The 288,358-nt window shown below is 43.8% G+C and overlaps 3 protein-coding genes across 4 annotated transcripts; 2 read left to right on the forward strand and 1 right to left on the reverse strand.

Moving 5' to 3' along the window:
• The first annotated feature begins 11,102 nt into the window (after window positions 1-11,102).
• On the forward strand, window positions 11,103-183,240 carry LOC119652823 (short neuropeptide F). 2 transcript variants are annotated; one of them, XM_038057151.1, is made up of 6 exons: window positions 11,103-11,386; window positions 69,959-70,314; window positions 174,284-174,374; window positions 174,531-174,976; window positions 181,696-181,872; window positions 182,017-183,240. In XM_038057151.1, exons 2-6 carry the CDS (start codon window positions 70,264-70,266, stop codon window positions 182,053-182,055), a joined length of 804 nt encoding a protein of 267 aa, XP_037913079.1. In that variant the 5' UTR covers window positions 11,103-11,386; window positions 69,959-70,263; the 3' UTR covers window positions 182,056-183,240. The 2 variants fall into 2 exon arrangements, with proteins under 2 accessions (XP_037913079.1, XP_037913080.1); XM_038057152.1 differs by lacking the exons at window positions 11,103-11,386; window positions 69,959-70,314 and adding an exon at window positions 124,517-124,604.
• LOC119652194 (malate dehydrogenase, mitochondrial-like) lies at window positions 67,855-69,228 on the reverse strand. Its single transcript, XM_038056137.1, has 2 exons — window positions 69,219-69,228; window positions 67,855-68,444 (listed from the first exon to the last, which is right to left on the reverse strand). The coding sequence occupies exons 1-2, from the start codon at window positions 69,226-69,228 to the stop codon at window positions 67,855-67,857; spliced, it is 600 nt and encodes a 199-aa protein (XP_037912065.1).
• A 28,235-nt stretch (window positions 183,241-211,475) lies between the features above and the next one.
• LOC119652000 (protein disulfide-isomerase A5) lies at window positions 211,476-221,256 on the forward strand. Its single transcript, XM_038055928.1, has 7 exons — window positions 211,476-211,672; window positions 211,756-211,988; window positions 218,970-219,174; window positions 219,354-219,854; window positions 219,935-220,093; window positions 220,155-220,296; window positions 220,369-221,256. The coding sequence occupies exons 1-7, from the start codon at window positions 211,637-211,639 to the stop codon at window positions 220,986-220,988; spliced, it is 1,896 nt and encodes a 631-aa protein (XP_037911856.1). The 5' UTR covers window positions 211,476-211,636; the 3' UTR covers window positions 220,989-221,256.
• Window positions 221,257-288,358: the final 67,102 nt, after the last annotated feature.

Consider the following 288,358-nt stretch of genomic DNA (forward strand, 5'->3'; position numbering starts at 1 on the left):
GAGCTGCCTAAATCGAAGGAAGATTGATATCCTTTCTAGGCGGTATCCCGAATTACTGATACCGAGGGACGACATGACAACGAGGTTTCACTTCGATAAGAAGTTTGAAACACGTTGGAGTAACAAGGCAAACTGGGAGAGCGTGGCTGCGACATACGGCTTAAACCGGCAACTGATTACTTGGTACACTGACGGATCCCTCACAGCAAACGGAGCGGGTGCCGGTGTCATTGGTCCAAGGAAAATGTACTTTGAGCCAATGGGCAGGTACACTAGCATATTCCAGGCGGAAATTTACGCCATAGGCAAATGTGCCTCCTTTAATCTGCAAAGGAACTACAGGGGGCAGAACATAGCTATTCTCACCGATAGCCAAGCAGCGATCAAGGCACTTAGGTCCAACCAGGTGAACTCTAAACTGGTATGGGAATGCCTTGAGAGATTGAATACACTCGGCTCGTCCAACAAGGTCTGGATACTTTGGGTTCCAGGCTATGCTGGGTTGGAAGGCAATGAGGCAGCGGATGAACTAGCCAAGAAGGGAGCAGGGGTGCCTTTACACGGGCCAGAACCCTTCTGTGGAATCGGAAACGGTTTCATGGCTATGAATCTAAGAAACGAAGAGAAACGGTTGAGGGAACTATATTGGGCGGGCCTACCAGGGATGGAGCAGTCCAGGGTGCTTATTGGGGCATACGAACCCATGCGTACAAAGGATTGCTTAAACCTCACCAAAAGGAACCTCCGAATCATAGTGGGAATTCTCACTGGTCATTGTCGGCTGAACTATCACCTAGGGAAGCTAGGGATATCTACGGACACTGCCTGCAGGTTCTGTAAGGAGGAGGACGAAACCTCTATGCACGTCCTGGGACAGTGTCCGGCACTTGTGCAAAGTAGGTCGATACATCTGGGAGAACACTTAATACCAGATGCAAAGCTGAAACTTCTGGAAGTGGGGAACATACTAAAGTTCTTAACGGTTACTGGCCTGCTTGAGATACTATGATCAACAGGTACACTATAACCAGTAAAAGGGGCACAATAGTTCTTCAAGGACGCGGTGCGACTTTCCCTTAACAGAATAACAATAATAGGTAGCGATCAACACCCACTTCAGCACACCGCCATTTCCGCGTTAGCATAACGTGGATCCACTTTATTAGAGTTTCATTAACACCATGCTCTCTGGCGGCATTACAGAGCTTTTGGAAGGGCGCACAGTCAAAAGCTTCTTCAATGTCCATGAACACCCCATCGTGTACTCGTCTTTCAGAGTTGCGTCCTCTATCTTTCAAACCAAACAGTGAAGAGCAGACTTACAAGACTTTCCACGTTGGTAAGCATGTTGTTTTTCATTTAATGGGCGGGCGAGCTTAGTGCCTCCTTGCGAATGTGACGCTCAGACACTCTCTCCAGACATTTCAGCAAAAACGCTGTTAAGCTGATTTTCCTGAAGTTTTTTGAATTTGAATGGTTATCTTTCCCAGGCTTTGGTATGAGGACCACCTTCACCTTCTGTCAAGAGACATATCTTTTAGAAGTTGCTCTAAGTGCTCTATACCCTCCTTTGGCGTCGCTGGGTAGATGCCATCCATACCACGTGCTTTGAAGTGATCAAATGATAGTATAGCAGCTTTCGGTTTTTCATTGGTATCAATTGCTCTCGAAGTGTCCCAATTTCCCTTGCAACATTTTGGTGTTGAAGGGTTTGCAGAAACCACCAATTCACTTCTTCTGGTGGTGTACTTCCAAAAGAGTCTGTATGGATTCAACTTTGGAATTCGGAAAGTACCATCCAGTTTTCTAAGAGAGTCCAAGTTGGCCGACTAATCCCTATTAAGGACTCTGCATAGCCTGAAAGTCTTCCTGTCACTTTGTAGTTCCTCACAGTATGCTATCATATAAAAGAGTCTCGTTTCGGCGTTTTACGAGTCTCTTATATTCACTCTGTGAGTTCCGGAAGTTTAGCCAGTCTTCATTTTTATTGCGTTTGCAAGCAGGATGTAGAAGTCGTCAGGTGAATTTCTCGTCTCTGCAGTTCTCGGTTCTACCATGGAATCGTCTCTGCAGTTCTCGGTTCGACCATGGAATCGTTTTACCACATTGGCATCGGTAAATAGGACAAGCCTTTTCCAAGTAGTCTAAAAGTACGCAATTCAGAGTTTTCAATTTCAATTCTTCTATCGTGAAAGGAGTGCCTATGGACGCCAAGAACTTCATTGAACTTCGTCCAGTTCGTTTTCCTAGGAGTCCCACTTTGTATTACAGGCTGTTCACCTGCAATAGTCAGACTAAGTTCTAAGTAACGGCGATCTGGTAGCATCATCTAGCACTCACCAGTTTCTAAACAATTCTAACAACTTTGAAGTGCAGGTTGTTAGGTCAATCACTTCACTTCTTCTTGGCCCCATAAACACAGAGACGCGCCTTACGTTCGCAGTCATCAGATCAGCTGAAGCTGAAGCTTCTCTCCTCTAGGATTGCATTTGCAACTGCCCCAACAAATATGCTGAGCCTTCGCGTCACAACCTATTTAAATAACTTTTGCGTCGGCGGAGCGCACAAAGAATCATAGGGTAAGCAATCAGAGGCAGCTATGACGTTTCTTTTTCTTATCAATAACCTGGTAATATATGTTGACCGCAATAAGGTCCTGGGAAAAGAATTGTCTCAACATGGTTGCCTCTAACAATTTTGACATCAGAACGCAGGTCCTCGGTCTCGAGGATCTTTCATCGAAGAATATCCAAGTCCCCTTGACCCCTAAAACGTCCCCTTGACCCCCTAAAACGAACCCATGGCTCTTTAACCAGAAATATATAAGGACAGTACTGTAAACTTTGCTTTGCCGCCAGTAGATAAAAAGAAGCTTTGGCATGCAGCAGGTTGATTTGACCAACTCTTATGTTTGTAGCCATAAATGCAGGATAATATGAAAACCGCCGCTAACTGAAAAGTCTGCTGGGTTCAGTGTAGGTTACCAACTTGTCCTCACCTTTCGCCGGGAGTTCCGCTTCCATATGTCCGATTTCTCACCACACTTAGTGGTATAGCAATGTCCATGTCCTCATTCCCAGCAAACTTCACCGTCCTTCGCAGTGCCTTTCGTTGTCGTCGGCTAGAAGCCCTCCTTCACGGCGTCTGGGCTGGAAGGTTCTCTTTTCACCGACCAGCGTTAGATCAGTTGCGTCTTTTCTTCCATTTTTCCAGGTACAGGCGGAGGAGAAGGTTCCGACAGGCAAGCCTGTAGCCCCTTTTCCTTTGCGGCGAAAGTTTCCTTCTGCAAAGCCTCCTCCTCCGTATTTTAGAACAGTTAGGTAGCAGTGTCACTGACGTGCTGCGTAGTCAGCTTGCCAGTTCCTCTCATTAAGGGAGTTATGTACTATCCTTTTTGGCCGACCGCGTCGTAGAGATCGAGTGTACGTTTTCCGCTGAATTGGAGCCTGTCTTCCAAGATTTCCCGTGGGCAAACATGAATTAGGTGATTTCTCAATGTCGTGGGTAGATTCAAAGTCTGTGACCCCTTACCACATCGAGACTTACAATCCTTTGTTTCCATCTTTATGTGCTGTTGGACACCTTTAGTGTTGTTGTAAGTTTTGGTTCAAACTTTGCTCGTAGCATCGGGATTTGTTCCGTAGACTGTTGGAAAACAGTCCGCTCAGCTTTTCCAGTTTCCAGTTTTTTTTCAAGAAAAGGGAGGATCTAACTAAAGTTGGCTCTGAAGGGATGAAATATTAGTTGTGACAAGAGATAATTATAGAATTTCGGTTCCAATGTTTATTTCGGGCAATGGAGCGTAGATATTTAACTGTGACCTTGGGGCTCGACCTGCAGATAGGCAAGCTATCTTCAATTTCCATTTATATTGATATTTAATTATATCTGTAAGATAGAGAGGGCTAAAGTTATCCTTATTTAACAAGGCAGATTTCTCCTAACTGGGGATATTATTTCCAGGTATGCTAGGATGAAAGCGAGTGTTCCAATGCTTATTGAATTTATTCCTTTCTAAAATCCTTAAAATCTTTTACCAAATATACGTCCAGAATTTGCTCATCCTCCACTTCCACAATCATTGCCGACATTTGGAGCAGTTCCACCAGTCAGCGCAACTGAAGTCGAGGAGGCAATAAAGCAAATGAAATCGGGGAAAGCAACAGGACCTGACGACATCGCATCTGAGCTCTGGAAAGCGAGGAGCTGGGACCCAACACTGTGGCTCAGTGAATTCTTTAACCGGGTTATTCAGGAAGGAAGAACACCATCTGACTGGCAGGAAAGTACCACTGTTCCAATATGGAAAAAGAAAGGTAGCCCAGCAGAATGTTCAAATTACCGTCCGATCCGGTTACTTTCCCATACCATGAAGATTTTTGAACGCATTCTTGACAACCGTATTCGCGAAATCGTTGAAATAACCGTGAATCAAGCCGGATTTGTCGAGAACTGCGGAACTACTGACGCAATACACACTGCGCGGTTACTCATGGAGAAACACCGTGAGAAGCATCGCCCTCTTTACATTGCCTTTCTGGATCTAGAGAAAGCGTTTGACCGTGCACCACACGAACTCATCTGGTATGCTTTACGACAACACTTCGTGCCAGAAGAACTCGTGCGCTGGGTTCAATTGCTCTACCACGATCCGAAAAGTAAAGTTCGAAGTATGGCGGGTGTATCAAAACCGCTTCGTGTCTCTGTTGGAGTTCATCAAGGAAGTGCCCTCTCACCACTCCTCTTTGTCCTTGTTATGGACACCGTCACACGGGATATCCAACGTCCAGCGCCCTACACACTGCTTTATGCAGATGATGTTTTCCTAGCATCTGATAGCAAAAATGATCTCGAACAACTTGTTCAAAAATGGAATGATCGCCCCATGCAACACGGTCTCAGATTGAATTTAAACGAAACTGAATTCTTGACGACCGATCCCCATGAAACAGGCACAATCACTGTCAGCGGCAGTGATCTGCCCAAAACCGAGCGATTTAAATACCTCGGGTCAACGCTATCAGCCAATGGAGAACTGCGTTATGAAATTGCTTCACGCATTAACGCAACCTGGATGAAGTGGCGTTCCACAACTGGTGTCCTGTGTGATCGACGTATCAACGAACGTCTCAAATCTAAAATTTACCGCAATGTTGTCCGTCCAGTCGCTCTCTATGGTTCGGAGTGTTGGCCAACCATAAAAGACAATGAACGGCGTCTTGCGGTAATGGAGACGAAGATGCTACGTTGGACTAGTGGCGTCACACGTTTAGATCACATCCGAAATGAGGATATCCGCGATCGTTATGGGGTTGCACCGATCGTGGAAAAGTTGCGAGAGAGGCGTCTTCGATGGTATGGTCACGCAATTCGTGCAAACGAGAATTCACTTGCCAAGATTGGTCTGAACATCGAAGTCGATGGTAAACGACCAAAAGGCAGACCTAAGCAACGGTGGCTTGATACGCTGGATGGGGATTTGAAAGCCTCGAGATTGCACCCAGATCAGGCATTCGATAGAGCCAAATGGTGAAGCCGATCACGACGAGCCGACCCCGCTTGTGAACGGGACAAAGGCTGAAGAAAAAGAAGAAGTAAAGCGCACCTAACGTAATGTGAATGCTTGAGCTATGGTGCTTCCCATATCCTTAAAATAGCATGCCTGTCCTGCAAGGAACTCAAGGTTTACCAATTTGATATCTCTAAAAGCTGTCTGGCGTCCTGGCCTACGCTCCATTTGAGGCTGGGTCTGCTACGCCGTTCTTCTCGTTTGACCAGTGTCATTTGATGCTGTTGACTCTTCAGTTTTTGGTGCTGACGTTGGCACCATGTACTTTGTCTTGGCTTCACTAACGTGCAGTACAAAATCTCTATAGCTACCTGATCGGTTCGGATAAACGTAGACTGTACATCTCGGTTTGTTCTTCCCATAATGTCAATATAGTAGACGGGTAGAATTGAAGAAAATGGTGTCTCCTGAATATATATCAGCATCATGGGTCATTTTTTTCCAAGATCAGGTGAAAAAGGATGCATCGTAGGGCATCCCATTGTCTTAGATCGTTGTTGGTGTTGAATGGTCTCGAGAGTGACTGCTACCTTTATTTGGTCTTGCGTGGTCAGGGTCAGCATAGTCAGCCTTATCAATTTAGTGTGGTCACCGAATCCTCTCACGGTTGTGCTTAGTTTTACAGTGCCTATGCTATCACAGGCGGTTTTGAAGTCGACAAAAAGATGTTACAACCAATAGTCATATTTCAACAGTTTGTTGTAGATTTGCCTGGAAAGAAGCCTCTTTAGTATGGGCTGATCATATTTTGGGCGAATAAGGCTATGCAGGCTGTAGAGAATATCTTATAGATGATACTCAGCAACGTGATACCTCTTTTTTTTTTATGGATGGAGGTGGAAATCTTAGAAAGACGCTGCTGCGCCAGGTTGCAGCAGTGTGTGGGATTCACACCCATTAAAACCACCCCCACTCTTCCGCCCCTCCCCGCGGGACCACCGTGAAGTATTACTTCGCGGGGGAGGCTCTGGTTCGCTATACCAGCTCGTCCATGTCACGTCTCCGTTGCGCCGCCTTCCGAGCTCGATCCAACTCCAGGAGTTTTGTCTGCACCACGGCTACTGCCTCATTTACCGCCATCCAGTTTTCCTCCGACTTCAACATCTCTTCCACCAGGTTGGAGGGCGCGATGTCCGCCCCTAAGATGCTGTTCAACCTCCTTTTCTGCTGCAGAAATCTGGGACAATGGAACATAACGTGCTCCGGGTCCTCGAGTGTAGCACCGCATTCAGGACAGTTGAGAGACTCGTCCAACTCCAAGCGATGCAAGTACTTCCTATAGCCACCGTGTCCCGTAAGGAACTGTGTCAGGTGGTAATTCAATTCTCCGTGCTTTCGGTTGACCCATTTCTCGATGCACGGGATCAATGTATGGGTCCACCTGCCCTTGTCGGAGTTATCCCATCGTTGTTGCCACTTGCCACACAACTCTCTCCTGATGGCTTTTCGGAAATCCGCATTCACCTCGGCTGGATTTGCCTTCCGTTTTTCGTAGAGCCAGTGTGCCTCGCTCGCTAGAAGATCTATAGAGATCATTCCTGCGATAACACACACTGCCTCCGTCGACGCCGTCCTAAATGCGCTGCACACCGTTAGCGCAATTGGCCGGTATGCCGAACATATCTTCCTCCGGTTGACAGCGTGGTTCAACGCTCCCGCCCAGACAGGGGTCGCGTATAGCAGGATCGACCTCACCACTCCCGCGATGAGTAGCCTGCGACTATACTTCGGCCCTCCCACGTTAGGCATCATCCTTGCAAGGGATGAGCTGGCATTTGCTGCCTTCTCTCGCGCATAATCCAAGTGTCCCTTGAAACTCAGCTTGGCATCGATCATCACCCCCAGGTATTTGACAACCGATTTTGAGATGACCTCACGATTACCAACCTGGATGGTAACCGTGTTGTTCTTCCTACAGTTGGTAATGAGGACCGCCTCCGTCTTTTCGTCCGCCAGGTCCAGCTTGGCCATTCGTAACCATAACTTGATGGTATGAATGGCTTCATTTGCATAAAGCTCCACATCCTCGGGATGCTTTGCAATTGCAACTACCGCCAAGTCGTCCGCAAAACCAATCAGCGTTGTCTCCTCCGGCACGCGAAGGCCAAGCACTCCGTCGTACATTATGTTCCACAGCAGCGGCCCCAATACAGAACCTTGAGGCACACCTGCTGTCACAATGTACTCCTTCGGTCCGTCGTCTGTCTCGTACCAGAGAAGTCTGTCCGAAAAGTAACTCTCGATGAGCCGAGCCAAGTAGCTAGGAACACCCAGTTTGGCCAAAGCGCCCTTAATCCAGCCCCAGTTGGCTGAGTTAAAAGCATTTTTGACGTCCAGCGTCACCAGAGCACAGCATTTACCCATGGCCATTGCATTTCGAGCCAATTCCACGACCTTTGCTACTGCATCGACCGTAGAACGGGCTCGCCGAAACCCATATTGCCGCTCTGAAAGACCACCCGTAAGCTCGATGAACGGGAGCAGCCTGTTGTATATCACCCTCTCCAACATCTTCCCCATGGTGTCTAAGAGACAAATAGGGCGATATGAAGAGGGCACGCCGGGTGGTTTTTGGGGCTTCGGTAGCAAGACCAGCTTCTGCCTCTTCCACTGGGCGGGAAACACTCCTTCCGCCATGCACGATTCGATTGTGCTTGCGAACCACCTTGGTCTGGCCTTGACCGCCACCTTCAGAGCCCTGTTCGGAATTCCGTCCAATCCCGGAGCCTTGCTGTCCCCAATACGTCTGCAGATTTCCCAAAGTTCCTCTGCGGTAACATCAGGGATCGAGAAGACGTCCTGCTGAGCTGCCAGTTGGGGTTCTCTTTCCTCCTGCTCCTGCTGCGGGAAAAGAGTTGCAATTATTTGCAACAAGAGCCGTGGGCATGTCACCTGAGGTGATTTTCACCCGCGGATCTTCTTCATTACAACTTGGTAGGCTGTACCCCATGGATTCGTATTAGCCTCCATGCAGAGCTTCTGGTAGCATTCCCGCTTGCTTCTCCGAATGGCTTTCTTAAGGTTGCTTCGCAGATCCCTGTATTCCTCCTCACGCTCCTGGTGCTCCGGCCTTCGCCTTGTCCTGTGGGAAAGTCTCCTCGGTCGGAGACAAGAGGATTTCAAGGCAGCGATCTCCGTGTTCCACCAGTAGTTTGGCCTCTTGTCGTGGTGCAAACGTCGTCATGGCATCGTAGCGTCGCATGCTTCGGTTACACGTTGAGACAGCTGTGTGACCCTTTTAACCGCTGTTCCATCCGGATCATGGGCTCCCTCCAATGCGGCCAGGAATGTCTCCTCGTCGAAAGCTCCGATAGACCAGCCAACCGCCTTAGTCTTTCCACCTCCAGAGCGTCGTTGACTGCTTCCCCGGTTTCCAATGCGGAGGAAGATGGCCTGGTGGTCACTGTGGGTGTAGTGCTCACTCACTTGCCAAGCCATCCCCCTCACCAGTGAAGTGCTAACAAATGTCAGATCAACGATCGAACCCGACCCTCTTCCTCGAAAGGTGGGCACGCATCCAACGTTGGCCAGCACGATGTCCAGCTCCGCAAATGACTCCAACAGAATTTGACCTCTGGTGTTCGTCGATCGGCTTCCCCACTCCAGGGCCCACGCGTTGAAATCGCCCGCAATGATTTTAGGGCTGCGGTCTTTAGCATCCAACACCAGACTGTCTAACATCTCCTCATATTGTGCTAAGGTTGCACTAGGAGGAGCGTAGCAGCTGTAAATATGGACACCGTTGACCTTTGTTCTTATAAAACCGGCTGCCGGGGGGCCATGACTTCCTGAATGGCCTGTCTTCCGCACGCCCAGATTGCGGCGTTGCCAGACGCATCCACCGCCCAAGCCGCACCGCCGTAGTTTCTGTACGGCTCGCAAATAACCGCGACATCGACATTCGACTCTCGAATGGTTTGCGAGAGCAGGTCCTGAGCTGCCACACAGTGATTGAGATTGATTTGTATCAATCTCATTTGCCTCCTATATACCGGACATCTGCTGCTTCCCGCAATATGCCGGCCGTCCACGCCCTCTTTCCCACTACATAACATACACCGTGGATCTCCGGTGCAATCTTTGATAAGGTGGCCCTCTTCCCCACACTTCCTGCAACTCCTTGACCTATCATGCTGGCTAGTGCATGCCGCCGCAAAATGGCCGAAATCGAGGCATCTGAAGCATCTCTTTAGAGAGATTTGCTCCCTGAGCCTGCACACGACCCAACCTACTCTTACCTTGCCCGCGGTAATTAACTTAATAGCTGATTCCGCCGGCAAACTAATAATAGCGGTCTGTATGCCACCATATGCCTTCTTCATCCTTTTTATGGCACTCTGGTCTATATCGCCAAGGTTGAACTGCTGCTTTAGCGCAGCACAGATGTCCTCCCGTGAGGTGACTTCATCTAGGTCCTTGCATTCAACCACTATCTCCTGTTTCCGAGCTCTTACCTCAGCTTCCTCTTCAAGTACACTTTCCACCTTCCCGCGGAAGTTATCGGCCGATTTGTCGGCGGATTTACTTAACTCCAGCATCAGATCCCCTCTCTGTGTTCGCCTGATACGGCTCACATTATCCCCCAAATCCTTCAATTCCGGGTCTGACTTCACCTTTCGAAGGATTTCGGCATAGGACATAGGACAATTATTATTTCCGGGCGGAGCTTCTTAACGTGATACCTCTGTAATTGCTGCACTGACTGATATTCCCTTTCTTATGTATGAGGTAGATAATACCCTACTGTCAGTCGTCACGCATTGATTCATTGTCCCACAACCCACAAGGCTAGGACCTGCATAATGGACTCAAAATCTAGTCTGGTTTTGAGTTCCTTTTCAATATCGAAGTCCAATCCTACTTTCATTGCTTCATATTTCCGTATCCAGGTTTCATAATGTGTTGCTATTCCAAACACTGACAAGCATGTTTCTGAAACTGACATCTGTTTATTGATACGTGATTCTCTGAAAATGCAGCTGTTATTGCACCGCAGATTTCAAAGTAATAAAATTGCAGATACAAACAACTCTTCCGCACCACAACTGGACTATTTCATTCATAAAAATCCTTCCACTAATCCACCCAAACGCCACAAGTGGTTTGTGGCTCCAGAAAACACATGTCATTCCGTAGCCCACTCATTCATGCATGGCTAAACTTCCCCCATTTCCCCATAACATCCTTGAAATCACTTAACACTTTGCCATATTCCTTGCCAAAGAAAAGCTCATTCTCACCCCCCTAAAAACCTTTCAACACGTGCATGCAATATCCTGAACACATCCCTAAAGCTCCAACTAGGACCGCCTCCATCATGCGCTGGAGTTCAAACCGGCTGGGAAAACGTGGAAGGCTACTTTCGCGTGGTATGAAAATTGAGCATGTTTGGAAGTTTCAGCGTTGAAAAAGGATATAGCTGTTGATACTGAGCTTTTCAGCAGGCTTTTATCCTTACGAAAGGACTTTTAACTGTCGCTTTAGCGCGATTTTAGTTATTTTGAAATTTCTATAAATACGAGGCTAGGTTGAAAACGGTTTCACATAAAGTTGCTATCAGTTGAACTGAAAGGATATTGTCAAGGAGGAAAATTGAGAAAAACAAACGGTTTTGAGAATTAGACCTCAAAGGATATATTTTTGAATTTCTTTTGGTTGAAATTCGAATTTGTGTTGAATTGCCGACAGTTGTGTGAGTGAGACTTGAAGTGGTGAACATTAGTACTCGTTGCCAAGAGCAAGGGTTCAAAAAAGGAAAAAAACAGTTGAAAGTTTCAAGGAGTGTGTAGTTCGGAGTTCAATCAGTTTCATTGAAAGGTGAATAAGATATTTTAAGAATTGAAAATAAGTGATTTACGTAAAGGTTTAAGTATTTTCCTTTGGAAAAATTAATGATAAATGAGTTAGTTACTAGTGAAGGCCGCATACTGATCTGGATTTTGGTTTGTAGTGAACAATTTATCTGATGCCTTCCAGGAGTTATCTGTAATGAAATAAGAAAGTTTTTCTGATGCCTTTAATAGTTTATTCAAAATTAGAAGAATTTAAATTTTAAAATTGCGCAAAGTAAGATGTCAAAGTATATTTTTCTGGTCGTCCTTTTTTCGACGATTTCACCCCCCAAAGCTCTCTGATTTAATAGTTACTTACATCCCCTCACATGCGTCGACCTATATTCAGTTAATAAGTCTTATTGGGAGTAGTGAGGACTAAATTTTCCAAACAGCCCACTAATTATATTTGCAATAATTCTCATTATACCCCGAGTCCTTCCTTCCTTCCTGCTTCATTAAAACTATGTTTTCATATTGTGGAAAATTCACCGCCCACACAGAGGCCGAACTAAACGTTATAGCATTAACAGCCCCTGAATTGATAAAGAACTCCATCTTTTAGTAAATATTATATAAATTACCTACCCTAAGCAAGCACTTTCCGAAAGATACAGGACATTGAGTAATTGACGACAATTACTGGTAAAATGAAAAATCATAAACGTAATCAATGAAATACCAATCTGACTCCTTGATAAAGTGTCAGAAGCGAGGGTTACTATCATTATTTTCATTATCTTTCCTATTATCTAACAAAATGCTTTTTATCCATCACAGTACTATTGAAATAAAAGGATATGAGCTTTGAAAAGATCACGGAGTAAATGGATTTTGGACTAATTTTTATTTGGGGTTTAGTGTTTAGGACTATTGGCGGAATAGTAGTTCCATGCACTCAGACAACAATAGCTTTCAGTCTATTTTTTCAGACAGTGTTATCCTTGCGCTGGTCGCAGGATTTGAAAATTGAAGGACGTCACCTAAAAGCAGAAAGCAGGAAGATTCTTCATTGAAGATTTCCCTACTGAGTTACCTTGGTCTTGAGTTTGAGAAAGCCACATGAAAGTCAGGATGGTCTTCTTCTCTTCCAATGGCTGACCCCAACCCTATTTTTTAAAGTCATGGTTGATCCTGGATTTCACTCCTCCTTTTATTTAACATTGTAAATGGATAATTGGTCTTAATAAGTTTAGAGGTATACTTTGAGTCAGTTGGAAGATGTTACCCTCTCTACTTGTGCTGATGTATCCATTCCAATATTACAAGGGTTCATAAAGTTCAGAGCCAACTAAGCTAGCAACATTTGAGGAGCAATCCTCTTTCTGAAATCCTGCATCTTCTTCTTCTTCAGCCTTTGATTCGTTCTCAACCGGGTCCTGATCAGTTGCGTCATTTCGTTCTGGCTCTCAGATCACTATCCAGCGTATCAGGCCACCGCTGCTTCGGCCAGCCTTTCTGTCTTCCCCCATCGACTTCAATGTTCAGACCAATCTTGTCAAGTGAATTCTTTTTAGCGTGACCATACCATCGAAGACGCTTCTCTTGTAATTTTTTCGCAAAATACTGTACCCTAACTCTGTATTCACTAATAGAAGGCCACGATAATACACTGACCTAGAACCGAGATGTTTGACAGACCTTCGCGATCTCGCGAGCTCATGGATGTTTATGATTTCCCAAAATAGGTAGAAATAGTAAAATGCAATGGGTTTAAAAATGGCCTGAGTGCTGGAACTACAGTTCCTCCTTTAAGTTTCCTGGTTTACACATTTTATGCCTTGGATAGCGTAGTATTCTCATAGTTTACTTCTTTCAGTGGCCCTTTACTCCATTAATCACCGATCAGTGCCATAGGGTTGAAAATTCTAATAGGCAACAGTTTCAGGTAATGTTAGATTCGGTATTGCCTTCAGGGCAGATGTTATACCAATGGATTTTCGTCAAGAAGGAAGGACAGAAGGGGGCATTCCTCCCGGTCGGAAGTACCCTCGGGAGCTGAGAATAGAGCAACAGCCCTCATTGTTTTTTGCTTGTTCCTGGTTACTTACTTACTGATTTTATGTGACGCTGAAGTCCTTTTCATGGTTACTGGATGACGCTAGAGGCATGTCTTTGGAATTAAGTAGGATGCGCTGCTCCCCGAGATGGTGCTGAAGTTGTATCTTCCAGGGAAAAAGCATTAATTAAGCGTCTTGAATGTGTTTCATATCCTAACATTGGGATACATATTCGGAATACCACCGTAGACGGTGGTCGATCTGAAAAAAGCCCGGCGGCGGATAAAGACTAATCACTAAATGCAGTTGGTGATGCTCCAACAACTATCTTAAGTGGCCGGAGACGACTCAGAAAGGAGAGCTATCCGAGAAACTTGAAAGGATTGCAAAATTGACCCTGAAGGTCCGCCTGCAAATATTGAAACTCCATCCAAGTGTTCCGTCGACACGTGCGTGAACGCCTTTATCCTAGCGAGGCTCGGGAATGTGGGGGGGGGGGGGGGGTGGCGGCCTTTGAGCACTTCGATCTCTCACCATGTCATTATACAAATATCCTCGTATCCTTTTAACTGAGCCGGAAAACTCCGGGACCTGAGTGTCGCGGTCGAAAGGGAAGATCAACGGGGGATCGCATCTTTGATAGGTGATTATCCTGCCTTAGGTGTTTTGTGAAGTGCGGCCTTACAGATTCCCTTCCTGCCATGGCGTCCTCAAGCCATTCTTTATAAGAAGAGTTTTGCGAGGTTAAAAAGAAGGAATGAAATATTTCAAATGTTGGATAATTGGGGGGGGGGGGGGATGGGGATTTTTTTAAGGGGTGGGGTAGGTGAATGGATTTACGCACTGAGTGTTGGATTCCCGCAACGGTACGTCATAGGACTATCAACTAAACATCTCCCCATCGTCAGGGAGCTAGCTTGGGGTAGCCCCGAGCTCTTCCGCCTTGCAGAGCCTCCAAATCAGGGAATTCCTTTTACCAACGGGAGGGGAGAGGAGGAAGGGAACTGTCAGTTCAAGGAACCCCCTGCCATCCGGCTCCCCCATCGGTCGAGCTCAATCTTCTTTGCAATGAAAAGAGTCCGAACAAAAGGGGCAACACGGCTCCACTTCTCAGTGCTCCTCAGCATTTCCCCGATAATGCTGTCTGGAGGGAGATCATCTTTGTTTAAATAGAGTTGCTGACGAATCCCATCCTACCTTCCACCAGAAAAAACTCCAACTCCACTTCAAAATACACAATCCGGAGATCGTGCCTTTCCAATCTTGTGCAGGTAAGGAAATCGTCAGTCTCACCATGCTTCCGTTTCAGCTGCACACCTAAGTTGCCAATGAGCCACGTAGTCCATCTGCCTCTAGTTTCACTTTGTCAAGAGAGTTGTCATTCATCTAGGGTGCGTTGCTGTTCTTCACGAGCAATCACCTCCCTTGTGTCTTCTCCTTTCCCATGTATATGGTTTGTCGCTCCTTAGCAAGAAGGACAACGGGGATCGCTACCGTGATCACCATCACGGCCGGTTCAAAGACAGTGAGGTACACAGACGACACCTGCAAAGCTTCCTGTCTCTGTATTTACGCGAGACATTTACTCCTTGCTAGGAGCGTCAGCCCATACCTCTGCATCGTATAGCAGAACAGACTGCGTTGAACTCGTCAGGAGACGTCGCCTGTTAGATATAGGATGCCCCATATTTACCGTTAGCTGATTTATGCCGAAACTGCAGCTACAGCCTTTTTGTTGTTCAAGTAGACTGTCATAGGAAGCGTTTCAGAGTTCCAGCCCTAGGATGGATCCCTATGCAACCCCTGACGTGATCTCCATCCTTCTCTGACCCTCCAGCGTTTCATAGAGCAGGGGGCTGTTCTTCAGATACTCCTTCAATATCCGTAAGAAATAGTTCGGCAGGTGGAAAGTATTGTCTAGTGTGCCTAGAATGTCTGTCCATCTTACGGAGTTAAAGACCTTTCAAACGTTAAGCGTTACGAAGAGCACCACTCGACGTGCATAGCAACATTAACTTTAGATTTCCCTCTAAAACCGAACTACCTTGGGGATAAGTCTTCGGCAGCGCGTATGTCTTCAGCGAGTTTACTTCTGTCAAACTTTTCGAGCACTTTCCCAGTAGGGTCAAGCATACAAAGTGGGTGGTATGAAAACGGCAACGCTTTTCCCTTTGCCTATCAGCGCAAGCCTCGCCATCTTCCAAACAGAAGGCCAAAAACGTCTGCTCGGTGTTGGAACACCAGTTTGTATACCTCTGCTGGAATACCATCGGATCCTGGCGCCTTCTTGTTTTTCATAGAGAGGATCGCCTGTTCTTTGCATACAAGCCTCGGCTTATCACGGAAACATCCCAATAAGCCTGACTTTGTGTTAGTTGATAAGATGGGTCACTCAGCGTATTGTATTGTTGCTTCTGGAAAAATGCGGAAAAACAGTGAATTATGGGCCACTAGTTTCGGAGGGAAGTTGTTATCATATTGTCAGCAACAGAAATTGCACATAAGTCTTCTATGGCTTTCCTAGATGTTCTGGGAGTCTCGCATACTATGGTTTAAACCATGCAAACGTGCCTGATCTTCCGGGTAGTCCTGAAGGAATCTTCATAATAACTACTGACCGGCCACTACCACCGAAGCCTTTCTATTTCTTTTAAGACGGTACGATCTCCCAAATTTCACGGCTTGGATCTTAATTGTAATACCTCATTCTACACTTTCTTTCCCTTGACCATTTTTCCTCCTTATTGACTTCCGTGATCTGAAACTCTTGCTAAGGGATCATCATCATTGTCAATGGTGCAACAACCGGTATCCGGTCTAGTCCTGCCTTAGTAAGGAGCTCAACACACCCCGGTTTTGCGCCGAGGTCCACCAATTCGATTTCTCTAAAAGCTACCTGGCGTCCTGTCCTACGCCATCCCTCCATCTCAGACAGGGCCTGCTAAGGGATTCTTTTCTATAAGGTGGTTATTCTGCCTCTTTACTAATTTATTTGCTACTTACTGTCTCTATTTTAATATGACCCCGAGCATTTGTGTAGCCCATGCATTGGAGGCACTGGTTGCCATATGGGCAGCAATCCCAACGATAACAGAGGTTTCACTCAAGTGCTTTGGTGAGACCTTCCAAATAAGTTGGTTCGAACTCTCATTGTTGTTCTGCGTAAGGCCTCGATACATCGCTCCAGGAGGGCACCTTTGCTCAGATCTTCATCGATAGGCTTGATAGCATCCAATCAGCCGTGTATGAGACGTGGTTGTTTAAACCGCTGCATTTTCCTTTGTTTTGCTCCGATTTATCGCAGATTTTCACACAATACTCTTGAAAGGTTATCCATTCAGAAAATTCCAAAGGATGCAAAATGTGTAAAAATGTTAGCCCCCCAACTTCTTTAAAAATGGAATGATCGTCCCAAGCAGCATGGTCTCAGATTGGATCTGAATAAAACAGACAATCTAGATTCTAATGAAACATCACGGTCAGAGGCAGTAAGTAATCTGCCCAGATTTGAGTGATCTAAATATACCGGATCAATGCTGTAAGCTACTGGGGAATTGGGTGAACCGGCTTGCTATAACTGGCGTTCTTTGTGATCGATTGGCGAATGGACGTCTGAAATCCAAAATTTACCACAGTGCAGTCCCTCCTGTTGTATTCTATAGTTCTTAGTGTTGGTCGACTTTAAAAGATAATTAATGGCGCCTCGCGGCAATGGAGACGAAGATGTCGCGTTCAATCAATGATCATATCCGAAGTAGGAATATCCGCGATCGATATGGGGTTGTTCCAAACATGGAATAATTGTGAGAGAAGCGTCGTTGATTTTATGGTCATAAAATTCGCGCCGAAAAAATTAGTTTGCCAAAATGGGTCTGAACATTGAAGTCGATGGGAAACGACGAAAGGCCTGGTCGAAACAGCGATGGCTTGATACGCTGGATGGGAATTTGGAAGCCTTGTGACAGCATCCAAATCAGGCGTTCAGCAGAGTAAAACACGCCGTTCAGGGTTCCATAATTTCGTAGGTAATGGTAGGTGTGACGCCATTAGTACTTGGTTTAACGTTTAAAATAGGGTAAGCGACTTACTCATTTGTGCAATTATTGGATTTACTTCAAAAGTATTCACCAAGTCTTGAATAAAGGAGGAATTTTCATTTCTATCTGGGAGTCCAAAATGAGCTATTGAATCGCACCCCACGTTGGGCGCCATTTCTAATATTAATAGCTTCTCTAGATAAATTAGGTCACTTAGTACTGAAGTGTGTTCACATTTCAGAGATAGTGCTATTATCCAATAGGAATGAAAAAAAAGTTCGGTAACGTATAGCGCTTTGATTCTAGCGGACGATTTGGACGTTCATGTCAGATCTTTAATGCTTTCCTTCAGGGTCAATGAGAGAAAATCCGGGTACGGGTGAAAAGTATGCGGGTCCCTCTATTATCCCTTTAGCGCTAGTTTCGTCTTTATGTGCTTCTGTTCCTCTTTTTTCATCAGATTTGGGAAATCTACTTGCAGGCATACTGCACATCATATTCAGTATTCGGTGTTAACGTTCCACGTTCACGTTCCACAATAGTGAGATACCTCTGGAGGTAATGCTCTTGGAGTCCACCATCAGTATCGTGGGTCATACATGTTTCCTCTAGGTCTCTGTCGAAAAAACCAACGAGAGACGGGAATATCAAGTGTCATTAGGGAACACACAATTTGATTCTATGTAGTTGGCCAAATTTGACATATTCCTCAAATTCACATAGTAATCAATTTTATGATTATGAAAGTCAGATCGATTCACGGAAACCAAATTGCCAATTGCCATCAGCAACTCAGAACTGTCATTATACGTATATGGGTCAGTAAGACAATTCTTGATTGGAGGTTTACCACGTTTGGGTACTAAAAGAAGGCATTTCCACTCCCATAATGCAGGGGAGATGCTCTCAGCAATGCATGACTCCCGGAAACTTAGCATATGTACCCGGGCTTGTCTTTACCACGAGCTGGACGATCTTATTAAGTTTGTCTTCTGGACCCAAAGTTTCGATTCTGCAAATCGTACTGGAAATGTTCAGTAGCTCGTCTCTGATTCATCTTCTAAATTCTGACATGATTTCCTCTGTGCTAAAAGGTAAATCCTCCGTGATTTGCGAACAGATGGCTTTTGAGTGTTGTATGGTTTCGGGAACTATTCATGCATGATAAGGACTGTACAGAGAAAATCGGGACCCGAAGTAAATGTGGATCCCTCTGTATTGCCAAAAAAAACTAATCCTTTTAAAATCTCTCGGACTCGAATCTAGGACCTTTAAGAAATCTCCAGCCACAGAGTATCAACCTTCCCTCCTCTCTACTCGCGAGGCCTGACAACGCTTCACAAAAGATTAACAGGAAAACATATAAGTTCGTTGTGAAATCTGTAAATTATGTTTGCTGCAAAGTAGGTTGGCTTAGTATCCTACTGGCCTCAACGACTGACAACTTTATTTGCGGCTTCGGTTAGGATTTTTCGGAGCCCACGCTGTTATTAGAATCACGTCTACGAGCGAAAGTGTCAGCAGTTTACCTAACTCAACTGTAGTGCTTCTAACTTCTTGTTTCAGTTAGAGCCTAGGAAAAGATTTGTATAGGGTTTACCAAATGAAAGAGGCTAAGCATATCTGCCCTTCTGCTGAAGAAACCAGTGTCATCTTCATAATTTTCTAATCCTAAACATTAGCTTTTTTTCAACGGAGCGTAAAAACTTGCTTAGGCCAATGAGTGCTTCCTTTATACCTTTGTAAAAATGATCCTAAGGATAGTGAGCAGTGCGGAAGGACAGTAGATACCAGGTAGTAGTGAACAATGGATGTTATGATTAGCTCTATTGATTTGATCTTACCCCAACTTCTTGACACGTCTTCATTCAGGTTACACTGAGATACGAGATACTTTGATAACATGCAAGTATACGGAAAAGTAGGGCTCGGGGTGGAAATTGTAGGGGTCTAGGGCGAAAATTGGGTTTGTCCCACTATTATCCCTTTTTCATTGAAATTTCTAGTCCAAGCCTTTGACGAAACTTCAGGCTCCGGGGAATTTCTCTTTCCACCCTCTTTCGTTAGGGCTGCTTTTTTTTTAAGGTCGTAGAATTACAAAATTGTGTTTGTGGAAAGTTTAGTGGGAATCTCACTATTATTAACAAAGCTATAGTTGGCAAAAATGTCCCGTTTCACGTGAATTCATTCAGACACATCATATATAGAATATCTGTATCATATTAAAGTGAATAATTTGACATATCTAGTGGATATCCGCGACGAATTGTCGTACATCCAATTATTCTTATATAAGAAACTCCCTCTACCTTTCAACTGAAGCGTGAAGCTTCCGGCTTCCTTTGTTTCCGATTGACATGATTAACCAGTTGAATATCATTTTCTACTCGGGGTAGGTGGATAACATTTTTATATGAGTATTAGGAGGGTTCAATTCATCTATTGACACCTTTGACATCCGTAGTGTGTCTCAGGAGAATGAGACAAGTTCAAGACATTAGGAGACATGTGATTTTGGGTCATGCGTTTATGTCCTCGTCCTTGTTGATCAAGGGAAGCTAACAAATATGATGCGGAAATCATTAGGGTGGTGAATACATTGATTGGAGGAACAAACATCAGCTGCTAGTATAAAGGACACAAACATAAAGTGGGGGGCGGGGGGTGTGTTTGCCAAAGTACATGAACAGAAGATTGTAAACTAATCGTACCTTTCGTAATAAATATTTCGGATTTAACTAATGCCCACTGTTGTCATGACTTTATAAATGATACCACCAGGTCATGTTTCAGAGAAGACGCAACTCGTCCTTGAAGTTCCGCCCCATTTTGCCCTTCAAAAATATAAAAAAGAAATAGGAAGCCAAAAAGGTCCTTCCAACTTGCAGCAGTACGAGCACAGACTGGAACCTATGAATCATTTACAAAGATAACAATTGCGCCACTTTCACAGCTTGAGACAATCTACATTGTCATCTGCATATAAATTTGCATTTACAGATTATTACTGTTATTCACCCACTAAGATACTGATACACATATGACACCATGTAGAGCATTTGTGTTCTAGACTAAGCTACTATCCGTGTTGTCTAGCCAGCGATGTCGGTAGCAATGCAACTGAGTAGGGTATCCTAGACGCTGGTTTGTGAGGTTTTCGGTGAAAACAATATGAGAATCCTTTTCAGTTGTGCACATTGTAATTTGTTATTCAACAAAGATATTTGGGATTCCTTTGCTCGCATGGGGGTGATATTGTTTATTGTCGGAAGATACAAAATGAAAAGAAAAGTGTAATTTGAGAGGATAAAGAAGAGGGTTCAGTTGACACTGGTAGGGAAAAAGAGGGATTAGAGAGCTTTAGTGAATGGTATCAAATTTAATGGTAGTAATTTAGAGGACATCCAGTCAGGAAGAGGATGTTTGTCTTTAAAAATAGACTTCAGTTACTCTTCAATTTCAATTTTGTGGAAGCTTAATTTAATTTCAAACGGAAGGTATCCCTTGGCTGTCTTCCGATGAACAGATTATTTTCCTCCCTGGAAACGTTTTTTTGAGAAAAAATATGAAGGTAATAGAGTCCTTGGAATGTTACCCCATATCTTGGCCAGGACAGCGCTTTTGAGTAGCATCAGTTAAGTCCCGACTGCGTCCCTTACCTGTAACCGATTTTGGCAAATGGCTCTGTGGTCCCAATTTGATGGTACTATTTGTTCGGGGGTGAGATAGGTGGTAAACGTTGTTGAAAACAGTTTTCCTGGTTCAATAAGTGATGCAAGGTCGGATGGTACCAGTAAGCGCATGTCAACATACCGAACAATTGTTTTTGTCTCTCTGTTGTATCATGTTGAGCTCTTCGTTCGTGGACTGGGATGCTACAGGCGTTACAGTAATCAAAAAGTCCTTAATATGCGATAATGCGTGCGCAAAACTAACATAAAGATGGTGAGTTTTCCTGATTCAACCTTATTACGGAAGCTTTTTATCTTTAGGTACATAGCTAGTAGCTCCTGGTCATATAGTCTGCGTCTACTTTTCGTCAGACCGAACTTCGTTGAGAAGAAGCCCAATGACTCCCAGCTACAGTTGATCCTTTGTTGGAAGACTGCTCCAATCATGTTGTCACTAGCTAGCCAACGGTGCGTCGAGTTATGGATGCAGACACAGCGTTGCCTATTTCGGTGTCCTCTTTGCAAGCTTCAAAACTGTCATGAATTCTCAGGTTAACTTGATTGGTGAGTTTCAACTGATTTCGCCGTGAAGAATTTTGCTGATTGGTACCTGTATTGCTTTTAACGTACTCATGAATCCTTTGAATTGCTTGACTTTAGTTGGACGCGGGTATGAACAGATTGCTTTAACTTTAGCTGGCAAGGGATGTGCTTCCTCCTTTCGGACTAAGCATCTTAGGAAACTAACCCAAAATGCATTGCTTGGGTGAAATTCTGGATATGTCAAACTGGGTACTTGGTGATGTAGGTCTGGAGCTTGGATGTACGATAATCCCCGCATGGTCTCCACTCTATATTGTTTTAGACACCAAATGTGACAGCGTGGTTCAGGGACTATTTGGTGGATGCGTTGTTCTCAACTCAACCTTATTCAGCTTATCCGGAGCTAATTGTCTGGGTTTTGAGGCAACTGCTGTCTTGAGGCTGTGGTTATATAATCCTTAGATCGATGACACGCCATTCTACTAGCTTTGTCAGGCCGAGTTTTTTCGAAAGTCAACGAGGAGTTCAATGAGGAGTTCCTTCAGCATCTTCAGTAATTTTCATGGTAGTCGGTATTGCGCATTTTGCCACCTCTCCTTGGTTGATAAGGGGAATTGTTGAATTTCAGAGACACCGAGTTGAAGATGTGGAAGAAGTCCGCGATCTGATCGAAACATGGGCTTAGCAGCGTCCACTATTATGAATCTACAAGCGAAGACCTGTCGAAAGCCAAAGTTGAGCTCAGGTTTCTTTTTTGTGAGTAGGGTAGGTGAATACGTTTACATATAGAGTGTTGGACTTTCGCAACGATTGGATTACCAACTTAATACCTCCTCGTCATCAGAGAATTTGCCTGGAACTGTTTGGTACATTACTTTGGGCTATTGTGCCGCCCCCTCGGTTTAGGGAGTCTTCAACTTACGGTATTTCCTTCAGCAGCGGGAGGGGAGAGGAGGAAAGTAATTTTTAGTTCAAGGAACCCCTTGTGCCATCCGATTGAGCTTCATATGAGACGGAAGATCACAATTCTCTTTACGGTCAAGATGATTACTTCGTTTTTTTTTCCAACGCAAGACTGAAATCACAAGCAGTCATCTATCCACTTATCGGTCTGATAAATATTCCTCGTCTGCCTGAACAGTATGTCGGACAAAAACTGCGCCGCCATTATCCACTTAATCGATTAAGCGCGAATCATTTGGTATTCCGAGTCTTTGCAGATAATTCTAGGAAGCGTTCCAGAGGTCCGGCCTTATGATGGATTTCTGTGCTACTCGCGACGTAATCGCCATCCTCTTCAGGCCCTCTAGCGTCTCGTTGGGCAGGGTACGATCTCTCAGATAATCTTTCAATATCCGTAAGAGATAGCTTGTCACTTAGAATGAATTTTCCAATTGTTCCCATTTTATGGAATTTAAGGCGTTTTTGACTTAAACCTTACTGTTGAGATTGGCGGCTATGTGCCTCTGTTCGATGAATTGCATCGACGATCTCCATAGCAACATCCACGGTAGGGGCCTCTGCTCTAAAACCGAACTGCGTTGATGATAAGTACCCAGGTGCATGTTTTGCTTTAGGAAGTCTACTCCTGATGGGCTTTTCGAGCACTTTCCCGGGCGTGTCAAGTATACCCAGTGTACTGCATGCAGACGGCAGCTTTGGTCTCCTTACCCTTTGTTGATCAGTCGACCGCGTTATGGCCATCAGTCGGTGTGGCATGTTTGTTTGTTTGGTCAGTACTAAGTATGCAGATTTTCCGCAGAGCCCCGAATTCCAGGTGACAAGTTTACAACCGATTCTCCACAGGACCCCATTTTTTTCATCTACTAGGTCCTGTCAGCAGTAAGCTTTGTTTCTTTTTACCGCGCTGCGGAGTCTCCTCGTACCTGATCTTTGTCCAACAGTGTAGCGCTACTTATTCCAAGACCTTCGATGAATTTCCCGCAGGGAGAGCATCAAGCTGATGAAAGCCGAAAAAGAGCGTCAATCACTTTGAACGCAATGCGGTTACTTGCTAAGAAGTGTTCCAAAGTTCGCCACCCATCCACCGACAGCTTAGTGATTCTGACGTAAAGGTTACCTCAGAAGTGCTCTCTTCGTAATCTGAGCACCGTAATGTTGGCGTAAATCCGGTGTTTAAAACTTCGAGGCCGATTTTCGTCGCCATTTTCAGGAATCGATTCTTTCTAAAGTTTGGTTGAAGTATGCCCAATTCAAGGATCTTAGTATTGAAGTCACCTCCCACAAGCCTGCGTTGAAAGTCCGGCATCGTCTCATTGGGTGTTAAGTAAATACTAAAAATGTTATCTCTAAAAACTGAATCCAGACGAAGTCATCCTAAAATTCCTAAAATCGGGTGCCGTCCCGAACCCAGATGGGAGCGGTACCCGGTAAGTCGAGATACCATGAAGTTGGGTCCATGTTGCGGTACTGTTTGCTGATTAGCACTCGATCAGTTCTAATCTCCGTATCGGGGACAAAATAAAGAAAATTAACTCTGAGGACCGCAAATTTGTACGAATTAACCGGAAATCTAAATAATCGATGTACGAACTATTGGGATTCAAGTAAAGCGGATCTCCTTAAGAACTTTCGCAAATATCTTGCTTCCTATTAGTATAAATAATAGAGTCAATGGTCTAGCCTTTCTCCGCTTTCTCTTCTTTTCCTTTGGTGATGCCTGGAAGCTATTGGGATGAAGTTTGGTTTAGACGCTTGTTCCTCTTTCCGCTTTGTCCCCAATTCCCGACTCATAGTTCTAGCAAGGACAGTCGATTGCTCCCACCCTATTTTTGTCTGAATCCACGTTCTCAGTTTCAGCGATTTTCTCTGGTTTTATTTCCAAAACTGGAACACTGAAGGATACAGAAGTTGCCATTCTGGCACCGGCAGCTGCAGTACCTTACGAGATTTTCTCTTTATTTGGGGTGCTGTCATGAGCCTGTTTCTATGAGCGCATTTTATGTGGGAAAGTGAACGCCAATAGTCAGCGACGGGATTATCCTGGAGGACAAAGCCCCTACCCGAGCTCTCTGTGGCTTGACCTACGCTTAGTAGATCCCGGAACTCATAGAGGATTAAACGCTCCCTCGGAGCGGCGCAGTCTGCTAACACCGGTTCAGTGCATATTACCAGGCCAGGGCACTGAAGGGGTTGAGTTGGGGTTGGAATTCCCGGTGCCGAAACACCTCCTTAATTGATTTCGTATCTTAGATTGAGTGCTAGGCTGTGTCAGTGTCATTCTGATGAGTCTAATCGGTTTCGCTGGGATGACCGTTCTGCATAGTTTCGGCATACCAAATAGTGTATATGGGCTCATCAAGATTGGTCCTGGCCTCCATACCTCTTGCTTCTAGAGGCTCCGCAGGCAATCTATATGCTTCGGGAGTTTTTTTGATATTTCTGGGCATTTTTAGATCATCCTTGACTTCTTTTTCGGGTAGGTGCTTGTACGACCTCTGCTCCTTCGATGTCCGGAGATTCTGTCATAGTATTGAGTAGCTCCTCGAAATATTGGAATCGTAGATTTTTTTTCCGGGGTGGTTTGTGTCGAATGGGTTTTCTGCAGAAGTCTTGATTGTATTTCTTAGCTGAATTCCCTTCCCATCAATATAACGTTTGCTGGACTTGTTCTTCTGGCGCCTTTTCACATTTCCATGCCCTACGATATAAGTACACTCTTAAGATTCCAGATGCACCTCGTTTTTCAATGAGGGTGGGATCAATTCGGTTGAAAATCGTCCTATCTGAAGAGGTCCATTTTCTTTTGTGGATCCTGCGGTGAGTGAAACAAGTAGTTGAGGTTGTCATATTTTTACTGCAAGCAAATAGTAGTAATTTCATTTCCTGGCTCGCCAAGATATCGGCCTTGTTCTTCTCGGTTTGTTCAATGAGTACTCTAAAGGCGCCAGTTCTAAACAGAGATCGCATGTTCTAGTTTCCAAACTGGTAGTCCTTCTTCCGTTGCGTTAGTCGTCGTTGTATCTACGATGCAAACTGAGACTCAATTTTGGATCCATGACAATAGTATGCTGTGAACAGGTTGTCAACTCTTTTCTCATCTGTTGCTTTGCATTGCTTAAAGGTTACCATCGTGGGGCAAAATTGGTAGAAAGTCTGTAGGTCTTAAATCAGCGTGCATATCCCAAGTATTTATTAAGAATTACAATGCCGAGTCTGCAATACCTCTAAGACACAAACCATCCTCCCTTCCCCTTTACAGTCTTACCTTCCAAACATTAACAGATAATATGGAGATAGTTTCCTTCCCCCATGAAACAGACCCAATCACTGTCAGCGGCGGTGACCTGCCCAGAACTGAGCGATTTAAATATTTCGGGTCATTGCTATCAGTCAATGGAGAACTGCGTTATGAAATTGCTTCACGCGAAGTGACGTGTTCTTTGTGATCGACATATCAACAAACATCTCAAATCTAAAATTTACCGCAATGTCGCCTGTCCTGTCGCTCTCTATGGTTCTGAGTGTTGGTCGACTATAAAAGACAATGAACTGCGTTTTGCGGTAATGGAGACGGAGATGTTGTGTTGGACTAGTGGCGTGGCACGCTTTGTTCACATCCGAAATGAGGATATCCGCGATCAATATGGGGTTGCACCGATCGTGGAAAAACTTCCAGAGAGGCCTTTGGAGAGGTCTTCGATGGTGTGGTCACTAATCGTGCTAACAAGATTGTCAAGATTGGTCTGAACATCGAAATCGATAGTAAGCGGCCAAAAAGCCGGCCGAAACAACGGTGGCTTGATTCGCTGGATGGGGATTTAAAAGCCCCATGGTTGCATCCAGATCAGGAATTTGATAGAGTCAAATGGCGAAATCGATCAGGACTAGCCGACCCCACTTGTGAACGGGACAAATGTTGTAACTTTTCCTATCGTAATAATCACAACTTTAGGTGAGACAATGGCAAATGTTGACCGGGACTGACCTCAAAGTTCAGTAATTTTTGAGCTTAGATTTTCCGGGATCATTATAATAAATATTGGTGTCGCCAACCAAATGAGTGTACGGCTTGAATTTCATTTCTCTATTTTTGGGGCCCTTTTATGGGATTGAGACCATTTCCAGTAAAATCATTTGTACGAGAATTTTCTTGCTCTCAATCTTTATTGTTGGACTCATCTTTCAAAGACCTCAATTTAATCAATTTACAAGTGAAGACAATAGGCAAACATTCTATGAAATCAACAGAATGAAAATAGTCCACGGGAGCAATTGTATAACGTTCCCTTGGAAATCTTATCCCTTTTTGAAGAAGGTACAACTTGAAAGGAAAGCTCCATAAATTATTCCAACAAATCAATCTGAAAGTCGTTGAATTTCAAATCCCATTCGATAGTCTCTTAATCTTCAACTCTTTAAGAAACTTTATGTAATTCTGTATTGAAAAATTCTGAAATCCGTTCAGACCGGACCGTGCTCTAGACTCCTAGGAAAAAAGATAAACAGGAGAATATTCATACGGCCATCTGAAACGGTCACGAAATTAAAGTTTACCTAAATACTTACATCTGGAAAGGACTTGAAGGAAAAGTATGAAACGCTGAAGATAACGGGAGAAAGTTTGAGAAGGACTAAAGCTAAAAATCGCAAAGTAAGTCAAATATCAACGTGGCTCGACTTGAGTGCAAAGTATAATGACGAAGGACTCATTTTTTTTGGCTCTTGAACCACACTTTTTCCGCTTCTTCCAGCCATTTGAAATGAAAACAAGCAGGAGACGGGTTCGTTTTCCGTTCCGAATCAAGCGAGTGGCAGAGCTTGATAATAATTATACATGGTTCAGTTAATTGCTGGAAAAATTCAAGCATATAAGCGTTTTTTTGTTTAAGGGCTTTGTTTTGACTTTTCGTCCTTAGAAAAGAAGGAAATGCCGTGGAAAATTATTTGGGGAAAGAGGTTGTTTGGAATTATCTGAAAAAAATTAAGATTTTTTTTTTATCTGAGATGATCTTTTAATTGAATGTCATTCTTTGAAATCATGAAGAAATATTTCAGGAGTTTAACGTGAGTACCTGCTGTGTAGATATAATCCCACGTCCTCTTCGGGCGCAGGTTGATTTTGAGACCACAATCAGAGTCCTGTTATGCACAGCGGTACTGGTTTATATGGAGTGCAGACTCAGCATTCATATCATTAAGGCCTATCTAACACCTCTGCCGCAACTAAGAAGTACGGCACTCGAGTTGTACAACATCGCTCCACGCTTGAGCTCCAAGGAGCTCTGCCCGCGATGTAGGCATAACCACAACCACCATGAACTCCCACAAGAGGGCCAATCGCAAATAACCGGGCCGAGAGCACATTTTCCAGGAATTCTCCTGGAGCATATGCTCTCAGAGGGCCATCTCGGTACCAGATAACCTCGGGTGAGGCTTCGTGGTATGAGTCGCTTTAGATTAGTCCCTTACAGACGCAGGTCTGATCGCCCTCCTCGAGTCCGTGGGGACGGCACTTCCCAAAGGGTTGCAGCGATTGAATGGAACCTTTTTATCGAGCTACGAATTAAAGCGATTTACATTGGGTCAACGCTATCAGCCAATGGAGAACTGCGAAATTGCTTCACGCATTAACGCAACCTGGATGAAGTGGTGTTCCACAACTGGTGTTATTTGTGATCGACGTATCAACGGACGTCTCAAACGTTAAATTTACCGCAATGTCGTCCGTGCTGTCGCCCTTTGGTTTTGAGTGTTGGCCGATTATAAAATAAAATGAACTTCGTCTTGCGGTGATGGAGATGAAGATGTCGCGTTGGACTAGTGGCCTGACACGTTTTGATCACATCCAAAATGAGGATATCCGCGATCGTTATGGGGTTGCACCGATTGTGAAAAAAATGCGAGAGAAGCGTCTTCGATGGCATGGTCACGCAATTCGTGCTAACGAGAATTCACTTGCCAAAATTGATCTCAACATTGAAGTCGATGATAAACGACCAAAAGGCAAGCCGAAACAACGGTGGCTTGATACGTTGGATGAGGATTTAAAAGCCTCGAGATTCCACCGAAATCAGGCATTCGATAGAGTCAAATGGCGAAACCGATCGCGGGGGGTTGACACCACCTGTGAATGGGACAAAGGCTGAAGAAAAAGAAGAAGACATCGAGTATTTTCAAGCGTTAATTGAGAAATAATACCACCGACGACCGCCTACCTGTTCGGACGTGCTTTCTTTTTGCTCCTGTGAAACTAATTACCTTAAACCATTTACTTACCATTTACTTTTCAATTTCCCTGGTACAATTTAGGGGTGGCTCTCTGCTGCAAGTGTCATCACCGCCTAACCAATTTTTCGTTACCAGACTTGTTCATTCTACTTCTTCTGATGAAGTTCTTATTACATTAAAAGTAAAGCTGCTTTATCTCCGCCGCCTCTTTCGTGCGTGATACTGACGAAGGATGGCTTCTCCGACCGCGTAATTGCATCCTTCAAAGTGACGTATCCACATGATTTCGATGCCGTCACCCAACTCCCCTTTTTTTCGCAAGGAGTATTCATTAAGCCTTACCAGCGGAATAAATTACGAACAAATTTCCGTGTCGCCCGGCTGCCTCGCCGACCAGAATAAACAACTTGTCAAGTAGCTTAAGTTTTTATTATATTATCAAAATGTGAGGGGCTTACGTACCAAGCTGTTGTGTTTCTATCTTTGTGTCCTGGCTTTCCAGCAACATCTAATCTGTATCACTGAAACGTGGTTGGACGATATGATTTTAAGCCCGGAGTTCCTCGACAAAGGTCACGTAGCTGGTAGAGGTGCCTTGATCGCGGTTAAATCTCCCCTGCGAGCCGAATCAATCTTTATTTCATCTTCTACTCCCTAGGATTGTATCACCTTACGTGTTTCCCTCCCAATGTCGGTCCTTTTATTATATGTTGCTCGCTGCTTTTTCCCTTGCCTCAGCCCCTCCTTTCTGTAAGATGATTTCTTCGACAATCTTTCAGAAGTCCTTACTGTAACTTTCCCCTCTCTTCCCTTCATTGTCTGTGATGATATTAACCTCCCTTTGATTTCCTGGCCTAACGTTCTCGGCCCGCCGCAACTTCCAATTTGTTCCTCTCATCCGTCTCTCCTCTTATTCACTTTCACGAAGACCTGTGCTGGTCTTCAGTTCAATCGTACCACAAATCATCTAAATCGCACTCTCAATCTAGTCCTCTCCAATATGCAAGGACGGCGCCTTTATCAATTTTCCCTTGCTCTTCCCTATGTTGCCCCTGATGCCCCTCATCCTGCTCTTGAGTTCGAGGTACAACTGCCACGCAAGTGCAAGCTCCCAAGCTCAACTTTCGTAAGGGTAACTTTGAGGGTTTGAACTTAGCTGGACTCCTATTCTCTCACCATTAACCTGCGATCAAGTCTTTCTCTCATTCAGTTCCGTTCTGTCTGACCTCCTTGCTAGTTACGTTCGTTTCTCCCCCAAATCCCTGAACCCCGACCGATTCTGGTTCACCACTGAAATCCAAACAAAATTTCGTCTGTAGCAAACTGCGAGGAAAAAGGTTTTGTTCATCGGAAGGCGTGCAGGCTTTAACCATTTCAGCGCTCTGCGTTTTTCAGTTAAGGTGGTGATAATTAAGTCTAGGAAGGATTATCTGGACAGTGTTGAAATCGAATAGGCGCGTGGTAACTTGAAGCCTTTCTGGTTTCACATCCGTAACGCCCGAAATGCTTCCCAGTCCCCTTTAACTTTCATCAAATTCTCTGGCTCCACGGTTACCTCTCCTCAGCTATCCTGTGATTTACTTTTCTCCTCGCTACATAACTCCTCTCTCCTCTTTCCCTTCTTATTCTCCTCCCCTTCTGAGTACAGCTTCCTCCGAATCTTCTGCTATTCCCCTCCTTACTCCCTTTTTGGTGGAGTACCTTATTGACAATCTTAATGCCAATGTCAGATGCGGTCCCGATGGTCTTCCCAACTTCTTCCTGATTAACACCTCTAACCCTTCCTCTCTGCATTATTTTCCCAGCTTGTGGAAAGAAGCCCTTATTCTTCCCATACACAAAGGCGGTGACCATATTCTTGCTGAGAATTACTATCTTACTTTGCTCCTCTCCTCCTACTCCAAGATTCTCGAGAGGGGCGCCAATGATTGGCTGACTAACCATTTCGGTCACCTTGTAGCTGAGCAGTAGCAAGGCTTCGTAAAACGTCGATCCGCTACTACTAATCTTCTGGAATTCACCAACTTTGTGGCCAAATGCCTCAACTCTCGGCAGGAAGTCCATGCCATTTACACGGACTTTTCAAAGGCCTTCGATTCTACTAACCACGAGATACTTCTAGTCCCCCCCCCCTCTGGTATGCCACAGGGATCCATCCTAAGACCTCTGTTAGTTTTATTCTTTATTTACGACCTCCTATCCGCACTTTTCCTTGCTTGTGATATGCCGATGACCTCAAGCTGTTTTCCTCTTTTTCATCCCCAATGGATTGCGCTTCCTTGCAGGTAAATGTGAATACTTTGGTCCATTATTGCATAGGTAATAAGTTGACAGTCGATGTGATACCCGTTTGAACCCTCCCCCGCTCCTTTCGTCTAGTGGTTCCTCTCTGTCCTATCTGAACTCTATCCTCGACCTGGGCGTATCTTTCGACGATAAACTCCGTTTTGACAGCCATTATTTGGTATCACCAACCGTGGTTCTAAAATGTCAGGTTTCATACTGCGTTCCTGTACTGATTTCACCTTGGTCCCACCCTCCATAATGCTTTTTAACTCCCTCGTGAGAAGTATCCTTGAGTATTGTTCCATGATTTGGTCCCCCTTCCGTGATTGTGCTTGTCTTGCCCTAGAGAAGATACAGCGCAAATTCACCCGCTTGCTCTTCTTCAAGATGAACCTCCCCGGTGTTGACTATCCCGCCCACCTCCACACCATTCGTTTCCCTTACCTCCGTGACAACGTAGAGTCTTCCTAGATCTTTGCACCCTCTTCAAGCTCTCTACCAGCCTTCGGATTTTTTTCTGTTTATTGTCCGTTTATTAATCAAATAAATATTGGAAGCTCCTGTTTACCATTGCCTTTGAAATCTCTTGTGAACTGGCTCACACTTATTTCAAACATTGCTAAATAATGATTTATTAGAATTGGCGTTTATCACGTCTCATTAAAATTTAAGCCACTTCACCACATCCAATATAGTCACTGACTGTTCTCTAATTATCTGCAACCTATAATAAAGGAAAAACCACACAAGGGATTTATGTCAATCAAAAACGGATGGAAACCGCATCTTAAGCTCCAGAGTGTGGTGTTTTTGAAGGGGTAATCCAAGTTAACTAAGACAAAAAACCAAGGCTCCTTCCAATTACCATATAAAGGGATAGTTGGGCGGAAGGGATTGTTTCTTTTCCAACCTCCACATCAATATCATTCATATCTTGGTTCTTGGCGTTTAATGATGTGATTTATTCCTTTTGTTTTAGTTGTGGATTCGTCCGTTATTTGCTTTTTTTGAATTATTAAGGACTTAAAATTTTACACTGAGCTTTCAGTTTGCCGAAACATTCCTACCCTACTCTGGAGATTTGAGCACTGTCTGACAGGAAATGGGAATGAGGTACACGTCCTCGTGGGATTGTAAAATATTAAGGAGTTTCTAAAAGGTTGCCATTCTTTAGCCAATGCATCTTCCCCTTAAATGTATTTAGAGCAATGGAGCTCTTGAGCAAGGTAGGACCTCTTTAGTTGCCCTTTGATTACCAAAAATTTCGGTGGGATGAAGACCCCATTGAAATAGAAGCTAAATACGGAAGAACAGCCTCAAAATATAATGAAAAGGAATAGAACAAATGCATATTAAATTTTGAAGCCAAAAGTAGAGTCATGTAAAATGGGCGTCGTCATTGAGTTAGCTTTCGCTTTATTTGCGACACAAAACCCATCAATCATTCGATTTAAGATATTTGGAGATAAAAAAGATTTTAACGCTTTCGTGGCAATACCTGTCTTACAGGCTTTTCGCTGTGGTTTTACGACTTCTACTGAATGAAAACATGAAATAATTAGAACTGAGAATTCACTACGTATGTGGGAGACGATTAGCTTTCAGAACGTGGGCAAACGCTCCGCATCTTTTAATTAATTGGTACGATGAGTTTGTTAATTTTAAATGATCATCTTATAAGATTAAGACTTTATTATGCACGGATCCTTTGACAACGGTAAAGCCAATCTAGTAACATTTTACAAGGTGTTGAGTTTGACGAAATCGGGAGTCGGATTAGTTAAGACCTTGGAAAAAAGATTGACACCGAATCGACTGTAATTGACAAAACACCTGCTATCTTTGAAAAGATTTTCTTAGAAGGATTACTAGGTCGGAAAATTATTCCTACTTGCCTTACCATTCTATGAAGTGTGCTTATTATTCCATAAGGACTTAAATGAACTTATTGCAAGTTTATTATATAGTAAATATAGAGAAAGAAATAAAAGGATTTTGGCGCCCAATGTGGGTATTTTCCAGTGCGCTGAGTTGTCTGGAGTTTAACACCTCAGCGATAATTCCAACTTTGATTCAAAAAACTTCACAAAATAGAAAATATTAGAGTTTAAAGATTTGGCGCCCAACGTGGGTTCTTAGTAAATTATCACATATCTTCTTTTGCCTTTGTCGCGTTAACAAGCGGTGTCGGCTCGTCGTGATCGATTTCGCCCCTTGCCTTTATCAAATGCCCGATCTGGATGCAATCTCCAGGCTTTTAAATCTCCATCCACCGTTGTTTCGGCCGGCCTTTTGGTCGCTTACCATCGACTTCCATGTTTAGACCAATCTTGGCAAGTGAATTTTCGTTAGAACGAATTGCGTGACCATACCATCGAACACGCCTCTTCCGTAGTTTTCCAGGATCGATACGACTCCATATCAATCGTGGATATCCTCATTTCGGATGTAATCAAAACATGTCACGCCACTAGTCCAACGCATCATCGTCTCCATTACCGCAAAACGCCGTTCATTGTCTTTTATAGTCGGTCAACACTGAGAACATAGAGAACGACAGGATGGACAACATACATATATATTTTGACTTGGTCATTTTGAAGAAGGACTTGTTTGAAGTTGTAATAGTAGCGAATTACCAAGTTGATTATAAATTATTCTCTAGTTTACTACCTCATCCAAGGAAAGTAAAATGGGGCTTTCGCGATTGACTTTGTTGAAGACCATATATCATAGAATTTTCGTAGGTTGAAGAGATGAGGTGCGGGTTATTTTTTTTTTTGAAATTTTTGTTTCCTGGTACATCATATTCCTTTTCAAAGATGTTGACAGTGCCAATATGCTGGTGTATGATGTTCGACTGACGATCTTCAGAGCCTTCATACCTTTCAGATGTGTCCACACTTATGGTGTTATCTCGAACATCCATCTCTGTTATAATATGGAATCCACAGCTTATACAAACTCTTCGGTAAAAATAGTTAATGCAGAGAGATTATCTCAGAGAATTTGGGATCTCGCGAGGGTGACCTTCCTAGGAAGCGATTGACCTGAGCACATTTTTTCTCGCCTACACGGGAGTAGAGGTTTCAAATTTTTAACTTAGGGCGTCTGAATGCTTTAAGTGTGACAGACCCGACCACATCAATAAGTATTGCAAAGCCCAAAGCTCCAGGTATCTCAACTTTGCTGCTGAGAATTGTTGTGAGACCTACGGGGTCAAAAAATGCTTATTGTGTAGAGATAGTTCACGAAGTGCTAGGGGTAGACGATGCCCTAAATGAGTGGAATATGTCAAGAATGTGGAAATTGCTTTAGTCAGGAACATTAGATAGAAGCTGCTCGTGATAAAAATAATTATTATAGTCTACTTCAAGGCTCGAATAGTTACAAATAGTGTCCTCCACTCCTTGCCCAGTAAAAAGAATCCAAGCATCGGAAGTACTACCCAGGAGTTGAATAGAGTCGTTATAGGCTCGGCCAATTTTAGCAGCGTTGTTAGGGAGAAAAGTGCTGGCACTACTAAACTTACCTTTCCAAAAACCTACCCTCAGAATGGTTTCAAACTAACCTCCTGTATGTTGGAGTAACGAAGTGTAAGGGATCAGATTTGATGATTAGAAACTCAAGAGTAAGGATTCTGACATTGCGAAGATACTCGATCAAACGGATTTAGAAAGTGACCCCCTAATCTCTCTTTGTCGCATTGGTGAAAATACTTAAGTATAATGTTCAGAGCATAAGGGTCAATAAATCGAATATGGAATTTTATGCGAATTACAACGAGTTCGACCAAACTTTCCTTGCAAGAAACCTACACAATTAATTACTCACCCCTCTCAAATTTCATTTCTGGCTTTAATTTAATAGCCAAGTTTAGAGAGGAGAGCTACGGCGGCGTAATTTTGATGTTTAGGAACCCCACTTTTTTTCGGCAAATTAATTATGTTTCAGATCATGAGATTGTCATAGCTGAGACTCTTAACCTCAAGACTAATTTCGTTATTATTTCAGTCTCGTCGTTATTCTTCAGGGGGGATCTCTAATAAGGGAGTTAAATATTGTTCTCAGTAGGCTTCTTCCTTTCTGTGAGAGATATAACAATGTCCTCCTCCCTGAGGATTTAAACCCCAGATCCAAAAATTTTGGAAATTACTTCAATAATGACAAAATGATAAGTTTAGAGACAGCTGTCCTCAACTGCTCTTTTAATTTTCTTAATAATGGGCTGCCCACTTATTTCAACCCACCGTCTATGCTCAACCAATTGGGTTCGGTTTTATACTTGCTAATTCCGCAAGCCAATGTTGGCAGTGGAATACGATCATGAATAGCCGCAACACTCCCATTTGCATCTCTACTCATGTGCTTAATGTAGTTCCAAAATGTAAATTTAAATTTGAATATGGCTGTCTCGTATGCGAAGATGAAGCGATGGTGGGAGATTTGGACCGACCTGACTGTGGCAAAGGATGTAAAGTCTTTCTGGAAATTCATGAAGGGTACTATCTTAGTGACAAATCTCCGTGCTAGAACCCAAGGAGAAAGCTTGAATGTCTTAGATTTCTGGCCGAGCAGTTATGCCCCTCCCACAGTTTCCCAGCCTTTCCCTGAAAAGGAGCTAATGACTGTCCTGCTTAGGCACAAAAAGTCTCTACGCCTGGTCCAGACAATATTACTTAGCAGTATGTACGCTGGTTGGCACCAGAAATATTCTCTGCTTTGTTGCAGGGTCTAAACCTCATCTGGTACAATTTAAGTTCGCTTGAGGACTGGTCTATTATTGGGGTGGTCCCCATCCCCAAAACCACACACATAACCTTTGACTAGTAACCGCCCAACCGCCTTCAATAATATCTTTGTCAAACTGCTTAATTCAATGATGAAGGTTCGAATCAATAAATTCATTGAAGAATACAAAATCTTCCATGCAAACTGTTGTATCTTATTGCACATCTCGATCGCCAAAAGTAAAGGTCAACAGATGCCAGCTGTGGCACTTGATGTGAAGAACGCTTATGAGAAAGTTGACTTGGCGACGCTGGGTGGCACAATGGCAAAGTTCCTTTTCCCTGCTGAAATTGTTCTATGGGTCACAAGGATAATGTCCAATAGATACCTTTAGCTAGGTATGAACTGGGCGAAAGTAGACAATGGCATTCCCCAAGGATGCGTGTTAAGTCCAATGCTGTTTAATATTTGTACAGCATCCCTTCACAAAAATGCTCTGATAGCATTAAAATCCTCCAATATTCGGACGATTATTTCATATTGGCCACTAGAAATAATTGGAATTCGACCTCCAAATGTTTGCAAGTGTGGGTGAATGCATTCGTCGCTGAGTTCCATAGATTGGGCCTACCGATTAATCTACTCAAATCTATCTCCTTTAAAAGAAGCAAGGCGGGACGTGCTTTGTAAGGGACCATTTGAACTCTATCATCCCTAAAAACCCTTTAGGCAGGTAGGTTGATTTATTTTTCAACCGGTTAGTCTTGGGGTCTCCCACCCTAAAAGCCTATTAATCTCTATACATCTTTGGTAAGGCTCATTACAGGATATGCCACCACTTCCACTATGAACCCTTCAAAGTACTTTGAAAACAAACTCAACTCAATAACTACTTGTATATTGAGAAGATACCTTGGGTTGTCCAGAACCACTCCTTTACATCAGGTCTTTGCGTTGGCAAAAGAGTTACCACTCTGTTTCAGAAGGCCTTTTCTGGCGGCCAAATTAATTTAAAGAATCTCGAAACCTATCAATCGTGCAAAATTCAGATGCTGACAATGGTCTGTCCTCGATCCCTTTCCAAAGCTTGTTCGATACTGTAATTCCCAATGTTATTCCCACAACCTCTATTAATCTTCAGACTAGCCAATCCTATGCTTTGGGTGGCACTTGTGGCAGAGCCTGTGTGACGATTGCGTGTGGAAGGGCCGCGGAGGTTTCAAATCAAGGGGTTTTGCTGTCTTGCTTCGGACGCTGCTTTCATGAGTTGTAGTTAGTCCTGGCGGGACTCATGACTCAGGTTTGTCGTTAAAAGCCAGTATACTCTTAGCCGCTAAACTTTTTCTTGCTTTTCAGGCTATCAATGTGGCCTTCAGAATGGGTGCGGAGTAACTAGCATTCATTACAGACTCTCTGCGCTGTCGCATCACCTAGTAGGTAAAATGCACGCCTTTCCTTCCGACTCCCTTTTTAACTCCCTGAAAATTCTATGCTGCACGGCGCATGCGGGGTACCTACTAAACGAACGCGCCCATGTTGAGGCTCGTAAGGCTATGGGGTCTGGACCTACCAGAATGGTCGAACCCTCCCCTGGGGACGTTTTTGAAATAATTCCGGAATATTGATTTGAAGAACGGAATGAGGCCTTTTTGACAAAACTACGGATGAAAGGACCCTTTTCTCCAACATTCATCCAACTCTACTTATAATTAAACCGGAAGTCACACGTACATTTACAGCTTCCGAAGAAAAATTGAGACGCATAAATTGCCTTCATCTAGATCGAGCAGGTGGCGCGAGATCTTGGGCTGCACATCAATGAAGGCAAGACAAAATATATGGTGGCAACGTTAGCACCGAAAACCAACCAACTTACAACATCAAACCACGCTGGTCAAACGGGAAGAATAAAGATAGGAGGCTCCAACTTTGAGACCGTTGATAATTTCTCCTATCTAGGGTCGAAAATCACAACCGATAACAGCTACGATGATGAACTCCGCGCACGGTTGTTGGCAGCCAATAAAGCCTATTTTAGCTTCAAAAAACTGTTTCGCTCGAAACGTCTCATCGTAGGGTCAAATCCGGCTCAATAGGTTGCGGCGGGTGGGTCACTTAATCCGTATAGAATAGTCTATAAGGGCAATATCTATGGTAGAAAAGGAAGACGGGGCAGACCCTACTTGAGATGAAATGATTGCGTAGGTAAGGACGCCAGATAGTTTTTAGGAATATCGAATTGGTGGACCTCAACGTAAAACCGGAGTGTCTGGAGTTCCTTATTAAGGCAGGCCTAAATCGGATACCGGTTGTTGCGCCGTTGATGATGATGATTAAGTGGATTGAAGTGCTTCGATGCCATAACTGGATTGGATGGCCTACGCATTGAAAAATTCAGTCGGCCATTTGTGCTACTCCTGAATTTCTGGTATGGCGAGGAGCTTCGATTCTGTAGTTGGTGTGATGATCCCATGCATGTTCGAAGACTCAATTTAATTTTAAGTTTCTTTTGTGGGTAATTGAAAAATTTTGCAGTCAACGACGAACGCAGTGCCTCAGAGACTAGTGCTTTCAAGATCCGTTTGATGGATGGATTTTTTTATGTAGCGATGGGTAGACGAAAGGGTTTATCATTTGGATAGGAAGCAATAGTTTTTGAAGGGCGTGGGGTGACTGTGGTCTCAATTTGCCACCATTATCAGTATCTTCCGCCCTGTCGCTCGCTATGGTTCCGAGTCTTGGCTGACTATAAAAGACAATGAACGGCGCCTTGCCGCAATTGAGACAAAGATGATGCATTGGGCTAGTGGCGTAACATGTTTTGATCACGAAATGGAGATATCCGCGATGGCTATGGGGTTGCTCCGTAAAAAAATTGCGGGAGAGGCGTTCTTGATGGAAATCAAGTGGATGCAGCCTCAGAAATCCCCGATGATTGAAAAAAAATAGGTTAATTATCAAAGGATACTTTAAAATAAGGATTTGTACCCAGGACATGGGACGGAAAGGCTGACATTTGATCAGTTTGGTTATTGTACGCTTAAATGAGATGAAGACAATAATAAAAAAGTTGATGGACCGTTTCATCCAGGGCAGATGCAACTCATCAGACGGTACCTCACCTTTACTGGGTGCAGCGCGACCGAAAGTAGCGACAGGTGGTAATCGCTCCATTACGTGCGTGGCGAAGTGAAATTCTCCGTAAGTTTATACCTAAACCAGTCCAAAGTGAATTTTTTGTTGAGGATGCTGGGAATACTGAGCCCGCATCCACTAGATAACGGAGCGCACCACTTGGGAAGAAACTTACTTCCTCTAATATGGTCCACGGACTTCACTTTTTTTGGATTAAATACCTAGATTTCTTCATTTATTATGTGCGGTTATCTCTTTCGATGAAATCAGCGACGATGATTATGAAGTGGAAAGAAAACCCCGGCTGGGATTGCTGTTAGCTTTGCTTCATTGTATATATTTTCCTGCATACTTTTGGTGTCAGGACCAGCCCCCGTTTTTGTTACTAAAGATTGTAAAATTTTTAAAATTAATTTAAAAAAATTATTCTTCCAGTCCTGTTACATCTTAAATTGAGGTGGTTAATCCTATCATCCCGCTTCCACTCGTACGAAAATTTTAGAAAACGGAGATCATTCCCAGAGAGTGGAAGAAGGGCACCCGCTTTGAGGGTGACAATTTAAGGGGTGTCTGGGTGTTTTCCGCCGTCGCAAAGATAATAGCTAAAATAATCCTGGAACGGATCAAAGAATATCTCGAAAGCTTGATCAACAGAGAGCTGCTTTTCGCTCCGGATTTCCCTGCATTGACCACATCAATACCCTACTGAACATTTTGGAACAGTTAGCGGCATTTACTTCTTCGCTGCACCTGCTCTTCATCGATTTCCAGAGTGCTTTAAATAGCGTGAACAGGGAGTGTATTTGGAGTGCTTTACGCGGGAGGGGCATTCCACTGAAACTAATAGCCATTATCAGGGCGTCATCTAATGGCGCAAAATGTCACATTCCGCACCGAGGTAAAATCTGAGAGGATTTTGATGTCTAAAGCGGAATCCGGCATGGTTGCATCCTGTCATCGATATTACTTATTTTTGTTATCGATGACGTTCTTCAAGTTACCTTGTCCGGTGGACGTAGAGGAGCTCGATGGACTACGACATCTTTCCTCAAATACATCGCCTATGCTGTTGACAACTCTTTGCTCTCTCATCGGGTCAAGGACTTTGGCAAAATGGTTCTGAATTTGGAAAGAGAGGCAAGTAGAGTTGAACTGAAGATAAACAACAACAAAATGAAGATTCTCAGTTTGATCTGCATTAATGGGCAGAACATCGAAGGCGTCGATCAATTTGTATATCTAAGAGTCGTAGTTTCTCCTGACGCTGGCACGATCGACGCCTGTTTGTGTCATATCATCGGAGTACGCTGGCCTGACACTATTTCAAACGAAGAACTTGGTCGGAGCACAGACCTGGCATCATACGCACTGTGATCGGAAGGCCAAATTGGCAGTGGATAGGTCACCGATTAAAGAGGGCCGACTGTTGCATTGTGGGCTACATCATGTAGTGAAATCCACTCTCCCAAGATTGCCGACGAGTGGGTGGCCCCAAGAGACCAAAAGGCCGACCGAAGCAACGATGGTACGCTAGATGATAATTTGAGAGGTTCTCGACTCCGTTTAATTGCAGAGTACACTGACAACCTGCGTGATGTATGCACCTCACCCACCTTTCTAAGAAAATTCACTCTCGCTTTCATAATGGTAACTCCTGAAGAATTCAAGGCGTGAATACCAATTAGGAAATTTTGAGACCTTCAACTAAAACTAGGTTATATTAAGATATCAGTAGCAGTGGTGACTACTAGTTAGATAGCTATATTAGGTAGGAAGAATGGAGTATATTGGACTACAACGTATCGTTAAATCCCCATATCTAGAATTTGGAAGGCAAACAGAATACCATTCAGTTTAACTTTCCATTAAAACATGAAAAATTAGAAGAAAATTATCAAGCGTTTGACTAGCAGGTGGGATGTTATGTACTCTGCTAAAATATTGGAACTTTACGGGTAACCAGAGTTTCTTACTACAGTAGTGATGATCGCTTAATTTATTCGAATCGTATGTGCTCTCAGATTGTGATCATCAAGTTCGAAAGCTTCTTCTTTGATGTTATAAAAAACGGGAGGGCTGAATAGTCGCTATAGCACTAAATTCCAATAGCCAGAACCAGATTTTTTTAATATATACTTATAATCTGGCATTTTAGGCCCTTGAATATCATCGGCTTTCAAAGCTCTTGAAGTCTATGTATTGCATGTCCTGAAAATGCTTTCAAACTCGGAGTCAACAGTAGGTATTGCGTGGTCAAGTTCATAGTGATTGTTAGAAAGTGTGACCAGGTACTGGTGGAAAGAGGGGGGAGGGGGAGGAGTTGCAAACAATATAAATAAATTATAACCAAAGCTCAATCACATGATACAAGATTGCCACTTGACTCGAGGTTAAATCTGCTTCGATAGGGATTAGATTAAAGGGGGGGAGGGCTATTTGGGTTCGAAATGAATGATCCTTTTGGAAATCAAGACGGACCAAAGACAAGGAGAGACAGCATTTGGCCGTTCTTGGCCCAAATTCCCAAGCTTCTTTTTCCGTCAGGATCGATACTCTGTTTTTTGGCGGTAATGGGGACGAAGATATTCGGTTAAACTAGTGGTGCATAGCATGTTACTCCCAAAGTGAGGGCATCCGGGACCGACATCGGGTTACATCCGTCGTGGAAAAATTGAACCTTCGATGATATGGTCATATAATTTGCGCTAACAAGAACTAACCAGCTAAGGTTGGCCTGAACATGAAAGTCATGGGTAAACTACCGAAAGGCCGACTAAAAGATTGATGGCTTGATATGCTAGATCTTGATTTGAGAGCCTCTCAACTCTAACTGGATCAAATCCGATAACCTGGTTTACTTGTGAAGTTGACCGTTTTGATAGCAACTTTGTTGATGTGTCCGGATGGCTCAAGTGGTTAGAGCGCTGGGCTGTCGTAGCGGAAGGTCGCGGTTCAAATCTCGCTGGGGGCAGAGGAATTTGTTATCGTGATTGGATGTCGGACACCAGTCGACTCAGCTGTGAATGAGTACCTGAGTCAAATCAGGGTAATAATCTCGGGCGAGCGCAATGCTGACCACATTGCCTCCCACAGTATACTGTGGTGTACCGTTACGGTCTTGAATGAAGTGCTCTAACACACTTCAAGGCCTTGATCCAATATGGATTGTTGCGCCAACGATTATTATTATTATTTGTTGATGGACCTTAAAGGAATGATCCGAGGGGTCTGTGTGGGCTGTTCCAGGAGTGTTATATCCCCTCTTTGAATCAATTAGGTATATGTCACTGTTGTAGAAGAGAGGTAAAAAATCCTTTTGTTTCATAAAAGACTAATCTGATTGGATTAGCACATCAGAATAAGGTAGGGATCAGTCGATATCCGATTTTTTCCAAAAGAAACTTTTGCAAATTTGTTTCACTTTGTATTCTCTCACCTAAGATCGTCTCCCTCAATTATGGGTTTGCAAGAATTTCGCCAAAAAACAGCTCTTTTTCTGAGGTCAACATCAGCTCTCCCCCCTCCCAAAACAAACCCAAAGGAACCCTCCTTCTATTATGTTCAACTATTTTGCTAACCTTCATATAAACTTCGAAAGCGTGGGGACTTGATCCTATTTGACGGCTTTATACTTCATTTCTAGTCCCAGCTTCCGGAGAAGCAATAGTTATGAATTCTAAGCTTTGAGGAATTCCTCCAACATTTTACATTATTTTCATAAAGTGGTGATTAGTTTTTGCAGTTTTTGAAGACGAAGGCTAATAGAATCAAATTGATGATTCGCTGCGGGTGCAGGTGGTCCTTAGGCAGAAATTTAAGTTTATACTGATGAAAGAATCCTTTTTGCATGACCTAAACTCATATGGACAATGCGATCTAAGTTAAATGCTGAACAAGATTCCTCAGAACTTGATTTTTTTTCTACAAAGGAACCAAGAAGAAGAAGAACCATGCATTCCAAATTTGGCGCCCAACGTGGGCTCAAATGTCAATAGTTTCAAAACCTCTTCTTCTCACTATATCAGCAAAGAATTGATGTTCTACAATTCATAATTCAATTTTAAAGCTAATTCGCAATTTTTTTAGGTGCACGTACTTCCTTATAAATTAGCAAGTATTTATAAGCTTTTTATTTTTAGGTTAGTATTTGTAAAAAAGAAAATGTTGGAAATGCAAAACAGGAGTTTCACGAGGACGTTTTCTTCAAAAAAATTCTTTCAGCCCCCAAAAATCAAAGGAAATACCTACCTATTCACTGTTAGATTATGACTATAAAAGCAGATGGTTGTTTGTGCTCAAAGCTCTCCATTATTCTTTGATTCAACAACCAACAGTATCTAGTCCGGATTCTTGCTATATTTTGGCCTTAAAAAGTCCCTGACTTACCTTATTTTATTGAAATTATTTATGATGCCTTATTGCCCTGGAAATACCCACTGTCTTTTTTTCACTTGTCAATTTCCTCCACCTCATTAAATCGGGGAGTTCTATATAAACAAATTCGTCTCACGAAATATGGCATGCGTCAAGTCTTTGAGGAAAACTGGTAGTACGTAAACAATTCTATTTCCGTAACCTGCAACTTTTCAGACAATTTACGGTGAATTTATTCATTTTCTCTCCATTTAAAATCATGAAAATTATTATTTGAATAAAGTTGCACATTACAATGGAGGAAATATGCCTATTTTCTTTCCTAACAAGGGTATCATCTTGACGCTGAAAACTTCTCTAATCCCAAAATCCTACAAACTTGTCCTTTGAATCTCTTAGAAATTTTCCGGTCTATATCTTCCTTGGTATTCAATATTGTAAACAACCAAATCATATTATATTTGACCAACTTTTCCTTTCTATGCGACTATCAGAAGAAAGGAGGCAAATTCATGGCAGTCATCAAGTTGTTTAGTTTCATTCCGACAAAATCCTTGGGGTCGCCGTAGACTAGTCTATGGAGGAGTGGATAGATGGTATACAGTTTTGTGGGGTAGTTACCCATGAAATTCAAGGAAGGCTCATTTTGATTGATTTAGTTGATGATGTGTATTGTTCCCATTCAAGAGATCCCCTTAGTACCATAGTTTTCATTCATATGTCACTTTAGTTGAAGAGATAATATATCAGTGACATAGGAGATTGGTAGAGATTTATGTAACACGTGCTTGTATTTATCTTTGCCTTCAAATTCGAAGATAATTTTGGGGTTCCTTTAGACCTTAAGTGGGAGATTGATTAGAAGTTAAATAGTTTCGCTAATCCCATCTGGATTTTCACATATTAGTTTCTAGATCATTACCTAATCGACTGCTTTCATTCTAAACGTGGTCCTGCACAGACTTGGAAAACCTTCTCCTTTTCAATTGAACCTAATAACTATTCAGATAAATAGGAGTATCTTTTGGTATCCACAAACGGTTGTCCTTTCCTCGAAAGCGATTGGGAGTATGCAAGGCGCATTCTGTAAATGTCAGAATCAACAGACCATTCTGCCCGTAAAATCTAAAAACCGAAATGTCCTTGTTTGCAATTTTAAGGAACCGCATACCATTTCATCCCCACACATTTACATATTATATCTGACATTCAGAGGTATTCATTCATTCGTTGCTTCCACCATTTCACCACAATTGCTTATTCCTCCGTCTAAATGGACCGAAACAGATACCGTTTTGCCTGAAAATGGTTATAAAAGCCTTCCACTTAAAGGACCATTTACATGGACCTGTTGTTCTCTTTTCCCATCCACTCTTGTCCTTTATTTAAGAATCATACATATTAGGAGAGAAATCGAATGGAGCATATTTGTTTTGAATATTGTGTCCATGTTTTTCGTTTTTATTTTCCAGCCTTGGTGGGAAGGTGGATGCAATAAAATCTAGAATATTAGCTCATGTATCTGGTGTAGCCAATAAAGAAGTATAGACAGAAAATTTTCCCATGAAGACGTCCCTTTTCCTTTACTCGAAAGCAACTGAAACAAAAGAGGGATAATATTCGGAACGAAAAGGAAGTGCCAAGTGGAAAACTGAATACAAAAGGGGTGAATATTTTCAGGACATTTTTATTTTGAATTTGATCGTTTGTTTGGCATGGAGATGACAGAGGCAAGTCAGCATTGAGCTCAAAATATTTGGCTTGTATGTCAATGGCATCCTTATGAGAGTTAACGTCGTTATGAGATATTTAAAGGTTCCAGTTTCCGAATGAAGTTGTATTCATCGAAGGGATACCAATCGATTTTTTGAGTAGATTCGATTGGGTTGAATATATGCTGAACCGAAGTTCTATTATGTATATTCGATTTTCGGGCAACGACGATGTTGTTACGTATTTTGAGCATTAAAATTTATGGATTTTATGGGGGTTAAACTGGGTTTGTCTTCATGAATTGTTCTTATCAGCTTTTTTTAAAGGAACTGCTGATATTTGGTAGACAACATAGGGTTGGTTTCAGTGCAAGTACCAAAACCCTGGAGTAAAAAGTTTAGGATGTTGTTATTTGAAAGGCATAGATCAGCTTGCTTCAATTGAGATAAAAGGAAAATGTATATTTCTATCTATGCTAAATTTCAGTCCTCAAATTTTTATTTCAAATATTTTCTCAAATTTTCTTTTAGAAATATCATTTGATAACATTTTTTAATGTCAAATAAATTTGAGGAAAAATGTACCTGGAGCACACCCACGTTGGGCGCCGAATTTAATATCTTTAATTACAGCTGAAAGGAGGTTGCAACGACTCCGTTTGTAATTAAAACACTTTTAGGGGATGAAGAGACATACATTTATTAAGGAAAATCATCTCTACCTGAATCAAATATATCAATTTCACCTGAAATACTACCCAATTGAAAATGGATTTATTTTTACTCGGATGACAATGATGGGGATGACAATTGAAAGTTGGCTGCTTAATGAGACAAGCCAACAAGGTAATTCCCATGAAAAATAGAAAAAAAAAGTAAATAAAAGCCTCTTTTTCAAAAAGTTAAAAAAATATTCTTCCTGAGAGAAATTCCAAGAAGTGAAGACGAGTCAAGTCTGTTTGCCGGTATCAAAAATCAGGCGGCTGTGCGGCAATACAAAAATAAATATTGAAGGGCAAAATATCTTTTGGTTGCTAGAATTGGTACTCTTTATACAAGATAGACTCTTTATATCGTTATTAGCTCTCTAAGAGGCCCTGGCGATCATCATATTGATCCACTTTAATGGCTCTGGATTCGGGACTGCCGTTGGATTTGAGCGTATCTTCACATAGAATACAATCAATTTATACAATCTATCTATCGAATGTTTATTAAAGGATACTTTGGCAAGGTAACAGCACCAGAAATACAACGGAATAAGAAAACTCGTCTAAATGAAGTTTTATATGCAGTATGCGTCTGTGTCCGGATGGCTCAAGCGGTTAGAGCGCTGGGCTGTCGTAGCGGAAGGCCGCGGTTTAAATCTCGCTGGTGGCAGAGGGAGTTGTTATCGTGTCTGGATGTGGGATGCCAGTCGACTGCAGTAGTGCGTCGTTTTGATGTCACAAACTTCTAAGATTATAACTGCTGCGGTAAGAACAAGGGAACAGAGTCCAGTCGGCTCACATCTTTCACGAAGGAAAGCAGCTCTCCTACTCTGCAGCTAGAAATCTCTCTAAGGTCCTCAAAGAATGGTTTGCTTAGTGTTCACAGTGTGGCTCTGGCTAGAGCTAAGCAATCGCAAAGGGAGTGCCCGAGGGTTTCCTTTTCTTCTTGTTTTGGTAATGCGAATCTTAGGCCACTCCCTCGTGTAGACCGCCGTAATTTTGTATGCATTTACTCGCGTCCGGCACAGGAGCTCTCACGATCATGTCTCGTTATGATCCTTGACTTGGTGCAAGTGATAAGTCTTAGCCATCTGAGATACATGGCTGCTACACTATTTAGTAGCCGCGAACGAATCCTATATTTAAGAGTTGTCAGTGGGACACAGACTGTGCTCATCAAGAGACAACCAAGAGCAAAGCTTCGTTTGAGTAATCCGTCAGCCCGTTAATTCACCTCTATGTTCCTATAACTGAGAACCCCAGGACAGGGGGGTGACAGCGTGTTCCTGCACTGCCTCACCAGCGTGGAGGATGTCGTCATTGAGAATATTTTTAAAGTGTAAATTTGACTCCGTGATTGACAAGCAAAATCTAATCTATTATTTTTAAAAACTTTTCAAAATGTCAAATGAGCCGGCAAGGCCTACTTGACACGACAACGATTATTTCGTGCGAAGTAGACCTGGCTCTTTCCAAACGACCTCGTGACAGGTTGCACTCTCTCTTAGTGCGACAGATTTATTAGTTTACGCTAAGCGTAACTGACAACAATAATCACTGCATGCTATTGCCATGGTTTTTTCATTCGAAAATAATAGTACCTAAGTGCAGGCCTCACTAGGGAGATTAGTGAGGATTTTTTTAGGGAAGGGAGGCGAAATATCCCTGACCGACAGACAAATAGACTACCCACTAAAACACTCCCTATTTGCACCTAGGGCACTAACCCGTAACCTCATTGTAGGAAGACACACTCTGTGGTTCAGAGAGTCCCAGCTACCTTGCCGTCTTTTCTATTCAGCACCCTCGTTTTTCTCTCAAAAATACCTTGAATTAACGTGCTACTCTGCTCCATGTGTGCTCGCTCTATAGCATGGTCTCAATTATGGTATCCGGAGATACTTGGCACTGTCCCGTTAACAGGCGATGGCGCTTCAACCCTCCGCATAAGAAAAAGATGTGACCATGATTTTCCAATTACGCGCAGTTAAGGCTGAAAATATATTATGGTCAGTATTTGTCAACCTCACCGAGTTTTTGATTGACCACGGCCACAGGTTTTTGATCTACTGGATATTGGATAAGGGACATCTGACATTGGCCGGCAAAACGCAAATATTTTAATTGCAGCCCTATTTGCGGTGTGCTGAATCGGTTCAACGGAGCTCATCTTCGTGTCTATCATGATGCCAAGATATTTTGCTGCCGGGGACGGAGAATTTTGTGAACCCTCCCCTAAGTCATGACGACCACATCAATTTTCTCCTTTGCTAGTGATTTCTGTTACCACTTCGATTTTCTCCATAGTTAGTAAGAATCCATGCTCAGTCACCCATCTGCTGGTTAATCGCGTCACCATTCCCAGTGTGCGCTTAGTTTGTTCGTCCAGGCGCCGGGCGATCAAATCCGCAGCATCACCCGCGTATGCGATCAGGCATCTTGAGCCGCAGCCGACTATCCCATGAGGAATCCCAAAGTGCGGACCATGAATAAATCCCTAAGCTGCCCCCAATGTGACCCTCATTCTGTGCTGTCCTTCCTGGGTCACGTAGACCAGAGGGCGGTCCTTTGAATAGTTCTTCAATTTCTTCCCAGAATTGAAGGCTTTCTTAAATCTAGCGTCACAAAGAGGTCCATTCATTGACAATGGCAAATATGTGCCTCAAGTAGTCTCTCCGCTTAGATCACTTTCTCAGTCGCGTGGATTGTGTTTTGGTGAGAAGTCTCCCGCAGCGTGCGTTGCGTTAATCACAGACGGCGTCAGTTTTGATAGGCTGAACAGCAAAAGCTGGATGATTCCTTCTATCCTTACTGCTTCCATGGAACAGATCGTTGAGTGGTCGCAGCTCCATGGGTCCTTGCTAATATTATCGTCTACCACCTGTCAGTAGGGCCCTTTTCGCCTGTTGATTTCGTGGCCGAGTTCCTTTTCACTTCCTTGTGACCTACAGATCTAAGGGTTACCTCATCTTGGCCTTTTGCCGCCGGAATCACAGGCACTTCTTTCGCAGACATGCAATTTTAATTTACCACCAGTAAGGAGGTAACTTCTCCTGGGGATGTCTTTTTTTGAGCGTCGATGCATCGCAAGCTGCCGTGATCAGGCTCGTTGTTGAGCCCACTAATGATTCAGTCGCAGTTCTTCTAGTCGCGTACGGGCCTTGTGATTCGTTTACTATTCTTAAGAGAGCTTCGGTAAATTTCGCTATCGTGTCCTTTGCCACTTCGAAGGAAATTTACGAATGATCACTTGCCCCGAAATAGTGCCCTGTCAGCAGTGCTGACACTAAGGATTCAATAACAAAGAAAAGAAAGAAAACACCAGGGAGTGGATTATCGGAGCGTTAGGACAATAAGGCCAGTGCTGGCACCTACATACCTCCAAATTTTTGTGTGGTTCGGGATTTTGGTTGAGTCATGGCCCATCGGTTAGTAATGATTAGAGAGCACACTTTGTTTTTGTCGTTGATAATAGATGCAGGTCTTTTGACAGTTATTCACTGAATGCAATTCTGTCTTTATATTCTCACTGCTCTTTGGTTTGAGAATAATTATTTCTTCGCATTCCTCTATTAACATAAAGCTAAGGATTTCTAATTGATATGCTCGCATTAGTCATTCATAAACAATTGTGTAATCATACTTTTCGGATGACGTGGTTCACCGGGCTACTCAGGCCTTTATAGTTAGTGACGATCATAAAGTAAATGACTTATAAATTTCTCAATTTCCTCACAACTCACAATTTCTTAATCGATCTCCACTACAGAGTAGACGGGGTGAAATTTACCATCTTTCCATTTCTACATCGTGCGTCGGTATATAGTCTGGTATCCGGGTCCGAACGATGTAGTCGTTAATAGCATTGCGCTGACTTCTAAAGGTTGACCGTTTCAAACTTTGCAAGTTCTATTCGAAGCACTGTATTGTTTTACAAAAAGTTGAAGAGCTGTCTTGCATTTGTGGAACACCAGGGTAGGAATTGTCTGAAGAACCTGGTAAGTCTATAGCTCCCTGTACAGTCCCCGTTTTGACAATATGGCCGAGATAGGCATCGTCTCTACAATTAACTAGCAAGCCATGGGTGCGGACTAATTTTAGAACTTGTTTGAAATTTGTCACGGCTTTTTACAATTTTACCTTTCGTGATTCATGGGATCTGAATTTCCCATGCGTTAATGTTGACGTTGGCTATACTGGGCTGGTCATACTTCAGTATTAGTGTCAGGACAATATGAAATTTTACCCCGAAAACATTTTCATAAGCCCTCATGCTGCCAAATTTTACGCCCTTAAGTAGCAATACTGGTAATCCGATGTTAATATACTCATCAATTCAGGTCACTTTCAGTGCAGTCAAACTAATGCCTTCTGTTGCCATCGTCTTCAGGTCTCTACGCATGTCATCTGTGTAGAAATCGCCTTTTCACAGGTCATTTGTGTAGAAGCGAGCTCTTCTGAGGCACTCCTCAACTATTGGAGACATTTTTGTTTAGGGATTGATCAGTCCTAAGTTCGCATCTACCTGATGTACGATCGGACCAAATGGAGAGCAACTTACTCCCACTTTTTATGATCCATGGACTTCTCTTTTTGCACTTAACACCCAAAGTTCAAAAATCAAAACAGGGACGCATACGGCTACGGTTTCGTACCAGGGCAGAGGCAACTCGTCAGATACTACCCCACCTCTATTTGTTATAGGATGGATTTCTTAAGCTGGCCCCAAAGATACTCTATACGACTGAGATTCGAACTGCAAACAGCCCACTTCAAGGCTTGGATTCGGACCTTATAAGGCTAGCTCCTGGCAACATTGGCGAAGTATGCCCAGGCATTGTCATGCATAAAAAGAAAATTCAGGCCAATAAACTGTGCAAAAGGGTCTGTATGTTTTTCGAGAATGTGTGTTATGTAAGTTTGTGCATTGAGGGATGGTCTCTGGAACATATGGGGTCTGCTATCGCTTCTAAACAAATCCCTCGCGTCATCATCACCGACCCTTCTGCGAACTGCACTGTATACACAACATTGCACTGAACGTAGGTTCTCCTCTTCTGGGCCAGACTCTAGCTTGACCATTTGAAGGATAAGGGGAATTTTTACTCTGGTTTGAGAAGAGAACAGAGGCCCATTCAGCCTCACTCAAGGTAGAATGTTCGCGAGCAAAGCGGAGTCGAGCTTCTCTATATGCTGCAGTCAGGAGAGGGCTGGTACGTTAGACGTACACACCTAAAGCAATACAAGCCGGTGGCTTGTTATTACATATGTCTGAAAGCGGTTCCTAAAGGCCACCATCCACGTTCAGTTTGACCTGTCGGTTGCGCCGGAAAATTGTCGACTGTTCAGGCATAAATGACAGGCTCAACCGAACTGGGATGGCGGCCTTTAGAGTCTCCATTACAATAAATCGATTGGGAGCTTGGTTTGTTACTTTTAGCAGACTGAAAGCTAAGAACGAATATGTTTGTTTGTGAGTTTTGATCTTTGTAAACTTCGAACTCTGTAAACTTAGTTTTCTATGCACTCGAGTGTAGCTTTATTGATAGGGTCATCTAGATCGCCCGTAATAATTAAATTCTATTCCATTAGCCGATCTCTCAATTTTTATGAATTTCTCCTTCAATGTGGCGCTGATCCCCAGTCGTTTTCTCCTTTTTCGGTACATTTACTGTCATCCTCATTGTCATTTCATCTGTAGGATGAATGGTTCAATAGTGTTTCATCGCTAAGAGAGCAGAGAGCAGTGCCTCTTTCAAATCACCAACACTAACATGGGCTCATTGCAAAATTGCTTGGTGTTTGCTACTCCCAGGGCCATAGTTTGGATGCGGAGGTCACCAATGTTATATCCGGTAAGTGGCTCGTGATGACCTTCGCGGATGACTTGGACACTTGTCTAATCTAAATTCTATTCGAATATCGCAGATAAACCTGTTTTATATTCGTAACAGACTTCTAATGCGCGGGAAACCATACCCTTTAGCATCATTCAGTAGCCATAAAAGGAGGTTTAGTGCTGTACAGAACTAAAGTGAACTTAACGAATCCCCCTGGAAAATGCCTTTCCAGATGCGCATTGACAAGGTGGTCGACTACCCTTCCATCACTTCTGGCAGGTAGGTGAGACGCTGTCAAAAGTCTTGGTGTAAACGATATAGCAAAAAAAGAGATATCTTTCACTTGACGGTCATACAACTACCGAGTCCATAATAGTTTGCCCTTCGCAACTCCTTGACCCCGCTCATGCCCAATTTATGCCCGAGTTAGTTGCATGGCAGGCGCCTTCAGTAGTAATCCATTTAGTATGTCCTGAAGGTTCACCCCAATATTCAATTGCTTTCTTTTCAAAAACTGTACCGTCTGGACGCTCAGCTAGGATTCCTTGATTGATATGAAAAAACTCCCCTGGTTTCTCGCGTACGTTGCAGTCTGAACACCTCTCAGGTGACTTTCATCATACCGTCGCTACTCACTGCATGTCACAGCAAGTGACGACGACCAAGAACGGAGGGCTGTCTCCAAAGGCTAAAAAGGGGAATCCTTTAGTAGAATGGTCCGAAGATGCTAGGGCAGGCAGGGAGCCTCGCAGCACGTGCCTCACCATATATCTGACGCATGAGAAGCATCGTTCGGAGATGTGATCCATCATGGATTTCCCTTTTGGAGTGCGGCACTTTGGGATACTGGGGTTGAGATTTTTTTTTAACACTTTCCACTTTAATTCGGGTTTTGTTTTACTCAATAGGTGAGGTGTGTTTGTGAATTTTCAGAATCCTGTGCGGTCCATGGAGCGGTTAAAAAGGCACGTTAATTTTTGTATAATGGCATGCGAGGGATCATATTATCCAAAGGGCTGCCCCCTCCACAATTTGGAAACGAACCTGCGGCCCTGCTGCTGATTTCAGGTCAGGTCATGGGTGTCCTCAAAATCGATTATACGCTCGCCGCCCTCATTGCGGGCTCCAAACTCTTTTCCCACATGGCACCTGTTACCATCTGCTTTTTCATCCACATGACCATTTAGGTCTTCGGCATGATATAGTCGCCAGCAGGCACGTGACAAGTCTTTTCATCGAGAAGTTGTCAGAAGGCGTCTTTCTCGGTATCAGGTCGACCTATCTGTGGTGGGTATGCGATGAAGAAGTGAATAGTGCGATTAGCTGTTACAATGGTGAGCTTCATCAGCTGGCCATCAAATCATTCGACTTATTTCATGGCATCACGGAAATCCTCTGAGATGGCAATGCCATCACCGTATTGAGTATGTGGGCTACGAAAATAGAGAAATTTATAGTCATTTTTACCGCATTCGTATTCTCTATATCACAGCTTTTGGCACCAGACCATCGGGCTTCTTGCAGAGCGCAGATATCAATGCGTCTTTACCGAAGGGCTCTTGTGAGTTCCTCGGTCCTTCTAGTTAGGGTGCCAATATTATTTGTTCCGTTCCCATGTTGTCCAGGCGTCAAAAACCCTTGCCTATTTCTCGATAGGACCGGTCCCCGTCTTGAGGTGCACGACTTAGCATTTTTCCGAGGCTTGCTACTCGATCCCATCATGTTGTTTCCGTCGAAATTGGATTGGTCGGCCTGTCATGGGACCCGTCACCAAGAGAGTTCAGGTAGGATTTAGCATAGTGGAATGGCTCTAACAATACTGAATTTATCTCTCAGCATTTTTTTTTTGTTTTACTGGGGATAGTACAAAATACGTTGCCTTAAACCCTCCTCCTTTACCTGGGCTTGGGACCAGCATGCTACGTTAATAGCATGGCGGAGTTAAAGCTGAATATACTGAAGGTAACATATTAAACATTCCCCATCTATAAATCAAATATTTAAGATTTTGTAATTCAACCCTCAATTTTGAAGGGGGTGTTTGCTTTGAAGTATCACAGCTTTATTACGTACGAGTACATCCAGTTGTACCCTTATCACGTCAATGTATTTGATAGGTACTCATCCAACAATAGAGTAAGCAAGAATTATCTGTGTCAAATAATATGTTCCATTTATATCTATCAACTGCTTTTTACCCTATTGTTAAGAGGAACAACTGAATGGGGATGTTTGGAAAGACTTTTATTTAGAAATGTAAAAGTTACAAGGATTCTTACTCAGGCTTCATTTCAGTGATTGTTTACTATTGTATAAAATCTCAATGGCAATTTATGAAAATTGATAATAATAATATGGTTGGTAAATATCTCTGAGGGTTTATAGTGCACGCGCAGTGATGATTGTATATAATTTTCATGAATTTAACAACCTACGTGCTTCCAGGATTAAAGAGGATTTATCATGCATGGAAAGCATGGAAACTCTTATAAGCCCCCATGTTCACTAGACTAGATTAATTGCTCTATGTTTTTTGTACCAATTAAATTAAAAAATAAAGATTTTCCCGAGAACCCCCATCCCCTGATTGGTAGATAGATTAAGACCACAATTTAAGTCCAAATATTCAAGTCCATCTTTCCCTAAAAGTACCCCAAAATCAATAGTACAAAGGGTTTGTCCAGATATGAACAGGGACATCTTCGTATATACATTTAACACGCATGTACGGGTGCCCCATATGAAATCTGATATTCCTGTGTATTTAATAATTATCGAAATTACATTAATAGCAAAGCACATGAAGAGAGTAGAAATTAGTTTATGAATGGATGAAAATAGTTGCCGAGTTGGTTGCCTATGAAATTTTTTCGGGGTGTCGAATTAAGTGCTTTTAGAAAGTTAGCGTGTTATTGTAGATGGTTGTGGTTTAATGGTATAATAACGGTGTTGGCTTGAATGACTCAATAGAGATTTGTAGTTGATCGAATAAATGACAATTTGACAATGGTTTATTATAATATATCACTGGAGGAATTTGTGTTTTACCAGAAATATCATTGACTTGGTTTATGGGTTTATATATACAGACTGAGAGATAATCTCCTTCTTTTTCTTCAGCCTTTTCCTCCGTTCACAAGCGGGGTCGGCTCATTGTGATCGGTTTCGCCACTTGGCTCTATCAAGTGCCTAATCTGGATGCAATCTCGAGGCTTTTAAATCCCCATCCAGCGTATCAAGTCACCGTTGTTTCAGGCTGCCTTTTGGTCGTTTACCATCGACTTCGATGTTCAGACCAATCTTGGCAAGTGAATTCTCGTTAGCGCGAATTACGTAAACATACCATCGAAGACGCCTCTATTGCAATTTTTCAACAATCGGGGCAACCCCTTAACGATCATGGATATCCTCATTTCGGATGTGATCAAAATGTGTCACGCCACTAGTCCCAGGCAACATCATCGTCTCCATTACCGCAAGGCGCGGTTCATTGCCTTTTATAGTCGGGCAACACTCAGAACTAGAAGGGATGGCATTGCGGTAAATTTAAGATTTGAGATGTGTGTTGTGATCGACGTATCAACGTCGATCACAAAGGACACCAGTTGTGGAACACCACTTCGTCCAGGTTGCGCTAATGCGTGAAGAAATTTTTTAATGCAGTTCTTCATTGGCTGAGAGATAATAGATTCTAATTTCATTCTAAGCCCCTCATTTTTTTAACTAGAATGTTAGATTTTATGATATTATGTGACAAGAACACACTTCCAGAATCAATAAATAACCTTAAACCTTTACCTAAGTGCGACCAACCCCTGAATCCACAAAATTATCATAATAGGCTGAAATCATCTACTACAGAGGACAAACTTCAGACCAACCAACGCTCACTTTTCACCAGATAAATCACTTTATTTATCCCATAAAACTGAAAACCCATCCACTAATAAAATTTATCCTTTCAACAAATCTCCCCGACCCAAGCGTTGGAAGTATCTGTCTCTCTGCCTTTAAATCAATTAACTGCAGATAAATCTATTAGGTAAATTCGCAAACAGATGTGACTGCTCCAAATTTAAAGCTGTATAGTTGTGATAGGTGACCGAAATTATGAGATTAGAAAACGTGATTCCTGTTACTACTCGCTTTTCCCCACTGAAGGAGGGATCAACTGAATAGGGGCGAAATTTTGCGGCACTACGCGACGTTTGGTTGAATATTTTCAATTTTAATTTGGATGGATGATGGATGCGTTCTACTCAATACAGAATTTGGGAATCTTTTTCGAAGGTAAAATATGTTTTGATTAAAAATTAAAATGAAATACAGCATTTGTTGAGAAAATACAGATTTTACATTCTGGCGCCCAATGTGGGGTATATTTCTATGGGTGTTCAATTAGAAGCTTTGTCTATGTACATAATGCGATTTTCAATACGGATTCAACATGGTTCGGACTAATTAAAGATTGTTAACAACACTTGAGCAATTTCTAACCTATTTTATTCATGAAATTATGGAATTTCTAGGAAATAGGACAATCTACAGTAGTTAACAAATGCGCTCATTAAGTGGTGCAGTTTTGCCATCACAGGGATCCCAATTAAATTATGCATTTACGTGTTTTAATCAGGACTCATTCTATTGATTAAAAGAAATACGAATCGCTGGAAGGCATAATTATCAATTATATCGACAATTTTGTTTTCAGTTATTCTGAATTTCTATGCTATGTTCCCTATACATATTAGATTGGGGAAAAAGTAATATTGTATTTTGTCAATAGATGACGACACTTAAACATCTTGTGTTGTACTTATCGCATCGGGTCATACTATACGCCGGTTTGAAGACGACAATCTGGGCTACAGGTGTCTCTTTGACAGTTTGATGATCGTAAATTTCAGTCTCAAGTTATAGAGCGTCAAAGATGGAGTCCACCAAGGAATAAATTTGTCATATTTTACATTTTTACTACCTGAGAGTTAAAATGCTACGAAGGCGGCCAAAACAATTTGTGAAGTTTATGGGTCCAATACTGTAACGATTCATACAGCGTTGGTTCGATTGATTTCGTTCTGGTGTAGTGGATGCCAAAGATACACCCCGCACTGGTAGGCCAATCGTCATAGAAACCGATAAATTCGTTGAAGTCATCCAAGTAGACCGGCATGTGAGCATTCGCTCGTTTGGCCAGGAGCTGGGTAAGGACCATAAAACCGTTAGGAACCATTTGCAGAAGATTGGATTCCAAAAAAAGCTGAATGTTTGGGTGCGACAAGAGTTGACGCAAAAAAAATTTCTTAGACCTAATCAATGCCTGCGATGCACTGCTGAAACCGAACGAATTCGACCCATTTTTGAAGCGGATGGTAACTGGTGATGAAAAGTGGATCACGTACGAAAATCTCAAGCGAAAAAGTTCGTGGTTGAAGTGCGGCGAGCCGACCCAAACCATCGCCAAGCCCGGATTGACGGCTACGAAGGTTTTGCTGTGTGTTTGGTGGGATGAGAAGGGAATCATCCACTACGAGCTGCTCAATTATGGCCAGACCCTCAATTCGGTCCTCTACTGTGAGCAACTTGACCGTTGGAAGCAGACGATTGACCAGAAATGGCCAGGATTGGTCAAAAGGAATGGTGTTCTTCTCACCAGGACAACGCTCGGCCTCACACATCTTTGATGACCCGCCAGAAGCTACGGGAGCTCGGGTGGGATGTCCTATCGCACCTACCGTATAGTTCGGACCTGGCACCAAGTGATTACCATCACTCCCGGTCCATGCAAAACGCTCCTGGTGCGAAAAGTGGCTGTCAGAGTTTTTTGCAAATAAGGAGGGGGGTTTCATAAGGGGGGATAATGAAGTTGCCTTCTAAATGGCAACAAGTTTGCGAACAAAACGGTGCATATTTGACTTAAATCGGATAATGCCAAGTATGTTAAATAAAGCGTTAAAATTCGATCATAAATACGACATTAATTTTTCCCCAACCCAATATTTAAAGGTATAATGTGAAGACATACAATACGCATCTACAGGTTATAGTGATTTTGACTTTGTTACATTGCTGCGCCTTTCACTACAGATTTAAAATCGTAAACTAATATTAAATGTGTTCCTAAGGGAGACGATGTTTTGGCAATCGCGTGCTTCTGCAATATAAATCGCTATGATTAATTCGCAATGTAATATTTCTGTAGATCTCGGTAGACGGGTGGTATTAGTAAAAGAAAGAAAACCCTGAAAAGAATAAATTGATTGACCGAAGGTCAGAAGACCACCCTGAACAGCCGGAGACGATCAGTAGGGGAGAGCCATCCCAAAACCTAAAAAGAAAGATAATTGTCGAAATTGACCGTGAAGGTCCTCTCGCAAATACTGAAGCTCCATCGACACGCTCTTGCTGGTCTTCATGCTAGTCAAGCTCGGGAATGTGGACCCTCACGTGTTATTTTACAAAAACTTCACGTGTCCTTTACCGACGCATAGCTACGCATCGCAACCTTAAAAATCAACAAACTTGGGATTTCACGCGAACCAACCGAAAGTTTAACATGCGAGCTGAACCTAAACTGAAAACAAAAAAAAGTCCGGAAACCGAAAGCTGGGCGCTTCAGGTATGAAAGGTTTCGTGTATTTATTTTATAAAAAAATCGAATAGACATTGGTCCCCTAGCACATAATATATGCATATATCATGTGAGAATATCCACTATCTCGTGATCACAGTCAACAATCAAGTGGCTCATCACGCATCAAGTGTGTGTGGTCCCTGCAATGTATGTTCATTGCGCATCTCATCCATAACTAACAAGTGTTTCGTCTCATGTCGACATGACTTCCGTAGACGAATTAGCGGATCGGCAGGTCCAAATCGGGGAAGCGATCAAGCGCCTTTTTACAAATTACAGCAAGGATTCAGAGTCGCGCAAGACACCTAAATACTTGCGATGAAAATTATTGCTATTGGAGCAGCACTGGGATAGTTTCGATGACAACGACGATACAATACGGTCGCGACACAGTGGCAAGGTGGATCACACCAATTTCACCAAATCCCACCAGCAGATGACGGACGACATTAAAAGCCAATTGTCAAAACATCCTTCTGCATCAACGAGTGTCAGTGCCGCTACCACGCATAAGTTTGACCTCAGGGCTTCTTCTTTTCCTTCAGCATTTGTCCCGCTCACAAGCGGGGTCGGCTCTTCGTGATCGGCTTCGCCATTTGGTTCTATCGAATGCCTGATCTGGGTGCAATCTCGAGGCTTTCAAATCTGCATCTAGCGTATTGAGCCACCGTTGTTTAGGTCTGCCTTTTGGTCGCTTCCTATCGACTCGACTTCGATGTTCAGACCAATCTTGACAAGTGAATTCTCGTTGGCACGAATTGCGTGACCATACCATCGAAGACGTCTCTCTCGCAACTTTTCCACGATCGGTGCAAACCCATAACGATCGCGGATATCCTTATTTCGGATGTGATCTAAACTTGTGACGCCACTAGTCCAACGTAGCATCTTCGTCTCCATTACCGCAAGACGCCGTTCATTGTCTTTTATAGTCGGCCAACACTCAGAACCATAAAGGGCGATAGGACGGACGACATTGCGGTAAATTTTAGATCTGAGACATTCGTTGATATGTCGATCACAAAGAACACCAGTTATGGAACGCCTCTTCCTCCCAGTCCACAGAATTATCCCGAAGCAGTTTTACGATTTAGCCTAGAAACCATCCAGCGGTGCTTGAGGAACACCCAGCAGCAGCATGAACAATTGTGGGACCTAATTGACGACTCAAGTGCATCGGACTGCAACAGCGATGAGTTCTTTGCCATTGAGGGGGAAGCTCAGAACAAAATAAGTGAGATGTATCGCGAACTAAGCAAGCATAGACAGGTCCCAGGTTCCCTACTGGACCATGATACCACAGCTCTCGCCAACATATACGGCCCTACGATGAAGCTGCCCAAGATGTCCCTGCCAAAATTCCCAACTACGCGATTTCTTGGACGATAATAAAGGAACGTTACAATTACTTGAGACTGCAAAACACTGGTTTCATCGACAGGTATTATCATAAGCCACCATAGCTGCCGAGAATGCTGACGCCATCAAGGATCCCTGCGACACCACACAAGAGTGTCTTCTCGGCTTACAAGGGCTAGGTATAGACACAACTACCTGAGACCCGCTAGTGCTCCACATCCTGCTGAAAAAACTCGATAGGAGCATGCACACATTTTACGAACAGTCACTCAGCCAGCCTCGAAGCCAGCAATCACTCAGCCAATTTTTGACCTTTTTGGAGATACGCTTCCAAGCTCTCGAAGCGTTAGGTAACAAAGTTCGATCATCTGACGTGCAGCGTGTAACAGATCCTCCGAAAAGGCGTCCGAGAGCGAACACATCGACAACAATGATAGTAACAGGAGGCGATTGTAATCTCGGCAAGGGTGCGAACAAGATCTTTGCCTGCGCCAAATTCCTGGACTTGACACAAGCTCAACGCCTTGAGCATGTCGAGAAATGCAAACTGTGCATCAATTGTTTGGGAGCCGGACATAGAACTGAGACATATCACGTCAGAACACAACATGCTGCTTCATTTGGGCTAGCATCAGCCAGCCACATATAGTAACATCACCTCATCACAAGGGCCGTGATTTTAGCTACACAAGGGCAAGCGGTATCACTAACAACTCGAGCCATCGTTGCTCCGAAACCTTACATCCTACTCAGCACGGTCGTTATTCAAGTTGATGATCGAGACGAGCAGCATATTCAGTGCAGGGCAATTTTGGATCAGCCACAATTTAGTCAAGTGCCCAAGGTTACATGAGCATATCGATCATCTCTCGATTGAAGGCATCGGTGAGGTCAGGCAGCGCTCCCGCCACAAGGTCAACGTGTTATTACCGTCTTGAGTCAATGGCTTCAGCACCCGCCTCGAGGCTAACGTTTTGCCGCACATCATATAGCCATAGCCCACATAACACATTCATACCGATTCCTGGCCAATTCCATCGAACCTCCCTCCCGCCGGCCCAAGTTTCAATAGGCCCGAAGGGATTTACTGCATTATTTCGTATTGGCAGTTGGACAGATAGAATTAGGAGAACATCTCCAACATTACAAAATACAGTATTTGGCTGGTTTGTACCGGGTCAAACCGACCGACAAGCTACTGAACAGCTGAGCATCCGTGACATGTAGAGGTGTTAGCACAAACAAATTCCTCAGTGAACAGATACAGAAATTCTGGGGACTCGAGGAGAAGGAAAGGTTCACCAATGGCTTCATAGCGAAGTCTTCTTCAATCAATTTAAACAACCACCAGGGACAAAGGTGGGCATTTTATCGTACGATTATCATTTGCCATCGATGCATCGAATCTCGGAAAATCAAAGGACATTGCCTATCAAAGACTAATAGCCTTGGAAAAGAAGTTTGACAAAAAGCCCGAAATCAAGTACCAATACTTGCAGTTCGTGGAGGAGTACATTAGACATCGTTCACATGGATTGAGATGGTCGTGACAAATAAATATATTTTGAAGAAAAGCCTTCTAAAGAAAAAAGAAGAAAAGCCTTCCAAACAGTGCGATTTCCACGAAACTTGGTAGGATCATGGTCTATATTATAGCCTATACTGGTGCACGATTCTAGGATGAACTTAAGGGGGGTTTCCAGTCAATTGCTAAAACATCATAGTAATGTACTATTATCAACAAAGATGAACAGATATCAGAATGGAGGGTATTTCGGAGGCTAGGCATCATATAGTGGCAGCCTCTTGATTGGGATTATTCAGTAAGGTAGTTTCTGAGAATAGATCTGTGAAAGAAATGATCACTTTCTACCTCCTTCGATCCTCACCTTTCGAGTAAATGCCAAAACTAAGACCGGCTTTGAAAAGTACTAGCAGATATCTTAATACCCCACATGACTGTATTTGATTAAAAAGAAATTTACGCCCCCCTTTTGCATGTATGAGGATCGAAATGGCACATATTTTGAGGCCTAGATTTCATCTAAGTGCATCACCCTGACTTTTTTTCGGATTTTTGGGTTGGTAGTTTCCTAAAATGAGTCCTTTCTCACTTTAAGTGTGCATATTTTGACTCCTCGCTCGCACACTTTACAATTCACTATTGCCACTTTCGATATATCCGGTGAAAATTTTTTTAAACCCCAAGCCCTCCCCCCCCCCCCCCCCCACCCCCCCGTTGCATGTATGGGGAGTTCCCCTTTAAACTCCATCCACATTTATGTCACTCGCCGGATGCGTCGGATTTCATAGTTCCCATTTGTCCACAAAATTTTGGCGGGATCCGTTTAACCGTTTCGGAAAAAAGTGTATGTGACAGACAGACGGACAGACAGTGAATAATAAGGTTTTGTTTTACACAAAATCTTAAAGACGGGTGGCCATTGCAAATGTTTGGCCTGCCCGACCTTCTCTGCACATGGATCTTGACAATTTTATGGTTTTAAATGAACATGATTATTTGGAAAAAACTGCGCTTGCACCTACAGCGCGAAAAGGCTTATCTTCTTACTTATTCTAGCTTATTCTTACAAATTCTGCGCTTATCCTCTATACATCCCTACCAGGCAGGGAGTTTTAAAGAGGGAGACAATGGCGGGTTTTAATTCAGTGCTCACAATTTGGCAAGACCCTAAGAATGTGGCTAATGGGGTGGAGTCACCCTCCAAATATAGTTGCCTCGTAACTGGATTGGAATGATTCTCTGTTCTTGCTAAGAATCTCTCTATCAGGCTGACAGTGAAGTCTCGAAGAGGGTATTTTTTTTTGCTCGCCGGTAAACTTCAGCGTTGCGGTTGCACTTCTTGGTTTTCCAATTACATGGCAAGCCGGTACAGTGTCTGAAAATTCTGCGCACGAAGGGCTCACATTTCTTTATCGTTCTGGCCTTATCGATTTTTATGCCCCAGGTCTGGTAGTATATTCAGAGATCTGGTAAATACTTCTCAATAGCAATAGCTGCCATACCGGGTCGGAGGCTCGACGAGAAGATGAGCATGTCGTCGGCAAACTGTAATAGTTCTGCGCCGCTCTCTGGGATTGGAGGGTCAGCTGTGAAAATGTTATAAATTATAGGTCCTGAAATGGATCCCTGCGGTACTCCGGAAGTGACCGATAGGAGATCGGAATAGTAATTTCTCACGCTGTCCGTTGAGCGTTTTGATTCCTCACGTGTCATAAATACAAAATTAACGTATCTCTACCAATGCGTGGGTCCGCACCGGATTTCAAAATAGACTACAAACAAAGCAATTCGCGACGGCTTAATGGTGAAAACCAAAACGCGAGCTAATACTGGAAAAAAACGGCTCGACTGCGCGCATGGAGCCGTAAGTCTCCGGACTCGAGTGCCGCGATCGAAAGGGAAGATCCGATCATAGTTTCTTCTCCCTCAGATATTTATTGAGGCGTGGCCCCCGAGGTTCCCTCCCATCCTTGACATCCTTAGGCCAGTATTTTAGTGGATGTCCCTAATAAGGTTTTGTGGGTTCAAGGAGGAAGAGAGAGGGAGGAAATCCTCAAATAAAAAAAAAATATTCACAATTCATGATATATTGATCGACTTGAAACAAAAAAAAATAAATATAAAAATAAAAGAAAATTAAATATATATTATATATATAATATATATTGTTCAAAAAGCCCACGGACCCTCTTCCCGCCCAACCGGACCGAGGGGCGACCAACCTAAGGATGGGCTGAAGGCAACATCCAAAGGCCCGCATCACAGCGATGATGCGTTTTAACGCAAAGTGTGTGCGACCATGCGAAAATGTATTGCTACATCTCGATTGTCGCAAACACTTCAGCCAATGACGCGGAGGTCCTACACTACAGAGACATGGATCTTATATTGAAGACAGGGCGGATCAAGACTGAAACCCATTAGGTCAGATTGTTACCGGACAGGACTCTTCGGACTATAGCACAGGTTGCAAGGATAACTGCTTTTTGCATCTCCATGTATAGTCCAGCCCTAAGATCGAGCGTTTTCAGCGCTTTATGTAAGTTCTGCGGGACTAATCGCGTCGCTGAAATTACTACTGGGACCACTTCGATCTTTTGTAGTCTCCAAGTCTGTTTCATATCGTCTGCCAAGGGGCCGTAGTTCCGGATTTTTTCGTGCTGTTTTTCAACAGTGTTCCGGTCCAACGGTACGGCTACATCGATTATAAAGCACGCTCGTTCTTCCTTCAGAAGCAGAACTAGATCGGGTCTGTTATGATTAACACTGTGGTCGGTGGCGATAGTGTGGTCCCACAGTAATTTGACCCGATCATTTTCCAAGATTCTCTGTGGAGTATACTTATAGTAAGGATGGTAGGTTGCCACTAAGTTATACTTCAACGCAAGGTTTTGATGGAGAATCTTGCAGACGGAGTTATGACGATTGGTGTACTCGGTACCGCTCAACATCCTGCACGCAGATGTTATGTGCTGGATGGTCTCCTCTTCACAGTTGCATAACCTACAACTGGAGTTGGTGATTGAGGAGTCGTGAAGAATGTACCGTTTATAATTTTTTGTTGGGAGCGAAGCATCCTGAATTGAAGTTAGGAATGCTTCGGTCTCATAGAAAAGTACACCATTTGTCAACCATTTGTTGGAGGCTTCGATGTCAATGCCTGACAACAACAAATTTTTTATATGACCTCCGTGAATGGGTTTCTCTTTCCACATGTCGATCTTCTGTTGGACTGAAGTAACATTCGACATGGGATCCCATTCTCTGCTTCTCAAGTTCAAAGGAGATAATTTATTATCTGCCATGACGGTAGCCTGATGTATTTGGCTAGAGGATTGTTTCTCATAGAAAAACTCACGAAGAGAATGCACTTGATTGTAGTGCAACGTTTTTAAATCAAGTACCCCCCTTCCTCCCTGATGACGTGGGATAGTGATCCTCAATTTTTCGGCAGCTCTATTGTGCATGTTGTTGTTTGCAAGAACTACCCTTACCCGTCTATTGACAGATTCTAAATCAGTATTACTCCACTGTATCACACCGAAAGTGTATAGAAGGACGGGAATGGCAAAGGTGTTGATTGCCATGATTTTATTTTTCCCGTACAGCTCAGTTTTAAGGACAAGATCCAGACGCCGCTCAAATTCCCCCAGCAACTTAGATTTAATTATTGCCACAGCAGGTGTTATTGCTTGCAATATGCCGAGGTATTTGTAGACGTCGTCCGAATCCATGCCCTCAATTCGGATGTTATTTTGGCTGTATCCTTCGTTGTCGGTGTGTTTTCCCCGAACAATTGTTTTTATGCGACATTTCTCCAAACCCAACTGCATGCCGATATCCCTGCTGAACTGGATGGTGATGTCCAGCAAGGAGCGAAGTTGGTTCTCGTCTTTGGCATACAATTTGATGTCGTCAATGTACATTAAATGGCTTAATGTACATTTCGACAATATGCCATGCTTAACTTGGAACCCGTATTTGCTTTCATGCAAAAGATGGGATAGCGGATTCAAAGCCAAACAAAACCACAGTGGGCTTAGAGAGTCGCCTTGGAAAATGCCACGCCTGATTGGTATCTCTCCTGATGTTTGCGAAGATACCGACAGCTTCGTGCTCCAATTCTTCATTACTGTTCTCAGAAGAAGAACAACATTCGGGTTGATTTTATACAAGCGTAACACTTGTAGTAACCACGAATGTGATATGGAGTCAAAGGCTGATTTATAATCGATGTAGGCTGTCGAGATGTTTCGTTTTTGGTGGACAGCCTGCTTTACAGCTACCGTATCGATTATAAGCTGTTCTTTGCAGCCTCGGGAGCCTTTTGCGCATCCTTTTTGCTCCTCAGCTATCAATTTATGAACATCAAGATGTTTTGAGATGTTCGCGCACAGAACTGAAGTGAAGACCTTGTAGATGGTAGGAAGACAAGTAATTGGTCGACATTTTGAAGGGCAAGAGACACCCTGTTCCTTGGGGATGAGGAAAGTTATCCCCTTGGTGAAAAATGGTGGAACTAAATCAGGATCGGCAATCATCTGATTAAATTGATTTGCCAATATCCTGTGAGTGCTCTTGAACCGCTTCAGCCAGAAGTTGTGAATTTTGTCAACTCCTGGCGCCTTCCAGTTACCTGCCTTGTCAAGGACTGCTTTAACGTCGACTTCAGTTACGTCAGGCATGGTCATTTCGGGGAGGGCCTCGCATGAACGCATAAGGTGTGGGAGCCACGCTGCTTCTAAATTGCAACGACTGGATTCGCTCCAAACACTTCTCCAGAAGTCTTCTGCCTGATCCAGATTGAGGTTACTTTCCCTACCTGAGTTGATGAGATTTTTGTAGAATCCTCGTTGGTTCTGGAAGAACAAGGTGTTGTCTGTCCTTCGCTGAAAGCTTTTCTGATACCTACGGATGCGATTGGAGCATACCGCAAGTTTCTGCTTCAGCACCTCGAGGATTTCTTCGATTGGCATATCATTGGACAGATGGTAGTTTCCAATGATGTTCGCAACGCATCTGTGCACTCTTGGTGATGGATTTCCAAGGAGTGCTTGCGTCACACGACCAATCTCCTTTCTCAACTTTTCGACTCTTTTGTTGAGTCGAAACACCCAGAACGGTAAAGTCCTTCTGCGCATACCTCTGTTATTCGCTCTAAGATGTTGGTTATGGAGACGAATAACCGTGGCAGCTGCAACGTAGATCAGGCTGTGAACCTCTGTAGCAGTAATCTCGCTAGCCAAACGATCAGCCAAAATTCTGTCAACGGCAGCAATGATGTTAGTAGTTGCCGAAGTAAACTTCAGTTTTGGGATCCTTGGCCTAGCGTCTGGGAGAATCTCAGCATACTCTGTGAATGCGACCTGGAATGCGGTCAAAGCCTCATTATAAATTGGGTCGACATCCCCAGTTACTAAGCTTCTCCTGACTACTGGATTCATGGAGTGCCTTACAGGTGGAGTACTTGTGTTACTCCTTTGACTAGTCCGGTAATTTGATGACTCCAGCCCGAGCTCAAGTGAAACCTCTTGGAAGATTTGTTGCCTAGTTGGTAAGGCAACTCGGTTGTTATTCACGATCACTCGGTACTGGTTGACGACGTTCTGTTCCGGAACATGACTTAGCTCCGGAAATCGGGTTATGAACGCGTCATGTAGTCGATGTCTGTACCCTGATGGATTCCGTTCCAAATCCGTGACACGGTAATAGGCGCGGACGATAAATTCGTTGGGTTGGCTCGTCCAAACCATACGACGCCTAGGTCTCCCGTCCCTGGTGGTTGACGGCATAACCGCCAAAACATCCAAGGGCGAAGAGCCGCTCTGATGTTGTTGAACGACCCTTAACCGTGTTGGGTACTGTCTTCGTGTCCCTGGGGTCCCATTAAGAGAATTTAAATTGTTTTCCCCAATTTTTATTCCCACGAGTATTGGGGAAGCAGTCAACCCTGCAACAGAGCCCCAATGTTGCAATGCCCCATGGTTACCTCCAAAGGTAGGGAAGGTATTTGGAGGGGAGCCGCTGAAATACAGTGTAACGTCACTGCAATTCATCCGATAGGCGCGTCGATCCCTTCACCCCGGATTACGGATTTGTTAAGGAGGTTTACTCCCCCTGAACGGGAAGAATCGGTAAGGGAGGACGAACACAAAGGGAAACGTTCTGCTTGTCCGCGGCTACTTATTTACAAGATTAACTTGCGATATTCGTAGCTGACCCGGTGGGTCATGTCATTATCCGCAACCCATGACACGCGCCTGGTCGCATGCAGCTCTGCGTTTGCAACTCAGGTGAGGATAAACCTGGTACGGTATATATATTATATATAAATATATATTATATATAAATGAAAAGAAAAATTAAATTAAATGAAAGAAAAAAATGGAAAAAAAGAAAAGAAATTATATCTAATTAAAAAAATTAACACTTACACGTTGTGTTAATTCACTCGGCGTGGTGTGTATTTATGGCTGTCCTGATTCTGTTTGTGGATATTTAGACCATTAAAAAACGAATTTCATAATTACACAATCTACTACTTCATTTTCTTCGAGATACCGAAACTCGACCGACTTTTCCTTTCAAAAGCACTTTGATAGTTCGTGGTTGATTCTAGGGCTGGTTTTCTATGCGTCGCGTTGCGTACAGGTACCAATGAACCACGCTTCTTGCACTACCAAACTCTTAACCAAAATCTCCTAAATCACTCGCTGTTCTGCGGAACGGGGACAGACGAAAATCGCTTCAGCCCTCTTCTCGCTCCAGCCTTAGTCTTCACATCTTCTGTGCCAGCTTCTTGGATTTGTACTGTGATTTTCCCAAGGTCGAGCTGCGAAAACGATACTTTTAGTTTGCATTGTGATGTCACCGGAATAATTGTAACACCAGAATATCCACCGATCACCGGAATATCAACGGTATTCACATCAACTTTACATGAATCAGAAATGAATTTTCGACCACGGACAATATCCAAAGTTGAAACAGCGAAGAGACGACGGGGATAGTACTTTCCTTTGGATTTTAGAACTTCTGCGGCAATTGGTACACACGAGTTCACATGATTTGTAATAATTACAATTAAAGCCTTTGGACAATTGTCCGCAATGGTAAAAGTCAAATTGCGAACGATACCAGCATTGGTGTTGAACAAACCATCTTGAGGCCTTCCAGGCTTTCGTGGCACGCCCGTTGGGATAACAATTCCATCGACGCCTTTGAAACAATCAGCAACTTGCTCTGTTCCAACGTATCCCTTTACATTCCTGGTTGTATCGATGTGGGAAATATCGGCTTCAAGAGTTAAGACAAGGACTGCTCGATACCACCAGATGCTCCAGCGAAAGTCCCTCGATCGTTACCTCCCGTCTTCACAGTTGTCTTCAGTGCCAATCCCAACCTTTGTTGTTAATTTGTCCGAATGCATTCAATAATGTTCAATCTGCGGCGAATATTAGGGTAGTTGCACATTATGCAGCATTATTTGAGCAAATTAATTCAGAAAGAGGCGAATAAGATTCCGCTCTCGTCGCGAAGCCTTGGTAACTACAAGATTCATTAGAACCTCCCATCCCAGCTCTTGGAATTTTTGGCGCGCTCTTAAAGATGTGAGCGGCTTGACTCTCTTTGAGGGAACCGATGCTATTCCTGTTGGCTAATTTTGGCCACACATTTGTTGACATCAGAGGTCAGATTTGAATGATTGGCCGCAAAGAAGTACTCCATAGAGGAAGATTTTTTTTACAATCTCACCAAACACACGGCATAACATTCATGGCCATTGGTACGGGTTTAGTGATCGTTTGGAGCACCCTAACGTAATTTGACTACAATCTTTTTGGCTACTGACTCCGTACGCAACCCTTTCCATTGCCAGTTACTATTCGCTTCAAAAACGGATCGATTTCTTGGTGTTTCAACAAAGAATCGCAACTATTGGCACACATCCGAAGATATGGTTCGCTAAATACCTATATCTAGCAGAAAACGGTCAGAACTTTTTGCTTGACCCGCTACTATAGGTTGTAAATAATCATTGATTGCGTTTGAGTTATTATCTGTATATACCAGAAGCCATATTACTTCATGTTTTACGCAATACACAGCCCACCCCCATTTACAATACAAAATTTTACAACCAAAAAACTAATATCATTAGTGCCTTGTCACCCATCCCACGTTGGGCGCCGAATTTATAAAGACCATTTTCGCCCCCTATATTAATCCTTTTGTTGATATTTTCAACTAAGGGTATTATCCTTCAGTTCCCGCAATAAATAAAAGAGCTTTTATGATATTCTTAATTTTCAACGAAAATGAACTTGGTCTTGTCGGATCCGATTTATGGACGTAGAAGCCAAGATAGTTGGGCGATATAAAAACAGCTCCGAGCTGATAGTTGCTTTAGGTCCACATTTTCTTTCTTTATAAATTAAATCCTGCAGAAATAACTCATTTCCTTTTATCTGGGGGCATATAACTAATGGAGATGCATCTGAGCTTATTATTCTTTACTTAAGGACTTACCGCTGTTATTGCAGAGGGTGAAGTGTTTTCGGCGTTATGTTCGCTAATTTGAAATTAAGAAAAGTTTTAAGATACAGGGCAAGCATCTCCCAACTGTTTTCAGATATCAAAGGGTAGTATGCTAACTTTGGTAATGGACTTTTAGATAATTCAGAAGTTTTAGTTTTATATTCTTTATTCAAAATTATTGTTCCTTAGGGTCAGGCAGGGACTATTCCTTTGTCCGCTATTTCAGTTCAAACAATGCAGCTTTAAATCAACTGAAATTTTATTCTTTTCAGGTCTCCGTCAGGCGCGTATCTTTATTGAAAAAGTACAACGGCTGCACTCATCAAATATTCAAAAGATAACCTTCTACGAATAAGTGCTCCTGTGTGTTCTGAAATTTTTACATCAGATTCAAATATAATTCAGTGAAAAACCTCATTCGTGGGAGCCACTTGTTAGCATCCGAATTGTGCATATATAATTCTATTCTGTACTCAGAATACATATTCAAGTTACTCGTGTGCGCGATTTTTCGTTACATTGTCTGTAAACGGGAACGGCTCATTATCCTTCCGTTAACTGCTTATTAAATAGAATTATGTTCAGCAACAAAGTGAACTGGTGTGGCGGTAGCAGAGGCAGCAGCTGGGTAAGTGAATTAATTTTCATTCATTTTATAGTTTCATTTATTATTCCGCTAAATATGAAAGAAGAAAAACAGAATATGGCATAGTGTATGTGATGTATTATCCATAATGGGAGATGTATGTGGAACAAGGAGCAGATGTGGGAATAAACGACCTTGTCAATTTCGAAGGACAATATTGGAGTGTGAAGTGTTAGTGTTAGTTTCTGTAGATTCTGTTTAAATATTAACGAATATTGAAGTCCTGTGAGAGGGATAGGGGGTTAACATCTTGTTTATTTAACAATGATCTGGTTTGTCTGACAGGTATTCTCTGTAAGAAAAAGTATCTGTTGACTTGCTAATATGAGTAGATAGATGAAGCCTTATAACCTAACACCCAAAGACGTTAATTGTAATTTCAGATGATTTTGTCATGGTCCGCCCGTTTAATTATAGTCCTGCGTCACCCTCCCCCCCTCCCCAGCAAAAAAGATGCACTCGACCCCATTACAGAATACAAAGTCATGGAGTCGTGCCTTCCAAAACTTACGGAGTTAAAACCGAAAACCTCCGTGATCACTTAGAAGCTCGAAAAGGATATAGCCAGCCGCATCAGGCTTTCGATTCAGCCACGTACTCAAGTTACCAATGAATTCTGCAGTCAACCTGTCTCTTGACTTGTTTCGCAAAGAGAGTTGCTCCCTTGAGTCTTCTCCCTTGCACAAGCCCAAGGATTTACGTTCCTTTGCAAAACTCCCCGTCTCTGCACTTGTGTATGGTGCTTGCGATACACCTACTTGCCAAGGATATTACCCCATACCTTACCTCCATAAATTTAATTTGAGACCGAAACCCCATCTACAGCCTTGTCTGGTGCTGCTTTGATTTTCTTGTAGAGGCTCATCTTCGGGGACAGCGTTAATTCCTGGCACTTAATCGTTGGTTCCGACTCGATTATTAGCTCGCCGATTGATGTGGGATGCAGGGTTCGCATTTTCTTTTTAGTCAGGATTACTGCTTGGATTTTTTGCCGCACGATGCTGAAACCTTGAGCAATCACCATCCGTGCATCCGGTAACAAATACTACAACATTAGCTGCATAACTGACCAAGCGCGACTCTTCCGACATATGGAGTCTTCGCAGGCTATTGTAGGAAATGTTCCAGAGATCCGGTTCTAGGATGGATCCCTGTGCTACGCCGGATGCTATGTTCATTCTCCACTGGTCCTCTGTTATTTTGTAGATCAGGTAACAGTCTGTTAAATAACCCCTAAATTTTCGCGAGAGATAGCTCATCATGTGGAATAAATTTTTTAATGTGTCCTGCATATTGGTCTATCATACGAAATTTAAGGCATTTCTGATATCAAGCGTTATGAGGATCACTTCTGCGAGTCTTCTTCTGATGAGCTTTTCGAGTACTTTTCGAGTGCCAAGTATGCAGTTAGCCGGGTTATTTAGATACTAGCTCTGGGTTCTCCTTCCCTTTGTTAATCAACGAAACTTTCACCACCATCCAGCGGGAAGAAAAATAACCCCCTAACACTTCCGATGGTGGAACCAAAGCTTATATACTTCTCTGGGATACTATCGGGTCACGCGCTCTCTTGTCTCTCATAGAGAGGGTTGCCTCTTCTATCCTCTTTTATGGACAAAAGTGAGAAACCCGCGGTACCAACCATGCTATTGTCATCACCTCATTCGGGATGTGCAGGGGATAATGTACATACGTTCCGTCTATTCTTCATTGATTGAATATGGCTTCCTTAGAGCCAGGATTTTTCAGGTTACCAGTTTATAGCCGAGTTTCCACGGATCCCCCATTTTCCCCTTTGAATAAGTCCTGCCAGTAACGAGCTTTGCTTTTGTTTATCGTCCTGCGGGTAGATCGGTAATTTTTCCTTTGCTGCTTGGATATCGGAGCGTTGGCGTGGATTACAAGCGCTGTTTGTGTCGCTATTTCGGAAATCTGTTTTCCTCTAGAGTCTAGGAGAGGCATATTCTATCCAATTCCTCTGGTATTGAAGTCACTCTTAACCAAGACTTGCCCCTCTGTACCCAAGATAGTGACTTTTTGAGCATCAAGCCCCGCATCGTCTAATTCGATGTTAGATGGATGTTGAAAGACATTATTGCAAAAAAATCACGCCTTTGGGAATTTTTACTGGAAGGTTTTCAGGAATGCTGCGTATTTCCTGAGCAGCCTCCTTTCCTCTTTGGCTTTACCAAGGACAGTCGATCACGCTCCTACTTGGCTTATACCCAAAGGCATCTCCCAAGTTTCTGCGATTTTCTCTCTGCCTTGCTCCAGAATAGCAGCCTTGCGGGGTACTGGGGTTGTCTTCCCCGTCCAAGATGCAGCATCACTTTACGAGGCTTTCCTTTTATATGGAGTTCGCTGGGCGCTGTAGCGAGCGACGCATTTTCGTGTTGTATTCAAACGCAGCCAACTCTTCCTTCTTCCCTACAATCTCCTCATGTGTATACCTTTTTCTCCATGGAAGTTGTACAGTGTGCAAGGGACTGGATCGTTGTAGTCAGGAATGGGCTTCAATAGGCAAGACTTTGTATGGCGAAGATAACAGCGAAACGCTTTTGTAATTGTCAGAGCAGAATTTATCTCCCACTTTAGATCACACATGGATCATTAAGTCCCGAGGCTGACAAAAAAAAAGCTTTTCTTTTTTTTCAAAATTGGACTTTATTCCATCATCATCATCATCAACGGCGCAACAACCGGTATCCGGTCTAGGCCTGCCTTAATAAGGAACTCCAGACATCCCGGTTTTGCGCCGAGGTCCACCAATTCGATATCCCTAAAAGCTGTCTGGCGTCCTGGCCCACGCCATCGCTCCATTTTAGGCAGGGTCTGCCTCGTCTTCTTTTTCTACCATAGATATTGCCCTTATAGACTTTCCGGGTGGGATCATCCTCATCCATATGGATTAAGTGACCCGCCCACCGTAACCTATTGAGCCGGATTTTATCCACAACCGGACGGTCATGGTATCGCTCATAGATTTCGTCATTGTGTAGGCTACGGAATCGTCCATCCTCATGTAGGGGGCAAAAATTTCTTCGGAGGATTCTTCTCTCGAACGCGGCCAAGAGTTCGCAATTTTTCTTGCTAAGAACCCAAGTTTCCGAGGAATACATGAGGACTGGCAAGATCATAGTCTTGTACAGTAAGAGCTTTGACCCTATGGTGAGACGTTTCGAGCGGAACAGTCTTTGTAAGCTGAAATAGGCTCTGTTGGCTGACAACAACCGTGCGCGGATTTCATCATCGTAGTTGTTATCGGTTGTGATTTTCGACCCTAGATAGGAGAAATTGTCAACGGTCTCAAAGTTGTATTCTCCTATCCTTATTCTTCTTCGTGTTTGTGTTTGACCAGTGCGGTTTGATGTTGTTGGTTGATTCGTCTTCGGTGCTGACGTTGCCACCATATATTTTGTCTTGCCTTCATTGATGTGCAGCCCAAGATCTCGCGCCACCTGCTCGATCTGGATGAAGGCAGTTTGTACGTCTCGGGTGGTTCTTCCCATGATGTCGATATCGTCAGCATAGGCCAGTAGTTGGGTGGACTTGAAGAGGATCGTACCTCTTGCATTCACCTCAGCATCACGGATCACTTTCTCGAGGGCCAGGTTAAAGAGGACGCATGATAGGACATTCCCTTGTCGTAGACCGTTGTTGATGGCGAATGGTCTTGAGAGAGATCCTGCTGCTTTTATCTGGCCTCGCACATTGTTCAGGGTCAGCCTAGTCAGTCTTATTAATTTCGTCGGGATACCGAATTCTGTCATGGCCGTGTACACTTTTACCCTGGCTATGCTATCATAGGCGGCTTTAAAGTCAATGAACAGATGGTGCAACTGTTGTCCATATTCCAACAGTTTTTCCATCGCCTGCCGCAGAGAGAAAATCTGATCTGTTGCTGATTTGCCTGGAGTGAAGCCTCTTTGGTATGGGCCAATGATGTTCTGGGCGTGTGGGGCTATCCGGCCTAGCAAGATAGTGGAGAATATCTTATAGATGGTACTCAGCAACGTGATACCTCTATAATTGCTGCACTGTGTGATATCTTCCTTTTTATGTATGAGACAGATAATGCCTCGTTGCCAATCGGCAGGCATTGATTCGCTGTCCCGTACCTTGAGCACAAGTTGATGAACCACTTGGTGTGACTGGTCGCCTCCATATTTAACCAATTCGGCTGTAATTTCATCGGCTCCTGGCGACTTATGATTTTTTAGCCGATGAATTGCACGGACTGTTTCTCCTAAACTTGGTGGTGGCAGTATTTGTCCGTCGTCTTCAGTTGGCGGGACCTCCAACTCGCCGATGTTCTGGTTGTTCAGTAGCTCATCAAAGTACTGAACCCATCGCTCTAATATGCCCATTCTGTCGGAAATCAGATTTCCCTCTTTGTCTCGGCAGGATGAGCATCGAGGTGTATAAGGCTTCATCCTGCTGACTTGTTGGTAAAACTTTCGCGCCTGGTGCGGTTGCTCCCTGTACTTTTCTAGTTCACTGACTTGTTGGTTCTCCCAGGCTTCCTTTTTCCGTCTGTGAAGTCGCTTCTTCGCTCGACGGAGTTCGTGATAAGTCTCTGCGCGTGCCCGCGTTCTTTGAGAATGCAACATTACTCGGTATGCGGCATTCTTCCGTTCCGTTGCTAGCTTACATTCATCGTCAAACCAGCCGTTCCGACTCCTTTTACGGCTGGGGCCAAGTATGTTTGTGGCCGTATCCATGATAACGTTCTTCAGGTGGTTGTGAAGATCATTTGTTGATGCTTCATCTCCAGGTCCTCTGTTGACTGCAGTTATTGCGGCATTCATTTCCCTCTTATAGGTGTCGCGGTGGGTTGTGTTGTGGATGGCTTCAGTGTTCACTCTCACCTGATTGTCAGAGGGGATTCTAGGTGGTATTGTTATTGGAGCTCGGATCACCATGCCAACGAGAAAGTGGTCCGAGTCTATATTGGCCCCCCTATATGTTCTGACATTCATCAAGGCTGAGAGGTGGCTGTGTTCGATCAACACATGGTCAATTTGGTTGAAAGTGGTCCCGTCTGGAGAGGCCCACGTTTGTTTGTGGACCGCTTTCCGCGCAAACCAGGTACTTCCAACAACCATTTCGTGTGACCCTGCTAATTGAATAGTCCGACTTTATTCCTTAGCGATACAATAATTCCAGCGTTTTTCTAAACTTTCGATGCCTTTCTTATAAAACACTGTGTCTTTCCCTGAAAATAGGTCCCAGTTGGGGTTATAGCTTCACAATCGGAGCCGAATCTCTTCCCCTGGTGATTCCTTTTTAGATCTGTGAAGATCTGTGAGAGTGTGGAAATAATTCTAATCGTAAATCGTGCAATTTCCCCATTGTTTTCCTCGACTTGTGAATCGGCTCATTATCCTGGTAAAGCAGCGGTTTTTTCTTTTCCATGTGCGGCCTTTTCTCCTTAATTGCGTCAACCAATCGATCCAATAATTCAATATAGTAGTTGCTGTCGATCGTCTGGCTCTTCGGAAAAAAAGTCCAAAGTCAAAATTCCATGGATGTTTCAAAACGCAGAGAAGTTAATTGTTCTGTCTTTGGACACTTTGGCCGCATTTAGCCCTTTCGTTTCCATTCGGCAGATGCTTTTTTTGACTCCGAAGTATAATGATTTGCTCCACTGCAAGCATTTGGTCCATTCCATTCTATTCGGCGGACGCTTTTTTTGACTCCGAAGTATAACGATTTGCTTCCTTGTGAGCAAACTAGCACAATTTTGGATACAGTGGCTTTTGGTGTCTTCAGGACCTTATCTACGTCCTCTATCCTCGTTCTTCAATTGGACATAACGATTTTTAGGACTATTTGGATATTTTTGGGCGCAGCCATCTCAGTTGGGCCACTTGAGCCCTCTGGATCTTTGGTAAATGTTCGACCACGTTTAAAGTTCACACTTCTTCGATAATGGTGGCTTTCGACAGTTACGTCACCGTGTTTTACGTGGGTATTTGGCTCGTGGACTTAATCCCACGTCTTTTTAAGACATAGATTGATATTGTGACGACAATCAGCAAGCTACGACGGTATCAGTTTATAAAGAGTGCATGGCTCAGCATTCATACTGGTGGATGCAAGACCTACCTAAATCTCTACCGAACTAAGGAGTACGGCACCCGTGTTGAAAGGCAACACCACGCTGAGACCCGAAGGTCTCTGTTCGCTTGAACGCAACCACAACCCCCATGAAGCTCCCACTAAGGGGCCAACCGCAAACAACCGAGCTGAATGCACATACAACAGGAGTTGACCTGAAGAATTCGTCTACTGCGTCACGGCCGTCGTCCCGGTGCCACTACTATAGAGATACTTCACGGCCACCCCCACCTCTGAGCACCGGTGGCTTTCGACAGGCACTTTTCTATGTAGCATATTTTCAACCATTTTTCAGCTTGAACGGTATTTTTTCTAATTCAAAAAAGTTTTTGAGTAACACGCGAAATTCGGTTTCTTCCATCATTTAAACAAATGACACAAATCTATCGCCTTTAATATCTCCAGAACTTCTAAACCAAATGCTACGAAATTTCCATCCCCGAAAAGTTGGTTTTCCCGAAAACGTGGTAGTATGGTAATCGCGGCGTGATGTGTGTGTTAGTCTCGGGACTTAATGGCCTGTGATGGGCATACAATGCTTTCGTGTCAGTCGTCAGGTATTCCTTTGTGAGTCTATATCCTAACAACCAATTTTTGTAGATGAGTTGTCAAGTATGCTCCCCCTGTAGTCTTTAACTTCACCGGTATGTCAACAACACCAGGAGCTTTGTTATCCCTCTGATCGTAAAGGACCTCATTCTGTCGCTACGGAGTTGTTCTTTGTGTTGTCCAGTTCGAAGTTTTGCGTCCTATTTTCCAATTTTTCGTCTTATTAGATAGTGATCTGCATCACATTTTGTCCTACGAAAAGTTCTCACGTCCAATATGCTGGAGGTACCCCTTTTTCAATTAGGACGTGATCTACTTAGTTGGAGGTGCAACTGACCGATGATGTCCACTTCCGTTTGTGAATGTCTCGGCGTAGAAAGCGTTCTGGGCTTTTAATCAAATTTTTGCTGCTAGTAAATTCAACCATTGGCATTACATGTTACGCGGAGATAGTGCCCTCCTGCCATCCCCCTGTGTGTCTCTTCGTGCCCAATCTTTGCGTGAAAGTTCCCTGGTAGCAGTGTCCCAAGGGCAATTATCGTATAATAAATAGGCCTGAATCACGAGGCGGTTTTTCGTTTCAATATGATTCATACCTAACTATGTCCTGTTTCTGGATTTGCAGAACGAATAATACCTCGGAACCACTTCAGCGATGCTGCTTCCAGGGTGAATGGGAGGTTGCGCCTGATGAGTTACCTTTACCTTGGATGAAACCACAAATCGACCGTTTTTTAAAATTGGGTGGTAGCCTTAAAGCAGCGGTTTAGGAATCAAACAAGTGGGAGAACATGCTTTCCAACTGGTCTGGCCCAGCATCCAGTAGATGGTGCATTTTTGACATTCGCAAATCTAAGACGAGAACACCTTCCTTTGCCAAGGTCCTTGCTCTCATTTCGGTTCTATTGAAGGCCAGGTCTCCGGTTTCGAACCTCTAAGGTTTTGATGGTACGAGTTGTTGCGCCCAGGCCAGCCCCTAATTCAGGAGGGCCGAAGTCTAGTCTTGTTTGCTCCCATCTTTTCCATTGGGATTTAATATCTGGAGATATTGCCTAGTAATTTCCTATGAAGGTTTACAGCACCACGGAGTCAAGATTAAAGTAGAATAAAGAGAGAGGAAAAATTGGACATCTTATTCATCTTCGTAGATGGTGGAAAATTGGGTTTTAATTTCTCTAGTTTGGCAAGTTCAACATCTGGGGTGTCATTATCAAGGACACCAAATGGGAAAACACTTAAATGGTGCTACATGTTTGTTACTTTTCACTGTACGTAAATAAACCATCGCAGAATTCACATAATGTTATTATTCTCAACTGAAAAACGAACGCGTAAAGAATGGATACAAAATGCAGCCGGAAAAATCTAATGAACAGGAACGGAAAATATGATATCTTTTTGTCGGTACAACTATGGTATCTTCTGTTCTGAAGGAGCAATTTCTCATGAAATTAACTGAGGAACATGTGCAGGGTATGATATTTCGATGTGGACTCTGAAGTATTACTTGTGTTGGATGCAGAAGGGTCCATCTGAGTATCTTTGCACGGAAACTACTTTACTCATGAGTTCTAACTTTCTCTGCAGCTAGAGATGGTACGTCATAGTAAGACTTAGAAGTAGTAAGCGCTAAAGTATATTTGGCAAGTGAAATTCAAAAGTTTTGAAATACTAAGCGGGAAAGCAATCAAGGAAAAGGATGTAATCTGTTGCGTTTTCGTACTATTTGGGGCTTTCTCGATTAGATGAGACATTCCGCAGTAAGAGATTGATTGATTGTTTTGTAGAGTTGAGGACATTCGGAAGGAAGCAGGAATTTAATCTTGTTCCCGAAAAAAAAGGAAAAGAAAATGGAAATGCTGATTTGTCAGCTTTGACGCGGATATGCCCTTTTGAAAAATTGAGAAAGAGGAATCCTTTCACAGTAATATCTCGGAACATACACGTGCTCTTTATTCTCCAATTGCGTTACACAATTCGTTCGCATGCAACAGATACCCATGCAATGCTTTGTTCCCAACAAGGATATAAATATATTGCAGGTAAGAATAACGGTTGACGTAGAGGTGCAGGTATAGTTACCTATCCAGGAAGTATCTAGCATCAGGTGAAATTGTCTGTCTTCACTAGCAAATAATATTTTCCATTGCTCAAAAGGACTTCAGTGCAAAGGAAACAATGCACACCATAAGGGATGCAAGCAATTGAATGAAAGTGAAACGCACGAAACTAAAAGGATTCTTGTTATTTAGAATTAAAAGGACAGGTTTGGTGTTGTATAAAGGAAGAGTTCGGTGCAATTATACATCTCTTGGTGTCACCTCTGGGGATATTATTTTCAGTGTTCTAGCTGAAGTAAACAGCTCTGGGAAAGTTTGAAGGATATGAAGTTTTTATGTGTTTACATCTAGAAGTTCATGTCTAGAAGTAGAAGTTTTGAAAGGGTGGTTTAAAGCCAAAAGAGGAACTAAGTGGATTATAGAGAGATCTCGCCTGTTTTCCTTAAACCCTACATGGATAAAGGGAGGGACATGTCGGTCTGATAAGGGTGAGAAATTTTAGCCCCTTACAGCAAAATTATAGAGAGTTTTGATCCATTGTATTTTATTTTATTCAGAATTCCTCTTTCAAGGAATGAAATCTGCATCTTCTTCTTTTTCTTTATCATTCTACATTTAAAAGCGCGGTCGGGTCATCGTCATCGGTTGCGCCATTTTGTTCAGTCAAATGCCTTATCTGAATGTAGTCGTAAGGCTTACAAATCCCCATCCAGCGTATCAAGCTATCGACTAAGGACGATCAACTTTCATGTTCAGACCAATCTTGGCAGGTGGCTTCTCCTTAGCGCGAACTACGTGACCATACCATCGAAGACATTTCTCTTCCAATTTTTCCAGGATCGATGTAACCTAATATAGATCGTGGATTGATCAGAAGTGATCAAGGCGTGCTACACCACGGGTCCAACGAAACATCTTCGATTCAATTACCGCGAGGCACTGTTCATTATCTTTTATAGTCGGCCAACACTCAGCATAATCCCTATTAACTGCTTGTGTGTTGGCCTGGATGTTTGACACTGCTCGCTAGTGTTAGTATATGTGTATGCATATGAATAAAATAAAGGAGTTTCTTGGGGCTGCATCTACCCTATATACTTGGATGTATCGCATGGTTGCAATCATACTACCAGAATGTTGTTAGAGAGCTTTGCTTCTGGGTTCAGGTTGTTTATCTGCCTTGAAAGACTGCTCCGTCTTTTGTTTGCGTAGTTTCGAATGATGACCCCAACATTGTGTTATTTAGTTGAACTCAATGAGTTGTTTTCTGACTCTGTCTTTTGTTAAGCTTTGAAGATTTCTTTGCTGTGGATAACATTGTCCAAAATCCTCTTTGGATATTAGCTTCAGAAGTTGTAGGGAAGGGAAAATTTTGCTCTACAAGACTGCAGTCCTCATGTAAGGATTTTCGGTTTATGTTTTTGCCAATACAACCCTGAAAACAAAAAGGACTTCGTTTGTGTTTAATTCTAGCGAAATCTGTGTATATTGACTACATCAGAGAATACGTTGAATGGTAGTCTCCTAACGCATGGTATTTGGATCACCTAAAATTCAGCATTGAAGATGAGTCCCCTCATTTTTGTCAAATTCTCACAGACCATGGATTTCTGTCCCGATGTGCCTATGGGCTAGTTGGTCACTACCTCATTTTGTTTGCACACAGTTCCTGCATGTTTTCAGGCACAATGGAAGCAGTTCACCTTACGTCTATGTTTGGCCCGTCCTGACTTTTATGTAGGTTACTAAAGGATCTTTAATTGCTTTAGAATAATCTAATTCTTCCGCAAAAACAAATGACGATTTTCCCGTTTCCGAAAACCTTTAAAGAGTACCCATCTATTGGAGGAGTGCATGCATGCGATGGTTGAGCGCCAGCCTCTCAATCTTGTTAACTTGGGGGTTCTAGGATCCGAGTTCGCCATGGATGTTTTTGTCTGTATTCGTGCTGTTCCGCTTTCAGTAGGCTTATCACTCGCACACACTAATGAAACTGGCACACGGTATCATTGAAATCAAGGAGAGTAGGTACCTTATACTCCACAAAGGAGGAGGAACAGGAACTTTTTGTAGCAACCCTTTTTGCACCCAATTACCTACAACGGATATTTCTGCGAACAAATCTTTGGAATGCCTATTGCTTGCTTCACACCAGGCTCGATATTGGTTCAGTATCAATTTTCAGAGTATTTTACGGATTTTATCTGACAATGGAACTGGTGTTTGATCCTTGAACTAATGGACATCATCACTGAGTCAATCCTGTGTAATATCCAATTTACTTAAAAACGGCTACAGTCACTGTCTATCATCGAAATATCGGACTGAGTTTCATGACAACTTTGCCCTTCCGCCTATTCTGCGGGTTATCGGAATGCGGCATTCAACTTTCACAATTGACACAAATCGAAGCGTATCTGAATTCACGATCTTTATGTCCATTGACAGACGACCTCGATAGTTCAGTTGTGCTTACACCAGCACACTTTATGAACGGTTCGCCGATGCTCACAGTTTCAGATAGAGTAGATCCTAAGAAGATGGCAAGCTTGCGTGCCATATAGGGCCGGCTTCCGCAAATATCTTGCGAGTTTTGAACGACTTCAGCAGCGACTGAAATGGACAAATATCGTTCTAGTAAACGAAGATAATCTACCTTCGACAAAATGGGTCCTATATTGTACACGCACGCAGGTTCGGATGGCTTGGTAAGAGTAGTCACAGTCAGAACTTGACCCAGGGACCTAATACAACGGATCATTACCTATCTTTTTAAGATTTTTTTCAAAGTCTTCTATGAGAATGCAAAGATGTCTCGTAAAAGAGGAGAGAATAGGTATGACCATTCAGCTTGGACTGTTATACTAAATTTTTCCTTTATGGTGTTCGTTTTTCGGGAAAATAAATCACTTTCAGACTCTCCAAAGACAGCGAATTTTAAGTTTTGAGTTTAAAATTTTATTTCAGATAACTGAATAAATAAAGGGTTGTAGTCAGTTCGTTAGTTGACAAAAGTCAATTCAAGAAGACTTTTCTGTTTACTTTCAAGTATTTAACATTTATACAAATTATACCCCACATTGGGCGCCATTTTATTAAACATGGAATTAGACTCCTTGTTCTCATTGTGGATCAAAAATATAATTTTAAGGGGCTACGAAGAGATATGCCTCGCTCATATCATCAGTTTAGGAACAAGCAAATTTGGTGTTTGACGATTAAAATCGAATAATAAATATTCGATACATGGCGTGACAGCCCAATAAAAATCTAAGCCATTAAGAGTCCTAGAGAACTTCGTTTCTAAATCGTAAAGGTACGCTAAGAGGTAATGTTGGCAGTATTCCCGTCGTCTAGGATTATTATCCACGTTGGCTCAGTTACTGATTTGCAGTTGAATCGACTGATGTCCGAGATACATCCTACGAAACAAATTCCTGCGCCATTAGTTGGATTTGATTTGTGATCCTCCGTTCCGGTTGCTTAGTGGTAAAAGCCATCCCCGGCTCAACCTCTCCCACAATGCATCAATGTTCACTACACCTTTTGTCAATGAATAAATGTGCATAAGAACAATTATTGCTCGATTTAATTAACCTATCTCCAGCTTTGAGAATAATCTCATAAAATCAAGTCAAATAATAATAAAGGATTAAATTAAAATTTCACTCCCATTTGCTTCCTTAGAAATTCATTATCATTATTTTTCGAGGAAATTATTATAGCTCGTGAATATCTGTTTAGTGAAAGGACCATGGCTGGGATAGTTCCTATTGTGATGTTCCAAGATTAAAAATCTCTCTCATTTATCTGCTATCTGTAGTGTTCGCTTTGTCGATTGGCTCACCGTTGAAAGCTTTGTATTTATCAAATCACATTAGAATTGGTCTCTAATTAATTTTCATCCCCGAAATTTCTTACTAAAAAGTAGGGGTTGATTTAGCAGCGTAAAAGCATGTATGACGAAAAGAAAGTATGGGGAAAAATTGGTCAAACTAAGTGAACTCGGTTTCAACCCTTCTTTTCCTCCTACGAGCTGCGATCAAGAGTCATTTTGTTCAAAAGTAAATTAGCCTCAGAACATGGTCGACTACGTGAAGGCAGATTGACGAAATGGATGAATTCTGAGCATAAATGACTTCTGGAATAAAAGTCGATCCTTGGAGGCCGGAATTCCCAGATGGTGACAAAGAGCCTGGAAATCATGACCATGATAAACAGGAATTTTTAAGTAGACTGCTTATCCCTGATTGCACCTTCGGAGAGAGAGTCGGAAAAAGCGGAATATTAAACCATATTGCATCCGGTGATGTTCGACTGAAATGAATGACCTCTTTGCCTTTAAATGATCGATACAGAATTCGAGATGGGAGATACTAAAAGTATAATCCAATATAATAACTCAAATTGTTCTCGTTCTCGATGACATATTTCATGGTGCCTCGATTCTAGGATGAGCGGAAGTTCAATGGATGGTGTCATATTTTTCCAAACACTTTAACTACATTGTTGTCACTATGTTAATTTGTCGAAGAAAGTTAAACAAGTGGAAGAGTATTTCTCTCCAATTGGTGCGATTCACCATCAAGAGATGCAGACGCAAGACCCCTTCTGACCCTTAAACCGTGCCACGGTCGAACTTAGATCTTTTTGTCTTTTTTTTACGGATGGAGGCGGAAATCTTACAACGACACTGCCGAGAGTATTTATCTCTAATTGGTGTTGTTCACCATCAAAAGATGCAGAGTCAAGACCCCTCCTAACCCTTAAACCGTGCCACCCCCAGTTTCTTCTTTTTCCTATCACGGCTAGATAATCTGCTAAACCGATTATCGTGGCCTCCTTTGGCACGGGAAAGACAAGAACCTCATTGTACAGCAAGTATCACAGGAGAGGACCCAACACTGCGGTGACGGTGTACGGGTAGGATTCCTCATCCTTATCGTACCAAATTGTCTTTTCCGAGAGGTAACTTTCGAGGGGCTTAGCCAAATAACTAGGGGCACCCGTTTAAGCCTGTGAGCTTTTTATCCACTCCCAACTAGCTAAATTGAACGCATTTGTCCAACGTCACCATGGCGCAGCATTTTTTAGATGACATCGCGTCCCGAGCCAGCTTCAAAACAACGTCTATGGCGTCGATATTTGAGTGGGCTTGTCGAAATCCCAATTGCCGCTCCGATAGTCCATCCTTATATCCTATCCTGTCAGTCATATTTAATGATAGGGAGCAGTCTATTGCAGATGGCGTATCTTTCCTACCGTGTTGATGAGGCAAATCGGACGGTATGATGTGGATATCCTGCGTGTTTATTCGGCAAGTTTTTGACTCTTCCACCGGTGGGGGAAAACTCCTTCTACCATGGATGTTTGAAATACGCTGATAAACCACTCGGGTCTGGCCTTAATAGTGAGTTTAAAAGCTCTATTGGAAACAGCATCCAGACCGGGTGCTTTGTTATCACCAATCCTCGGGCAAATTTGCTCAAGTTTCTCCTCAGTTCACGCAGATATGGTGTAGATGTACAATGCATCTGAGACTAGCATACCTGGCATTCCTTCGAATTCTGCTATCGTCGCGCTTGGTGGAACATAACAACTATATATGTAGATACCAGCTATTTTTGCTCTTACGAATTCAACCTCTGGAAACTCCATCAGTTCTTGAATGGCTTGATTTCCACACGGCCATATTGCCGCCCTGCCAGTTACATCTGTAGTCCAGGCATCGCTTTTATTATTGCGATAAGGTTTGCTGATTATGGCAGCTTCCATTTCCTTCTCATAGATGGTCTGTAAGAGAAGGTATTGCGCTGCCTTGCAGTCGTTGAGGTTGATTTGTATTAACCTCTTATCTTTACTGCATTCAGGGCTCTCGTAAACACTGGGCATCTGCTGCTGCCTGCAACATGCTGACAGTCGACGCCTTTTTTCACTTTGCAAAGCATACATTCAGACTCAGCTTTGCACTTCCTGATCATATGACCTTCTCCCCACATTTTCTGCGACTTATTGACCTGTCAGTCAACGGTGCATTTCTCCGCTGAGTGGCCAAATTCCAGGCATCTAAAGTAGCGCTCGAGGGCACTTGCTCCCTGAGTGGGCAAACGACCCAACCTATTTTTACTTTATCAGCCGCAGCAGTTTGAACGCTGTTTCAGTTGGTAAGCTTATAGTTGCCGTTTGCGTGCGACCGTATGCCTTTCTGGAGCTTTACCTCCTTTGGATCAATTGGAGCCGTTGCCGTTGTTTTCACGAATTTCCCTTTGCTGATGAGAGGCCTTTTTACCTTTTCGTATCCTGCGAGGATTCGGAAGAATCGTTTGCGCTCTTTCTACACCTCTTTTCAAGCTTACTGCCCTTTGGATTTTTAATGGGTGTCACTTGTGTTGCCTGGATGACGCTTGATTTCTTCGAGGCATTTTTGCGTCCTTTGCACTACTGTACAGTACACGAATGGTTCGGACCACTGCACATTGTGTTTGTCCTTTATGAATTCGGACAATTCTATTATTTTTCCTCCGAGTAGGGCAAACATGATTCGTCCGTATTCTAACATTGCTCCTCTGCTTGGTTTTCTCACTTTTCTTCTTCTATATTGGTTTCTAATTCTGGGTGTCCTTCTCATAGCCATTTTTGTCACGAGTGGGTGTTTTTCTCCCACCTACCCGACCTGCGCATAGACATGCTCTTGCACGCACACTTCCAAATGCGTACATGTGCATATTTCTACGCATCCGTCGGGCATTACCTTATCCGAACGAAGGGGTGCGCCTGATGGGAAATCTGGCAACTCTGCAAAGTTCTGCCTGTCTGTCTGTTCGTCACGCATTTTTCTCGGAGGCGGTTGTAGTGATTAACGCCAAATTCGGTGGAAAAGTGGGAACTGTGAACGCTCATGGATACAGTGAGTTATTTAATTCTGTATCGAATTTAAGGGGGGGGGGGTTCCGCTACATGCACAAGGGGGTGTCAATTTTTGTTTAATCATATATAGTCATGTGAGGTATCAAATGAAAGGCCTCGGTTAGCTCTTTCCAAAGCGGGTTTGCTTTGACATTGGTTGGTCAGGTGGGGAATGCGGGGGGCCGAAATTGATCATTTGTTTCATCATCATCATCAACGGCGCAACAACCGGTATCCGGTCTAGGCTTGGCTTAATAAGGAACTCCAGACATGCCGGTTTTGCGCCGAGGTCCACCAATTTGATATCCCTAAAAGCTGTCTGGCGATCATTTGTTTAACGGACCCATTCTCAGAAACCACCCAACCAAAAAATCTGAAAAAAATCAAGTTCATTCTAGCTCCACCACACAATTTTGTAACACTGTAGAGTATAACATAGAGCATAATTCTAGTAAGTTCGGTGGAAACGGTATTATTACTAACAACGGTATAATAGGCCAAATTTGTCGCTTCTTTGCCAACTCAAGACTTTGAATGTCAATATCACCTGAATCTGGAGATTCACACATAATATATGCATATATTACGTGCTACGTGCTAGTGGGACAAATGCACATTCAAATGTCTTTATAAAAGTTCCTCGACTTATTTGTACTTTGTTTGGTGAGGCTAGTCAACAGCTTGTAATGGCGTGAGATTAAGAAATGGTCAAAAAACCATCGGCACCAAGAAGGCATATTTCTTCTGAAAGTTTAAACAGTGACGAAATTGACCGTGGAGGTCTGGCCGCAAATATCGTAGTTCCACTGATTATTTCGACGGCACGGGCCTGCGTTCCTTCGTGCTAGCCTAACTCGAGAATTTGTTGGGAGGAGTCCTTTCGGATACTACAGTAAGAAAATAAAGAAATAACGGCTCCATCGCCTATTGATTGATGCTTCCTTAGCCTAAGATCACTATGAGTGCGGTCTTTGAAGTTCTTATCCCTTCGTGGTATCCACAGACTATTTCGATGTAATAGCCCAAAAGGACCCAGTCTAGCTAGCAAGAAAATGCATATAATGTCATTGCAAACATGATGATCGGATTGAGTCACAAGCCTCGGAGAAATGCTAGGGCGTCCATCTCAGTCGAAGCGGGCCCCGGTCCTGTCGAGAAATTGGCAAGGATTCTTGACGCATGGACGGCGTCAGGACGTAAGCAAGTTAGTCCGAACATTTCAGAGGGTTTCCATGATTTCGGGATCGGGACTGTCGTATTAGAGGACGCATAGTTCTGGTAGGAATGGTTGCTATTTCTTTGAGTGGTGCTGGATGAATATAAGTTTATGTGATAAGGTAAGTTTCATATTGATGTTGGATGGGTCGAACGCAGGAAAGGTTATCTTGGAATGTGGTTAGCAATCATATCATAATTTTTATGAGGAGGTCATAGATAGCTTCGACAAACTTAGAGTTGCAGAGGTCGATATATCTAGAAGAGAGTTTGAGATGAAAGTCTGAATAATCGCTTAGTTAAAAGAACTTGAGTACGGAATGGAAGCCTTTGGAGACTAGGACCGGATTGATGGTTGAAGTGCTGAAAAATTATGTGGACAGGAAAAAAGTGTTGGCTGAAATTTGATGATCCTCACTTTTTTACTGGAATAAGATGATTTGGCAGGAGAACAATTTCGGGCTAGTCCAGCTCCTACAGGCTGTTTGAGAATGTTGTTTGAGATTGGAGAAAAGAGTTGTTCTGCTCAGTTTGGTGTGTACCGGCGTCTTCGGGGAAGGGTATTTCCTTTGATGTTTCCATGAAGTTGGGAGAGATTCTATTTTTTTTGGAATTTTAAATTTTTTTTGTTCATTTTTTGGATTATTGGATGTGGTTCACCTAATCTGAAGTCGAAGTCAAACATGACAAATCATTATTTTAGCACTCAGTTTTGATCTTCATCTTTCTGTATAGATTCAAATGTCATTAGGTAAGTATTAGGAGACTGAGGTTTTAGGGGAGTTATAAACTTTTTGCCGGCAATGAAAGAAATCTAGAGTCCAAAATCACAACCGATGACGATGACATCCGTACAAGGTTGGTGGCAGCCAACAGAGCCTATTTCAGTCTACAAAAACTGTTTCGCTTGAAACGTCTCACCATAGGATCCAATCCTTATGTATTCTCCGGAAACCTGGGTTCTTAGCAAGAAGGCCGCGTTTGAGAGAAGAATCCTCTTAAGAATTTTTGGCCCCCTTACATGAGGATGGACGATTCCGTAGCCTACATAACGACGAAACCTATGAGCAATACCTTGGCCGTCCGGTTGTGGATAAAAATCAGCCCAATTGGCTACGGTGGGCGGGTCACTTAATCCGTATTGATGAGGATGATCCAGCCCTATGGTAGAAAAAGAAGACGGGGCAGACCCTGCCTACGATGGAGCGATGGCGTAGGTCAGGACGCCAGACAGCTTTTAGGGATATCGAATTGGTGGACCTTAGCACAAAACCGGGATGTCTGGAGCTCCTTATTAAGGCAGGCCTAGACCGGATACCGGTTGTTGCGCCATTGATGATGATGTTATTATGTTGGGAAATTGAGTAAAGTGATGGAAAACACATGGGGAATAGGATGGTTTGGCAGGAGAGCATTTTCGGGCCAGTCCAGCTCCTAAAGACTGTTTGAGGATGTTGTGAACTGATTGGGGAAGAGAGTTGTCTTGCTCGGTTTGATGATGTTGGGAGAGATTCTATAATTTCTTTGAATTTCAAAACTTTTTCTTTGTAAATTTTTTGAATTGTTTCGTTTATTTTGGGGGAGGGTGGGGGGGCGGTGGGCTTCCTATCCGGAAGCCGAAGTCAAATATGACAAATCATTAGTTTAGCTCTCGGCTTTAATCTTCATCTTTCTGTGTAGGTTCGGATGTATTTAGAGAACTCTGGTTTTATGAAAGAGTTAGGACTTTTAGGAGATTTATAAACTTTTCTGCGGGAAATGAAGGAAAAAACTTCTTGTTCTTTCTTCATCTTCTTTTTTACCCCTTGTCTCGTTCAGTAGGGGGCTCAGCTCTTCTTGATTGAGGACGCGATTTTTTCGGTCAGTTTGGATAAATTTCTATGTAGCGCATTGAATCATTGTTGTTTTAGTCAGTTTTTAGCTAATTTCCCTTTGGCTTTAGTCGAATCCTATCAAGCTTCCGTCAGGGCGGATGACTTGATCACGTTATCGAAGATGTCTCTCTCACAATTTTTCCACAATCGGTGCAGTTCCAGATTGATTGCGAATGTTCTCACCTCGGATATGATCATAGTCTGTTTCCACGCTGAGCCGGCACACCATCTTCGTTGCCATACTTGCCAGGTGGCGTTCGTTGTCTCTGACAGTCGGCAAGCACTCAGAACCATAGTTGCCACAGATTTGAAACCCTCTGTGATGCGTTTTTTTTATATTGCATTTTGGGTCTTATTTTGAAAGAAGGAATTCTCTGTATGCGGAATTATCTTGGAGGTTTCTCTAGAAGGTTTCGATTTCGGGTCTATCATCGTCATTTGAAACGATCGACGATATCTTGAATGTGAAGCTTCCAATCCATCTCCAATTATAAGATTGATTACCTGTGATGTAAGCTTTCTGTGTTAGCTTCTTTTCCAATATCAGGTTTGGCAATTTTTTTTATTCATGGTTGATGAGCCTAGTCAACAATAAGGCTCTCTCTAAGGATATTTACTTGGAAATCTTCGAATAGCAGCTGATAAAAATTAAGACCTGAACACTTCTTAAACGCAAAACCTATTGAATCACGATTTACCCATATTCCAAATCTCAAAATGAACATCCTTTATTCACTCTTCCCTCCGTAAATCCAAATAATCCAACAATTCCCAACAAATCGTGATAAAATAACAACATCCACGTAAATTTCCATATATGATTCACTCCACTTTATCCACATTCGCATATGATTTGCTCCTTTCTTTATCCTTTTCACAAATTCTCATGAAAGCAGCATGCATGGCATCATATCATGTATTCTTCAAATCATCTAATTTTCCCTCCCGAAAATGTAAACAAACCAAGTAATTTCCTTAAGTAGATACATTCAAGCCCAACGAAGAGAGTTTACTCCCTGGAGTGATGAGACATCTGTTTGTATGGGAATATCTAGGATTATAGGGCACAGGACTATAGTATCAAAATTCAGAGCAATCAGAAAACTAATACAGCAAATGAGACGCGGAGAAGAATGGATGCGGAGGGGGGGAGATGAATGAATGTCTTTGATTAATATAGAATTAAGATGGAGTGGAAAGTTTGTAAAAAGGGGATGGGAGAGGAAAATTTGAGGACACTTTTAGGACAATACTGGGCATTGTGTTAAGTCCTTGAGACGGGACGACTGAAACAACGTTCGCACAGTTGTTTGACTTTAAACATTTTACGGAAAAACCTACCCCTTTCGTTTCAATTAATTAAAAAATCGGATATCTTCATCTAAAAACGGCTCAGATAAAACACACAAACAATTATTATCATAATTACAATCAACTATCTTCCGCCCTTGAATTTTGCTACTTAATTCAACCCGCATACTGTGCATTTTATGCCTTCCGCTAAGTTCCGTACTTTTGCATAATTCCTTGCCACCCCCACAGATGCAAACACAACCCCAGCATCAGTTCATAAACTCAGTAGTTTGTGATCTGATCCATGAATCCAGACGAACTCAAGCTCGTAGGAGGCTAATTGAAGGATAAAAATCCTTGTCTTCCTCAGGCAGCCAGAATAGAAAGGATTCATTCCTCTCACTATGCACGAATTGCGATTATCTTACCAGGAAGCTACCAAGAAAGGATTCTTGCGTTTCTCCAGGATGTAAATGCCAACGAAAATTCAATCTGAGGGAAATGTATACAAATAGTTTGTGGTTGTTGGGGTTTTTTTTGTTGTTCTATCTTTCCTCTCAGGGGGTGGCTTAGTAGTGAGTGTAAACATTGCAATGTTTTCATTAGAGGTTCCATGTCCTGTGATAAATGAATTAAGTTTCTTAGAAGATATTATGAATCATTGAGCGCTCGTCTTGGAGAGGGTGAAACGGGGATAAATGTCTTGCGGAAAGTTTGGGGCTCGCATTTGTACTTGCCCAGTCCCCCAGCTGTTATTAGATAGCTCTTTAATAAGGAAGAAGATTCATGAAACAGAGCCGAGTAATATAGTTAGATATACCAAAACATAAGGCTAGTTGGTCGTCCTTGTCGTCACATTGATCCCTTCTACGCTCGATAAGATATAAGGTTACATAACCAGCATCCAGGAAAAAAACCAGATGAAGGACTGCTTGCAAAATTTATCGTAAGACTGAATATTCATGAAGGTATCAATAGCAGATGCATCAAAGTCTTGAGGGCATTTTTGAGGACATGCATCTCTACTTTTCATGTCCTTAAAAAGATACTCCTATGAAATGGTGGGAAGCTATCATAAAATCCTCATGACTGAATGATAGTATCCCGGATAATTTTGAATGCGAGTGGGATCACATGAATAGAAGATACACGCAAAGAGAATTTATCACACAAAATATGATCATCCATATCACCTCCCTCGTATGCAAAAGGTGTCTCCGCCTGCAGAACAATACCTAGATGTATCTAACAAACGAGCACCTACAATTGATATTGTCTCGCTGTCGGTACACAATCCATTTTCCTCAGGGACGAAAGTGACACTGTTGCACGCTATGCCCGTAAAAATTTGAATCAATTTCTTATAACGAAGAAAGTCTTGCATAGTTCTCGTGATATTACACGAGTTTCTTAGCAGTTGTGCGAGTGTATGCATGCAAATGTGAAAATCTTCACCGAAATTTAAGCTACTTAACAAGGGTGATTTTTGGAGATACTTTTTCTGGTGTTTAAGAAGGATATCGGGTTTGTTGTGTGAAGCTTTAGAAGTTTAAATTGGATATGTTGAGAGAATATGGTGCTGTTTATATTGATGATTTGTCATGTTAAGGAATCGCTATGTAGTGAGAGGCGGGGCAGTGGATTGAGGCTTGAAATTTAGATGACTCTTGTTAGTTTCCGCTTAACTGAAATAAGGCTCATTTGATGGGAAGAATAATATATAATATCTGATTTTATTGCACGTCCATATAGCGACTTCCCTTTGAGGTAGAATCAAGAATTCACTGAAAGTGTTCCACACTAAAGCGATTAAGTGATAGAAATTTGGGGGCTAGAAACCTCCAAATTTCGATTCTTCTTCTAGCTGTGGAAACCCCATCCATATCTCGGATAAAAAGAAATTTACGGGGTACGGTTTTTAGCTATTATACGGGGACCCAAATCGGCTTTCGAAATGCGCGTACATTCCCCGACAATAGTCTGGAGGGCTACCGCTTTCTCAAGCTTCAATAGCTTGATTTGTACGACAATTCTCTGTCGTCCGGCACGTCCCAAGGGGGTGTTATAAGACTTAGTTGACAGCCGAATCGTGGAAGCGGATCGATAAACATAAGGGATTGAAGTTTCGACCGATTGCTGTGAGTGTTTCTGGACATGATTCGCTCGAGGTCTCCGATACCATTATCAATCAGGGAAGTGCAGTTCATTGCGCATTGAGGCAAAGGGAAATCCGCCATTGCGATATTCAGACCAGCTAACGTTGTCACGAGTAATAATGACTTCAGAAGCGCATACTGCGTTACGGAAGTGGATTTGGTCGCAAAACTTCTGATGGTCCCGTGAGGAACATTAGCGGCGGGCTTCTCATCCATGATGATCAGTTTCTTCTTTTTCTTCAGTTTTTATCCCGTTCACAAGCGGGGTCGTCTCGTCCTGATCGGTTTCACCATTTTATTTTATAAAATGTCTGAACTGCATGCAATCGCGAGGCTTTCAAATCCCCATCCAACATATCAACAACCATTGTCTCAGTCGGTCTTTTGGTCGTTTACCATTGACCCCGATGTTCAAACCAATCTTGGCAAGTGAATTCTCGTTAGTACGAATTACGTGATCATACCATTGAATACGCCCTCCTCACAATTTTTCCACGATCGCTGCAGCTCCATATCGATCGCGGATATCCTCATTTCGGATGTGATCAAAGCACGCCACGCCACTAGTCGAACGCAACATCTTCATATCCATTACCGCAAGACGCCGTTCATTGTCTTCTATAGTCGGCCAACACTCAGAACCGTAGAGGGTCACCGGACGGACGACACTGCGGTATATTTTAGATTTGAGACGTTTGTTGACACACGTCGGATCGGTCGTCAAAAACACAGTTTTCTTCAGATTCAATCTGAGACCGTGTTGCATGAGGCGATCATTCCATTTTTTGGACACATTGCTCGAGATCATTTTTGCTATGTGATGCTAGGAAAACATCATCTGCATAAAGCAGTGTGTGTATAACAAGAACCAAGAGGAGTGGTGAGAGGGTGCTTCCTCGATGAACAACAACAGAGACACGAAGCGGTTTTGGTACACCCGCCACACTTCGAATTGTGGTAGAGCAATTGAACCCAGCGCACGAGTTGTTCTGGCACTAAGCGTTGTTGTAGAGCATACCAGATGAGTTCGTGTGGCACACGATCAAATGCCTTTTCCAGATCCAGAAATGCAAGAGGATGATGCTTTTCACGGTGTTTCTCAATGAGTAACCACGCAGTTTGTATTGCGTCAGTAGTTCCATAGCTCTTGATAAATACTGCTTGATTCACGATATTTCCACGATTTTGGGATACGGTTGCCAAGAATGCCCGTGTCGTGGTTCAATTTGTTTCCTCAGATTCCCTTACCATCGCCAAGCTCTCTTGCACGTCCAACTACCCTCCTTCGCGTTCCTTGATGACTTCTACGTTGTTCTGTGTGATGCTATGTCTCTTTTCAGTAATGTGTCGCGCTATCATTCATTTCAGCGTTACACTCTTCTTATTCTTTGACCTGGCCGTTTTCACTTCTCTCTCGCGGCGCTCTCGGTAGCGTATCGAAAGCAGTCTTTGGTTTGTCCTATGAAACACTTCTCATAATCTGGACATGTCACTTTATATATCCTATTGGATCCATGTTTTAATTTGCGGTGCCTTGGGTATTCCAGCTTGCCTTTAAGCTAGTAAATCCTAGTCGATGAAACCATGTCGATGTTCAGCCCTTTCATTGTTTTTATCAGTTTCGACGAAGCCGCAGAGTGTATGACTCCTATTCTTCTTTTCCCTTGCACGTTATTAAGGAGGAATGTCATTGTCCTTATTATTTGCCGTTTCACCTTTTTCCACATGACTTTCAATAATCGACCATTGGAAGCCATTCTGCACTCCGAGGTCGATTTTATACTCCTTTTCTTTACTAAATCTTTTAGCACTGAGAGCATGGTGAACAATCAGTAAAGCATGGCATGGAAAGGGGTCATTTTGTATGAATGGGAGTGGTTTAAATTATCTGGTATCGTTCGCTGCGTGTGTGTAGATGTCAAAAGAGATCCCTTTTTTCTCTCTGATGATCCTTAAGAACGAAGAACGACCCGAGACGTACAAACTGCCTTCATCCAGATCTAGCAGGCGGCGCAAGATCTTAGGCTACATATCAATGAAGCAAGACAAAGTATATGGTAGCAGCGTCAGCACCAAAAACCAACTAGCCAACAACATCAAACCACACTGGTCAAACGGAAAGAATAAAGATAGGAGACTACAACTTTGAGACCCTTGATAATTTCTCCTATCTAGGATCGAAAATCACAACCGTTAACAGCTACGATGATGAAATCCGCGCACGGTTGTTGTCAGCCAACAGAACCTATTTCAGTTTACAAAAACTGTTTCGCTCAAAACGTCTCACCATAGGGTCAAAGCTCTTACTGTACAAGACTATGATCTTGCCAGTCCTTATGTGTTCCTCGGAAACTTGGGTTCTTAGCAAAAAAAAAATTACGCACTCTTGGCCGCGTTTGAGAGAAGAATCCTTCGAAGAATTTTTGGTCCCCTACATGAGGATGGACGATTCCGTGGTCTACATAACGACGAAATCTATGGGCGATGCCATAACGTCATGTTGTGGATGAAATCCACAATATCTATGGTAGAAAAAGAAGACGAAGCCGACCCTGCCTGAGATGGAGCGATGGCGTAGGTCAGGATGCCAGACAGCTTTTAGGGATATCGAATTGTACCGTACACCGTAAAGTTGTGGATAAAATCTGCCTCAATAGGTTACGGTGGGCGGGTCACCCACGGTCACACACGGATGATCCCACCCGGAAATTCTATAAGGGCAATATCTATGGTAGGGGGGGGGGGGGTGTCACTTAATCCGTATGGTTGAGGATGATCCAGGCTGGAAAGTCTATAAGGGCAATATCAGAAAAAGAAGACGAGGCAGATTCTGCCTCAGATGGAGCGATGGCGTAGGCTTTTATGTATATCGAATTGGTAGACCTCGACGCAAAACCGGGATGTCTGGAGTTCCTAATTAAGGCAGGCCTAAATCGGATACCGGTTGTTGCGCCATTGATGATGATGATGGTACTATGTCTGTATGGCGCATCAACCTTCGCGGAGTGTAAACTTTGTGCTAAAGCCGGAGCTTATTATGCTCCTTTCATAGGTAGACAATTTCTGCCGTTCAAAAGTACATGGAAGGCTTTTCACGGCTGCGGCCTCTCCGGGCATGGAGGCCTCACACGCTATTGTTATCAGGTTCATCACTTAATATACGCTAGTGTCAGTTGCGACGTTGCCACCCCCCGAAGAGCCCTCCAATGTGACTCTGTCAAGAGCTTCGTCGAATTTCCAGATCTGTTCCTGGATCCGGCTCCTTCGGGAGTCTGACTGAGGCATGCCCCTTTTAATGGACCGAACATTAAAGTCACCTCCTACCAGGATTCGCTCCTCCTTGACCGAAACTGCGTCCTCCTGACCATCATATTTCAGTCGTCCTCAGGTAAACGCTTAAATACGTTATCCCTAATCACCGAATTCAGGCAAATGCATTGCCTCGGTTTTAAACGAGAACACGAAGTCGAACGCCATTTCGAAACCAGCTGGCAGCGGTACCCGGTAAGTCGAGATGCCATGAAGCTGGGTCCCTGCTCTGGTATCGGTCGCTGATTAGCACTGAATTGCGCTAGCAACTCGTAAGCGGTTGCACTTCGGTGCATATTAATTTGTAGGGTTCGGATCATGCTTGTCGCCTTAGCTCTTTTCAGTTCCGCCCGAAGAGTGTGTGCAACCCGTTCATCAGACGCGCCATGATTCATGTAGAGAACACAGCTTTCGCATTCGTTGAGGTCTTCGCTTGGTAACCTACCTAACCGCTTCTGGGCCTACTGTCCTGACGTGTGTCCATAGTCCAGACATCTGTGGCACTTGTTGGGGTTTATACATATTCATACCCTGCATTTAACCCATCCAATTATAATTTCCCCGCTGTTAGCGAGCTCGCATATTGCCCGGTGACTTCCGCCTCGGCCAATTTTTGGCCTCAAGAATTCGCAGAAATGATATCTATCCGGGCTCGGTTTATGGTCTTCTCCACATCGATCTTTTCTGTAAAGCAGCTCAGGTCTCGGATTTTTTAGAGAGTGCTTAGACATAAAACGAGAGCTTTCTCTCCCAGTGGCCCCTTGACGGCTTCGCAGAAAGTACTCTTGCTAGCCGTCATCGGGCCTAGTTCGACGGATACTTCCCCACCCTTGTTTCTCCGTATGGAAAATTCTTCTGTTCCATTATTTTCGGGCTTCATTTTGTAATGGATTTGACTAAGGACTTCAGCAAATGTTTTGCCTGAACGCAGACCTCATCTAAACGTCCTTTGGTTGGAGATTTTGGACATTTCAGATTTTTCAGATTTCAAATCATTTCAAATGAGGCCAATCTGAACTAGTAGAGAATTAATATCGAAACCTATTGGCGCACAGCTGAATAATGTTAGGTGGCATAGTAGGCAAATAAAACCTTGCACTTTCTTCGGTAATCAGTACTTATTGCTGATTCCAATATGAGAATATTTTGGAAGGCAATTATATGAAAAATATAATGTCGGTTGGCCATTTTGCTTCTTCCATAGTTCGCTGCAAAATAGTGCTTACAATCTAATGCAAGGAGGGTCTTCCCAACTCTCACTTAAATCATCACCGCTTAATTGATCATGACGTAAATTCCTCAAATCATTCGAGATCTTCGAAGTTTAGTCAATACTACTCGGTATATTGTACAAAACGGAAATCTATCTATCTGATCTATATATGTCTATTTTAGCAGTTTGTTTGTTTACCAAATTAAATGACAAAACAAGTCGTCAAAAGAAAATGAGATGAAAATTTCTTTTAAAACGCATGTGGTCACAACTAATTGAAATTTATTTGATCCTTGAGCACGATATAACAACCTTTGTTAGAAAGTCGGCTTTTAACCCGGTTGGGGATCTGGCTGTGGCATTTGTTGGTTAGAGAACACTGCTAAATCAAGAAGAAGAGTGTATAGAAAGTACAAACAATTTTAACTATGGTGAAACTCAATCAACTTCAAAATCTGTTAAGATTTTTTAGTACTTTCACTTACCCACATTGGGCGCCCATTTTGTAAAGTTTGTTTACATGATTTTTATCTTATTCTAGATGAAAAAAAAGCCACTTTTCGTGCTATGGTATGTCAAAGGTATATTTTAGGAACCATACGAATCTATAAATACCTCTTTTAAATTTAAATTATTTAAAAGAAGCACAAAGATTGAAAATGTTCTGCTTTAAATTTTCCTTCTCCCACATTGGGCGCTTTTTTTGAAAAGTTGCTTTAGTAAATTTCACCCAATTTTTTGGCGGGAAAACTTTATCTTCCAGGCTTGTGGATATAAGAGTGTCTGCATTGTTGGAAAAATATGAAAATAGCTTCATTTTGTTCCAGATTTGTTAAAAATTTTCTTTGAAACCTAGTGAAAGTTAAATCAAGAAATCGTGATTAACTTTCTACGTAAGTAAGCGAAAATTTTTCAATTATGCAATAAATTTGTGATTGAACGGAGTCAAAGACTTTATGAATAATAAATGATATATTATGCTGAACGGAATAACATTCCTTGCACTTATACAGGAAAGGTGGAATCGCGAGGCTGAAACTTGCTCGATAACTTCCACGTCAAACTAGTATAAAATCGTGTCAACACCTTCACAATTTACAATTTCATATTGACATTTATTGATCACTATCAAAAAAAAAAAATGCACTGAACGCAAAATTTAAATCAAATATTCACAAGCATCGACACCGATAATAATACATACCAATTCCTACAATATTTCTGCAACACGTAAATCTATCAATACGACATCCAACAATTGAAAACATGATTGATATATGTGAACTCCCTACTCCCTGTGTGTAAAAACATTTATGATTTTAAAAGATACATCTTTCTCCCGAAAAAAACTGATGAAATTCCCACATATTAGTCAATGTGGCTTCACCATCGTCACCGCTCAACATTTTTTCCTATCCCTGAAATAGTATTGCCGTCATTTGAACCGTTCAAAGGTACGTGAAATCATTCAACCGTTGCTGTGAGGGAGTTATTGGGAATTGTGTATTTGGAGGGTAAAAAACTTCAATTGTTTGCATGTGACAGTTATGATACTACTTCAAGCATGAATGCTCAGTTGCTACGGTTTGATGTGAATATGATGAGGGTACTGGAGAGATTTGCTGGAAAGGTGCTAAAGTATGTATTATAACTGTGGGGATAGTAACTCTGGATCAACTTGGAAAGCCTTGAAATCTTGAGACTTCCTTTTCATGTTGGCTTTTTGAAACGGAAGATGAAAGTGATAAACAAAGGATCTTTCACCCAATTCAGACGAACAGGAAGGGTTATAAGAACAAACCTTTCCTTTATTTTATATATAAATGATGTCTTAATTGTTAGTAATAGGGGTATTAAATTTTGTTAGGAAAAACTATAGCTTCAATAAATAATTAATAATAAATAGATTTAGACAAAGCGACAACTTTGACTTATTATACCTTCGTTAGTAATTGTGTGATTTCCACCAAACTTTTCAGATTTTTCAGTTCAGTAGTTTCTGAGAACGGGTCCGTGAAAGAAATGAGCACTTTCGACACCCCCGACTCCCTACCTTCTCAACAAATGCCAAAACTAAAACCGGCTTCCGGACGGCTGGGTAATTAGAGCACAAGGCTGTCATCTAGAAGGTCGCGGTTCAAATTTCACTGGTGCCAGTGGGATTTGACGTCGAATACCAGTCGACTCAGCTGTGAATGAGTATATGAGTGAGTCAAATCAGGGTAATAATCTCTGGTGAGCGCAATGCTGACTACATTGCTTCCTACAGTGTACTGCGGTGTACTATTACGGTCTTGAATGAAGTGCTCTAACACACTTCAAGGCCCTGATCCAATATGGATTGTTGCGCCAACGATTATTATTATGAAGACCGGCTTCGGAGGGTACTACCCGAGACCTTTCATTTGATACACATGACTATATTCGGTGAAAAAAAAATGTACTACCCCCTTTTGTATGTTTGGGGACCTCCCCTTAAATTCGACGGAGAATGATGTAACTTACCGTATCCGTGAGCGTTCATAGTTTCCCTCTTTCCACCAAATTTGGTGTCAATCGTTATAATCGTCTCTGAGAAAAATGCGTGTGACAGACAGACAGACAGACGGACAAACAGATAGCAAACCGATTTTAACAAGGTTTTGTTTTTCACAAAACCTTAATCAATACGAGTATGAGTCAGTTTTCAATGCTCTACATATATTTTCCTCTTTTAAAAAATGTCATAAATGTATTCCAAAGAATTCTTTCTTGCAATCGAATAGGGAACTCTACTAAATTTGGTTACGTAACAATCCATTCATTGACAAAAGAAAGGTGAAAGGCCCCACCTGTTGCATCGTAGAATCCGAAAAAAGACCTAATTATATAATACCCAAATATAATAGCGTATATCCACGCAACACTAGTTGGGTCCCACTTATACTACGCATCTGACGTATGTATCTTTCCTCGATTCTTACATATATATGTAGGTAGATATGGCGGCGTTGGAAAAATGCCTTCTGGCCTTTACTGATTAGTCTTATCGCTTTGCAAAGTCATAATCATTACATCACTTTGATAGATGTATTTGAAACATCCAAATTGGTTGATAGCCTGAGGCATAACACACGGAACAGAGCAGAATCAGACAATCGGTTCGGTTATTCTAAGATGAAATGTGTGCTGAAATTACCATGGATGTAGGCGTAAATCTGCATAATATCCTCGTAAGGACGAAGTTATTAAAAAATGTGTTAAATATTGGATTGTCGACCCAGAGCTATACTTTTTCTAGGGTATATGGATGAGTAATTGCTAGACAATGTTATGACGAATATGTTAAATAGTCGAAATGGACGGGGCAGAGAAATGTGGTCTGGAAATTATGGAAAATTGGCGCCGGATCCAACGATCAACTGGTTGGAAAACTTATGTTAAAAATAAGGCTGCATGGTACTTGCATAAGGCAGACTATTATAGTAAAAATGCAATTAACAACACTGCAAAATTAAACGAGTCTTTGTCCAATCGTCGACAAAATTGATTGATGTAAGTTTTAGAACTTTTTTAAGGCTTGAAGACAAAACCTAACCCCAGGGTCATCTTAAGGCATGGATTGATTTGGTGACCCCCATTAGAACTTCGTCATGACGAGTTCAGCGGTACTAGCTTATACGCAGTGCAGGTTCTGCATTCATACCAGTGAAGGTAAGTCCTACCTAAAGTCTCTATTGCACTGAGAAGGACTGCACCCTAGTTGTATATTGCACACCCAAGTTTAAGTCCCGAAAAGCTTTGCCCGTGATGTGTATGTAACTACAGCTCCCTTCAAATTCCCACAAGGGAGACATATGAACTATTCCGATTCCCATGGTATTAGATAACCTCTGGTGAGGTTTCGTGGTCGAAGTCACTTCAGTCGAATGCTCGTGTAGACTCAGGTCTGATCGCTCAAGACCTTGGCGCATTCGCTTACTGCATCAGGACCAGCAAGTCCATGTGAATGCGGTGTTTCCTGGCGCCACCATTTTGAGGTTCTGTTTGGCCAATTGATGTTGGTTCGGTTGACAGGGTTGTTGTTCCGTCTGCCTCCTTGCCACTTCAGAGCACCCCCAGTGACCTGTAATGCAGTCTTCCTATATAACCATGAAAGTATCGTGAACAACTTTTGAAACTGCAAGAAAGAGCTTAGAAAGGATATCATATAACGCTGCGCTGATTGGTCTATACGCTTGATTATCTACCTCAACTCCTGTGAAGTTGTACAAACTGAAATATATTGGAAATATTCAATACATGGACGCACATTGAATAGTAGGGTCGGACCTAGAATAGCATCATAAAAACTATGGAAGGACTCAGTCGCTGCGGTTTTCAGGTTGAATTTTTGTCAAACTTCGCGCTAGTATTGGAATTCATGGCGATGGCAGTACCGAACATTTTTGGTTTGCATCAAATCTTGGCTCTGCATCAAAGTTCTCTCTGTGCTGCTATATTGCGGTAGCATATAGAAGGTGACCACCGCGACTACGAAAAAAACTTAAGTTTTCAGCAATGTGTCCGGATAGCTGAGTGGTTAGAGCACAAGGCTGTCGTACGGAAGGTCGCGGTTCAAATCTCGCTGGTGGCAGAGGGATTTGTATCGTGATTTGACGTCGGATACCAGTCGACTCAGCTGTGAATGAGTACCTGAGTCAAATCAGGGTAATAATCTCGGGCGAGCGCAATGCTGACCACATTGTCTCCTACAGTCTACTGTAGTGTACCGTTACGGTCTTGAATGAAGTGCTCTAACACACTTCAAGGCCCTGATCCAATATGGATTGTTGTGCCAACGATTATTATTATTATAATTCATGCCTGTACTGTGGTACCAGAGTATTTTGGTCTAAAACATAAAGGCCCAGGAGGTTCAACGTAAGTACCTGCCGTAGGCAAAATACCGGGGTCTCCTTCACATACGGATTGATTTGGAGACTACAGTCAGAGCTTCGCCATGACTGGTACAGCGGCATTCGATTATACTGAGTGCAAAGCTCAACATTTATACCAGTTGATGCGAGGCCTATCTAAAACCTCTGCCACGACTAAGGGGTAAGCCCCGAAGTGTACAACGCAACTTCACGCTTGAGTCCGCAAAGAGCTTTGCCCCCGATATGGGCACAACCACCATGAAGCACCTACAAGGGGCCAACCGAAAATAACTGGGCCGGGAGTACATTTACAGGAGTTTTCCTGAAACATATGCCCTCAGAAGGTCGTCTCGGTTCTCATGGTAGCAGATAACTTCCGTTTGAGGCTTCATGGGAAGAGTCACTTGAGAAGAGTGCCTTGCAGACTCAGATGTGATTGGCCTTGGTTAGAATCAGCCTAGGCTGGCCTGCGACAGAAGTTGAAATGGCTGCGTTCACATTGAAAAGAGGTGACAACTCAATTGTGGGGTATGCCATGCAAAGGAACACATTCATCCAGGATGGTCGGCAAGTCTGTCATCTTAGAAGTAAATAGCGCTGAACAGTTTAGGAAGAGCGCAAGCTTTTCGAAATGTTGCGGGAAAATTGAAGCACATTACCAGAAACCGATACCGGTGGCCCGTAGATGTGACTGAAATCCTATGCCCGACGCAGGCTTTTAGGACAGTCGTCTAGACTTGCGTCGAATTTCGTTTCAATTGATGGAGTCGCTTTCGAGAAAAGTGCATGCAACAAAGAGGCAGACAGTAAACCGATTCTATTAAGGTTTCGTTCACATATGGGCTATGTATAATAATAATAACTTCACGAAGGTTTGGAGAACCGCAGAACATGAGGGAACCACGGAATTTCCATGCGGTGAAAATTGCCATTACAAATGAACCCTACAGGAATATTCAACATGTGAGGTAATCAGTGAAGTAAATATTTCGTTTGGGTCATATACTTGGCTCGGGCCATTTGGCTTGTCATGTGCAATAATAAGCGACATAAATAATATGTCTGCAGTTTCCCTACACCAAATATAATTACTCGAAATTGAGGACTCGCATGAACTTATAAAGTGTGGGAGCCACGCTGCTTATAAATTGCAACGGCTGGGTTGGTTCCAAACACTGGTCTAAATCGAGGTTATTTTCACGACCTGAGTTAGTGACATTTTTATAAAATCCCCGTTAGGTTTGGAAGAACAAGGCGTTGTCTGTCCTTCGCTGAAAGCTCTTTTGATACCTACGGACGCGATTGGAGCATACCGCAAGTTTCTGCTGCAGCATCTGGAGCATTTATTCGATTGGCATATCATTGGAGAGATGGTAGTTTCGAATGATGTTGACAACGCATCTGTGCACTCTTGGTGATGGATTTCCAAGGAGTGCTTGCGTTACACGGCCCATTTCCTTTCCCAACTTTTCAACCCTTTTGTTAAGTCAAAACACTCAGAACGGTAAAGTCCTCCTGCGCGTAGCTCTGTTATTCGCTCCAAGATATCGATTATTGGGAAGAATAACTATGGCAGGTGCAACATTGACTAAGCTTTGAAACTCTGTGGCAATAATCTCGTTAGCCAAACAATCAGCCAAAATTCTCCGCCGCAATGATGTTGGTAGTTGCCGAAGTAAACTTTAATTTTGGGATCTTTAGTCTACTATGAATATCTTTAGTCATTATGAATTGGGTCGGCATCCCCAGTCACTAAGCTTCCCCTGACTACTGGGTTGATGGAGTGCCTTATATGTGAAGTATTCAACTTGCTCCTTTGTTCAGTCCAGTTTGTTAAAGACTCTACACCGAGTTCAAGTGAAACTTCGTGGAAAATTTGTTACCTAGTTGGTAGAGTAATTCGATTGTTTTTCACTCTCACTCGGTAGTGATTGTCAATGCTTTGCTCCGGAACGCGGGTTATGAATGCGTCGGTGAGTCGATGTCTGTACCCTGGTGGATTCCGTCCCAGATACGCGACACGGTAATAGGCGCGGACGATAAATTCATTGAGTTGGTTCGTCCAAACGACGCCTAGGTCTTCTGTCTCTGATGGTTGACGGCGTAACCGCCAAAACATCCAAGGGCCAAGGGCCACCCTTTCAACTCTTTTATACTATTTTAATTGTCAACTAACAAAGACTTGCCTGCTCATTACAAAAGTATCTAAAATAAGCATTATTGCTTATCAAGCCTGCAAAGCGTCCCTTCATCTTCTAATGCCCATGAGTGGATGTTGACAAAAGACCACCTACAAGTAAACATTTGTCAACCATTTGGCCACTGTTTTGATCCCACGTTGGGCGCTATTTCTAATAAGTAACTTATTCATTATAATTTCCATCAAAAATGAATTTTGTGTAGGAGCTACGAGGTTATTTCTCGAAATAGCTTTCAAAAAGGTTTGAAGCGTAGATTTTTACATCTTTGTTAAAGTGTCAAGATGTCTTTCGTGGTATTTTTTGATATTTGGTCGCGAGGGAGCTAAATGTCTGTTGAATTGAATGGCAGACATGGCTAGTATTGAGTGGCTGCCCTTGAGTTGATTTGATATGCAATAACTAATTGGAAGGACGATTATCCAATGTCTAAACGATTTGTTTTCTTTTCCATGGGTACAAGAGAGGGGGCTTACCTGAGAGTATCTTACATGTTCATCTAGTCCCATTCTTTACTCACCTGTAAATACTTTTCTTAAGCCTCCGCATCTCCCTGTCTTACTTTCATCTCTATCTAGCAAGCAATCATTATCTAAAGTTATCAAGAGAAAGGCGTTAAAATTAAATTTAAAATTCCGAAAATTTTCTGCCATCCAAGCAAGAGTTTTGAAGGCCGAACAGGAGAAAGCAGTGATAAATTTGAAGCGTTGATTTAAACTCTATTTAAGTAGCTTCAACTCGGACTATTGTTGCTAAGGCTGTAGAAGCATGACAATCTTAGCAAGTTATCTCCGAGGTCACTACAGATAATGTGAGCCTCTTTCACGGGAACTCTGTTAATAAGATCATAATTTGGAAGTCCAATAATTCAAGAGAAAAATACTAGACGAATCTGCTCGTCTTAATTACAAAACGAGGCTTTTTGGTTCACTGTTAGGCCAAACTTTGCGAATGTGTATTCCGTAGATATTCTTGTTATCATTACAGTTGTAAGTAAGATAGAAAACAGTCGAATCAATCTCTTTCCTCGTTCCTCATTTTTTGATCCAGCTTCATTTCTGAAATAATCTAAAGTTCCGGGAGAAATTTTGGTGAGAACTCGTCGAGCTTTGCCCGAATGTAATCGACCCAGATATTCTAAGAATTTTCAAATTCTGATTAACAATCTTTCCACATTATATTCCTCATCTCATTACGTAACAACTGGAAGCGATACTTACAAGGCAGTTTTCGTTAATTCCTTTTTTGCAGAAGTACTACACCCAACAAAAATATAAGAATGAACCAAGATTCCATCAGATATTGAAGGAAGCAAGGAGCAGCCATTTTCGCCCCCGGCGGTCTTGAATCGTTAAGTTTTGTGTCTGTGGGAAGACATCATCCCCGAAACCATATTGCTTACAAATTCATCCCGCTTAAGTGTAATCTCATTTTGAAGCCAATAATACGGGAGACGTATCACACTGGATGTCTGCGTTCCTCTCTCGCATTCCCATTCACATCAAGAGATTGGAGAAAATAGCTTTGCTTCTGGCAAATTTAATCGTTACCTGAGTGGAAAAATTCTGTTATCACGATAAGATGACACAAATGGCTTTTTTTTCCCTTGCAAACGGATGGGGGTGACCAAACATTTGGCCCCAGTTGCTTTGAGAAAAAATCCAAGCGTCCTTGTATCTTTTTTTCCTGATCCTGATTTTCAGTTAGTCACAAAGAAGGGCTAACAATGTCGCACGCTTCCTCATAGATTTTCATCCACGTTTAAACCTAGATAATGGTTGAATTTTCAGTAGAATGGGGTATTTTTCATCCCCGGAGCAGGACCTTGGTGTTTAATGTTAAAGGCATGTGTTAGGGTGTACTACGACATAAAATAAATTTGTATAGTAGTCTCACGTGTCTGGGACGTAAGATTCGAATGGGGCTGAAAAGGAATTTACGGTTTGAAGTTTAAGGTTAGTAGGATAACGTGATGACTTGAAGGGAAATTTGAGTGTTTTTTGAGATTTTCCATGTGAACTTCATAAAAGTATTAGCTTAATTTGGTTGGTGTAGGCTGTAGAGTTTTGGGATTTTTTCTCGGAAGTTGAGGCTTGAAAGCAGCTTATTATATCATGAATCATTGGACGAGAAATATGATAGATTTATTTACCGTAAGGCTGTAGCTTCCCTTATTTAGGCACTTTAATGGGCGGTTTTTATGCAGGATTGAGTGACAAATGTTCAGATTATCACTGAAGGTAAATACATACAATAACAGTTTAAAGTTATTCTCTCCCTATTTCCTGACGTCATCCAGATCAACTATCCTCACATTATCAACACAATTCCGACAAACATTCTAGAATTGGCACAAGGTCAATTGATTATTAACACGGTCGTACTGGGGTGACAAAAGGAACAAGAAAACAATCCAACCGTCCTAGTCATCAGGAGCCATCATCATTAGCATCAATACTGGTATCACCAACGTTTTTGTTGTGGTCGGATCTTTTCCACTTTGTCATAATCTCTTCTACTCTTCACGGATAATTTCAATATCGATTGTAACTAATTCTGGTCCTTGGACTATTAATAAAGCACAATGATTTCCACACCAAAGCGTTCGGTTCGCCTCATAGATGTGGTGGATATCTTTCAAAAAAACCAATAAAGCAAAGACAGTCATGCGATAGCAGACTAGAGAAAATGAGGAAAATGACGTGAGAATTTCTTTTTGGTGAATGGAACATCTGCACAGGTGATTCTAATGAGCCAGAAGATATTGCAGGTTTTTGGGGATTGCGTTGATTTGAAGATGGTACGCGTTTTTTAGCTCAAGTGAGTGTTTAATTTGTATTAATTTGGTATGTAGCCACAGCAGGCGGGCTCCATTATTAGATTCATTTGCATAAAATAAATATTTAGGGAGGGAATCGTCTTTAAAACAACGAAATTCACCTTTTCAAAACGGCGCCCAATGTGGGTCGGATTCTTTTGGAGTAGTAATCATCTCTGCATGTGGCTTCAAATGGCATTTGTAACTTGACTATTTCAGCTTAAAAGAACGCAACAACCGGTATCAGGTCCACGCCTGTCCTAATAAGGAACTCCAGACATCCTGATTTTGCGGCGAGGTCTACCAATTCGATATCCCCAAAAGCTGTCTGGCGTTCCGACCTACGCCATCGCTCCATCTCAGGCAGGGTCTACCTCGTCTTCTTTTTCTACCATAGATATTGCCCTTATAGACTTTCGGGGCTGATCATCCTCATCCATACGGATTAAGTGACCCGCCCACCGTAACGTATTGAGCCGGATTTTATCCACAACCAAACGGTCATGGTATCGCTTATAGATTTCGTCATTGTGAAGGCTACGGAATCGTCCATCCTCATGTAGGGGGCCAAAAATTCTTCGGAGGATTCTTCTCTCGAACGCGGCCAAGAGTTAGCAATTTTTCTTGCTAAGAACCCAAGTTTCCGAGGAATACATGAGGACTGGCAAGATCATAATCTTCGATGATCCGATTTTGTTCATTCTTTGGTTTTTGCACTGACATTGTCACCATGTACTTGGTCTTGCCTTCATTAATATGCAGCTCAAGATCTCGCTCCCCTGTTCGATCTGGATGAAAGTAGACTGTATATCTCGGGTGGTTCTTTCCATAATGTCAATATCGTCAGCGTAGACCCGTAGTTGTGTGGACGTGAAGACGATGTTGCTTCTCGCATTTACATCGGCATCGCGAATCACTTTCGCACACATCCCCTTGTCTTAGACTGTTGTTGATGTTGAATGGTTTCGAGTGTGATCCTGCTTTTATCTGGCCTCGCACATTGGTCAGGGTCTGCCTACACATATATATATAGAGTATGAACAGATACTTGCCGCTCTGGTTTTAGGTGCAAGAGGACGTTGGTCGACCATAATAGCTAGCGATTTTAATAAGTGGGCTCTTGAATGGGGCGCCCGGACAACAAATGCGAGGGGATATGTTCTCCTCGAAGCATTCGCGGAACTAGATTTGGTAGTGGCGAATGTTAGGGCCTCGTACACTTTCCGGCGAAGGAGTCTGGACCCTATAGTTTACCTGACATACGTGAGTGCCACTTTAGCCGCTAGAGTTGCTTGGCATGTCAATGAGGACGGTCGAGAGGAGGCACACAGGCAATTGTGTGGCCGCCTAAAAGAAGCAATTCGGAGGAGAACTGCCTCAAACGGCTGTATGACCATGCCGACATGAACCCTTGGGGCGAGGCCTACATAGTGGTAATGAAAAGACTGCGGAGATCACTCCAAGTGCCAGGTCCGCGCCTCCTGAAACAGATTGTTGTCACACTATTCCCTCATCATAAAAATAGAGGAATTAAAATTGTTGTCCAGCTTAATGAGGGCATAATACCTCCAGTAACTGTGGCGGGGCGGAAGAAAATATGTGGTAGGATTGGTGAAAACACGGCCCCAAGTTTGGATGCTATCTTGAATCGAGCTTTGAAACTGGCAGTGAAGATTTGCCCCACCTTTTCGCCAATACCTTCGAAGCATGCCTAAAAGAAGGAATATTCCGTGTCCAGTGGAAAAAGCAGAAATTGGTGTTGCTTCCGAAACCTGGCAAGCCACCTGGAAACCCAGCGTCGTATCGTCCTATCTGCCTGCTCGGTACAGTGGAGAAGTTGATGGAGAGAGTCATCTACAACAGACTCCTACCCATCGTCGAAATCAACAATGGTTTATCGGAACGCCAGTTTGGTTTCCGACGTGCCCGCTCTACGGCGGATGCAATTAGCATGGCAGTAAACCAGGCAAAATGTGTGTGTTAGCGCTGAATGCCAAAAACCCATTCAACTCGGTCATCTGGAATAAAATTAAAGGGTCACTGGCTGACATAGGTGTCCCCGGATACTTAGCAAATTTGGTGGAAAACTACCTCTCAGAGAGGACTTTCTGGTGCAGGATGGATGAGAGCTCAAAAGAGTACATTGTCACAGCCGGGGTACCACAGGGATCGGTACTTGGTCCCATGTTGTGGAATATCATGCATAATATGGTGCTTGCTCTTCTTGTCCCAGAGGGGACTACGATTGTCGACTTTGCTGATGACCTAGCTGTGGTTGTTGCAGCAAAACACTCAGAAGATGTTGAGATCTAGACGACGGAAACAGTGAGAGCCATAAAGTCCTGGCTAGAAAGAGCCAGGCTGACCTTATCGGACGCGAAAACAGAAGCGGTCTTAATAACCAACCGCAAGGAGATCAATATTCAGGATGGCCGGTAGTATGAGTGAGGCGGGGAGCTGCCTAAATCGAAGGAAGATTGATGTCTTTTCTAGGCGGTATCCCGAATTACTGATACCGAGGGACAACATGACAACGAGGTTTCACTTCGATAAAAAGTTTGAAACACGTTGGAGTAAGAAGGCAAACTGGGAGAGCGTGGCTGCGGAACTACAGAGGGCAGAACATAGCTATTCTCACTGATGGCTAAGCAGCGATCAAGGCACTTAGGTACAACCAGGTGAACTCTAAACTGGTATGGGAATGCCTTGAGAAACTGAATACACTCGGCTCGTCCAACAAGGTCTGGATACTTTGGGTTCCAGGCCATGCTGGGCTGGAAAGCAATGAGGCAGCGGACGAACTAGCCAAGAAGGGAGCAGGGATGCCTTTACACGGGCCAGAACCCTTCTGTGGAATCGGAAACGGTTTCATGGCTATGAATCTAAGAAACGAAGAGAAACGGTTGAGGGAACTATATTGGGCCGGCCTACCAGGGATGGAGCAGTCCAGGGTGCTTATTGGGGAATACGAACGCATGCGCACAAAGAATTGCTTAAACCTCACCAAAAGGAAGCTCCGAATCATAGTGGGAATTCTCACTGGTCATTGTCGGCTAAACTACCACCTAGGGAAGCTAGGGATATCTACGGATACTGCCTGCAGGTTCTGTGAGGAGGAGGACGAAACCTCTATGCACGTCCTGGGACAGTGTCCGGCACTTGTTCAAAGTAGGTCGATACATCTGGGAGAACACTTAATACCAGATGCAAAGCTGAAACTTCTGGAAGTGGGGAACATACTAAAGTTCCTAACGGTTACAGGCCTGCTTGAAATACTATGATCAACAGGTACACTATAACCAGTAAAAGGGGCACAATAGTTCTTCAAGGACGCGGAACGACTTTCCCTTAACAGAATAATAATAATCAACCGCAGGAAAAATAACACTGTGAAAGTGGAGGTCGGTGGGTACACGGTCGTATCAAAGCCGGCTATCAAATACCTGGGGGTAATAATTGACACTAAATTGAGCTTTAGGGAACACCTAGAATATTTACGCCAAAAGGAAGTTAGTGTTACCACGGCTCTCGAATATTGATGGGCTGAAACATTGCCGGAGGTTGGTGTTAGCCGGAGTGGTGCGCTCAATCCTGCTCTACTTGTCACCTGTGTGGGCAGAGGCGCTTCTCTCAGAGAGGGAAGCAGGTGAACTTCGTTTACCGGCCGCTGGCTTTGGGGGTTTGCAGTGCTTTTAGAACCACATCAGATGAGGCAGCATTGGTGGTGGAAGGCATGATCCCTATCGCATTCTGGCTAAAGAAATGAGTGTGCTGTACTATGCAAGAGTTAGGAGGGGCACGCAGAGCGTCCAAATGCGGCAAGGTCAGAGTCGCATGATCTCTGGAAACGCAAATGGGACGAGTCTACGAAAGGTCGGTGGATGCACAGGCTTATTCCTAACATTAGGGTGTGGCTTGAGCGGAAGCATGATTTGACCAACTAGCAAATTACTCAGTTCCTCACGGGACACGGTGGATGCTGCAGGCAGTATCAGCACCGCTTTTGAGTTGGACGGTTCTCCGAATTGTCCCAGATGCGATGGCATACCGGAGGATCCAGACCATGTGATGTTTCACTACCCAAGATTTGTAATGGAGAGGAGGAAATTAAACCAAGCTTCTTAGACAAAATTTTAGTTAAGGCTCGGCTGGCTTAGCCCTAAAAAATTTTGTATGTGATTTATGTTCGTTACAATTCATACAAATGACGTGTTTTTGAATTAATAAAAAGAAGCAAATACCACCTTGTAACCACTTCGGTCACGCTGCTCGCAGGGTAGAGCGTCTAATCAGTTGTCTCTGCCCTTGACGAACCCGTAAGTCATTAAACCAGGTGCTGAGCAGGAGCGTAACTCCGGAGAGCTTGGTTGCGGAGCTGCTGAAGTCCAAGGAGAAGTAGCTTACGGTTTACTCCGCAATCATGCAAATTCAGGAGAAGTTGCTGAAGTATTCTTTGTTAGGAGGAAAAGGAAACGTCGCAAATAGGAGAAGGACGAGTGCCTAAGGGCCAACCTACTCCGCGAGGTAATACCTAAATGGTGGTCCGCGGGGCTGGGGCTGGAGAGACCGGGGTGGTTTTTAGTGGGTGCGAATCCCACACGTGCTCCAGCGTTTGGGCGGCGGAGCTGGGGTGGACGTGTCTTTCTAAGATTGTCTACCTCCGTGTACGAACAAAAAATAATATTTATACATATATAGTTAAAAAGCCCACAGACTCTCTTCCTGCGCAACCAGGCCGGGGGCGACCAGCCTAAGCATTGGATGAAGGCGACATCCAAAATCCTAGATCACAGCGATGATGTGTTTCAAGGTAAAGTTTGTGCAACCATACACATCCCCAATTGTTGCAAACACGGTGGCCATAATCTGCAGAGACATAGATTTTAATAAATTGAAGACGGTACGAATCTAGACTGAAGCATACTAGGCCAGACAATTACCGGACTATAGCATATATTGCAAGGATAATTGCTTTTTGCATCTCCATGTATAGTTCGGCCCTTAGATCGAGCGTTTTCAGCGGTTTATGTAAATTTTTCGGGATTAATCCCGTCGTTGAAATTACTACTGGGGCTACTTCGATCTTTTCTAGTCTCTAAGTCTGCTTCATATCGTCCGCCAAGGGGCCGTAGTTTCGGATTTTTTCGTGCTGTTTTTCAACAGTGTTCCGGTCCAACGGTACGGCTACATTGATTATGAAGCACGCTTGTTCCCCCTTGAGAAGCAGAACTAGATCGGGACTGTTGTGATTAACACTCTGGTCGGTGGTAATAGTGTGATCCCACAGTAGTTTAGCCGTATTATTTTCCAAGATTCTCTGCTACTTATAATAGGGATGGTAGGTTGCCACTAAGTTATATTTCAATGCAAGATTTTGATGGAGAGTCTTGCAGACGGAGTTGTGACGATTGGTGTACTTGGTATTGCTCGACATCCTACCCGCAGATGTTATGTGCTGGATGGTCTCCTCCTCACAGTTCCATAACTTACAACTGGAGTTGGTGATTGAGGAGTCTTGAAGTATGTACCATTTGTAATTTTTTGTTGGGAGCGAAGCATCCTGAATTGAAGTTAGGAATGGTTCGGTTTCATCGAAAAGTATACCATTCAAGTCAACCATTTGTTGGAGACTTCGATGTCAATACCTGACGGCAATAAATTGTTTATATGACCTCCGTGAAAGGGTTTCTCATTCCATATGTTGACTTTCTGTTGGACTGAAGTAACATTGGGTATGGGATCCCATTTTCTGCTTCTCAAGTTCAAAGGAGATAATTTATTATCTGCCATCACGGTAGCCTGATGTATTTGGCTAGAGGATTGTTTCTCATAGAAAAACTCTCGGAGAAAATGCACTTGATTGCAGTGCAATGTTTTTAAATCAAGTAACACATCCCCCCCCTACAACACGTCCCTCCCATGACATCCTCTCATGACGGCATGCTGATCCACAATTTTTCGACAGCTCTATGATGCTCGACAGCTCTACTTGCAAGAACTACCCTTACCCATCTATTGACAGATTCTAAATCCGTATTAGTCTTCTGAACCACACCGAAAATATATAGAAGGACATACATATACATATATATATACATTGTATTAACCTCAATAGAATTATTTTAATTCTATACAGGGAGGAAGTGGCCTTTAAAACAATGAAATTCACATTTTCAAAACGGCGCCCAATGTGGGTCGAATTCTTTTGAAATGGTAATAATCTATGCATGTGTCGTCAGATGACATTTATAACTTGGCTACCTTTCCTTGAAAGAAAATTTTAGTTTTTCCGCCTCCACATTTCCGCTGTTTCTAAAATATTCCATATTCCCTATAAAACTACACCAGCAGATCCTGGAAGTCGTCTATATCCGCAGTTGCTCTTCAGCCTATAACTTAATTTTCACTTAACTGCATTTGGGCTAGCTTAATGCTATCAAACACAGGAAATTGAATGAATGTGATCCGAGCAAAGTCTACTAAAAGTGTTAAATACATACATAAAGCTGTTAAGCACCCCCGCACGCAAAACCATCTATAGAATGAACATAGACTAAAACCACATATTTTCACAAGAAGGTTTTCAAAGGTTCGAAACTTCTAATCCCTCAAGTAGACCACATCAATATCTATCGAACCATTACTGCATTCCTGCCAATGGAATAGTTTAGCAGGACACCTTGCCTTTATCCCATTCCACCCCACTTTTTGCCGGATGGTTAGTTGCATGTACATGCATGGAAGGCAAACTGTTGCAATGTCCAATTGAAGCTTCTAGCTCAGTGCACAAAACAAACCCCGACAAAATGACGGTCAACTGCCGGAAGGTATTAAACAGTTGCCTGTGAGTTTTGCAATATCCGGATGGGTGAGCTTCAAGTGGGTATCCTTGGTGAGATCTTGATTTTGTCGACATTCATGTGCACAAGATAGAATCGTATATTATCGGTTCATAAAAGTGGCTGGAGTGGGATTGCTATTCAAAGCCAAGTGAGCTTCGTTTTTCAGTAATCAAGGCTATATTATTTTGGTCCTAAAAGGATTACACAGAAACAGAACCCTAGTAAACATTTTACTGTTCATAAAGTGCCACCGTATTTATACCCCAATCTAATAAATTATTACTGACAATATACATGGTTAGCTAGTTGTTCCTGACCCTGAGAGGAGTAATGCACCCCTTCCACCATATTGCCTTTAAGTAGCTTCAGAAGTTCCAAAGCACCCGACCTTACTGCACACCTGCATAATGTTGCCACTATCGAGCTCATTCGATATTTGAAAAAGGACCAATACCACTCTCCGCATTTCCATATATTCCGTTTTTTCAGTTCACGGAACGTTCGAGAATTGCAGGGTGTGATGGGGTGGGGGGTGGTGGTGGTAGTTCATTCATTGACACGGAACAGACTTGTGCATACACCCCCTGTTCAATATATAAGTAGTACTTCCGTTCGATGTGATTATCCTTACATGCTGGCGACCTAGTAAACAAGGCATCATGTATTCAACGCGAATATACAATGTCCTTGGAGTCAGTAATGACAGAGCAAGTGTGAATATGGTTGAACGTTGTTCTGTTGTTGACTGGTCTGTTGCAATGGGAGCTCATATTATTCAAACGGTTGATTGACCACGAGGTTGATTTTGATGGTAAACAGAAATTGTAGTGGCTTTACCGCTGAAACTAAATAGCTTTTTAGTGAGTCCGTTGGTTGAGAGATTTTGGTTTGAAAGTTTAATTGAGTAATTAATTGCCTTGAAGGTGTTAAATTATTCTAACCTAAATTTGACCTTTAGGGGTAAAGTACGGTAAGGGTACAGTAATATTTAAGCAATGAGACCTGCAATGCAATGCGATCTACAAAAATATAATTTTACTTTGAAGTCTAAGAACCTCCCCACCTGCTATGTGATAATTTCCCGATCCGACTTGAAATTCACAGAGATGAGAATGGTATATATGAGCTCGAATGCTTTAACCTGGACGTCCCCAATCTCAACCACCTTAGACTCTGACACTGGTTCCACCTACCCAGCGCCGACTTTACAGACTAACTGGCACATATATAGCAACATCGCAGGATACCATAACGACAATTGCTGCACTCTTGTTGTAGCCCGTGTCCGAGAATGGTGAGGAAGGTGAGACGCTTCTGAGGGCTGCTCTTTTAGATCGAATTGTTCCTCTGAGGGTAGCTCTTTCTGCTCCTTTCTTTACCTCTCCCATTAGAAGAGGGACGAGCTGATGCACAGCCCGGTGAACGTTGTCCCTGACAGCTGTTTTTGGCCCCACCTGTGCACAACTCCCTTAGGGTCAGGATACACATCAACTTTCGCTTCCTTTTATGGCTACTAGATCTCCTTGAGCGATCTTTTGGCCCGGCTTTTTCCATTTCTACCGTTTTTGTAAGTACCCCAAATAATCCTTTTCAAATTTTCCCACAAATGCTTTTGAAGCTCTTTGATTTGGAGCCACCTTTTTGTAGCTTGCAGATTCTCACGCAAACCGTCGCCCATCGGGGAAGATAATAAGCTTCTTTGAATCAGAAAATGAGCGTCAATCAACCCCTGCAAATCATTACTGTTGTCCACCAAAAGGTACAACGGCTTGCTCTTGAGTATGCCGCCCAGTAACAAGGGGGGGCTACAGAAGTCTTCATAAGATAATTTATATGTAAAGGGCATTTGCTTGATATATCTTCTCAAACTGCCCATAGCGGCCTCAAATAATCCTCCATAATGACTGGTTCTAGGGGGGTTGTGATACTATATAATCTGCTTCTGGCCAATGGGCCCTGCACATTCTTGCTCCACCTTTCGCTACGCTTCCCGGAGCCCTTTCGACGCGCCCAATAAATTTGTGTCGTTGTCGGAACGAATCGTTCTAGGTTGACCTCCCTTACACATGAATTGTTGGAAAGCCGCTAGATATGCATTCGTCGCAAGGTTTAAACATATCTCCAGAGGTACGACCTTAGTTCCAATACATGCAAACACGGCTACGTACACCTTCATAGTTTTTAGTATCCGCAGATTTGAAACTTTCACGTGAAATGGTCCACAGAGATCCATTGCAACGGTCTCAAACACTTCCGCTGACCTTGTGGCGCGGCAGGATTCGCGGCATTCGAAATTTATTTCGAATGTTGCGAATGCGAACGAATAGATGGCGCGGATCTGTCCACTTTGCGGAGCACGCCACGGGAGTGGAGGACCGGCGAGAAAAGTGTGCCATGAGTTAGGGGCAGAAAAGAAACACATGAAGCGAGACTTCTCTTCTGCCTCTAACGTTTTGGAGATTAAGTTGCCAACCGCTGACTAAGTCGGTCACCTTCATTTTACGTTTCATTTTCATTTGTACAGTTGACTTGTAACCAAACATATCATCTTAAAGTAAAATTTGTATTTCAAATATATATTATAAAGAGTAAGCTCGAAGGTAAATTTAATTACAATCGCCCGAAATACAGAGAAACCTTTGCCTTGCTTGAGTGTGTTTTGATTTCAACGCGCGTATCTGCATTGCACAATTACTGGCACTAGTTGAGCCAGCTAAAACCTCACCTTCTCCACTTTTTTACTCTTTGTTGCAATGCGGGGATGTAATACTATCCCCATATCATCGTTGTTGTGAGACCGACCCCAATGTTGATTCCGCTCGTGCAGTTGCTTTATGATCAAATTGATCAAGTGCGACTTCACTAAAACAATGGAGTGATTCTGCTCAAAAGGCACAAGCGCCTGTTCTAAACGACCTCCTACGCGAGGAGTCCGGAACTCTCTTCCAGGAAAGGGTTGAGTGAGGGTTGACATTCAATGATTCTATTTCACTGGCACTCCCTTTCGAATTCTATCCAACTGCTTTCCGAAAACTTGATCTTGGTCATATTTTATCATCGCTCATTCAGCCTGAAAACGGTCCCGACCCACCGCTCCTCCAGCGCAGGCATCTTGCAATTACGTTTAGGAAACGCGGTAAGCTCGAAAACCACTTTATGAAGTCTGATGAAGATTCTATTATAATTCCAAACTTCCCTGAATCAAGTCCGCTACTGTTTCTAGTTTTAAAGGGTAAGTATTCTGTTCGAGGAACTCTTCCTGCAGAAACGGCGGTCCGTTGAACCACAAATCATGCTCTACCAACTTTTGCAAGCTGATACCTCTTGAGACACAATCGGCGGGATTTAAACTAGATTTTATATGATGTATGTTGTCAGGCGATAAAAGCTTACAAATAATTGCTGTTCTTTTCTTTATGAACTTGGTCTCAACTGATTTTTGACTGCGGATCCTACACAGAGTGACTTCAGAGTCAGTGTAACCTATAAACTTTATTGGAGCATCACCCAGACTATCGCGTATGTCCTTAAACAGCTCTACTATTCTCTCTCTCTCTCTCTCCAATTCAAGTTCTGGGATAATGCATCTTTGAGCGCCCTGATTTATTCGTATCTTGAGAGACGTTACACGTCCCCGAGCTGCAATTAGTCAAGCGTCGAAACCCTTTTTTGGACCTCCGACGTACACGACATCATTGAAACCTACTTGCTCAATTTCTTCCTTTGATCTGCTGTGCCCAGTCCAGCGTGGGATATACACTCCATTTAGATAAGGTAGCGAACTTATGATCCTCTACAGCTGGTTCCAGGCCGGGCCAGAAATGGCGTCATCCACCCCATCCATCCCCAATTTTCTCATAGGTTGATTTTGTAACGAAAACAATCCCCATTAGGCTTAGGTAATGTAACCCTAGGATTCTAACGCTGTCTTCGGACTTCTCGAGTTTTATGTATGACTCGATTCGCTCGCTTTCGTCAAGATCTCGTCGAACCTCAGGATCATTGGACGCCCATTTTGTTAGAGGGAATTTCGCCTTCTCTAAAATTTCTGACAGTTTTCTAACAGTGTCTTGAATCTTCTCCAAAGTATCAGCTCCATATAACAGGTCATCCATATGGAAAGCGTGGTGATAATCCATTGAACCTCCTTATCACTGGTATTATCTTCCGCCGCCTGATGAAGAGTTCGGATGGCCTGCCAAGAAGCGCGGTTCTCAGGAAGCACTCTGCAACACGGCTCTTCGCTACTTGCTCTCCATAAAAACCTAAACCTATTCTGATCCTCAGGCCTTAATAATATCTGTCTTTCCTTTTTGGTAATATCACAAGAAAAAAACAAATTTGAACTTGTGTATTCTTGCCACGTGTCAAATATATGGTTCTGCAATTTCGGACTGGGATGAATTCCTTCATTGAGACTGACTCCGTTTGAGAACGGGCTCAACCTTTCTCGTCCATTTTCTCTCTTGGCCCAGGAGCTGCCATGCCGCTTTATGAAACGAATTGCCTAGTTTGATCTTATCACTTCGCCTGGAGGTTGGGACTACGAACCTTCCTTTCAAAGTTCGATAATGATTTTTTTCATACAGCTCCTCATATGCTTGATCATCAACGAGATTAGCTTCTTCCTTGCTCAGTGGCATATCCCAAAACGCTCTTAACGGTGTATCCAGTTTCTAGAACGATAAGTGGACTGAGGTCAATTTTGAGACGGGACACTCTGCTGGTCCTGGCACTATCCACCCCAGTCTTGTGTTTTGAAGTAGGAAATTCTCTACGGTTTCTACTTCATTCACTATTAACTGTGGCAAAATATTTGAGCCCAATAAAATAGGAATATGTGATGCGTACTCCGTTATAGGGTCCGCCAACTTTTCCACTTGTAAAAGTTCCTTTATACGTTGCGGAACTTGTGGGAGGCAGCCTCTCGTCACCCTTCTCACCACCAGTGCTTTTGTTTTTATCTCAGACCCATCCTCCAACTGAAGAACATCCCCTAACTACCGCCGAAACTTATGAGATTTTACAAGATGCAGAAACTGCTATTCCTTACAAATATCGCATTCGAGATACTTGCGCCTTCTTGAACTTATGGGAGGCACAGTAAATACACAAAAAATGGTGCCAAAGCAACTTTTTCTTTTCGAGACTATCTGCCAATTTTGGATATCCGGAGGCAATATGACTTTTCCTACAGATAGAATTTAATGATTCCTCCCCATTTTATCTAGCGAGAAGTGTGACTTCTTTGTGTATCTTCAGCAGCATTATATAGTGTCTTGAGGAGGTTTTCGACCACGGATCACATTGTGTCCAGGGCTGCCCTTAATGTTATGGGATCTTTCTACGAGATTTGAGGGAGATCAAAAAGTGCCTGGATTTCCCTTTCTATCAGGGGTCGTCGATTTCTGAATCGTCGATCTAACAGGTCCCACGCTTGAGCATAGTTTTCCCCTAGGTGATCTGTCACGCGCTTTGCGTCGCCCCTCAACTTACTTTGGAGCATCATCGGTTGCTCCGCACTAGTGATATACGAGCCGTTATAAATCGAGTGGAATAGAATTCTGAACGACTCATAGTCTACATAGACTACAACACAAGGATTTCTGGCACTGGTCTTGGCCGATAATTACGATTCCGGGAAGGCAAATTCTCTATAGAGAGGCCTCGGTCCACCAATTCTTAATAAGATGATGTAGTCCTTTGTACTTCGCGCCCCCCAATCTCCATCGGTTTGGATCATGTTTCCGTTAAAGTTTGCACTCGAGCCTCTGGCATCCAAATGATTTGAATGAAATGAATCTCATTGCGGCCTAATTCTTCCAACTGCTGAACATTATCACTCATTTCCTCGAGTCCTCTCAAGGTTCCCTGTTCATTTAATTTGGGGCTATTACTGATAGGACTACTTGGTCCTTCTATCACTGATGATATTCCGTTTAGAGCACCTGCTAATTCTCGTAGATGATCGTCAATCGAACTTTCCTCGTACACCAATCTAGTATGGACTCGACTTATGAATTCTCTGGCCTTTGCGTAAGTGCTGTTGATAAGCGTAAACTTATTTTCACGGAAGTACACCAGATCTGCAGGTGCTTTAAATTTCAGAAGTCAATTATGATCCTCAAGGAATTCAGCGTAGGTCTGCTGAATCTCCTGCCATGCACTCTCAAATTTTTCAAAACTCTGCTTTCCTAGTCTCAATTTACAAAAGTTTTCCCTTATTTCTTCAATTTTAACCACCCTTTTTTGCTGGGTGTCAATTACCCACCAGCTAGACTCCAAAAACTGCTTTGAAAAACACAACATACCAAAAGGCGATAATTCCACAAGTAATCCCAATTCCACATACCACGGCTGAATGAACACTGTGTTACTGGGGTTTTGCAGTCCTGTCCGGCAGATGCTCTCAATGTACTCCTGCATCTCCTCTCTCTAGGCCTCCAAATTAAATACGTTGCAACGTGCAGTGCCGCCAGACTACGTGAGTCCGGCTGCTTGAGAGCGAAGTCCTACGGCAACAGTAACATCCTATATGAAGTACCTCGGGAAACCTGGGCATTCCCCACGGACCATGCTACACGTAAGCTGAACTTCACGAGAACTTTTACTGTGAGCTTTCCAACCAGGGTAAAGTGGAAGGCCGGCGGCATGTTGCAAGGTTATGACTCAGCATTCGTTACCGATGGATAAAAGATGGTCTGCGAAGTCGGCGCGGGGGTTTTCTCGAATACACACAGTGTCGTATGGTGTCCCAGGTTTCGCTAGTGTGTTCCAAGCGGAAGTACTGGCGATATTGGAAGACTGTCGATGGCTTCAGCGAAATTCGAGCCCCAAGCGTAACATAGCCATCCTGAAGGGCAGCCAAGCGGACATCAAGGCCATGTACTCAGCGAAGACATCGTCCAGACTGGTGGAGCAGTGCAAAGACGTGCTGAGCCGTCTGGGCGGCGCGCTTAAGGTCACCCTCCTTTAGGCCCCCGCGCATAGGAACATAGAGGGGAATGAGCGAGCTGACGGATTGACCAGGCGACGCTCTGTTGGTGCAGCCCTTCGGTGAATACAATCGGTGTTTCGCTGACGGTTGTCTGGGGTGGAGTCTACTCGCACTATCTAGCAGCAGCGGGCCTTAGATGGCGAAGTCTTACGAGCTGTGCCAATTCAAGGAGAATTTGGCCCGCTTATAACATAGCCCGATCACGAGACCTCCTGTCCCAGGCGCGTACAAATGCTTTCAAGATTACGGCGGTCTGCATGGGGCACTGGCCCATCAGGGACCATGCCACCAGGCCCGGCATACCCTACAATTCGGATTGCCGAAGCTGCGGAGAAGGGGGGGAACCCTCATGCACTTTTTCTGCGATTGCCCAGCTCTAGCTAGAGTCAGGCTACGGACATTGGGTAAACCATGCTTTGGGGACCTCAGAGAAATTTCTAGCTGCAGCTTGGGAGTGCTGGTTTTCTTGGTGAATGCTACGCGCAGGCTCTGAAGATTTGTCAAAACTAATGTTTGCTTCAAAAAGTACTAATCGAGGTCTTTCATTTGATACCCCACATGACTATATTCCGGAAAAAAATGACACCCCCTTCTGCATATATGGTGATCCCACCCCCTTAAATTCAGAGCAGAACAATGTTTTCAACAAAACTCTAAAAAAAGACATTATCTGCAATCCAAAGGGGAGTTCTATATAGAGGAAGGGCAGAGAAGAGTCCGAGGAGTTACCTGCTGTTATGAAAATGAGAATTAACAAGTGACTTACAGATAACATACTTCACAGATAGGGAAACGCCCTGGTCTAATTGAAAATAACGTTAAATTATAAACTGACAAAGTCAAAGTAAAACCCATATGGTCTAATTAACTCGATTTATTACTAATGGTTCCTTACTTCATTACATAGAGTACGATTTTAACAAATTAACTTTTGGCGCCCAATGTGGGTAAAACTCCGAAGAATGTTTTGCGTATCTTGTTCTTTTTGGCGAAAATTAATCAAAATTTTCTGAGATCTTTTCCCAACTAGTCAGTTAGGTTGCAGTTTTATTAAACTTTGACACAAGTACTTTGAATTTTGAATTTAATATTTCTTACAGTTTGGGAAAGTTTTTAAAGTTAAGTTTCAATTTGAAGAGTTCGAAGCTCCTTCCAAGGTGATGTCAGTCCTTTGTCCTTCAAAGCATAACTCGTTCTAATTATAGAGGAAAACTCCCCGGAAAAGATAAGATCACAGAAATATTAGTTAAACCTGACTGAAATTATTCTAAGGAAAGGGTGACCCCTTCCAAATGTTTGTCTTACTTTCTTGGGGATAACTTCTAACATCAAGTCTAATTTGCCACACTCAATTAATTCTTATCTACCCCGGTCCATTGTTCAAATGGATTCTTCTAGCCTTCTCTAAAATTACAACGACCTTGAGAGATGTTAAAAAATGCAGGACTCTCCGCCAAGGGTACTCATAACAAACTCACTTGAACGATGACAAGAATCTCGAGAAACACAATAACAATTACTAACTTTTCTCTCCCTGTTTACACTGTCCTTTCTTTTTCACTAGCAGGAGTTTTTTGTCCTAGTTCTCCGCCGCTTCAATACTATCTCCTTTACTTATGTTACCTGAGCTCCTCGCTACCAGAAGACCGATTAGACGACACCTTTGAACAGGACACTGAATGTGACACTAAACGTTGGTGTGACAAAATACAATAGCTTTTAATTAAATACAAAGGATAATTGCGTCATATATTTTTCAATTAGTAGTGCTCTTTCGGGCATTTAGAAAAAACAAGGGACCGAAACAGGGGAACAGTTGAAGCCAGAAGGAAAGCAAAGGGGAATCGTGCAGAAAAGCAAGGAACAAAAATAAACAATATGTTTTGGCGAGAAGTTGTTTAAACAACGATGAAAGTGTGAAACAACGTTTATGTCTCCCTGCTGCTCTGTCAAAGAGGAGACGAAAAAAAATGAAGTAACTCCTTTGTTTTATGGGTCATCAGAGAATTTTAAATGTTATTTCAGGACAGCTATTAAGTTTCCTCTAGGGAGTATATCGACTGGTCTATTTTGCATGTAGACTTATCTACGGATGCCAGGTGCTCGCTTGTCGAACGACCAGATAGACACGGATAGGACATTAACACCTCCAAGCTGCCTGTAAAGAAAGTTTCTCAGGAGAGAAAGTCTACATGATTTTTATTATCTTTTCACCTCCAACATAATATTTTTTCTAAACTTTTGTTTTAGGCTAGAAGTGAGTTTTTTATGGCCGCATAATTAGTTGAGGTCTTCGTAATTGTGCTGAAGGGATGTTGTAAATCAAAGGCTTAGTGATGTGTGATGATTTCATCGCAAAATGTCAGGAATAAAAATATTGCTGCCTTGGGGTTGAAGCTTAATCGAGGTGTATTTTCGCGAATTAACGAAGAAAGGAGCTGGGCAAATGGGGCTAATATTTTACGACCCCAAGTACCAAAAAGGAATGTGAGCATTCTTTAAGTTTGCTGAACGAGTGTTAAATGACTGTGCTCCGTTCGATTTGGATTTCGTCCCCGCGAACAAGCTATGAGCCCCATAAATTCACCTCCGATCCTTATTTCAAAATATCTCAATTAATTCCATCCGGATTCCAGATTTCACTCAACGTCACAACAAGGACGCATTAACGCTACCTGACGTATTTAGCGTAATGCTCCATCGTAATTAAAAGTAATAATAAAAATACGGTAGAGCCATGACGCCAAGGTGCTAGGAATAATGGCGAAAATTCGTTAGCATCTTTTTAAAAAAAAAATTCAACCTCTCCCCCCTCCAAAATACCAACGTGATGCAGAAGAGTATCCGCTATCTGACTAATTTTACTCCAGGAGCGTGGGAAATTTATGGTTTGCTCGATGGAGGAATTTGTACAGCTAAAAGCGTGTCATGTTACGAAATGGCCAAGGATATACGTTAGGTGAGAAGGAATTACGGATGCTGAAATTATTTAAAGCTGAGTTTAATTTAGGCTGATCATGCACCTTTGGCTTGACCGGTTGAGGTTAAATTTGGATACCGGGTCTATAAATGTCTAGTTTATACGAGAAATTGCTATTTTTAGTGTTGATGTATGCGGCTGAAAATAGGCGTGGACGCATTGAACAGAGAACTTTCAACTTGAGACGGAAGCATAAGGCAGTGTGGAAGGTAGGCCTGGAATGGTTGTAAAGTATTTTGGCTTCAAATAAAATTTACAAGGCTATTACGCTGAATTAATGGGAGTAGCAATAAAATTATGTCAATTTTGTACATTCATTTGGAAGGAGAGATTCATGGGGCCTACATTTTAGGTAAATCGGGAGCGGTAATAAAAAGATTATATCAAGATTTAAGGATGAAATTTATGGGAGTATGAGAATGCTCCTAACTCTGTTCGACTTTATCTTCTAAAGTTTTGAAATCCATTACTTGTAAGTACCCCATCCGTGAACTTTGAAAAAAAATAAGTTCATTCATGATGCCTTTTTCGCCTTAAAGTTTATTTTTTTCATTCTCATTTTCATTTTCTAATCTACACGAAAATAATCTAGCATTTACGGAGATCTATCTCTTAAAGTGTCTGATTAAATAGCTTCAGTGGAATTCAGTCACCACGTGGTACATCCATGCAACAATGCAAGCAAAACCGATACAAACTAGTCTCAATTTAGTATTCTTCCCAATTCAGGATCAAGACCTTCCTCAATGAAATCGATATACGGCGGTAGAAGGACCACCAAAGCCAGAGTAGACTAGCAGTCCTGTCGTTTAAGTGACAAACGAAAATGAAGTGGAAATTCCTTGTAAGTCGAACATATTGTGCATCGTCAGATAGTATGGAAGGGACAGGAGGCATCATTTCACTTGTAGAAAACACTCCTCACTACCTCGAGCACAAAGTTATTGCAAATCAACTACTTGCACTGTTGGAGCATAACAACGTGAAAACCGATTTTTTTTCAAAAATAGGCTTCAAAATGAGCCATCATTAATCACATCACATCATATCACATCGCATCACATCACATCACATCGGATTCCATCACATCACATTACATCACATCACATCAGATCACATCACTCACATCTTAGGGTCAGATGATCAGATTTTTTTTATCTTTCTAGCCTGCTAACGGAACGTGAACATACACGAGTTTAGTGCAAGAGAAAACTTCGTGAAACAAAGACTGAAAACCCACAAACCAATCAGTGTTGAAAAGTAATCCAACAGTTTCATTGAACACATCACTGTGATACCTTCTCGTGGTTCTGCTACCCCAAACTTCAAGGTCAACCTTGTTCATTTTCAATATGAGAACGGTCGATATTATCCCCGACGAAGATTGTGCCATTTTTCAAAGCTACTATAAATCTCTCGAAATTGTGAAGATCGAAGAACCTTGAATTTCGAGCTTGAATTAGGGGAAGTTGCCAACAAGCCAAGCAGAGCAGGTTCCTTTTTGAAACACCTAAGGGACCATAAATATTCTAGAGAAAGAGAGCCTGCTTGGAGGCATTGCCATAGATTCACGTATATCCTTAAACATGAAGCCAGCATGGGAAAAATTTGATTCGAGATTCTAAACTGGAGAGGATACTATACTCAGCAGAGAACTCCTTGACCTAATTAAAAATCGAAAATCGGCTCTCGGGTTTCTCATCAAGCAATTCAGTCTCTTAAACAAAGAGAAGGCAATCTAAGTTGGTTTCAACATCCATGGGAAGAGGGTATATAGCTTTGATTATAGCAACAGCAGATATAATGTGACTGAAGAACGTCCTGACTGAACCTCCATTTCAGTTCATAATCCGCCTATAAATATAATATATAAATCAACCTGTCCTGTCCTTCCAAATAAACTTTGGAGTTCCCTCTCCGATAGATTAGTTTGCTAGGAAGGCGACCCCTTCTTTCCTCCTATCTTTGATACCCTAGGTGTGATTCTAGAACTTCTCGACTCAATCCACAATCAGGCGCATGTGCAAGGAAAAGTGGGCAACTGATCAAGACGAGATCAAATTGGTGGACCTCAGCACAAAACCAAGATGTCTAAAGTTCCTTATTAAGGCAAGCCTAGACCGGATACTGTTTGTTGGGCCATTGATGATGGTGGTGATCAAGACGAGCCGACGCTGCTTTTGAACCCGACAAATTCTGAAGAATATTTGCGCTGAAATACTGAAAAAAAAATCTTGCAATAAAATAATTTCCCGGACTATAAACGAGAGTTTGGCGGGTGACCACATCAGACTATTTAGAAGGGCGTTCTCCAGCAATTCACATTCTTTCAACTCCTAAAATCTGACTACTTGTCATGGGATGATCTCACCTGGTTTCTTTCGCTGAAGAACGATGGTAAAACCAAAAATATCGCCCTTGTAATGACCTAATACTGTCGGCTTATCACCTGCACGGGGTGTAATGGTAATGAAACTGAAGGACAGTTTTATGGAAAAATTTAACTGTATCCTGAATGAAGTGACCCGGAAACATACTAAATTGGTAATACCAAAATGATAATTATTAATCTTAGTCCAATCTACTCTTTTGATCCAAAAGAACTACATAGTATTTACCGAATTTGAGCTATAGCTGCCCCCGAGCAGCATTCACTCTGATGAGGACCTGCGAGCCCGTCCCGAAATCCCTGGGAGCACTGACCGTGGTAGTCGAGTGTCGCGTTGGTGAAGGTGGTTGCAGCTTCGAAACTGCGCCCCTATGTAGGCGCAGCATACCAGTGTCGCTTAAACTCGACCTGGTGTTGAGCACAGGCTCATCGGGCAGTCTTCAGTTTTCCCAGTACACCATTTCCGCTGGGCTGTTCGCGACTTCCTCTGCTGGGCTGTCCGGAGCCCAAGTAGGACGGTAGGCAGAGTCCGTGAACCATTAAAGCGGTATTAAGGGTCCAGTGCCATCGTTCCAACATCCTATTGGACTGTGGGTGATATGCAGTTGTCCTATGGCGTTTGAAATTAAGAAGTTTGCCTAGCTCCCAGCAAAGAGCAGACTAGAACTGCATTCCCTGCTTTGTTATAATTAGCGCTGGTGCATCAAAGCGCGGGATCCTCTCTCGACAGAGGGCCTCAGCACATAATTGGGCAGTGATATCAGTCAGGGGTATTGCTTTAGGCCACCACGTAAATCTGTTGATGATAGTGAGGCAATACTTGAATCCGTGCGAGTTTCACAAAGGGCGAATGATGTGGATTTATATGGTGTGAAAGCATTTGGCCGACCGAGAGAACACGCCTACATTTTGCCTTACATGCTTGGTGACCTTAGACTTCTGATTCACGATGCACTGTTTGGCCCAAGAAATGGTGTCCTTGTTCATGGAGCGCCAGATGTACTTTGCTGTTACTAACTAATTCATTGTTTGGGTGCCGGGTGCGCGAGATCGTAGACTGCCTGAAATACCTTTGTGTGAGAATCGGCCGGAATGAATGGTCTTGGTCCCTTTTTCGGGTCTCACAGAATAGGTAAGAATTTGAGCAAAAGGTAAGAAACTCTTTGAATCTATACTTAGAATCTGCCCTTAGGCGCTGAAGTTCTGCGTTTTCTTTCTACGCCTTGGCGACTGCCGTGGCGGGGACCTCCGGGATACGTGACAAAGCATCTGTAGCCACGTTCTCCTTGGCAGACACTTGTAGAATATCAGAAGTGATCTGACTGATGAAGCCCAATTGTCAAAGTTGGCGAGGGGATGTTTTGTCGGGCGTCTGTTTAAGATCGAACGTGAGGAGCTTATGGTCCGAGAGCACTGTGAACGGCCTGCCCTTGAGGGAAAAACAGAAGTATTTAATGGCGAGGTATGCGACAAATAACTCACGATCGTAGGCGCTGCAGTTCCGTTGACCTGGGTTCAACTGCTTGGAGAAGAAGCTCAATGAATGCCAGGTTTTGATTATCCCGTTGGCGAAAAGCACCTACTGTTCTGTCTAAGGCATCAACAAACACGTCTACAGGTGCATCTAATTAAGTAAATGCCAAAAGTGCAACGTCAACCAGCTGCCGTTTGACAGTTTAAAACGCCTGGATAGCCTTTGTAGACCATGCAATCATCAATGTTAAGAACGAGTCCGGCCTCAAATAGACAATGAAAAATGCACTCGAGATGATCCAAGTGCTCAGACTCTGAAGAAAAAGCGGCCAAACCTCTTAAAGTACCAGCTTCTGCACAAACCGAAAGTCATCCTTGTGAAGTCAAAGAGTCTGAATGGTGTACAAATAGCCGTTTTCGGAATATCTTCAGGAGTAGAGAGATTTGATGGTACGTATTAAGTAAGGTATTAAGTAATGCGCGAAATCAAGGAAGAGTGGAATAGGGATCGATCAGAAACTATCTGAGTATTTTGACGTCTGTAATCTCCGCAAGGCCTTCATTCGAGGTTTGGCTTTAGGATCATTTGTAGTGGAGATGGCCAACAGCTATTTGAAGTTCTGCAAATACTCTGATTCATGAGCTCAGAAAACTTCTTCTTGGCAACAGCAAGGGGAAGATGGGGAACCGGTAGTGTTGATGTTGTGTTGAACATCTCGCTTAGCGCTTGCGCCCAAACTTTTCAAAAATGTCAAGCGATGGCGGCTTTACGGTTTCTTACCATCGCTTGACATTTTTGAAAAATTTGGGTGCAAGCCCTAAGCGAGGGGTCCGTGGACCAGGAAAGAGAGAGTAAGTTGCTTCCCATTTGGACCGGTCCAGCATTAAGTTAATGCGGACTTAGGACCCCATCATTCTCAAAAAAAAAACATTTTCAGCTCTGGCCAAGCTCTGGTCAATAAGGCGGATTTGCGCTCAATATAATTAGAAGTCATGTCGTATTCTACGAATTATATAAAGGAGCACTCAACATCTGCGAGTCGCTACGGTCACGCTGCTCCCATGGCAGAGGTGAGGCAGCGTCTGACGATTTGCCTCTGCCCTGGTAAGAAACCGTAAAGCCGTCATCGCTTGACATTTTTGAATGGTTTCATGTATTTAATGGCTTCGGAATTAAAACTTCAGTAGTAAAAACATACCCCTTGATGCTGCCCCGTGTAGGAGACCTCAACCGAGAACGTTGAGATTTCCGTCTGAATGAATTTTTGGAGTCAATCTGCCGTTTAACTACGCATGTTTCTGCTCGCAGCTCATCGAGCTGACTTAACAATTGCTGAACTAGCTGCATAAAGTGTGTGTCTTCTGCTGAAGGCGAAGTATAATGTCGAAAGAAGTGCAGTGTAGAACTTGTCAGCTACGTCAACTGAGGTTTGTAGTGGCTGGTCATATGTCCTCGCCATAATCGATTGAAGAGTAGATGGTAGGGGTCTTACTCATAGACTGCGTTTTCCGCTCTGGAATTGCAACATGGTACTGCTCTCAATGAGCCTTACTTTCTCCCTCTGGTTGTAACTCAACCGCATCATTAATTTCTCGAGTGAGTGGCTATATGAGTTATCTGTCACTGACTCTAAAATTATATCGTGTATTCTTCACCCAAACCTATTGACAAAGGACCTCTACCCCGACACTTGTTTATTATCTTGAGAGTCAGCCCTTAACAGTAATTTCCTCTTACAAGGACCTAGGTGTGACGTTTAGCAGCAAACTCATTTCATTCCTAACCTTGAAAAAGGACACTCCCTGCTAGGTATATCATGATCGTCAAGTTTTCCTTAACCTGGCATCCCCTTGACTGACCCATGTGTCCTTTTCAAACTCCTCGCTTTTCTAGAGAACTTACTTTACGATAAAAAGCTAATCCATTATTGAGCGCCAACCTCTCAAGCCTCCTGGGACTCTTCTGCATAGGGATTCAGGTCGTTTTTCAGGATGCTGGTGAATATTCGTACCTTGTAGACTGATCATTGTAAGCTTTTGCGTCAATCTGTAGAGATTTTTCTCTCGTTTCACATCTGCTGGATAAGTAGCTAGATCATAAATTCCCAGTGCTTTGTTTGCTTCCCGGCCCAATAACATTGCATCAATTAGCTCTGTTATCAGTGTCCTCCGCTTTGAAAGATTGTCACTTCATATGATGCTGTTATCTCGGAATGACTCGTCTATTTCTCTTTTACATTTCCTTTTCCACTGATGATCCTGCAATCTTTACGTCTACACGTGTTTATTTTTGTTTGGTACCCAATTTTTATCCTTTTAACCCGGAGTAGATGACATTTTCACAGCACTAATCCAGATAGGCCTAGAAATCATCTTTGAGTCTCTTCTAAAGGTGGTAAGGGTCAGCATAGTTCTGGGGTAGTGACCAAGGGCATGGAGACGGGCGAAAGTGACCTTTATTCCGAAAGCGGGTAAAAAGGATCCTCTTCACCCTAAATCTTTCCGACCAATTTGGCTAACATCGTTCGTTCTCAAAACGGTGGAGAGGGCAAATATATTGGAACTCATTTTCTAAAGAGTAATCCCCTACATCAGTGTCAACACACTTACCGGGCAGGACGGTCAACTGAAACTACTCTGTATCAGTTGACGGATGCACTACGGAATGCCATAGAAACAAAAGAAATAGCACTGGGTGCGTTTTTGTATATCGAAGGAGGATTCGACAGCACATCGCACACAGAGATATAAGATGCCCTGAGCCGCAAGGGAGTGGGAAACACCCTGGCTTTCTGGATGGGAAAAATGCTAGAGAGTAGGCAAATAGAAATACCAACAAGTGCAAAATCTATTGTCATGAATACTACTCAAGGTTGTTCGCAGGGCGGGGTACTATCGTCGCTTATGGGGAGTATGGTAGCGGACGAACTCCTGGAGGTGCTAACAAATACTAGAATAGGTCCAGGGTTACGCGGACAACTTTGTTTTAATCTGTGGGGGCAAATGTGAGGATACCTTATGTGACAGAATCCAAGCTGGATTAAGGGTTGCCTGGTGAGGGAGGATGGGACTGCGTATCAATCCAGCCAGAACCATCATAGTACCAGTCACTAGAAAACGTATACTGGATCACATGAGAGCCATAAGGTTACATGACATGGAGGTGAAACGAGAAACAGAGGCCAAATATTTGGGAATTACGCTAGACCAAAAATTACTCTGAAAGACGCATGTCGGAAACACTTGTCGGAAAGCTACAAGGGCTCTGATTACTTGTAGGTCCATAGCTGGAAAAAAATGGGGTTGCAGCCGTGAGATACTACTTTCGATATACACTGCAATAGTAAGGCTCATGATTACCTATGGGGCGGTAATCTAGGCAGAAAGAACTGAATTTAGCACATAAGCCAGGGAGTTACACAAACTCTAAAGACTGGCTTGCGTGTGTATCAGTGGGACAATAAAGACAGGCCCGACAGCATCCCTGGAGGTCCTTCTGGGATTAACCCCTCTCCATCTGCACATGCAGATGCAGGCGAAGAGGGTGACCTTGAAGGTAGCCGGGAGTATCAGTGAGGTGGGAAGCTGGCTAAATCGAGGGAAGAGTGATATTCTTTCTTGGTTGTACCCCGAATTATTGATACCAAGGGATAACATGGCAATGAGGTTTCACTTCGATAGGAAGTTTGAAACACATTGGTGGAAGAAGGCAAACTGGGAAAGAATAGCCATGACATGCGGCTTAAAAAAAACAGCTGGTTTCTTGGTTCACTGATGGATATCTCACAGCGGAGGGACCGTGTGCCGAGGTAATTGGTACAAGGAAAATGAACTTGAAGCCAATTGGTAAGCACACTAGCATATACTAGACAGAAATATACGCCATAGACAGATGTGCTTCCTTAAATCTACAAAGGAACTACAGGGGCAAAACAATTCTATTCTGGTTGGCAGCCAAGCAGCGATCAAGGCACTTAGGTGAACCACTAGGTGAACTTTCAACTGGTATGGGAATGCCTTGAGAGACCGAATACGCTCTGCTTGTTCAACACGATCTGGATACTTTGGGCTCCAGGTCATCTTGGGATGGAAGGCAATGATACAATGGAGGAACTGGCCAAGAAGGAAGCAGGGACGCCTTTACACGGGCCAGAACTCTTTTGTGGAATCGGAAACGGGTTCATAGCTATGACATTAAAAAATGAAGAGGAACGGCTGACGGAACTATAGTGGGCGGGCCTACCAGGGATGGAGCAGTTCAGGGTGATTATTTTGGGATACGAACTTAAGTGCCCAAAGGATTGCTTAAACCTTCGAATCATAATGGGATTTTTCACTGGTCACGGACACTGCCTGCAGGTTCTGTGCAGTGTGATGAAACCTCTATACACGTAATGGGACAGCGTCCGGCACTGGTGCAAAGTAGGTCGAGGTATCTGGGAGAACACTTAATGCCCGATGCAAAGTTAGCCCCTTCTCCTTCTGAAAAGATAGTTCATTGATTTGAAAGATATATTCAGTTCGAATTTTGAGCTCATGTGCCGATGTCTCTCTAGTCTCTGCTATATAGAATGGCAAAGTTTAATGGATGTTATTGGGCAGGCTCCTCTCTCCTTTGCCGCATTCAGCTCATCGTTGGTTTCTATATGAGCGCTATTCCCCAATGGACCAATCGTTTCAGGTCATGCTTTTTGCTCGTGCCGGAGCTTCAAAATAGATATTGCTGTTGCATAACATTATCAAAGGTAACTTGGCTGCCATGTTATTCCCATGATTATCAGCACCAGTTTGCTGCGTTCAGGAGCGTATTTTGAACATTTCCTGAAATTATATTGGTTTACTGCGAGCTTTATTTGATCCAAAGGTTGGTTAGATGAATGAATTTGAAACTAATTACCAAATGTTATATTTTCAACCCCCTGATTCCCAGACGTGTCATTCTCGCGCTTTAACGATTTACTGGGTTGGGGGACGCTTAATGAGAATAACTAACGCATTTGAAAAACATAAAGATAATTTGTGGGTGTGGGCGATGAAAATTAAGCGCAAACATTCAATAAGATTATTAAGATACACACGTTTGATGTGTTTATTTTTTGACTTTTGACTGCCAAGTAATTTACTTGGAAATCTAGGATTTCCCCTTGCTTGGTTAGAATTGAACACACGAGTGTATACGCATATAAAGATACGAAAGCAAGAGGTGTTAATTCACCAAACTCCACAGAGAACACACGAAAAACATTTATAGGTTGAGTTGCTCCTCATAGAGCTCCTTGAATAAACTTTTCTAAATAAAGTCCACACTTTACCATGAAATATATCCTTTTTGTTTGCCTTGTTTAAAGCATTGTTGAACTTTTTTTTTCCGCTCTATCTTTCCTCATCCACGCGAGCACTTGTTACGGGATTCACATATGCTCATTCAGGATAGACATATGTACATGCTAGGCAAATAAAAGCGTACAATGTATAATGCAAAAAAGTAATCTGAAAACCTTAAAGCAATGTAAATGTTTTTACATCAGTGCAAGATTATGTAAACACGTACAAGGGAGCTTAGTCCTTCATGAGCGTAGGAAAGGAAAGCACAAGAAAATTGTGAGTACACAAGCTATGGGTTATGTATGTATATGGATAGGTGACGAAAATCGGTGGAAAATGGATTCAAGGCAAAATATAAAATCTTATGATTGTAGAGTTGTCATTATTTTGTTGCTGCTTTTGAAAGTTTTGGGGCATTCCTTTTTTAGAAAGGAGAGTATTGAAGTTTGTCTACCCAGTTCATATGCATCGTTCTCTGCGGAAAAACTGCTAAGAAAAATTTGTGTGGGTTTCTAGAAATACAAATACATTTAATCCAATTTGTAACTCTACAGCAAATTTTGCCCAAATTTTTCATTAAAAGTAAATTAAAAAAAATTTATGACAGCTTCCTAGTGCCCCACGTTGGGCGCCAAATTATAAAAGATGAAAAATCTTGTAAAAAATCGGATTTAAATGAATTATTTTAAAGCTTGACTTTTCATTAAGATACATTTCTGTCAAATTGTCACAATCTCGACAGATGCCGGATTTGACTTAATACTACCAGTAAGTGTCAAGTATTTAAGCTCGGACGAACCTACCTGCTTAAAAGTTAAAGGGGCGCTGGTGGTGGTGGCCGGTGGCAGGTTAATGGGAGAATCCGTCGAGAACCCCCCGCGATATCGAGCACATATGCAGAATGGTGTACTTCTGCATGGTTTGAACCCCAATGTGAGAGAGTCCCAGGTCATCAAGAGAAGCCATGAGGGATTTAAGTACAGTACATGTAGCTGACAATATTATGGGAACTACAAACACCCACTCGAGACGCCAAATTTCTTTGATTTCCCGAGCCAGTGGCTCATAGTTCACCTTCTTTTCCAGATATTTCCGCTCAATATCGCTATTATTGGGTATAGCAACATCGGGTGGCGACCACGCCATCCTGAATTTCACACATGAATCCCTCCGTCTCAGCAAAGGACTCCCCAGCACAAAGCCGTCTGTTTGACAAATGCAAATTGACAAATGGCTGCCAAAGGCAATTCACGTGCTTACCGTGCATTGCTTCCATTCATCGATCCACTATTGGTCCGACTTCACCCTACTCAACGGATTGAAAGATCGATCCTTCAAGTTAAGTGGAGTCAGTCCACAGTCTGCCTTACAGACCAGCCGCATGTAAGGGACTCGCCTGCACTTTACTGTAAAAATAAGCGCGCAGCGAGTCGACTTGGCGATGATGTTGTGCCACTAGGTCAACCACGCCCCTATCTCCGATGTCACGAGGCAGGTTCATCCGCTCCACGGCAGATTTTGAATGATGCATTCGAAATTTGGACATAGTTCTTCGTATTTGCCGCTAGACATTTTCCAGATCGGTTTTGTCCACGGGGATATTCCGAATGCATAACCCAGTGAAAGGATATGAAATACATTCAATGCGCTTATTTTATTCTTCCCCGAGAGATGCGATTTCAGCACCAACTTTATACCTCGCAAGAATTTGGACAGCATAGCATCTTTCAGATCACCAACTTAAGCATGGGTTCCTTGCAGGATTCGTAGATACTTGTAGAAGTCTATCTCGGTCAAAGCTTGGATGTGGAGGTTACCAATGCTATGTCCGGCATGTGTGATCACCTCTCCGGGTGGATTGTATTCGACACTTGCCTAATCCAAACTCCATCCGAATATCAGAAAATGTCTACTATTCGCAACAGACTTCTAAGGTGGTTGTTAGTACCAGCATACAACTTGATGTCATCTAAATACATCAAGTGTGGCAGTTCGCACTTAGCACGCAGGCCATACTTCATTGTAAAACCATGCCCTCTAGCATTATCCAGTAGCCATGAAAAGGGGTCCAGTGCCATGCAAAACCAAAGTTGACTCAAAGAATCCCATGGGAAGATGCCTCTCCGTATATGGATAGACTCTGAAATATTGGCACCATCAGTTGAAGGCACTGATAAACTCCGCCATGCTATTAACATAGTATGCTGGTCCCAAGCCCAGGTAAAGAAGGAGCCTTCGAGACAACGTACATTGCACTATCCTCAGAAAGAAAAAAAAATAAAACGCTGAGATCAGCGTAGAATATAGTTGGAGTTACTCCACTATGCTAAATCCTGCCTGATCTCTCTTGGTGACAGGTCCCGCGACAGGCTGACCAAGAAAATACCTCTAATGTCGTTAGAAACAAGATGATCGGCTCAAGACGTTGAAGGCACTGATAAGGTGGTGTGTCATCCTTCCATGAATGTCACCAAAAACTTTATTAGTTTCGGATCAAAGGGATACAGATGCAGAATATCGATCAACCAGGTATGCGGGAGACTATCCAAAGCCTTGGCATAATCGATATAATAACTAAAGAAGTTTCTTTGCTCTCGAGTTGCTTGTCCTACAACTGCCGAGTCGATAATGAATTGCTCTTTGTAAACCCTTGACCCAACTCGGTAGCCTTTCTGCTCCTCGGACAGAATGTTGTTGGTCTCGAGGCGCCTATTGACCCTTGGACTAATAATGAACATTATAAATTTGTAGATGGTTGGTAAGCAAGTAATCGGTCGTGGGGTCCAGCATTGTGTCCATTTTGGGGATAAGGTAGGTAACCGCCACATTGAGGAAGGATGGAAATTCGTCCGGCCGACTCATGATCTGATTTACTCTATGTGCCAATCAACCGTTTTGAACATTTTGTACCAGAATTTTTGCACCCGATTCATCCATCTTCGGTAACATCCGCAAAATTCATGCCAGGCGTAGTGGCATGGTGGGTGCCTCCGACGGTGATCTACTCAGCATGCTTAGCATGCTTTACGGGTAAACCCCCAAGTCCATCCCAATATTCTTTCGCTTCCGTCACCGAAAACTGCACGGCTTGGACACTCTGTTGCGATTTGTTGAGTGATCTAAAGAAACTCCACTGGTTTCTCGCATACGTTGCATTTTGGACATGTCTGGAATGACTTCGCCGTATCGTCGTAACCAACTGGATACGACAGAAAGTTTCTGCTTTAATGTGTCCAGAATTTCAATCACGGGTGTTTCACTGGGGATGGGATAGTTCCGGTAAACCTTCTGCACTTTACTCTTCACCCGTCTCTTGGCATTGCCAGAACTAATTCGATTCAGTCTAGCAACGTCCTGCCTTAGTTTGTCCCGCCGACGTTCCAGACGAACTTTCCATGGTGGATCTCTATGGTCACTCAAACCAATCACGCGAAAGCGAATCTTTTGCCCGTGCAGTCTGACAGCCGCAACTGCATCACAATACATAAGTGACTGTAGTTGCAGCAACAACATATCAGAATACAGCCGAGATGCAATCCCATCATTGATTTGAGATAGAATTTCCGGAGTTGTGGAGAATCATAGAGCCTGGGGGAGAATTCTATAAACGTTCTTTGGAGTTCAGCGGAGACCTCATCTGAACGATGGAGGAAAGTGCTTCGACAAGTACTGAAACTGTTGCCTGCAGTGCGACGTGTTATTGTTGATCCCCCCATCGACTCTTGGTCACCAATTTCCCCGATGACCTCAAGTCGAACATGCTCCCAGATGATGGCCGAGATTGTGTCGCTGCGAGCAATGTAGGGGTACTCGTCTGCGATTAGCTGCATAGTTACGTGGGCGCATTGCGGGAAACTCTTGACGAATCTCTGGAATCTCGCAACAAGGGGCGATAAGATGTTCTACCCGCCCTCGTTCGTTATTTCGTAGTAGGAGGGGATAATAAAGAGGTTCATTTCTTCAGTCCACTTCATCCGCTGCCTACGCGAACCGATTGAAGTGGTCGCCACAGACTGTGTCGAAACAGCTGTAGCAGGCGGAGCAACGTTCCTGATCGTCGCGGCGCCTAGATGTCGAAGCGCCCCACGACTAACAGTTTCAATGCCGTGCTGTCCAGACGAGTCCCGCCAGTTATCCGTACCAGGTCTCAAATTTCACCTTCTTTTTTTTGGATTTGCGTTTTATTCCTAGCTGCCATGTGTGGTGATAGCTTCTTCAGTGTGTAATCTGCAAGACTGAAAAGTTCCTACACTTTCCTCACCTACCCCCTGAGACGCTTAGGTGGCGTACAGCCATTCAGACAGAAGCTATCCATCTCTCCTCCTTTCGCAACCGGGCTTGGCACCGGCTTCGGCGGAGCTCTCGATGCTCTCAATGTGCATTCGTACACTCAATGCGCACGCATGCAGTTGGAGCACAAGTTGCTTGTTTCAACGAATCCTCTCCGCTTAATTATGATCACGAGTTTCCGACCGTGATCCGCCTTTACAAAACAAATGATTACAACTGTGACTCTTCACTTTAATATCTTGGATAAGAGTGCACCCTTTGCTTGCAGTTACATGTCCTTTTAAAGGGTCACAATGCAAGCAATAAAATACACATCTTCTCCTTATTCTTACTTCCTAACGATTATGTATTTACTTAGGTCTAGTGCAATAAAACTAACTTACTTGCTAGCGAGTATTTATTTAGGCATCGTTCTTTGATGATGCCGACATGTGTAGGCGGATGGATGAGGATGACGTAACTGCTTATCTTGAGTTACCTTGGAACGTCGGGCACTTGTATAGTCTGTGGCCTGATTTACACAATGTGCACTTTTCTTGTTCGTTATGGGTAACAGTATGTGTCTCAACTTTGGTGGATTTTTTAGAGGAGGTACACTTGTTCACTTCTTCAATGACGTGGTACTGGGTTTTCAGAAATTCTAGGAACGCCTCTAACTTAGGTACGCTCGTTGTGTGTGTTGCCATTCTGCTCTGGCCTCTCGATCAGCTTGTTTTGCAGGAGGAACTTCATGATTGCGTCGAATGGGTCGACTTCCATGTCTTGGAAATTCGTGATGAGCCCGTTGGTCGTATTGATCATTCTTTTGAAACTTTCGGCGTTTACCGCAGTTTTCATATTACAAAACTGGGCCAAAAGTTACTGGGCACCAATGCGCTTGTTGTATCTCTTCGTCAAGAGATCCCAAGCTGCGAAATAGTTGTCATCCGACATATTAAGATGCTTAATTTGCTGCGACGCGTCTCTTTCGTCCCTTCACAGATGCCGGAAGGTACTGTAGTTTTTGTACCTCGAACAGTCTGCGGTTGTCGTGGACAAGAGATTTGAAGAGGTTTCTGAATGAAATCCAATCTGAGTGAGTTCCATCGAACGTTGGAACCTTAATCCGTTCCAGTCTGACCGCATCTGGTTTTGCTGCTTGTAAGGTTCCATTTGCTGAATCATTGGCGTGTTCCACTCGCCTCTTGAACTCCAACAGCCTTTCTGAAAATTCCATACTATACACGTCGTATTCGGCATCGGCTAGTTCGTATTCCGTTATGTTGCAAAAGTTCCTTGATTTAAGCGAAGTTCTGTTTGGCTGAAAGATGGTTGTCTTCGCAAGTCTTCCATTTTCGATGGAGTACTTTCAGTTTTGTTTGAAAATAAAGCTCGCTGAGTCGAGTCTTCGCATCCTTTTTGAAGTTCCGTATGACCTTGAGGAACTGCTCCACATTATGCTTCTGGAGGACGTTGATGGAGAAATCTGTTCCGCTGTTTGTTGGCATCACGCTGTTCTCACGGTCAAAGATGGTTGCAGAAAGACGTATTGTGCTGAAACCTCTAAGCTCCACGAAATTCTGCTATCACCTTGGAGCTAGTTCCGATAAGTCCTGAGTCGTTTTTAGGATTTGATACGAAGCTCCCATGATCCACGCAAAATACATCGATTCTAATGCAGAATTTAGCAATGTAGCGTAAAAATTCTCTTTCTCCAAATGCCAGATCCAGCTCGACGGTCTGAAAAATATATTGGGTATCGGAATATAGCAAAAATCTTTGGGATATTTGCTTAAGCTCTTGGGCCACAACAAAGATTACCAATCCTTGGTCGGTCGGTCATAATCAATCCGAGGTGTTTTCCATTACTGTTTTTTACTAGCCCCATTACCCGTCCCAAGGATCGATAATCTTTGTTGTGGCCTAAGAGCCTTAACCAAATATTCCAAGGATTTTTGCTATACTTCGATACCCAACACCCTTAATCCTTCATGAATAGCTTAACTTGTCATTTCATTTTTCCTCATAGAAGACCCTACTGTTTTCAAAAGCAGCACGTCGCAGGTAGATTGGGTTGCATATCAAGTTGGTGACAAAGGATCTAAAGGTCAGCCGAAACCGCGGTAGCTTTAGACCCTAGATTGTGATTTAAAACCCCTTCGCTTCCATAGAGACCAAACTTTTGATTGAGAAAAGTGTTGGACTCTATCTAAAGAAGCGAAGGCACTACCTTCCGGACGGTAACGCCTAAAGGAGAAAAATTGATGTCCATATGGAGTGTAGGTAGTTTTTTTTAAAAAGGTCCTTTACAACAAGCCCGCAATTAAGTAGCTTACCATAAAAGGCGAACTTTTTTTCGGCAATTTTTCTGTTTCTGAGAGTGCTCCGGAAGACTGATCACCAGTATCACTAAAGCCTACTAAAATTTGCAAGACATATGCCTTTTCAAAAATCTGCAAGGCTCTTTTTTGGAATATCTACGCATTATCAACACATCTAAGAGGCTAAAGATAATTTTGGGTATCAGATATTATTTGAAACAAATTAAACAATTTTTTTCCCAATGACTTCCCGCTAACCCACGTTGGGCGCCAAATTGTAAAACTGGAGTATCTTCAAAAATATGCATTTGACAGAAGTATATTTAAAATGGAAGCAGTATCCGATTAATATATTATTCTGCAGAGTCTTCAAAGTCGAAATTCATGTTCATTTCAAATGGAAAGTAACGATAAAATGGGCTCAAAGTCATCATGAAGCCCAAAGTGGATACCCTTTACTAACTGAAATCGTAGATACCAACACCTAATATAGCTATCTTTTATTTTGAATCTAAGAAGTTCACCTTAAACAGTTGAGTTCAACCGAAAAATTCGGAGGACTAGGGAAGGAGCGATGAAGTTATCGAGATAATTGGTGATAATTTCTCTAAGAATTGAGTAAGATTGTTGCATCTATTATCCTTTCCTACCATGAATCTGAGAAACCAAAATGAATACCCTTCATGCATATAAAACAATGACAAGCACAAGCAAAATTCCACAATACTCTACTCATGATATTGATTTATTGATTTATTCTCGACAACATCCGTGGGAATTTCTATAAATAAACGGATATTCCGCCTGTTGTCTTGTCACTCCATCTACTTAACTTCGGAACCCACGGATTCGAGAATCTCACATGTTCACGGCAAATCCCTCGAGAAAAAATCTATAAAGGGTCTTATTGTCATCTTCTGGTTTAACAGGTGGAACATTATTCTGGTTAATTAGGCTATCGATCTAAACAGGGGATGGGACAATGTCCGCAATCCTTTAAGCTTCAGTTATTAGCCTTTTACTTTATAGCGATTATGTTGATATAATTTTTACAGTTTTGAGTTTTGTATGAACGAAAAAATCATGGCTATGGATTGATTGTATCTTTTTTATGTCCTCACAAATGATTATCCTATATGGAGTGTGTATCTAACAATAACAAGTTTCCTTTTCATTCGACTATATCTTATCTATATCTTTTCTCGGAAATCAAAAGTTATAATTCTAGCTTGTCTAGAGAGCTCCATTAGCTAGGCCAACATTTCTTTGAATTCTAAATTATGGACCCTTTCTCTGTTATTTCTCTTACCGGAAATATGAATTTCCAACAAGGTGGAGTCGTTATTTATACAGGTTGTTTGTTGCGATGTATCTCGGCTTATTCATTTTCCTGATTTGGCAATGTTAGATTACGTTTCGTGAGGCTCTTACATGACTCGTGTATGTGAGATTGAGTGACATTTACAAATTTAACTCTCGTGGAAATCGCCCAAGCAATACAATGATATTGGGAAGATACATTTGAATGACCCCCCTCAATATAAGTTGTTGAGTGTTGTTTTCGGGCCTTCTTTTTCTTTAGCCTTTGTCCCGTTCACAAGCTTGGTCGGGTGGTTTTTAGGTCTGAATGGTCAATTTAAATAAACAACGTTACGTAGATAATCTGCGAAAGGTATTCGTAGCTAAGAACTAGCAATCAAAATCATTTGAGATTTTACCAAAAAAAAGCAGACTTATCTTCCTCAACAAGAGCAGATTCGAAATAGTAGTGTTTACTATATGGTATCAACTAACGTCTCAAATTTAAAATTTACTGCCATGTCGTCCATCCAGTCGCTCTCTATGGTTCTGAGTGTTGGCCGATTATAAAAGACAATGAACGGCGTCTTGCGGTAATGGAGACGAAGATCTTGCGTTGGGCTAGTGGCGTGACATGTTTTGATCATATCCGAAATGAGGATATCCGCGATCGTTATGGGGTTGCATCGGTCGTGGAAAAAGTGAGAGAGAGGCGTCTTCGATGGTATGGTCACGCAATTCATGCTAAGGAGAATTCACTTACCAAGATTGGTATGAACATCTCAGTCGATGGTAAACGACCAAAACATAGGCCGAAACAACGGTAGCTTGATACCCTGCATGGGGATTTAAAAGTCTCGAGATTGCACCCAGATCAGGCATTCGATAGAGCCAAATGGCGAAATGGCTTGTGAACGGGACAAAGGCTGAAGAAAAAGAAGATTATATGGTCAGATTAAGATGGTTGAAAACCGAAGACTTAAGTATTTTTGAATAGTGCGGGGAGCGGAAAAAGGTAGCCTCCATATCCAAATATGGAGCCTGCTTATTACAACGGACGACTGACCCAAATTTTGACGTCCATGCGATTCCAACGAATCTGGGTGAAAAGAGTACATTCATGATTGAAATGGCATTGCACCTATATATTTTGGAAGAGTTGCGAAAGTCCGATCATTGATGGTACTCGCACATCCATGCAATGTATATGATGACAGTTGGCTAACTGATATTGACAGGAACGTCGTGATAGCCTCACATCCTATGTGGTAAATGCAAAGCATCTGAACTCCAGCCTGACACCCTATATTGTAATTTTAAAGCTTCTCAACTTCACCAGGACCAAGGTCACCACCGAGAGAAATAGTAGATCCGATATAGAGAGAACATAATACGCTAAGGACATTAGCAAGTTAATATATACATAAAATGAGCAAACTTGCTGCCGCTTTTAAGAACAGTACTCTTCCATCAATCTCTTCGATTGAGGTAGACCATAATCAACGAAGAGGGGAAGTATCCATGAATTTTCAAGCTTTCCATTTTCTTTTAATCTCTAGTCATTTCAAAGGATAGACTTTTCTGATTAAAAAATATCGTCCTCAATTTTGAGAAGAACTTTCTCAAAAGGGGCCAGGTGGGCCAATTATGGATGGTGTGGTAATCCATGATCTTTTTCAAATAGTTAGTAGTAGACAAAGATAGCAGCTTTAGCGTACTATCGTATCTGGTTTTCTTGAAATCGACCCAGTATTTCACTGTATTATAGTTTGGCTGGTGCTCGTTTTCGCTTCTCTCGAAAAATGGGTGGGCACTGGTTTCTTGAAATTTTCAATGGCTTTACCGCGGCCCAGTCGCCCAAAATCAACTTCTACTTGACCTTGTAATCAGCAGGAAAATAAATTTTCAGGGTCTCAAAACTTGAGTCATGTTCATATATCTCTAGGAGATTCAGAGGGATCGAGCTAAGTGGCCCAAGGTAATTGGCTAATATCGACTGTATAGGTCCAGTAGAAGCTACGTGCAATTCATCCGATATCCCAGCATCACGCGCTTGTATACCTCTTTACTCTATTTCTGTGCGTTTGGAAATATGGGAAGGTCTGTTGAACATATTGAGCAACCTTAAAAAAACACGTGCATTACTAACAAGAGATTTGTATTTGGAGTTGTCCCTGAAGCACTGAAGCATTGTGTCGTCCTTCCATGTCTCGGTGATTGCTGAAAAATCGACCGTAAGGTAAGGATGTAAGGATTTTGACCTCTAAAACGCGTGACAAAGCGTCTGCAACTACCTTGTCTTTTCCGGAAAAGCGTTGGATGTCTGAAGTTAACTGGCTTATGAAGTTCAAGTGCCGGAGTTGGCGAGGGAATGCTATGAGCGGCCTACCTTCTAGAGAGTATCGGAAGTACTTTATTGCCATGTATGCGGTTAGTAGCTCACGATCGTAGGTGCTGTAGTTCTGTTGAACTGTATTCAATTTCTTAGAAAAGAAGCTCAACAGCTGCCAGATTTGGTGCACCTTTTGGTGAAGGGCAGCACCTACCGCGATGTTTGAGATATCGACGAAAACGGTTAGGGGTGCATCTGATGTGCAGCGTCCGCCAGCATTCGTTTTGCTAGCTCAAACGCCTGCACGGACTCTGTAGACCTACACAGATTCTTTACTGGTTTAGGTTGTGGATCCGGTTGGATTTCCTCAAGGGAAATCATGGGTCATAAAAACTTCACCTGTTGTTGAAGGAATTTGCACGTTGAGTACAAGACCGGCCTCTAGGAGACGTTGAAAAATACATTCAAGGTGTTCCAAGTGCTCAGACTCAGAAAAAGAGGCGACCAAAACATCATCCAACCACACAAAACAAAAGTTAAGGTTTCGCAGGACAGAGTGGATAACCCTTTGGAAAGTCTGCGCCGCATTGCGCAAACCAAAAAGTATCCGTGTGAACTCAAAGAGTCCGAAGGGTGTGCATATTGCCGTTTTCGGAATATCTCCTGTAGTTTCAGGGATTTGATGGTACGCCTTTGCTAAGTCCATAGTTGTGAAACAACGGCAGTTAGCGAGGTTATGCGCAAAGTCGTGGATGAATGGTATAGGATAGCGGTGTGGAGTATTCAGACGTTTATAATCGCCACATCACCTCCATTCGCTGTTGGACTTTGGTACTATGTGTAATAGAGAAGACCAGCAGCTATTTGACGGTCTCTAAATGCCCTGCTTTAAAAGTGTGTCGAATTCTTTCTTATCAATAGCGAGCTTCTAGCGTGGTAATGGAGGCACCTTCGAGAAGATATGATAGCCACTAGTGCTGATGTGGTGCTTTACACCATGCTTAGTTGGTACTGTATATTTTTGAAGAAGCGCGCGAATGCGAGGGTCATTCTTCTGACGACCTAAGCGAAGTTACTGGATCTATGAGAGACCCATTCTGCAGATCCACTAGCAATCCATAGTGGTTTAGAAAGTCTGTCCCTAATATGGGACTAATGATATTCTATACCAGAAAAATGCCATGAGAATGTTCATCAAAGTCCCAGACGTCTTCCTGCCTGTAGCCGTGAGTGTATATGGTTGAGGAATTTGCCGTCGCAAGTTTAAGTTGTTGCTGAATCAGTTTGTGATTTCGCGATACCGGGAGAATTGAAACATCTGCGCTTGTGTCAACCAGATTATGGCGCTTGCTCAGGGGATCGTTGTTAAGCGGCGTAGACCTTTCAGTTCTCAGTTCAATTTTTTGAAGCCAAGAAGGTGCATGGGCTTGTACATTTCTTCGCTTTGTCGGCAAAGCTGCAGTGATACAAGCAAATTGTAGTCCCCTACTTGTGACTACTTGAGCGCCCTTTTCAGGTGGCGGACCGCGAACGAGTTTGGGACCTACCTTTCGAACGCAAAGTTCCCATTGTAGCCGCTAGCTTTGAGCCGGTAGCCGCGAGGGATGTCAGCGTCTGCTGAAGCTCGGAACTTCGTTTCCATTTGTCAGAGGCGGGGCCTCCAAAACGGTAGTACTCGTACCGCCACTGCGGCCACGGGAGTGTAGAGGCGTTTGCCGCGTTGTTATTAAACGGCATCTGCGCAACTACACGTATCACTTGGAAAAAACGAAGGGTCCTCCAAGCACCTCAACGAACAAAAACGCAACAACTTAATCACGACCGTAGCGGAACTCACTCTCGGAGCGGAACCATTCGAACTTCAATGCTACCGGTAAACGAAACTACAAGCAACAGCGAAGCGCCAGAAGCGAGAGGCTGCCAAACTTTGTGCCGTCTTCTGCGGTTCTACATTTTTTACCTTTTTAAAAAACATTGTGCCGTCTATTGTGGATTAGCGCTTTTTACTTTTACAAAAGAATAAGAATATTCAACCTCATCCCTGGAAAATGTGGAAAGCTTAAGGTGGAGGAAGGGGTGGTGTCTCTCTTCAAACCCGCCCATCGCCCTTAAAATGTTACGGCCATTTAAAGTCGGGTTCCTTTTACATCGGCTTGACTAAGTTGGATTTTCAAGGCTATCTAGTGAGGACGATTGGATGGGGAGGATGTATAGAAGACAGAGAAAGGATCTCTTCTTCTAACCGTATTAAATGACTGCGGCAGTCACCACTCCTTTAAACGATAGAGTTTAATTTTGAGCCCTATTCACACAGTGTTAAAGGATGTCCTCTTTCTCAAATTCCCCCGTCTAATGGGGGACATTTTGAAATCATGATGGTAAAGTTGGGTTTGCCAATCATACCCCCGGGGAGTAAGAGTGAAGGAAGATATAAAGAAGGAAAAAAATGTCCCAACTTTCCACCCCTGTTAAAGTTACGACACTCCAAAAAGGGGTTATTTTCGGATCATAAATAAGCTGGTAGAGTAATTATCGTCTCAATGTGCAAGGAGTGCTACAGAGGGGCCCACCCTCATGCCTTCACGCGGAGCAAGACCAGCGCAATCGCACTGATGGGTTGATTTTCTTGCACTTTCTATTTACTAGTTTCCACCCTGATTGTTGAGTTAATTCGCGGAGGTATTATTGATCATATTGGAGGTCGTTGGATTTTCTTTGTACACTGACTTGAGGACCTACATCAGGTTTCCGCTGTGTGTCCACGAATCAGAAACGGCGAAGGGATCGGACTTGGCTTCTGTCGTGTGTAGGTCGGGAACGACGGCGCACCCGCACCTGGCTACTGTCTACTGGCTGGGACTCAAAATGCGGTTGCACGGTTTGCTTGGTCAGCTCTCGTTTCATACGAATTTGCACTACTTCGCTCGGTTGCGGAAAACTTAGCTCTAGTGCTGAAATTCCACATTAATCTGCTTCTTATCTCGGGGTCACCACTACAGCGCCTCCACAGCTGAAAGCGTTGAATATCTTGTATAATTCATTTGTTTAAATAGGTGTCTATCCTTCATTTCGCTTAATCCTCGGCTTTAAACTGAACGTTTATAGACGAATAAAACTTTCCTGGATGGTGGTAACCTCGAATGAATGGCAAAATTTATCCCAATCAAGATTTAGGAAATCTTGAAAAAAACGTACCTGCTATAGGCAGAGAGGATCCTTCCTTTAGACATTTTCCTATTCAGTAGTGGCTCGTCGAAATCGGATTTGTTACATTTCTTCGATCGTAAGCTTGCTCCGGGTAAAGTCAACTCTCTTTCTTTCTCGATCTATCTATCTAGCGCTGCAGTTTTGGTTTTTCTTTGGATCTTTTCCATCGACTTGGATGTTCAGAGCTATCTTAACTAGCAAGATATCATCAGCGTAGGCTATATAACTATCAGATTGGAAGCGCTTCTCGCACAATTTCTGGAGGATAGGTGAAACCCCCATATCTATCCAGAATGCCTTACATAGGAGGGAATATTGTATTATTTTTGATCATTCGATTCTAGGATCAGCAATTAATTATCATCATCATCATCATCAACGGCGCAACAAACGGTATCCGGTCTAGGCCTGCCTTAATAAGGAACTCCAGACATCCCGGTTTTGCGCCGAGGTCCACCAATTCGATATCCCTAAAAGCTGTCTGGCGTCCTGACCTACGCTATCGCTCCTTTTTAGACAGGGTCTGCCTCGTCTTCTTTTTCTACCATAGATATTGCCCTTATAGACTTTCCGGGTGGGATCATCCTCATCCATACGGATTAAGTGACCCGCCCACCGTAACCTATTGAGCCGGACTTTATCCACAACTGGACGGTCATGGTATCGCTCATAGATTTCGTCATTGTGTAGGCTACGGAATCGCCCATCCTCATGTAGGGGGCCAAAAATTCATCGGAGGATTCTTCTCTCGAACGCGGCCAAGAGTTCGCAATTTTTCTTGCTAAAAACCCAAGTTTCCGAGAAATACATGGGGACTGGCAAGATCATAGTCTTGTACAGTAAGAGCTTTGACCCTATGGTGAGACGTTTCGAGCGGAACAGTCTTTGTAAGCTGAAATAGGCTCTGTTGCCTGACAACAACCGTGCGCGGATTTCATCATCGTAGTTGTTATCGGTTGTGATTTTCGACCCTAGATAGAAGAAATTGTCAACGGTCTCAAAGTTGTATTCTCCTATCCTTATTCTTGTTCGTGTTTGTGTTTGACCAGTGCGGTTTGATGTTGTTGGTTGATTCGTCTTCGGTGCTGACTTTGCCACCATATATTTTGTATTGCCTTCATTGATGTGCAGCCCAAGATCTCACGCCAATTACCGCCTGCTCGATCTGGATGAAGGCAGTTTGTACGTCTCGGGGGGTTCATCCCATGATGTCGATATCGTCAGCATAGGCCAGTAGTTGGGTGGACTTGAAGAGGATCGTACCTCTTGCATTTACCTCAGCATCACGGATCACTTTCTCGAGGGCCAGGTTAAAGAGGACGCATGATAGCGCATCCCCTTGTCGTAGACCGTTGTTGATGTCGAATGGTCTTGAGAGTGATCCTGCTGCTTTTATCTGGCCTCGCACATTGGTCAGAGTCAGCCTAGTCAGTCTTATTAATTTCGTCGGGATACCAAATTCTCCCATGGCCGTGTACCGTTTTACCCTGGCTATGCTATCATAGGCATCTTTAAAGTCGATGAACAGATGGTGCAACTGATGTCCATATTCCAACAGTTTTTCCATCGCTTGCCGCAGAGAGAAAATCTGATCTGTTGCTGATTTGCCTGGAGTGAAGCCTCTTTGGTATGGGCCAATGATGTTCTGGGCGTATGGGGCTATCCGGCCTAGCAAGATAGTGGAGAATATCTTATAGATGGTACTCAGCAACGTGATACCTCTATAATTTCTGCACTGTGTGATATCTCCCTTTTTATGTATGAGACAGATAATGCCTCGTTGCCAATCGTCAGGCATTGATTCGCTGTCCCACACCTTGAGCACAAATTGATGAACCACTTGGTGTAAATAGTCGCCTCCATATTTAATCAATTCGGCTGTAATTCCATCGGCTCCTGGCGACTTATGATTTTTTAACCGATGAATTGCACGGACTGTTTCTCCTAAACTTGGTGGTGGCAGTATTTGTCCGTCGTCTTCAGTTGGCAGGACCTCCAATTCGCCGATGTTCTGGTTGTTCAGTAGCTCATCAAAGTACTCAACCCATCGCTCTAATATGCCCATTTTGTCGGAAATCAGATTTCCCTTTTTGTCTCGCCAGAATGAGCATGGAGGTGTATAAGGCATCACCCTGCTGACTTGTTGGTAAAACTTCCGCGTCTGGTGTGGTTGCTCCCTGTACTTTTCTAGTTCATAGACTTGTTGGTTCTCCCAGGCTTCCTTTTTCCGTCTGTGAAGTCACTTCTTCGTTCGACGGAGTTTGTGATAAGTCTCTGCGCGTGCCCGCGTTCGTTGAGAATGCAACATTACTCGGTATGCGGCATTTTTCCGTTCCGTTGCTAGCTTATATTCATCGTCAAACCAGCAGTTCCGACTTTTTTTGTGGCTGGGGCCAAGTATCTTTGTGGCTGTATCAATGATAACGTTCTTCAAATGATTGTGAAGATCATTTGTTGATGCTTCATTTCCAGGTCCTCTGTCGAATGCGGTTATTGCGGCATGCATTTCCCTCTTATAGGTGTCGCGGATGGATGGTTTCAGTGTTAACTCTCACCTGATTGTCAGAGGGGATTTTAGGTGGTGTTGTTATTTGAGTTCGGAGCACCATGCCAACGAGATAGTGATCCGAGTCTATATTGGCCACCTTATATGTTCTGACATTCATCAAGGCTGAGAGGTGGCGGCGTTCGATCAACACGTGGTCAATTTGGTTGAAAGTGGTCCTGTCTGGAGAGGCCCACGTATGTTTGTGGACCGCTTTTCGCGCAAACCAAGTACTTCCAACAACCTTTTCGTGTGACCCTGCTAATTGAATAATCCGCAGTCCGTTATCATTTGTGTTTTCGTGTAAGCTATGGTAGCCAACGTATCGCCTAAATACGGGCTCCTTCCCTACTTGGCTTTTAAAATCCTCAAGTACGATTTTGATATCATATATGGGACAGGCTTCGAGGGTTCGTTCTACTGCCTCGTAGAAGGTATCCTTCTCCGACTCTGCAGTCTTCTCTGTAGGGGCGTGAACGTTAATGAGGCTTATATTTCTAAATTAGCCTCGCAAACACAGAGGGCAAAGCGCAAATCGTTATTCCGTTGTCATTGCCGGGTCCGTCGTTTTAAAATCCGTCCTATCCGAGGCTCCTGTTGTGGCTTCGTAACAAGTTGTTTTCCGGGTAGGGTTGTCAGCCCTACCCAACCCCCAACCGGGAGGACCAGTTGGTACAATTTGTTCCGTTTTTAGGCGCGGGAGTCTCGTCTTCATCCTTCTCCGTCTGCAGCTTTTCGTTAAGAAAGAACTCCCAGCGGTCACCACGTGGAGGTGGAGATAGGGTTTGTTAGTAGAGCTGTTGGTGTTGGTTTAGCAGGCATTTCCCAGGTTTTATGCTCCATCGTGGGTACCAATCCACGTTTCGCCCTAGGACCTATACTACCCTTTGTCCACTTCCAACGAGCCCAAATTAATTATCCTTTTTTTAATTTGGGCTCGTTGGAAGGAATGGAATATATGGGTGACTAGACGATGATCTATATTATGTGTAGCTTTTTGGAGTATGGCGGTAAATTGTCCCTAAACTATTAGGAAGAACTAAGACTCATATTGAGTTGTGTCCCACGTTGGGCGCCAAAAATCAAATGTTCATTTTTCGTCAATTTACGGCTTATTTGTAGTTAACCTTGAAGTATTACATCAAATCTGATTAAATTATCACTTCCATTCTCTTTCAAGAATGAACATTTGTCAAAGGAAGCTTTCCACTTGCCTGATTTATTCCTGGAAAATGTTCTTTCACTTGCAAAGTATTCCATCACTGAAATTATAGAATGTCTTTCGTGAACAGATGCATGGATTGTTATAGGAAGTCGGCTTGATTGAATGCTTCATTCGTTCCCATAATTTGAAAATGGATATCCAGAATTTCGATGAATCCTTGGTTCAAGCAAATTCTAAAAATTTCCTTAATTGGATTACCTTTCACCTTGCATTTCGGTATCGAATTGTGATCTCAACCACAAAAGGTTGAAATTGCAATTCAACCAAAATTCGCGCAACATTCATCAATAGCATTGAGCGATAATGTTTCATCCATCGCAAAAGGACTCCATGAAAAGCAATCTAACTCATCATCAAACGTATTGCTTCATGCAAACCCTCCCACGGTGCCCACCTGAACAGTAACCCCCCCGTTCACCCCGCAGAATAGTGAAGTTAACTTCAGGAAACTTTATGCACACCAGAACAATCTCTTCTGTTTCTGACACGTTATTAGCCGACGCAGCAAAGGAAAATCGACTCCCCATCGTAAAATTCAAATTTTTTTTTTACTTATGTCAGTTACATCGATGGAATTGATTCATATTGCTGAGTTTTCCCTCTTCCAACTGTCGGACTTTATGTTTCCTGTTCATGCCATGGGGAGTGTTAAATTATTATTTTCCGCTGGAAACCTGTAAGATTTGTCGTTTATCTTGGACTCAAAAACTGGACAAGTAATCCCTTCTTTAACGATGATTTTGAAAGTTATTTCTCACGGAAAAGTGTAAATGTACGGTGAGAGTTTGCGGTGAACGCGCAATTTTCCTGTCTCAGAAATGTATTGAAAAGTTATTGATTATGAACAGTTTTTTCCGGAAAACTAAACAAAGAGGAGGATGAGATTGACGCAAATAGTCACTTGCAACATAGTGGTAATGTGATTCCAACAATGACACATGGGAGTAGGTATAGGCTTTTATCCTGGCAAACAACTGGTATTCTCTACGAGGAAGGCTTGAAATTCAATCTCCCTACTTTCCCCCTCCCCCGAGTGCGGAAAAACTTATGCAAAATTCATGTTTATTACAAAATGATGAGCTATAAGCATGCGGCCGTTTCAGCATATGGCACTGTTCCGAATTATGTCGAGTATAGAAATGTGCAGAACACATATTATCGATTCACAAAGTTTTCCCATAAATTAACAATGGAAAGTGAAAAGTGGAAGAAAAGGTGAATGCCTGGAAAATACGTACATGTCCAATAAATAAATATTGGGAATTCACATGGTGCCATGATGTAGGGGTGCGTTTTTGAGTGAATGCCATAAGCCCAAAATTGCTAAAAAATGGAGACCAAAACGAGCAACGTAGGATGGAATAATGCCATAAATTCAAGGTGAATTATGAAGTTCATGTCATTGAGCGAATGCTCAGTGAAAGCACACACTTGCAGTAAATCATCGACCCAGTTGCGATAACTTGTATTCTGCACTACTATTTATGGATTGACATCAGCTTAAAGCACGGTGACAGGATCTAAGTCGAAAGGCAAACCGTAATTAAAATTCCGCGCTGAGCCATTCATAGAAAAAGTCTCTTAAGCTAAACTACAAGCTCTCCAGGACATCTTCAGCAATCATTGAAACCTTGCACTTCTTTCAGAAAGCACGTAACACTATTTTCAGCCCCAATTGCATTTAAGGTGTATGTTCCTCCCCAAACACTTGTCCTCCCACTCAAAGCGTTTGAACAGGAAAACTAAAGCTGAATCTGACGAAATGCCGTTTATATATTCATCATCACTTCCTAAGGACGACTGGTCTGCTTAATAGTATGATTCCTTCTCTCTGTTTCTTTTAATTAAAATTGAATTTAATCAATGCGATGAGTGGAACTGGGGTTAAATTAAGAGAGAGGATAGGGGATGAACTAGGTGGATAAAGTTAGGAGTAAGAGGGTGAAATATGTTGCCAAGATAAGGACTTTAGTTCAACTTGAAAATGGCCTAAAGTTTTTTAGGTGAATTAATGGGGAGTATAGGATAAATAGCCCAGGGGTAGGTTGAACCATTGAGATCTTTTTCGGAGCGAGAGCTTAATTTTTACATTGGTAAAGTACGTACGCCTGTTACTTTGGTAAATATCGTGGTATACACCTAAATGTGCATGTCTTTTCAACTATTGATTGGGGTTCAAAAAGGAAAGTTATTTTCTCTATTTTACCTACTTATGTGAAAACTGCCCGGGATATCCGAAAATTGGAGAAATTGGAAACTTAAATTCATGGCTATAGTTTGTAGGGATAAGTTACTCATTAGGATATTTAAAGTTCGATTAGGGGCCAGATAACATTTAAAATTGTTGAAGATTTTAGTTAGGATACCTAAGTCGATCTTTCTGGGGTTATTAATGTAAATTAGATTATGCGAATGCAACAAGTTTTTGGTAAACCCTTTTCTACTTCAATATTGCAACATATTTTGGTGTCATGAAATTCAAACAATGTTAATAACAATGTCACCATAATGTACTTTAACTTCCAATATTGTTCAAGCCGTTAACGCTACATTTCTTTCTCTCCAGTCGGCGGACGTGACTCGACTCTGTTAACATAAAACTGTCATTCCTGACATTTTATTCGCCCCAGCCTCATGTCAGTCTGTCAGCTGTTTCTGCGGCCATTGAACGCAGCGGTGTAGGCGAATTCATGTTGGCGCTTAGGTTTGGGCCTCCGATATGCCGCCACAATATCTTTATCTACAATAAGTAAACCTTCATGATTCTTGTTCCTCTTGCGGAGAACTCCTAATCGGCGTTTTTGCATTTCAATAATCCTCAACTCCAGAGGATGGAATATTATATATGTACAATATTTATAGAGTTAAAACGATGCTAACTGTCTGTTTTGAAATTGTTTACTGGGGCCCTTTTATCAAACAGTATTCATTTGATCTGACTTGCCCTGCAGCGCATAGTAGCCTCCAGAACCTGCTACAACTATGCTTTAAAATATAGGCATCCAGAGCCAATTATATCGAACTGTAGAAGTGTACATTAGATAGGCAGATCTTAGACATAAATATCTTATCAAGCAATCATTACTCCGCCAAATTGTTCGGTTCATTCTAACTAATCTTCTATCGAGTGCTAAAGATGGCTCACTATTCGCATCAGCAGCTCCCATTCCCAATTTCTTTAGTTTCCTTGGTGAATATCTGAGTGTAATTACGCGGCATATCTAGCGATTAAATTATTTAAAATAATAAAAACTTGTTTTTCCTATTCGCTAATATTGATTTATGTTTTGCAAATACCGATATTTCGGGAACCACTTGTTCCCTTCATCATCATGCTAGCAAGTCCCTGTTGTTACCACTGATGAAGGGAACAAGTGTTCCCGAAATATCGGCATTTACAAAATATAAATCAACACTAGCGAATAGGAAAAACTTGGTGAATCATTTTTTTGGCTCTCAGACTTTTATATTGAATTAGATCGTCAGTTGCGTTCCAATTATTCGATGTGAACATTCTATTGCACTTTCAATCAATTCATGATCGTGGACGTTGCATCGGATATGAGAGTATCTTTGCTTTCTACGGATAATGAGTCCATAATGTGTCTTAAGATTATGGTTTAATTCAATCCCAAGTAAAAACTGTATCCGAACCAAATTAAAAATTTATAGGACTGGCTACTCTGTCTTTAGTGGGGAGAGCCATAGCTCCAAACACTCAGACCTTTGTTGGGCCTATTGCACTATCTCCGCAGGTAGCCTATTCATCGGCTTCTCGCCTACGGCGTTCGAAGGCTTTCGCAAATCTGAAAACATTCTCTCGAGTCAAAGAATGCCCAGACTCTTTGTGGAAAAAACCTTATCAAAGTATTTTCTGAGGTCTGAAGAGACTGGGCAACTGCATACGAAGTGCAGATCCGTGTCTTCCTCCTCCTAATATTGGCTGCATATGGATCATCAGTCCGATTTTTTCTATTGTGTAGTTTAAGGTACTGTCTTGTTAAAAACTTTAATAGGGTTTTCATGTCCCACTTCTTAAGGGACAACAAAAATGTCGCTCTAGGGGCCCCGGGTTCCTTTATAAACGTATTCGTTTTCCGGAAAAAGTTAAAATTTCTCCATTCGACTGCGTGAATCCTTGCAATTTCCCCCTTCAGAGTAGAGTTCATTGTAGATGACTGGATGCCAAAAGCTGGCTCTACCCCCACCATTGTGGATCCAAGACCTAGGGGAGCAAGTCTGTCAACTTCCTCGTTACCAGTGACGTTTTTCCTTGCACCCACATCAGGAATGTTTCGATCAGTCGACTAAGTGACTGATGGAAACTTCACACCAACTGGCTCGAAATGTCGTTGCTGTTAATGCTGATAATGCTGCTTGACGGTCGGAACAGATTCGAATTGTGCGACTCGTCCATTTTTGCCGCAAACCTTCTTGTGCTGCCAATCAAATGACAAATATCTCCGCCTGGAATATGAGCGTAATTTTTCCGAGAGGTCGAGGCAGTTGCATAATCGGGTTTTCTCCTGCGCCCGACCCGTTTTTCATGGCTGACCCGTCGGTGAAAATTATTAAGTCTGCAACCTCAAAAGACTCGTGGTCATTTATCGACTATTCTTCTCTTTTGGTGATTACAATACAGTATGTCTGCCGTATGATTTGCCGCCTTTCCACGCACCAATATTATCAAGTCTGTATGCGTCGTTAGTTCATTTTTGTTTCACCTCCAAAACGAATTTACAATAGCTTCGAGTGCTGCGGTCGGCATACTACCAATTGTTCCAGTAATATTTAGGCATTCGAGCCTCTGAATCTGCGTCAGCTTCTATCTGGTCAAGATGACTAAATCGGTTTTTCCCAGCACAAGGCTGAAACGGTAAGCAGTCATCCATCCGCTTAACCATCGCATCAATATGCCAAGTCTGCTTTGCGCCTGTTCAACAGTGCGTCCGGCGAAAAGTGCGGCAACGTCTTCTGCATAACCGACCAGGCGCGACTATTCGGGCATATTGAGTCTCAGCAGACTACCATAGGAAGCGTTGCGGAGGTCCGGACTCAGGATAGATCCCTGTGCTACTCCCGAAGTGATTTAAATCCTCCTTTGGTCCTCTACTATCTCATAGAGCAGGGAGCGGTCTTTCAGATAATCCCTCAATATCCGCAAGAGATATCTTGGCACGTGAAATGAGTTTTCTAATGTGCCTAGCATATCTGGGCATCTTGTGGAATTGAAGGCATTCCTGACATCAAGCATTATGAGGAGTACTATCCGTCGAGATCGGCGGATGTGTGCCTCGACTCGATGAACAGCATCTACGACCTCCATAATAGCATCCACTGTAGATCTCCCTGTTCTGAACCCGAACTGCCTTGCGGATAAGTTCCCGGCAGCGTGGATCGCTTCAGCGAATCTACTCCTGATGAGCTTCTCGAGCACTTTTCGGGTGGTGGCGGGTCTGCTTTATCCTTACTGATCAACGCGAATCTGGCCACTTTCCACCGACAGTGAGTCCTTGAGGGTTTTACGTGAGCACCTGTCTGGAAGACTTAATACCAGAGTCTTCTTAAGACACGGATTGATTTTGTGACCACAATCAGAGCCCCGCGGTGACAAGCAACAACGGTACCAGTCTATATCAAGTGCACGGCTTAGCATTCATACTGGTGGATGCAAAATATACTTAAATCTCTACCGAACTAAGGAGTACGGCACCCGTGTTGAAACGCAACACCACGCCGAGGCCCGAAGGTCTCTTCTCGCTTGAGCATAACCAACAACCCACATGAAGCTCCCACTAGGAGGCCAACTGCAAACAACCGAGCTGTACTCACATACACCCGAAGTATGAGAGTCCAGGAGCTATCCCGGTCCCCATGGTACCAGTATGCCCCTGGTGAGGTTTCGTGACCAAATTGCACTTGAGATGAGTCCCCGTGAGGACTTGGGTCTGATCGCCCTGATTAGGCCTTTGGAGCATTCGCCTACTGCATCACGGCCGGCAACCCAAAGTGAGTACAGCGTCTTCCGGTGCCACCACTATGGAGGTTCCCCTCGGCCACTTGGTTTTGGTTCAGTCGACAAGGTTGCCGTCCCGTCTTCCTCACCGCCACCTCTGAGTACCACTTCCCAGCGACAAGGAAAAACGCCCTCCTTCAAGCAGCGTTTCTGGCCGCTGGCGGAACACCAGTTTGTAAACTTCCGCCGGGATGCCATCAGGGCCTGGCGACTTCTTGTTTTTCATTGTGAGGACCGCTTCTTCGAGCTCTCTCATTGTGAAAAGGAGGCAATCCTCGACGATTTGCGCGCTATTTACATCAACCCGTACAAAGTGTCTGGGGAACAATATCCGCACAGTGCGGTCCATCTGGTCGGTACTTAGTATGCAGGGCCTGCGCAGAGCCCCGATTTTCCGGATGACAAGCTTATAGCCAAGTTCCCATGGGCTCTCATTCACCTCGTTGACAAGGTTCTGCCAGCCGCAAGCTTTGCTTTTATTTATAGCGCTGCGGAGCCTGATCTATACTGTGCCTTTATGGCACACGCCTTCTCGATGGCGTGCAAACGTTGTGCTAAACGGCGACACCAACTAGGACGCCGCACTCCTTAGTTCCGGCAGAGGTATTTGATAGACCTCGGATCTACGAGAATGAATTCTGAACCTGCATTCAATGTAAACATGGTATCAATCACAGTGAGGCTCTGATAATGGTCGCAAAATCAATCAGTCTCCGCAGAGGACCGTGCCAGTTCGCTACCCACCAGGTACTCACGTTAAACCTCCTGGACCTTCATGTGCTTTGCTATACTGTGACATGCCTGGGACTTCAGAATGGAAGATGTGGGTTGATTTATTGTAAAAATAGATGAATGCTTCACAGGCAAACCTGATTCTCACTCTGGCCTGTATATTGGAAATATTTAAACCGCTTATAAGGAAGTGCCTCCATTAATAAAAGAAAGCGTTCTACTCTCTCTCTGGCTTAAAACTTTCATAACCGTAAGCACAAAACTATACCTTTTTCACCACAATACTTCCTTGGAGAAGACTCAAAATCAAGGATCTCAAGTAGCAAAAATTTTCTCAATATATTCATCCAATACTGACATTCATTAGATCCTTCAAAGCAAATCCCATCAAATGGCCAATTCACTGATCATCAGCATCAATTTCATCAACCCCTGCATCACTGTCATCGCAACGTCATCAATGTTATTAATGACGATTTGATGTGATTCCTGAACATAATGAACAGAGCTCCGTCTGTCCGTTGAAACGAGACAGTGAATTAGCTTGGATTTTATCTCGAGAAGGAGATAATAAGAAGATAGCCCGGAGCGTATTTCACTCGAGCCGGTACCTAAAGGGAACGAAAGGATGAAGGACAACGGCAATGTCCTCCTTTCACTTTCTATGCTCTAAGTCTCCATGATATGGCTACGGAAAACAAGTGGAATTAAAATTTATGATAACAACATAACAACGGATGACAGCAAAGAACGACGTGAAAGGATACCATTTTCGGTGGGGATATTGTCCTGGTCCTGCTGCTGTAAGTCAACTGGCTTCATTGATAAAATGTCTAATTATGAGAGTAAATTAATGAGAGCGATAAGAAAGAACAAAGGCAACAACAATTGATTTTTGAAATAGAATTTTAATTACAGCCCATTATCGCTCGTTGATTGAATCTTTCAATGATTCTGTAGCTGAGCTGTTTGAAAGGTCTCGGGGACAGTGGAGAATCAACGAGATTTCAAAGCCAAGGATTCCAAAAATCAGTCTAGCTTGAAGTCTGGAAGTTCCTTTGACTTTGGAATAAGTTCCTTTGATATTTGGAGACAGTTTTGTTCTGACGCGGAAGTATTTACAATTGGTGCCATTTATTGTTAATTAGGTCGTTGAGACGATTTATCTAAAGAGCGAGGGATGGAGTTGAAAAGTTTTGAGAGGGCCTGTTTTGTCTGCTATATGATTATATTTTCCCTGGGCTGATAGTTGCCAAAAACAAAGGTGTCAGGCTATTCAGAAAAGAAGGAAGGAAGGACGAATCTTCAATTGATGAGGAATATTAATTCCACTAAAGTAAGAAGTCGGAATGAACGAGGACAGTGCTAATGATCAGTTAATGACGTCAGTTTATTTCAAAGCATAAGATGCTTGAAGGGGGCTTTCACGTGATAATGGGGATCATGAAGCAAAAATAATTTTCGTAAATTTGCTGCCCTTGTAAGTTGGGGCAGAAGAAACTCAGTGTCCTCCCTGCTTGTCATTAAAGACGAATAAAAAGGATGAAAGTCTTCGGGGTTTAACGTAAGTGTAAGTGTAAGCCGTGTAGACATAATTCCACGGTCCCCTTCTTACACGAATTGCTTTGGAAACCACAATCAGATATGCTCCACGACTGGCAGAGCGGTACTAGTTTATACTGAGTGCAGGCAGTAGATGCAAAGCAATGCATCTAACACCTCTGCTACAACTAAGGGGTACGCCACCTAAGTTGTACAGCGCAATTCGACACTTGAGCTCCAAGGAGCTCTGCCCGCATTCTAAGCATAACCATAACCACATTGAAACTCCCACGAAGGGGCCAACCGCAAAGAACCGGGCTGAGACCACATTCTACAGTAATTCTCCTGGACCATATGCTCTCTGAGGGTCATCCCGGTTCCCATGGTACCAGATAACCTCTGATAAGGCTTCGTGGAACCATGAGCGGTTTTAGATGATTCCCTTACAATTTCGGGTCCGATTGCCCTCCTCGAGAACGTGTTGACGGCACCCCCCAATGGGTCAACTGGAATTAACTCGAAGCGGAGAACCAAATTGAAACCTTTCCACCAGTCAACAATCGGTCTGTGTACAATAAAACACGAAAGACGTCACAAGACAACACTAACACAAAACACACAGGACTAGTGGCTGTCCATCATGGCCACTATGGCCATTCACCCACCATACTGCAGGTGAAGCAGCGTCGAGGAACTCCCTCATTCATTGGAACGCAGTACGCGCGAATACATTATCCTATTGAAGTGTATCACTGCTAGCAAAGCACTGTCTAAAATGAAAGATATCGTTCACCACGTGAACGCGCATATCGTCTACATTACGAATGTCATAGTACGGTGGACAGACACTGACCATATGGAACCAGTCCTCTGAGTCTTCCCCACAAAGAACACAACCCTGACTGGAGGTAAGGTATCGCAAGAAGAGAAACTCATTCAAGCTGCCCCGCCCCATCAGGAGGAAGCCCATCTCAAACCCGAGGACCCCGACGGAACTTCCTCTGCCACACACATATCTGACGTACTCATACGTGACCCGACCTTTCCTACATTCGTTGCATCTAAGCTGCCACTTAGATGTTACACTTCCATTTAACACTCTTTTGGTCGTAAGCGGTCCAAGACCCTCCACCTGGTCTACACTTACTAAGTCTGTTTGCAGTAAAAGTACGCCCCTCCTGATCCTGTACGTCGTGGCACGCCGAACTACCTCCAAACCAAGACGAAGAACGCCTAACAAGACCTGCATGGCGTCGGTCGAGTCAGGAAGACTCGCTAACAATACCATTCGCTGACAAGGGCAAAGAAGTTTCCTGCCTTGTGCTGTCATCGCAAAATCAAATTACATAAGGGACCCGTACGTAGAACATGCAAGGAGGAGTCCCACATAAATAGATCTAGCAGCTCTCCCGCTTAGACCCTATTCATACCTCTTCACACGCTTCAACATACACACCAATTTAGTGAACCGTGGCTTGAGCTCGCGCAGGTGTAGACTCAAGGACATACGTTCCGCGATCTTGACTTCCAAGTATGTCACTTTCTGCCGGTATTTCAATAAAACTCCATTCACTTTAACCAAGGGCGGACGACGTAGGCATCTTTTCAGCTTTTAATGATGCGCATGTGCTCAGTTCCTCAGTCAGCTCAAATCGACTGTTCCCCTCAACAAGAATACGGAGATTATCCCCGTAACCAACACATTCAGCAACGGTCGACTAAAAGGGACAGAAATTTATGGGCTAGCAAACTACAAATTCATTGCTACCGAAACGTCAACAACGCTTTGGATAGGGACTGACTTCACACCGAAGACTATCGAAGTGGGATTATGATTAGTTTCTGGAATATGCGCACACTCCTCGACAAGGTAGCGAGGGTCCTCAGAATGCTCGCTTTCTCCAACTTGAGTGGGAATTTCAATGATATAAGCTAAGGGACCCTGAAGACTACTCCTCGTGGTAATGCGCTTTTATACTTAGGAAAGTCAAGTGGTAGCAGACGTGAATTCGATGTCGGGTTGTATCTTTGGAGTTACAGTTGGCCAGTGTATCTGACGGCTGCCATAAGGCGTGCTCTATTGAACTGGGAGCCGGTTTCTGATAGACTTTTAACTTCAAGATTCCGGTCCAGGTAAAGGAGCATCAAAATTATACAATGCTATGAACCATCCAAGACTTCCGATGTAGAAGTATGCTTTCTACGAGCGATTAAACGCAGTTCAGGAGAGGTCTCCTAAAGGCAACATTCCGATGATGATGGGTGATCTGAATGCCAAGCATCTGGTAACACCGTGCTCGAACATATGACCGGAAAACACGGTCTTGGCGACCGTAAAGATAATGGTGGGAGGTTTGTGGATTTCTCTAGCTTTCACCGCCTCTTCATTGATGCTACATTGTTCTAGCACAAAGACTGCAATAAGGTCAGTCAGGTTTCAACTGACCGACACCGCTCGAGCAATCAGTGCGACAACTTCGCGATCAGCAATAGATTTAGAAGTTATCTCCTGGTTGGGCGTAACAAGAGAGGCGCTGACATTGGACACGAATCTGGTGGTCACTTCCGTATTGCGTCCGCTACTTCTAGCAGGGTTAAGGAGTTTAAATCCCCTAAGTTCAACATCGACCGGTTCTTTGATTCAACTGTCCATCGACAGTGAGAGTCTATCTTGCTGAACGGACGACATATATACCCATCTGCGAATATCAATAAGCGTTGCGACGCCATCAAAAATGCTCTTTTATGGCGTGCTATGCAGGTTGTCGGCTTTATCTTGAAGGGGGGTCATAAGATCTGGCTGACTTCAAACTCCTGAAAGCGAATCGATGAGGGGGGAGGGCGGCGGTGAAGCCTCTATTGATCGCTGCTAGCGATGGCAGGCGTGATGCGCTCGAACTCCAATCGGGCTTGTCAGGAAACGGATGATGTCGAAGAAAGTAATGATTTCAGAAATGTATACCGTATCATGAAAGAGCTTGAATTTTGTTGCCAATTTTTCGATGGTCTTGTGAAAGGCGTTATCGGTCGACTTCTCATCCACGATGATAAGCAACTGAAGAGATGGAAAGGAAAGTTTACCACGGTTCTTAACTGTATCAAATCGCTAGTCACCGTAACATGCGGAGACGGGCTGTTCATCCAAGCATAGACCTTATGGTCTCGTCGCAGAGTCATTTATCATAACACCTCTAGTTACTGCAGATCTGCTGCTTCCACTCGCATGGAGATCTTGGAAATCCGAGACCTTTCCCAGAGAGTGGAAGAAGGGAATGATGGTTAAGTTTCCCGTTCTGAGTGAGGCAGTTGTAGGGGTATCTGCATGTTCCCCGCCTTTGACAAAAGTAATAGCTCAAATAATCCCAAAATGCATCAAAAAATATCTCGAAAGCTTAATCGATAGAGAGCAGGCTGGGCTCTGCTCTGCATCTTCCTGCATTGACCACATCTACACCCTACAGATAATTTTGTAACAATGTGGAGGGTTTAAATCTTTGCTGAACCTGCTCTTCATCGACTTCGAGAAAGCTTTCAATAGCGTGAACTGGGAGCATATCTGGTGTGATCCCGCCAGAGGGGCATTCCGGATAAACTAATAGCTATTATCAGAGCAATATATGATGGCACAAAAACACATTTGTTTGTTCTCATACGGGCTCATGGACCTTGGACAAATGGCTCTGACTTTGGAAAGAGAGGCAAGTAGAGTTCTACTGAAGATCAATACCAACAAAAACCAAGGTTATCTCTGGGAAGAGTATCGAAGGCCTCGATCAATTTATATAACTAGGAAGCGTGGGTACTGTCGACAGTGGCACCGAACGGTATGTTTCCTGACGCAGCGCTAGATCAGCTTTCGCTGCCTTGCCTAAAATCTGGAAATGCAGTTATCTCAACACCAAGATCAAGTAGAGACTATTCTGTGCCTGTGTTATGTATTGTTTGTTGCTAGATGGGGTGTAAAGTGAACTCCACTGTTACTCAAAAGCTCCAAGGTTTCGTCAACTCCTGTCTTCGTCATATCATCCGAGTACACTAGCCTGGCACAATCTCAAATGAACAGCTTAGTTAGTGTACAGGCCTGATCCACTTATGCACGCTCGATGGCGCGTAGGTGTTGTTGACTCGCTGTATCCCACCAAGAAGTGAATGGCAACCTTATATATAACGAGTGAGGTTCATTTGCATCTCGCAATGGAAAAGAAATTATTTTTATTTTGAACAATCGTCAAGGGTTTCTAACTTGAGATTACTTCTACTCACCTAACTTTTTTTTTAAGAATTTGGAAGTCAGTGCTTTAGGGGATCGCAATTCTTACAGATAAAGATAAAGCTTGTTGTGGCAATCTCAATTGGTCTTCTATAGCCTCCTTGAAGTTATATGGAAATTGCGAATATTCCCTTCAGCCTCTGGTAGTGAGAATGCCCTCCTTCTTGGACACAAGAGACAACAATGTCTTCCTCGTTTTTCTTCGTTTTCTTCAGCCTTTGTCCCGTTCACAACCAGGGTCGGCTCGTCGTGATCGGTTGCGCGATTTGGTTCTATCAAAGATTTATCTAGATACGGTCGCGATACTTTAAAATGACCATCGAGCCTATGAAGCTACCGTTGTTTTGGCGGCTATTTCCATCGTCCTCCATGTCCAGACCGATTTTGGTAAGTAAACTCTCTTTAGCGCGAATTAGATGATCATACAATCGCGGATATCGTCCTTTTGGATGTGATCAGGGTATGCTACGCCATTATTCCAACGCAACATCTTTGTCTTCATGACTGCGAGATGCCATTCATTGTCTTTTATGGTCGGCCAACACACAGAACCATAGAGGACAACAAGCGGACGCTAATGCGCGAAACAATTTCATAACGCAGTTCTCCATTGGCTGATAGAATTGACCTGAGATATTCAAGTCGTTCAGTTGCAATCTGATGCCGTGTTGCATGAGGCGATCCTTCCATTTTTGGATAAGTTTTTCGAAATCAGCTTTCTTGTGAGACGCTAGGAAAACATCATCTGCATAAAGCAATGTATAGAGCGCTGGACATTGGATGTCTCGTGTGACAGTGTCCACAACAAAAAACAAAGAGGAGTGATAACACGGCGCTTTCTGATTCCTTGTAGAGCACGAATATCAATGCGCCTTTCTCCAAGGGTTCTGACGAGTTCCTCGGCCCCTTCAGATAGGGTACCAAAATTTAGCGCGCAGACACGTATTTGATTTGCTCGGACTAACTTACCTTCTTCTTGAAGCTGTCCTTGCGTCAAGAAAGCCTTACCCATTTCTCGACAGGGCCAGGCCCGTTCTGCCGCGTCAACTGAGGTTAACTTCCTAGCATTTCTCCAAGGGTTACGACTTTACGCAATCAATTTGTTTCTAACGACGTCGGGGTTCTTGGCTGGCCTGTCGCGAGACCTGTCATACAAGAGGGATCAGGTAGGATTTAATATAGTGGAATAATTCCAACTAAACTTTATTTACGTCTTTCCCTGACCTCAGCATTTTATTTTTTGTTTTAGTGAGGATAGTACAAAATACGTTGCCTCAAACCCTCCTCGTTTACCTGGACTTTGTAAATCACATAGTGCAGTTAGGGACAACGATGCATCAATTCCTCTATTTCTCATTTTTGCTGGGGGTGAAATCCCCCTCAATTACCTTTCTATATCACATGCCTTGCAATTTGGGGATATCAATCAGAGCAAACATAAAACTCTCATAGAGGAACCATCTCCAAATAAAGGTACCAGACAAGGACATTCGAAAAATCTTCTTCCAGTTTGAAGGGAATGAGTAGAGTCAGGTATAACCATTAAAACCTCTGAATTTCAGTCATCATGACCTACTTTTAAATACATTTTTGAGAGCCCTGGAATCAGGATGAACCCCAGAAAGAATCCGAATAAAAATGGGGGTAGTTTACAGGTGAAGACTGCAAGGTCCTTTCGAAACTTTACTTATTTAACTCTCTAAACTCTCAAGATTTTCACATCACGTATCTGTCCTTAAACTCTGATATATGGTCAACATTCATTAAAAAGAAAATTACGGGAGGAGTCGCACATGGGGGTTGAAACAAAATCAAATGTAGGATATCAATTAAGGTTCACATAAACTCGTGGGATGGTTGCACGAGCCTACACAAGTGTAGGTACAAAACGATTGGCTTTACTCCACAAACCCGCAAACCATCTTCCAATTAAATCCACACCAATTTAACATTCCACCACCGTAAAGCACAATATACAGAAGGCACCTGTTATTTCTCTACCAATTTTGCGTGTATCTATCGATTAAACTGTATCTATCGAATGAAAGGATATGATGTCATAGCGGGAAGTATGCGGAGTAGCCCATGTGTGAAATGTAACAACAGGATTCAATGGGTTAGTAGTGATAGTTCTGGTTGGCCACATTGCTACTCAATTCATACCTCATGAATTCCAACCGAGCCCATTTCCACTAGTTGAACTCGGATTATCCTTTCTTATTGATGTTCACATGTGTACATATGTGGATGGCTATTCAGCCACAATGCGTCAATATATATGCTCAACTGGTGACTACTAATAAAGTGATTGTAATAAATCGTCCTGGCTAGGAATGTGGACTTGGAGGGAAGTGTGATGTCGTTACAATTTAAAACGTAATAGAGTCAAATGGTCAACCGAGAAATCCTTTGAATTAAAGGATCCGCATATGACCGTAATAATGTTCTCCTTTTAATGGATAATATTGGGCCGCTGAGAATCGAAATATTGTCAGTATCACAATGAACAAACGACAAACCATCTGTTGCCCTCAACTGAATCGATATCCTCCGCAGATGACCGGTGAATAAATTTGGAAAGTCCATATAAACTGTAAACTCAAGTTACAGGCTATCATCGCATCACATTTCCTACCGCATCATATTCCAGCCATCAAGCCACTCACTGCCCTACTTAAACAGTCGTGGGACTCCACTACAAGCTCCCATTATCCTCTTTCAACAATTGACCGGAATGATTTGATGTCAGGCCGAGAGAAGCAGATAATCGTCCCTTTTGTTGCTCACTTTTCCCTCTGGCCCTTCCTTTTTAAGGTTTTGTGTAAACACAAAACCTTATTAAAATCGGTTTACTGTCTGTCTGTCTGTCTGTCTGTCTGTCTGTCCGTCTGTCTGTCTGTCTGTCTGTCTGTCTGTCTGTCTGTCTGTCTGTCCGTCACACGCAGTTTTCTCGGAGACGGTTACAGCGATTGACACCAAATTTGGTGGAAAGCTGGGAACTGTGAACGCTCACGCATACAGTGAGTTACATCCTTTAATGATGAATTTAAGGGGGGGTCCCCATACATGCAAAAGGGGGGTGTAAATTTTTTTTTCATCAAATATAGTCATGTGGGGTATCAAATTAAAGGTCTCGGTTTCTACTTTTCGAAGACGGTCTTAGTTTTGACATTTGTTGAAAAGGTGGGGAGGGCGGGGGGTTGAAAGTGACCTTTCCTTTACGGGGGCCATTCTCAGAAACTACCCAACCGAAAAATCTGAAAAAAATCAAGAGGCTGCCACTATATGGTGCCTGGGCTCCGAAATACCTTCCACACTGATATCTGCACAAATAAAGTTAATAATAGTATATTACTATAATTTTTAGTAATTCGCTGCAAGACCCCCCTTAAGTTCACGCTAGGACTACGAAATTTCGCAACAATATAGGATATAATATAGAGCATGATCTTACCAAGTTTGGTGGAAATCGCACTATTACTAACAAAGTTATAATACGTCAAAGTTGTCGCTTCTTTGCAAATTCAAGACTATGACTGTCAATATCATCCGAAAGTGGATATTCTCACTCTGCATATATTACGTGCTACGTATTAAGAAATACACAAAACCTTTCGTACCTGAAGCGTCCAGCTTCCGGTTTCCCGACTTGTTTAAGCTTTGTCTACCGCAAAGATCTGTGGGAATTTCCCAGCCTCAATCTGCAGTCTCCTTTTTATGATTAGTAAATCGTTACTTTCCGGCCTGAAAAGCCAAAGGACTTGGTCGACTAGAAGGAAAATTTCATAAACACTTTGGCAAGGATACGTGAGTTTATCCAATCGAACGTTGGAAAATAATTCATTGTGGATGCTGTTGCTCGCCGTTCGGATCATAGCCAGGATAATGAAAATAGGACTGGATTATGAAGGCCATGAAGTGATGATACTTTATCTGCGGGCGATTTTTGGATCTAGGATAAAAATGATAAGTGATTTTATTAGTTCGTTGGGAATGAAAGTGCAAGATTTCTTTCTGTTTCCTTCTCGATTTCGTATGAGAGTTGAAATGAAAAGTTGAAGGCCATGAGGGACCTGTTGTTGGGATTATATGCTTTGATGGAGCCCATTTTATCTCCGAGAAATTGGGAAATTTGTATTGAAAGATCAAATTTTTATAAAGTCGTATACCTTTCGCAGGATATTACGCGTTAATATAAAATTTATGAGGTTCAGAAAAGGTTTGTATCTAAAATACAGAAAAAATTGAATTCTTTCGCTTCGATTAGTTTATAGGAAACTAAAGTTGAAGGACATATGTCCTGTATCTAGTAATTTTATTGAGTGCTTGCAATTTTTCGTATCATAATAAAAAATAAACATCTCCATAACCGAAATTTTCAATTAAATCCCATTTTCGATGGACATTTTGAAAAATATGATGCTTTTTGTGGACTCATTAAATAAAGGTGTTGAGTAATTTATGAACTGTGTTTTGGCACTTTGCCTACGCAGTGTAGGCTGGTATTAGTCTAAATGTGGTGTCATGGGTAACTTCCTTAGTTTGAGAAAAGTCAATAAATCGCAAATTTGTCAAATCTAGCAGACAAGGAACACTATAATTTTCATTTTTGCACTTTAACAATTCGGCGCCCAACGTGGGCTATTTTGAAGGGTTGCCTTAATATCGGCGCTGTAATGTTTGTCTCCTGGTCAATCCCTCCCATGTCATAAAACATACACACTTTCTCGTCTATTAAGATTTTATGCAAAGGAAAACCTTATGAAGAACGGTTTGCTGTTTATCTGCCTCTCTCTCTGTCACAACACTTTGCTCCTGTTGACACGAATTTATTGCGAACATCGTTCTACACAGAGGTTAATTGAGGGGATTCTCATACATGCAAAATGGAGGGGGGGTGTGAAAAATTGTTCCAGCGAACACAGAAATGGATCACTTTAAATGAAAGGTCCCAATCAGTACTTTCCAAAGTGGTAGCAGTTCTGACATTCAATGCAAAATGGGGAAGTACTAGGGCTGGAAAGTGATTATTTCTTTCAGGGACTTATTCTCAAAAATTCATCATCATCAACAGCGCAACAACCGGTATCCGGTCTAGGCCTGCCTAAATAAGAAGCTCCAGACATCCCGGTTTTGCGCCGAGGTAAACCAATTCGATAACCCTAAAAGCTGCCTGGCGTTCTGGCCCACGTCATCGATCCATTTCAAGCAGCACCTGCCTCGTCTTCTTTTTCTACCATAGACATTGCCCTTATGGACTTGCCGGGTGGGATCATCCTCATCAATACGGATTAAGTGACCCGCCCACCGTAACTAATTGAGCCAATGCCAAGAGTTTGCAATTCTTCTTGCTAAGAACCCAAGTCTCCGAGGAATACATAAGGACTGGCAAGATTATTGTCTTGTACAGTAAGAAGTTTGACCCTATGGTGAGACGTTTCGAGATAGTATCCTATCTTTAGCCTTCCCGTTTGACCAGTGCGGTTTGATGTTGTTGGTTGGTTGGCTTTTGGTGCTGACGTTGCCACTGTATACTTCGTCTTACCTTCATTAATATGCCACCCAATATCTCACGCCGCCTGTTCGATCTGGATGAAGGTAGACTGTACATCTCGGGTTGGGTGGACTTAGAGAGGATCGCATCTCTTGCATTTACATCAGCATCACGGATCACTTTCTCGAGGGCCAGGTTAAAGAGGACGCATGATAGCGCATCCCCTTGTCGTAGACCGTTGTTGATGTCGAATGGTCTTGAGAGTGATCCTGCTGCTTTTATCTGGCCTCGCACATTGGTCAGGGTCAGCCTAGTCAGTCTTATTAATTTCGTCAGGATATCGAATTCTCTCATGGTCGTGTACAGTTTTACTGTGGCTACCATAGGCGGCTTGAGAGTCAATGAAAAGATGGTGCAACTGGCGTCCATATTCTAACAATTTTTCCATCGCTTGCCGCAGAGAGAAAATCTGATCTGTTGCTGATTTGCCTGGAGTGAAGCCTCTTTGGTATGGGCCAATGGTGTTTTGGGCTTATGGGGCTATCCGACCTAGCACTGCGTGACATCTCCTTTTTTATGTATGGGACAGATAATGTCTCGTTGCCAGTTATCAGGCATTGATTCGCTGTCCCATACCTTGAGCACAAGTTGATAAACCACTTGGTATAATTGGTCGCTTCCATATTCCTCCAATCAGATTTCCCTCTTTGTGTCGGCAGGATGAGCATCGAGGTGCATAAGACTTCATCCTGCTGACTTGTTGGTAAAACTTCCGCGCCTGGTACGGTTGCTCTCTGTACTTTTCGAGTTGACAGACCTGTTGGTTCTCCCAGGCTTCTTTTTTCCGTCTGTGAAGTTGCTTCACCGCTCTACGGAGTTCGTGATAATTTTCTACGCGTGCCCGCGTTCTTTGAGAATGCAACATTACTCGGTATGCGGCATTCTTCTGTTCCGTTACCAACTTACATTCATCGTCAAACCAGCCATTCCGACTCCTTTTTGCGGCTGGGGCCAAGTATGTTTGTGGCCGTATTTATAGTAACGTTCTTCAGGTGATTGTGAAGATCATTTGTTGATGCTTCATCTCCAGGACCTCTGTTGGCTGCGGTTATTGCGGCATCCATTTCCCTTATAGGTGTCGCGGGAGGCTGTATTGTGGATGGGTTCTGTGTTAACTCTCACCTGATTGTCGAAGGGGATTCTGGGTGGTGTTGTTATTTGAGCTCGGAGCACCAAATCAACGAGATAGTGATCGGAGTCTATATTGGCCCCCCTATATGTTCTCACATTCATCAAGGCTGAGAGGTGGCGGCGTTCGATCAACACGTGGTCAATTTGGTTGAAAGTGGTCCTGTCAGGAGAGGCCCATGTATGTTTATGGACCGCTTTCCGCGCAAATCAGGTGCTTCCAACATCCATTTCGTGCGATACTGCTAACTGAATAATCCGCAGTCAATTATCATTGGTATCCCTATGTAAGCTATGGGAGCCAACATATCGCTTGAATACGGGCTCGGTTCTTACTTAACTGTTGAAATCCGCAAGTATGATTTTTATATCATACTTGAAACAGTCTTCAAAGGTCCGCTCAACCGCCTTGTAGAAGGTATCCTTCTCCGACTCTGCAGTCTCCTCTGTAGGGGTGTGAACGTTTATAACGCTTATACTTCTAAACTTGCCTCGCAAACGCAGAGTGCATTGCCTTTCGCTTATATTTTCAAAGCCGATAACAGCAGGTTTACTGGATGGCCACTATAATATATAGTAAACCTGCTTTCTCCAGGAAACCGGTCCCTGTCTCACGCATCTCCTTTAACGCTATTATATCAGCCCTATATTGGGACATCCCAGTCTCCAGCTTTTCGTTAAGAAAGAGCTCCCACGACGGGGGACGGCCATCACATTGAGATGGATATAGGGTTTGGTAGTCGAGCTGTTCGTGTTGATCCAGCAGGCGTTTCCCAGGTTTTAGGCTCCATCATGGGTACCAATCCACGTTTCGTCCTGGGACCTATACTACCCTTTGACAACCGGGAGACATTAGTAGTAGAAAACATAAAAAGTTGAGTGTGCTGGAGTTAAAAATGAGATGGAAAAGATAAAATATGACTGGGTGGGTACTATCCCTTTTTAGCCTTCCTCGACGATGTACCTTGCCAGGATGAGCTCAGTAAGCAGGCTCCTCTAGGGAACCAGAGCTGACAATTGAAGCTAAGCGGTAATCAAAACCCCAAGCCAAGGTGTGACTATCGTGTCGAGGGGTGAATGGTCAGAAGGGTTAAAATGTGCCTCTGGGTACCAGGGCGCCTCTAATTTCAAATAGCCTTGTCTCGACAAACAGCTGCTCTGCCGAGATCGGCTTATTTTATCCGGAAAAATAAAGGTCATGGGAGCCAACTATGAAAAAAATAAAAACCAAAACGCAAAACAAAGTAAAAGCATAAGAAAAACTTCGATCATGACGACCCAATCCTGAGTGAAGGGGCAACTCTGTGCTGATCGATGGAGAACCCAAGTCTAGACTCAGATTCTCCACGGACAAGCTGAAGCTTCTTGTGGCAACACTCCTGACCCCGGGCACCAGTCGGGACCACCTGCTTAGACAAAACTCATGCCTACGAGTAAGCCATTATCTTCGGACAGCAAACAGCATCCGGGTAAACCTCATTCGGACAAAACAATGCCTCAAACGATCTTCGGGCAAATCGACCGGGGGCAAACCGTCTCCCGGCAAAGCAAAACCTATGGGTTAAAGCAATATTGAAGAGGAAGGATCGTCTGGGGCATCTGCAGGATGTGATGTTAACGTCTACCATATATGCTGGGGAATTTCCAGCAAGAACGTGAGAGGATCGAAATTACTGGAGTATCTAGTAGGAACCGAACTGCAGATCCCCAATTTGGGTAATGAGTCACCTTCTTCAACGTGGTCTCGCAAGGGATCATCGGAATCATGGTGCCATCTTCTGACAATGAGTCTCGTGTGGAAGGGTGGGGAGTATTAAAAGACATCGCGCTCTCGAACCACAGGCGCATTGGTTTCGTAATGGCCATGGTTTCACCTCCAGCCACTCCATTTCGGAATACACACAAGAGTGATTGGGCGACGACAAAATAGAATTGAGCCCCGAGTTAGGATCCCTGGAAGACGTGTTAAATCCATTGCTGGAATGGAGAAAACAACCCAGATGATGACAACTTAAATAAGCTTTCGAAGAGAGCTGTCCACCCAAGACGCCAGAGAAGAGAAAAAAAGCATGCTGGAGCGCGGATTTGGGGAACGACAAGGGTGTTCCTTAATAAAATTTATTTATTTATTTATTTATTTAATGAAGATACAGAACAAATTCCTTTTTACATATTATCCTCTGAAAGAGGAGCAAGTAAGTGGCTTACCTTACGATTAAAACAAGGGAAGGAGACAGAGTCAAAGAACCCAAGCTGTAGGGCATTGTAGAACCATGTAGGAGCCTCAGGATCGGAGAGTGAAAGTAAATCTCGAGCTCCGCGAAGGGCACTTTAAAAATGTCCGCACTATGTTGGTTATGACAGGCGGTGCGGAAAGTAGTATGCGAGTTGGCAAAGCAGTCCATCGGGCAATTGCAGAGTTTCAAGGAAAATACAGCGTTGCTGCAGGGAGGAGAGATTGCGGATGCAGAGTCGTGACGGATAGTCACCCCTTAAAAGGTCCTTTTTGTAAAAGAGGGTGCAGGTGAATTTACGTTGAACAACCTCAAGAGCGCGACAGTCAAGGGAGTTGAAGAGAGTTAAGGATTGCTGAATTACAGTAAAGTCGGAGAGGGACGTATGATAAAACTAGACATTTTGGAAGCCCTATTGATGATTTCAACGAAGTGGCAATTGAAACGAAGTTTGTCGTCAAATATTACACCCAGTTCTTGCAAGGAGGTCAGCAGTGAAAGGGGTTGTCCACTAAGAGAATAGGAAAAGGATGTTGGGGAGGGTTTAAGTAAATAGCACATTCAGTTGCATTTGCTGATTGGAACGAGTAAAATGGTCAATTATTTCGTTCCATAGATGCGGATCCGCATGGTATTATTCCTGTTCCTGGAATTCCTGGAATAGATTCGTTCCTAATCAGTTGGACTCTTCACATGACAGAGTGGATGATCCATATATTTGCTCGGACAAAAGAGGTTGCTTACAGGGAGGGGTTCTATCTCTTCCATTATGGCTCCTGGTTATGGACACCCTTTTATGGTCACTGAAGGATGCAGAGTTCCTCGTATCATCATTTGCTGACGATCTAGCCCTAATAGCCGCAGCGCTCGAAAGTACCCTAAATCCAATCCCACAGATTTGAGATAAAAATGAAACTAACAACACATATAGACTTGATAACATTGGCGTTTGGAAAGGCGGCCAACCCATCTAAAAATTCCTTGGCGAACATCAGGTGGCTCTGATACCCGCCGATCATATGATGTCCAGATTCGGCTTTGAAAAGTCATACTCCATCGTAGTCACCAAAAACGACGAATGATCGATAAATGGTCACGAGTCTTTTCGGTTTGCAAACTTAATAGTCTTTACCGATGAGTCTGTCATGGAAGACGGAGGGGTGTTCTCAGGAAATCCGATTATGGAGCTGACCCGATCCTCGAAAATACGGCGACCATATTCCAAGCGCGGATATATGCCATTTCATTGGCATGGAAAGGTATGGAGTTGCCATCAGTTCATCATGATATGGGTGGCAGGGCACTCAAACATCACTGGTAATGAGGAAGCTGTCAGACTGGCTCGTCAAAGTTCTGGATTCACAATTGTGAGGCCAGAACCAGCTTTAGGTATCCGACCATTCGCTGTCAAGTCCACTCTGAGGAGTAAAAATCATTGCAAAGAAACCCGAGGCCATTTTCGTTGTCCCTTAAGAGGTAGAACCTGGAAACCTTACTAGGGCTTTTGTCAAGACACTGTCCCTTAAAACACGACATGGAAAGAATTGGAGTAGTGGTCTCAGCTATATGCAGCCAATAAGGGGAAGAGGAAAAGATGGCCCTGCACTTCATATGCCGCTGCTCGGCCTACTCAGACGTCAGACGAAAATACCTTGGTTAGGTTTTCTTCAACGCAGAGTCAGCGCAGAAGGTTCTCAGATTCGCGAAAGCTAGTGAACGTTGCAGACGAGCGGGAGTGCCGGAGATAGTACAATAGGCCTGATAAAGACCTGTGTACTTAGAGCTACGGCGTCCCCACTAAACCAAACTAAACTAAATTAGTATCCTTTTTGGGAAGTGCAGGCAAGTCTCTCGAGAAGTTTTATGCCCCTAGTGGCCTAGATTTGAAAAGTGTCCGAAACAGTTCCTATCGTTCTTCAGTCGTGCTCCCGGGTTCCTTTATATTTTTATTCATCTATCTTGCCCAAGTTATGTCCTGGATTGCTGGTATAATTATCGCAGAAGGGCTGAAAAGCCTTAGTCCTACCTGCTGCCTAGGTGCCCAATTGCATCATTAACCTAATTACATACTAACCATTTCTACCAATCCCATTAGCATTTAACATATTCAGCTAAAGCCGGAATCACAACAATACTTCCAACAACCTATAGTACAATAGATATTATCTCATCACCGTGATCGATATCGTAGACAACTAGATACTATGATATCCACTTTACGCACTGAGTGTAGTAAATAGTTTTAACTTATCGACAACAAGGGCCAGTCTAATCTGCAATTATCGCCCTCAATGGGTATATTTATGATAACAGGATAAACAGTCCCTACCCAGCAGATACTTTAAGTCACTTCGGGATATTAGTGCTTAGTGGTTGTGGAGAATGCGAGACAAGAAGATTATTCTTAGATATTTGGAAGGAAAGTTTGATAGTGAATGCAAAAGAACTGAAGTGGATTGGAAGAGGTTGAACGAAATAAGGTGACTATGAAGATATAATTGGTAGAGAGCCTCGAAAGTTAAGATAATTGGAAAGGGGAAGATGGATTTATAATGAGGCTCTTTTGAAAGTGGGACCTAGCTCGAAGGTGTTTTCTCTTGAATTTTTAGATGCAATTGTTATGACATTCATTATTAACCAATTTACTTTGTTTCCCTTACAGATAATGAAGCATCAAAAAATCACATCAATTTTCGTGTTTGTCTTTATTGTGACAATCAGTGAAATATCAGCTCTACCACCATCATTTGATAGTGAGTATCTAATTGGTGCAGATAAGCTACTTGTGATTATTTACGATTTGAAAAGGTCAACTCCTGCTATTTTTAGAGTTTTTGCTTAATTTACACGACATTTACCCTGTATCTAAGCTATGGATAAAAGAACTGAGAATTTTTCCTCCCTTTCAGGCTCACTAAATGAACTCTATGAAAACCTTTTACAACGCGAATACGCCGGACCCATCTCCTTCCCCAATCATCAGGTCGAACGAAAGGCTCAACGGTCACCATCGCTCCGCCTAAGATTTGGACGAAGTGATCCTGATATCCTTCAATCGATGGAGAAACGATGGTTTGGAGATGTCCACCAAAAACCCATCCGGTCACCATCTTTGCGTCTACGTTTCGGACGACGCTCCGACCCAATGATGTCCGTCCATGAAGGAGACAATTCAATTGACGAGAACAACTATGACCGCGTCACAAGACAGGCACCCTTGGAGGACGACAATGGAGACCGAGATGTAGCTGCTTTAAGAGTACGACGTGATATTTCAAATGATGCCCCACTGGAACAGAAAAGAGCACCATCATTGAGACTGCGATTCGGGCGGGACCCATATAAAGTATCAGCGGTGAGTTGTAATGTTGGAAGAAAATTGTTGAAAAAGTAGAGTCATCTGCCTTCATCATTGTCTTTTGGGGATTGGAGACTTTAAGGAATTTTTTTATTAACACATTCTGCAGGCATATTCATAAGGTTAAGCGTCCATCGCTCTTGTAGTATTTTGTTTGGGTGCGCTGTCACAGAAAATAAGGGGCAGGGTTCGTTTTTTGCGCCAAATAGATAGTACTCCCTCTTTAATTCACAAATTCTTAAGAAATCGCAAAAAAAATAGAGATGTCAAAGGATATCACGTAAACGAAAATTTTAATAATGTTTCTAGGATTGCAATCCACTTCCTTCTATTTTTAAAATGAAGACACCCTCGTATTGAAGCAAATTGATATCGTATGCGAAGGATCCTATTCATATCCTTCCTTGAACGAAGCGATAGATGAAGACTGATTCCCTGAATATATTCTCTCCTATATTTAAACTTCTATCAGTTCAATGCAACACAATAATGCTCCTTTTACGTGGATTATACTCCATGCAAATATCCGTTCCACCAAGATAATGTCAATTACTGTGGGGGCTCCTCGAAAAATTTGCTGAATCTCGTGAAAACGTTCCTCCTGGAATAATATCAAATTACTAAAAGGTCAAATGATTTAAGGTAAGAAAATGAATTTGAATTTTTTTCTGCCAATGGCAATTATTCATTTTTAAACAATCTTTTCGGAAATAAATCGATTTATTGACCTTTGAAGGGATTTTTTTCCAACTAAGTTGGAGCGATTTATTCAAATTTATTTTAAGGCCAGTCATGGTTGTCTGCTTATTTTAAATAATAGCTCAACGTTTGAAGGGTTCACGTCATTTTATTAGGGAGCGAAGAATGGAAGGGGGACATAGATACGATTATAATAGCAACCCCATCTCTTTGAATAGATAAATGATTTTAATGGCAACCTTCAATTGGGTCAGACCATTCGCAAGAGCGTTTTCAAATCAAATTTTCAGTTGTTATATCCTAGATTTTCCTCCATAATCTTTGGTTGTCGCAAATTCTTCAGGTCCACCCACTCACTATATCCCATAATGGGTCTATTTCGGGACTATATTTTACGGTCGGTTGGTAACGTAAAAAGCCGAAGACCAATAACCCGAGGCTTCATATATTGTGCCTCATCCTTAAGATTTGCAAATCATAAATAATTCATGGTTGCGGCTAATTAGTGATTTTATAAAACCTTACCAGCCCGGGGGGGTCGAAAATTTTAAGAAAACTAGAAAACCTGGCCTATTTCACTAAGTGCCTTTTTTTTATTCTCTCTAAAAGAGTGCGAGGAGCCTTGAAACAAAGCCAACGACTGTATTTCTATCTTATCTGGCAGCATCATATACGAGCGAGTATAAGAGTATATATATACAGTTGCCATTTACCCCTTGCTGGGGTATTGCGCGTCAACTACACCCATGCGCCATCGTTTGCGGTTACCTGAAATGCGCTTCAGCTCCGCCTCACGATTTGCTGAGATGCCTGTACTCCTTCTCTACTGTTCTGCGCCAAGTGCCTTTGAGGGGACCGACCCGTCGGGCATCTTGGGATAAATGGGGGATTCCACTGCATGGTGTAGCTAGCAATACAATTGTCGTCCCTGCTTAGTGTGTGACCTATCCACTGTCACTTTCGATCACAACACATATGGATGCCAAGCATGTGCGCCGAAAAAAATCTTCGTTGGTAATAATAGCAGGCCAGCGACTCCGATAAAACGACACAGATAAGTGTCGATGAAAGCTAGGTGCCTATGAGTAACAGTGGGGATCACTTTCCATTTCTGCGCCTTATGTTCTTGGAGCGACACACGAGTTGGCCATTTTGGGAGAGTGCATAGAGAGTAATGCAACTGTTACCCATCCTTAATCCAATTGGTTACTGGTTACATTGTACCTACTAATGATAGTATCTCAATTCCCTACTTCCAAATCTTTCAGTCTCGACCTACAAGGTAGTGACTAGTGAGAATTCCCACTATGATTGGGAGGTTCTGCTTGGTGAGTTTTAAGCAATCCTTTGTGCGCTTCGGTTCGTATGCCCCAATAAGCACCCTGGACTGCTCCATTCCTGATAGACTCGCCCAGTATAGTTCCCTCAACCTTTCCTCTTCATTTTTTAATGTCATAGCGATGAACCCGTTTCCGATTCGACAGAAGGACTAGATCCCGTGTAAACGCGTCCCTGCTCCCTTCTTGGCTAATTCATCTGCTGCCTCACTGCGTTCTAACCCAACATGGCCTGGTATTCAGTCTCTTAAGACATTCCCGTACCAGTTTAAAGTCCACCTGGTTGGACCTAAGTGCCTTGATCGCTGCTAGGCTGTCAGATTACTCAATAGCCTTACTATTGCAGTGTGAATCCAAAGTAGTATCTTCGGGTTGCAACCCCATTTTTTCCTGCTATGGACTTAGAAATCATCAGAGCCCTTGTAGCTTCCCGACAAGTGTTTCCGACATTTGTCCTCCTGAGTAATTTTTGCTCTAGCGCCATTCCTAAATATTTAACCTCTGTTTCCCCTTTGACCTCTATGTCATGTAATCTTATGGCTTTCAAGTGATCAAGCTTACTTTTCGCAATCCATCCCTTTCACATCAGCCTAATGACAAGGTCTTCATCAGTTTCCTGGTCCTTACGACTTAGGATTTGCTCGGGAAGCATTTTCGGTAGTATGGCTGGTCGAAAATCCTTGACCGCACTAGCTTAGCTAATGACGGGCTTCCTGATTCCAGCCTTAATCTCTGACATGCTCAGTTTTCTCCCCTCTTGAGTTCAGGTTGAATTTTTTGGGAGTATTCCTTTCATGCGGGCTACTCTCCGCTGCTCCCCATTTTCTTGGCTTCGATAAAAATGACTTAGGTCTGTTCTGAGTCTTCTTAAGGGTCTTTTCAGGCCTTCCTTCAATAATGCAGCTACCACTGCGCCATTGAGACCTGTCTCCTTTCTGACGTCTGATATATTGATCTAAAACGTACTTCTGCTTGTCCCTGCTTTTTCAGAAGTGGTCTTTGTTGGTTGTTGTCCTCGCAGTATACCAATATTGACCTTGGATCTACTGCTTGACGTTAAAACTTTTCTCTTCTTGGGTGCAATCACCTAGCTCATAGTATTTCAGAGATGTGCCTCCGCCTGGTTAACCAGTTCGGAACGGAACCAAACGGAACGGGGTCCCGTTTGTTTTGTTGTAGTTTTCTATTCCCGGCGAGTATCTGTGACGCTCTTTTAGAATGCAATCAGTTACCGCCGACTACAAATTATCCAATGGGCACGATTCGCATGACAACCTGAATTGGGGGAGGTGTTTTTCGACTCCTTACAATAACAAATTTCCTTCGGTCATGGCGCACACTACGCTGAACTTCCCGGAATTTCGCTCGGTATCGGAGTTCAAACGCGTTACGCACACCATCACTCGCAGGGGTCAGTTACGTCCTGGTAGTTAAATGTGAATACTTGTCTCGCGGACTTAATCCCATGGTCTTCTTAGGATACGGATTAATTTGCTGACTACAATCAGAGCCCCGCTGCGCCAAGTACAATGGCACCAGTCTACACTGAGGGCATGGCTCTCCTCTTCCTCGCTGCCACCGCAGAGCACCACTCACAGCGATCGGTAAAGCCCTCAACCCGTTCCGAACGTCGATCGGCTTCTATAATTCCTCTGCTAGACCTTAGGATGCCCCTTCAGGACGTGAACTACCTGCGCACCACGCAAGCATTTTTGATGGCGGCCCTATGCTCACCGATATTATCAGATGAGTTGCTAAGCGCATCAGCTGTACGATCAGAAAGATAGCCAAAAACCCAACTGAGCTTATTGCAAACTCTTTGCTCGAGCAATTTGCCCCGAATGAGGACGTGTTGGAAGCTGCAGAAATCCATGAACCTCCCCCTATTACCGTTGCAGTCGCTAAGACCATGTTTCCCATCACATGTTCGAAAACGGAGTCGTCCGAGCTTACCTTGGCATTCAGATCACCTATCACAATCACAATGTTACCTTTGAGAAGCCTCTCCGGAATTGCGTGTAACTGCTCGGAGAAAACATCTTTCTCCACTATATTGGAAGCACTGTGAAATTGTGATACTCGTTAACCTGGACCAGAATATTATGTCTGTCAGAAAGCGACTCCTAACTCAAGGGAAGATGCCTTCCGGTAGCCGCCATTCGTGTCCGCAACTAATCGCTTTTCCAGATTATAAAAGCATATTGCCCGAAGTGCGGTAAAAGGAAGAGGATTACTCTCCAGAGTACCGGGGGGGTTTGTTTTAAAGGATAGTCTGTCTGAGACAGTTGTCTGACACGTAAATACATTTCATCGTTCCGCTCCACAATTATAAAATTTCCGAAACGTAGTAAGAATTGATAATAAACTGAGGGCCAAATGTGAGCTCCTGCGATTCTTATGATTGTGTAAGAAAGAAAAGTGATAGAAGGAAAGCAGCTCTCCCACCCTACAGCTACAGATCTCTCTGAGGTTTTCATAGAATAGTTACCTAATGTCCCTAACACGGCTTTAGCTACAGCTGGATAATCGCAAAGTAAGTGCCTGAGGGTTTCTCCCTCTTCTCCGCAGCCTCGGCAATTTGAAATGCAGGGAATGTCTAGTCTGGGAAGATTGTCCCTTAAAGGTCAGTGCCTCGTGCAGACTGCTGTAACTTTTTATGCATTTGCACGGGTCTCGCACAAGAGCTCTCATGAACGGGTTTTGTTATATGCGAGTTAAATCCTACTTAACTTGGCTTAAGTGGTTAACCTTTGCTTTGAAGTACTGTCAAGACCAGAGCACTGCTAGGCCAGTCTGTCAGTCCGCTCATTCCCCTCCATGTTCTTATGTCCTGGAACCCAGCATGCCGCCCAGACAATTCAGGGGGTTTCTGCGCTTCGCCATAAGCCTAGGATCCCCAAAGGCCTAGGATATTGCTAATGAGTACAAGGCCTTGATGTCCGCTTGGCTTTCGGTCAGAATAGCTGTGTTAGGCTTTGGACTCAGATCATGTTCCAGCCATTGACAGACTACTAGTATCGCCTGTACTTCCGCTTGAAATACACTGACGAATCCTGGGAGAGCGTATGACTCGGAGACACTCTGTATAACCGACCAAATTCCCGCATCGACTCCTCAGTCCATCTTTGATCCCTGTGTGAAGAATACTGTATCATAACCTTGCAACACGCCACCGGTCTTCCACTCTGGCTTGGTTGGGCATGTCATAGTAAAATTTTTTGTCGAGTTCGGTTTGCGTATGGCGTAATCCATGGAGAATCTCTACACTTCCCGAAGTACTTTGTCTAGCATGTTACTATGGCCATGGGACTTCGCTTTGTCTAACGCCCGGACTCTCGTACTCTGACAGCACTGCACACTACGCGTATTTAATGTGGAAGTCTACGTGCAGGAGGTGCAGGATTACATTGAAAGCATCCACCGGACAGGACTACAGAGATGCGGTAGCACCTGTACACGTGGCTTTTTCAATCCTATTAAGCTTTGTTTTATTTACTTTTTGTTGCCACATGATAGAACCGTACTTTAAAATGGGATGTACCACTGATGTGTACATCCAGAGAACCATCTTCGTCGGAGACCCATTTCCATGTAATTTCCTTCCCTTGCAGGCATAGAAGGCTCTATAAGCCTCCGTAACCCTCAGTTTATGTTCAAGAATCAATCAATTGTTCATTTACGCGCCCTTGTATTGGTGCTGAATTGCATCAGTTCTACTTTGGTTTGGTTCTTTGACTGTTGACCTCTACCTCCTCCTGCAGCGGGACCCATGGACCACCTGGAGGGAATCGAAGCAGAGGAAGAATCCCGTGTGTTCGACTTTGTTGTCCAAAAAATGCTCGATGACCATCTCCAAAAGCCTGGCCTCTATAATGATCCACACTTCAGGCGCTAGTTTGTCGCTAGCGAAATTGCCACGTCAGTGAAGGGTTTCGTGGTTCGTGTCTAGTTAGCCGACTGTTGTTCCTTACTTGTTTGCAGAGGTCGTGTTGTTCTCCGACCTCGTCTTGAGATCAATTGCCTGCTCGTTTCCCAGACATTTGTGGTTATAGTCTTCGAAAATCACCTGGTACCGGCCTCGTTGTTTTTTGCAATCTTGCTCAGAATATGTATAGCCTTCTGGTACTAACTCTTGAGCAGGGTCCAATAAACATCTGCTTCTTAGCCGTTTTCCGATGACTGACATTTTTTTTATTCCTTGCTTTTGGGGGCCCCTAACGTCGACCTTTTTTGGTCAGGACTACTATGGTTGGCACCCGATACATCCGGTCCGACGCCTTGTACCCGTCTCATTTGAAATTGAAGGTACCCAAAATATTCAGAGTTGGCATACTAAAACTCTCCAATGACCACGTAGCCCTCGGTGTATTCTGTTTCACCTTAGCTTGGGGTGGTGTTAGCACCTTTTTTAATGTAAGGGGTGATACCCGGACTGTTGCTTCAGCTTATCCCTCCGCCAAATCCGCTTGTCCTCAACACTCCCAGTCCGGTATTGTCCTCTTGTTCTTTCCGGAGACGATTTCGGGCGAGCACCCCGAGGAGGTCGGGCGAGGACCTATTGCATTGGTTATTTTTTTTAAATCCAACTTTCACCACTGGATCAAAGGAAACCTTGAATAATAACAAAAAAATTTGTTGTAATTTAGACGCTCTTCAATATGCACTTTCTTCCTTTATCAGGCTCAAGTTATGGCTGACCGGAATGAACTTGAACGGGAAATCTTGGCTACCCTTCTACAAGCACTGAATGAATACGATTACAATGATGTACCCTCTGATGACTTCATTAGAGAAACACGGAAACCAGCACCCTTAAGGCTTCGATTTGGTCGCAGTGTAGATTTGTCTTCATTAAAGGTAAGAAATCTTTCCTTTTAGTAATTAAACTTAAGGGTCCCTTGAACTTATAGTTCAGAGGAAGCTAACTTGTGTGCTAATTCTAGATGTGAAGATTGCAACAAATGTTGATCCAAATGAATAAACTTTGTTATCCTTTTGCAGAAATCGCCAACTGACAACAAGCCAGTACCATCATCTTAGGCAGATAATGACTTCAACATCAAAATTCCTGCATTATCCTACTAAATTCTACGGTAACTGGACTATAACCGCATTATTTGCAATACTATTGCTAGTTTGAAATTATTACGAATTGTAACACTATTACTATCAATGAATAAATATAAAATAGAAATCAATTATCAAAGAATTGATTTTCTTCTCTGAATTTTGTCAAATCCCTTTGAGTAGCTCAAGTTGGAAAGTTATTTTTTTACGAACAAAAACCAGATGTAGATCTACCGCTTATTACTCATAGTGGACTTAACCTATGAAAGTTTCAGATTCATTTTGTTTTACTTTATTATTTGAAAAAGATAAAAAAAAACAAACTAATTTGTAAATAGTTCCTCTCTGTTAGCCAAACCATGTGAACAGAATCGAGAAAAGTTTTCACTCCCTGACGATAAACCCCCACCTTAAGGAACTCTTATCAAACCTTATACATACATATACATGCATATATATATAAATAAATATATTCCCCAAGGAAAAATGAATATATATCAAATGTACCTCCGCTACAGTGTCATTAATATACTTAGTAAATGTCATGTCGATAATATTATACTTTTGAGTAAAATTATATTAAATAAATGAGAAATAAAATTGGAGATAATTCTAAAACTTGTACTGAAAAGACGGCATCTACACACATCAGTCAATGTCACACATATTCAACCCTTATCCCAAATTTACTAAATAAAAATACAAATTATCAACCATTCAGAATTAGCAGCACCAAATATACAGACCAGAAGGTAGCTCACAGGACGTGAAGCGCTGCAAAGAACAAGTCACTGATCAGATTCTCAGATCTATCTTTGGATTGAATCGGGACAGATACGAGATGTTTTAAATAGAAAAGTTAAGTAACAAAAAAAATTATATAAGAAATATGAATGTAAATAATAACTTATAAAATATGAAAGTAAAATAAATAACACATGAAGACTCATATTTGAAAAAATAAAAAAAATAATTAAATATATTTATGAGTGGGAAAAGAGAGAGTTAATACCTTAAAAAAACAAAACAAATTATTTATTCTCATTATACATATAAATGTAATTTATCAGTATTTAAAGAGGAGAGAAAGGCAAATATAAAGCAAATGATTAAAAAAAAATGTTTATTGAAATAAAAGTATTATGTTTCAGAAATACAGTTAAAGTGGTTTGAATAAGATTGGAAGGTCTGATGGCTTTATTTTTAAATTAAAATAAAGTTAGTGGAGAATATGCAGATAATTTGAATTCACCATAAATAATTTCCCCTTCCCCTTCAATAATATCACCACCGGCGCAACAACTGGTATCCGGGCTAGGCCTGCCTTAATAAGGAACTCCACACACCCCGGTTTTGCGCAGATGTCAACCAACTAGATATCCCTAAAAGCTGTCTAGCGTCCTGACCGGCGCCATCACACCATCTCCCCGGGTCTGTCTCGTCTTCTTTTTCTACCATAGATATTACCCTTATAGACTTACCACAGTGAATTATCCTCATGGATTAGGTGACCCGCCCACCGCAACTTGTTGAACTGAATTTTATCCACAACCAGACGGTCGTGGTATCACCCACAGATTCCGTTGTTATGTAGGCTACGAAATCGTCCATCCTTATATAGGGGGCGAAAATTCTTCGGAAGATTCTTCCCTCGATCGAGGCCAAGAGATCGCAATTTTTCTTGCTAAGAACCCAAGTCTCCGAGGAATACATGAGGACTGGCAAGATCATAGTCATGTACGGTAAGAGCTTTGATCCTATGGTGAGACGTTTCGAGCGGAACAGTTTTTGTAAGCTGAAATAGGCTCTGTTGGCTACCAACAACCGTGCGCGGATTTCATCATTATAGCTGTTACTCATGGAGAAACACCGTGAGAAAGATCGCCCTCTTTACATTGTATTTCTGAATCTAGAGGAAAGCGTTCGACCGTGTACCACACGAACTCATCTGGTATGCTTTACGACAACACTACCACGATCCGAAAAGTAAAGTTCAAAGTATGGCGGGTGTATCAAAACCGCTTCGTGTCTCTGTTGGTGTTCATCAAGGAAGCGCTCTCTCACCACTCCTCCTTGTTCTTGTTATGGACACTGTCACACGGGATATTCAACGTCCAGCGCCCTACACACTGCTTTATGCAGATGATGTTTTCCTAGCATCTGATAGCAAAAATGATCTCGAGCAACATGTCCAAAAATGGAATGATCGCCTCATGCAACACGGTCTCAGATTGAATCTAAACAAAACTGAATTTTTGACGACCGATCCCCATGAAACAGGCACAATCACTGTCAGCGGCAGGGATCTGCCCAGAACTGAGCGATTTAAATATCTCGGGTCAACGCTATCAGCCAACCTGGATGAATTAGCGTTCCACAACTGGTGTTCTTTGTGATCCACGTACTAACGAACGTCTCAAATCTAAAATTTACCCCAATGTCGTCCGTCCTTTCGCCCTCTGTGGTTCTGAGTGTTAGCCGACTATAAAAGACAATGAACGGCGTCTTGCGGGGTGTGTGTGTGTGTGTGTGTGTATGGTGGGGGAGAAGCTACAGCTTCTGAGCACTCAGGCCGTGTTGGCCCATTGTACTCGCCTCCCCTGTCTAACGGAATATTCCTTATTCGTTAACGTATCGCAGGATTTCCGTTAGTGGATGTGATGCTGCCCGTCGCAATTGGAGGACATCGGCACCAAAAATCTGATGCCTGATGCGTCCATAGGCGGGGCATTCACATAGGAAATGCTCCGTGGATTCCGCTTCCTCATTACAGGAGGGACACGTATCATCTTCGGTAATTCCTATTCTGAACATATGCCCAGCTAGTGAATTATGGCCTGTCAGAATGCCCACAATACACCTGCAAGTCCTCCTGCTTTTCGACAGGATAAACTTTGCGGTACGTATGTTGGGTTCTGGCAGGAAAAGTTTGGTGTGTCGAGCAGCATTTAAGTTCTGCCACCTGTCGTTATGGGAAACTTGTTCCCAGTTTTTGAAAACAGATTTAGCCAATGCTACTACCCCAATTGCTGGCTCCGGTCCCGGCATAGGGGAGGTTGACCCCTCTTTCGCTAAAGCGTCAGAGATTTCATTTCCCTCTATGCCACAGTGACCGGGTACCCAGCGTGGTTCCACTGTATTGAATCTAGAGATAGAGTTCAAACGGTTTCTGCATTCCTGAACGATTTTCGAGGTGATCAGAGGACTGCTCAATGTCCTCAGTGCAGCTTTACTGTCACTGCAGATTGCGATGCGCCTGCCCTTCAACCGCTCGTCGATCACCCAGTTTGCCACCCTTAGGATCGCAAAAACTTCGGCTTGAAAACCCGTTGCATATTGTCTCAAAGGAAAAGCCCACTTCTCGTTTTTATTCGAGAGGTAGACTCCGGCTCCAGAACCCTCTTCTGTTTTTGAGCCATTGGTGTAGAATACTTCCGTATATCCCGCCACGCATTCCTCTGGGTCTTCCCAGTCCTCTCTATGCTTCAGGGTAACTACATATCTTCTACCAAACAGATGTATGGGTACACGAGAATCGGTAGGCATTGTAAGAACTGGATTCAGTCCTCCCAGTAACTCTTCCAATGCTCTGTGCCCCCCACATCCGTTGTTTTCCCATAGATCTAATCGAATTAGCCTATGAGCTGCTCTCATTGCAGTGCTTTGAATAAATATATCCAGGGGCTGTAAATTGAGTAGTGCATTCAGAACTGCGCCGGATGTCGTGCTCATGGCACCAGTGATACCCAGACAAACAGTTCTCTGAAGTGCGTCGTTTTTGTCTCACCTTAACCCACCACACTACGGATGCATATACGAACATCGGCCTAATGATGGCAACGTATATCCACATTACCACATGAGACCTGAGTCCCCATGTCAAGGCAAAGGTCCGTCTGCACAGCCCATAAGCTGTGAGAGCTCGTTTCATCTTTACCTCTACATGTTTGTTCCAAAGAAGTTTTTTATTTAGAGTGGCCCCCAGATATTTCACTTCTTCGGAGAGTTGAAGGGCAGTACCCCTCATCTCAGGGAGACAAAGTCCATCCAGTTTTCTCCTTTTTGTCAATAAAACCATTGTGGTTTTATTTGGATTAACTAACAAACCATGTCTAAGGCACCAGCTGTCTATCAAATCAACGGCACGCTGTATATTCCTACACACCGTTCCAAGATCCCGCTCAACAGCAAGTACAGCCACGTCATCAGCATAAGCTTGAGCGTGTATTGGCAAATTTTGCAGTTCGCATAGCAGTGAGTCGATCAGTATACTCCACAGAAGCGGCGAAAGCACACCTCCTTGGTTGCAGCCCTTTGTCGCTTCTGTAGTCAGGTAGCGATCGATCCCTACCTCAGCGCACAACAATCTTTGCGTTAGCATAGCATGGATCCACTTAATTAAAGCATCATCAACACCATGCGCACTGGCGGCATCACAAAGTTTTTGAAAAGGCGCACAGTCAAAAGCCCCTTCAATGTCCACGAACACCCCCATTGCGTACCCGCCATTCAAAGTTGCATCCTCTATCTTTGTAACCAAAGAATGAAGAGCAGACTCACAGAACTTTCCACGTTGGTAAGCATGTTGGTTTTCACTAAGTGGGTGTGACCTAAGTGCGTTTCCACGAATGTGACGCTCCACCAGTCTCTCCAAACCTTTCAGCAAGAATGAAGTCAAGCTGATCTGTCTGAAGTTCTTTGGATTAGAATAGTCATCTTTCCCAGGTTTCGGTATGAAAACTACCTTAACCTGTTGCCAAGAAGAAGGTACGTAGCCCAGAGCAAGACATCCTCGAAAAATATTTCTTAGAGGTCGCTCTAAATGCTCCATACCCTCCTTTAGCATTGCCGGATAGATGCCATCCATGCCAGGTGCTTTGAAACGTTCAAAGGACAGTATGGCAGCTCTCACCTTTTCATGGATAACAACCGCTTTCGCAGTGTTCCAGTTCCCCTTGCAACGCTTGCGTGTTGAAGGGGTTGCAAGAACCGTCAACTCTCCCCCTACCACTTCTCTCACCCGTTCTCCCGGGTGGTGTACTTCCAGGAGGGTCTGTACTGAGTCCAGTCTGGAGCTCGTGAAAGTACCGTCGGGTTTTCTAAGAGAATCCAATTTGGCCGACTCATCCCTTTTGAGGACTCTGCACAGCCTTGAAGTCTCCCTTTCGCCTTCCAGTTCCTCACAGTACGTTCTAAAGGAGTCTCGTTTCGAGCACCTCACGAGCTTCTTATATTCACGTTGTGAGTTCCTGAAATTTAACCAGTCTTCGTCCTTGTTACTTTTGCAAGCACGATTTAGAAGTCGCCTGGTTGATTTCCTGAGTTTTTGCAGTTCTCGGTTCCACCAAGGAACCGTTTTTACCGCATCTTGCGGTAATGGAGATGCGTTGGACTAATAGCGTTACACAGTTTGATCACATCCGAAATGAAGATATCCGCGATCGTTATGGGGTTGCACCGATCGTGGAAAAATTGCTAGAGAGGCGTCTTCAATGGTATGGTCATGTGATTTGTGCAAACGAGAATTCACTTATCAAGATTGGTCTGAACATCGAAGTCGATGGTAAACGACCAAAAGGCAGGCCTAAACAAATGTGGCTTGATACGCTGGATGGGGATTTAAAAGCCTCGAGATTGCACCCAGATCAGGCATTCGATAGAGCCAAATGGCGAAACCGATCACGACGAGCCGACCTCGCTTGTGAACGGGGCAAAGGCTGAAGAAAAAGAAGAAGCTATTATCGGTTGTTATTTTCGACCTTAGTTAGGAGAAATTATCACCGGTCTCAAAGTTGCAGTCTCCTATCTTTATTCTTCCCGTTTGACCAGTGCGGTTTGATGCTGTTGGTTGGTTGGTTTTCGGTGCTGACGTTGCTACCATAAATTTTGTCTTGCTTTCATTGATGTGTAGCAAAAGATCTAGCGCCACCATGGGTGCGATTTAATAGAATCTGTGGCATTGGATCAGTAAAGAGGGCTAAGATTTTCTACAATGAAAGATCCATAAGATCGAGAGCTTGCGTCCTGATGTCACAAAAAACTGTACCTCAAAAGTTGAGTTAATTACACACTGGCGAGTCCTAGACGAGGTCTCACTGTCACATCACCGATACCTAGAATTCAATCTAACTATTGCGGGCGAACAGTTTGCTGTTCAAAGACACAACCCTAGGAAAACCGATTGGACAAAGTTCAATGGACTTCTTGGTAATAAAATATAGTTCCCTAGGCGACTAAAGGCTCTTTTGGCACTGGAAGATGAATTGGAAACTCTAAGGTGCACACTTTTAGAGTGCCATGAAGAGGTTTGTCCTATTTCCCGAAGCCGAAGCGGTAAAACGGTTCCTTAGTGGAGCCGAGAACTGGAAAAACTCAAGAAATCAACCGAATTCTAAACTGTGCTTGTAAAAGTAATAAGAACGGAGACTGGTTACATTTCAGGAGCTCACAGCCTGAATATAAGAGGCTTGTCAGGTGTTCGAAACGAGACTGCTTTAGAGCGTACTGTGAGGAACTGAAAGGCGAAAGACAGACTTGTAGGCTATGCAGAGTCCTTAAAAGGATGAATCGGACAAGCTGGTCTCTCTTAGAAAACCCGACGGTACTTTCACTAGTTGCAAACTGGATTCAGTACAGATCCTCCTGGAAGTACACCCCCCGGGAGAACGGGTGGGAAAAGTGGTAGGGGAGAGTTGACGGTTCTTGCAACCCCCCTTGCAGTACTTGTGTGTTGAAGGGGTTGGAAACTGCGAAAGCGGTTGTTACCCATGAAAAGGTGAGAGCTGTCATACTGTCCTTTGAACATTTCAAAACACCCGGCATGGATGACACCTATCCGGGGGGGTATGGAGCACTTAGAGCAACTTCTAAGAAATATTTTTCGAGGGTGTCTTGCTCTGGACTACAGGCCTTCCTCTTAGCAAAAGGTTAAATTAGTCTTCATACCGAAACCTGGAAAAGATGGCTATTCTAATCCAAAGAACTTCTGGCTGATCAGCTTGACTTCATTCTTGCAGAAAAGTTTGGAGAGACGGGTGGAACATTGCATTTGTGGAAACGCACTTAATTCGCACCCACTTAGTGAAAACCAATATGCTTACCAGCGTGGAAAATCCTGTGAGTCTTGCCTTCATTCTTTGGTTACAAAGATAGAGGATACAACTTTGAATGGTGGGTACGCAATGGGGGTTTTCGTGGACATTGAATGGGCGTTTGACTGTCCCTTTCCTAAACTTTGTGATGCCGCCAGAGCGCATGGTGTTGATGATGCTTTAATTAAGTGAATCCATGCTATGGTAACCCAGAGATTGCTGTGCGCTGAGATGGATGTCGGTCGCTATCTAACAGCAGAAGCAACGAAAGGCTGCCCCCAAGGAGGTTTGCTTTCGCTACTTCTGCGGAGTATGATTAAGGACTTACTACCATGTAAACTTCAAAATTTACCAATACACACTCAAGCTTTTGTTGATGACGTGGCTGCGCTTGCTCTTGATCGGGATCTTGGAGCGGTGTGTAGACATATATAACGTGGTGTTGATCTGGTAGACAATTGCCTCACGCATGGACTTTCAGTAAACCCAAATGAAACCACAATGATATTATTAACAAAAAGGAGTACACTGGATGGACTTGGCCTCCCTGACATGAGGGGTACTACCCTTCAATTCTCCGGAGAAGTAAAATATCTGGGAGTCACTATAGATAAAAAAATTCTTTGGAACAAACATGTAGAGGTAAAGATGAAACGCGCTCTTACAGCTTATGGGCTGTATAGGCGGACTTTTGCCTCGACATGGGGACTCAGGCCTCATGTGGTAATGTGGATATACGTTGCTATCATTAGGCCGATGTCTACCTCTCGAATAAAAATGTGAAGTGGACTTTTCCTTTGGGACAATATTCAAAGGTTTTTCAAGCCGAAGTTTATGCGATCCAAGCGGTTGAAGGGCAGGCGCATCGCAATCTGCAGTGATAGCCAAGCTGCATTGAGGGGGTTGAGTAGTCCCTTGATCACCTCGAAAATGGTTCAAGAATGCAGAAACCGTTTGAACTCTACCTCTAGATTCAATACAGTGGAACTACTCTGGGTACCTGGTCACTGTGGCGTCAATGTCTCCCATGCCGGAACCGGAACCAGCTATTAAAGTATCAGTAGCATTGGCTAAGTCTGCCTTCAAAAACTGGGAACAAGCTTCCCACAATGACAGGTGCCACATTCTAAATGCTGGTCCACACACCAAAACTTTTCCTAACAGAGCCGGACATGCCTACCGCGAGGTTTATCCTGTCGAAAAGCAGGAGGACTTGCAGGAATATTGTGGGCATTCTGACAGGCCATAATTCACTAGCTGGGCATATGTTCAGAATATTAATTATTCAAGACGATACGTATCCCGCCTGTAATGGAGAAGCGGAATCCACGGAGCATTTCCTATGAGAATGCCCCGCCTATGGACGCATCAGGCATCAGATCTTTGGTGCCGATTTTCTCCAATATCGACGGGTAGCATCACATCCACTAATGGAAATCCTACGATCGGGAATATTCCGTTAGATGGGGGTGGCGAGTACAATGGGTCAACACGGCCTGAATGCTCAGAAGTTGTAGCTTCTCCCCATCACACACACACGCTTCTTGCGCACTATGCCACTGAACGAAGAGTCTGGTGCGTCCAGTGTGGATCTCACATTCCGCTTCCTTGCGTTCGATTTCTCTGGACATTACTGCACCTAGTAGTACACCCACGTCCATGCCCTCATTCCCAAGGTGCTTCACCTTCCTTCCAGGTCTTTCCAGATTCAATTCGACGGTAAAAACACATTTCTTTCCACTCAGCAACCACCTTTTCGTGGTGGGGGAGCCTTCAATAGAAAGTTTGCATTTAATTCCTAGTGCGGAGCTAATCACAAAAGAGAAAACGGTGACCCGGAAGAGGAAGGCTCGGCAGAAGTAAACTCTATCCATTACAGAAGGGGACTTCAGGGTAAAACTTGTCTCTCGTTCTTCTCCGTGGCTTTTCGGCAGAAGAAAGCAATTTAAAAGAAGGTGAAGCTTGTTGGGAATGAGAACTTTGACTTGGCTATACCACCATTATTATTATTGGCATTATCCAAAGAAATGAACACAAGAAAGCCTAATCTTCGGCGAAAGGTAACAACTAACTAGTAACCCTGACGAGACATTTCTTTTGGCGGTAATGGGCACCAGAACCTTAAGACCGACACTTCTGTAGTGGGCAATGCTTAGTTGTGCTCCGCACTAGGGCCGATATGCGACAGGTAATCAAATGAAGAATTTGAACATGAATGCGTGAAAGAAGATGCCATTTGCGGAAACTGCAGCCTCATTTCTGACCGTGGTGTAGGGATTTCCTAAAAGGGAAGCCAAAGGTCATAGCGACAATTCCCTATCGTCCGGGGATATCTGCGGAAAAGTGTTGGAGCTTCCAATGAAACCAATGTTTAATAATGAAACTTTCACGATTCTCCGATTTGGAGTTCACTAATGAGGCTGTCTCAAATTGGGTCCAAAAAGTATTCCCGGTTTGACGGTCAGAACTTGGGCCAAGTTCTTCATTGGAAACACTGAGCTGTGCAGGACAGAATATGTTGGATATCATTCACATGTTGAGTGAACAGAACCGGGGCATTGCATGTAGTGGGACCTCTCCCCCCCTTAATCCCAAAGTAGAACTATGTTACTCACTGCATGCAAGGGGATTCACAGGTCCCATCGTAGAGTAACCATTCCTGAACAAATGGATGTCACTAACAGTCAGACAGACGGACGGACAAACAGACAGATGGACAGATTGATAATCCTGTGAGGGGTTTCCAGATGCGGACATGGGAATGCTCGGTGGATGTATGTAAATATGCACTTGTAGGCATTTGTTGGTGTGTATGCATGGGCATATTAATGCGCAGGTCAGGTAGGTGGGAGGAAAATTCCCACCCGTGGAGAACCAGAATAATAAATCACGAAGACGAAGAGGAGGTACGTTAACTTATAGTGTAGGGGCTCGGAACCAGTGTGCCGTACATCGATTTTTGAGAGTGGGCTCGACTGCAGTGCCGCGGTGGTGGTATCTAATGTTACAAGTAGCTTAAACAAGAAGGTGTTTAAACCGAGCGCATGACTGTCTATAACACTTATGACAAAAGCACACCACGGAAGGATGTGCACAAGGAAGAATGACACACGTCAGAAACAGTAAACACCTACCTCACCCGAGCGTATAGGGTTAGCGGAGGCTCCTCAAGGCTCCTCGAAAGCCGAATCCATTTGGGAAAAGCTCAACGATTATGAAATCTACTCCATTATCCAGGAACTCCCTTAATGTCTCGAAATATACGGAAAAAAGAATGGAGACTGCGGAATATAAGTCCAACCTGGAGTCATCCTTCATTTTCCTTTGAGCGAAAATTATTGTTGTCGGAATTTACCACACAATGTGCACCAAGCCACCAAGTACATGAGCCATTATCAAAATTACTCTTTCAGAGGAAGCAGTCAACACAGGTGACACCCAATCGCATACTCCTGAATGGTTAGAACAAAATAGCCAAAAAGAAGAACGGGAGGATGGGGATCCGCCCCGAGATGATCATTATTTCATGCGCAGGAGTATGTCATGTGGAGACATACTAAGAAGAGGAAAAGGTGACCCTGATTTCAAAGACTTGGGAGGAAATGTGAGCAGGATACGGAAAAGGGGAAAGTACTGCCGTGCGTGCTCAAAAGCATGAGATCGCTATACAATGCAAGAACCTAAATGAGGTCACCTCTAAGGCGAAAATCTACGCAGTCCTAGCTGCTCAGTTCAAGCGTTACAATTTGTAGGAGGCATCCTTTGTAGGCCTTATAAAAGCGTATGAAGACGGCGATCATCCAAGTAACAGCAGAAGTAGCGCACAAGCTGCTGGATGTCAGGAAGGTTCATATTCGATGGGTAGCAAATCTCGTTGAAGAGATGCTTCAAGTGTCTCTTGTACGGACATCTGGCAGGAGTATACACAAATGCGGTTCATCGGTCTAACCGATGCAGACGTTGTGGAGAAACAGGTCACATTGCTCAAGAATGTAACAAGGATCTCAAATGCATGTTGTGTGATTGAAAGGAGGTCCTGGGCAGCGGGTATATTGTCGGAAGCGGCAAATGTCCCGAGTTTAAGAAGAGAACATGAAGTTTATCCAAGTCAACCTCAATCAGCGTAGGGTCGCTCAAAATCTGCTCTCACAAACCACCCACGAATCAAAGGTCCGAGTGGCTATAATAAGCGAGCCCTAAGAAACCCTAACAATAATGTGTGGGGAGCCTTGTGGAAATGCGGGGACCAAGTCCACAAGTAGGTTCATATGGGCAAAAGTAGACGGCATATACGTGTACAGCTGTTGGGTTCCTCCAAGCGTGGCGTTCACTGAATTCAAGGACACGTTGGAGGAATTGGTCTTTGATGTAAAAGTACGGATACCAAAGGTCATCACCGGTGACTTCAATGCATAAACCACAGAATGGAGAAGCTCACTGACGAATGACAGAGAACGCTTTCTCTTGAAGGTTTTCGGCCAGTTAGATATCATATTGGCTAACGACGGTCAGGTTGATACTTACCGGAAAGGAACGTCCGGTTCGGGTGTCGATCTGGCTTTTGTTAGTCTTTCACTAGCTCGCGCTATGTCCTGGAACGTCAATGAAGATTACACCTGCAATGATCACCAGGCAATAGTCTTTGACCTGAAGACTAAATCACACGCTTGGAAATTTGCTTCCCCAAGAATGAAGGGAAAGTCAGGTACACCCTCGGAGGGAGCCCTCTATATCATGGAGTGTATCACGACGGCATGCGACTTATCGATGCCGGGGCGTTATACTTTCCCCAGTAGAAGGCCCAACTACTTGTAGGATAGTGAATTGTTTTATCTCCGGTCGGCGTGTCATCAGGCCAGACGACGTGGAAAACATCGAAAGGGAGGAATTGTTAAGCAGGTGGCAACAATGATGAGTGGAAAGGGTCGTTGAACCCATAGATAGATTCGCAGAGGAAAGGAAGTGTGTCTAGAGTAGCACGGAACACGACGAAACCGTTAATCCTTGTTTTTGAATGCTTGGGTGATATGCCCCAAACGAGGGGCCTGTGGACCAAAAAATCTGGAAGTAAGTTGTTCTCCATTTGGTCCGGTCCAACATCATGTGGATGTGGACTTAGGATCCCCCATATCCCAAACAATAATTTAGCTTTAGCCCAATTTAGGCCCAAAACTATTGGCAGTTTAACTTTTCAACCTGCAGATCTTTTCTGAACATATGCAATATTTCTCGTTCCTCAGCCGATCCAGGTCCCGCCTCAACCAGAAAGAAACGATTGCTATGCACACAGTAATATGCAGCATGAGCAGGCTTGTGCGGAAGAAGAAGCTCAACTATCTTTTCGCAATATTAGAACATTTCATCTTAAAATCTGAAATATTTGCTTGAAAATGGGTTTTAGAGATGTTGGGAAAAGGTACCAAGTGATAGGTTTTTTAGAAAATTATAAAAATTAAAATAAAATTGATCACTTAAAATTAAATTTTGCGTAAAAAATGAATGTCAAGGTAGAGATTAGGAAATTGGTAGAAAGGTATTTGAGAAGCAAAGTGGTGTTAAAATATGTGGAAAGAAATGTTGCATAGTAGTAAATGCACTCTCTCGTCAAATTGTCACTGGACTAGGTGTACAAATCGCAAAGCGGCGGACACTATCATCTTTTATAGTTTGGCGCCCAACGTGGGATTATGTATTTCTCGCCGACATAATGTCCAAAAGGAAAATTGGGACATGCCATTGTATATTTCAAGATTCATTATTCTGCATCCATGAAACGAAATATAACACCCCAAGAACGCACTCCGAATCTTGCTTCAAAATTGGCCTTTCTTCCTGCTGACATGAAAGCAATTATAATCCATCTAAATCCATCAAGTAGAATCTTTTATGCTGTGAGCTAGTGCACTTTTAACAATAAGTTTTCCTTTGCATATGCACCAACTCCAAAGATGTTCTCCAAAAGCTTGAAAGAAATTATTTTTGAAGCTCAACAAGTGACCATGCTTTCTCATACGATATGCATACACAACTTTCCTGTCTAGTGCAGACGTGACTATTATTGGAGTGGCAATTATATTAAATGGGAAATTCTTTAAATTGTGTTCGCCATTATTGACTACTTCGTCGCGATGTTAAAGTCCAGATTAAGTTCGTTACATTGGAGGGAGTGCAAAACTAAATTTCTACTAATCCAGGAAACTAAGAACAACTTCGGGACGATTGTTGCACTTACTATTTGCCACACCACATTAAGTGTGGAACAAACAGGATCATTGTCTTCCTCATCGCCAAGTGTGCAATGTTTCCCGTATCTGTTTTATGTCCTCCTTCCATTCCCCATGTGCAATCATTATCTACATCAGCTCCATTAGCATTCAAGTAACGGCAGATGTTTTGCCTGTGAACGAGCTAAGGACGACAAAGAGAAAGGCCACATAAGGATACGTTTGAGGATGCTTCGATCATTGTGAGAAAAATATAAAAGCGTTTAAAAGTGTCATTCAACATGTACAATAGTTGTATCATATTATTGACAACTGTAAAGGATATTGTTACAACGATTGACATAGTTATCTTCAACATAATTGCGGCAATGTTAGTCCCATTGTCCCATTTATTGGAGGCGATTCTGTGAATGATATTATTGAGTAGGAGTCGTTGAAACTTTACGAATAGCTGCCTTAAAATAAGGACTCTCGGCAGGACTCAGTGAGAATTATGGTATGATATGAAAAGTGCATGCCAAAGGACACTTTTGGTACGTAGCAATAGTACTTTCCAGCCCAGGATAGAACGTCCCAACCTCGTTACTCTGGATTCGAATCCCAGTCGTCATGGGTGTCTGTGTTCGTTTGGTGTTTGTCTCACTACTCTGAGCTTATCCCTTGCACAGTATTAAGTATGATGATAGTGAAAGTTTATGGTCCACGGACTCCTCTTTTTGATTTTGACACCCAAGGGTCAAAAAGTAAAAGAGGGACCATAAAGAGTGGGAACAAGTTGCTCTCCATTTGGTCCGGTCCGGCATCAAGTGGATGCGGATTTAGGACTTCCCAATTCCTAAAAAAAAAGTCTCTAGATCCGCCCAAGCCTTGGTCCGAACTGTGGATTTACATTGAATATAATTCGAACCCTTGTTGCGTTTTGTAAATTATAAAAGGTACTCCCAAGGCAGAGGTGAGGCAGCAACTGATGAGTTGCCTCTGCCCTGGTACGAAGCCGTAGTGTCTTCGTCCCTCTTTTACTAATAGTACTATCTCGAAGCGAACCAGCATAGAGAGCGGATGAGTCTCCCATGCTGCTTTGCTCCGAGTATTCGCACGCCCAAGTAAATCACGCCCACCAGTTCTCAAGTGGTGTCTTAGTTCCTTCAAAGACAAGTTGGTCACTAGTTGGGTTCAAGCCGATTATGACCCTCTTTAGGATAGAGTTCTGCTGATTTAAAACCGGAGGCTTTATTTTAGGAAGAGCGTCGTTCAATAAACCCCTCGTGCTCATCAGCCGGGACCTTGCATAGTTAAATTTTGGCCCAAAACTACAGCTTATACAAATCTATATGTAACCATATGTTTTGGCTGCACATAACAGAAAAGATTAATAAAGAACTATCTTCTAGATAAAGTTTTTCTTTTAATTTGATCCAGGAGTAGTGACAACATGCAGAGTAAAACCCAGATTACCAGATTACCATCACCACCTTTCTCACAGGGTAGTTGGACAGCTGACATAGTCAGTTTAACTCCACCACTTCTGTGCAGAAAAAGGGGTATTTGCTTAAACATTTGTTTCGAGAATCTGACATGTGAGAGAAGACATTAATCAAAACCCCCTGAACGTAGGGGCACGGAGAGAGGTGGAGTTGGTCATCGACACGAGCGTAGAAGTGAATATAATAAAGAAGGAATCCTTGAAGTCAGGAAATACAATAAATCAAGCCCAAGCTTGTATTTTCCAAACTTCATTTGGGAAAGGAAGAACCTTAGGCAAATGCGGAGCAACATTAAAACTACACACGGAAATACCGTATGAGTTCCAGATAGTAAGAGAGATATCTGGTGGCACAGTTGATAGTCTACTAGTAAACGACTTCCTCCCTGAACACTGTAATATAGAGGTGCCTCAGGGGCAACTAGTATTTCCAAGGACTCAGACCACTGTTGATCCATTCTAAATACCCCTATATTATGTGAAACCGGCACGTTGTACTGGGAAGATGGGATTCCAAGAATCCGAATAAATTACCCAGCCACGGCCATCAAGGGAGCACGATTGACTGGCTACAGTACGAGTTAGTACAAACAATGGATCATTACAGGTAGGAATAGACCCGAACCTGAAGTCAAAACTTCGGGGGGATGCTCCTACTGTCGAAACTTAAGTAAGCTAGCGGATTCGTCGCAGGAAATTCAAGATATACTTACCGCAGAGCAGGGGACAGTGTTATTAACAAGTTGCATAGGGCGTTAGAGGGGCAATGAGAGAGCTGACTACCCAGAAGATAGACGCAGAATGACAACGAACAAGTATAGAGACAAACGAGAACATAACACAATGGATATGAAATTAAAAGAGGCAGTAAGAAAACCTCTACGCATTCAGGCGTCGGTTAGGGTACCGGTACACTGTGGTGGAACGAGCAATTTTCTGAAACTATGCTCATTCTACTTGCTCGTTTTCTCTCTTAGGTTGTTAATTTCTGTCTTCGGTAACTACCGTGGCCATACAAATGGCACCGTTTTGGCGTAGGAGCCCGGCAGCATGGTTTCTCCAACTCTAGACCCAATCCACTTTGGCCGGCGTCACAGCGGATGCCGTTCGTTTTAATTACGCGTTGGTCGGGCTGGACGAAGAGCTCCGACGTCCTCGAGGACTGCTCTTATAGACGACGAGAGCTCGAAAAACGCCTGTCAGTAAGTGAGACGGCTAAATTTAACGTTAAGTATCTGAGAAGGGGGGAGGGCATGTTGAACTTCTATCGTCGTTTCTTGCCAAGGCCGCCCACCATAAATCGATTCTTACCGTCCTCTTGTTTTGCCTGCCCTTCACCAAAAAATGATTCAAATTTGGCAGTCAATGAGCTTCTTCTCCATACAGCTCAATCCCGCTCAACAGAACTACAGTGCCTATGATCATGAGTAACTCGCCGCGTACCTCGCAATTAAATACTTCTGGTATTTCCTTAAAGACAGGCTGTTCACATTATTCACAGACCATAAGCTACTCACTTTTGCCTTGAAGCAAAAGCGTCTTTCGCCAAATTCGGCACTTGAGCTTTATTACCCAGTTCACCTCCGACATTCAACACGTGTTTGGAAAAAATAATGTGATTGCTGTCGCTTTGTCGTGTATTGCAGAGGTCATGGTCCCCGTCACCATCGATTTTCCACCAATCACCGAGGCGCAGAAGAACCTCGCAATTCTTCAGAACTTGAGGACCAATTCCAATTACACATTGAGGGAGTTTCCTATCTTCGGCTCAACATCAAGTTTATGCTGCGAGACATCAGACAAGGGACTAAAGCCATATATTTTGGTCGATTGGCGAAAGAACATCATTGGTCCTTTGCGAGACTCGCACGGTTTCAGGTATTGCGTCATCATCGAAAGGTTCACGCGGTCACCTGAGGTAATACCTCTGGAAGACATTACTGCACAATCTTAGGCAGAGGCTCTTTGTCGAGAATGGATTACACGCTTTGTTGTGCAGGCAATTACAATCACCGAACAGGGAATGCAGTGTGTGTCCTCTCTTTTCCCAAAGTTGGGCAAACCCCTCGGCTTTAGACGGCACAGGACAACAGCTTACCACCCGAAGTCTTTCTTGGTCGCACACTCGCACTTCTTGGCCTCTGAGCAGCCAATCGTGAAAAATTTGCTGCAAGTCCCGCGGAGCTGATATTCGGGGACAATCTTAAACTCCCAGGGATCCTGTTCTCGACATCACGTCGGGACCCAAAGCTACCGGTCTACTGCCTCTGCTCAAGGACCTAATGCCAAGACTGAAGCCGCTAGCCACGGGAAAACCATGACTGACATGCTCAGGGATCTCGAATCCTGTACACATGTGTTAATTAGGATGGACGCTCCTCGGAGGCCACTGCAGCCAACTTATAAGGACCCCTTTGAAGTTCTCGAGCGAAGCCGACATTATTATAGCTTCAACGTCGGGTGCACGACCAAACTGGTCCCCTTGGCTCAATTAAAGCCTTTCGTCCAGCAAGAAAATGCGACCAGGGCCAGAGGCGTGCGACGTGTTTGCTTTGACTTGCGGCAGCCGAGTTGAAGAGCCGTGCGCCTGGTTCCTCACTGAAACCCCCCTTGGTATCAGGTAGGAGTGGAGTGTTGTCCAACAAGAAGCAGATCAAGCAAGGTTGTACCAGCTAAGAAATGGACTGAATTTAGAGGACCAATTCAATAAGGAGGCATATTAGAGAATTATGTAACGGAGATCATGAAATATTCCACTTGAAGGGAGATAAGTTAACCAATACAAGGGACATTAGCCATCAAATTCCCATTATGCAGATCGAGCACTTATTAACCAAAAACGCTATCGATTACCGCAGGTATATCGGTAGGTCATAGACGAACAATTGGGCGAAATGCTAGAAAATGCAAGAGTCCAACCTTCATCATTGTTGGAGATTCCGAAGAAGTCGGGGCCTAACGGAGAAAAGACATGGTGGTGGTTGTAATTTTCCATAAACTAAATGAGAAGGCCATAGGGGATTCCTTTCACATTCCTGGAATAGAAGACATAGTGGACCACACTGGACTTAGCTAGCAGATACCTTCAAGTGTTGGTGTACCTGAAAGATTGGACCAAGACTTTAAACGTATGCCAATTTGGTTTGAAAGGGGCACCAGCAACATTCCAAAAACTAATGAATTACGTCCTTATTGGACTACAGGGCCTGGTATGTTTCGTCTATCAAAGTGACATAGTTATTTATGGCAAAAACCTTGAGGACCACAATCGTAGCCTACGAACTGTATTCGACAGATTGCGAGAAAGTTACTTGAAATTACAGCCTTAGAAATGTAGATTCCTGGGCAAGGAAGTAATGTACCTAGGACTTCTCTGCTGAGAAGAGGGAGTAAGGCCAGATCATAGGTTAGTAGCAAGCGATAGAGACTTTTGCAAGGTCCACGAAAGTAAAACACGGCCAATCGTTTCTCGGATTAGCCAACTATTACCGGAAGTTCATTGCGGACTTCTCAAAAATTCTCCGATCACTGACAAACTTGCTCCGCAAGGATGCTATGTTCACATGGACAGAGTAGTGCGAGCTGACAATTAATACCATTAAAACAGCACTAATTTTACCTCCAATATTGGTTAGCTATCCGAGCTTCTCAACTCCGTTTAATGTGAAAACAGACGCGAGTGGCGAGTCAATAAGAGCAGCAGTCCTTGCGACACCTAGGGGAGAGGATCATCCGACCACCTATGCCAGCAAGACATTGAACAAAGCAGAACGGAATTACTCGACTGCTAAAAAAGGACGACAGTGTAGACCATGAAGAGCTTCAGGTGTTACCTGCAGGGTAGGAAGTTCACGGCCCATAAGCAGTTACAAAAGATCTTTAACGTACAGAGTCTGACCACAAGATTGGTTAGATTTTATTACAAACTATCTAAATACGACTACCAGATAGAATACAAACCTGGTAAGAATAACACCCATGTGGGCGCCCTTAGTAGAATCCTCACAAGTGTAGAAACAGTAGATCAATAGGGTCCAACATAACCCCACGAAGGAGAAATAGTGAAAAGTGAAAAGCGCAATGACGCAAGTCGGAGCTCGTCAGCAACAAGAGCGACTCGAAAAAAGTAAAAAATGTGCAGATAACTCCCAGGAAGTAAAGTTCACTCAAACAATTGACAGAAACCAAAGGGGACACCAAGTAGAAGTGTTAACCGACCCTAAGGAAATCGCTACCATCTTACGGGATTATCATAATCAACCCATGGGAGGACATCATGGGATCATGAAAACATACAAGAGGTCGAGGAAAAAGTACTGGTGAAGAAACATGCTTAGAGAAATAACGAAGTATGTACATTGGAAAATGCCACAAATGCCTGCCGAAGTGTTTGACGCTACTTGTCGGCGAGCACCAACACCACGTTCTCCCTGCGTGTGGAATGTCGCGAGGGTGAACATCGGAAAGTTCGTCGAAGCTCTTGGAGCAAGTAGGGCTGCGCTGGGGGCACTCCGGGGGGTGGTAGTGTCGCAGCTGACACCGTCGTAAATTCAGTGATGAATCTGATAACGACGGTGTGTGAGGCTTCCATGCCCCGGAGAGGCCCCAGGCGCGACAAGCCTTCTATGTACTGGTGGACGGCAGAAATTGTCAACCTACGGAAGGAGTGTCATAAGCCCCGCCGTTTGGCACAACGTTTGCACGCCAACGAGGAGGCATGTGCCATAAAGGCACAATATAGATCAGCAAAAAGGAGACTCCGCAGCGCTATAAATAAAAGCAAAGCTCACGGCTGGAAGAATCTTGTTAATAAGGTGAATGAGGACCCGTGAGGATTTGGCTATAAGCTGATCACTCGGAAAAACGGGGCTCTGTGAAAGCCCTGCATACTAAGTACCGACCAGATGGACCGCATTGTGCGGACATTGTTCCCCAGACACCCTGTACGGGTTGATGTAAATAGCGCGGAAAGCGTCGTGGATTGCCCCCTTTTCACAATGGGAGAACTCGAAGAAGCGGTTCTCACTATGAAAAACAGGGAGGCACCAGGTCCTGATGGCATCCCGACGGAAGTTTACAAACTGGTGTTCCGCCAACGGCCAGAATTGCTGCTTGAAGTGTTCAACGCGCGCTTAAAGGAGGGCATTTTTCCTTGTCGCTGGAAAGTGGCCAGACTCGCGTTGATCAGTAAGGGTAAAGGAGACCCGGAGCTCCCGTCTGCATACCGACCACTGTGTATGCTTGGCACGGCCGGAAAAGTGCTCGAGAAGCTCATCAGGGGTAGACTCGCCGAAGCGATTCGTGCTGCCGGGGACTTATCCGCAAGGCAGTTCGGATTTAGAACAGAGAAATCTACAGTGGATGCTGTCATGGAGGTCGTAGATGCGTTTAATCGAGCCGGGGCACACAGCTGCCGATCTCGACGGATAGTGCTCCTCATAACGCTTGATGTCAGAAATGCCTTCAATTCCGTAAGATGGACAGATATGCTAGGCACACTAGAGAACTCCTTTCACGTGCCAAGCTATCTCTTGCGGATATTGAGGGATTATCTGAAAGACCGCTCCCTGCTCCAGGAGCGCAAAAGCTATCTATCGCCGTAAGGGCGAAAACTTAAGAGAAGTGGTTGCCCGTGAAGAACGTCAACGCACCCTTAGCGAGTGGCAACTTTCTTGGCAAAATGAGTCAAGGGGCAAGTGGACTGCGCGGCTCATCGACAAATTAAACCCATGGTTGAACAGAACGCACGGTGAGATTGATTACTTCCTTACCCAATTTCTAAGTGGGCATGGAGGTTTTCAGTCTTACCTGCACAGGATTGGGAAGGCGCGATCTCCTGATTGTGTGTTCTGCAATGGAGTGGCGGATGACGCTGAATACACCTTTTTCTCTTGCGAGAGGTGGGACGGCCTCCCCAGCAGCTTTATGCAGACGCAGGGGAGCTCTCTCCAGACAACATTGTCTTAGAGATGCTGAAGAGCGCAGGCAGCTGGAATCATATTGCGCATTATGTTCGGGCTCTTCTTATTACGAAGAAGATTGAACTCGACCGGCGGAGGGATCGAACGGTAAGGGGTTTCCTGAACTAACAATAACTCCCTTCCTCCCCTCCCGTTGGTGAAAGGAATTCCCTGACTTGAAGGCTCCCAAAGCCGGGAGAGTGGGAGGGCTAGCCCGAAGTAATGTGTCAAACGATTCCAGGCTAGTTCTCTGATGACAAGGAGGTAGTCCGCCAGCGTGCTGTTGCGGGAGTCCAACACTCTGTGCGTAAACGCATTCACCTATCCTACTCCAAAAAAAAAGCGCCTGCCAATGAAGGGATCCTTACCATCCTTATCAGTACATCTCGACTTTCCAGGACAATCTCCCGAAACTGATGGACTGCTATGCAATTCCAAACGGGCAACCAGAAACGGTTGCGCGAGTTTCCTTTGATCAAGTAGTATCTCGATATGGAATACCAAAGTAGCTAAGAACTGATCAGGGAACAAGCTTCCTGAGCGACCTGGTTAAAGGAGTCTGTAGACTATTGAAAATTTAAAAAATGCAATCAAACGGAGCCTTGGAACGAATTCATCGACCGACTGATGTGATTAATCCAAAAAAAGTGTTAAATCCTCAACAGTTTGAAACTACTAAAAATCCTATTATCATTAACCAACCATTTCCGAATTAGTCCCTAACCATCCTGTGGTTAAAAATATTCGTGTTAATCAATTTGTTTCATTTATGATAATTCACAATCACTCAATGGGGACACTCAATATTTATCCATCATTCCGGGAACAAAAGAACATCCTGTCCAGGACAATAAATATGTTGAAGACATCCTATCTGTTTGACAAGAACAGGGTCGAAAAACTATAGACACATCCAATTGACTCCATTCACACCCACAACCAAGTCAACACTAGCTTCGTGCCAGGATTTTCATTTGGACATTCCACACAAAGCAACAGACATCATTATCGCTTCATTTCGCTTTTTCGACATGATGTCCACCTAATTATGGAAAATTCTCCTCAGGATAACACCAAATATTAATTAAGCCAGGTCCCATCACGATCAGTAAGTTAGCCATGTGTTTGGACAACGAACAGGATATGACTTTCTGGTTTTGCGGAGCACTTGGGTGGGGTAATTTGCCTACGCAAGGACGTGAATATATTTATTTTTGCAGGAGAGTGGGATGAGCCTCAGAGGAATTCTTATAATGGTCGACCACATAAGTAACCAAGCTAATGATTAGGTCAAGGAAATCAAGGCGGAAAACTGTTGCATAAATACATGTTACTCATCAAGCTCTTTGAATCTGTCTCGTTCTTCATGAGCCCACATTGGGCGCCGAATTGAAAAAGGGAAATTTTCACAAAAAAACGAGGAAATTTTCTACTTTTCGATGTAATTATCTTTATATACGTTAATAGGGATATAAAGATGAATTCAAAATTAACAGGGATATAAAGATAAATTGGTCAAAGGGTAGTATAGGGCGAAATGAGGGTTGGTACCCACGATGGAGCATAAAATCTGAGAAACGTCTGCTGAACCAACACCACTACCAAACCCTATCTCCACCTCCACATGGTGACCGCTGGGAGCTCTTTCTTAATGAAAAGCTGCACACGGAGAAGGATGAAGACGAATTTCCCGCGCCTAAAAACGGGACAAACTGTACCAACAAGTTGGTATAAGAGGAAAATGGATGCCGCAATAACCGCAGTCAACGAAGATCCTGGAGATGAAGCATCAACAAATGATCTTCACAATCACCTGAAGAACGTTATCATAAATACGGCCACAAACATACGTGGCCCCAGCCGCAAAAAGAGTCGGAACGCAAGGTTTGACGAAGAATGTAAGCTTGCAACGGAACGGAAGAATGCTGCATACCGAGTAATGTTGCATTCTCAAAGAACGCAGGCACGCGCGGAGACTTATCACGAACTCCATCGAGCGGAGGAGCGACTTCACAAACGGAAAAGGAAGCCTGGAAGAACCAGCAGGTCTGTGAATTCGAAAAGTACAGGGAGCAACCGCACCAGGCGCGGAAGTTTTACCAACAAGTCAGCAGGATGAAGCCTTATACACCTCGATGCTCATCCTGCCGAGACAAGGAGGGAAATCTGATTTTCGACAGAATGGCATATTGCAGCGATGGGTTGAATATTTTGATGAACTACTGAACAATTCGAATATCGGTGAGTTGAAGGTCCCGCCAATTGAAGACGACGGACAAATACTGCCACCATCAAGTTTAGGAGAAACAGTCCGTGCAATTTATCGGCTTAAAAATCATAAGTCGCCAGGATCCGATGGAATTACAGCCGAATTGGTTAAATATGGAGGCGACCAGTTACACCAAGTGGTTTGTCAACTCGTGCTCAAGGTATGGGACAGCGAATCATTGGCTGACGATTGGCAACGAGGCATTATCTGTCTCATACATAAAAAGGGAGATATCACACAGTGCAGCAATTATAGAGGTATCACGTTGCTGAGTACCATCTATAAGATATTCTCCGCCAGCTTGCTAGGCCGCATAGCCCCATACGCCCAGAACATCATTGGCCATACCAAAGAGACTTCACTCCAGGCAAATCAGCAAAAGATCAGATTTTCTCCCTGCGGCAAGCGATAGAAAAACTGTTGGAATATGGAATATGGGCATGGAATATGAACATGGAATATGGACACCAGTTGCACCATCTCATCATCGACTTTAAAGCCGTTTATGATAGCATAGCCAGGGTAAAACTGTACACGGCCATGAGAGAATTCGGTATCCCGACCAAATTGATAAGACTGACTAGGATGACCCTGACCAATGTGCGAGGCCAGATAAAAGCAGCAGGATCACTCTCAAGACCATTCGACATCAAGAATGGTCTACGACAAGGGGATGCCCTATCATGCGTCCTCTTTAACCTAGGCCTCGAGAAAGTGATCCGTGATGCTGAGGTAAATGCAAGAGGTACGATCCTCTCTAAGTCCACCCAACTACTGACCTATGCTGACGATATCGACATCATGGGAAGAACGACCCGAGACGTACAAACTGCCTTCAACCAGATCAAGCAAGCGGTAATTGGCGCGAAATCTTGGGCTGTACATCAATGAAGGCAATACAAAGTATATGGTGGCAACGTCAGCACCAAAAACCAACCAACCAACAACATCAAACCACACTGATCAAATGGGAAGAATAAAGATAGGAGACTACAACTTTGAGACCGTTGATAATTTCTTCTATCTAGGGTCGAAAATCACAACCGTTAAATCCACGCACGGTTGTTGTCAGCCAACAGAGCCTATTTCAGCTTATAAAGACTGTTCCGCTCGAAACGTCTCACCATAGGGTCAAAGCTCTTACTGTACAAGACTATGATCTTGCCAGTCCTCATATATTCCTCGGAAGCTTGGGTTCTTAGCAAGAACAATTGCGAACTCTTGGCTGCGTTCGAGAGAAGAATCCTCCGAAGAATTTTTGGCCCCCAACATGAGGATGAACGATTCCGTAGCCTACATAATGACGACGGAAAGTAGAAAAAGAAGACGAGGCAGACCCTGCCTGAGATGGAGCGATGGCGTAGGTCAAGACGCCAGACAGCTTTTAGGGATATCGAATTGGTGTAACTCCGCGCAAAACCGGGATGTCTGGATTTCTTTACTAGGACAGACCTAGACCGGATATCGGTTGTTGCGCCGCATTTATCCGCAAGGATACTTATGCTATTGAGTTTGCCGTTTCGCTAAACTTGGATTTCTATAAAAAACCTTCAACTGACCAATTTTTCCTTTGATCCCAAAAACCTTTAATTTTATTGATTCACTTATCGATATTCCGAGGATCAGGTGTCTTCTTCTTCAGTGGCTGCATCGTATTCAACCCCGCTTTGTAGTTTAGAGACGAAAACTACACCCTCTTTCTTTTCCATCCGCAATCATCTGTGGCATGATCGGTTACAAGATCAGCCAACTTCCTTCCTTACAGCAAAGCTTTCATCAGTGTACGGAGCACCCTTTAGTCACCCTTTTTATCATCAGAGTCCTAGAACTGATCTCGGAGTCATCATCCAAGTGAACAGTGATACAGACGGCGACATCTTTCCACCTGAGACTCCATTTGCCTTGGAGCCCTCAAGGTTAGTCTTCTCCTTTTCTGACCTAAGCCTTTGCACTAGGCGTTCGATAATGCAACTGCTCTGACGTCCCCGTTGATAAGAGTCGTCCTATCCCTCCTCCTTATTTTAATCTCAGCCGTACAAAGGGCAGTATTCAGGTATGATGAAGTCGTTGAATTTCCAGAATGGTGTGCGGTGCTACGAGGCCACACTTATGCCTTACATGGATGCATAATTTTTAAATACTGTTCTTTGCATATTTCATATCTTCGCACCTTACATTTATGAGAGGCACAATAAGTACAGATAAGATAATGGTGTCGGAGAGAGTTTTCTTATTGTCGCTCTCTACAAGTTTAGGATATTGGACAGTGTCCCCTGAAGAAATTTCACTCGCTTCCTTGTCTCTCTATCTTTTTCAGGGTTTTCCTTTTTGCTGATAGCACAAACTAATTGGAAACTGCATTCAACCCAATCCAACGAGGAGGCATCATTATATATCGATTTTCCAATCCCTTTGATCTTAATAGGTTGTTTCAGACTCTGCAAAGATAAATCGTATTTTCTGAAGTTGGCGGATTCATCTTTCCTGTTAGGGCAAAGAGAATGAACAGGTCACCAGTGTCTGCCCAGAACGCGGCTTTTTGCAGGTTATGGGGCACGGAAAACATTGTATCCAAGATGGTTGTTATAACTCCGATCTGGAAGCTAGCAGGCTTGTATATAATTTGCTCTCCATGTCCCCATATAATCAATTACACATTTCGCATTGCATCTCATTTGACTTCGAAACAGTATTGAACGCCGCGCTTACATTAGCTAATATTGGGATAACCCAGATGGGTAAGCTAGAACGGGGTCGATCAAGAAAGAACATTTTATATCCTTCCCTGGCTACCGAACTGGTGCCACGAAACGAAATTCCATGCCAGTGAACAACGCCTTAAATAAATCAATAGCTGCAAATATATCCTGGAATTTGTTAGTGTTAAATTGACCCAAGGCTATATCTGATAGCTCTTTATCCTCAAGGTCGCGAAACTGCTCCTCTATTCAGTGCAGTAAGAGGTAGAGGAGTCTCGTCACCTTACCTCGGTTAACCCTAGAGTACCTGGAATATACTGCTTGAATTCCCGCTGAAATTGAATTAGGTGAGCATCCTGGGAGCCTTAATACCCTCGTCGAGTGAAACTACCGGCAGAGAAATCAGTCTGCCTCCGAATCGTGTTAGCCATTTTCAAACCCAAGTAAGATCAAGATTTTCAGCTCGCAGCATAAATATACCTAGCTTTTAGTCCTCTTTTACGACAAATAAGAAATAATGGCGGACGCCACCAGGTTCAACCACGCCCTTATCGGTCTCGACGAAGGAACCATTGAGTTTGTTACGGACGTGCTTAAGGAGTGCTCGTACGTCCGCCTGAGGGAGCAGCTAATTCGGTGCCGTTCAGTAAGTAGGGAAGCAAAGCTGAATCACTTGCTAAGTGAGCTGACGCTAAGCTATCGTACCCCCAGTCAGTTGCTACGAGAAATGAAGCAGCTGGGTGGGGTTAAGGTCGGCTCTGAGCTGCTAAAGTCTCTCTGGCTGCAGCGACTCCCGGAGAGCACCCGCGCCATGTTGGCCTGCGCAGACCCAGAATCGTTGAAGATATTGACCGCTACGACCGACAAATAACACGGGGTGCACACGTGCCCCGTGATCGCGGAAATTTCCCGAAACACAACTTGGGAAATCGACGAGCTGAAATCGATAGTGACGACATTGGCCGACGCAGTCCCCAAGCCCACTGCGACAGTAGGTACTTTACGTTCAGGAGGTATATCTCCATCGCAATCACGGTCGAGGTCCGCTTCTCGAAGGGGACGTTCTGGTAGTCGTACGTCCGGACCCACGTCGACCTCGAGGGTTTGTTAGTACCATCGGAAAAATTCAAGCGACTAAACGTACCACCGGATGCACGTTTGGCTCCATAAAAAACTAGGCTCACTGAAGCCTCGCCGACGGCTACCCGAAGCGCAGTACCACGTCGCCTTACAATCTTCGACCCCCTAAGCAGACGTTGCTTATTGGTCGACACGAGCGCTGAGGTGTTGGTTCTCCCTGTACCCCGTCCAAACACCCTAATTCCGCAAAATCTACGACTGGCGGCTGCGCGGGTGGACAGGGGTCTCCGACTGCGCCGAACGTTTTCGTGGCGTTTCGTTCTGGCGGACGTTAGCATCCCCATATTAGGCGCACATTTCCTGTGCTGCTGATAGACTTGCCGAACAAGGCTTTAATAAAACCCGCAACCTCATTACAGATGTTAGGGAAAATTTCTACCTGCCAAAATGACACTCTTTCGATAATTTTCGAAGATGTTGCCGATCATCGCATTCCTCGCACTCCACAGAAAGTATCGCATTACTACGGAGAATAGTTTCTCCCAGCCCACCACATCAACACTACCGGCTCTCCAATCTTCTCAAAAGTGCGTCCACTTTCAGCCCAAAGGCTTGCTGTTGCGAAGAAGTAGTTTGAAGACTCTTCGAGTTCACCAAGATGAGTTTCGGCTTGTGCAACGCTGCGCAGACTTTCCAGAGGTTCATCTACTCTGTCTTGTGAAACTTGAACTTTTGTTTCGTCTACATGGATGATGTTTCGGTCGCCTCGTCTTCAGAATCATAGCACTTAGAACATCTCGTGTGCATTTTTCAACGTCTCCTTGAGGCCCGAGCTGTCCAAAACGTTAAAAATCCAGACTCCTACAGAAGCAGGTAAAATTTCGCGGCCACTTGATAATCCCTGACGGTATGTAACCTCAGGCTGGTTGAGACGGTAAAGAGCTTTACCCTACCAACCACGGTAAAGGATCTGCGAAGATTCTTGAGTATGTTAAATTTCTATCTTCGTTTTTTTCCCAAGACCGCTCATGACCAAGCGACCCTAAACGCCTACTTATCTGGGTCCAAAACTAAAGACTCCCGCGAGGTTGCGTGGTCTGCTGAGGGCGTGCATGTGTTCGAGACAGTCAAAGGGTAGAGTAGCGGAGTATTTCACATAATGCATGATCTTGCGCATCCAGGCATCAAGACAACGCATCACTTCAAAATACTTCTTGCTGTCCATGGAGAGGGACATGAACTCTTAGGCCAGACATCGCGTGCCAGAAGTGCAAGGTCAACAAGCGTATTTCCTAGACCAACCAAGCGCTTCTACACCATCAATCTCGACATCATCGGCCCTTTGCGAGACTCGCATGGCTACAAGTATTGCCTCACAATCATTGACAGGTTTACGCGGTGGCCTGAAGCAATACTTCTGATAGACATTACGGCGCAATCATGTGTCGACGCCCTCTGTCGAGAGCGGATTTCGCGCTTTGGTGTACCAGCCGTTATCATCACGGACCAGGGAATGCAATTCGAGTCTACTCTTTCCACGGAGTTAGGAAAGCTTCTTGGCTTCATAGGTATGGGACTACTGCATACCATTCACAGTCCAATGGTATGCTGGAACGTTGGCACAGGACGGTGAAGGTCTCCTTAATTGCTCGCGACAATTCTTCGTGGGCACGGTCCTTGCCCTTCGTCCTCCTCGGCCTCTGTACAGCCAAACGAGAGGAGTTCACGGTCAACTCCATTCGGAAACCATTCTTTGAGCTGGCGAACCCACCGAGTTTGCAAGACTTTTTTATACTGACCTTGCCTCATTATGCCTTTTGCCATGTAAAAACATCCAGTACCTTTGCCACTTATGACTCACCAGATCATAACCTTTGTAGGTTGCTTCACAGTTTGAACAACGTAGTGAGGATTAAATTTTTCTCCATGACGACGGTGCACAAACTGAGTTCTATTCTGCAAAATTTCAAATGTGCTTTCATCGCTAAAGCAGACCTATCAAGAATAGAAAAAATAAATCAATATATTGAGTATCAGTGTTGATTTTTCATTATTTCATAGTAAATGATGCATTTAATATCAATTTATCGTTCTCCAGAAGTTGACATCTTTATCTTTATCACGCCACTGTTTGACCTACTTCAAATGCTTGGCTTTCCTCTGTTAACTTGGGCCTCTTGGCGGGTTAGTACGCCTTCAAATGTAAATCCTTTAATTTTCTATGTACAGTGCGATCAGACGCAATCACATTAGCATCTTCCAGTTGAGATTTTATCTGTGTGTGGTAGCACATCTATTTTCTAGGCAAATTTTCCTTAGATATCTTTCTGGCCTGGCAGTAAAAGTGAGTTTCCTACCGCATATATTCCTCCGTTTCGGGCTTAGTTTATGACCTGATTCCAGGGGCCTTCTTTTCGGTGCATCGTCAATCAAGTCGTAATATTCTGATATCAATTAATGAACATTTCATGATCAAATCTCCTTTATTTTGACAACCGTTACTGTATTCTAATGAATAGTACCGCTACTATTCGTTAGAGACCAGCACCGCAGCCTGGGTGAAAAATCCAATATCTGGCTGTCATTGGAAGCTAAACAAAACCATAACCTTCCCAATTGCCTGCTACATGGCGACTGGGAACGTCATCACCTTGTAAATAAGAATCTCGCGAAACGCCGGCAATGTAATTACTTTTTAAGTTCATCTCATAAAGTGAAAGCAATCTCATAGTTAGTTTTATAGTCGCCATGAATAAGATTACGCTTTTCCTGATAGTTGCGTGGGTAAGTACCGTACAAACGGATTTTCCGGCAAAAACCTGAACACTGACGTGGTTCTCGCCTTATGTTCCTCCTCCCGATTGCAGGTATTCCTCGCTAATTTGGAGCAACTCGCCGCGAAGACAAATCCCCAGAATGTCGTGATTGATAGCATAACGGACATGAAGGAGCTGAAGAAGTTGTTCAGGACCAAGACGAACATGCTCCTGATGTTCGTCTCGAGCATGAAGGAATCTCAGTCGGCGGTGAAGGTGCTCCGGGAGGCGGCGGAAGTTGTCAAGGGGCAGGGGACCATGGTGCTGATAGACTGCTCCAACAGGTAAATGTCTGAATTGTGTTGTTAAATGGTAAATTGGTGTTCCGGCGAGGGTGCGATAAGGAAAATGGAGTCGAGCTGAACATACCACGGCGGCTCGTGCGATGATACCAATTCGAGTGGGAAGATTGCCTTATCGGGAAACTTGTTCTGGAGAGAGCAAGCAACTATTTGGTGTGCTGTGATATCGCGGCTACAACACTTACTTGCCTCAGCAGAACAAGAGATATCGGTTTCAGTATGGTTCTGGCTTTCCCACTGAAATTACTGCTTTGATGTAAAACTGTTGGGCGATGTCTTTTGCCGAATTCCTAAACCCCAGCTCAAAAGGAAGATGCGTCGATAACTTTTGCATATAATCATCTAAATTGGGCATATTACATTAACCCCATGCTCCAGCTGTCTCCACTTTTTCCAGGGAAAAAGATACTCCTCTACTGTTCTGCACCGTGCGTCCAGGGCGATCCACTACTCGAAAGTCTAGTTATTGGAGTTGTCGCCCTTTCTTAAAGGGTGACCTGCCCATTGCCACTGACATCTTGTATTCAACAAGTCCGCCGACCCTACCCCGTTCGGCGATGTGGTTCTTTGTTCGAGGTTGCCGTGCGGTGTTACAAACTCTTGGCGCTTCTCGACTAACAATGGAACTCTCTTATCACATCACGGAATGGACATTTTCTCTTAACAACCTCAACGTTGGTGTTGAGATAGACTAAACGAGAAAGGTGGATCTAGCGCTGTTAACGGGTCGAATTACCTTGACTCTGCTTGCTTCTCTTTCCAAATCCAGAACCACTTGGCCAAGATTCTTGACTCGACGAGGAAGCAGATGTTAAGATTTTAGTCGACGTATTTGAGGATGTCAGGGTCCATTGAAGGGCCCCACGTCCTTCGGAAGAGTCAGCATTTAAAATCACCTTGATAACAGGATGGAATAGCATCGGCGCACATGGTCGGACTCAACGCACATGTTCTATAGTGATCCGATAGGAAGATCTAGTCTGCTCTCTGCTGATCAACCTTTCCAAGGGTTCTGGATGCGTTTCACGACAATTTTAGCTATCTTTGCGGCAGCAGGGAGCATGGAAATGCTCTTCCAATTTCCGCCTTTAAGGTGGGCGTTGTACCATTCGCTGGAGAAGATTTGGAAGATTCGCAGATAAGTGGAATTGGCTACTCGACAGAAACGATGTAGACTGCAGTTTCTCAAAGAGGCGAGAGTTTGAGCGCGATTGTGCTAAGTTGATTTCACTGTTATTTGGAGGAGTACGGGAAAGCCACCAGCTACAAAGAAGTGACTACTTCAGCATGGTATCTTCTGAATAATATTCGTTAGCGCGAATTACGCGACCATATCATTGAAGACGCCTATTTTGCAATTTTTCCACGATCGATGCAGTCCCATATTGAGCGTGGATATCCTTATTTCGGATGTGATCAGACGGGTTACGTCATAGTCAAAGACAACATCTCCGTCTCTATTACCGCGAGGCGCCGTTCAATGTCTTTTGTAGTCGGTCAACACTCTGAACCATAGAGAGCGACAGGACGGACAACATTGCGGTAAATTTTCGATTTGAGACGTTCGTTGATACGTCGATCACAAAGAACACCAGTCGTGGAACACGACTTCATCCAGCTTGCGTTAATGCGTGAAGCAATTTCATAACGCAGCTCTCCATTGGCTGATAGCGTTGACCCGATGTATTTAAATCGCTCAGTTCTTTGCAGGTCACTGCTGCTATCAATGATTTTGCCTGTTTCATGGGGATCGATCGCCAAAAATTCAGTTTCATTAAAATTCAATCTGAGACCGTGTTGCATAAAGTGATCATTCCATCCCACCCCCATCCATTCCATCCACCCGCTACACTTCGAACTATACTTTTGGAATTGTGGTAGAGCAATTTAACACAGCGCACGAGTTCTTCTGGTACTAGGTGTTGCTGCAGAACTTAATCAAATGAGTTCGTGTGGCACACGCTCGAACGCCTTCTCTAGATCCAGGAATGCAATGCAAAGAGGGCGTGTAAGTGTAAGTTACAGCAGCGACACAAATTCAGGATGAACACAGACACCCTAGAGGCCTGGGATTCGAATCCAGAGCCAGCTCTACATCTCAACCATCGTGTCGTCAGGTCCTCCTGCTTTCCCCGATTTTATTCGTTTTATTACTGCCTCGATTTCAGTGGCGTTGACAGGTGGAATTTCTCCAAATGTCGGCTCTGCACGTGGAAGTGGAGGATGAACAAACTTGACGCCTACAGGTCCAAAATTGACAAGAGCATACTGCTTACCTCGTCTTTCATTCGCTGGTGAACAATTGGACGATGGAGCAATGTGCTGTAGTGTTATTTTCACACGAATGCAGAACCGAGTTGAGCAAGAGTATACCGAAGATTTTCAGAGCAATTGAATCCTTTCTGTATTTTTTCGTGATAGATTACGTATCTTCTGGGGAGGCATGACATTAGAAACGAAATCGGATCTGCCTTCATCACTGTGTCAAGTACCAGCCACAAATCATGTAGAATTACTATGCAACACTATTTCGAACAGGTCTTGCAGTCACACATCATATCTTTTCCGAAATTCATCGAAAAGAACTTTGTTTTCATGGATGGTACTGAAAAACCGGACACCGCTGCTACTGTATGATAGTTTCTGAAGAAGGTAAACATTACGGATATAGCCGTGACCAGCTCAAAGCCCTTAAGCCTCCTTTAGCTAATCGAGCAATCATGGGATGAATTACAAAAAAAAAATGTGGGACACAAATGCTACTCCAGTGAACGTACAGGAGTTGGAAGAAGATATCAAAGGAGAAGAGGAGGCGACAACAAGAATTTGTCAAAAATTTAGTGGGTTCAATAAAGTATCGAATGGAAAGTGTGATTCCACAAAGGGAGAACACACGTTAATGATAGATTAGAATGAAGGATTACTAACAATTTGATTTGTTGAAATTCAATTTTAGATATATTATGCGAAGACGAATTTATGGCTTCTTACCAGGGCAGAGGCAAACTATCAGACGCTGCTTCACCACTGCCCTGGGAGTAGCATGATCGAAGCGGCTCGCAGATGTTTAAAAACTCCTTTATATAATTCGTTTCCGAATAGCTGAGTGGTTAGAGCACAAGGCTGCCGTACGGAAGGTCACGGTTCAAATCTCACTGGAATTTGTGCCGTGATTTGACGTCGGATACCAGTCGACTCAGCTGTGAATGAATACCTGAGTCAAATAGTTATATTGGACGTAAATCCGTCCATACTTTGGGCCAAAGCTTGGCCAGAGCTGAGCATATTTTGTTTATGGATTGAGGGGTCCTAAGTCCGCAACAACTTGGTGTCTGACCGGAGCAAATGGGGAGCAACTCATATCAGTTAACATCAGTTTCGGAAAGTACCAACCGAGACCTTTCATTTGATACTCTACACGACTATATCCGGTGAAAAAAAAAATGTAATCCCCCCTTTGCATGTATGGGGAACCGCCCTCCCCTAAACTCCATCTATATTTATGTCACTTGCTATATGCGTGCGATTTTATAGTTCCCATCTGTCCGCTAAATTTCGTTCATATCAGTTTAGCCGTTTTGGAGAAAAGTGCGTGTGACAGACAGACAGGCAGTGAATCGGTTTTAATAAGGTTTTGTTTTGCAGAAAGCCTTAAAAATGACCTAGTCAAAGCTTTGACTTCCATGCAGAAGGCGGTCGGAATATAGATATGTTCTGGGGCTCTTTTCAGAGATCTTGCTGCAGATGAGTAAGGTGAGCCGAAGATAAGGAACTCCATAAACGTGTATTTGGAGTTCAACTGAAGGCTCTGAATGACATCGTCATCCTTTTGGAGGGTAGCCATTCCCAATAAATCTCTGAGATCCGGAACAAAGTGTTCGTAACTAATTTGTTTTTATCGGACACATGTTGAATGTCCAAAATAAACTGGCTTATCAGTGTTAGGTGTCGAGGGAATGCTTTGTCGGGCTTCTGTCTTATGACAATAATAAGAGGCTTATGGTTCGCGAACACAGTGAATGGCCTGCCTTCAAGGGAAAAACGGAATTACATGAAGTATACATACGCGGCTGCTAATTTACAATCGTAGGTGGTGTACTTCCCTTAAGCGGGATTCAACTGCTTCGACAAGAAATACAACGGCTGCCAGCTTCGGTACACTCTATGGTGAAAACTTTACGATGAACAGTGTATCGTCTACGAGCTGACGCCTCCTGGAGACCTCCAACCCTCTGTTATATCCTTGATTTTTGGCCCAGATAGAAAGACGTAAAGGAGGGCCTGGTGGTGAGCGGCTTTGGGCAGCATACGACGGTGGTAGTTTCTATGCTCAAGAACCTTCTGAGGTCTTCTGCCGTTTAAGTAACGGAACGCCCGCGATCGCTTCTAGGTTGTCTGGGTTGAACGCCGTTGGGGGTGGTGAAATCATCTAGAAATTTCCCTTGAGGCTGGAGGAATTTGCATTTTTCAATGTAGAAAATTAGGTTCAGAAAGAGTTGAAAAATGCACTCGAGATGTGCCAAATGCTCGGAATCGGTGTAGGAGGCGACCAGAATATAATTCACGGAAACAAAACTAAAGTGGCAAGTTTCGTAATACAAGTCTAAGTCCTGAAAGCTTTGAGCGGCATTTTACATGCCAAAAGTCGTTCCTGTGATCTCGAACAGTCCGTCAGTTGTACAAATTACAGGCTTTGAATATCTTCGGTTCGTAAAGGGGTTTGGTGACAAATCTTGGCGATATTCAGGGTGGAGAAAACAACACATTTTGCTAATTAATGCGCAAAGTCTTGGTTGACACCAATGGGGTACCGGTCCATTATTGTCTGACTATTTAGCCCTCTGTAATCTCCACAAGGTCGCCCTTCGTTATTAGGTTTAGAGACCCGATGGAGTGGAGTTGACCAACAGCTGTTGGGAGCTATATACAAATCGTGCTTAAGTAGCTGTTCAAACTCTTTCTATCTTCAAAAAATTGGGGAGCCAGTAGTATTGATATTGTACTTAAAATCATGCCTAACTGGCTGGGATATACTCTATTGGGTTATAATGATGGGATATTTTGGGAGTAGTGCGTGAATACGTGGTGTGGCAACATCCTGAAAAATAATGGAAACAGCGTTTTTGTTCGAGCAGGTTTGAAATGTTCCTTGACTACTTAAGAGAGGTTGTGATGTCTATCAGGTGATACAGGAAGTCTGCGCCGAATATGGGGATAAGGATGTCCGCGAAAAGGAAGCGCCAGGAAGAAGTCCTATGCAAGCCAAGACCATTTGCCAAAAACCGTATATGTTTATAGGCGTGAAGTTTGCTGCCAAAAATTTTAGTTGCTGTGTACATAACTTGTTGGGTCTGGCGACCGAGGAGGAGGAGGACCGCAATATCTGCGCCTGTATCCACCAGGAAATCGCGCCTGCTAAGAGCCGCGCTTCAGGTAGACTTCACCGCGTCCCCTAGCGAACTTGGTTTTATTTTTGACTGCTGGCCACATTGACCGTGAGAGCATCGATTTCTCTCTGCCCCATCTCGGCGGTCTCGCGGAGATATTTCCGCGATCACGGGGCGTGCATGCAATTTGTGTGTTTGCTCGGTTGCCGCAACCAGCACATTCAGGGAGCTGCCGTCCTCACACGTTAGTACGACCTGCGTGCCCTCCGGCAGTCGCTGAACTCGCAATACGTCAAGATCTCCGCGGTAACCATGTTTCTATCTAGCTGCTTCATTTCATCCGCTGACTGGGGGTGCGGTCATTAATCTTTAAGTCCGTTAGCCTCACTTACCGACAGGCGTCTGATGAGTTGCTTCTTGAGTCGAGCATAGGAGCTTTCGTCCGGAATATCGGCGACGAACGCGACTGACCAGACTCAATAGCGCGTGGTTGTATCTGGTGGTGGTCATAGTGACGCCCGCCAACGCGAGCTGACCCTCTAGTCGTAGGCTAGTTGCCATGGAAGTTATGGATACAGAAGGTCCTGCGGTATCCTTCCTTTCGCGAGATATATCTTTACAAAAACAATAACCAAAAACGAACATAAACGGAGCACCACGGAATTGAATCGAGCGAAGGCGAAACTCCTTTCCTAATTTTTTTTTTCAAAATTTATGAGTTAAACGTTGACTTAAAGAAAATTCAAAGGAAAGCGTTCGTTTTTGAACAAATAGAAAACTAAATAAAATTCAAGTGAACATTTCGAGACAAAAACTATAAATGAAACAATCGAAAGTACTGGGGCACACGGCCCTGCACTTTTTATGCAGCTGCCCGGCATCCTCAGATCTCAGACGAAGACACCTTGGCAAAGTTTTCTCTACCTCTGGAGAATGTTCTCAGATTCGCTAAAGCCTGCGAACACCGTAGGGGGGAAGCCTTTGAATAGGCAAGTTACGGGATAGTACAATGGGCCTAACAATGGCCTGACTGGTCGGAGCTGCGGCTCCCCCCAGTAAACTAAACTAACTGGGACAACATTAACTTCAAACTGTAGAAGTAGCTTCAAACTTCCCAACTTAGTCGAGGCTATCACGTCTGGTATGCAAACGCTGGAAAACGGCAGCCAAACGACATCTAACAGCTCCTTTATACTCGTACATGATCACCACTCCTTTAGTGAACTCGAAACGTAAAAACTGTCTTAGTCAGTCGCCCACTTTCAGGTGTAAAAATTCTTGTTCCTCCCCCGATTCAGTCAGGTAATATGTCGATGCCTAGATCAACTAAGCAAAGTGCATTCAATTGGACTTCAACATGGAGATGTACATAGCATTGCAATTCTAAATAGGAAAGATAAAATGTTCAAATTTGACCTACTATGATCGACAAGAATCGTAGTTTTGGGAGTGTACAGACGTAATAGTAATCCGCTAGTAATCAAATGGATTTTTTTATCTCATTAATCTTAATTAATTCAGAATGTTCTGCATGTATAGATTTTTTTAATGAATCCGTTTGTCTTTTCTTATTTAGTGAAAAGAAGAAAATATGCAAAAAGCTGAAAGTTTCTCCGTCTCCTGTCGTTTTAAAACATTACAAAGATGGGGAATTTCACAAAGACTACGATCGCCAAACGACCGTGCAAAGTATGGTAAACTTCATGCGCGATCCTACTGGCGATTTGCCTTGGGAGGAAGATCCAGCTGGTGCTGATGTACTTCATATACAGGATTCAAACGTAAGTCTATGATGTTCCTTATCATGTACTGAAAATATTTGCTCAATCTCCCTTCGCTTAATTTCGGCCAACATCAAAGTAGACTCCACCTTGTCCCTCAATTTCCCATATTTCAATCAACTTCAAATGAAATGTGATAAAATTAACTAATAAAAATGATTTTTCCTATTCTCACAAAGTCTTTAGCTAAATTTCTAAAAAAGGAAACCAAACCCGTCATGCTTATGTTCTACGCCCCGTGGTGTGGCTTTTGCAAACAACTGAAGCCTGACTACGCGGTCGCAGCGACTGAACTGAAGTCAAAATACGTGATGGCAGCAATAGATGTCGATCGGCCGGAAAATACGATAGTTCGGAGGCAGTACAATATCACTGGTTTCCCGACGCTTCTCTATTTCGAGAATGGCAAAGTGAAACAGACTTACGACGGGGAGAACAAGAAGGATGCCCTGGTGGCATTCATGATGAACCCGTCGGCCCCGCCTGCGCCCAAACCAAAGGAGGAAGACTGGTCGACAGATACCACCTCGGAAATCGTGCATTTGACAACGAATGGTTTCGAACCTGCATTGAAGGATGAGAAATCGGTTCTGGTTATGTTCTATGCCCCGTGGTGCGGTCACTGTAAACGGATGAAGCCGGAATATGAGAAGGCGGCGGTAACGATGAAAAATAGTAAGGTTAGTGTATACCTAAGTGCAGAAGCTTATCCATTGGTTGGGAAAAGTTGCAATTTCAGTCCTGCTCACTATTTATATAGGTTCCTGGAATTCTGGCTGCTCTGGACGCAACCAAAGAATCCGCGATTGCTCAAAAGTATGGTGTGAAAGGATATCCCACCGTGAAATATTTCGTTCATGGAGAGTTCAAATTTGATGTGAACGTTCGCGAGGCTGATAAGATCGTTGCTTTTATGAAGGTTAGATATTATCCTCCCATTATTTTAGACAGATAAATATGTTATTGGGCTGTATCTGCAGGATCCAAAAGAACCCCCACCACCACCGCCACCAGAGAAACCATGGGATGAGGAAGAATCTGAAGTTGTTCACTTGGACGTTGAGAACTTTAAGCCATTCTTGAAAAAGAAAAAACATGCTTTAGTGATGTTCTATGCTCCATGTAAGTTGAGAGCACCTTCCCAAATTCCATCTAGTCTCTAAAGGAAAAAATCGGTTATCTGTTCTGTTCTAGGGTGTGGCCACTGCAAACGCACGAAACCCGAATTCACAGCGGCTGCAAGTAAATTCAGTGAGGATCCTCGCGTAGCGATTGCGGCTGTCGACTGTACCCGTCATTCATCTGTCTGTTCGGCCTACGAAGTACGCGGTTACCCGACCATCAAATACTTCAGCTACTTGAAAACGGTCACTCCATACGAAGGCGGTCGCACCGAAAAAGATTTTGTCAAGTATCTTGCTAGCCTCGGCGCAACAGTGGGTGTTTCCCCAGCAGACAGCGGCATAAGTGGACCCGTCTTGGAAGTGAACGATGGAAACTTTGATGTCGCGATAAAACGTAAGAAGCACGCTCTCCTATTTTTCTACACGGAATGGTGCAAGCACTGTAAGCCGGCCAAAGTGGAGTACTCTGAAGCGGCGAAAAAACTTAGCGGTCAAGATATCCTATTTGCTATGATCGATGCCGAAATGAATTTAGATACGACGGATCGGTTTAATGTCAGTGGATTCCCGACAATTCTACGATTTACTAATGGAAACTTGATTGGGGAATTCCAAGGAGAAAGAACTGTTGATGGTTTTATTGCGTTCGCCAAGGGGGTGGAGACAAAAAAAATTGTAGACGAGCTTTAGTAGCCTTCGATCGGGGTTAAATCATCGGAAGGGCTACGAAATCTGTATGAAAGTACTCAAATTGTTGGGAGCACTGTAATGTTTTAAGTCTATGGGTGGATGCAATTCGCCTTGGTTTTAATAAATTTTTATTTATGGGAAATTCTCATGGAAACTTTGGACAAAATCACCATCGAACTCTTCATTATCAACTCACAGTGCAAAATCGTATGTATTCCTCTGTATGTTCTGTTTTTTGATATGATTAAAAAAAATGATTTTAATATTACACTTTGGATATGATTTATTCCTAATTTAATGGTAACCGAACTTTGCTCTAGTTCGGATCATTGTGGAACAATGCGCGGAGTTTAGATCCCCGCTCTACCTGCTCTTTATCGATTTGAACAAGGCTTTTGACAGGGTCCACAGGGAGATTATCTGGAGTGCTCTGTGTGGGAGGAACATTCCAGTGTAACTAAATATACCAGGTGTACTCCTAATTAATTTCCGGTTTTTTTCGATGGATGGCGTTCTATGCTTTGTGTCGCTGTTGGTCACACGTACTTGTCATTTTGTCTAGGTTATGTCGAGTGTCTAAGCTGCGTTGACGTTTCCCCAAAAAGTTCCTCCAGCAAGTTTTTATTGCGCGTCAAAAATGTCGGCGTTCGTACCGAATTTCGAACATATGCGCCATACATTGCTTTTCATGTTCAATCACGGAAAAAAAGTGTCCCAGAGCCGCTGTGCACTTGTGGAAGTTTATGGCGATCGTGCATTAACACTTCGAACATGTGAAATGTAGCCTCGACAATTCAAAAATGGAGATTTCGACCTGAACGACGCCGCACGCTCCGGCAAGCGAAAATCGTTTGATGACCCCTAATTGCAAGCATTATCGGATGAAGACAACACTCAAACACAACGACAGCTTGCAGATACGTTGGGAGTTCAATAGGAAGCAATTTCGAAACATCTGCGAGCCATGGGAAAAATTCTGTGTGTGTGGTGGGACCAGAACGGTGTGATCTACTTTGAACTGCTGAAACCTAGTGAAATTGTAAACGCCGTTCGCTACAAACAACAAATGGAAAATTTAAGCCGAGCGATTGCGGAGAACCGACCAGAATATCAAGAAAGACAGAAGAAGGTGATTTTGCTCCACGACAATGTACCATCGCATAAGTCTAAAGTCGTTCGCGACACGCTGGAAAAACTCAAGTGGGAGGCGCTTAACCATGGGGCTTACTCACCAGGCCTGGTCTCACCGGATTACTATCTCTTTACCTCGTTGGGCCACGAACTTACCGAGAAGCGGCGTCCGGCTGTATACTATTCCATCTCGTCATCGACGTTGTCTGGGTGACATGGAGGACCTCAATGAAACATAGGATTTTCATCCAGACTGGGGACATCTGCCTGAGTCATGGACTTGGCCTTCTCACTGAGTCATGGAATTGGCCAAATGGTTCCGGATTTGGAGAAGGAGGTAAATCAAGTCGGACTAAGACAGATACCAACAAGGGCAAGGTTCTTGGCCTGAGTAGTTATCGCACTTTTTCTATCCGCATTAATCGGCAGGGCATTGAAGGGATTGACCAATTCGTCTATTTTGGCAGTTTAGTAAAACACTTTTTATTAATTTTTACTTTTTGAACTGATCAACTTCCTCGGGGCAGGCATAACGTTCTCATTGCTGGGGACCGTTCGAACTCGGCTGGAGATCCTTACACTTCTGCCAAAGGCCGTGCCTTCAAGGAGTTTATCAGCAGCTCCACTTTTCGTCTGCCCAACGACGGCAAATCGACTTTTTTCAAGTCCCTTGCTGGGCCCAACCCCACGAGCTCTGCCCCCGATATCACATCCGAAATGAGAATAGTCGCAACCGATATGGGGCTGACCCCATCCTGGAAAAATTATGGGAGAGACATCTTCGATGGTCAGTCAGTCCTGGGGGTTTAACGTGAGAACCGGTCGTGGAGACTTAATCCCACGGTCTTCTTAAGACACGGATTGATTTTGTGACCAGAATCAGAGCTACGACGGTACCAGTCTATACCAAGTGCATGGCTCAGCATTCATACTGGTGGATGCAAGATCTACCTAAATCTCTACCGAACTAAAGAGTACGGCACCCGTGTTGAAACGCAACACCATGCCGAGGCTCGAAGGTCTCTGTTCGCTTGAACGTAACCACAACCCCCATGAAGCTCCCACTAGGGGGCCAACTGCAAACAACCGAGCTGTACTCACATACAACAGGAATTCTCCCGAAGTATGTAAGTCCAGGGGCTATCCCGGTTCCCATGGTACCAGTAAGATTTCGTGACCAATTGCCACTCCAGATGAGTCCTCGTGCAGACTCTGGTCTGATCGCCCTGATTAGGCCTTTGGAGCATTTGTCTATTGCATCGCAGCCGGCAAGCCAATGTGATACAGCGTCTCCTGGTGCCACCACTATGGAGATTCTCCTCGGCCATTTGGTTTGGGTTCAGCCGACAGGGCTCCTCACCGCCACCTCTGAGCACCACATCTTCGATGGAATGTTCACATAATTTGCGCTAACATGAATTCACTTACTACGACGGGTCTGAACATCGAAGTCGATGGTGAGCGACTAAAAGGCCGATCCCGCTTATGGGTCGAACAAAGGCTGAAGAAAAGGAAGAAGTTGCAACAAACTGGCTGTGGAATACTCTGGAGAGAGAGATCTACAACAGCCACAACCGACTTACCCTCATTCAAAACAAGATATTCTAAAACAGTGCGTCCAAAATTGGCACATTCACCTCCTCTCCTCCAGACTCTCCATTATCACCCTTTTTCCGGCATTCGAAAGTCCCAAAAAGCAAATCACTCTCTCCACCTTCAAATCAAACGGCAAGGGATCAGTCCAGAAACACTGATAATGGGCCGAACTTAAACCTTAAACCTCCAGGAACTTCAGAATCCTGACGAATCAGAATAACTTCAAAACGTATTGGGGTAAGATACAATTGGTTTCGAGCCATGAGGGAGATCAAAACGAACTCCAGCCTTAACAAATGGATGAACATCTCCGACTGTAAATCTTCAAAATAACTCGGGAATCAAATTAACCGACTTAAATCTCTTCAGGATTATAAAGAATACCTCGACACAAAGTGCCTTCAATTTCTGAACCTTGTTAAAGGACACTATAGCAGTAACTTCGTCTCCTTCCCCTTCACCCAGGCAATCCCTCCCGCTTCTCAAGCTTTTATGTGGGTTAAAAAGAGTGTTGGATGAGGGGGGGCAGGATGAAATTCTTCCTGATGACCTAAGAAGTTCGGGAATAAATGAGGGACCTGTTATGTAGATCCACTAGCAATTCATAGTAGCACAGGAACTCTGCCCCTAAGATGGCAATACTGATGTCCGCGATAATGAAGCGCCAAGAAAACGCTCGTCGAAGTCCTAGACTCATGTCTATCTACCTTTAGCCATACATGGGATCAGCGAGGAATTCGTTACTGCGAATTTCAAAGCTTGCGGTAATAAATTACGATTCCGAGATACGAGAAGATCCGACACTTTAGCGCCTGTATCAACTAGGTATTTGCCCTAGCCCAGCAGCTTCCGGCAAGTCTAGTTACGATGTTCCGGTACTTGCTGAAGGTCCTGACGAAATGTTATCGATCGATTTAGCCATATTTCTCAAACGCAAAGCAGTGACTGCCTCTATCAATACTGCTAACGTTGCCACCATCAGCTACAGCTGAGCCAACTGGCGTAACGTGTTACGAGATACCTCGCAGAGCGCAGAGCAGTTTCAATCAATGGTGGAGAGGCTAGCAAGGCATACAAACAGCAATCTACAAATTCAAGAAACCGGCCACCGTCGCAGAGAGGCCCCCACTTCGTTACGCAGGAAAATATTCGACGTCTTCCATCTACCGGCGCATCCGAACGGCCGTTTCCACGCTACGGCATCTGGAACGCGAGATATTGGAGAAAATCCGTCGCTGGAGAGCCTGGCAGAAATCGAGGAAAATTGAAAATTTTCACGATACCCGGGTCGAAAAAATGGCCAAAAATGCAAAATCGTCGGATTCGTACGCAAGATACCTCTTTGGAACGGGGAGGCGCCCCAGATTCAGAAAGTTTCTACAACAACTAGGTTGCATGCTGCTGAACGCCTCGTACGATTACAACGGACCAGGGTACTCAATTCGAGTCGGCTTTGTTCAAGTCACTAGCCAACTTCCTGTCGCTCCCAGCAATGAATCAACGGACCCCCCACGAGTTCTTTACCAAGCAGAAGCCAACGTACAACCGTCATCGGAGAATGTTTCCCAAGCAGTTCTCGAGTGCCTTCCTTACTCTACCTCAGGATGATCTACTCGAACTACTTCAACGAGTCGCGTGAGGCCATCGACGCAGCGTATTGGCTATGCAAGCACGCACTCCTGGCTTAGAGAGTATCTCAACATACCCTTAAGATGAATATAAGTCCAAATATGTTTGCCGAGGTGTTTACCACAGTGGTTAAGAAAGGAGCTTTTCCTACAGAGTGGAAAAAGTAGAGGCTAATCCTCATTCCCAAGCGAAACAAACCTCTGGTGAACCTACAGACCGATATGCCTTCTAAATAATACCTCAACGAATAATCTATGACAGATGATTTCCGATTGCCGAAAAGAAGGACGCTTTCAAGTTCGCAAGGGGACCAAATTTTAGAGGCCCTAATTAAATTGGGAGGGTCAAAGTACCTGGTGCGCATTAATCGATAGGCTTCTGTTCTGCGTTTCGGATGAAGGACCTAAATCATACTAAACACCTTTCGGGGTTCCACAAGGATCCGTTCTAGGTCCACTTTTGTGGATAATTATGTATAATCGAGTGCTGACGTTAGATCTCCCTACCGCGTTGGCCACCATTGGCTTTGTGGACGATATTGGGCTGACGGTGGTTGCATGCCTTCTTGATGAGGTCGAGATTTACGCCAGTGAAACAGTTTACGATGTTAAGTCCTGGCTGGAGAATGCAGCCCTATTGCTCGTAGAGGAGAACACGGAAGCTGTAGTTATCACAAAGGAAAGGAACACTACGTCAACGTGGATCAAAGTTGGGACACAGATAATACATTCCCAGGCTGCGCTCAAGGATTTAGGCGTAATGATTGACCAGAAGCAGTAATTACTGCATGTAACACCAAAACACTACTGGCGAGAATGTTACCGAATATAGGTGGGCCAAGGCCGAGCCCTGTTTCAAGGGTCGTTACTTCGTCTTACCATATACAGCCCCAATGTGGGCGAATGGACTGAAAAAGTAAGTAAATAGAAGAAAAATGGGAGCTGCATATTGATCAACTGTACTCCGAACATGATGCAACTATCGAACATTATTCGACGGAGCAGCCTGGGTGATAGGAAGGATCCCATTCGATATTCTGACGATTGAAGGATAACGCGTTTATGATCGAGCTTATCTCACTGGAGAACCTTATGCCCGTCTGCGGTAGTTCGCGCGGAGTGAAACTATTGTCGAGTGGTAGGAGAGGTGGAACGAGTTAAAGAATGATGTATGGAACCACAGAATCATATAGGATATTCGCAGAAGGATCGACCTAACACTAGTTTTGAGCAGACACGGAGGTTATCGAGCATTCGATTCCTGATATTGTCCAAAGTGCCCGAACATTGCAGAGGAGTAAAACACGTCTCATTTCAATACCTGAGGCTCGCTTTTCAAAGAGCCGCATTAGAGGCTACATTTGAGGAGCAAAGTGCTTCCAGAAAACATGGTGAATCATATGTTGAAATTGAAGGGGATGTGGACTGCAGTCGAAAAGGTGATCGAAGCTATCCATAGGAAGCTTAGACAGGAGGAAGTCAGGAACGTGAGCACGAGTGTAGGATAAATTCTGATTCAGCCTCGCAATGTAATACCATGCGGAGTCCCGTGGAGAGGGTGGAAGGACAAGGAGGTGGTTGTTAGGATCCTTCCTTAACCACTTCTTTTTTCCACCTTCCAATGGAAAAAAGAAGTGGTTAAGTTTGGGTGTCTCACTTCCTGACAAGCGCATTATGAGTACAATTGCATGCGTTGCATACAGAAATTGCATTGCTAGCGCTAGATATCTCTAGTTGGTTTTGTCTAAAATCTGGAAATGCGGCTTCAGCAACATCATCACTGTTTCTCGAAGGATCGAAGCCTACATATGTCCTCGCCGTGTCATCGGTATTCTGTAGCCAGAGCGCAATCTCAAACGAAGAAATGTGTTAACGGACGGAGTGGCATCCTCTTGCCCACAGTGGCCCACGAGTGGGTCACCCTTGAAATACCTGGCGCAGAACAGTTGAGGAGGAGTGCAAGATTCTCGGGAAGGCCTGGAGAATGTCGAAGCACATCTCAGCGAGTTAAAAGTGATGGCGCATAGATGTGGTTGATGCCCTATGCCCCATTTTGAGGACAATCACAACCATATAGAGTGGGAAAGAAAATTCAGTAAATTTCGAACATAAACCTCTTTTTCTTAACATAAATCTTCAAGGACATGCAATACAAAGTTTAGGAACCAGTGATGTAGTTGAAATATGGCGAACTTTAAGTTCAAAAAAGAAGGCATTGAGCGAAGACAACATCCTGGTTAGTTTACAAGTTTCAGAGCTTTTCCAGCTAACTTGAGTCCTCCCTTTGAATTACTTCATCCTTCCCGGAGCTTCCCCCTATCTTTAGCTAAATTTTCATGTCGACATCAGGAACAAGTCAATGTTATCCTTCCTCATATCATCTTTGGGCGCTGGCTCCACATACGTTATTCTTTTCAAAAACAGGACGAAATTCATGTGCGCTCAGTTGAATATCTCCGAGCCGCCTTCCCTGTCGTGAAACACCTCAAAAGTTTCACTTTGATTTCCTTTGATGCACATATGAAGCATTGCTCGTGTGTTCTACACTCAAATCCTTACTAAATTACAGGAATCATCAGCTCAAGCTATCAGCATGATGTTTCCATCTGTTGAACGTCCTTTTTGTGGGAGATTCTGTGGCACCGACGGGAAAATGAGGAGTTCATAGACGAAACAAAGAGAGATAGAATGGGGCCAGGAGCTGTGTAATTCTGAGCACATCAAGGTAGATTGATTTCGTACAAATTGAAGAAGGCGAAGTTGAGCACGTGAAACAGGAGTAGATGGAAAAAGGAATAAACCGATAAATGTCTCGAGGCTGTCCATGTTAATTCGGGTGCGATAATCGGGGATAGGATTCATTGTGGCGTTGGCATATATTAAAGTGAATGAACAAGTGAAGGTTTCGTCTGCCAACGAGGATTGCTCTGATTTGAGCAGTGAAGAATGGAACGGATGTAATGGAAAACTCATGTATTGCTTACGGCGAAAGTTGTTTGAAAATTGCGAAGGAGTCTTTTGTAAGCGATTAAGGTGGAAGATGGAAGTGGTTTTAGGTTGGTTGTAGTGTGGAAATGGGGCTTACAACTTTCATTTATGTATATGTGGGGTTTATTTTTCCAGTTTTCCAGTAACATTCTTGATTAATTTCGCGTAAACTGAAAGTTGTAAGCGGGCGCTTATAAATCTTTCTTTTAACCTAGACCCCCTAAAGAAAAACTGGATATATCCACAGGTTGTCCCGTGTTTACTATTTTCCTGTTTTTTGAAGGGATTATGTTGTGGCTTCATTGTCATTACCTTGGGTCAAGAAAACTACTACACAGGGGATTTGTGTCCCTTTGCATTATTTGAAATTGTATGGTGAAAAGAAGTCATTGCGCATACTCGACCTTCTACGGTACGTGCGCGAAAAAAATTCCGCGCATTATCATTGGAATTAGTGCATGTATGTGATGCAGTGTATTGGTGTAGTGGAGCATATGTATTGCTTAGCTTTTTATGGTTTAATGCAAGGGATGGAGAACATACATATGAAAACCATCTAGGTGCCATTGACATACCAGTACATGAACCACAAGTACCAGTTAGCTACCTCCTTCCTACCCTATGACTCTTCCTGTGTTTTGTCTTCTTACCTTGGGTACTGTGCCGATGGCCAAAATGCAACTACGTCATGCAAGAATCCAAATGGAAGTCATGTAACCTTTTTCTATTTTTTTGACCAAGCGGCTCATAACGACTGAGAGGTTGACACTCCACATGGATTCGTCCCACCAAGTGACTTTTTCACTTGACATTTGACTACTGTCGTCCAAAGGAATTTCAATTTTCAGAATGATTTTTCCCTTTCTTATTTTGAATTCTTCTGGTTCGTTAGGAGCTTGTGAGGGCATGATGCTGATTTTTGTAATGCAGGAAATTATTTTCCTAGAAGTTCGCTTTGAACTTTGTGTTATCAACGGTAAACTTATAGAGGTCTATGGAGAAAACTTGAAACAACTTATGACTAATTAGCTAGACCTCATGTTCATGAAAGCATTGAAAGAGGTCTTCTGGACCACCTTTGACCTCTTCAACCGATGAAACATCGAAAATTCAGCAAAAATAGGGCCATTTTCGCTCGATTAGTTGGACTGTGTGAGATAGGTGTTATGTGCATTGAATATCTTTGTCGCTAGATGGTAGCTATTAGTACTCCTGTATATGCGGCGTCATTTGAAAGGATCATAATCGTGAGTCTGGTTATCATATCCTTTCTTACTTTACTGGCCAGGCCCAATCTTCTCTCAGGCTTTTTTTTGTTGCATGTTCTCTCTTCAGATATTTTCTCGAGTATTGAAGTCTATTTTAGGCTTGCATTTTCCCCTTTATCTTACTGGTGCCAGCGAGGTTACGGTACAGTGTAGAGGGTAAAAAAAATCGTTTTTTTAGCTTAAAAAAATCTCCATTTCTTCTCGAACAAAGCGTGGGCACTCCGAGCGCTGAATTAAAAAAATCCCGCCGCTGCAGTAGTTTGTTTGCAAGTGCGCGTCGTCCGCTTTGATCTATTTGTCAGCTGATCCGCTGTGGATTGGCAGGAGCGCACTCGCTTCCCTTGACTAGGGGAGCCAAGGACGGGAACTTTCCTGTATGGACTGTTCCTCCAAGCAGAAGAGAAATCATTTCGGCCATCAATGCATTCAAACGGAGTAAAGCTGCTAGGCTTGACTGTCTCCCCGTAGAGTTATTTATCCCTGCACCAGCAGTTAGTGCAGATTTGTTGCTTCCACTTGTACCAAGATCTTGGGAATCCGAGACCTTTCCCAGAGAGTGGAAGAAGGGGATGATCATTAAGATTTCAAAGAAGTGAACCCGATACCTGCGTACTCCATGCCGTTGCAAAGATAATCGCTAAAATAATCCTGCAACGCATTAAAGAACATCTCGAAAGCTTTATCAACCCAGAGGAAGCTGGCTTTCGCTGCGGATCCTCCAGGATTGACCACAACAACAACATATGGATCATTTTGGAACAATGCGCGGAGTTTAGTTCTTTGCTGCAGCTGCTCTTCATAGATTTCGTGAAAGCTTTCGACAGTGTGGACAGGGAGTGTTTCTGGAGTGCTGCTTGTTGGAGGGGCATTTCGTAGAAACTAATAGCTGTTTTCAGAGGGACATATGATGGCGCAAAATGTCGGTGGAGGATTTTGAGGTCCAAATCCGAGTCCAGCAGGGTTGCATCCTGTCACCAATATTATTTTTTCTTGTTATCGGTGACGTGTTTCATGCTGCCTTGTTCGGAGGACGTGGAGGAATTCATTGGATGATGACACCAGGCCTCAAGGGCACTTGGCCCAGAACATTAGAGGATGAGTGCGAGCGTCTTGGGGAGTCGCGGGGGAGCTGAAGCGTATTTCAAGTAATCGCGAGTGATGGCACGTAAGTGTGGTTGACGGGCAATACTTCACTAAGGGGTGAAGGGCAACCATTTCTATTTTTTGACAGGACTAGTACACCGGGGATCTCTATAGTCTGTAAAGATATAGATGAGGTCACCACGAAAGAGGAGGCTCGCAGGGCTTTGGGAAAAGGAGTTCGACCTTATTGGACTTTAAGATTCAGCGGTAAAAACGCTATGGAAAGCCTACGGTGGGACGAAAACCGCGATAACCAGTGTACCAGTGAGAATATGCTGGGTTCTGTGTCGTCTTGGGGAGCAAGTGTTGCTGAAACTGTGCTTTATATGCCTTAGCTTCGGTCAGATCGCTAAGGCATGCACCAGTTCAGATGATAGGCAGAAGCAATGCAGTAGATTTGGAGTGGAGGGCCACGTCAGCAAAGAAATTGCCTACTGTGCAAAGGAAGGGATGGGTGGATCATCGGTACATTGCAGCAAGTGCTCGGAATACAGGAGAGCCTTCAACACAGGCTACAGTTGAACTTGATGTAAATCAACCTCAATCACTGCCTGGTGGCGCAGTATCTGCTCTCGCAAACCATCCGCGAGAAAAATATCGATGTGACCATAATTAGTGAGTCACGTCAAAATTTCGGTGGTGGCATTTCAAGGACCAAACGGGCCAAACAGTGCTATGGGTTTGCGGAGAACAAGCCTTCTAGGAAATAATGAAGCATCCGGAGGAATCCTTTATCTTAGCGAAGGTGAAAGGAGTTTACATATACAGCTGCTATGATGCGCGCAGCATTACACTTGACGTGTATAAACTAATGCCGCCGAGAACCAAAGTCTGAATGCAGCAGGCATCATGGCAGGTGATTTTAATCCGTGAACTCTTGAATGGGGCATTCGCAGAGCTGGACGTGGTACTCGCGAATGTTGGGAACTCATACACTTCTAAGGGAAGGGGCCTAGGTCTATAGTGGACCTCACACACGCGAGTGCCACTTTAGTCAGAAGAGTTGCTTGGCAACTTAGTAAAGACTACACTGCTAGTGACCACCAGACATCTACATAGAGATCAAGGGCGAATCGAGTTCGATAAAGACATCCCACAGACTTCTGGTCTAATGTATCCCTGATTGGTTCAGTAATAGAAAAACTCATCCAGATCACGAATTAGGTGACGAAAGCATGCGATACTACTATGTCCAGAAGGTGATTGTTTCCCAGTAGGCAGCACAACTACTGGTGGAACAATGGAATAGCAAGTTTGCGAGCAGCATGTTCCCGGGCAGGGAGCCATTACCAGAGTCTCAGGAAAAACCTGGAAGCGATGATCGAGAGGAGATGCATAGGTAACTACGTGGCCGCTTAAAGAAGATGATCGGCAAAAGTAAAAGGGACTGTTTCAAATGGTTGTGCGAAGATGCCGATATAAATGGCTACGAAGGTCATTCCAGGTGACCCGTCCGTCTTCTAAAAGAGATTGTTACCATTCTGTTTCCTCACCACCAAGAGAGCGGATGACAAACGGTGGTCCAGACCAACGAATGTGTGATATTTCCAGTTACGGAGGAGAAGCTTCGGACCCAGAGCCCGACTTTTTGGCCAACTCTTTCGAGGAGGCACGCCAAAGAAGGATATAATTTCTGCCCAGTGGAGTAAAAGTTGGTGTTGCTTACCAAACCTAGAGCCACCTAAATCATGTCGTTCAATCTGCCTGTTGGATACAACGACGCACTGAATTCCTGTGATTGATGTGTTGCGGTGGTGCAGTATATCAAAAATGCTTCCATTTCTGCCAATTGGGGCTGAACTGATATACGTGTTCCTGGATATTTGGCGTGTTTGGTCGATAATTGCTTCTCAGAGATAACTCTCTGGTCTCGAATAGTACATAGTCATCGTGGGGGTACCACAGAGTTCGGTATTGGGTCCCTGGATCCAATGGAATATCATGTATAATGGAGTGCTTACGTTTCCCGTCCCAGGGGAGGCTACGATTGTAAGCTTTGCCTATGGCCACGAACACACTTGGCCCCAGCCGCAAGAAAAATCGGAACGGCTGTACATGGCCATGAGAGAGTTCGACATCCCGACAAAATTAATAAGACTGACTAGGCTGATCCTGACCAATGTGTTAGGCCAGATAAAAGCAGCCATCACTCACGAGACCATTCAACATCAATAACCGTCTAAGACAAGGGGACGCCCTATCATGCGTCCTCTTTAACCTGGCCATGGAGAAAGTGATCCGTGATTTAAGTCCAGCCAACTACTGGCCTATGTTGACGATATGGGCATCATGGAAAGCACGACCTGAGACGTACAAACCGCCATCATCCAGATCGATCTAGGCTCGAAAGTCACAGCCGATAAAAGCTACGACGATGAAATCCGCGCACGGTTGTTGGCAGCCAACAGAGTCTATTTCAGCTTAAAACAACTGTTCCGCTCGAAACGTCTCACCATAGGGTCAAATTTCGTATTGAACAAGGCAATGATCTTGCCAGTCCTCATGTATTTCTCGGAGGCTAGGGTTCTTAGCAAGAAAAATTGTGAACCCCTTGGTCGCGTTCGAGAGAAGATTCCTCCGGAGAATTTTTGGCCCAGTATATGAGGATGGACGATTCCGCAGCCTACATAACGACGAAATCTGTGAGTGATACCATGACCGTCAAGTTGTGGATAAAATGCGGCCTAATAGGCTGCGGTGGGCGGGTCACTTAATTCGTATGGATGAGGATGATCTAGCCCAAAAATTCTATAAGGGCAATATCTATGGTAGAAAAAGAAGACGAGGCAGCCTGAGATGGAATTATGGCGTAGGCCAGGATGCCAGGCAATTTTTGGGGATATCGAATTGGTCGACCTCGGTGCAAAACTGGGATGTCTGGAGTTCCTTATTAAGCCAGGCCTAGACCGGATACCGGTTGTTGCGCCGTTGATGATGATACCATGCAAGACGCATGGTGGGGTACATGGAACGTAGGAATGGGGCAAGGTTGCATTGGCATCTCTGGCAACGCAGATGGGACCAGTCTTCGAAGGGTCGATGGACGCACAAGCTTATTCCCAACATTAGACAACAAACAAGGAGCTTGATCCAAGCGCTGGGAAAGAACGTTAGCCCAGAGAGTATAGTTGCGGAGATGCTGAGGCCAAAGGAGAATTGACTTACGTTTTCCTCCGTAATTGTAAAAATGCAGAATGGACTGGTATAGGAAGGAAGGAGGTAGAAAGCTCAAAGCATGTGAATCGGGAGTGCCTAAAGGCAAACTCATCCGCGAAGTAAGAGGTCCCGTGGGGCTGGGGCTAGAGAGACTGGGGGTGGTTTTTAGTGTGAGTGAATCTTACACGCACTCGCACTAACAGACACCATTTTAAAAAAATGTTTTGAAAAATTATTATTTGTCGTCGAAGCGTCCGGTGTCGAAACAAGAGTCGTCGAATCGTTCGCATTGAGACGTTGCGCGTCTAAATGTTATATACGAGGCGATTTAGCCGTGGAGCCTTAGGTTTTCTCTCCAGGACCTAGGCAATCTTGCTCACTAAACCCCTCCCTACGGCAAAGTAGGTAATCGTGAAGGGATGATCGTAGGTATTAACAAGAATGAGACCCTTCTTTTATCAAACCATCTTGGAGGAAGTATCAAAAATGTGCCCTTAAACTGGAAGATCATACTGCGTTTCACAGAGTCCTGTCAGCTCTATTTTAAATAGCCCGAATTCCATCTAATATTCCCTTTTCTACTGACTAAATGCTTCCGAAAACCACAGCAATATCAGAGCTATTATAGCCACACCATACATCCAATCAGCGCCTAATTGAATTTAAAGCCCCGAACAGTTTACGGTATCCACTGCTATACAATCTAATAAACTCCTCGCTATTCTAAACTAGATAAATGGAGTTTATACATTCAAAACCAATAGATACAGCATAATTCAGTTTGCGAGCACACTTTCCCATAACGGCGCTCATAATTCCCAACTAAATCTGAAACTCTTGAAGCTTCCTCGCCTGGCACGTATAGCGAGCAAATCTAAACTACAAGTATCTGCGTGTGTTCTATTATCTACAATGTTCTGGTCATCCTGCAACTGTAAATGTTGTATCTAATGCCATTGCAAACTCATCTTTTTGCAACATTTAACTATGTGTAGTATCCACCGGGGAGCATTCGTAATATTAGCTCACGAGATTCATTAAGCTGCAACCTGGCTGCAACCCAACAGTATAGATAGCTCCATCTTGGTATTCCAGGCAAAAGTAGTTCCGCTATCCAGATCAGATCTCTATCTTTGTCCTTAGTCCCTGGTTCTGGTACCGTAATCGGTTCGAATTTCAGAATAGTTTCACGTTTTCTACAAGTGCTTAATACTCGACGGTATTTGCTGGTGAATTTATATGAACATCATTCTCACTGTGAAACTTGGTAAGTAGTGTCCTGGGGGGTGGAAAGTTGTTTCGTGTAAGATATTGTGAGATGCAACTTGCTGTACTATTGATTTTGTTCGCTTCCCGGTTGGTCTTGAGTGGTTGTTTGCAGCTTAGGAAAGTTCGCCTGGATGAAGGCAGGATAAATTTACGGAAAGGGACCAGAAATGGTTCGCTCGTCGACCGAAAAGGACCAAGCCCATTTCAGGATGTTATATCCACATGAGGTTCAGCCCTGTGACTTGAAAGAATGTTGAGGCCAGGTAAACTGACTCAGTGGTCAAAGTAGGCCTTCCTGCAGCTCATTATAGACTTTCAAGGACATGATGGGTCACCGACCACCAGCGACCCGAAATCGCTCTCCGCAAAAAGGCTGTATGGTTGGCAAATGGGGCAGCAAACAACCATGTTACATATGCTTAAGCCATTTCCTACCCTGCACGACCAATATGAAAATTCCTGACTCCACCGCTACAAACTGAACTGGTTGTTTTCGCTGAGATACACGTACAGCTCGGTAACATTGTACTAATCTCCTTGTGGCCATATCCTGATGGTATGTTTGAGCAGCTCTTCTGGAATTTTCGTACTATTACCTCTGAAACCTGATATAATACAATTTTGTCGGTTGTCCTTTACTCTCCAGTTTCTTCTTCCGAGGTTCCATTGCATCCTTTCAATGTTCTGTTGAGGTGTTTTCACGGAGAGTGGTTCCAGTCGCCAGGCAACTCTCAACATTATCTGGTGGACGACCGTGGTGCTGATAGAAGTGGTGAGGGTAGTGTTTAAAATTCTCTTCTCTTACATGGAGCCAATTTACAGGATTACAGAAAATAGCTTCAATGAAAATCCGACACTAGCTTGAGATTGTTTGGCTGGCGTATGTGAAAATGGACTCTGTCGTTTCGGATTTTGGTTCTAAGAATATCAGATTGAGAAATACCAACTTGAATCGGGTATACCGCACGTATCGTTGTCTATTTGAAATAATTGGGATGTTTGCCCAATGAAATTGTAAAATAGTAGATTCTTGGAATTTCTTTCAAAGTTTTAACAAAAAGGATATGCATGTCATATGGGGTTGAGGACTAACTTGCTATTTGAAAATGTAGTACCACATCATGATGCTATGCGAGTATTATTCTGTTAAGGGAAAGTCGCACTGCGTCCTTAAAGAACTAAAGGTTTTATCACACTCCGCACAGAACCAGAAGGCAGTGTGCGTAGATATCCCAACCTTCCGTTGGTGATGGTTTAGCCGACAGGGCCCAGTGAGAATTCCCACTATAATCCGGAGGATCTTCTTGGTGAGGTTTAAGCTATCCTTTGTGCACGTGGGTTCATATCCCCCAGTAAGCACCCTAGACCGCTCCATCTCTGGTAGGCCTGCTCAGTATAGTTTCCTCAACCGTTCCTCTTCATTTTTCAATGTCATAACCACGAAACCATTTCCGATTTCAAAGAAAGACTCTGGCCCGTGTAAAGGTGTCCCTGCTTTGTTCTTGGCTGATTCGTCCACTACCTCATTGCCTTCCAACCTAACATGGCCTGGAATCCTTAGCTAGTAGTATATCTGCGTCCTAGGTAGTAGCCTCGAGAAAGCTTCACGGTTAAGAGCGAACCGCGAATGACCGGTACAAGTCGACAACTCTCTGTCGACGTCCATGGGGCGATGTGAGCATAGCTCTGCCAAGATGGTAGTTGCAACATGTATCAGGAGCCAGCTCCTTCGGGACCCTGGTCGGGTAGTGCGCATTGATCCGGTGTTAGGAGACCGCGACTGTGTCCCCGAGGGTACACCCGTTCCTGACTATTGCGGCCCGCTCCATTGCATAGGATAAGCTGGTTAGTTTACCATGGAGAATACACATAAATTAATAAAAAAAATCGACAAAATAACAGGAAAAGAGAAAGAGCTGAGTGCGCAACACAAAAATCCATCGTTCACCGCAGCGATCAACGAAAGAGGCAGCGAAGGCTGACATACCCGATGCGACACCGGGGCACTCAAATAAAGAGGAAGAGCCTCATCAAGTGGCGCGACTCACCGTGCGGAGATGGCAGCTCCAATACCTTGTAGTGCCTCTGTTTTGAAAGAAAGCTCAATCAGAATCGCTAGTACTGAGCAGATGGATCCGGACACAAACCGAGTGCAACTGCAATCGACCGTCCTAGCTAGAACCGAAGAGGAAAGGTTCATCAGGAAATGTGCAGCAGTGGTGAAGCGCATACGATCGACAACGTTTCTCCATAGGAACGTCAGCAAACGCATCAAAAACGGACTGATGGAACTGGAGGAACTATTGGACCGCATTTCTTTCTATAGGCGAGCGCGGAGAGCAGCAGAAAGCGATTGTAGAGCAGAAACAGCCGCAATCCTCGCTGAGGGCGTTGCTTGCATCAAACGGACCGCAGATAGCCCACTGCAAAGCCAACTGGGGAAAAAGCGAGGAGAAGATGAGGCGCCTGAAGGAACTTTATCGAAGTAGTTTCCAGGGCCCAAAAAAAGAAGGCAAAGAAGGAAAAAAGGAAGCAACTAACTACGCCGCCAGAGACACGGCAGTCCAAAGAAAAGGAGGCTGAAAACGAAAAGCCAAGAGCAGAAAAGACGGGGAAACGAAGACGGACTAGACCGTTGGCTCTGCTCATTAAGCCGACGGAAGGCAAGACATTCGCGGAAGTCCTTAGTGAAATCTGCTACAGCATGAAACCCGAAGACAACGGAGCAGAGGTGTCTTCCATGCGGAAAACGAAGAGTGGCGGAGTTATCGTCGAACTGGGTCCGAAAACAACTAGCAAGAGTACGTTCTACGAAGCAGTCAAGCGGTTATTAGGGAAGTATGATAGAATCTTCTTTCCAGCCTTGAGCCCATGTGCTCTCTAGAAATCCGGGATTTTCACTGCCTCTCAAAAAAGTTCGAAGTGGAGGACACAAAGCGCGAATGTTCAGTGCCCGGATAGGTATTACCTCTGTAAATGCTCGCCGTGGTGGAAGTTCCCGTGCAATATGCGAGGAAACTCCTTAGCAGCGAGAGAATCGACATTGGATGGGTAGTATGCAGGGTGCGAATGCGGATAGTCCCAACCAAGTGCTACAGGTGTCTGGACTATGAAAACACGTCAGTAGTTTACAACAGACCGGACAGGAGGACAGCATGCCGGAGATGCGGTCAAGTGGGTCATCAAGCGAAGACCTGCAATGAAAGCGAGAGTTGCGTTCTCTGCAGGGATCGTGGCGCGTCTGGTGAGAGCGTCGCACACACTGCGGGTTCGGGAGGGTGTCCAATTTTTAGGGCGGAATTGGAAAGGGCTAGGGCGCGAATGGAATGATTCGTATTGTACAAATTAACATTCACCGTAGTGCAACCGCTCACCAGTTGCTAGCATAGTTCGCTGCGGAAGTAAATGCTAATCCGGTGCTAATTGGCGAGCAATACCGAAATAAGGACCCGGCCTCATGGCATCTTGACTTATCGGAGACCGCTGTCATCTGGGTTCGGGACGACGTTCGACTTGGTATTTTTGCCGAATCCCGAGGAAACGATTTTGGGTGGATCCGGTGTTTAGGGATAACGGTTTTTAGCGTTTACCTGATGCTGAGTGAGACGATGCTGAACTTTCAGCGCTTAGTGGATGCGCTGGAGGACGCCGTTTCGAGCACGAAGGGACGAATCCTGACAGGCGGTGATTTTAATGCCAGGGCCCTTGAATAGGGCATGCCTCAGTCAGACTCTAATGGGAAACGGATTCTGGAAATGGCGGCGAGAACCGGGCTCGTAGTTTTAAACACCGGATTCACGCCAACGTTTCGGCGCCCAAGCTGTGAGGGAAGCATTCCTGACATCACTTTTGCGTCGGAATCTCTGGCATCATCGGTGGACGGGTGGCGAGTCCTAGAAGATTTCTCGGTAAGTGATCACTAGCACATCGCGTTCGAAGTGGTTGCCGCTACTTGTCGGCCAGCACCAACGCGACGCTCCCTCTGCCTGTGGAATGTCGCGAGGGTGAACATCGGGAAGTTCGTCGAAGCTCTTGGAGCAGGAAGAGCCGCGCTGGAGGACGGTCCGGGGGTGGTATCGTCGCAGCTGACACCGTCGTAAATTCAGTGATGAACGTGATAACGACGGCGGGAGGGGCACCAGCCGCGACAAGCCTTCAATGTATTGGTAGACGGCGGAAATTGCCGACCTACGAAGGGAGTGTCATAAGCTCCACCGTTTGGCACAACGTTTGCACGCCAACGAGGAGGCATGTGCCTTCAAGGCATAGTATAGATCAGCAAAAAGGAGACAATGCAACGCGATAAATAAAAGCAAAGCTCGCGGTTGACAGAACCTTTTCGACAAGGTGAATGGGGACCCGTGGAGACTTGGCTATAAGTTTGTCAATCGGGGCTCTGCGGAGACCCTGTATACTAAGTACCGATCAGATGGACCGCATTGTGCGGACATTGTTCCCCTGACATCCTGTACGGGTTAATGTCAATTGCGCGGAAAACGTCGAGAATTGCTCCCTTTTCACAATGAGAGAGCTCGAAGAAGCGGTTCTCATTATGAAAAACAAGAAGGCGCCAGGTCCTGATGGCATCCCGCCGAAGTTTACAAACTGGTGTTCCGCCAACGGCCAGAATTGCTGCTTGAGCCGTTCAGCGCTTGTTTGAAGGAGGGCATTTTTCCTCGTTGCTGGAAAGTGGCCAGACTCGCACTGATCAGCAAGGATAAAGGAGACCCGAAGCTCCCGTCTGCATACCGACCGCTGAGTATGCTTTACACCCCCGGGAAAGTGCTCGAGGAGCTCATCAGGAGCACTTAAGCAATCCGCGCTGTCGGAGACTAATCTCCAAGGCAATTCGGGTTTACAACGGAGATACACAGTGGATGCTATTATGGAGGTCGTAGAAGCGGTTAATTGAGCCGAGGCACACAGCCGCCGCCGAACTTCACAAATAGTGCTCCTCATAACGCTTGATGTCAGAAATGCCTTCAATTACGTAAGATAGACAGATATGCTAGGCAGTGAAAACTCATTTCATGTGCCAAGCTATCTCTTGCGGATATTGAGGGATTATCTGAAAGACTGCTCCCTGCTCTATGAGACGCTAGAGGGCCAAAGGAGGATGAAAATCACGTCGAAAGTAGCACGGTATGGGGGTTAGAAGGTCCGCCGTGCCATAGCCCCCGTAGCACGGTAAGGGTTTCTCACTGAGGCAACCAGGTATCAGTGAAGTTTCACTCGAATACAGTCAGTTATCTCCGACTGCAAACTACCCAATGGGCATGGTTCGCATGACACCCTGAACTGGGGAGGTGTGTTTCGACTCCCCAGTCTAGATCCGTAGTATTTTGTTAATAGTAGGGTTACTTCGTAGAGGCTGTGGCTATCACCACTCACTAACGGTCTTAGTAGACGAGAGGCTTGGCCCCTGAAAAGTCACATATCGTCCTATAGGAGAGACAGTTCACCCTCAAAGAGAGATAGGTTGGCCTCAGGGAGCTATATTCCGCGTCAGTTTATCCTGCAGTGCGCTGCTTGACTCCTACGCGAGTAATTCAATATAAATCCGTCTAGCTATTTCTGATTTAATTATGTCCTTTCCCAATGTTCTCACCACCCCTTCAACCTAGATAAGCACTCTCCACTGCAATTAGTCCTTTTATTTCCATTTTTCCCATTACCCCACTAAAGTCCTTCGTCTTCCATCTCAATCACTGCAGATGACAATCATTTTGTCCATGTCCAAAACAGCTTACACTGTCATTTCTCCCAGACAGCTCCGCTGCATCATTACTTTTCTTTATAATGGCACCGAATCCGTTGGTCCAGTCGGTCCGAAAAAACTGTCTATCGTAAAAACAAAAGATTTCAATAAAAGAATCGGAATGAAAGGCGTCCAGCAACAGCAGCAGCAGCGGCGTGGAGGCAACTACATGACTATTAAAGCAATAACGAACAAAGCATTAAACCCAATCGGAATTTATGCCAAGAACTGGAAGAGTAGCCAGGAGAGCCCCGTCATAATGGTCTGCTTCAAAATGGCCACCATATTGGACAGTGGATGGGTATCCTATTGGCTTCATGGAAATCACCATGCGGCTACAATGAGACAATATGTGATTTTCCGTTCCTTCTTCTGTTTGTCTTTTTTTTTCGGTCCACAAGGATCCTGCTGTTGATGTTGGGACTCAACATTCTGCCCATAAAACCAACGAATATGGACATAACGACATATCCTTAATGTTATTTCTCCTGTCGACGACAACGGTCATACACATGCCCTTAATGTTTATGGTCTGCGACTAATGTACATTTACGTGGAGAACAATTGGAATATGGGAAATAAAAATGGGAGGGAAGCGACGGCTGAAGCTTCCTTAGTGTCTTCTACTGATATCCACAGGATGGATGGGTATCTTTTTGTGCCGAATCTTTTCAAGACATTTTTACAATATGGTGCTCAATTTGGAGGAGTTATGATTACTGCATAGGAGTCTATAACTTTTTGAATATTGATGCAAGGAAAGGATATGCAAGGATATAAGGACTCTTTAGAAGACATTGTACGCTAAAATTAGCCCTCTCCGGTGGGGCTTTAGAACAAACAATTGCGTTGAGTTTAATTCAAAAAAATATGACTCAATGAAGTGGGGAGAGGGGCTCTAAAATGTAAACTTTTTCAATGAATATATAAACAGAAATGGACCAGGCAGGATGACCATAAGAAGCTGCGAATGAGTGTGTGAATTGAATTTGTTTTCAAAGATTAAGCCGAAGCATAGATAACGTTACTAGTATATATGTTTGCATTCACCCTTTGGTGAGGCATAGCGCGTTAACTACGCCTACGTACTATCGTTCGCCCATGACTTCCCGAGACATTCACACTCGTCCTCTACTATTCTGCGCCAAGTGCCCTTGGAGCACACAAACTCGTGGGCCATCTTGGGAAAGTGGATTGCACTAAAAGGGGTAACCTGCATTGTAATTGTCGCCCCTCCTTAATGTCTGACCTATCCACTGCCACTTCTGTCTTCCGATCACTGTGCGTACGAGTGCCAGGTCTGTGCACCGACCAAGTTCTTCGTTTGAGAGAGCATCAGGCCAGCGCACTCCGGTGATGCGAACCAGACAGGGATCGACAAAAGCTTGGAGCACTAGCATTTCCAGATTTTAGACAGGACATCGAAAGCAGAGCTAGCGCTCTTAATGCGTCGGGCAACATCTAGTTCGGTATCACCGTCCGCAGGAACCACCTTCCTAGATATACAAATTGATCGACGGCTTCCTTGCTGGTCTATTCACGCAGATAGGAAGGGAACGATGAACCGTCAAACTGAAAACCTTGATTTTGTTGGTGTTTATCTTCAATCAAACTCTGCTTGCTTCTTCTTTCAAATCGAGAGCCATTTGGCCAAGGTCCATGACCCGGCGAGTAGTAGTCGAGGTGTGTCAGAAAAGATGTTATTATTGCTATGGTATGAAAAATCCACGCTAAAAGCTTCGGACACTTTTGGTACTTAACTTTTCGTATTTAATTGCAAATTCTAGTAAACACAAAATTTAAATAAAAGTCGAGGATAGGGAAAAGGGCCTGTCTTAGCTCGTACACTGGACAGGTAGGCCATTAGTTCGCTCCAAGCCAACTCTGACTCCCTTTAGTTAAGAGCTCTAGTGGTTTCATGTCGGAGACTCTATTTTAGGAAAGGCGTAGCAATTCCAGTTGGACCTGAGCCGGGGGTTTTAGGACACCAGCAACTAGTTAGTCCCACAGTCCCAAAGCCCGTTTATTTCCCAAAATTGCAGTCGGAATAATACACAAGGATTTAGTAGAGGAAATTAACTTCTTTCATTGTTCTTACAGAAATACATTTTCGGAATCAATTTCCAAGTATTTCATTAATAAAACAAAGACTTTGCAGTGTTATCTAGAAAATTCAGTAAAAGATTTATTGAATAGCACTCGGTATGAGCACCACTAGGTTTCCCAGTAGAGGAAACTCTTCTCAGGTAGCCATCTGGGGTGGTCCCCATATAGAAGTCGGGCACTGCAACTAACTAGCTCGTTCTGTGGTTACAAGAGCAGTTGACGATATATCCGGTCCAGGTATACATATCTGCACAGTTGACAGCTTCCTCTAGACCAAGACTAACGCCTACCCAGCCGAAGACCACAGCCATCAATCAGTGGCGGGACCTCGTCCCAGGACAGCCATTACTTTAGCCCAGTACCGGGCTCAGCATCCCACAGGCAGGCAAAATACAGTAGTAAGTGAGAAGAGGCCAGAAGGTGCGGCAACAGCTGGAAAGGAGCATGCCGAATCTATTCCGGGAGAATAGGACGAGCGCGGAAATCAAACATGGCATAACATTATCCATTGAATTCCTCCATGTCTTCCGGGCTAGGCAGCATGAAGAACGTCACCGGTAACAAGAGGAAATAATGTTGGTGACAGGACTCTGGCGGACTCCGATTTGGACCTCAGAATCCTCTGAGATTTTATTTCGGTGAAGCACTTGACATTTTGCATCATCATTAGTCGTTCTGATCATGGCAATTAATGTCCCCGGAATGCCCCTCCTCCGTAGAGCAGTCCAAGTACACTCCCTCTTCACGCTTTTGAAAGCTTTCTCGAAATCGATGAAGAGCAGTTAATCAAGAGTTGTCTCTCGGAAATGCTTCACTGGTACATGTCGGACGACCGGGGAGAAGAGTAAATTAAAAGTGTTTCCCAAGGTCCCGTATTGTAGCCTTTGCTGTAAAATATCAGATGTGCTGGCTTGCTTATCCTTCGTGCCCCAGGTTGGTTTTGCAGGTCAGTTGGTGATGGGTGTACATAGCTTTGAAACGTCCCAAAGAAATAGAATTTCCTGAAACTCGATGATTAGATACCTGGGGGTGCTGTTCGATTGAGCCACTTGGACTAGGTGTGGGAAACGCAGCAAAGACTAGTTCATCTCCAGCAAGGATGATGCCTAATGTCGGTGTCAAAAATATTGTCGCAGCCGGGGGAACTAAAATCCAACCCACTATATGTGACTCCAGCATGGGCGGCGAGATTATACAATTCTGTAAACCGTAAGTGAGGAAGTTTACTGAGCCCGAAAAGCGTGAGAGCCGTGTGATTTGATCGTACTGGTGTAGTAGATCAGAGCCTCCTCTCTGAAGTATTTGCCGGTGGTTACGCGGAGATGTGGGTGGAAAATTGAGAGTGATTTCACACAGCAACTTTTCCACGTTCACAAAATATGAGAAAGTAAGAAGTTGGAAGTTTGCTGAAATCCTCACAGTCGGTGTAACTAGTCCACTTGCGGTTTAGCTTTCAACTTCATGGTAATAATCAGTACCGAAAGCATAAATTTGAGCCACATCATTGTTGGTTCGTCGAAATGTACTTCAGGTACATCTAGGTCTGCTCAAGAAGCTTATAATCCACCTAAACTGTTCTGCGTCCCGTGCTCCTAGGGCAACTTTCATTTATTCACTACCACTTCCCCTTTTTTTCAACACTTCTATTAATACCTGATCGTATGCCGTATCAGCCCAGAGTACCCCGATACCACGACTGTATCACGAGTTCTTCCGTCAGGGGCACTTGAGTGGGGCATGTCTGACTCAGACTTCAGAAGGAAACGAATTCTTGAAATGGTGGTGAGAACAGGACTGGTAGTTTTAAACATCAGATTCACCCCAACGTTCTGGCGTTCAGGCTGCGAGGGAAGCATATTAGACGTAACCTTCGCGTTGCAGTCACTGGTATCGCTGGTGGACGGGTGGCGAGTCTTGGAAGACTTCTCGACAAGCGACCATCAATACACTGCCTTCGCTGTTGTGAAGGTGAACACAGGGAGGTTTGTCAAAACTCTTGGAAGAGGTGGGGCCACGTTGGAGGGTAATCCTGGGGGTGATGGCGCTGTAGACGACACTGTCAGGAAACTCTGTTCACTTAAGGCTGAGCAGATGTATTGAACGGGCACTATTCCCTGCGCACCCCGTACGGAATGATGACGTCGGCGCGAAGGACGCCGTGGCCTGCCCGCTTTCGTCAGGACCCGATGGTGTTTTAGCAGCGGTATACAAACTGGTATTCCAACATCAGCCAGACCTACTGCTCGGCATATTCAACACTTGCCTGAAAGAAGGCATTTTCCTTTTTCGTTGGAAGGTGCTGAGATTTTCTCTGATCAGCAAAGGGAAAGGCGACCCTGAGTTGCGGTCTTCATACTGCCCACTTTGTATCATTTGATGACTGCTGGAAATGTGCTTGAAAAGAATCATCTTCAAAAGTAGACTCGCTGAAGCGATACACGCTACTGGAGGCTTATCTCCACGGCAGTTCAGTTTTAGAGTAGGGAGATCCACAGTTGATACCCGTCATGCAAGTCGTGGATGCCGTCCGACGGGCAAAGCCACATAGCCGCCGAACGCCTTTAAACGCCTTTAATTCCATAAGATGGAAAGACAGTTTAGGTACACTAGACAGTACTATCTCTTATTGGTATTGAGGGAATATCTGAGGGCAGGGCAGGGAGCGGTCTCTATGAAACGCTAGAGGGTCAGAGGAGGAGGGACGTGATGTCGGTGGTAACGTACGGATCCACCCTAGGGCCGGACCTCTGGAACGCTACCTAGGAAAGTCTACTTGAACTCGACATGCCGGAAGAGTCGTGCTTTGTCAGTTATGCAGTCAGCGGCACTTGTTGCCGGACCCACTGTCGAATAGGCGCAAAGTAGTCTTGGCATATTGATGAGACGGGTAAGCGCAAGGATGACTGCTCATGGTCTCAACGTTGCACTGGAAAAAAACCGTAGTAATCATCCTGATTAAAAAGTGAATTCCGACCCTGCATCCTATATCGTTCGGCGAGTCGATAATCGAATCAATAGCAGTTAAAGTATTTTGGGCTGACTCTTGACTCAAAAATGAGCTTTTTTGAGCAAATCAAAGTAGCAGCAAACAAGGCTGCAACTGGAGTTTCGGCGTTAAGTGTGCTAATGGCAAACACTGGGGGTCATATGTCTATCTGTAGAAGAGCCAATGGAGGTGGTTGCTCGTGAAGAACGGCAACGCACCCTAAATGAGTAGCAGCTCTCTTGGCAAAATAAAACTTGAGACAGATGGACTGCGCAGCTTATTGGCAATTTAGGTGCGTGGCTGAATCAGAAGCATGGTGAGATCGACTATTTCCTTACCCAGTTCTTAAGTGGAGGTTAAGGCATGGAGGTTTTCAGTTTGTGTGTTTTGTAATGCAGTTGTTGATGACTCTCATTACACTTTTTTTCTTGTGGAAGGTGGGGAGGGATTCGTCAACAGCTCTATTTGAGGATGGCAGGGAGTTCCTTGAATTGACAGTTCCCTTCCTCCTTTCCACTCCCGTTGGTGAAAGAAATTCCCTGGTTTGAAGGCTCCGTAAGGGGAGTTCGGGGACTAGCCGGAAGTAATGTGACAAACGGTTCCAGGTTAGCTCTCTGACGATGGGGAGGTGTTTAGTTGGTAGTCCAACGACGTACCGTTGCGGGAGTCTAAAATTCTATGAATAAAAGCACTCACCTATCCCAAACCAAAACAAGTCGGGAAACCGGAAGCTGGACGCTTCAGGTACGCAAGGTTTTGTGTATTTCTTAGTACGTAGCACGTAACATAATATATCCATATATTATGTGAGAGTATCCACTTTCGGGTGATATTGACATTCATAGTCTTGAATTTTCAAAGAAGCAACAAATTTGAGGTATTATAACTTTGTTAGTAATAGTGCGATTTCCACCAAGCTTGGTAAGATTTCCACCAAGCTTGGTAAGATCATTATAGCCTATATCACTGCGAAATTTCATGGTACTAGGATGAACTTAAGGGGGGTTTCTAACCAATTACAAAAAATTGTAGTAATATACCATTATTAACTTCATTTAAACAGATATCGGCATGGAAGGCATTTCGGAGCCCAGGCACCATATAGTGGCAGCCTTCTGATTTTTTTCAAATTTTTCGGTTTGGTAGTTTCTGAGAATGGCCCCCTTAAAGAAGTGATCACTTTCAACCCCCCGCGCTCGCCACCCTTCCAACGCATGACAAACGCATGACAACGAATGATAAAACTAAGATCGGCTTTGAAAAGTAATAATCGAGACCTTTAATTTGATACCCCACATGACTATATTTGATGAAAAAAAATTTACACCCCCCTTTTGCATGTATGGGGACCCCCCCTTAAATTCGACGTAAAAGGATGCAATTCACTGTATGCGTGGGCGTTCGCAGTTCCCACCTTTCTACCAAATTTGGTGTCAATCGCTATTACCGTCCCCGAGAAAAATGCGTGTGGCGGACAGACAGAGAGACAGACAGACAGACAGTAAACCGATTTTAATAAGGTTTTGTGTAAACACAAAAAATGGGGTTACAAAACTCATGCCTGCAAAAGTTGTTTAAACCATCCATACATGAATTTGGGCAGAAGCGCGTTCAGATGGCTTTATCGGCAATGCAATGTTATCGATTTCTGTTAGGGACCATTTGTGGTTATGCCTCCTCCAAGAAACGTTTTTTATTGTAGTAAAATTGTGTTTTATCATACTATCTTCAGAATCAATTTGCTGGTATTTGGCGAATTTCTCCCTTTCCGGATGATTAACTGCGAAGACCATCCAAGCATCTCTTCGAATCACTCCAATTAATTCAACACCATCTTCCCTACTAAATAACAAATACAGTAATTAGTCTACGTAAACATATGTGCCTATATAATATATCGAAACAACCCTAACCAGATTAATATGTTTCATGTCAAAGTAAACCTAATGACTTACCCTCAACGTTCAGCACCGCCGCCGCACATACTCGTAAAACCCACCCTACCGTCATATCAAATATCTGAAAATCCTGCAAAAATCTCTCGTTATCCTGCCATGAAACTTTGCCAACTGACTGATATCATACATTTATCCGAATTTTCTTTTACGTTATTTGTGACTGACTCATTTTGGGGTTGACTTCATGACAACTTAATTACCTTGTAGTTTGTCACTTCCAGGATATTCCATATAATCAGTTCTCGGGATTTTGGTGAGAGGGACAGGAAAAAAACCTTCTATATTTGGTTGCAAAGATAGGGGTTGGATAGGGGAGAGAAGAGGTCTAGGAAGCGAAGGAAATTCTTGCAAGTTGCGTTGATCGAAGAGCCAAGTGGATTTGGAGTGGTGGTCCTTTTGATTTTATTCAGTCTCTTACTCAACGTTTTTTTAATCCGTTCAGGTGAAGGAAATTCTTACAGTCTCTGTCTATAGACATCCGTTCCCTCTATCCCATAAACCCTGCCTCAGTCTCTTCTGCCTTACTTTACCCCGTTCCTCAAATACCATATCTTTGCTTCCTACCTTACTAAAGCAAACAAGAAACTATTCCGTAAATTCGAACATTTCTCAATTACGAAAGCATTTCACCCTCACCCTTATCTTCTCTTCCTACCCCTAATCGAAATCTGTAAATTCCAGGCGGAGAGTGGCGAGCGGTGAGCCCTGTTCAAGTGAATTTATATCCGGAAACCCTCTGGACAGATGGCACAACCTTAAAGCCACCACCCCTTGATCCCAATGTCTCTGAGATTTATATCCTCTCTAAATGCTTCTTTCGCTACGTTTTTGAGGCGGTGGCGTGAACATTATATAAATGTTTGTTAGCAAGAACTGAAATAAGAAATATAGTGAAAGTGGAATCGAAGCCAAAAAGGAAGATGTAAGAAAGTCCTTCCGTTGTATACGTTCAAGCGTAGGTAGACATACTCATGTCCTTTTTTCTTTCCTCTCTATAAAAACATGATGTGGCCTCCAGTGTTCTACGATATTTCCTTTTTGCGATTGCCAAAGGTGGGGGTAGTTGTTTGTCAGGACTATCGAGGGAGATGCCTGAATAACGTGACTATAAATCTTTTTTGAATTGACATGAATGCGTTGTTCTAAGAAATTAATTTTTCTTTTTATCTATTTCCTCCATTCTGAGAAGAAGTGATAACATTCGATTTCATTGCACCTACGGAAATATATGTGAAAGGAGCAAAGGCGAAGAGAATGGGGAATAAAAGATAGAAGTAGAGGTAGTAAGCAGGATTTATAAACATTGGGGATTTCTTGGACTACGTTAAAGGTAGATGTAGACCGTTTCCATTTCAGTACGTAGAATTTTATGGCTCTTTAGTTGAAAGGTTGCTTTATTTCTGCGGGGTCGGAAGTTTATTCAAGACACACTAGTCATTTTCCCTTTATAAACTGATATTTCGCTTTGCAAACATTTATTGGCAAAACTATAGATTTGATGCGAAGTTGCTTTATTTCGCAGACCCTCTGACCTTCGTCCTCTGTCCTCTATCCTCTGTCCTCTGTCCTCTGCCCTGTGTCCTCTGTCCTCTGTCCTCTGTCCTCTGTCCACTGTCCTCTGTCCTCTGTCCTCTGTCCTCTGTCCTCTGTCCTCTGTCCTCTGTCCTCTATCCTCTGTCCTCTGTCCTCTGTCCTCTGTCCTCTGTCCTCTGTCCTCTGTCCTCTGTCCTCTGTCCTCTGTCCTCTGTCCTCTGTCCTCTGTCCTCTGTCCTCTGTCCTCTGTCCTCTGTCCTCTGTCCTCTGTCCTCTGTCCTCTGTCCTCTGTCCTCTGTCCTCTGTCCTCTGTCCTCTGTCCTCTGTCCTCTGTCCTCTGTCCTCTGTCCTCTGTCTTCTGTCCTCTGTCCTCTGTCCTCTGTCCTCTGTCCGCTGTCCTCTGTCCTCTGTCCTCTGTCCTCTTTCCTCCTTCCTCTTTCCTCTTTCCTCTTTCCTCTTTCCTCTTTCCTCTTTCCTCTTTCCTCTTTCCTCTTTCCTCTTTCCTCTTTCCTCTTTCCTCTTTCCTCTTTCCTCTTTCCTCTTTCCTCTTTCCTCTGCCTCTGTCCTCTGTCCTGTGTCCTGTGTCCTCTGTCCTCTGTCCTCTGTCCTCTGTCCTCTATCCTCTGTCCTCTGTCCTCTGTCCTCTGTCCTCTGTCCTCTGTCCTCTGTCCTCTGTCCTCTGTCCTCTGTCCTCTGTCCTCTGTCCTCTGTCCTCTGTCCTCTGTCCTCTGTCCTCTGTCCTCTGTCCTCTGTCCTCTGTCCTCTGTCCTCTGTCCTCTGTCCTCTGCCCTCTGTCCTCTGTCCTCTGTCCTCTGTCCTCTGTCCTCTGTCCTCTGTCCTCTGTCCTCTGTCCTTTGTCCTCTGTCCACTGTCCTCTGTCCTCTGTCCTTTGTCTTCTGTCCTTTGTCCTCTGTCCCCCGTATTCTGGCACCAGTTCTCTGTCCTCTGTCCTGTGTCCTCTGTCCTCTGTCCCCCGTATTCTGGCACCAGTTCTCTGTCCTCTGTCCTGTGTCCTCTGTCCTCTGCCTTCTGCCTTCTGTCTCCTGTCTCCTGTCCTCTGTCCCCTGTCCTCAGTCCTCTGTCCTCTGTCCTCTGTCCTCAGTCCTCAGTCCTCAGTCCTCAGTCCTCGGTCCTTCGTCCTCCGTAACCTCTCCTCTGCCCTCTGCAAATGCTAGAATTTTCACGCCACCATGCCGGAATCCGAGCTGTTACGGAAAAACAGGTGTCGGATAGCCTAGCGGAAACGCAAGACAATTGAAAATTTCCACGACCGAAGGGCCAAACACGGAAAATCGTCGGATTTCCGCAGGCGATACGTCGATCGATAGGGGAGCCGGTCCAGGTTACAGAAATTCAAGAATTTTGACGTTACGATGCCGAGAACGCGAGATATCGCGGAAAATCGGCCGCCAGAGGGGATGGCTGAAATGCAAGAAAATTGAAAATTTCCATGACCCTCGGGTCGACAAAATGGCCAAAAACGCAAAATCGTCGGAGACCCGGAAGAGATTGCAGAAATTCAAGAATTTTGACGTTACGATGCCGAGAACAGCTGACTGAAATGCAAGAAAATTGAAATTTCCACGACCCCCGGGTCGACAAAATGGTCAAAAACGAAAAATTGTCGGATTTGCGCGGGCGATACCTCGATCGAAAGGGCGGCCGGTCCAAATTGCAGAAATTGAAGAATTTTAACGTTACGATACCGAGAACGCGAGTTATCGCGGAAAATCGGCCGCCGGAAGGGCTGGCTGAAATGCAAGAAAATTGGAAATTTCCACGACCCCCGGGTCGACAAAATGGCCAAAAGCGCAAAATCATCGGATTTGCGCGGGTGATACCGCGATCGAAAGGGGAGCCGGTCCAGATTGGAGAAATTCAAGAATTTTGACGCTACGATGCCGAGAACGCGGGATCTTGCGGAAGATCGGCCGCCGGAGGGGCTGGGTAAAGTGCAAGAAAATTGAAAATTTCCACGACCCCGGGTCGACAAAATGGTGAAAAACGCAGAATCGTCGGATTTCCGCGGACCTCGATCGAAAGGGGAGCGGGTCCCAATTGCAGAAATTCAAGAATTTTGACGCTACGATGCCAAGAACGCGAGATATTGCGGAAAATCGGCCACCGGAAGGGCTGGCTGAAATCCAAGAAAATTGAAAATTTCCACGACCCCGGGTCGACAAAATGGCCAAAAACAGAAAAACGTCGGATTTCCGCGAGCGATACCTCGATCGAAAGGGGAGCCGGTCGAGATTGTAGAGATTCAAGAATTTTGACACTACAATGCCGAGAATGCGAGATATTGCGGAAAATCGGCCGCCGGAGGGGCTAGCTGAAATCCAAGAAAATTGAAAATTTCCACGACCCCCGGGTCGACAAAATGGAGCCGGTCCAGATTGCAGAAATTCAAGAATTTTGACGCTACGATGTCGCGAACGCGAGATATGGCGGAAAATCGGGCGCGGGGGTGGGTTGGCTGAAAGACAAGAAAATTGCAAATTTCTACGACCCCCGGGTCGACAAAATAGCCAAAAACGCAAAATCGTCAGATTTCCGTGGGCGATACCTCGATCGGAAAGAGACCCGGAAGAGATTGCAGAAATTCAAGAATTTTGACGCTGCGATGCCATGCCTGTGTCACGAGGTATCCCGGAAAGTCCGCCGGTGGTTGACGTTGCTGCAACCTGAATCTTGTGCTGACATTGAAGAGAAATCTCATGCTTCTTACCACGCGGTGCGGCATCTGTCTTTGGTGGTGGGGATATGGCTCTCCTAGGTTAGAGCTTTAGTGCCTTGCTATATGCATTTCGGAGTGCTTGAAGAATTCCGTTTGGTTAGAGTCGCTATAAGTCGCGTACCATAGAGCTCTTGGTGTATTCTTCTGCGTCCTTGTTGACAGTGCGCTGGGAAGTGACGCTTTTCTTTTCAATTTCTCTTTTTCCAAGCTCCTTGTAGCACTAGTTATCATGCGGGTTGAATTATAGACCGAGCGGGTGGAGGCGAGGAAATCAGTGACTGGAAACCAGGTTGTTGACTCATATTAGCCGCTGGTACAGGGGATCCGAGTTCTTTTCTGAATTCAGGGTGTCCTTCTTAGTTTCGTTGACAGATTGTTCTTAATGGATTCAAATGCTGGTTTAGAAATCCTTTTTCATTCTTCCCGCGGGCACACTGTTTTTGGTCGGTGTAATTTTTGGTATACTTGTCACACAGGACCATTTTCGCTACCGTTTTTGATTTAGATCTATCTTCTTCTTTTTTTTTTCTTCAGCCTTTGTCCCGTTTACAAGCGGGGTCGGCTCGCCATTTGGCTCTATCGAATGCCTGATCTGGGTGCAATTTCAAGGCTTTTAAATCCCCATCCAGCGTATCAAGCCACCGTTGTTTAGGCTTGCCTTTTGGTTGTTTACCATCGACTTTGATGTTTAGACCAATCTTGGCAAGTGGATTCTCGTTTGCACGAATTGCGTGACCATACCATCGAAGACGCCTCTCTCGCAACTTTTCCACGATCGGTGCAACTCCATAACGATCGCGGATAGCCCCATTTCGGATGTGATCTAAACGTGTGACGTCACTAGTCCAACGTAGCATCTTCGTATCCATTATCGAAAGACGCCGTTCATTGTCTTTTATAGTCGGCAAACACTCAGAACCATAGAGAGTGACAGGACGGACGTTTGATTTAGATCTATGCGGCCAACAATTCCCTAACCAATGAGTGTCAATACCGTAGAGAAGGGGGAAACCTAAAATGCTTTCTAAAACAGAAAAATTAGCTCTTGTGCATCGACCCTAACACTTTCTAAATCCACCATTCCGAAACAACCGCCATCGAAATACTACTTTTATCCCTGGATTGCCAACTTCCCTCCAAAAGCATAAATCAAGAAATTTTATGGATAAGCAGTTTATATGGGGAAGCCTCTCCATCTTTGATCCTATAACTGCTTCTATACACGATTTCACCTCCATAAACTACGCCATACTGCTCAGACGTTGTTCAAAAGAGATATCAAAGGCATGCAGCAAGGATATAAGCTTTGGACTAGAACAGATGGCATGAAGCACCCGAACGAGACCGAAGGATGAGCCCACCCAGAAAAATATACAAACTAAACTGTAGGTCCTCAGTCGATCCCTAGACGAAAGCACACCGCGTGACTGCAAAATTCCTGTTTGGCGCGATATACATAAAGTTTAACTTTTACGTAACGACGAACATTCAGACAGGCATGGAAAGGATACGAGAAGTCGTTAATCATTACGATTAGAGGTTCATAAATGATTTGTGAAATGGAGTCAATGTCAAATCCATCTTTTCTATGGTTCCGTTTAGATTGGGGAGAGATAGTAGAGAGGTAGGTGGAGAGGACTATTTTGGAATTTAACGGAGGATTGGAGGGAATGTGAATTGGATACATCATTTGGTGTACCATTTTGAAGGAAGGCACCGAGATGATGAGTCAGGTAGGGTAAATTTCGAAGGATTCCCACCAATCTGTTGACAAACTGACTTGCTTGCTATGCCGAGTGGACTTCTTGTAGAAATAAATAAAGGATCAATTTTTTCGGCATGGAGATAAGCTCAATGAAGATATTCAGCCCCCTCTATTACTGAGTATACCCAGAGAACATGTCGACGTATTTGACTCCTTATCATGGAAGGGCTTTCCACATATCGTGGCTAAGACTGATACCTGAAAATTTTGAAGTAATTTAAAAAGCTTCACTACATACCTGATTAGTTTGGCTCTCGAAACTGAGTCAGCACCTGACGAGTATATTTTTCATGGTGGAATGGATGGGTTGTTGGAGCTGCGTAGAAAACCACTCGGGATTGAGGCTGAATAAATGATGACGAATAATTAACTATAAATCAAAAATACTCAACAAGGATGGGACCATTCAAACTAATGCTTAATTCCACCCCATAAGTCCTTCCAGCAAATGAAGGACATATGCCTTTTCTCGTACAACCCATTTCTACCCAGTTTGCCATATTCTCCCTGTTCTTCCTCCCATCCCCCTAGCTCCAAAAAACTTCTCATCCTGAACGATAGCAAGGAATTTTTATAGCCAAAAGTATGCGCTGTTTATCACACTACTGCCCGAAAGTCATGATTTACTGGCGTTGTGCTGAAATGGGCTGAGTCATTAGTTTTACGGTCTGTATATTGTGGATATGTTGTTGAATGGTTTCCGGGGGCAATATGAATCAGTTGGGGTATCCTTCGTTGACTATACGATACGTGGAGTCATCCTTTTTGCCGTCGTTTCTCCGTTTACATGACATGAGCATTCCCAACGAACACAGGCCCATGCCAGCCAGGACCCGACTTTCAGGCCATATATCTGTCGAGTTTTCGTACGGTTCACTACTATCGAGATAAATGATTGGGTGGTATATGAAATCTGTTCCGTTGATGGCACTTTGATAAATGGCCCAAGTGCAAAATGAATGATTTAAGTCAAATTGAATTCCGGCATCGAGGTTGGAGGGAATGTCAGTTGCTTTGGATGGCAGGCATGATGGGATGGGGGAAGCAACTGAAAGGATATTGATCGATGGATGTGCTTGGTTTGTATTGAGGATGTTTTTTACGTTCAATTGCGTGGGTAATGCTGGATGGATGTTTGCAAATAATTAAAATATATCGTTCCTGGAAATTTAGGGGTGGGAGGAGGAACTGGCAAACACAGTCAACAAGGGTATTGCGCCGACAGTTTTTATCAAAGTGGGCTTTAAATAATTTCTTAAAATGGAGTTTTAATTGATTTGCATCCTGGAATTTAATAATTAATAATTTGGGAAGTCGCGGTGACCGCCGGAAACTGTCTTTGGACGGGCCAAGAGTGTGTATGGCCGGGATTGGAGTAGGCTCATCCAACTGACGAGAACCTGTTTGTCTGCTGGTCATGTGTTAGGGGTAAGTAGATCTGGCAGGAGGATGCACCGAAGCAACAACTCGGGGATCGTCCTCCCTGCACTGGAGAAGGTGCTAATAGGACCTCAAGCCAAAGTGGAATAACATACGTCGGGGGCTGCGTGGCCAATGGGGAGTTTGGTCTTTAGTATGCAAACTCTGAATACCTTGGTCACCTTCAGTTTCAGGCCGGGCTAGCTAGGGTGGACATTCTTCTCGGACTACTCGTGGGATCAAGACATGGACTCAATTAAAAAAAAAAAATAAATCGACGATAGAAGAATATCTGTGATGCCAGGCGCATCATCGGAGGACGAGTTGTTGCCATCCAGCCAGGAGACAGTAGGCGCCGAAAGCAGCATACTCAGTGCCTGACGTAGCATCAATGTGCTGAAACCAACCATAGGGATCTCTCGGAGCGAGGCGGCAGACGGGCTGATTTCCGGCCGTCAAGCTGGGTGTAGCGAGTACCAAGCGCAGTAACCCAAACCCTCGACGACGGGGCTCGCTCAAAAGACCCAAAAGAACGTAGGTCACCGGAAACCGGCTAAGAACCGGCGAAAATTGCTAAGAATAAGGAAGTCAATAGTGTCGATGAGCGGAATGAAAAATATCTCGCTAAATATCAGGCGATTGTTGAGAAATACAACAGCAAACACTTGGCAGACGACCAGATCTCAAGACAAGGTCGAACAAGATCACAAGCGGAGCAGAGTGGGCAAGAGCTCGGACGCTAAGCGACATCCGAAGAAAAGTAAGCAGCAACAGCTAGTCGACGAACTATGAAATCCTTAAGCGAAGTGGCCAGGAGCTACTTTCGTCTAGCGCTGGCCGATAGTAATTTCGCTAGCGGCAAATGCTGTAGGTGTGGATCAGTGTTGAGACCAGGCTACCAGAGATGGTCATTCAGCATCTCCTGGACGTCAAAGGCAAACACACGGGATCCACCTCCTGCTTCGATTTCTCTCAAGTGGCCCTGGCTTCCACATTATAGCTTATGAGGACCAATTCTCCAGGGATTTTCTCGGTTCGTGCGTCGCTAAGATCAGCGAAGCCTGGGAGGCCGTAAATCTCAACGTTATCCCGTACGAAGAGATTTCCAGGAGACTGGTCGCAGGAATCTGGTTGCGATGGATAAGGACAAGCTTGTCCAATCCCTGCGTATTCAAAACCCCAGAATCCCCATGAACGACTGAGTTATTATCAAAGACCCCAGACAAATAACTAACCTATTTTACTGGGTATAAACGGAGAGTGCCTGGAGGCATTGCAAATGATAGATTATAAAGTGCGGTTTGAAGTCAGGAACGCAAAAGTGAAAGCGTTCCCCTCTGCAAAATCGGACGATGATCTAGATCCAATTGACGTCGCCAACGAGTTCTTGGAGAAGATGAGGATCGACAGTCTGACGGGGAATGACGAACCCGCCCCCCCCCCCCCCCCCCCGCGCAAGCAGATCATGCTGAGGGTAACGCAGATAAATCTGCAGCACTGGAAATGCGCCTCGACTAATCTCTTTCTCTTACCCCTAGAGGAAGTCATCGATATCACACTAATCCAGGAGCCTTGGGTCGGAGGCGACCAAACCATCAAGGAATCTCAAAGCAAATATTTTAATTTATTTCACAGTCAAGGAGACACTGATCAGGACAGACCTAGAGCATGTATCCTCGTGAAGAAGAGTTTGCACGCTTTTCTGCGTCCGGATCTGAGTTCCAGCGACCTAGTCGTGGTCAAATTGGAACAGGCAGGGCAGAGAACCTGTATATTTCCCCGGCCTCCGCCAGTAGAACTACAACCTTTGACGTGGACCATAGCAATAAAGAATGCAAGGCATGCGTTTTGAAGCAGCTTGGAAATCGTCGAAAGAAGTGATTCTACATTCGCTGCCAGATTCCTTAGCTCTAGCGTTGGCCCACGATGCAAATAATTATAGAGTAAGTAAGCAGAGACAACTATGACGTTTCACCTCTTGCCATTAACTGGATGCTGGAAACGGAATTGTCTCAGAATGGTTGGCTCATGGCAATTTTGATATTATGCGTCTTGAGAATTTCTCATCGAAAAAGATCCTAGCCCCCTAGCCCCCCTCCAAATTAACCTTGGATTTCGACTTCAGCTCCGTAAAGCTGCAGGAAGAAGAGAAAGCTCAAGAAGAATGCAAACTAGTGGCTGAAGAAAAGTTCAACAAATGGCTAGCAGTTTACTAAGATGACTTTTTGACTGTGCAACACGGCGCAAACCTTTCATTCATCCACTCTGTGCTGCGAAACCTCCACTACTGTTTCGTATATTTGGATGATGTTCTGGTCACGTCTTCCTCTGAGTCGGCGCATTTAGAACATCTCGAGTGCATTTTTCAACGTCTCCTTCAGGCCGGTGTAGTACTTAATATTGAAAAGTGCAAATTCTTGGAATCGCAGGCCACCTGATTAACCTTGAAGGCATCCAACCAGACGCAGTTAAGGTGGAAGCAATTTCGAGCTTCCCGATTTCAAAAACTGTTAAGGATCTGAGAAAGTTTTTGTGCATATTAAACTTGTTTCTTGCTCAATGCCGCCCACAATCAATCGATCCTTAACGTCTTCTTCTCTGGGCCGAAAACCAAAGACTACGTTCACGATCTGGCGCATCCAGGCATTCGAACAATGGACCGGTTAGTCATCGCTAAGTGTTATATTTCTGGCCGTGCATGAACAAGGAGATTAATTCTTGGGCTAGACAGTGCATCGCATACCACAAGTGCAACACTACGAAGTTAGCAAAGAGGTAGGAATATTCACTCGGTCCATCAAACGTTTCCACATAATCCACCTCGACACCGTTGGCCCTTTGCGAGACTCGCACAGTTTCAGGTATTGCTTCAGAATCATCGACCCGTCCACGATGCCTTTGAAAGGCATTACTGTGAAATCTTGTGCAGAGGCCCTTTGTCGAGAATGGATTTCACACTTTCGTGTGCCGGCAATTATAATCACCGAGCAGGGAAGACAGTTTAAGTCCAACCTTTTCTCAGAGTTGGCAAACTCCTCGGCTTTAAACGACACCGGACAATCGCGTACCACCTGCAGTCCAATGGAATGCTCCAAAGGTGGCACAGGACGGTGAAGGCCACTATAATGGGCCAAGAGCCCTTCTTGGTTCTGTCACTCGTTCTACATGGCTTCCAGACAGCTAATTGAGAAGAAGTTGCTGCAAGTCCGTGGAGCTGGTATACGGGGAGAACCTGAGACTCCCCAGCGACCCAGTTCTCGACATCAGGTCGGGACTCAACGTTACCGGTCTGTTGCGTCTGCTCAAGGACACAATGTCAAAGTCGAAACCACCACCATGCCAATACCGTGGCTGATGTGTTCAGGGATCTCGAAGCAAGTCCTAATTAGGACGGAAGTCCCTCGGAGGCCGCTGCAACCACCATACGAGAGCCCCTTTCAAATTATCGAGCGAGGCCGGCATCATTATAGCCTCAACGTGGGCAGTCCGGTCAAACGGGTGTCCTTGGCTCGACTAAAGACCTTCGTCTAGCAAGAAAGTGCAGCCAAGAGAAAGGGCGCGCGAGGCGTCCGTTTTGACTTGCGGCAGTCAAGCTGATGGAGCCGGAGTGTGTCTGGTTCTTCGCTGAAACCCCTTTGGTTTCAGCTGGGGGTGGAGTGTTGTGACGGAGCGTGCAACTTACATGTCGGTTTGTCCGTGGTTCTGCAGCACTTTAGGAATAGTCAAGAACTGCTCTTTTCTGCAAATTTGGACTACCTAAACAGATGTCCATGTTTTGACATGAGGCTCACATTTTGAAGTTTCATTAACTTATCTATCCACTATCGGCTTCTATTTGATTCGGAAACTCGAGCCTTCTTTCAAATTGAGTTTTATCGAAGCTTGGAAGACTTTGAGAAATGGCCTATTTATTGGCTGGCCCTGAGCTTCTCTGAGAATGACTGCAGGTGATACCATATTTTCCGAAGTTGAGACAACAACGTTACTTGGATCGTGAATAACTTCAGGGGTTAAATTTTGTTAGACTGTTAAATTTATCCTTAGAGTCTTCAGGAGCAAGCAGCTAAGCTACTCAATGTTGGTCTTTCAAAACCATATCGTTTGAAAGGGCAGATTCAACGCAATAGTTAATAGTTCTGCAAAGAATTTTTAAAGATAGTCTAGTATCTCTTCTATTGGAAGGTAATAATATATGGAATGACATTTTCCCACAAGACGTCACAAATATATTCAAAATTGCTCAAAAAATTAATAACAATTTCAAAAGAGTTAAATCAAAAATGTAAATGACCAACATTTCCATTCAACACAAACCCAAAAATTATTCACCCCAAATGGGACGTGACTAATTCACGGGAAACATTAACTTTCAAACTTTATTTCGCATCTTTCCTTCAAAAAGATATTATTCTAAGCAATTTACGTTGCCATGAAGAGTCAAAGTGGAGGACCACCCTCAACACCTAGTAAACAAGCCAATTAGTCTCCAACCACGAATAGACTCGTTGCGTACTTCGCCGTTGATATGCAAATTGTTACTGGTATTCTTGCCGAGGTCCATCGGTCGCACGGTATCGTGACCATTAATTTTTGATAGTCTAGCACGGCAGGAGGTCATTGTTGGACCTCATTAAAAGTATATCTTTGAAAAATGAAGAAAATTAATTTTTTTTTTCTTCTTTTAATTTGTTGGTTTATTTTTTCTTGATATCTGGAATCTTTTATCTTAATTTATTTTTAGACTTTGTTGCTTCGTAAGATAATATGAGCGACGGTTCAAGATGTGGTTGCATATTATGGGATCTGATCGATACGAATCTTAAGATATTTACACGAAATAATTGTTTATTACCGTCGTAAATTACGAAATTCCACAAATTGACATAGTTCAGGTGAAAATACTTGGGTTTCGAAATTTAGCCCCCAGTTTATCTCATCTTTTATCCGACTCAAACAGACAGGGTTTAACAGTTGAGCGTCTCCTACGTGACCACCATATTTGCGGAAAGAGGCACATTGGAAATTGTCGAAACTAACCAAATGGTTTCGAATACAAGTCGATTGGGAGGGCTGTCGACTACTCTGGCGCAAGCTGAAGAGGAAGGGCTTATTAATAAATGTGCGACTGTTGTGAAGCGTATGTGATCTGCGGCAGTCCTCCAGAAAAACGTCAGCAAAGGGATGGAAAACAGGTTAATGGAATTGGAGGAGCTCCTGGACAGGATTTCATATTATAGGCGAACATGGAGAGTAAGACAAAATCCGCAGGAAGCAAAAACAACCGCGCCTTCCGACTAGAACACTACGAGTACCAAACGGATCGCAGATAGCCCATTGCAGAGCGAGCTGGGGAAAAAACGAAAGGAGGAAGGGATATTTGAAGGAGAATTCACTCAGGTACTCTCCAGGGTTCGAAAGAAGAAAGCGAAGAGGAACAAGAGACAACAACACATCGCGCCATCAGAAAAACGTCTGCCTAAAATGAAGGCTGACATGAAGGACAGAGCACCAAAAGGAAAGATGGGGGAGACGAAGGTGGTCTAGACCGCCGGTTCTGCTTATCAAGCCGACGGAAAGCAATACTTTGGGGAAGTCCTCAGTGAAATCTGTTACAAAACTAAACCCGAAGATAGCGGAGTAGTAGTGTATTTCATTTGTAAAACGAACGATGGTGGATTCCTAGTCGAACTAGGACCGAAGGCATTAAATAAAGTTACGTTGTGTGAAGCAGTCAGTCAGTTCTGGGAGAAAAAGCTTTGGTTTTCCAGCCTCGAACCCACTTGTTCTTTGCAAATCCGAGACCTTGACTGTCTCACAAAAAAGAACTAGGTAGAAGAGGCCATCAAACGCGAATGTCCGGAGGTAACCAATGCCCAGATTGGTATCACCTCTGCGAACTCCCGAGGCCAAAAACTCGCTGTGTTGGAAGTTGCCGAAAAATACACGAGGAAGGTTCTAAACAGCGGGAAACTTAAAATTAGTTTGGTAGTGTGTAGGATACGACTCCGGGCTGCCCCAACCAAATGTTACAGATGTTTGAATTATGGGGACCTGACAGAAGAATAATATGCCGTAAATGTGGTCAGCCAGGCCATAAAGCGAGCACCTGCAATGAAAAGGATAGCTGCGTTCTGTGCAGGGACCGTGGTGCGACTGATGAGAATGTTGTGCAATATGCAGCTCGCTCACGAGTTGCTAGCGCAATTCGCTGCAGAGACCAAAGCTGATTTAGTACTCATCAGTGATTAGTACCAAAACAAGGATCCAGTGTCATGGCACTCTGACATATGAGGTACCGCCGCCATCTGGGTTCGGGACGGCACCCACCTTAGAGATCTTACCCAAGGCCGAGGGGACAGGTTTGTAGGGATTCGGTGTTCAAGGATAACGTTTTCTAGTGTCTATTCTACGCTGAGTGAGACGATGCCGGATCCTGGTCGGAGGTGACTTCAATACCACAACAATTGAATGGAGCATGGCGTACACAGATTCCAGAGGGAACCGAATTCTAGAAACGAGGCGAGAACAGAACTGGTAGTTCTAAACACCGGATGCACCCCAACTTTCCGGCGCCCGGGCTGCGAGGGAAGCATTCCAGACGTAACCTTCGCGTCGGAATCATTGGTGTCGCTGGTGGATGGGTGGCGAGTTCTGGACGCCTTCTCGGCAAGCGACCATCAATACATACAATACAAACTGTCGGTGTGCGCCACCCCAGCGATTTTCCTGTGCATGGAACATCCAGAAAATGAACACCAGGCGGTTTGTCGAAACTCTTGGAACAGGTGGGGTCGCGCTAGAGGGTACTCCTGGGGGCAGTGGCGCTGCGGCAGACATTATCGTAAATTCAGTTATGAACCTGATAACGACGGTCTGCTGAGCCCCTATGCCCAGGAGGGCATTGAGTCGTGGCAAACATTCTATATATTGGTGGACAGTGGAAATCGCAGAGCTCCGGAAGGAGTGTCACAGGCTCCGCCGCTTAACACAACGTCTAAGCGGCCGGGAGGAGGCATGCACCATAATGGCGGAGTACAAATCACCCAAAAGAAGATTCTGCAGTGCAATAAGCACGAAGAAAGCTCGTTGCCCGTGGGGCTCGGTTACAAACTGATGACGCAAAAAATCGGGGGTCTGCGGAAACCCCCATGCGCACCCCGTATAGGATGATATTCCAGCAGAGATATATAAACTGGTTTTCCAACACCGGCCAGACCTACTGCTCCGCGCATTTAATGCTTGCTGAAAGAGGGCACTTTCCCTGCTCGTTGCAAGGGGGCGAGGCTTGCGCTGATCAACAAGGGGAAAGGCGACCCGAGTTGCCATCTTCATACCGCCCACTATGTATGCTTTGCACTTCTCAAAAGTGCTCGAAGCGCTCATCAGAGGTAATACGCGCTCCCGGAGATTTATCTTCCCGGCAGTTCGGTTTTAAAGCAGGGAAATCCACAGTTGATGCTGTCATGCAAGTTGTGGATACCGTTCGACGAGCGGAGGCACATAGCAGCCGATTCCGACGGGTGGTGCTCCACGTAACGATTGACGTCAGAAACGCCTTTAATTTCGCAAGATGGGAAGACATTCTAGGCACACTAGACAATACTTTCCACGTACCGAACTATCTCTTACGGATATTGAGGGACTATCTGAGGAACCGCTCCCTGCTCTATGAAACACTGGACGGCTAGAGGAGGATGGAGGTCACCTCAGGGGTAGGACAGGGATCCATCCTAGGGCCGGACCTCTGGAACGCTACCTAGGATAGTCTACTTAAACTCGACATTCCAGAAGAGTCGCACCTGGTCGGTTATGCAGATGAAGTCGCGGCGCTTGTTGCTGGACATACTGTCGAACAGGCGCAAAGTTGACTCGGCATATTGATGCGACGGGTAAGCGGCTGGATGACTACTCATGGCTTCAACCTTGCACTGGAAAAACACGAAGTAGTCATTATGACTATAAAGGCAATTCCGACTCTGCGTCCCAAATCGTTCGGCGAGTCGATAATCGGGTCAAAATCAATGATAAAGTACCCCGGGCTGTCTCTGGACTCAAAGATGATCTTTTTTGAGCTGCAGCTGAAGTTTCGGCGTTAAGTAGGCTAATTGCAAACATTGGGGGTCCTGTGTCTAGCAGGCGACTTCTCCTGATGAGTTCAACGAAGTCTGTCCTGTTCGATGGCGCAGAGGTATGGGCTGACGCTCTTGGCAAGGAGGTATATCGTAAACGTCTCGTGCAAAAACAGAGATGCGGATCATTGCATTGACTCTGAACGGGCCGTGATGGTGGTCGCGGGAGTGACTCCTGTTGCCCTTCTTGCTAAGGAGCGTCAAACCACATACAAGCGCAAGAGAGATGTGCTAAGGGAGGTTGTTGCTCGTGAAGAACGGCAACGCGTGGCTGAATCGAAAGCATGGTGAGACTGACTATTCCTTACCCAATTTTTAAGTGGACATGGAGGTTTTCAGTATTACCTGCACAAGATTGGAAAAACACCATCTCCGGATTGAATGTTTTTCAATGGAGTTGTGGACGACGCCCATCACCCTTTTTTTCTTGTGGAAGGTGGGATGGGGTTAGTCAGCAGCTCTGTTCAAACACCGGGGATCTCTCTCCAGACAAAATTGTCGAGGAGAGGCTGAGGAGTGCTGACACGTGGAGCCGTGTTGCCCATTACGTTCGGGTCATTCTCGTTGCTAGGAGATAGATAGGAGGAGCCGGATGGGAAGGGGATCAATAATTCATCAACGATATTAACAATGCCAAGAAAATAGCAAAAAAAATTACGGCGACGTAACCGCGATTAGCTGAAATTTTTAGAAAAAAACGGCAATACACCACATTCGTGCTTCTGGAAGTCAAAATAGTTGATTTCTCTATAAATCCATTTGAATGAAGGGCGAAGCTACGATGGCCTTTTTCTGAAAAGATAGAAAGACCCACTGCATCAGGGGAGAAGGCAACTAGTAGTGAGAAAAGGAGTGGCAGCCTAGAGGGTAATAAATTCGGTGTCTAAAAGGGACTACGAGAAAAGATGGCAAGCTCCAAGTTGAGTGACACTCCCGTGTCGAGGAAAAAGATTGATGAACTCCGTATTCAACCGGAATCGCCAGTCATTGCAGCGGAGAAGATAGAGTTCATCCGAAAGATAAGGTTAGAGGAAGATAACCCATTTAAGAAGTGCTAAGTAATCTTGTGGAAAATGAGGGCTGCTACCATCGTCCAGCGAAGCGTCTCCCTGGATGTCAAAAATCGTAAAATGAAGAAGAGGAGATGAAAAAAAGTATATCGTTGGCGCAGCCTCTTGCTGGGCAAAACACGGTGCTTACGGCCCACCAGAAGTGTAACAAACATTTGATAAAAATTGGTATAGATCTTCCGCCGAGGAAGTATCATGAAGAAATCAGAGTGGTAGTAACGAAACGGGCCAAGCAGTCTCGATAAAAGGCGAAAATAGAGCAACAACACCGTAATTTGGACATCGACGGCAATAACTCCACTGTATTTAAATTGAGGTTAACTACGACGATAGTATCAGCATTAAGGAAAAAGGGAAAGGGCAAACCACGGGCAGAAGTCTTTCTTTTCAACCCGAACGTAGGGAAATCTTTTGCTGAATTTCTTCGAGAATTCCGCAACGAGGCCAAACCAGAAGACCCTGGGGTAGATAGTAAATTTATCCGGCGGTCTCGAACCGTCGGTATGATTGTCAAACTTGAGTTAGAGACTGACAAGAAGCGTACGTTCTGTGAAACAGTCCAGAGCACTCTAGCACGAAAGCAGTGGTTTCCAGTCTACAATCCATCCAAATAAGGGATCTGGATCGTCTCGCGAACACGAAAGAGGTGATGGGAGTGTTAAAAAGGGATTACCCAGTAGTGAACAACCTCAGGGCGGGAGTTCCATCTGTAAGCTCCGGCGGGCAAAAATGGCCACTGTCACCCTCCCTGACAAGACAACGTCTACATTGCGGGAAAAATAAAAGCCAGAGGATCGTTTACAGGGTAAGGCGAAGAGAAGTTCCAACTCGTTGGGCCTATGGGCACATAGTAAGGATTTGAAAAGGGCAGGACCAAATCATTATGATTTTAAGGCAGGATGATTTACAAATGATGCGATTGACGAAGTGGTCCAAGCGAGGAGTGGTGCTACTTGCTGCACTAGGTGTGAGAAATGCCTTCAATTTTGCGAGTTGGTGGTACTGCTTAATGCGTAGGTTGTTTCCACATCCGAGACTATCCGTGAGGACCGTGCCCAGCTGAGACTTGAGAAAGACGACGCAGATTAAATGTTATATCGGGACCAGCTTAGGGATCTATCCTTTGACTTTTGGATTGCATCTTATGATAATTCCGCAACGAGGTTGTAGGTCTCGTAAGAGAGCGCTCTTGTAGCATTCCGACCTCTCAGCCTTTGTATGTTGGAGGCTGAAGGTTGTACCGGCCGAGCTTCAGCGACTCAGGTTGGAAATGAAGAATTGAAGTGAGGTATTATTCCTGGCCATTCACTAAAATCTCGCTATTTCTCACTTCTGATTTCGTACATGGAATGTTCGCTATTCGCTCCTCATGATGATTAAAGAGACGTCGAGACGAGAATATGGTGGTCTGTGCCTAGTATTCGGTTGGAAACAGAGGCATGCAACGCCAAACAACCTGTGATGACTAAATTGGCGCAGATTTTGCCATGATTCCGATATAATCTCTTCTCATTGTAGGTAAGAACTAACTCGGCATGCGGCAGTTAGTTGGTTAATGAAAGTTACAGGTAGGATGCGGCCATCTCCAATGGTACATCCTCATGTCAATGTCAGATTCCAGACGAAGTTAAGGGTTAATTCTTACGTTTTCACCTTTCGAGGTTCGGTTTGTAATGGCTTTGTGAGGGGGCGAGGTTCAAGGACCATCATAATAGGTCGACCCCGACCAACTGTAAGGGTCCTTAATCGTAGGTCCATCACTATGTCATTATAAACGGGACTCAATGTGAGGCACGATCCAAAGTCGTTGAGATTAGCATTCTAATACTTTTCGGTTCTTACCCCACGTTGGGCGCCATTTGTGAATACTTAGTGATGGGACGATAATCAAGGACCCTGAGAGTGGATCCACTCAATCAAATCTGATGGTCCCTCACCATCGTCCCCCTTTAGTCCTACACTTGAGGGGCTGAAGTGTCTAAAAGAACTACCCACCTCCCCCCTCTATTCATGAGCCCTTTAGGAAGTTTTTCGCTTTGAGCTGCAGCAATTCCACTGAGATTTTGATATCCAATGAAGGGGGGTCGGCAAAGCTTTTAGAGTTGAAAAATGAATTCAGATTTATCTAAGGTGAATCCAGATTTACTTTCCATGACAGTTAAATATCTCTCGACAAGCTAGATATAATGGCTCTTCCCTGTTCTTTTCTGTTTGGATTTCGACCATCTCTGGGGAAGTTGTATCTTTTTGGTATTTTTGGAGGCCTTTTGTAGGGTTTTCAGGTCCATCAAATAGAAGGGCCATAAAGTTGTTCTCAACATAATCTTTCGATACTGCTAATTGATTCAGTGGTCACAGCCAGTAAGGGATTATTAAGTGAACCCAGAATTGAACCCTTTAATTAAAAGTGGATATGCCAGGCTCCCGCCTGACCCTCTCAACCCTAATAAAGTCTACTCAACATAAAATTAAAATAATCAAATGAATTCCCATACAGTAATTGAGCGAAAACTCAAACAAACCCTGGAAGGATGAAAAGAAAACGCCAAAGAGATAAATTGCATGTTGAAATGAAATTTATCGCTTACGATTTGCATACAGGGCAGATGTTTAATTTGACATTTAAATTTGTTAGGATGTAGACGGAACCTCTCTTATTCATCTTTTCATCCGCCACTACTGCCATGGGTCTCTGCAACAACGGAAAATTTATCGCTGTTGAGCTGCACAATCTTGGACCTCTTCAGATAGGGAGTTCGCCTCATATGTGGCTGGACTACACGACAAAGAAGATGCTGTTGCCGCGGCCGGGGCCGATCATGATGATGATGATGAAAAAGGGGCATATCATTCGATTGTAATGCCATGCTAACTTGTTCTGAAACGGCTGCTTAATGGCATTCAGATAGCATTTTAATGTATCATGTCAGTTTTATAAGTAGTTGATTTGGTCTCGGTGACTACTGAATTTATTGAAGCGACAGAAAGGGATCATTTAGCAGAGAAAACTCGTTTTTTTGTCAGTAGATGCAGGTACCAGCAATGGAGTTAAACGAGTACCTTGTGGCACTCCATATGGGCTTTTTTGTAATCATTTGATTAATTAATAGAGTTGTTTTATCCTAAAGTATATGATTGAGAAAATTAATATTTTGTAGACAATTGATACGACTTTTTATGTAATTATGAAAATGAGGGCCATCCTCGATGGCGTATATAACTAGTTGACAGGCTGAGAATTAGCGGCAGGTCGCCGACACAAATGGATATATTCTGTTCATTTGTTCACTGTTTACTTACTGGTTAATGACCTATTCTTCATCAGTGCGATCTTGAATTTCGTCCATAAGAATTGGTTTAAAATAACTGTTCAAGCCCTCAACCATTCTAGAGACTGGCAATCAAGCACTTTACCAACAGCAAACCTTGCACAGCCAAGATCGCTGCTAATTTACAATGACAACTTTAGCAAAAAGAGGAGATATTTGCAAATGCTTCTGTTTACTTAACTAGATGATGCTGGCGAAGATCCAACTTCCCCATTTTCAAATAAATCGTCTTGTACTTCCTGAAATTCTTGCTCTGGAGATGAACTGAATAAAATAAAAAAGGCGCATGTACGTCGGCCCGAAATCCGGGCCATCCCCTTCTCGTGAGGAGTTATACGCGTCTGTGTTCAAAACAACCTTTCCCCCCGCCAAATATGCATCCTCTATTCCATCGAAATTTCTAATCTGGGTCCCCAAAATACCCGGGCCCAGGAAGAATATACAGAAACGGTTTCCAGGAGCCTAATGTGAACAAGTTTCTTGTTTATGATTTCTTTTTCACCAAACCTATACTTTTTGATACAACATTGTAGGAATAAATTCCTCGGGGTTTAACACCTTGGTAGACCTGGTAGTCCTCCTTCGGATACCGATTGATTTGGGGAGTTCAACCAGAGACTTGTCGTGAGTGGCATAGTGATGCTGAGACAAGCCTAGAGTTCGTGCCAGTGGATGGGAGTCCTATATAATGCCTTAGCTGCAATTTAAGGGTATGTTTCCAAGCTTTACACATGATGACATTGTTACTGTAACGATCATGAAACTGCCATATGGAACCAATCGGAAATAATCGGGGCCGAGAACATAGGCGTCAGAGATTCTCCTGGAGTATATGCCTTCAGAGGACCATTCCGGTCCCCTTGGTCCTCCTTGTTGCAAGAGCAGGCTCGGGTTTATTTTTCCTACGTTTTCTAGCGTTTGGAGAAGAACAAGAAGAAAAATGAAGCCGTTGGTTTGTGGGTGACATTTTTCTAGTCGCTTCAGGATATATTTAGTTAACGCAGGCTCAACTGGTGACGCTCGTGTGAATTTATCATTTTTCAAGTATAATCCCTGCGTTTTATATGGCAAGACTTTGGTCTAACCAATGAAGGCGAAGCTGGGCTAACCGAATGCAGGAAAAAAATGTTAGGAACTGTTTGATCGGTTTATTTTTATCTATTACTTTCTCACCCTATAGATACGGATGATACTAAAAAAGTTATAGGCAATAGTGATACCTGTACAGGCGACCCGACGTGTTCTACTGTGGCGCTTGGAATTTTGTGAGTTTTTAAGTTAGGTTCTTGATTTGGACACCACATTCAGTGTTAACTCTAGTTTCTTTTGAAACACCATTTTGGGGGCTTTTTTTGGCACTGGGGGACTACTTTTGTAAAGTGTCAGTAGAACTTATGGAACTATAAATTGACATAAGTTTCATTGTGGTAAAGGTGGTTTATGTTGGTCGACATCCTCAACGTATATACGATTTTAATTGGGCTAGGCGTACTGACGAGCTTAAAAGAATTGTGGATAAGATGGAGCCTTGTGAGATCATAATTGGGATAGTGAAACTGCTGACTTCTCACACACTATTTCTTCTCCTCGTCTTTCTTCTCTCTTCTCTCTTTCTTCCATATGTCTCGTCAGCTTCCTTTTTCACTCTTTTTACTACGTTCACACTTTTGTTTTCTTCTTCAATTCTTCTTTTTTTCAAGTGCATTTTACTTTCTCTTTTGCTTTCCTCGCTTCCTTTACTTTTCCTCTCCTTTTCCTCTTCCCTTCCTTACCGCCTTTAACTTTTTCCTTCTCTTCTCCCTTTCTCTATCCCTAATTGGGACTTTATCAATATCCGAGAATATTGATATTCGGCACTTATCATATATTTCCATGCTTGAAATTGCTTGCAATAAACCCTCCTGTAAGATTTTACGAAACGGCTCAAGCAGTCGAATGCAGGACATATTTATGCAGAATACAGCCTTCTAGGAGTCCAACCAGTCCAAACAGTGAAATGTGGTACTCTATGAGCCAAACTCCTCGACTACCAAAACTGTTAGTGGGTGGTGATAGCCGCACCCTTATTGACAAAAACACTACAGATCTAGACTGAGTAGTGGAAAACACCACCTCCAATCCAGGGTGTTTTGCGAACTGTGCCCATTAGATAGCTTGCAATCGGGGATAACAGACTTTATTTGAGTAGAGCCTCACTGATTCCTGGCCACCTTAGTGAGTAAGGTTAACCTCACGGCGCTACGGGGGGCTATAGCATGGTGGACTTTCTAATCCCCATACTCGTGGGAGTCATGTGAGTAATACAGTAAAACAAACCAACAAATACAACAACAACTAAAAAGGGCTCGAATGCAAACTGGCCCATCAGACGAAGGCACATCTCCATAACACAGAGAGCCAGGTGACCAGACACAAGAAGGGAGAAGTTGGGAGGTCAAGCAGTGGAGCTAACATTGGCTTACTGCGAAGGCCACAAACAAGAAAGGTCCTTGTTCAAAAAGAATGGACGAGTAAAGGTACGTTTCCAATTATCATATCAGACGTCAGAAAGGAGAGATACTTCAGTGGCGCAAGTACTAAATGATAACTGTGTTATCTGAAGGATGACCTGAAACTAGAGGAAGCCCTTAAGGAGCCAAGAGAACGAGGAGAAGCGGAAATCAGCCTGCAAGAGGGAAATGCTCCCAAGAGGTCTAAACCTGAGCCCAAGAGAGGGGAAATCTCGGGGTAGTCAGGGGCGAAGACTGGAGCCAGAAGATCCGCCGCTAGCTATGCTAATGCGACAAAGAGTATTCGAGTGATCATACTGCGGAAGTATTTTCGGAGCCAATGCTCTCGTGAGGAGAAGGGAATATTTGTGGACCTCATCGCCATGAAGATGTGTTCATCGGCATACGCTTTCAACCAGATATTATACTGGTAGACTAGGTGACCGACAACACGGTGGACTGGCTTAGTACTATTGTCCCTAAACTGCTAGGATGAAAGGGAACGGAACTGTCGACATATGCTGGGGATGATATATCAGGAGCACACGCTGTCTGCCTTTCTAATGCCATAGCGATTGTGATGGGCAAGCTTCTAAACCTGCACATACGGTTATGACGAGTTCTCCGAAGCAAGGAGGAGGACACAAAAGTAAACTCCTCACGGTCGGGGTAGACGACTGATCCCTAGGGGCAATTAAATGCCGTAACTGCTTCATCAATGACAGATTTGGTAGCATATTTGTGCACGTGCATAGGCAGAAACTAATGAAGGATACTGTGAAGGACATTAATTTCATTTCAGCTCGGTAAGCCTGCCGAGATCCCCCCGAAGTAACCGAGGAAGCCATAGAGGCTGAAAGGGTAGCAGTGCCCGGACGATCTTGATCTAGGTCTTCTAGAGCCGAAGTCGGACTGCGAAATGCAAAGAAGGATTGAAGAAAAGCTCCAAACACTATAGGAGCCGATGGGCAGCATTAAGATAGCCCAAATTAACTTGCACCATACAAAACCTGTCCCTCCAGCAGTTGCAAGGACAACCTCCAAGGATAACATTGGAATAGTGGTGGCTCAAGAGCCCTGGATGTACCGAGGGCAAATTCCTGGTCTGCAAGGAGGAAATATGCCGGTAATTTATTATAGAATTCCTCTTGTGAAAAACTTTTCTCGGCTGTGATACTAACGCCCACCATGAGGTCTGAGGAAGTAACAACATTAATCGAACAGGTGCTGTATCTGGCCTGCGTTGCTTTTAATACCTAAAACAGAATTAGGGACGAAATTAATGTTATCACTATGTAACAGTTGAGGTTTTGAAGCTTAGAAGCTTAGAAGCTTAGAAGTTATGAATTTCAACATTCTATTATATCATCAGTTCAGGCCTTGAGATTTGGCGGCCTGATATTTTGGCCATGAAACCCGCTTGATTACATACATAGTTATCGTAGGCGGTTGTTTCCGGTTCTTCATTTGTCCTGTCCGTATGCTCTTTCGCAGTTCTTTATATAAGTAAATATTAGAGATGAACGAATTATGACTCCTCGTCCCTACACTTAGGAAAGGTGCTTACGATGTACCTCCTTGTCAAAGGCACTGCGTTGTTCCCATAAGAAGGCGTCTCCTGGTAGAAATAGGGCCCCCAATATTCACCATTAGCCGACTCAAGGCCGAGACTCCAGCAACAGCATTTTCCGGTGCTGTTTTGATTTGCTCGAAGAAACTTGCTGAATTGCTTCAGTGTGTGCAATAAAGTTCCATAGGTCCTCAAGGTTTTTAATGAAACTTAATGAAAGTTAGTGGTAACCCCTTCGACCATTCGTACTGAGTATGGTCCATCACGGCAAACAACGAGCAGCTGAAAACTAGAATTTCAAAAAATGCCGGCTTGAGTGTTTACGGAAGATTGAGGATGGAATATTCATCTTTATCTGATGTTCCTCCTGCCTCCATCTTCTTCACAGCTGCTTACTGCATTTTATATTTAAATAAAAAGATCAAAAGTATTCGAAACCGAACTGTAAAAAAGGTATGCAGTTCCAATTAGCTGAACTTCTGAGCGAATTTCTTCTTCACAATGAAATTTTTCTTTTGTTTGTGGCAATCCGTAAGGCAAAATGCATTTAATTGCATATTGGCATGTACATAGCACTGTCAAGCATTGGAAAAAAAGGAAATGATATAGGTTTAAAATCTACATAATTATAAAGAGTATTGAATAGGATTCAGGGTTTAGGAAGTTTTGAAGGTTAATGGACATTAAGCCGCCAGGAGCCAATGGAATTATAGCCGAATCGGTTAAATATGAAGGCGACCAACAACATTAAGATGCTCAAGGAGTGGGATAACGAATCAATGCCTGACGATTCATAACGAGGTATTATCTGTCCCATACATGAAAAGGGGATATCACGCAGGCATCACGTTGCTGAGTACCATCTATAAGATATTCTCCGCTATCTTGCTAAATCAGATAGTCCCATACGCCTAGAAAATCATTGGTCCATACCAAAGAGGCTTCACTCCAGGCAAATCAACAACAGGTTAGATTTTCTCTCTACGGCAAGTGATGGAAAAACTGTTGGAATATGGCTATCAGTTCCACCATCTTTCCAACGATTTTAAAGCTACCTATGACAGCATAGGCAGGGTAAAGCTGTACACGGCCATGAGGGAATTCGGTATCCCAGCGGAATTAATAAGACTGACTAGGCTGGCCCTGACCAATGTGCGAGGCTAAATAAAAGAAGCGGGATTACTAAAGGCGAGACGGAGTACATGGTGGCAGCGTCAGCAGCAAACCCGAGAGAACGAACAATATCGAATGGCATTGGTCAAAAGAAAACAATGAAGATAGGAGACTACAACTTTGCGACTGTTGAATATTTTGCCTATCTAGGGTCGAAAATCATCTCTTACTGTACAAGACTATGATCTTGCTAGTCCTCATGTATTCCTCCGAAGCCTGGGTTCTTAGAAAAAAATATTGCGAATTCTTCGCCGCGTTTGAGAGAATAATCCTCCGAAGAATTTTTGACCCCTCCACATGAGGATGGACGAGTTCGTAGTCTACATATCGATGAAATCTATGAGGGATAAACAAGACCGTCAGGTTGTGGATAAATTCCGACTCAATAGATTACGGGGGACGGGCTACTTAATCCGTATAGATGAGGATGATCCAGCCCGGAAAGTTTATAAGGGCAATATGTATGGTAGAAAAAGAAGACGAGGCAGACCTTGTCTGAGATGGGGCGGTGGCATAAGTCAGGATGCCAGACAGCTTGTAGGGATACCGAATTGGTGGACCTCGGCGCAAAAGCGAGATGTCTGAAGTTCCTTATTAAGACGAGCCTAGGCTGAATAGCGGTTGTTCCGTCGTTGATGATGATGATGAAGGGTATTAGAATGGATCTTTGAGAACATATGTTCCAGTAGAGTACCAGCGGTGTTATGTGCGGTTGGCTTACTTGTGGAAGTCTTATGGGCGTGGTGATTGTGGTCATATCGTAGGCAAGCTCGTTGTGGCTTTAATCGTGGAGTTGTGTTGTACGTTTTCGGCGCATTTTACTGTAGTGGAGGTGTTAGATAGGCCACGCATTCACTGGTATGAATGCTGCGAGAGAGCTGAAGCGCATTTCAGGTAACCGCGAACGATGCCGCATAGATTTGGTATGCCCCATCAAAGGCAAATGGGTTTTATCATTTCATCGCCTTGCCGAAACTATAACTATTCAACATTCTCCTGAAAAATTCAAAGGTTGCATCCTGTGTATAATATCTTCGTTAAAGATACATTTTCCACTTAGAAAAACAGTCACATCCAATCCAGTGATAACAAACTGAAATATGATAAAATCCAAAACTCAACTAATAATTACACAACTCCAACATTCCTGACGTAAAGTGCTAAATCGCTCGGAGACACTCTGATAATCCTCTTTCCCTATTAAATTTATGTCACTGCCACGCCATAAAACCCACATAAGTGTATCTTCCTGCATTCCTCAGTCGTTCGTCTTATCAACACACTATTAAGTTCAGTGACAACCTAAAGACATTCGAAACCTATTACTGAAGAATTAATTACTCCCTTGTTAATCGCAACTCGTAAAATACGGCGGAGGAACCTTAGGGGTTTTTTTTTCTGGATGACACGATACAAAGACGAACGCTCTGGGGTACTAATAAGCCAAAGTGGACCCGGACGGAATTAGAGAAATCTGAATCGTTCGTTTTAAGTGAATAAAAATGATAAGAAAAGTTGGGAGATTATATGGAGGGAAGGGGAGGGTATGCAGGGTTTAATGTCTTAGAAGGATTATCTGCTGTTGAGTCGGAATCAAAATATAATAAATTCAAGGAATACTTGCTGGAAGTAGTTCAGAATGAGACTATAAATTACGACTGGTCACAATTTTACAATCTTTTTACTCTTAGGAACTTAGTTTGTCTACTTAGTCGTATGGAGTGTGTCGAGGAAGGATGTCTGCAAATGAACCTTGTCGCCCTAAGGTAATATTTTGGTACCCCTACCTCGGGAATGAAACGATTGTCTAAACGTGGAATGTCCTGACATTTATGAAATATTGGAGTGCAAAAGTTGAAAGAAATATGCAAGGACCATATGCTCAGCGATGCTAGGGTCCAGGTCGACTTTTCTAGTCCTAAGGTTTGAGTATCTCCTCCGAATCCTTCTGGTAACGAAGCATTACACCTTTCTGTAACAGGAGGCAAGGTTACATTTATTTTTATCCGAAGGACTCATCTCCTTATCCTTAAAGTAGTGAACATTTTTGAAGATAACTTCGTCTAATTAGGTCGGAAAAGTGTCGAAATCCCGGTCATCAACATTTGAGTCCTCTACCGATCCAATGCATGCCCAATCCCAAAAAGGACCCCAACCCATTCCGCCTTTATCCTGAACCCATAAAATAACAATAATCCAACCACAATACCGCAAACCAACCAAACCAGCCACGCAAACATATTATAATTTACTGCAAGCATTTGGTCGGCGACACTGCTATCAAAAGACTTGACCATTAAGAAGATATACTGTCCGACATAAAATTGAGTCACCGATTAAGAAGCCGCGCGTCAGAGGCTGTGTACCGCCACAAGAACCACCTCTCAGTTGTCGCCCTCCATATGAAAGATTAAAGGAAATGTATCGCTGGTATCCGAAGTGGACCAGAATCAGCCAATGGAGGAGTTCAGATCAGGCTTCGCGAGAGCTCCACAAGACGTTCATTCTGCACTTAAGATGAAAAATTGCATGCTCGGGATTTTAGAGGAAATTGAAACGAATGCAGAGGGTTTAAATATTCTGCAGACAGCTTGGATGACATTTAACATGAGATTTAGGACTGGATTTGTCTTGTTGAATGGCTGTCAGTTTAGTGGAGAGGATTAGTTAGTGGTCATAGGTAGGTGATGTGGAGAGGCAACTTAATCTTCAAAGCACTTCAGAAATGATGGCACATCGATTGTATTTCCTAAACTGAATGACAAGGACATAAAAACTGTTTCATACAAAAAGGTCTTTATAGGAAACGATTTAGTCCTTTCTCCTTTTCATTCTAATTTCCGATGATTGAGCCGGAAATCTTGGCTCCACTACTTGATAACCCTATATTTAGGTCCTTATTACCCCATACCACACTTGCAAAAAACTTTCACGGAATAGGATTTACGACCCTGGCGTTAGCATACACAATAATATACGTTTACAAGGAGGGGTACCAGTATCATGCCCTTTTAATTGCCACTAAAGAAAAGATACTTTTTAACCCCTATAACTTGTACTAGATCTATCCTTCTGAGCTCTTCAAATTTTCTCATAGTTCGTGGACGTTTAAGGATGCTTCTTAGTCCATACCCTACCCATCGGCAAACTTTTACGTCTCACGAGAAATCATCTCCCCACCATCCTCACAAAGAGTCAGATAGATACCGCTGACTATCTTTAGAACCGATTTAAGATCATTCTCTCCCTAGATCGTCTATAAAAGAAAACTCGATGAAAGTGCATGTAGATCTTAAAAGCTACGGTATATCAGCACTAAAACAGGAACATTGATTGATTGAGGCAGATGGAAAAAAGATGTACATCGTTGGCAAGCATGTTGTCATGTCTCCTGACGCCTATCACTAGATACATGGCTTTGCGTCATCGTATCTTCAGCTTAATGCCGTACGCATGTAATAAGCGATCTACAAACAAATCGTTTGATCCTGTATTATTGCCTATTTCTTGGTAATTTGTGATCATTCCGTACATGCACTTTTCAATGAACAATGGTCATGTATGCCAATTTGGAGTGGTTTGGTAGCCAAGGTTTCAAGTAATGAAATTAAAGACGGGTACAAATACGTATTTCGGGAATTAGTTATTCCATTCTTCCATCTCCTACCCGATATGATCCTGTATGTCCAGAGATATTTTTTTTGTTCAGTCCAATTCTCGCGCCAATCGTCGATAGTTTCATTCCGCGTAAACTGCCGTCAGCGGGCAGAAGACTTTCTCAACTCAACTCCCTCAAGGATTACCTACCTTACCGTCGTGAGGGAGCCGATTAAAAAAGGTCCCTCTAGGGAATGAGAGATAGAAGCTGTAGCTAAGTGACAACCAATATCACAAGTCAGGGTATGACTATCGTGTCTTGTGCTGAATGGTATCGGGGCCCAATATGTGGCCGCGGATTCCAGGCGGCTCCCGAGACCTATTAGTTTCCTCAGCTGCCACGACGCCTGATAAATATCCCCAAGAGAAAACAAAAATTAAAATTAAATGTTGATTGTGGCGATCCAACCCTAAATGAGGAGACAACCCTGAGGTCATCGATGAAGAACCTGAGTCTAGACTTAGATTCGCTGCTTATTCAATTGGGGACCATTCCAACTGGGTCCTCAAGGGGCGACACGAAGCAGATTCTTTCTGCTAGCACTCTTGACGCCAGGCGTCACTGAATACGTTGTTGAGGCCAAAGTCCTACCAGGTATGCATTTTCCTCTGGCCAAACCGCCTTTGCCTCCGAGTTGACCCAAAGTTGTACCGGAAGGACCGGCATTTTCGAATAAGGACAAACCAAAGGGGCAGTGATTCTTTGACAACTCTAACTCATCACCCAAAAGGGCAGGAAGGATTCCTCGACAGTAATAAAGTCGACGGGTGGGCCTTCTACGACGACAATAACCAACCCATCCAGCTACGATTCCGAGTGGTATTGTTAAGATTAGTTTTTCTTTTATATACAAATAAAAACCCGTTTTTTAATTTTAATGTTTATTTTTTCTTCCCCCGGCCACGAGGGTCGCCACGTCTTTCATGTCATTCTGACATCTCTCGCCTCGGTCTCCTGTCAGACCATCAGCTGTTTCCACGCCCGTTCAATGTGGCGGCAACACGATAGCGCTCAAGTTTGCGCCTCTGATGTGCCGCCACATGACTTCGCTCCCAGCTGAAACCACGCGGGTTCAGCGATGCAAACCGTCCGCGCGATCCCACCAATGAGGTATCACCGGGCGAGTCTGACGGTTCGTGGGCGTTTTTTCGAAGCGGCCGCCGGTTCTTTGAAAGCCTTCAACCTTGACGAGAACACTCACTTGGGCCCGTCCCGGACGCCAAACTTGAACGAGTGACCGGTCCTCGTTCTAAAACTCTTAAGGGGCCCTCGTATGCTGGTTGCAGCGGCCTTCGAGGAGCGGCTACCCACACCCGAACATGCCTCGAGGTCCTTGGGGGTGTTGACTACTGCTGTCGCCGCTTCGAAACCGAGTCCCTGAGCACATGCAGAATTCCAGAGCCGCCTAAGCCTACTCTGATGACCAGCACTTGGTTGATCGAGGGAACACACCCACTGCTTTTCGAACGTGCTTGTTGACTTTGAACTTCTGTCACCCGATGCACTGCCTGTCCCGAGAGTTTGGACGGCCAGAAGCCCAAAATTAAGGGGACCACAAGCCTCGGTGAACGGCCTGCCCTCAATGGAGGAACACAAGCATTTTATGGCGAGGTATGCGGCGAGTAGCTCACGATCATAGGCGCTGTAGTTGCGTTGAGCAGGGTCGAGCTGTTTTGAAAAGAAGTTAAATGGTTGCCAGATTTGATTCACCTGTTGGTGAAGAGCGGCGCCTACCGCTGTATCTGAGGCATCGGCGAGCACAGCTAGGGGTGCATCTAGCAAAGGACATGCCAGCTGTTTTGCATCAACGGATGTTGTTTGATCGACTCAAATGCATGGATGGCCTCAGCAGACGACGCAACCTCGCGGAAGTCTTTAGTTTTAGGCCCAGTCAAGTGGTAATCAGCGGCCTTGGGCAAGAAACGACGATAGAAGTTCAGCATGTCCAAGAACCTTTGCAGATCCTTCACCGTGGTTGGCCGAGGAAACTTCTTTATCGCTTCAATCTTCTTTGGGTTAGGTTGGATACCGTCAGGAGTAATCATATGGCAGAGAAATTGCACCTGCTTCTGTAGAATCTGCATTTTTCAATGTTTAGAATAAGTTTGACCTGAAGGAGACGTTGAAAAATGCACTCAAGATGAGCCAAGTGCTTAGATTCCGATGAAGAAGAGACCGAAAAGTCATCCATGTAGACGAAACAAAAGTTTAAGTTTCGCAGGACAGACTGGAAGGACGTTTGGAAGGTCTACGCATAGTTGCACAAGCCGAAATTCATTCTGGTGGACTCCAAGAGTCTGAAAGGTGTGCGGATAGCCGGAATGCCTTCGGAGTTCTTTGGTGGTGGCTAGGTCCAACGAAGCGAAAACACGGCGGTTCGGAAGCGATTGCGCAAAATTATGGATGAGTGGAATGAGATACCGGTCTGGAACTATCTGAGCGTTCAGACGCCTACAATCTCCGCATGGCCGTCATTGGCCGTTTGACTTTGGGACCAAATGAAGCGGAGAGGACTAGCAACAATTAGATGGTCTTGTTTCATCAAGTCTCCAAATTCTTTCTTCGCAACAGCAAGCTTCTGGGATGAAGGGGGGGACGCACCTTTGAGAAGATTTGGGAGTCGGTCGTGTTGATGTGGTGCTGCACATAGTGCTTAATCGGCTGGGAGGAACTAATTTCAGTAGTGGCGTTGTGGTATTTTTCGAGGAGTACGCGAATGAGATGGTCGGCAACATCTTCGAAAATAATGGAAAGAGTGTCGTTTGCGTGTCGGGATAGCTGAGTGGTTAGGTGACAAAGCTGTTGTACGGAAGGTCACGATTCAAGTCTCACTGGTGATAGTGGAATTTGTATCATGATTTGAAACGTTGGATTGTCGGATACCAGTCGACTCAGCTGTGAATGAATACTTGAGTCAAATCAGGGTAATAATCCCGGGCGAGTGCAAATCCGACTATATCGCATCCTATAGGGTACTGTAATCCTGTAGTGTACCTGTAGTGTACGGTCTTCAATAAAGTGCTCTAACACACTTCAAGGCTCTGATCCAATTAGATTGTTGCGCCAATTATTATTATTATTAGTGTTGGAAAATTTTCCCTGACGTCTGTAGAGAGGTTGCGGGGTTTATTAATGTCTTGTTCTGCAGGTCTACCAACAGCCCATAGTGACACAGGAAGTCTGCGCCTAAGGGGGTGCTAATGTCTGCCAGAACGAATCGCCAAGAAAACGTTCGGCGCAGACCGAAGCTCCCATCCATCTGTCTATGGCCATACGTGCGGATGGGAGAGGAGTTTGTGCCAGACAGTCCTGTGGTATTAATGTTTTTAAAAGATGTACGGTGAAAAGCGACACCTCCGCGCCCGCATAGATCAGAGGGTTGAATATTGTAAGGCGAGGTGGTACTGCGCTTCGGGTGGGCGTTGTCGAGTCACCTAGCGAGCCTAGTTTTTTGTTACGTTAAACAAACATTCGATGGTACATTTAGTCGCTATTATTAGTATTTACGATGGCACCAGCAAATCGTCGAAGTCGACGAGGATCCCCGCGTACGATTACCCGAACGCCCATTTCTGGGAGCAGACCTCGACGGTGATTGCGATCGACATCTACCTTCTGAACGCAAAGTACCTGCCGTCGTTATAAGCTTCGAGACTGCGTCCACCAGTGTCGTTACCATTTCTTTCAAGTCTTCCAACTGCGAAGGTGTGTCTTTAGAGACTTTCGCGACCACGGGGCATGCGTGTACCTTGTGGACTTTATCGGCCGTGGTGGACAACGCCTCCAGCGATACCGAGTCAGAGCAGGCCAAGATGGCGCGGGTGTTCTCTGGGAGCCGCTGAACCAGAGGGATTTCAGCAAGTTAGAGCTGATCTTTACCCCACCTTATTTCTTATTTCTCGAAGCAACTGGCTGGGGGTACGGTCGTCTAACTTCATTTCGTTCAGGAAGTGATTAAGCTTCGCCTCCTTACTTACTGAAGGACGCCGTATTAACTGTTCGGAGCAGTACTTTATCACGTCCAAAACTAGACCGATTTGGGCATGGTTGATATGCTTGGCGTCCGTTGGGCCGCCAGCAAATAAGAAAACTGCCCTCACCAAGTACTTTCCGCCGACACTTGTAGCGAAATATTGCAGGAGTAACAAATAGGAGTGGCGACAGTTTCCTTCCACCTATGATCGTGAGCTACTAGCCGCGTATGGTATCTCTCCATAAAATGCTTCCGTTTCTCCCTTGAGAGCAGGCCATTTATCGTATTCACGGAACACAAGCTCCTTACTTTGGCGCTTAAACAAAAGCCCGACAAAGCGTCCCCTCGCCAACTTCGGTATTTGAGTTTTATCAGCCAGTGCGCTTTTGATATCCAACACCTGTCTGGAAAAGACTATATTCTTGCAGATGCTTTGTCTCGAATCTCGGAGGTCACAGTCCATGCATTGGTCGATTATATGGCAATTGTATTTGCTGAGGCACAGAAAAGCGCGCCTAGCTTCAGAGCCCGAAGGTAAACTACTAATTCAAGTTGAAGGAGTTTCCTCTTTTCGGCTCGAATTCCCACTTACTCTGCGAGACCTCAAACAAGGGACCCAGGCCATTCATTCCGGACGATTTTTGCAGGGAAGTATTTCACGTAAAACACGATCTTGCGTATCCAGGCTTCAGGATGAAGAACCGGTTAGTCACAGGAAAATAATTGGGCCAGACAGTGCATCGCGTGCTAGAAGTGCAAATTCAACAAGAATATGAGGAAGGAAGTAGGTGCATTCCCTTGGTCAACCAAGTGCCTCCACGCCATCCATCCTGACATCATTGGCCCTTTGCGAGACTTACACGGATGTAAGTATTGCCTCACAATCATCAACAGGTTTATGCGGTGGTCTGAAGCAATACTTCTGCTTGACATTACGACACAATCATGTGCCGAGGCTCTCTGTCGAGAGTGGACCCCGCGCTTTGGTGTACCGACCGTTATCACCAATCATCACGGATCAGAGAATGTAGTTTGAATCTACTTTTTTCGTGGAGTTAGGCAAGCTCCTCGGTTTCAAACGGCAGAGGGCAACGGCATATCATCCACAGTCCAATGCGATACTCGAATGTTGGCACCGGACTATCTGTCGTGGCCGCGGTCTTTGCCTTTCGTCCTTCTCGACCTTCGCACGGCCAGCCCCACAGAGATAATGTATGGAGAGAATCTGTACTACACCGCCGACCATTTATTGGACATAAGGGCAGGATAAAGTGACCGACTCCACCTTTCCGACACACGACAACGGAGGACAACCAGAAACGTCGAGACGTTCTCACAGATCCTCATTTGGGTGAACGCACCCCGGAGGCCGTTGTAGCCACCATACGAGGGCCCCTTTATATCCCTGGAACTAGGTGAGCATTCGTTCAAACTCTACGTCCAGGGCGGGCCCTAGTGTGTATTCTTGTCGAGGCTGGAAGCGTCCTAGGAGCCGGCGGTCGCTTTAAAAATCCGCCCGCGAAGCAGAAACATCTCACGAAATGACATGAGACTGGGATGACAAATGTCCCGAACAGACATTTGCCAACATTCTCATTAAAACACTCGAATCCTGTTTGCCGACGAGTAAAAGACATAAAATCAGTAAAGTAACAAGTGAATTGACAAGAAACCTAGATAATCGTAAAATAAAGTGCGAACATGTACAAGATATTTTAAATGACTTTTTTTACTGTATATAAGATTGGGGAAAGTCAACACCCAATAAATAGTACTCCCGATGAGGCGTTAGAACAACTTCTGGGTTGTGGCAACGGCCACTTTTCAGCAATAAGGAAATAAGGACTTCCTTCAAGCAAGTGTCCAATGCGCCGAGTAGTAGGTCCGGCCGATGGTGTGTACTTCTTCTTGGTTACCGTTGAGTCATAGCGCCATTTTATTTAGTGGCTGCCTCTTCCCTGCTCAACGTTGGGCTGATGTACGCTGAGAGATAGCGTCGATCAATTTGAACACGATGTAATGATGGCTGTTTGTCAAGAGATTTTACTACTCCTCCTCCGCCGGCGCCAGTGGTTACAATGCGAAGGGCACGAGGAAAATGGTTTCTTGGGAGCCTGGAAAGCTTGCGTGGGTCCATTGTTTAAAACTATGTGCTCCATCCTAGCCATCATATCCAGGACCCATTTCCTTAGAGGATTTCAATGAGGGTGTTTCATCAGTACACTGCAAGGAAAGGGTTGCCAAAAATCATCTATTGTGACCTGAACAAGATCCTTCAACCAAAGTCCTGCTTGGAGCCATTTTTAGGTAAAGATGTGACCATCACTTCGATTGTCGATTTGGGACTATCATCGCTAGGATTACGAGTCAGAATGCCGAATGTTAAACCGGCTTAGCTGAATCTGTCAGTCAAGAAAATAGGAGCAATATGGGTGCGCTAGGTAAAGTAAAACCTTCTATGAAGGCTGTAATGGATGTAGTTTCCCGTACACTGTTGAAATTTGAGAGTAGAATCTTTCTAAGGTTTATGCCTGTGATCCTGAACAAGTTAACCTAAAAATTATTGTACTGTATTGAAAGAGCGATTTGAAAATAATAATTGAAATCTGTCAAACTTTTATTTTCGTTGTCACTGCTTTATAGCTTTAATCTTACAACTTCTGAAAACTTCAACTAATATAAATCGTAGAGTGGCATCCCTCACTTGAACCCCGCTATTCCTGCATTTGGTCCCATTTATTTCTCTCTAAACTCAACTGAAAAAAGGCACCCATTGCACACTTAATCCCGAGTCAGTTCCCAAAATGGCATGATACGAAATGGCAACATAAAAGTCTTATTAAAATTTACACATATGTACTTTGTGAGAGGCCCCTTGTCTTGCGTCGTCCGTAAGCATGAATTATGTGTCATTTTCCCTGTTTTCCATTTGATCGTTGATTACTACCTTTTTGGCGGGGTTTCTTCCTGTTATAAGTGTACACTTGCATAAAATATGATCGTTATTTTATGCCATCTAATGTACACTCTTACAAGTCTTTGTGGGCATATTTTATCGGTATAATGATGTATGTAAATTGTCGGGTGGTGAGCAAGTTAGAGTAAGGACGAGTAGAGGATGATGGTGGAAAAAGGTCCTTTCGATGGGGAGTCCTTTAAGGCGCTATGGAATGAAGGGACTACCTCAGGACGATGTTGGATTGTCGGGACCTTGTGTAGTGTCACAAATTGCTGAAGGGATTTTTTTTTGCTAGGGCCTAGCCTTATAGAACGAGGGACCCTTAGGGTCTGCCAGTTTGAATTCATGCAGTGACTAGTACACATGCTTCAGCCTTAGTAGCTCCCTGGAGGTAAAAACTATTCTATTGTTATCTGGGTACCTTATAGTGGTACCCAATCCCATTGTTGAAACTTGAAAAAGGGAAGGTCCTTCCCTGATTTCCTTATTGCCCTGGACTCACCTGACCCATTCCCGGTGCCATTTCCAGCCCCAATGACAAACACTTCAGCCCTATGACAAACATAAAGCCTCTATCAAATGTAATTAACTTTTTAATGTGTTCAAGTTATGACAGAAGAGAGAGCAATCAATGTTGTCCAAATGACGTCGTTGACCGTCATGAAACGCGAGGCACCATACTAACAAGCCTCAACTTTAGACTACATCCCAAGTGTTGCCAATGGCTATACTTAGCGTCAGTGACTAAGAAAATTGTTGTTTATCACAAAGCGTTACAGTCTAGCCTGGTTTTCACTTGTTCGTTGGATTTGCCACAGTGACTAGTTGCAACCATACTAGGTTCGATAGTGCCTAGGGTACCCTACCCTCCTCGAGTGTATGCATGTCCCAAAAGCGTCATTGCGGATAGTTGTAAAATAGAATCCATCATGAGGAGGTCTGACGTGATAGCAGTGGTGCTGGTCGATTAGTTTTTTCCTGGACTACAATGAATATATATAGCGTGGCATGACCATCTGTTATAATTTTATATCCTCGTGAAAGTTGAAGATTTATGACTAATTTCATTTTACTATCGTCCAGATGATTTATGTGCAATGAACTTTGCAAGTTATAGGGTTAGGCTTTAGTTTTCCTGTTATGTGGTATTTGTTGCTGGATTATTGTTCAAGTCTATTACAAAATGATTGATGGCTTAGTTTCATGTCGGGGAAGGGTTTCGCGTTCTAATATGGCTAGAGGAATGTCTGCAGTGCTCGTATGAGACCATAAAATCATATTTATCGCCTTTGCAATCGTAAATTTATGCTTGTAAAAATGTTTCAATAAATCATTTATGTTTGCGGATAAGGAGGATAATGTCTATTGGAGCTGGCGTACCACATAGAGCTTAAGGAATTGAGCGACCTTGTGAGCCCTTCCCGTCATAAAAATACCCAATTTACCACTCTTGTGAGAAGCTATCCCACTAAGCTCAGACAGGCTACTTTGTAGCCACTGTCAACCCCCCTGACTAGGCTTCTATGATGGTCACCACCAAAGCAAATGAGCAACAAAGTAAGTCCAAGGCAGTCATTACAACTTATGGGCCCCAACCTATCTCTTATCCTTCCACCTAATGCGGTCAGCTCTCCACAACTCCGCCGCAACTCCACTGATTACTATATTTAATTTTCTTGTTGGCTGATTGATTGACAATTAATGCCATTCCAAATGACAAGTACCCATGCTTCATATCCTGTTACCTCTCCGTATTCGCATTCAAGTCTAACGTATATTTCCAATTAAGATATAAAATCCATCACATAACTTCCACTTTTAAAGATGTCAAGAATCGCATAATTAATGTCAGTTAATTATCGTTGACAATTTATCAGATTCCGTTCAGTTGCAACTAGACCTTCTACAATTCCTCTACAAGTGGAAACATGGCAGACAAGTGATACTCTTTTGGTGCGAATTTGTAAGATGCAAGCGCTATTTTAGGTTGCATGTTGTGTAAGGAGAGGTAGAGAAATGGAAAGATACTTGCTCTTAAGAACAGTAAAAAAGACTCGATTCCCATTTTTGGATTCAATTAATTTTTCTTAGTTCTGTCACTTCCACCCTCTTATCACTAATAGTTGCAAAATTTTCAAAGTAAACTGTTATCAATCCAAGGAAAATATTCAATTTTATATTTCTCCTTTGACAGATGAAGCAATTTCGCAAAAACTCCCCATTTATATGCAAATACAAACATTTCCAATTCTGCGCCCAATGTGGGCTAGTTTTCTTTCGATTGGAGATTTGGGGTTTTCTTGTTGGTTTGTTCCGCCTCTTGATACCCCACCAACCAGACACGCTGAAATCGGTTCCGATTACCCTCAAGAGAGATGGCAGGTCTACGTTTCCAGCCTATGGCAACATGGCTACACCTCTTTGCTGATTTATAATCACGGTATTGACATTTTAAGGCCAAGCGGATCTGGTGGGGGGTGAATCGAAGCAATATCTTGGGTATCTTCAGTTCCGATTGACCCTTACAAAACTCATTTCACATGCCAAGCTCGGGGATCCATCCAAGGGCCCGACCTCTGGAACGCTTCTTATGATAGTCTGCTGAGACTCGATATGCCCGAAGAGTCACGCCTGGTCGGTTATGCAGACGACGTTGTGGCACTTATTGCTGGACGCACTATTGAACAGGCAGACTTGGCATATTGATGCGACGGGTAAGTGGATCGATGACTGCTCACGGTTTCATCCTTGCGCTGGAAAAAACCGAAGTCGTCATCTTGACCAGAAGGGGAATCCCGACCCTGTGTCCCATATCTATCGGCGAGTTGACTATAGCATCAAAACCAACAGTTAAATATCTTGGTTTAATGCTTGACTCGAAGTTAAGCTTCTCCGAGCAAATCAAAGCAGCAGCGGACAGGGCGTATTACGCATTATGTTCGGGCTCTTCTTATTGTGAAGAAAATTGAACTCGGTCGGCGGAGGGATCGGACGGTAAGTGGTTCCCTGAATTGACAACTTCAATCCTTTCTACCCCTCCCGTTGGTGTAGCGGATTCACTGACTTCAAGGCTCCCAAAGCCGGGAGAGCGGGAGAGCTAGCCCGAAGTAATGTGTCAAACGGTTCCAAGCTAGTTCTCTGATGACAGGGAAGCATTTAGTTGGTAGTCCGACGGCGTGCTGTTGTGAGAGTCCAACACTCTGTGCGTAAACGCATTCACCTACTCTACTCCCAAAAAAGAAAAAGTTTCTATTGACCCAGACCATGGCGGCGCTAGCTGGGGTGAATTTCTTTGCCGGAATAGTCGTGAGACCAAGCCATGAACTAAAATTTCGAGGAAACTTATAGTGCCAAGTGCATCATGGAAGGACGAGGTGATTGTATCCAAAAGCAAATGGCCATTGAAGGTTGTACAGGAGATCCCAGTACCCCACTACTGGAACCAACAGCAAGGATGAACGAGCCTGCAAATGGACTAGCTGTTTCGAAGCTGGAAGTCCCTGCTGTCTAACTCGATGCAGTCAGTACTAAGAATAGTGCTGTTTCAATGAAATCTTTGAATTCGAGGGTCTCCCGAGAAACGAGGGCCAAAAAGAATGCTAGCTTCTAGAAGCCACCAAAAGAACGCCAGTCCACTGAAATCCTGCTCAAAAGTCAGAAGGCCATTAATATTCTCAACAAAATTTTGGAAGAAAAAAGAGGCCGGCGGAATTGAAAGGACTTCGCACAAATACCAAGCAACTGTTAGTGAATATAATAATGAACGCTTGGAAAACCAGCAAAAGGCGAATTCAACCGCTTGCAAAAGCCACCCACCTTATAATGAGACCGAGTAGCAGAAGAAAAGGAGCAGAGTTTATATGGATTCGGGTGACGAGTAACCTCTGTATACAATGATTTAACAACAACCATTTAATGAAATCTGTGCTGCTGAACTTTTCAGTTAAGGAGTCAGGGGTCACTTACGGATGGCGCGGAAAGTATGGATAAGGCTAGGGTGTTGGAGGTGATCGAGGAGTATCCAATGGAGAGTAATGAGGAACACGGAGAGTGTCTGTTTCGATTCGATCTAAATGGACTGTACGTGCCAATTGTGCGATGCCTAGGCCACTTCTCCAGAAATTTCCTCAAAAAAATCAGCTTCGTTTGGGATGGTGTGAAACTCAAGAATACGCCATATTACGATATACCCAGGAAATCAGGTGAGGACCAACGGCTATCCTAAATTAGCAAACCTTGCTGAAGATGGTGGAGATGAATAGGCTACGCTTGAAGTGCACCTCAGCTAACGTGTTGGAGTTCCTCTAGAAGAAAGTCATCAAAATCGCATTAATACAGGAGCCTTGGATCATAGGAGGATCGATCATCAAAGGACTCTTAAGGCATGCAAATTTACAAAATAGCTCTAGAAGCGTCGATCAGGCAGGCATAGAGCATATACTCTTGCCAGGACTTGTATGTATGCTTTTTTGTGTTCAATTCTCCCGTAAAATTTTGGCCAACGATTAGAGCAGGCCATCCTTTCCTAAAAAATGGGATCTTAGAATTTGGACTACTAGCACTCTCTCTCGGCAGCGAA

Source organism: Hermetia illucens, chromosome 3 (genome assembly GCF_905115235.1).
Source record: "Hermetia illucens chromosome 3, iHerIll2.2.curated.20191125, whole genome shotgun sequence".
In the NCBI taxonomy this organism is placed as follows: Eukaryota; Metazoa; Arthropoda; class Insecta; order Diptera; family Stratiomyidae; genus Hermetia; species Hermetia illucens.

Bases quoted from the DNA above. Each gene is read 5' to 3' on its own strand.
- LOC119652823 (XM_038057151.1), top strand. From the start codon at position 70,264: ATGTTCAGCAACAAAGTGAACTGGTGTGGCGGTAGCAGAGGCAGCAGC. The intron at 70,315-174,283 runs GTAAGTGAATTA...TTTCCCTTACAG, and splicing joins GTAGCAGAGGCAGCAGCTGG to ATAATGAAGCATCAAAAAAT. The intron at 174,375-174,530 runs GTGAGTATCTAA...CCTCCCTTTCAG, and splicing joins TCTACCACCATCATTTGATA to GCTCACTAAATGAACTCTAT.
- LOC119652000 (XM_038055928.1), top strand. From the start codon at position 211,637: ATGAATAAGATTACGCTTTTCCTGATAGTTGCGTGG. The intron at 211,673-211,755 runs GTAAGTACCGTA...TCCCGATTGCAG, and splicing joins TTTTCCTGATAGTTGCGTGG to GTATTCCTCGCTAATTTGGA. The intron at 220,297-220,368 runs GTAAGTTGAGAG...GTTCTGTTCTAG, and splicing joins AGTGATGTTCTATGCTCCAT to GGTGTGGCCACTGCAAACGC.